This window comes from Megascapheus bottae, chromosome 8 (genome assembly GCF_031878675.1).
Source record: "Megascapheus bottae isolate mThoBot1 chromosome 8, mThoBot2.hap1, whole genome shotgun sequence".
In the NCBI taxonomy this organism is placed as follows: Eukaryota; Metazoa; Chordata; class Mammalia; order Rodentia; family Geomyidae; genus Megascapheus; species Megascapheus bottae.
This window is the reverse complement of record NC_143516.1, coordinates 36,611,714-36,900,071: the sequence shown is the minus strand read 5'-3', so window position 1 is coordinate 36,900,071 and position 288,358 is coordinate 36,611,714. Positions and strand designations below refer to the sequence as shown.

The window sequence follows — 288,358 nt, the reverse complement described above, 5'->3', positions numbered from 1 at the left end:
CTATATTCTTCTATCTTTTTAGCCTGTACTTCCTATGATAAATATTCATTTTCTTCTTCTCATGCTACTAAAACATTTTTTAGAAAAATTAGAAACAATACACTTGTAAAAACCTTCAAATTGTATCACAACATTTTGTGGGGGGCCCCAGCCCCTGAGCAGTAGAGTCACTAGCACTCAGTGAACAGAGCTAGGGGTCATTTTAATAGCAGCAAAGTTCCCACTCTACCTTTGGGCTGCTAGAGAGCAGCCCTGACCCTCAGTGGAGCTGAGCTTTTGAAGGTAAACACACAGGTGGCCGTCACCTTGTGATGTCACCACCTCACGCTGCCCACAGTCAGTAATCACAGGATGAAGGCACACGCAGGTGGTCCTAACCGCTCGCAGGTGGTCCAGCAGTTGAAGCATTTTTACAAAAACAATTTGGCAGCTAAGCCTGCCAGGTTATTACACAAATATATAACCAGACACTTGATTTGGCACAAGGACAGTCTGCTACTCATCGCAATAGTTACTGATACAAATAAATCTTGCTTTGCCGGTTTGTAAGCCTCTTGATTGCATTTTTTAAGTAATTGGGAAAATTATGTAAATGAAGGACCATGAGAAAATGATAACATCCTCAGGAATACAACTAAGGACTGACTTCCTTCCTTCCCTCCTTCCTTCCTTCCTTCCTTCCTTTTTAGTTAAGCAGTTGTTTTTAGGAAATCCTTTTCCTCAACAGGCATATTTCTGCCTTTATTTGCCATGCACACACCAAGACTGGCATGTTCCCTAGGGTACAGCAGGCTGGAGGTAGACAGGGCCAGCTAGGTTGGGGGCGCATGCCATAGGGACCCCTGTTAATCGCATCTACAATGAAGAACCCAACATGGAGCCTGAGCTACCTATCACTTGTACATCATTTAATTTCCATCAGGGACACTGACAAAGGTGCTGTTATGAAGAGAGTCCTCAGGACCTATCAGAATTGTTTCTAGTTCTCTGTAATTATAGTTGGTCATACATAAATTCACATACATGCATACCCATGGAAATACAACCCCATTTTTACAAGGACATCTATGGCTGTAATTGATAAGTCAAGGTGTTTTTGAAATATAATACCGTCCTGGTGTAATAGCCTGGCAGGCTTAGCTGCTGAATTGCTTTCGTTTTTGTAAAAATGCTTCACCTGCTCCACCACCTGTGAGTGGTTTCATCCCTGTGGTTATTGACTCTGAGCGTCATCAGATGGTGACTACCACTTGTGTGTGTGGCGTTTACCTTTAAAAGCTCAGCCCCACTGAAGGTCTGGCTGCTCTCTATCAGCCTGGAGGTGGAGAGTAGCCACTGGGCTGCTAGTAAAATGAGTCCTGGCTCCATCCACTGAGTGCTGGTGACTCTATTGCTGGGGCATTCTGCCCCCCAAATGGCTGGGATATTACACTGGTATCTTCTTTCTTCTTCCTTTTTGCCTTAGTACCCCACTGTTGGTTGCTAACGCTCTCTTGCAACCTCAGTTGCTTATTCCTTACAGAGCTGTTTTTGTACTACTTACCTGAGGCTTTTTTTTGTGTGTTGGTCATGGGGCTTGAACTCAGCCTGGGCACTGTCCAGAGCTCTTTAGCTCAAGGCTACCACCCTACCCCTGGGCCTGGGCACTGTCTCTCAACTCTCCAGCTCAAGGCTACTGCCCTATCCTTGAGCCAAGCACCACTTCCCATTTTCTAGAAGTTAATTGGAGGTTCTTTTATGCCCGAGCTGACTTTGAACCTTGATCCTCAGCTCTCAGCCTCCTGAATAGTTATAATTACAAGTATGAGCCACTGTGCCTGGCTCTTACCTGAGACTTTGGAGCATGAGGGAGATGGCATACATCTGAAGGCCTGGGAGCCTAGAGAGTATTAAACTATTTTTCCCCACTTGTTTCCTATTCTTCATAAATTATTGGAAGGGCTTACAAGGTCTGCAGGGTCCAGCATTTCTGATGTCCGCAGCTTTTTCTGTCCCTACCCCAATATGCTTTCTGTGCTGTTTCCCTGCTTTTGCATGTATTGTTTCTTCCACTTACATGAATGTCCCTCACCCCCTCCTCTTTGCTTGGTGAATGTAGGCCTAATCTTTCTGCTATATACATGCTCCATCTAGAAGCCTTTCTCTGATTTTAGGCTTATTATTTGTCTTACATTTCGGCCCACTTATCTGGCTCCCATTAAACTGTGACTTTCTTCAGTACAGGGATCATCTGTAAGAGATTTGTCTTTGTAGATTAAATTCCTCTCAATTTTTTATAGCACATAGTTGATACTTCATTTAGTGCATAAATAGTAAGATACTACATTGTTTCTAGCACATTGATCATTTATTTTCTCAGCTTAATTTTTTCCACTTTTGTGCTCAGTCTTGTTTCCTAGAGTAGATAGTTTAATACCTAATCATAGTTAGCTCCATTCTCTACTTTGTAGGTAAATCAGAAACTCAAGTCCTATTATTTATTTATTGCACATACTGATTGAAGACCAAAATTGAGAAAATTAAAACAATCCCATAGTTCTGGTGTGCTCAGAATTAGTGAGCTCCTGCTTTGGGATATCTCTGGTTATTAAAATCTACTCATTTGCTAGGGTTGCAGTCATCTGAAGGCTGCTTTGGGCTAGAGCTGTAACTAAGGTGATTACGCCCATAGCTATTGGCTGCAAGCCCCAGTTCCTTCCTATGTAGGCTTCATTGTAGGGTTTTGCAGGCATCCTTACAACACAGCAGCTGTTTTCCCCAGAGTGATTCATAGAGAGAAGGAGGAATGAAGAAAGGAAGGAAAGGGAATTTAAAAGGAATGAAGGGAGCAAAGTTCTTTTTTATGATCTATTTTTCAATATCCTTCCATCATTACTATAGCTCTTTTCCATTTTCTTATTAGAACCAAGTGCTTATATTACAACGCTTATTTGATCTTACTACACTCAGGCTGGATCTAAGGGCTCTCATAAAGGGCCTAGAATTTAAATACTATTAGTATAGTATCAGTCATTATAGCAAAGTATCTGATGTAATTAAGATATAAAGAGAAATCTATTTTGACTATGGCTCATAGCTCCATTTTCCAGTCCTATATCAAGCAGCCTCATTGCTCTGGGCTTCTGTTGAGGGCAGTGGATCATTATGAAAGTACATCACTGACCTGACTGGGAAGCGGAGTGGGCTCGGGTGTGAGGAAGAGATCAGAGAGGCGGAGTGTCCCATAATTCCTTTCCGGAGCAGATTTGATATAACTTAGCTTCCTACTACCAGACCCTATTTTCTTTTTTCTACTTTCAAATTGTATAACTTTTAGAACCAAGCCTTTAACATACAGACTTTTGAGGATCACTCAACCAAACCATAACTGTCTTATATTTGTACCCTTTCACTGTGAGTAGATAAACGAGTATGCAGTAAGATAATTTGGGCCTGAATGTGTATCTATTTATATGCACACAAATATAAATATATGACAACTGTAGTAAATGAAAATCACAGAACATATACTTCTCAGCATCTGTAAGAACACAGAAAAGAGAAGCATAATCTGAATAGCAAATCTTTCATCAAAGTTATTTGTCCAATTGCAGCAGGAGTTTCCTTTCTATTTCCTATTTTATTCAGGCTACTGTACGATCTATAGTATTTAAGTGTTTCTTAAGTCTATTCTTTGCCCTCCTAGTGAAACATTTATTAAATATATGGTACTGTCCATATATCAGGTACTATTCTGTTTTTACTAATTTCATTAGTTCTTTATTAAATATTTACTGCTTACAGCAGTCTTACAACAAGGCACTAGTTTTGGTTTATTGATAAAGAACTAAATTGCCAATAAATTAAGTAATATATCAAGATAACTTGGCCTGTGAGGTACAGAGTCAAAAATCTGAACTCTAGCAGTCTGGCTACAGTACTCAAGGCTTAAACCTCTTCACCCCTTGTTATTAGTTAGGTTAACACATGTCCTGTTGAAGCCATGTGTTGAAAGCTTGGTCACCATTTTGTGTCACTGCTGAAGGGTAGTGGGATCTGTTAGTAGGGAGTTGTTAGTCTTGACAATATGTCCTTGAAGGAGGTATTGTGCCCTTGTCCCCTTCCTCACTCTGCTTACTGGCTACCACTGAGTGAACAACTTCTTTCTGCCACATACTTCTACCATGATATCTATTCTCACCATAGCCTTAGAACAATAGACCAACTTACAATTAACTGAAAACTCTGAGACCTTGATCCACATATAAACTTCTCCTCCTTTGAACGGAGTTTTTTTGGGGGGTAGAAAGCTGACTAACACATTTCTCATCGTGAAGACATCAACATCTGCAACTCTGAAAGCATGTCATATTTCTTAGATAAAATGCGCTTTGATATAATATTGACCTTGTCTGCGAAGAAAATCTCCTTTTACATGGTAAATTCCTCTTTTCTTCAATTAATGTATGTGTGATTCTCCATAAGCACTGAGTATTGCTGAATGAGACATACTCCCCCCCCCCCGCATCAGTAGAAGGCTTCATGTGATACAGACTCCCTGATTTAAACATTAATCCCTTTATACAGCCTGTCAGCTAGGCAGCCAGTGTCGTTAGACTTCTCAGTAGTAATTACAAGGTAACACCCTTAGAGGAGCTGGTGGAAGTCACTTTCAATAGAGAAGCTGGTGGAAGGCACTTTCTACAGTGACGAGAATAATCCTCTACTTCCCTTTCATCTCCTTGCTTCTTAATTATTTGCTATTAAAATTGCATTTATGCTTGAAGAGGGAGATATTATGACCCTCGCGGTCTCTCTTTGGTTATAAGCTGCTACAGAGGAGGGGAACTGTGAGGTACACACCAAACTGTATCCTTCCTAGAGCTTCAGTCCACAGGCATTTTCCTCATTTTTATATTTATTTTTGCTAGTCCTGGGGCTTGAAGTCAGGGCCTGAGCACTGTCCTTGGGCTTTCCTCAAGGCTAGAGCTCCCACTTGAGCCACAACACCACTTTGAGCTTTTCTATGCATGTGGTACCGAGGAATTGAACCCGGGTCTTCATGCATGCTAGGCAAGCACTCTACCACTAGACCGAATTCCTGGCCCATTTTCCTTGTTTAATATATACTCTTCACTAAGCCATAGAGACTTAACAGCAAACACACCTCAGGAGGTGTGGAAAATGCCTCTGGGTTGATAAGCAGGAAGGAATCTTCCCTCATTCTAATGCAAGCTGAGCTGCTGAAACGGAGAGGTCCTTACAAGAGAATACAGTAAGGTGTTTCTGTGAAAGGTGAGACAGCTGATTTCAAAGATTTAACTTGGAACAATGACATGACCAGAAGTGTTGGAATTTCACTATTCACTCCACCAAAGTTGCTTTCTATCCTGTGAGACACAATATAAGAACACAAGATATGGGGGCCGGGAGTTTGGCCTAGTGGTTAAAGTGCTTGCCTAGCATGCATGAAGACCCAGGTTCGATTCCTCGGTACCCCACATACATAGCAAAAAGCCAGAAGTGGTGCTGAGGCTCAAGTGGTAGAGTGCTAGCCTTGAGAAAGTCCAAGGACAGTGCTCAAGCCCTGAGCCCAAGCCCAGGACTGGCAAAAAAAAAAAAAAAAGAACACAAGATATGTTAAGAAATCTGGACACAATGGAACACCCATGTAATCCCAGCTACTCACAAAGCAACAGCAGAAGGATCGTGAGTTTAAGACCAAAGATATCAAAAACCAAAATGTCTAATGAAAAAAAAGTGCAAAATGTCTGGGGCCTAGGATGTTGCTTGAATCTTCTATGTAAGAGACAAGAAGAGATTGAAGGAGGGTAGGAAGGTTAAGGAGGAAAGGAGGTGGAGAGAAAGAGAGAGACTATTGCTCTTAATGCCTTCAGCTGACTAAATGGGATGTTTGATTTGAATGAGTTGCTCCCAAATTATTGGAAAGGATTTGTTTCTGAAAAAAATAATCTACTAAGAGCATGAAGTGAGAGAGGAGAAGGTTGCTTTGTCAAATCACTCATTTTACATGAAGTGGACTGGGGGTGGGGCAGGGGAGGAAAGGTTGCAGTCCACTCTGGCACAAAGACAGCACTTAAGAAATGCTGGCTGTCATTTTGATTAGCTTGCAAAATCTACTGTAACATTTGGTATGAGTTCAGGTATCTACTTGTCATATTAAAACCCAGTGCTGTGTATTTATTTGGAGTATTAAGTGATGATATTATTGTTAGGTGAATGAATAATTACATGATGAATGACTTACATGGGTAAGTAGGCATATGGATAGAATATAGAGCATGAGAAGCCAATTGAATATGTGTTGACAAAGATGCAGCAGGTTATGACGCAGTTATTTCAGGAAATTTGGTAACTCATTTGCATTCTAAGTTATTGAAATTAAAGAGGGTTGTTACACAAGGAAAATGTTACAGAAGGATTAAAAATTACAGATGAATAACCAGAAGGGAAGCATTGTACTTACAATTATAGTAACTTTTTCCTTGCTTTACTATTTTCTTTTTGTTGCTGTTTATTTAAATTTAAACAAACAACAGGGTGATGTAGAGAGGAGTTACAGTTACATATGTAAGGTAGTGAGTACATTTCTTCTTGGACATTGTTACCTCCTCCCATATTTTTCTCTCAAATTCTCTACCTTCACCCTCACCTCCAAGCTGTATAGTTCATTTCCAACATATTGTCTTGTGTGTATAACTGTTACATTTGTTCACCCTTTCTTCTCTTGACTTTGCCTTTTCCCTGGCTTCTTCCTCTCAGGCATTGCAGCTGACTAACTCTGTGGAGCCATGTTGCAGTTCCCATTTCCGGTGACCTAGTCTGGGCTGGTGTAGATTCTCTTGGAGATCTGAATTGGAGTGGGTTGGAAGCAGAAGGAAACACACCCAGACACCCAGACACCCAGACACCCAGACAAATAGATTGAGCTGACTTTTACCAATGACAGTTTATCAGAGTGTCTTCTTATTTCTGGATGTCATATCTACCTGATTTCTGTCTTCTCAAGGCCTGATTATTCAGCTTTAACTTCCTTTCTATGAATTACTTTAACTTTATCCAGAAAATTCTTCCCCTTCCACCCAGTTTCACAGAGTTGATTTCTCTAAATTCCTAGTTGTCATATTCAATGGAAGTTATTACTACTGTTAACACCTTGGATCTTGCTTCCTATGGATTGGAATATTTTATCTGCAAAATATTTTCATACATACCATGTTAAATCTCATGTCAGTGAATAGAATTATTGGCTATTTCTTATTGGTGACACAGCCTCATATCACATGAGCTATGTCATAATTTAAATTATTGTTTGTGGGGCACATTGTTTCTCTAGACAGACCTTTTGTTTCTTTCCTCCTCCCTCTCTCCCTCCCTTCATCCCTTCCCTCCCTCCCTTCTTTCCTTCCCTCCTTCCTCCTGTCCCACTATCTCTCCCTCTCACTTCCCTGTTGTCTATTTGTCTGTCTGTCTGTCTGTCTGTCTGAAATTTTAGTAAGGAGTTCAGTATAAAGGAAGGAAAAAGAGAGAGAAACATTTTCTGATTCGCAGTCAGGAAATGGGAATTAAAGACTCCTGCTCTAGGTTTTAGTATAAGAAACAGTTCAAACTTCTTATCTACTCCACATTTATTTTTGTCAAGATAAATTTTTAGACATGTAATCATTTTGCAAGAAAGTATAAGAATATTCGGGTACTTTGGACCAAAACTTGTCAAATCCTGTCTCTTTAGAGGTCTAATTCCTACCAGTACATTCTCAAATGACTAGTCTTAGAGAGACCAACATGGAATGGTTTGGGTTATCTTGTTCAACACAATGCCTGGCACATTTGTTCTATGAATAATATTTATCAACTACTGTCTATCAGAAGCTGATAACATACTTTAATCCATATTGCAACCCTTGTTTACACAGTAAAATCACTTCATTAAGACCCTTTGTCTTAGTTGGATCTGGTCATTGTAAAATGTTTTCATAGTCAGAGTGATTGATACAATTTACTTCTCCAAATTCTGGAGTGTGAGAAGTTCAGGAGCAAGATGCCAGCACATCCTGTGTCTGATGACCCATGTCTTGATGTGCAGATGGCCAGATTCTCATTGTGGCAACCCACGTGGAGAGAAAAATTACTTCTCTTGTATTTCTTTCCTTTTTTTTTTCAATGGCACTATTTCAGTTCCACCCTCCTCAAAGTACTTCTTCCTAACATTATGATACTATCACACGAGTGGATAAGATTCAACATATACATTTGGTAGGGGGTAAGGAAAGAGACACAAGCATTTATTACACAATAGTCCTCACATTAAAAACAGAGCAGGGTCTGTATACTGATAATACAGTTCCAGTGTATGCCCTAATTATAGCACTTTTCAATGGGTCATCAAAAGCTTGACTAAATATAATTCCCCTAGGAATAAATGTACAAGAATGTGTGTGTGTGTGTGTGTGTGTGTGTGTGTGTGTGTGTGTGTGTGTGTGTGTGTTTCTTGGGTCCAGGAACAAAGTAGGCTAGGTCTTGCTGTTATCCTGGACTTTTCTCTCTTTTTGTAGAGGTGGTGGGGATGAGGGTGAGAGCACAGCACTGGCATTTCAACTCAGGAATTTAAGCTCTCCATTGACCATATAAACCTTACCTTGAGTCTATGGATGGATAGTGGTGATAGTTCTACAACTACGTGGACAAACATAATGTCCCTCTACAGCCTTAAAGATGGCTAAGGTAAGGTGGGTGCTGATAGCTGCTGCCCAGAATCCTAGCTACTCAGGAGGCTGAGATCTGAAACATCACAGTTGGAAGCTACCATGGACAGAAAAGTCTGTGATAAAATTGTCTCCAAAATAACCAGCTAAAAACAAGTCTGGAGGCATGGCTCAAGTGGTAAAAGATCAGCTGAGGAAGCCAGAAGACTAAATGAGTATGTAGGTAGAGCAAGTACAGGCTCTGATTTCAAATGCCAGTCCTGGAAAAAAAATAACAAGGATGAAATATAAAATGTAAGATAATAAATTTATGCTGTGTGTATTTAATGATAAATTCTTTTCAATAGTCCTTCAATAGATCACAGATCACTGTAGGTTAGAAAACAGAATGATCCTGGTACTGGTGGTAGCTTATGCCTGCAGTCCTAACTACTTAGAAGAGTAAGATCTGAGAATAATGGTCCAAAGCCAGCCCAGGCAGGGAAAGTCTGTGAGACTTTTATCTCCAGTAAACTACTGAAAAACCCAAAATCTGGAAGCAGAGCTCTGGTTCAATAGTAGGTGTGAGTCTTAAATAAAAGAAGTTCAGAAACAATACTAGTCCCTGAGTTCAAGCCCCAGGACTAGCATTTTTAAAAAATCACACCACACACACACACAGAGAATGTGGATGAGGTAAATAAAGTATCAGTAAGTTCTACAGGAAACTTTTTATGGAAAATGAAACTCTCATGCTTTCTTAATAACATCCATGGAATGCTTCACAAATTTGGTTAGCTCAGAACTTCATAAATAGCACTAGAAGTAAGTATTGGAGAAAGCATTTCCAACGCCTGTGTAGTCATCCTACAGGATGGCTCAAACTTATGTAGCTGATTTGAGTCTGTCTTTTCAAAGGCATGATGACATGCTATTCTCTTACTAGGTGACCTATAATTGATATTCAGATAACTAGTTAGGACTAATAAAGAGTAGATAAGTGAAAGGAAATGGGAGAAGGGATAAATCACCTCAGGGGGAAAGAAACAGTATAAGGGATGAGGAATTACTCTATTAGAAGAATGGCTTATGGGACAAATAGATCTGTGGTGAGAGTGGAAGAGAAACAGAGAAAATGGAGTTCAAACTCCAATGCTGCTGAAAAAGAAAATGAAACAAAATTAACCTCAATTTGCCTTTGTAATGAAAAGTGTTTGATATTGCTTCTTCTGGAGTGGGTCTGGGTCATTTTAAGTAGAACATTGCTCTAAGTGACATTAGTTTTAATCCTGTTCTTTCCACAGTAACCCAAGTTCTCTTTGCTTTTTACTTATTGTTTTGATTCTCCTGATAAATGTTATGCAAAAGGGGTACTTGGTAAATACATCAATGGTGCATTTTCACCCCAAACAGATCTAATATGCCATAAAATTAAACACTGTATAAAGTACTATCCCACAAAAATGGAGCATGCATTTGTCACCATTCCATCACCAAAAAAAGACCCCTGAAATAATGTCTAAGTGCTTTTCTCTAAAAGCCTTGTTTGATCCCTTGAAGAAGCTGAGGTTTCACATTGTAAGTCTTTACAATCATGAAGATGATGGCTTCCAAATCTTGATTGGTTGGAAATGAGAAGGATATGAAAATGTCTTTAAAAATCCAAAGTTTTTTGAGTTGGTTCTGGACCACTTTCTATTGATGTAGCTTGTGGAGGTAGGGCTAGAAAACCTCTCTCTTACTTCTCTTAAGAGGAAATAAGAATGGCCTATAGATACATGAAGAAATGCTCGACATCTCTAGCCATAAAAGAAATGCAAATCAAAACAACTTTGAGATTCCACCACACTCCAGTTAGAAGGGCCATGATCAAGAAATCTAATAACAACAGATGATGGTGGTGATGTGGCCAGGAGGGATCACTACTACACTGTTGGTGGGAGTGGAAACTTGTTCAACCAGTATGGCAATTCCTGAAAAGACTAAACATAGAGCTCTCCTATGACCCAGCAATTCCACTCCTTGGCATTTACCCAAATGTCCAGAAACAAGGACATACTAAATCCACTAGCACAACAATGTTCATTGCAGCACTATTTACCATAGCAAAGATATGGAACAAACCTAGATGTCCCTCAGTTGATGAGTGATCAACAAGATGTGATATTTATACACAATGGAATTCTGTGCTGCTGTCAAAAAGAACATCACTCCATTTGTAAGGAAATGGAAAGACTTGATATAAGTCAGACCCAAAGGAACATAGGGGATATCAATATGTGAGAAGTAATGCACATAATACCTGGCAAATGTAATTGTAACCCCTCTATACATTATCCCAACAATAAAAACATTTCAAAAAATTTAAAAAAAGTAAACCTCTCACTTGAAAGGATGTTTAGGAATAAATATATATCCTTCTCAGAAAAATACATGGTGACTAATAACGTCATTGTCCTGTTTCAAGGTAGTGTTGAAGCCACAGATTTTTAACACAGGACACAGATAGACAAAATATGAGCATTTGACCCATGCTCTGCCTCATGTGGCTGGCCTATCTGCTGTTCATGTCAAGTGGGACTCTCCTCTCTCCTCTTTTCCCTAACTTCCTTCTTTTAGAAGGATTGCTCTGGAACCTTTGCTCACTTCCCAGCAGCCTATTCCTCCAGTAGAGACATAATGTCCTGACTCCTATATGATATGAGCCTGCTCTCCCCTACCCCACCCCCATCATAGCTGAGGGTAGATTCCTGAACCAAACAGGCCAATCAGATTTCCTTCCCTAAGACTTTGCCACATGGCCTATCTGGGTAGGGATCAAAGGTCATTGGATATAGTCTCAGTATGGCAGGTGGAATTTCTGTTCCTCCTCTCTACCTATTCTAAGATCTGAGATCTCTCTTCCCTAGCAGGTATATTATCATGTATCATTGCCTTCATATAGAAACTTGGGCTGGGTGAGCCCAAGAGAATAATTTAGGGGCTTAAAATTATGGGAAGGAGTGGGGAGAATTGCAGCATGAATGGAATTCCACACACTGCTGCTGATTTGAAGAAGAGAAGCCATGCTGAGAGGATAATGATGTGGCCTATAGTTGCTGATGAAGAACCCAGCTGATAGCTACTGAGGAAGCAGGACCTCAGTCATGTACAAGGAAACAGATTTTGCAAACAACTTGAAAGCATTTAGACATGGATATTCCCCCTCTTAGAGCTACCAGATAAGACTTCAGCATAACAGGGAAAATCTGAGAACTCAGTTGAGCCATGTTCAGACTTCTGACCTATATACCTACACGACGGCAACTTAATAAATATGTTGCTTTAAACTACTGCATGTTCGATCATTTACTGTGGCAGCAAAAGGAATGGATTCCACGAGCAACAGGAATGTGTCTGGAGAGGGCTGACATCTTTTATATCGTTCTATTTCAGTGCAGGTGTTCTCCACTAAAATTCCTAATTCTCACTTAAAGCCATTGGATTTGTTTTCTGTTATTCATGACCCAAGAACCATAATAAAATGATATGTGAACTTGGGATACTAAGTCTGTTATAGTATGAATTTCAGTGTAATTCTAGTACCCAGAAATGTGGGTCTATGAAGACTGAACAAACTTTGGGAGTCTTAGAAGCTTAACTGAGTTGAAGATTATTGAAAATCATATCTATTACTTTTGTTGGGCTATTTAAAGTCATGTTTTTAAATCATGTTTTGAGATGATGACAGTATTAACTTTGATCTTCATACATATCTACCTATAGAAAACCAAATACTTCAATTGGAAGGCCATTTGGCTAGGACAGACAAATACTCTGCAGCTCTTTGGAAACCTGGGAACTGGTTTATGCTGGGCAAAAACTAGGTGAGGCAAAAGCATATTTTACTGTTTCAGGCATTTGTGGAGCTTGAAGAGAAGTCTGTGAAATTTTTTCCCACCCCCATCTAGCTCCAGCTGGCTAACTATGGTGTATAGATCCCATCGGGGACCTTGCCAACCTGGCCTTTGGCCAGGCAGAGTATGACAGAGATGTCCAGGTGCAGACAGCTGGCTTGGCAGAGGAGAAAGGGCTGATTGACACAGAGGAAGAGGAGGGGCTAGCCAGGAACACTGTCAAGACCCTGGGAAGCTTCATGAGCCTGTACTCTCACTCTACCATGCAGCTTCACCCTGCTTCCTGAGGGTCTTGGTCCAAAGAATGAATGACCCAGAAGTATCTATGGTGGGGCTGGGAGTGAAATAGAGAAGTGTGTATTCTCTCTACCCAGGGGGAGAGAATGTGCAGGAGAAAGATGTCTCCTGTAACACATCCATGGATTAAAAAGTCTTTTTTGGTTTTTGCTCCTTTAGCAAAGGGAGCAAGACTGAGGACAACAAACCTTCTTTCCAAATGTTTCTGTAGTTGCCACAAAGTATTATAATCTTTTCTCTGAACTAGTACTCTTGGTACAGAAAGTATCAGTTCAGTTGGTTACAGCCAGTGAAATACAGTCTTCTGGTGGGGTGTGTGGGAAGAGAAAGAAAATAAGGCCAAGGACAGGGAGGAGGGACTGTGTGTAGCAGTGTCTAAGCAGAAACAAAGAGCAGCTGTGTCTTGGATGTTCTCCTGAAGGAGCAATTCTGTTCCATTCTATTTTTCTTCAGAAGCAATTCGAAAACAAACAGTACCCTGAGATTTTTGGAGGGGGTCTCCTTTGAATACAAGGACACAAAAAACCCAGGATCATTCGATGCCTGCGGGGGAGCAGTTGCAGGTTCAGTTTGCTAGCCCCTCTAGGGAAGTCTAGCTGATATGGAGCTGCCAGCCAGGCCTCCTGCTTAATTAGATGGATTTAGATAGAAACCCAGCAAACAGATCCCACTGGCCTGTATTTCTATACTTGTTCATTTTTTCCCTTTACTCATAGAGCTCAGTGTAGCCATTTACAGTATTTCTTCATAGTAGGAAAGAAGTAATAAATTGGCTAGATTCCTACTGAAAGTCAATCTTGATACGCCATTGATAGGAAAGCCTCTTATCTCCTTTCTTTTCCCAAGAGAGCCTATAGATTAGGCCTTTTGCCAATTTTCAGATCTTTCCCCAGGTTTTAAAGCAACTAGATAATTATCTGCTAAGATAAAGGATAGGTTCTTTGATGGATAGACCAGAGGGGTAAAATATTTGCAGATTCTTTTTCTTTGGGGCTTTTGTTCATCTACTTACCATGTTTCCACAGCTTATCTCCTCAAACATTATACTTGGGGCTGTAAATGCTAATTTCAATTACTTTTGTCATAGTTCCAGAGACTTAAGGAATGCTTACAGCCACATGGACTAGTTTTTCCTATGTCCCCTGGGCCCCCAAGCAATTCCTGCCACATTAGCTAGATGGTGAATGTGTTCAGTCAAGCTTTGGTTCTAACATGTTTTGTTCCTGAAGGGAGAAAGCGTTTTTTTATTCACGACTGACTTGGGCTGTCTCCTGCTCTATGGTGCCTTTGCCCTGTCAGCTGCCCTTCAACTCTGCTGATCAGAGCCTTCCTTTAACCATTTAAAAGGCTGAAGGGGACTTTTGACACTCAGTTCAACTCAGATTTCTCTGTGTGCTCTTAGATGGTGACTCTGGGGGGCCCATCCCTCTGACCTACTGAGTCAATGCTTTCATCCACCCCAGGGCTCTGTGAGGGAGGCAGCTATGAGTTCCAGCTCCAGCTCTACGGTTTTTTTTTTAAAATTGAGAACAATGACAGGATGTATTTAGAGAGAAGAGAGATCTCTTAGAACTAAAAAATGGTGATTATAAAAATATGTCTCTCTAATAGATAGTATTTTAGAAAGATTTTTAGTTAAACAGGAAACTCGCTCAGAGATTGCTTTGCCGATGGGGGATGTAGACAGTTCTGTGATGGCTTGTCTCTACTCTTTCTTGCTAAGGAGTGGTGAAGGGAAGGGGCTATGGCTCCCTGTCCTTCTTGATGCTGCTTTCCTCTGCCTCAAATGTTGCACAGATGGGATATGTTCCCTGTGTTCCTGCAGGGGAGTTGTATGAGGGTGTCATTGTACCCCTCCACTCCCAGGGCAGGGGATGGACCAGGGAGAAAGTGGGTGGAACATTGGCACCGTGCCTGGTCTGTTGTAAGCATATTTACTTCACTGATTTGAGTGAGATCTAATGTTCCCTGGCTCCCTTGTTGGCTGAGGTAAGATTCCCACTCTGTGAGGGAGGTTTATTTCTTGCTCTGGCCACCACTTCAGAGAATGGCTGTGAGGATAGATGTGAAAGAGCCTGAACCATAATGCATACCACATGTTGAAGCCATTCTCTCAGATATCACTTATTGGCCAGTGGCCACTGGAGCAGAAGGCTATATAAACTATGTCCTAAACTGCCTAGTGATGTGTGTGTGTGTGTGTGTGTGTGTGTGTGTGTGTGTGTCCCTTTCCTCTCCACTTTCCTACACTTCTGGCTATCCTTTCACAATTTGTTTCCCTATCAGAAGGTGACTGAGATGATGAGTATGGCTGAGAGTCAAATGCAAAGTATGTTTTTCTCAAGTTGCTTACTTTAGAGTTTCTGTCCTTACCATCTGCCTTTCTGCTCTAGATGTATGTTTGAATGGCTATATCATCATCATCATCATCATCATCACGTTTTATTATTATTATTATTATTATTATTATTATTATTGTTGTTAGGCTGATTTTGAAGTTTCATTCCTACTATATCAGCTTTCTTCCTCCACCAGCCCCTACCCTCACACAGGGCTGAGATTACAGGTGTCTGTTGCCATGCCTAGCTATGAAAAATGATTTTTTTCTTGAGCTAAAATTGGTCAGCACTTAAAATTTTTTCATATAGAATTTATTTTTTATAAATTTACACATGTAATCCAATGAAAGGGGTACCTGGCTTGCAGAAGGTGCTTCCTGAGAGTTAGCAGATGTCTAGTCTCCTGACTATTGTCACCAGACATCTGTCTACTGACTATCATTGGTGGCTAATCCACTTACATGTTCCATTCTCAAAAAGGCCGTCTCTGATGATCCTGTCTTAAAGGAGTATTACGCATCACTTTCTACTCTTTGCCCTGTTTAACTTTTCTTATAGCAATTATTATATTACACATTTTGTTCATTATTATCTTATTCCTCTGTTTAAATGCATGTTCCATGGTGGTTTGGCATCTATTTTGGTGCACTCCTTCGTATATTGTTCTTTTTAGTTTTGTTTAGTTTTGTTTTTGTTTATGTTGTTTGTGGGGCTTGAACCCTGGGCCTGGGTGCTGTTTCGGAGCTCTTGAGCTCAAGGCTAGCACTTTAGCACTTGAGCCACAGTGCCACTTTTGGTTTTCTGGTGGATAATTGGAAATAAGAGTGCCATAGACTTTTGTGCCCAGGCTGGCTTTGAATTGTGATCCTCAGATCTCAGCCTCCTGAGTAGCTAGGATTTCAGGTATGAGCCACCAGCATCCAGCTTCCTTTTTAAAAAAATTTTTAATATATTTTATTGTAATTAATAGAAGGATTACATTATATTCACCAGATAGAAGGTGCATTACTTCACAAACATTGATGCCTTTTCTCATGTTTTGGTCTCCATTTCCCTTCCCCCACTCCTGTAGTTTTCTTTTTTTTAAAAAAAAAAATCCAACTTGGCCTCACACTTGCTAAGCTGGTGCTCTACCACTTGACTTATACCTCTAGTGTAGCTTTTTGCTGGTTATTTTGAAAATGGTGTCTAGCTGATTTTTCCACCTAAAGTAATTTCAAATTGAGATCCTTCAAGTCTCTGCTTCTTTAGTGGCTAGGATGACAGGTATGAGCCATTGGCACCCAGCTTTAATTCCACATTCTTATTATCTAGTATATAATAGATGCTCTGTAAACACTGATTGGCAGAATGTTCTTTTCTAATTGGCAACTATACTGTACATCAACTCCTATTGCCTATTTTGCCCAAGTCAGTTGTCAAGTACATGTTACTAATCACTGTTGCTCAAGAGCCAAGTCAACTATTGAGCAGTTATGCAATGCAAAGGGCAGTGTGCACACATTCCTTGTCACTTTCCTGGCTCTGAGGCAGACTTTGGTTTGGAATTCCGCCCCCTTCCTCAATACCAACACGATGGAAGTGACTTCGCTTGGACTCCAGATTATTTTTCCAAGGACTTTTCCTTTTTGCTTCTTGGAACACATCTCACCATGAAGAAATATAAGAAATTCTGGGTAGAAAACCCACTTCAGGAAAATTGAAATCACCAACTGATCATCACTGCTAAAGAGCCAACATCAACTTGCCACCCCTGTGAGTTAAGCCATCATAGAACTGATCATGTGACCAGTCCCACAAAAGCTCCCCAACAGATGACTTGAGCCGTAGTTTGGAGAAGATGAAATCCTGATACAAAATACACTGTGAAAAGCATGGCAGGTAAAAAATGAAGACATAATGTAAGGAATTACCTAACCTTCACAACAGTGAACAGACAAGTGTTACTTTTTTAAACCACTATACTCTAGGGGATCTTGTTATATCACAACCAATCAGAAAAGCATTTAGATAAAATCAATGAGTATCTGGAAGTGGCCCATCTTTGGTGAGTTCTGATGGGCTGGGTTGGGGTCTGATTTGAGCCTTAGTAACAAAAATTCATAAAGGTAACTGGCCTCAAAAAGACGTTGTACGTTCCCTTTCCCTCCCTCCACACAGTGGGATAGATGTGGGGATATGCAAAGCAGAATTGCTTAAGGGGACACATAAGGTTTGAGCTTAGTGACTGGACTGGTCATGGTGCTATCAAAGGCACTGAGAGGCTCATGAGCGTTTTGTTCTGGTCATGGTAAGTTTGGCATGCCTGTTACACAGCCAAGGAGAAGGATATCAAATAAACAGTGAGAGATGTGGTGTGTCTAAACCTAGGGGAGGGATTGGTGTTAGAGATGACAACTGGAATTGTCAGATGGTAGATGATATTTAAAGCTGTATACCTCACCTCACAATTAACTCAAGGAACCTGAACAAATAACTGGAAATACGGAAAAGCCAGTGAGGTAAAGGAAGAATTGGGTAGTATAATATTCTAGAAACATTGAAAGCATAGTTAGAGAAGAGTGAAGAGATTGGCAATGTAAAATACTCTTGAGAACACAAAGAAAACACACCATTGGGTTTAGGCAGATGAGGAGAGATCAAAGAATTGTAAAGTCAGGATGAAGATGGATGTCTTTGTCTGGAGCAATTGTCAGGAGGATGGGTAGCAGTTAATGATAAGAAAATCAAAAGTCAGCTTCTGAAAATCAGAAGATGAAGGGATGTGTGATCCAGAAGCCAGTAGTAGAGTTCTTGGAAAAGGGATCATGGCTGGTTGTAATCTGATGACATGTTCTCTAAAAGGAGTGGAGTATTTTTTGATAGAGGAGTTAGTAGACATGGTCTGGAGGCCACCATGGAGATGCACAGCTACAGGCCTTGTGTGACAGATGTCGAGAGGAAATTGGCCTCCACTTAACAAGAGCTACAGAGGGAAGTTCAGCACTCACTTTTATGGCAAAGATAACTGTGTAGATATGATACAATGCACAAAAAAATTAAAAAGGCAAGTAACACTCAATTGTTGGGTCATGACTGCCATAAAAGTCTCAATAGAGCGATTCGCTGTTTGGACCCACTTGGAGACATTATAATGCCACAGCTGCATAATGGGAATGTTAGAAGGATGCTGCCTTCTACTTGCAATTGCAGTTTTCCAAAATGGTGCACTACTCTTAGAATATGCCTCAACAAACACCAGCACAATTTACAAGGAAACATTATTTCTGGAAACTCGGTATATTTTAAAATGGTGTGAAAATATGTCGGGCTTTTATGTAGAATAGAGTTAAATTCTAGGTTCTGTTAGTTATAAATAGTTTTGTTTAAAATCACCTGACTATCTGGCAGGGCACAAAACAGCCCTATGTGTTACTGCTCATTGTACCAATTCTACTTGCCTGACAAAAACACACAATTGTTCTACACTAATGTTTGAAATTTGCAAACGGCTTTAAAAATAGTCATACAAAGGGATTTCGATTCTATGTGTCACTTTGTGAGTACAATGTCATCCCTTTTATCATTCTCTCCCAGATCTCAATCTACCTGGCTCCATTTTCACATAGGTACATTGAATATTATGAATATTCATCTACCCTTCATCTCTCCTTTCGTACTACCTGCTCTTCCCCTGACCTCATGCCCTTCCCTCTGGACCAACACATGTTCCAGCTTCCTAGTATTTATCTTGTTAAATTGTACATTAGTTGTTCAAAGGAATTATACCATAGGAATTCTCCCCTGTATTTCACATACTTTAGTAAACATGTGTGTGTGTGTACATATTGTATATATATTCTATATATATTTGTAATTTACATTTAATTTCCACATGCGAGAGAAAATATGCATCCTTTTTCTGCGTTTAACTTGCTGCTAACTACTTAGCTAAAGCATGAAGGCAGGCTTGGAAATGAGAGGGCTGGGGGTGAAGTGTTTTGTTGATGACTCCTCATCTACTGGGAGCCTTCGGAGACAGAACAGTGGGAGGCTTAGAGAGATGGGGATGTAGGAAGAGCCCTAGGGTAACAGCCCAAGTGGCAAGAGGCTGGGCTTCCCTTGGTGACAGTAGGTTGGGGAACAGTGATGTGACACCTGACAGGAGTCATTCCAGGGGGCCTCTCTGGCGGAGGGGGAATCAGGTCAAGCTGCAGCTTCCTTCTGCATGGCCTCTGCAGGCAGTTTGCTGGGGAGAGGCCAGGCTGTACTGAGCCTGGGGCGGGCCCCTCTCAAGGGAGCATTTCTACACAGCTCTCCTAGTTGTCAGCTTAATGACTGCATAATGTTCTTTGGCGCTGGTTACCATGAATTATTAAAGCCTTATGCTGATGTTGGAAATTTAGGTTGTTCCTTTGTATTGTTGCTATTTAGAATCAGTTACAAAGATGTTATTCAAGCATGCATCAATGTGCTTCAATTTAAATACCTCCTAAAGATCAACTGAGTAGTCCAAGGATCTGCACACCTTTATATATTTCTTCATCTTGCCATTTGCTGTACAGCGGAATGCTTTTAACGCAATTTACTATGCCATCTGAATTTGGGAGCATATTGGGTTTGCTGCAATCTCATCAAAATTAAGAGTCATTTAAGCTTTGTTTTCCTCTTACATTGATGGCTATAAAAAGCAATCTCAAGATTGCTTTTAATTTAGGGTTTTTTAAAAAAAAATCAGCAAAAAAGGAATTTTCCATGTTTGTTTACTCTTTATATTTCTCTTCTGGGAATTGTTGATCACCTTTGTGCTTTTCCCTTCTAAGGTATCAATATTTTTGTTCTAAATTGAGCACGATTTTCCTAGCACATACACAGACTCATACACTCCCATTTATCCATTGTCTGTCATTATTGATGTGGATTTCCACCTTGTGTGCCTACCCTGCCCCCTGCCAGTCTGTTTTCCTTTTTGACACTCTACTTTTGATGAAAAGCTAGGCAATGTTCAATTTATTATTAATGAGTTGTGCTCCTAAGCAGGGCTTCTCAACTTTGACTGTACGGTGGAATCACCAGGAGAGCTTTAAAATCTACTGATGTCTGGGTTTCACTTCTGATTTAATTGGCCTGGGCATTGGGGTTTTTAAAAGCTCCCCAGGTAGTTCTAATATGCAGCTAAGGTTGAGAGCCATGATCCTAAAATTTGTAAATTGGTTGTTGGGTTGCAATGTAGTTAGAGGTGGTGGTGGTGGGTGGATTAAAGGGTGACAATGAGTCTCCTTGTTGTTCATGGTGTCTCTGTGTGTGTGTGTGTGTGTGTGTGTGTGTGTGTGTGTGTGTGTGTAAAAGTTCAGGCTTTCTGTCAGTATAAATAAATCTCAAGAATCATTCTTGGTTATAGTCTGTATCTCTGGGGCCTTCCTGCCTACCTGCCTGCTTGCCTGCATTCCTTCCTGCCATTCCTTCCCTCCCTCCCTCCCTCCCTCTCTTCTCTCTTTCTGTCTCTGTCCCTCTGTCTCTGACTCTCTCTCTGTGTCCCTATCTCTGTCTCTGTCTCCTTCCCTCTGTCCCTCCGCCCCTCCCTCCTTCCCCCCTCTGTGTCCTCTCTCTCTTTCTGTCCTGAATTGGGAGGCCTGAGTCCTCTAATTTCCCAACATAATCTGTGGCCTCAAAGACCCACTGTGACACAGAACAAATTCAAGCTCATAGCGTTGTCAGTATATACCCAACCACTGCAAGGCTCCGTGATTTCACAAAATACAATTTGTAGTGCTTACTGAAATGAACTCCAAGAAATGGAAGTGAGAGGTTAGTATTTTCCTTTGTGCTGTTCTTTTTGTTCTTTCTGATTTGCCCCTTTTGCCTCTTTTTTTCTGTACTTTTTTTTCTTATATGTAAGTTTATCTGATATGGGGTGGGAAAGGAAAGCACAGAAATAGCAGAACAAAGGGTGAAGTAATTCAGCAGTGATACTCACTAGACACTATGTTAGAAATGAGCTGTACAACTTGGGAGAAAGAGCCAGGATGGAACAAAAAACTGGGAGAGAATGAGGGAGGGGGTGATACTGCTAAAAAGAAAAATACTAAATACCTGACTTATGTAACTGTAAACCCTCTGTATATCACTTTGACAATAAAATTTTTTTAAAAGAGAGAAGAAAAAGACTCTCCCAGGACTTGCCACAACATTCTCCAATCTGTTTAATTTTTCTCCTTTTGACTTAAGTGTGTTAGAGACAGAAATCAATTATTTGTTCTGAATGTCCCTAGTTCTCACTAGTTTTGGATAAATGATAAGGTTGCCTTAATCTTAAGGCCCACAGTTGACCAATTTGCTGCCTTCACTTACTAAGAAGGACTTTAGACTTCATCTGTTTGTGATTGTTTATTTCTATATAGAGTTCAGACTAGCCTTGAACTCTCACTTCTCCTTCCTCAACCTCCTCAATGCTAGAATTACAGTTGTGCATGGCCAACCCAATATCCAGTTACTGTTAGAAGTTCACAGAATACTCTTTTTTTTTTCTGGGTGTGTAGTATCAGGGAATTGAATCCAGGGCTTCATGCGTGCTAGGCAAGCACTTTACTGCTAAGCTACACTCGTGGCCCAGAATACTTTTTTTATTTTTATTTTTTATTTCATTGTATAGAGGGGTTACCGTTATATTCGCCAGATAGAGAGTGCATTACTTCTCAGAATACTTTTTGTAAATTTAATTTTATTCAATTTTATTCTCCCCCTTCTTCTCCCCACCCCAACTGGTAAAGCTCATTTCCAACATATTGTGAATATTGCTGTGTGTTTTGGAACAAATCCACTTACATTTTTTTATGTTAGCCTTTCCACTGACATTGGCTCCTGTGAAACAATTTGGGGATGGATGAACCTGTCTCTGTCTGGAGGATCTCTGCTGCCTTGGAACTGCTCTTGGTTTACATAAGACTATCCACAGAAGCACATACATTTCAGAACATAGCTTTAATTAAGCTGTCCTGGCCAGTTCATCACAGATTCTAGTGTGTGAGTTCTGGGATGAAGAACAAACAGGGCTTGCTGAGAGAAAGTTGAAAGTTGGAGGTATAGCTCCAGTTGTAGAGTATCAGCAGTAAGCAGAATAAGGCAAGACCATTACACCCTAAATTTAAGCCCCAGTACTGGAAATACACATGTGCATGTATGTGTGTGCACATGCATACACACACACATGCACACCATAAATAAATAAATGAATAAATAAACTGAGTTCTACCCCAAAGTTGTGTTGGGGAATAGAAGCACAGCCCAATTATGTACACTCTGAACTTGTCATTTGCTACATGAGTCAATGAACAACATTTTGCTTGTTGGCAATTTTTACAATGCTGCTTGAAAAATAAGCATCATTTGTTTCTTTGAGGGTTATTTTAGGGGCTTTAATTTTTAAAGCTATAACTATATTGTAGATTGGAGGCCTTTATTTGATGCATAGCTAGGAAAAAAATCCCCCATTTCGTGGGCTTTCTATTTGTCTTGCTAGCTAGTTCCTTTGCCATGTAGAAACTCATCAATTTGATGTAATTTCATTTATCCATTCTTTCTTTGATTCATGGTGATTCTGGATGTTTGCTTTAGGAAGTTTCGATCTGTGTCTAGGAGCCCAATTTTTTTCCCTACCTGGATTTGTTTTTTCATAACATCTGGCTTTTACATTTAGGTTTTTGATCCACTTAGAATTGATTGTGGTTCAGGGTGATATATAATTATCTAGCTTCAGTTTTCTTTGTGTTTATCGTCAGTTTTTTCAGCACCATTTGTTGAAGAGGCTGTCTTTTTTTCTACCCTGTGTTTTTGGCTCTCTTATCAACTACCCAATTAATAAATGGATAAAGGCTTAAAGATAGACTTCTATGGTCAATAGACATAGGAAGAGAAGTTCAACATCTCTGGCCAGAAAAGAAATGCAAATCAAAACAACATTAAGATTCTACCTCTCTTCAGTTAGAATGGCCAATATTAAGAAAACTAATGACAGATGCTGCAGGGATGGGCCAAAAGGGACTACTACTACACTGCTGGTGGGACTGTAAACTTGTTCCACCACTCTGAATAACAGTATGAAAGTTCTTCAAAAGACTAAACATAGAGCTTCCCTATGATTCAGTAATCCCAGTTCTGGGCATTTATCCAATAGACCCCAAACAAGGCCACACCAAAGCTACAGCACAATCATGTGTATCGCAGCATTGTTTACCATAGCCAAGATATGGAATCAACCCAGAGGCTCCTCAGTGGACAAATGGATCAAGAGAATGGGGTATATATACACCATGGAATTCTGTGCTTCCATCAAACAGAATGGCATTATCTCATTCATAAGGAAATGGAAAGAGTTGTAAAAATTATAGTGAAATAAGCCAGACCCAGAGAAACATGGTTTCCCTCATTTGTTGTAAATAGAAAGTGTCTATAAATGTACAAGTAAAAATACTGGATGTTAAAAGACAAAAAATACAACAGGTCATGAGATATCATACAAGACTCTAGACATTCACACAGTGAGACAAAAGGAGGGTATTCCTAGGAGATGATCACAAGGGCTCAATACCTATATGCATATGATCGTATAAAATGATATTTTTTGAAATGAACTTCAAGAAATGGAAGTAAGAAGATTGTATTATTTTTTCTCCTTCGTTGCTGTTTTTGTTTTCGGTACCTTTTATCCTTTATGTAAGTTTATCTACCTTTGGGAGAGTAAGAACAAGCACAGAAATAGTGGGACAAAAGGTGACGTTAATTTAAAATAAACTATACAATCTGGGGGTGGGTGCATAGGAGGAAAAAACTGGGAGAGAGTGCAATAAGAAATGTCCTCATTAACTGACTTACAAAATGTAATCCCTTTTTACATCATGTTTACAATAACAAAAATATGATTTGGATAATAACAGAAGAGTAGCATATTTTATGATATGTATCAGTGACCATGCTTTATCAGAGCTGTTAGCTTTTTTTCCAAAGATATTAGTGAAGAATGTTTTCTTTCTACATGATGATTGAGAGTCTAATTTTAAAAAATGGTTCCAGGTACCACATATTGTAAAATAAGGGGAAAAAAATAAAACCATATTTAGCTAAAACAATTTCTTTCTTTTTTTTCCCCTGCTGGTCGTGGGGTTGAACTCAGGTCCTGGGCACTTTCTCTGAGCTCTTCAGCTCAAGGCTACCACCTTATCCCTTGAGCCACAGTGCCACTTCTGGTTTTCTAATTGGGGATAAGAGTCTCACAGTCTTTAGTGCCCACACTGGCTTTGAACTGTGATCCTCATATCTCAGCCTCCTGAGTAGCTAGGATTATAGGCATGAGCCACCGGGCCTGGCAACAAACTTAATTATTCATGCCAAATTAAGCAAACATGATTTGCTCTCTATCACCTTTGACTTGACGAAACCGACAATTGGTAAGCAGACATTTAGATGTATTTACATATTGAATATATGCAATTTAAAAAATTTAAAACAAACTTGGAGAGGCTACTCTGGAGTAAAGATTTTCAAAACTTTTCAATAGTTTTCATAATTTTTAATCATGGAAGTTTAATAAGATTTAGAATCAGATTAAAGGTATTTTAATTAATATATATTTAACATTTAAAGCATTTTAACAAAAATAACTTTCTTGCTTGGCTTAAAAGAGTAACTATTTAGGATGCCTTATTGTCTGATACTTCAGAAAGTCTAGGTTTTAGTATTGTAAAAGATAAAATAGGCTAAAGCCACCCATGTTTAAATGCTTTTTCCCAATATTTGCCAGTCCATGTGCCTATTATTGATATTACTGGGTACATGTAAAGAAATTCTGCCATTATTGACCAATAACTTAGGATATTACTGTGTTAAAATTTAAAGTAAGTACTATTTACTTAATTTTCTTGCTTGCTAATTTATTTTGTAGCAACCCTGGGGCTTGAACTCAAGGCCTGGGTGCTCTCTCTGGCCTTTTGAGCCACAGATCCATCTTTTCTACTGGTTCACTGAAAATAAGAGTCCCACAGACTTTCGTGCCTGGGCTGGCTTTGAGTCGTGATCTCAGATTTCAGCCTTCTGAGCTAGGAGTATTAGTAAGCCAACAGCGCTTAGTTTAATGCTTTTTATTTTTAAATAGAATTTCCCCATGACTTCTAAGTAGTGTAACTATAGTAGATTTGGAGTTCATATTTTTAGAATACAGAAGAATAGTTGAATGTTCTTATTAAAAGCTACGATAAAATATTGATACTGCAGCTCCCCTATGACCCAGCAATTCCACTACTTGGCATTTACCTAACCATCCAGAAACTAGGGTATACTAAATCCACTAGCACAACAATGTTCATTTGCAGCATTATTCACCATAGCAAAGATATGGAACCAACCTAGATGTCCCTCAGTTGATGAGTGGATCAACAAGTTGTGGTATTTATACACAATGGAATTCTATGCTGCTGTCAGAAAAAACGACATCGACCCATTTGTTAGGAAATGGAAAGACTTAGAAAAAATCATATTAAGTGAAGTAAGCCAGACTCAAAGGAACTTAGGCTCAATGGTTTCCCTCATTTGTCATAATCAGTAGAAACCTTGGGCTCTACTAGCAGAGATCTGCAATAGAGCAAAACCTTGATACATAAGGCCATATAGTATGAAGCTAATTGAAAGGACCTCCAGGATATTGAAACAAAAGCCATATAATGAATGACTGTTGTCCTTAATATACTACGTTATCTCTCATCTCCTTTGTTGTCCCTTGGGTATCTCATATTGTTACAGTATCTCACTTTGTTATCTGATATATTGAATTTATTTGTATTTGGTTATTTGAAATTTGATAGGGAAGGGGGGAAAAACAAGATGGGGGAGGGGAGGGTAATGGGTACCAAGACATGTGAAAGGGTATCAATGTATGTGAATTAATGCACCTTCTATCTGGCAAATATTAATTACAATAAAAAATATAAAAAAAGAAAAATATTTTAAGATGAAAAGTTAAAAGAAAATATCATAGAGAATTATTGGATCAATTTTAGTAAAGGCAAGAGTAAAATTTTGTTGATAAACTGCTATGCTCAGTAAACAAGGCCTCTGGCTTGACCAACATAGATTGTGTATTGGGAGGCCTCTACTCATAAAAAAAACAAAGCTTCAAAGGAATAGGCCTGCATTGGAATGCAGTCAGTATTGGGGGAACCCACTCAGATATACCTTAGCCACAGACAGACATTTGCCTCTGTATATCCTTTTTTTTTTTTTTTTTTTTTTTTGCCAGTCCTGGGCTTGAGCTCAGGGCCTGAGCACTGTCCTTGGACTTTCTCAAGGCTAGAGCTCTACCACTTGAGCCTCAGCACCACTTCCGGCTTTTTTCTATGTATGTGGTACCGAGGAATCGAACCCGGGTCTTCATGCATGCTAGGCAAGCACTTTAACCACTAGGCCAAACTCCCGGTCCTCTGTATATCCTTTTAAGGAAAGATTTCATATCATCTGAGTGGCTCAAAATTTTCAAGCTTAGGGCTGAAGATGTCACTCAGTAACAGCGTGATTATGTGGGATGTGCAAGGCTCTGGATCCCAACCCCAGCACTGGGGGGTAGAGGGGGGAGAGAAAAGAAAAGGAAATGAGACTTCAATTCCAAATTTACATTAGGTCTGGAACTGGCAGTGGCCCCAGGCAGCTGAGTAGCTGGGAAGCAAATGCTATCTAAATAGAAACCCCTTTATAACAGACCTCAAAAAGTTGAGATTTCTAGGTTAAAGCGATCTAAAGATGACAGTCAAGTGCCATGAATCCTTCTTGTTAAGATCTTAGATTGTGGGGGCAGGGCTCAGATGCAATGGACTTTATTGAGATTAATGAAGAGATCTGAATATAGATCATGTATTAGATGCTATATGTATAGCAACTGTGAAAAATTTTTGTGTGTGATGAAATTTTCTGAGTGTGCACTATGATTGTGAGAGTATGTCTTGGCTTTTAGGAAATAATTGTGAAGGTGATAGACTGAAGGATTATAATGTCTCAGGTAACTTTGAAGACTCAAAGATTTTGCAAAGAACAAGTGTATACATGTCTTTTGTTATTTGTAGTACATGCACAGAAGGGAAAATGTTGGCAAAATATTAACAATGGGCAAGCTAAATATACAGATATACATTATACTCTATCCGCAACTTTCCCATAGGTTTGGCATTTTTCAAAAGAAAATATTTATGAGTAGAAGAAAGAATAGCCATTATTGTCATTCATTCATGAATGCTGAGCATTTGGGTGCTTTCCTGAATGGGATCTTTTGACTCTACAACTGAGTAGTTATTGGATAATTAAAAAGAGAGCCAGTTGATGCAGAGATATGTCCCTTAGCCAAAGGAAAATAATAAATTCCCTTCCATTTTACTATTGATGGAATGGCTGAGCAAGGTGCCCAGAACTGGTGCATGGAATCCTGTTTTGCTCAGTTCGGCAGTTCCCTGGCACCTCCACTTCTCCCTTAAGATGTGGAGAGTTTTCAGACTACTGTATTGAATTTTACTAGGATCTAAGAGCTATTGGGAAATTAAGATTCTGTAGAACAACTACATAATTGGAGATATGAAAAAAAAACCTCCTTGCTAAAAATGGAAAAAACTGGTTAAATCTCCAGTGTTTAAAATGTGACAGTTGGATTTGGTTTTGAATATTGAGGACCTAGGCTTGCTTTCTTCTCTTAGTTTTGGTCCTCCTCTGCCCAGGGATGGGCATTCAGAGGTGTGGGGGCCAGGCTTTGGGAAAAACACCTTCTTTCTTTCTTTCTGTCTTAAAAACTTTGAACTTTGTCCTTTTTCTTCTGAGCATCTTCTTGTTATTTTAGTTCTAGTTTACCAGTTCTCATGCTAGGCTTTTTGCCAAGTTTGTCTTTGTTTCTCCCTGGCCTTCAGTCAAGTTTTTCAGCTCTTTGCAAGAGCCTCTTTCCGTCTGCTCGCCCATCACTCACTCTTTTCCTTCTGTCTTGTCAGCCTTCCCTTTGTCCTTTTGGCTTTCCTGCTCACTCTTCCTGCCAGCCAGTCTGTATGCTTTCTCCATACTTCCTCTCATTTTCAATGCAGTTGTATTTTTCTGGGAGCTAGAAATAGATGGATGAAGGGGAAAGTTGTCCTGGATCACACAGACACAGACACATAATGGTAGGGTAAAGCGTTAATATAAGGAAATGTCTCTCTGGAGTTTTTCTTTATCTAAAATGTTTTAATGGTCCATATAATATGGACCAGATTCACCTTGAACTACAGACGGTAATCTATAGAAAACAGACCTGGGTTGAAAAGTAGCTTCAAGTCCACAATGTGAGTAAGTGTATGCTTTGGATATGAAATGTCCTCCAGTAGGACCTAGTTGAAGAAAGTGGGTCTTTAGAGCCTTATCCTTAGGCACACTCTGGCCTCTCTCTCTCTCTCCCTCCCTCCCTCCCCCCCTCTCTCTCCTTCCCTCCCTCCCTCCCTCCCTCCCTCCCTCCCCTCCCTCCCTCCCTCCCTCCCTCCCTCCCTCCCTCCCTCCCTCCCTCCCTCCCTCTCTCTCTCTCTCTCTCTCTCTCTCTCTCTCTCTCTCTCTCTCTCTCTCTCTCTCTCTCTCTCTCTCTCTCTCCCTTCCCCCCTCCCCCATCACTTAAACTCAGGATCCTGGCACTGTCAGTTAACTCAAGGCTAGTGCTCTACCACTAGAAACATTGCTCCACTTCTAGCTTTTTGGTGATTAATTGTTAATTGGAGATAAGATCTCTTTCTTGCCTATGCCAGCTTTGAACCTTGCTCCTCAGATCTCAATTCATGGCATAGCTAGGATTACAGGCATGAATGCCTGGCTTCTCTGTCTGTTGTCTACTGTGAAGTGAACCACTTTGCTCTTCCACATACCCTCCCCCTTCATGTTCTGCCTCATCATGGGCTCAATGCAAGGGAGTCAGGTGACCATTGACTGCCGGAAGCTCTGAAACCATGAGCCCAAATAATCTCTTCTCCTTAAATGTTGATTTTTTAAGGTATTTTGTCCCAGAGATAGAAAGCTGACTTACCCAGGTAGTTATTCTACCCCTCTATATTTCTGGGAATCTAGCACTATCAGTTAGCTTTTTTACTCAAGGCTACCACTAGAGCCAAAGCACCACTTCCAGCTTTTTGGTGTTTAATTGGAGCAGATCACAAGGGTTCAATATCTATGACATATGATCCTATAAAATGCTGTTTATCACAGTCAACTCCAAGAAATGGAAAAATATGTGTTTTACTTTTTATGTTTTGTTTTCCCCCTTTTGTCCCTGTTTTTTATTTTGGTACCTTTTGCCTTATATGTAAATTTGTCTGTTTGGGGGAGGGTAAAAGGAAGCACAGAAATAGTGGGACAAAGAGTGATCAAATACAGCAGTGATACTCACTAGACACTATGTTGCAAATGAACCATATAACTTATAGGTACATGATGGGGAGGAAAAATACTGGGAGAAAACAAGGAAGAGGTCACACTGTTCAAAAAAGAAATGTACTTATTACCTGACCTATGTAACTGAAATTTCTCTGTGCATCACCTTTGCAATAAAAATAAATTTAAAAACTATTAGTTACTGAAGGTAGAATGAGGGTAGAGACACCATAAAGCAAGGGTTAGAAAAAAATGAATAAATGAATACCATGATTAGACAAGTTGAGGCTTGAGTTTCCTAGCTGCTGAAGGAAAAATAGAAACATCTATGTGTAGTGAGGTCCCGGAGATTAAGGAGATAAATAAAACTGTGGTTCTTTTCCTGAGCATACTTATGAATTCTCATAAAAAAAAGGTAACTAAGGTTTGTTAAAGCTGTCATTTAAAATATGATGTAAAAAGCAACGTTAATACATTCTTAAAATAGGTAACTAAGATATAAAATAAATGATGTGTAGCAAGATAATCCGTCTATTTTAATATGATAAACTTCAGCAATTGTTTCTTATGATACTTTTCTATATAGGCTGCCAACATATGGCCTATACAAATCAATTATTCAAAAGCACCTTTACAAGAAGCTTAAATAGTGTGATTTATACATATAACCCTCCAAGTTCTGGCATACTGTAAGGATAGACTTTCAAATACAATATGCATGGAAATATATTATTGACATCCTTCAGGCAGTGTTCTATAGACACATAGTATCTCTGACAACCAGGCTTTTTAAAACTGTAAGATGATAGAGTTCAAGGCAAGTCCTGGAGTATGGATACTCTGTTATTATGAAGGGCAAAGAGATGTGACTGAACGTTAGGCAAAAAATGAAGGTTTTTTTAACTAAAAATAAACATTCAAGCAAACACATTTGGCTGAACAAAACTACCCCATTTTTTTTCACGTGAAGAGCGGCGAGATGATCTACAGGTGTGGTCAGAATAGCTGTCAGTTCTGACACTGGATAGTTCCAGTGGATGAGCAAAGTTTTCGATTTAACTTTGGGGGGAAAAGAGAGTATGAATATTCCCAGAATGAAAATACACTCAAATATTGATAGCAGACATTTCTGAGAATCAAATTTTGGGTGATGTTTATGCATGTGTGTGTGTATTTACCATATTTTTGTGATGGACAGATGTAACATGATTTATAAGAACAAAAATAAACAACAAAAGTTATTTTAAGAGAAAAGTAGCTACACAGAGCTATTGGTATACATATATGAATAGGTAAATGTAACCACAAGCTCCATGATTTTTTTTTTAGCTCCAGCTGAGTTTTAGAATGTTTCAGGAATCATTTTAAATTTAATGATGCCCTGGCCTGATCCCAAACCAAATATATTGTAATCCTTGAGGCAAACACTCAGGCCTGGGTGATTCAAAAGCTCTCATAGTCATTCTATCATGCAGCTGGTTTGAAAGTCACTACATTACACTATAGATCATGGCTGGAATAATTTAACCCTGGATAATGTTCCAAGTCAGCACTCTTTATATGGCCCTCTATGATCTGGTCCTTGGCTTTTTTTTCTAACATCATATCATTCAGTAGCTTTCAGCACAGTGCCAGGAACATAGTAGGTTATAAATTTAAAACAGAGTAGGACCAAAAGAATCTATGAATCATAGTTTGCTGACTGTGCTCTCTCTTACTCTTACTTTCACACAAGTACACAAAAAGGTATCTATGTTTAAGCAACAGTATTTTCTTTCTTTCTTTCAGGTTTTCATTTTTTAATTTTATTGTCAGGGTAATGTATAGAAGGGTTACAGTTACATTTGTCAGGTAGTAGGGGCTTTACTTCTCATGTTTTTGTCCCAGTCTCCCACTACCACCCTTCCCACCTCCCAATTATCTTGTCTCCCCCCCTTCCCTTCCCTATTTCAAATAAACAAATAAGAGTATATACAGTATACAGGTAACAAAGTCAGGTACAATAACCATGTGAAATTAACCATAAGGGGAAAAAGAGAGAAAAGATATAACATAATACATTAAGAACAATCACAAAGATCTCTTATTTCCATATCCTAGAGTTCATTTTGTTTAGTCTCATCCTATATAACCATATGTACATAGTTGTGTGTGTGTGTGTGTGTGTGTGTGTGTGTGTGTGTGTGTGTGTGTGTGTGTTATGGGGCTTGAACTCTGGGCCTGGGTGCTGTTCCTGAGCTCTTCAGCTCAAGGCTACTGCCCTATCCCTGGAGCCACAGTCCCACTCTCCATTTTCTAGTGGTTAATTGGAGATAAGAGTCTTAGGTTCTTAGTTCCTGGGTGGCTTTGAACCTTGATCCTCAAATCCCAGCCTCCTGAGTAGCTAGGATTATAGGCGTAAGCCACTGCAACCAATTCTGTACATGGCTTTTGAGCTATTGTGATCCTCTGCTAGGAGAATCCTAGATGTGTACTAATTATTACAAATGAGGGAAACCATAGAGCCTATGCTTCTTTGTGTCTGGCTTACTTCACCTAATATGATTTTTTTTTTGCCAGTCTTGGGCTCAGGGCCTGAGCACTGTCCTTGGACTTTCTCAAGGCTAGAGCTCTGCCACCTGAGCCTCAGCACCACTTCAGGCTTGTTTCTATACATGTGGTACCAAGGAATTGAGCCCGGGGCCTTCGTGCATGCTAGGCAAGCACTCTACCACTAGGCCAAACTCCTGGGCCCATGATTTTTTTCAAGTCTTTCCATTTCCTTATGAATTGGGCAATGCCATTCTTTCTGATGCAGCATAGAATTCCATTGTGTATAAGAACCATATCTTCTTGATCTATTCATCTACTCAGGGCATCTGGGTTGGTTCCATATCTTAGATATGATAAATAATGCTATGATGAACATTGTTGAAGCAAGAGTATTTTCTATGAATTTCTCTATTACTATATTATCATTACTTTTTTTTTCTCTGTTGGTGGTGCTGTGATTCAATTCTGTACTTGCTCTTGAAAAACAAATCCTCTACTTGAATCATGCCCTCAGCCCTTTTTTACTTTAGTTTTTTTTCCATGTAGAATCTTAGGCTTGTTCCCCAGGCTGGTTGGCCTTAAACAGGCCTCCTATGTAGCTGTGCGAGCTACAACACCTAGTCCATGGATTGGTTTTGGTTTGTCCATAGACACTTTGGTTAGTGTTGATAATAAGGTTGATAATAAGGTAATTGTCTTTCTCAATAATTAAGATCTTGTTCTGTTTGTAATCATTGGATATAAGGACAATCTATCTTCTAGTCAACTTTTTGCTTGACAAGAAATGCAAATGTATTCTGTGAGGACAGGTTCCGTTTCTGAACAGTGTATTTCCATGGCTTTTTAAAGTTTGAAGCAAGTCAATGCTCATTAAGTACATTCTCAAGGAATGAATAATAAGAAAAGCATAATATTGTTGTAGAACATAGTATTTCTATTTTTGTTTAATGGGTTTAGTTTTGAGGAAAGAAAGGATGCACATAATCATGCAAAAATAGTAACACATTAATGAGAAATTTGTTACAGAGAAAAATGCAGACATGGAGACTAAGGTGTGGTTCTGGTGCCCACCTTCTGGGATGAGAATGGACTAAATAAAGCACAGTTGGTAGTTCTTTGATCCCATCATAGCTGATAGAGTAATCTGTTAAAATGCAAATTGCACATACCTATGTGCTGGCTGTTTTGTGAAATCAAGATCCTGAAGGTAAAGGGAATATCTAAAATTACCTATCAAAAGGTTTCCAAATAAACTCATCCTCTACTCTTAGGACACAGTGAAAATGCTCAACTAACCTACAAATATGGTCCTACTCTAGAGATCTCCCTCCAGGTCTGCAGTCTGAGGTTGACCATGTGAGCATTTACACACAACCTTGCCCAGCTTCTGAATTATGAAAGCATAGAGTCAGCACAAGCCAAAAGAGACAAAAGATCATTGTCAGGGTTCAGCCTCAGTTTCTCCTTATGAAGGTGCAAGATCATCTTAACCTTTCAGCAAAATGTACAACATCTTTGAGTTTTCTGCATCAGTCCAGAATTCTCTTCATTTCAGATATCAGCAGTGGTAAACTGGAAAAGTCTTGATAGGTGTGTCTTTACAAACACAAAGAAGAGGAATGTACACAGTCTTCAAGGACCTAAGATCTGGACAGGGTGTGCTCCTTTTGGGACAGCTTTTTTTTTTTTCCTTAAAAAAAAAGACATCCAACAAACATTTCTGTCAAAAAGATGGCAATTTTCCTCTAGGCTAAAGGCTAAAACTATGAATTACGTGGTAGAAATTGGCTCAGGATAGATGTATCTTTCTTTCCTGGTTCCTTGCTCACAATCTCTCCATCTGCTTGTTTGTCTGTCTCTCTCCATGTTTCTATCTTTTACACATACATGAACACACACGTGTTCATGAATGTTCACATAGATACATATAGACTCATAATAATTGGATTTTCCAAATTTTCCTAGCTGACTAAGAAGCAAAAAACAAAATTGCGTGAGGAAAAAATGACTCATTTGCCTTGGTTGGGAATTTACAACCAAAGAACAAATTTTCTGGAAGAAAAGTCACATTTCCCAAACCATTGCCAAAGTAAAATGAATATCTACATGTCTGTGGCCAGAGGGTATGTGAGCTCCCAAATGTTTTGCTTTCTCCTGTGGGATGTGATTTTTTCTGACAGCCATTGATGAATTCCATTTCCAAGTGACAGACAAGCATCTAGGTAGTCTAAGGAACTTGACCAAGTACCAATGGTTCATCTCTACAATCCTTGCTACTCAGGGGACTGATTTCTGAGGACCTAGATTTGAAGCCAGCTCATGGATACAAGTCTATAAGACTCTTATCTCTATTTAACCAGCCAAAGTCTGGAACTGGAAGTGTGGTTCAAGTGGTAGAGCACCAACATGAGCAACAAAATTGAGGAAAAGTTCAAGGCCCTGAGTTCAAGCTCCAGAATCAGCACAAAGCAACAACTGCAACATACCTGACCCGGGTCCTACAAAAGCAATAATATGATGTTTTTATGTGAAGGTAAGTTCTATTTAGGACATTCTACATAAAGCCAGAGTTCAGTACTGACATAAAAAAAATCACGTTTATAGGACATGCTAGAAGTAATTCAGACTTCTTCAAAGAAGAAGCCCAAGAGAGCAGGAATAAAATAAGTCTGGGCTCTTGGAAGACAGTCTCAACAAAAACTAAGCTCCAAGAGTCTAGGACTCTTTGCATTTTTGCTTCCTTACATGTGCAGTCAGATGGTAATGGTTTGTAAATGAAAATGTTAGAAGGACTAGCATTTTTGAAATACTAAATGCTATTCTCTTTTGCCCCAACCACTCTTGTCTGTGACTTTCTTCTAGACTTTGAAGAATGATTAGATAATAATTGCAGAAAAGAACTTCTGCTTTGAAAACCATATGTTACTGCAGACTTCTTCACTCTGACTCTGCTTCCAGAGAAAGAATGAGTCAGAGAGAGAGAGAGAGAGAGAGAGAGAGAGAGAGAGAGAGAGAGAGAGAGAGAGAGAGGAAGAAGAAGAAGAAGAAGAAGAAGAAGAAGAAGAAGAAGAAGAAGAAGAAGAAGAAGAAGAGAGGAGGAGAAGGAGGACGAGGAGGACGAGGAGGAGGAGGAGGAGGAGGAAGAATGTATTATTTAGTTTTGAAGATGCTGTCCTTATAATTATTCTAGATTGTCCTAGAGGTACCACAAAACAATGTCATTAGGATGTTCGAGGGATGAAATTATTTACAAGCCACTCTCTGATTTCTCTTCCAAACCACAGTCTCTACATTCAAGGGAAAGAATCTCAACTTATTCACCAGTGGCATTATCTTTGCACAGGACATTCATTGTTTTGAAACTAGGAGAAAACCTCAACAACTCTGAAGGATATAATTATACTTTCTTTTTACCCAACAGGAACATTTTCCAGAGTGTTGTTTTAATGATACATGTAGGAATGACTTGGCAGAAGAAATGGAAGCTCAAGATGAGAGCAAGAGGCCATGGAGCAGAGAGTGGCTGGACCGTCATTGCACTCATTCTGCCATTTTCTCTTTTCTTTATCTAATGGCTCTCACAGATTTGGGCTTTTCCTCAAATAAACAGCCTAGGCAGATATTTAATTGTGGGCTCTCAAGCCTATGCTTCCTCCCTCTCAGTTATCAGTGTAGTAAGGGATTTCAGAGTATTAGAGCAGATTCCACTGCCATTGAATCATATACAGGCCCAAGGCCAGATGATGACATCAGAACATTTGGGTTAGCTTAAAGGCAGAACTTGGCCTTGGAAATGAGAGCAGGATCTGCAGTGGGAGATTCAGGGATCCAAAGTCTAGAAAAGACCCCCAAAAGAAATCTTGATCTTTCACTCCCAGGCAGAAAGTCATCTAAGCTTTTTGAATGTTTGTGCTGGTCTACAATATTTCTAGGAAAGCTCTTTTGTAGAAAGTTGAGATTTAAGTGCGGGAAGAAAAAAGCAAGGTTTTCACATGGGGGATATTTTCTCCATTCTAGGACTCATCATTGCTCTAGCTTTATAAACCTGAGCTTTCTTAACCAAGCTTTGTTTTATGCAGAGCAGCATCTGTGAGATGTTTCTTCATTAATCACATTTATCTGCTCATATTTTTAAAAAGGTGTATCCCCAGAAATGTGTTTATGGAAACACATCACAATATTGGGATATGGCCGTTTCTCTGTGTGTTTTCTTCTTATCAAACCATGGGACAAATTTCAAATCACTTAATAAATTGACATCAAATTTATGCAGACCCTGTGGTTTCCATAGTAACAAAACCACTTAGTATAAGAAACATGTGGAGGATTATAGGGGAAAAAAAGAGAAAATCTCAATGAAATAAAAGACAGAAGCTGGAGTCAAAATTTCTTGAGCTAGTATAGATTTTTACTACTGTTTTATCCCAAAAGACAAGTATAAACTCTCATTGCACTATAAAGTACAAGTATAAAGTGTATCCATTTTCTCATAACTTTTCAGGATTCAAAAGGTGACCTTTCGGATCACCTTAAAACTATAGTCCCATTTCTGCCTGAAGCTCTCACTCTGTGTGTGTGTGTGTGTGTGTGTGTGTGTGTGTGTGTGTGTGTGTGTGTATGTGTGTGCATGCTAGTATCAGGTTTTTCACTAAGCCTCTCCTCACTCAGCTTTTTTTTGCTCCATGCTGGCAAGCCATCACATGAGCCATGCTTCTAACCCAGTGTTTTGCTGGTTAATTGAAGATGGAATCTCTAACTTTTTTTTCTTTTTCTTTTTTGCCTGGGCTGGCTTCTACCATAATCCTCTGCATCTCAGTCTTCCAAGGAATTAGCATTATAGGTGGAAACCACTGTTGCCAGGCCATGAATGTATGTATTTATGCCTCTGTGCTTACCCACACATGATGATCTGTGGTCTTTTTTCTTCTCCGTTTGGTACTATCTCAGAAGAGGACATAGTCATGATATGACTTTCTAAAATATTGACCTTAGTTTCTCTTTTATATATACATGCAAACACTATGACAAGTTGGATCTTTATCTGGAAAAATAATAATAAGTTGTACTTGGCAACACCACCCCACTAATTTAATCACTGACTAGTGTGAGTGACCATTGATTATCTCTTGTGACCGAGTCCTCATATCAAACACAGAGGTATAGGCAGACAATTATGATAACATGAAACATGTTACATGTCTTGTCTATGGGGAAGTTAGCATGGAATCTCCCTAATCTTTCATTAGGTTCCTCCTGTGATGAAGAGCTCAGATTTCCTACATTCTCAGTCTATATGTAGCTGAAATGGCAACAGGCCCCTTAACTAATAGCTTGTAGGATTATTTGTGACAGAGTTGGACTATGGGAGCTTTATATTAAATTCCATGAAAGATAAAAAGTATGTTTCCCCCCACCCACCCTTTGCTGTCTCTCGGCTTTACTCTTGCTGTCTTATCTTGCTTGCTCAGCTGGTGAGTTGCCACTTGAGCCATGCCTCTAACCAGTAAAATGTATGGTATTAATCCCATTTCTCTACTATTCTGATTCTGATTGGAAGATGCAGGCAGGAAAATATATGTACAATAATCCTATGACTTGATTCTTAGAATGATAAGAACAGAATTTATACATTAGTAAGATTTCAGTTGTTGTAACTAATACCTGAGATAAATCAACTTAAAAAAAAAAGAAAATAATTTTTTGCCTCCACATTGGCTTTGGGCCTGTGGCCCAAAATATTATGATTGAGAGTACATGACAGGGAAAGGTTGTTGCCTTATGGCAACTGGGAAACAAAATGAAAGGCAGAGAAGGTGCAGGGTTCCTAATATCCCCTCCAAGGGCATATTCCCAGTGACCCAGCTTTTCCACTAAACCCTACTTCCTAATAGTTCCATTACTTCCCACACTTAAACATATGTGGGACTCTTATCCACACCATACGAGTTCAGTTAGGGATTGGAAGATGGCATATATGTTTTGATGGGGCATTAACTCAATGCCACCATTCCTAGATGATTTTCTTTCCCCTTGGTCATGATAGAAACTTGAGTAAAAGGGAAACCCTTTGCCTCAGCTCCTCTCAGTGGTAGATTTGGAGACCATTAGTTCAAGATGAAATGTTCAAACATCTCCTCAAAGTCTGGCAGCCAGAAACCATCCCTCAGTTCTCACTAAACACCTTGGCTGACGCTGAGTGATGGATGTTCATACAAGGTCCGGCATTAGGTAGAGGGTTGTAGCCTGTTTATGAACATGGGCTCAAGACAACGTAAAAGACTGGAAGGGGCAATATTGATCAAGATGCACTGTATTCATAAACTTTCTTGTTTAATGGCAACTCTTCTGTACAACTACGTAAAGATAATAAAAATACCTTTTTTTTTTAAAAAAAAGCATCAAAACCAACTTCTGGAAAGAAATTCTGACAATGAAAATCTCTTGCATCTTTGTCCTTGAGAAGGATTTTGTCTCATGACAAGGAAAGCACACTAATAAAGGTGGGCTAAGTGTGCAATGGAAATGTACACAATGCTTAAGGATACAAACTTGCCTTCATTAGCCCACTTTGTTCTTTCTGTCAGGAGGAAAAGCTTTCTTCCTTTGAGCTTGCCTCTGTCTCTCCTCTTCTTAGACCTAGACTACTCAATCACCCCTTTTCTATTCCAAGTGACTTTCTTATCTGGCTTCTTCCTTTTATGAAAACTATGTACACATTTCCTTGAATCTAGTGAAACAAAGTATACAAATAAATAAAGCCTTGTCAACAGCCTTCTCTTTTTGAGCTTAGGGTCAGCTAAAATTCCTGCTGAGGTAACAGTCATCCCTAATTATTCTACTGTATCCTCTTCTACTTGTGTCCTCTACAGCATCCACCAATCTTGAACTCCCACTCCCAGTCCTTGAACTCTACTCTAATCTCATTCTGTCTTGAGTTTCCCCTGTAGTTCTATTTCCTACAATTTGTTTGTTTCCTTCATAGATTATCCTTCTCAGCCCTGCCTTAGAAGTTAGTTGTCCTTATCTTCTACCTTCAAGTATTCTTTTTTTTCCTCACTGGGTATATTTTCCTAGTGAAATATGATTGAAGATGAATTGTCATTTTTGTTGGTCAAATGTGATCAAATATTGGTAATTTCCTCTGATTCAACATATAATAATCTCTGGGTCTCTTTTTCCACTTTCTCCTGATTATACCTATGTTTTCAACAGTTGACTAAAGTTTTCTGATGAGAAGGTATATTTCGTTCCTTTTCGGTTACTATAATAAAATACACAAGACAGGCTAACTTTATATAAGAAAAGACATTCAGTTGACAGTTTTGGAAGCCGAATGTTCAAAAATGAGGGCAATGTGTCAGGTGGGGAAAATGTGTGTATCAGACAGAGATCACACTTTTGTGTGGAAAAAAGGTTGACACGTTGTGGTTCTTCTAATGAACTAAGGATTTCTCATTAGGCTCCACCTCCTAAAATCCTACCACCTCTCATTGCCACACTGAAGCTTCTAACACCTGAACCAATGGAGACCAAATTCAAACCATATCTAGACCATACCAGGAGTCTTCACTCCTGTCAGATTCATTACATCCCAAATGAAACCCTTTTATCACTAACCTTTTCTACTTGGATTATTCTTGATCTGAGCGCATGCTTTCACACTCTCCTCAGTTTCTAACATGAGAGTCATTTTTCAGCTCTTTTTCCCTCTTTCACCTTCATAGCCAGTCAGTTACGATACCAGAGGACTCTGTCCCTCCAACAGCTCCACTGTACTATTCTTAGCCATCACCATTGGCTATCTGGGAGATTTTAACTGTTCCATTTTCTGAAACCCACTCTAATGTGCACTCTACTTCAATCCATTATTTAAACTGTGTATGTTCTGAATGTGTGGTGTGCCTTCAGAATTCATCTGTTGAAAACATAGTCACTAATTGTGGTGGTATTAGGAAGGCATACTGAAATGTGATTAGTTCATAGGGGTGGAACTGCCATGAATGGGATTAGGGCCTATAAAAGTGGTTCCAAAGATCTGCCTTCTCCCTCCCACTATGTGAAACTAAAGGCAATGTTCTGGGAAGTAGAAAGTGGATCTTTGCCAGACACTAAATCTTCCATTACCTGAATACTGAACTAAACCACCCTCCAGAATTGAGAAATACACTTTTGCTGTTTATAATCTACCCAGTTTTCATGCTGTCATAGCAGCCCATAGAAGCTAAGACATATTGTTACCAGAAATACCTTTCTAAGAAGCAAATGTGACTATAGAGTTATTTAATTTTTTATGGGTTATGGGTCTTGAACTCTGGGCCTGGGTACTGTCCCTGAGCTCTTCAGCTCAAGATTACCAACCTACACCTGAGCCATATCCCCACTTCCCATTTTCTAGTGATTAATTGGAGATAAGAGTCTCACGTTCTTTAGTGCCCAGGCTGGCTTTGAACCACAATCATCAGATCTTGGCTTCCTGAGTAGCTAGGATTACAGGCATGAGCTACCTCACCGGGCTTGACCATGAAATTTTAAGGATCATCCCATTGTAATTCTGTCTTTTACCTACAGCTCACCTCTTGTGTCTCTGATCATCAAACCCTTCACCGCAGTCATTCTAAACACCAGACTCTTTCATAACCACATGCCTTCTTCTGTCTGAAGTCTTTTCTACATTCTCTATGGAATACTTAACCAGCCTCCCAGAGGCAGCTGAAAAGCCATCACTTCTATTAAAGGCTTTCCTAAACCTACCAACCAAGCTAGTTCTTCTCTGACTCTCACAGGCTTGTCCACATTTCTGTGGTAGCACTTTGTGAGTCATCCAATAGCTTGTTTTATCCATTTGTATACTGGCCTTCTCCAATACATTATGTGTCTTTTATGATCTATACTAGGTGTTCAAAATGTTTATTAATTGATTAAGATAGTTGAAAGGGCCTTGGACCAAAATCAAGATTCTAGGTTACGGTGGACTAAGGAGTTCTCTGGTTTAGATTTGTGTTTTTATGCACAAGTTTGTAATGATGCCCTGGAAATAAATTCATCCTGCTTTACATGATTTTAAAATAGCAAAATAAAAGATTCATGGAATTTGATTAATAAAACCGAACACAAGTTAGAGCTCTAAAGCAAAATTAGATGTAAGAATGTGGCACACTTTGTATTCAGCAGAACTACCATGTAATATGTGACAACAATAAATTTTCCTACATTTACAATGTATTTGTTTTGTAATAATCCTAAGGCTTGAACTTAGGGCCTAGGTGCTGTCCCTGAGCTTTTTTATTCACAGCTAGTGCTCTCCTACTAAGCCACAGATGTACTTTTGGCTTTTTTTGTTTTCTTTTTTTTTGCCAGTCCTGAAGCTTAAACTCAGGATGCTGTCTCTGAGCCTCCTTGCTTAAGGCTAGTGCTCTACCCCTTTAGCCATAGTGTCACTTCCAGCTTTTTCTGAGTAGTTTATTGGAGATAAGAGTCTTACTGAGACTTTTCTGCTCAGGCTGGCTTTGAATCATGATCCTCAGATCTCAGCCTCCTGAATAGCTAGGACTACTCGATTATTTGAGTCCCCCTCTCCTAGAACTTAGGAGCAACTTAGAGACAAGAGAATGTAAAACAAAAAGAAACAAAGAAGCCAAGAAAGGAAGAGAAACAAATGCTTTGGACATGTGGCTACATAGGATAAGGCTAAGAGAAATGAACTCTAGGAAATGGAAACAAGAGGTTTATTTTGTGATTGTTGATCTTAATATATGATGAGAAGTTAAAAAAAGAAAGGAAGAGCAAAAGAGAAACATTTTTCTCTAGTATTTATTCTTAGTCAGCATTGTATCACTCCTTTCTGAGAGTGTCCCAACACAATCTTAAGGCCAGGAAGGATAAAATCCTGAGGTTGTTAGATATTTGTCTTCAGGGTCTGCCAGCTTCTGTCAATGCCCACAGAAGCACTGAAGTAGAAGAGAGGAGGAGAGATAAGCCATATTCAGGTCAGTGGTAGATTGGTATGAAAAGCAGCACATATGAGGTCAGCTTGTCTTAGCACAGTTGAATGGAATACTAGTTGAATGGAAGGTGCATCTGCCTTGACTAATCCTTGCCCAATACACTGATTGCCAATCCTTCATTCAAGCCTGAGCAGTACTAAATTATTTAAGTTTCCCTGAATGTGATATACTATCTTCTTCCTTTCTGCTTTTGTTCTTGCTGCTTCCTCTGCCTACAGGACCACTTCAAATTCTTGCATTTATTTTGATTAGTGAATCCTTAATTACGATCAATTCCATTATCGCTTTCTTCAGATCAATCCCTGACCCATTTCTTTCCCTCTCTAAATGTGTGTTAAATACTCTTCTTTTGTGTTTGCCTTAACATATCTAGCTATTATTTATTCTTTTTAAAATTATCCTTAGTAGGGCCAGGAGATTGGCCTAGTGGTAGAGTGCTTGCCTAGCGTACACGAAGACCTGAGTTCGATTCCTCCATACCACAGACATAGAAAAAGCTGGAAATAGTGTGGTGGCTCAAATGGTAGAGCGCTAGCCTTGAGAAAGCCCAAAGACAGTGCTCAGGCCCCAAGTTCGAGCCCCAGGACTGGCAAAAAAAAAATTATCCTTAAGTAGTTGCACGAAGGGGTTTCAACTCAACATGTCAGTTTTAAGTACAGTGCAAGTTAGATGCTATTTTTTTTTAGTGTTACCATGTATACTCATGTGTGTATACCTATTTTCACTACAAAATACCTTGAAAAGAGAACACCTCCATGAATTTTAGACCAAGGTCCATGTCCTAGTGTATGTCTGGGGGCCAGACTTCTTGATGATATCTCTGATCTACACACATTCTTGTGTATTCACCCATTCCATTTTCCTTCTGTTAGGTTGAAACAGCCTGGTTAGTGTTTAGGTGAGAATGAGCCCACAGATGAAATAAATGCTCAGGGCTGGAAGAACAGCTTCAATAAGGCTATGAGGACAGGTCACTGGTCCAAGCATTTGATAGTCAGGAGTTCAGACTCTCCCTCTCATACTGACTCAGCCTGTGGCCTGTGGGTGACTCAGTTTCTTAAACCTTAACACAGGGCTAATGATACTTACTGCTTTGTGAGGGGCTATTAATTAAAGTTAGCCAACTGCGTGGCAATGCAAGGATGAAAGGGGTTACAAACAAGTGTCATTGTGAGGCATGGTGGGTTGTGTCTCTGCCATCTACGTGTGATTAGAGCTGAATGACTCCAACTGAGGAAGAAGGATGGATGTGGGCTGAAGTTCAAGGAAAGAAAGATGGCCCAAATAAACTGCTAGCTTGCCTACCTATAGAGGCCAAAGGTGGAGAGATAAGGAACTCCCAAGGCTGGAGACACAGTTGTTGGGCTACATGCCATTGCCTAGAGATTCTCTTTCACTGAATCTAAACCTGCATCGACATCAGATTACTGATACTACCTCTGATGACTCTACCTTGTACATTTCTAGTCTATTCCCATTTGTCTTTTGCCCAGTGAAGCAGGACTCGTACTGCTCTCACTTGTTGCTGAGGGTGTACGTGAAACCATTTCCTCTGTTGTCTTAGCCAGATGATGAAGCAAGAGAATTGAGATGGATAAAATGTCTTAGAACGAAGGTTCTGGATAAGTGCCTCTTGAGTATGTGTGTTAAAAGCCATAATGGTCCCCCAACTAAAATTAAAAGGAAAGACTGGATTTTTCCATGTGAGACATGCATTCACAGGGTGATGCTTTCCCCTGTGGTTTTTATCAACAGAGAATTAAGCTGATTATCAAATGTTACACACTCCAAGTTTTCCTTCAGAGACTTTTTTTTTTGCCAGTCGTGGGGCTTGAACTCAGGGCCTGTGCACTGTCCTTGGACTTTTCTCAAGGCTAGAGCTCTACCAGTTGAGCCACAGTACCACTTCCAACATTTTTTCCACGTATGTGGTGCCGAGGAATTGAACCTGGGTCTTTGTGCATGCTAAGCAATCACTCTACCACTAGGCCAAACTCCCAGCCCTCCTTTAGAGACTCTTTAACCATTCAGTCTGCCCACTTTTACCATCCCATCTCCCCATTCCACTCCCTGAGATCTTGCAGGTCTATGGGCAATGGATGGCAGACAAAGGCTGCCTGGGTTGGTGAAAGCTAGATTCCCTCCCACTCTACAAACCACCTTTCTTAAAAGACCACTGAACATGAACTTGCTAACTTTGATCCTCAAAAGCCTCATGCCAGTGCTTGTTCCTAGTCCATGACCCCATTCCATGACCCTAGAGCACTTAGACATAAGAAGCCATACATGATGCAGTGGTGACAGAGCTGTGACTTCAGAGAACTCCTTCCCTGCCTTTGTTCAACTGTGCTGGCTAAGATTCTAGAGTGGCTTCTGCTCAATAAGTTCAAATGATGTCATGTGTGAAGCTAATTTTCTGGAAATGAAAATCACAGTCTCTTGAAGAAACTAGACTGTGTCTCAGGTCCCAGAGGCAGGCTGTGAACATCTCTCTGTGGGTGTTAGAGCCTTGAGCAGTGCCATGTATGATGGATCAGATTCCCTCTGTGTCTTTTTGTGTAAAGAGATTTAATAATTAAGAAAAATGTCAGTTCTGAGGAAAATGAGGAGCTGTAGATACCCTGTTGAGATCAGGGAACTCAGGTATTCATTCAAGACTTGTGCCGATAGATTGATCACTTTCTGTGTTTTTCTTTTGAGCACTATTCTGAGAGTGAATACTGCAGTTACAAATCAGACCAAAATTCTTATCCTCTTGGCTTTCATTCCATTAGAAAGATATGCAAAGCAGGAAACATCACTTGCAACATTAAGGCTAGCTGTGTGGAAAGACTAGCTGTGTTTGTAACCGTTCTGCATCTGGGATCGGGGCATGGGATCTCTGCATATTCCTTTCTCTGTGTTCAAAGGAATGAAAGGATCAGAAATGAGGAGAGTTATTGATTTCTACTTAAAAGCATGAATGAGACTCAAAACATTTGAGTAGAATAGCACAGGTGCTGGCTATTCAGAATGGACATGTAATTCCTTCTGGGTCATTATTAACCTACTTATTCCAGATGTGGCAGGAAAATAATTGAAATGGTGGGACATTCCCCAGTATAGGTGCCTGGGCATGGGCTACTTATGAGAGTACAGAAGTATTATTCAATGCTGTACCTATAGAATAGCTGGATCAGGCAAAACTATATGAATACCAATCCTACTCTTCCAAGAATCCAGAAAAAGGATTTGCTTATGTAAAATCTCAGTCAATGCTCACTGATAAAAGATCCAATTGCCATCAAAGGCCCTATTGTTTATATAAAAGTTTGAATCTGCCTTAGAATTTATAGCTGCTGAGTATCTATGACTGTATAAGGTAACTTGGAAGACAAGATAACCTCATAAAATTATCACATATGGAAGCCAGATTGTACCAGAGATGCCCAGGCATCAAGCCTCTGTGAAAAATAAATCTTCTTTGGAAAAACCCTAGGATGGGTTTTGATGTGGTGACATTTTCTCTGGATCTACTCTTGCCTGGCCATTCTTTTATATAGTAATGGCTGCCATGGAATCCACTCCTCCTTGTCAGGTAGACAGGACACCCTGTTGGCACAAAGCATTTGCCAAGTGATCCTAGTTGTGGCTGTTGGGGAAGTAGAGTAATACTGGTCTTTCAGGTTCCTAACTTGTCATCTTGGCTGGCAACATCCCCTGGCTTTTATTGAAGTCTTAATTGGTGAGTGTTTGATGCCTGAAGGGCTTTGGGAGTTGACAACCTTAAAAAGGTAGAAGACAGAAATTGAACCAAGGTAAACTGTTCCTTTGCATTCTTTTCTCCACTGCAGGTGGAACCCGGTGAGAAAGACAGTTTTTGTGGCATACCCAAAGAATGGCTAGAATGGTGAGAGATTGCTTAAAGCTTTACCTACCCACATAGAAAACAAACAGCCCCAACTCATTGAATTATATGATGGAGGAGATGTTAATCCCTTTACAAGAGACTTGCCCCACCCATGGCTCTTGCTGGACCCACTTTGGAAGCATATGAATGATGGTGGACAGAAGACATCAGGTATGTTTGTTCACAAGCTTGCTATAGTACTGAGATGTGATACAAATTGAGAACTGGGCCAGTCTGGTTTTGTATCTTGGGAATTTGACCCAGGAACTAATACAAGTCTGGGAGGAGGACAAGTGGGTGCAGTGGTGACCATCATTGGATGGAGTCAGAGCTTAGGCATTTAAGGCAGTGCAGGCCAGACAATGGGAGAGGCAACAGAAGAGAAAATAGGCACCATGGAGGCGTGATTTCTTCCTCTATTACTTTTGCTGTTTATGAATGGCCACCCATTATGTATCAGCCACTGTTCTGGATTGCAGTAGTGAAGGCAACACCCAATTCCACCCCTTGGGGAGCTGGCATTCTAAGGATGGAGACATGAAATAATCATGAGAAATTAGAAATAGATGTTTGGTAATAATAAGTACTGAGGAGAATGAGAAATAGTGCAGAAAAATACAAAGAGTATGGATGGAATAAAATGGGTGAAACCCAGATGTCTGATTGGTCATTCCATGGCATTGGAGCATTTTATTTATTTACTTATTTAGGGATTGACCTCAAGACCCTGTGCTTTTGCAGTCGTTATTTTTGAAGTAGAGTCTTGTTTTAAGCCCAAGCTGGTCATTAGAATTCTTCTACTTGTGTTTCCCTGTGTCTCTGGAGATGTTCAATGACACTGTGCTTCTCGATTGTAGCAGGGATAGCAGGCATGTGTCACCATGCCCAGACATTGAATAAGATGGAGTCTCTCAAGTTTTTGTTTTATCTCATATGTGGTCTGTGTGTGCACACATGTACGCTAGAAAAGGGCTTGAACTCACTGGCTTTTTTGCTCATGGCTGGCACTCTACCACTTGAGCCCTGCCTCCAGTGTACCATTTTTTGCTGGTTATTTGGAGATTGGAGTCTCTTGGATTTCTCTGCCCATGCTGGCTTCAATCTTTTGATTTTATTTGGAATGGGATGGTGGCCACCAAAGCATTTGAACAGAAGAATGATATGAGTTCATATAGGTTTTGCAAATCTTGAGGCTTTGAAAGAGAAGGGGCACTAATTTTTATCTGAAAGCTTTAAGACAAAAATCCATGGATACCAGCATATTTATATATATGTATATATATGTGTGTGTGTGTACATAACACATATATATGATATATCACATATGCACCTATATATATTTATAAAATATATATAAGCAGAGAGAGAGAGAGAGAGAGAGAGAGAGAGAGAGAGAGAGAGAGAGAGAGAGAGAGAGAGAGACTCCATTTTGGGGCTTGAACTCAAGGCCAGAATGTTTTCCTTTAGCTTTTTCACTCAAGGCTGGTTCTCTACCACTGGACTCACATTTCTACTTCTGGCTTTTTGCTAGATACTTGGAGCTAAGAGTCTCGTGGACTTTGACGCTCAAGCTTGGCTTCAAATTGTGATCATCAGGTCTCAGCCTCTCTGAGTAAATGGGATGGCAAGCACGATCCACCAGCACCCAGCTAGTTATATTTAATTATTTAAAAATCTTATACTACAGAAAGTTATTCTCTGGGCATCACAAATACTAAAATGTGAACCACAGCCCAGCAGTTACCAGGTATAGATGAGTAAAGGTTGGCATTCGGGAGAAGAGCTTTTAATTATTATTATTCCTTGTTGTATTTGATGGATAAATCAGACCCCTTGCATTTAGGAGGGCTATGTTGAACTTGGCATTTATCATGTCAATAAAGTTGAAGTACTATCTAAAAATAGCACCTAGTGCTGAATCTCTTTAAGGTTGCCAAGACTGCCAGTCCCTGAAGCCAACTTCTCTTATCCATTCAGATTTAAACCTCAAAAAGTCAACGCTTTCATCAGTCTTTGCCCACAAATAACTCAGTGGAAGAAGCCAGGACTCACACATGTAAATGGGGTGCAGGGCCCCACGTGACCCCCCCATGGAGAATGCTGTGAAACCAGTCTGCCAGAGAGCTCTCTCTAATGAATGAGCAAGGATGAGCTGGATGCCTTCTTCTAATAACATTATTTTGTCTGTGGAATCTTTTCTTGCTGAAGATGGATAAACACAATGCTACATTTGCTTTTCCATGTAAATGTTTTACTGGAATGAAAACGTAAATAAAAATATGTTTTAATGAAAGCCACTGGGTTCTTTATACCTTGTGACAGGAAGAAATGTGGAAGTAACAAGGCTAATTAGCATTTATGTGGTGTTTATCTACAATGCTCTGTGCTCTCCTCATTTATAGACTGTCATCATTCAGCATCTATAAACTACCCCTCCTCTGTGAAATTGGCCAATTTAATTAATCCCGTGTTACAGAAAATGATGGTACAGGAAGAGAAGGTGTTTCAGTGCCTTAACTTAGTTCATCATGTGGCTGCAGTGCCAGAGTCAGAATTAGAGGGCACAGTGCTCAATGTTGAGAAAAGTAAAGAAGCAGTGTTTGTGGGGAGTAGGACCTACCCCAAAATCAGTATATTATCTCAGGCAATCCAACCTTTTTTTTTTTGGTGCCTGTACCAGGACTTACTCTCTCCCTTAGCGTTTTGTTCAAGCCTGGCACTCTATCCTTTGAGGCACAGCTCTACTTCTGGCTGCTTGTTGGTTAATAGGAAATCATTGTTTCAGACTTTCTTGCTCATACTGTCTTTGAAACTTGATTCTCAGATCTCAGCCTCCTGAGTAGTTAGGATTACAGGTGTGAACCACTGGCGCTGGTTCCAACATAACATGGGTTTTGAACCTGAATCACCACTATGTCTTCCTCTGTTAGAAGCATAAGCTAGCGCATGCACGCGCGTGTGTATGTGTGAGTGTGTGTGTTACTCGGGATTAAAGTGAGGATCTTACACTTGTTAGGTAAGGGCTCAATTACTTGAGCCATGCTCTCAGCTCCTTTTTTTTTTCTTTAGCTTGTTTTTCAGATAGCTGCTTTTGCCCTCTTTCTTCCTCTTTCTGCTTCCTTAGGAGCTGGCATTCACAGATACGAACCACCTCATGCAGCCTTTGAAGGACATTTTCTTTTCTTTTTCTTTTGACTTACCCAGAACACCTGCACTGTGGGAAGCAAAATTAAAGGATGGCCTTTGAAGTTTGGGTTCTCTGTAGCAAGAGCATTTATCCTTCTAGCTAGTATCTAGCAAGGATCTGGAGACAGATTATTTTGATATGAAGCAAACCCAACTTGGGGGAAAATGGTCTATGTAGGGAATTAATTCTGGCTCAGATGTGACTTTATTTCCATCTAAAGCACAAAAGTCAGAATAATTCCAGTTTATTACTATGTATAGGGAAAGAATGAAGATTTATCAGTCTATTCACAGCTGCCAAAACCTGAGAAGAAAACCGGCTCTCAGAGGATGATCAACTAATGTCATCCTATAAATACTTACCACTTTGTTAATATGCTGAAAGCCAAACTAATTTGTCCTGGTTTCACATCAAGTCCCTCTAAAGCTAGAGCCTAGTATTTTGGGGCGGGGGGGGGGGGGAGGTTGTGGCTGTTTAGTCCAACACGATGACGCAAACTATCTTTCTTTACTTCACATGGGAGCACTGTATCATTTCACCTCCTGTATGAGTTGATTTAACTAAGAAACCCAGTATTTTTTCATGGTTACCATAATATGACTTATTTCTCCTAATTTCATATAGGCCAGGTGGTTTCCTCCTTTGATGCTGCTGAGATTTAAGTTTCTCTCTACTCTACCTGATCTCTGTTGGACTTTACTATCTTGTCTGCATCAAGGTGGTAAAGTGAGAAAGAAAATACTAAATCCTGCCCTAGAAGTTGAATGCCACTACTTTTGTTCCTATACTCCGGGTAAGACCCAGTTATGTGTCTGCTTAGGGGCAAGCATAGCTATGACATGTGGTCCCTGGCAGCCAATTGGCCAGACAGCCAATCTTCAGCAAGAGTGCTACCCTGTGAAAGAGTGCGTGGGAATGCTGGTGGAGCGCTGTTATCTCTGCCCCACTTCCTTCAGTAATGAAAGTAACAATGGTGGGTTATTTCCCACGGTACTTCAAAACTTGGTGTTACTTTAAAATGGTGTCCACATTTTACCTGTTGCCTCTTGTGCAATATGTTTTGGAAGTCAAAGGGTGAGGAAGTCAAAGGGCTTACCTACCTATTGTGTGGGTGATGACAAGTTAGGACTTGCACAGAAGGCTGGAGGAATTCTGTTTGCATGAAGTACAAATGAGCTTCAAGGAGAGGCAGTGGGTCGCTGAGCTGAGGATGTTTGTTACCTTCTAGTTAGTGAATGGAATGAGGATGGAGCCATTCACTCTGAGAAAAGACAGCTACATCCTCTAGGCCTATAGGAGCTTCAGGAAGAGTGTGTCTAGATTTATGAGATCAGAGGTGAAGTAAAGGATGGTGCTTTTAGAATTAGTGAGTCTTGCTACTACTGAGAAACAAATCTTTACACTATTCTGTATACATCTGACTTTACTATTCTACCATCTTTTGTTAACATTATTATCCCAGAAAGCTTTTCCTAGGAATATAAAAGTTGTGAATATTGTTATTGATCATTATAGAAGTGATCAACTCTTTAATAACGAGAGTCAGGTGACAGTTTATACCTTAAGATTCTAAGGAACCCTTGCCTTAAAATTCTGTTTTGTCCATTAACCCTATTTTATACTATCATGATTTTTATCATTATATTTGCTTTATATCATTATGTTTGCCTTAAATTAGACTTGAACATCTCAATTAATATACTTACTTATCACTCCATCTCACTATATATATCTCAAGCAAGCCTGGGGACTGCTACATAATCCAGGCTAGCCTAGAACTTGAGATCTAGATGCCTCAGCTTTCCTACTGCAGATTACAGATGTGTGCCATCACCTCTGGAAAACAGTAGTGTCCTTGTTTACTGCTGTGAGCAAAAAGCTGAGTTCTGACTTACTACCAGGGCGTTTGGTGATAATTTGTGCAGCCAGCATTCTACTCTATTTCTTGGTCCAGAGGATGTGTGCCAACTTCCAAAGGGAAGGGAAACTGCAATAAACTAAAAATGTTACTCAAATGACAGAGTGGCTCTATTGGCAGCGGAGTAGGCCCAACTGTCTCCTACTTTGGATAAATAAAAATCTTTTTAATGGTGGTGGTGGGAACTCCACCTCGAATCTATGAAATCTAGAAAGAGGCTACAACTCAGAGGAATAAAACAAAATGACTAGAGGAGCTGCAGGACAGCCAGAAGGCAGAGTGGGATTCTTATAGAGACAACTTGGAACATAGTCAGAGGCACATGTATAGAGTGAGAAATGGCCACCAAGAGGCATCCCAGCTATCACAGAAGTCTTGCATAGGCAACAGTGATGGGATCCATGAATCTGGATCCTCATTGCTTATCTCCACACAGAATTCTCCAACCCATACACATAGAACATTCACTGTCTGTGTCCTACAGTTGTAAGAACTGAGACTGAATTTTCAGCCCAGATAGCTAAGCACCTGCAGAGGGACAGCATGTGAAGAGGGGAAGAACCGGCAGAAGACCTGTGGAAGCAGGTGGGATGACAAAAGAAGAGTCAAGGAAAAGAGGCTGCTTTCTTCTCCATCATGTGATTATTAAGCCCCCCAGTTCACCGCCCCCCCCCATTATAGGTTGCAGATGGACATGGATTTCTGGCTGAGTTAGAGAACAAGAAAGGAAACAGAACAGATTTGGACTCTCAGCAAGGCAAAGGTTTGCACAAGAGATCTCAGAGAAAACCTTCACCTTCCCTGAGGAAGGTATCAGGCCATTGAACACAATATAAATTATATCTCTTTTTCTTGTCAGTCCCAGGGCTTAGAATCCATGCCTTGAGCACTGTCCTTGGGCTTTCTCAAGGCTAGACCTCTACCACTTGAGCAACAGCACCAGTTCTGGCTTTTTCTATGTATGTGGTATCAAGGAACTGAACCCGGGTCTTTGTGCATGCTAGGCAAGCACGCTATCACTAGGCCAAACTCCCGGCCCCTTGCAGTATAAATTATAGGAGCTAGGCAGCTCCAAGGATCTGGGAAAGTTGGAACTGGTATAAGAATGGGGAATGGAACAGTGGGAGAAGTTCTGTGGTGCTTGGCACACTTCAGAAGAAAGCAGGTGTGACAGGATGTCACATGAGGCTCTGAAGTTAGAGGAAATTGCATGACATTCAGCAAGTACAGGCGTGGCTGTTCAGAGGTGAGACAAGAGATGGGTAAACCTACTTGAAAATTCCTCCCCTAGACTCAACTAGACCAGTACTGGCTCAATATTCCAGAGGATTTCATCTACAGGATGAAAAACATTTGATGAGCCCTGACTGTTACAGGTAGTTAGAACAAGAAATACTGAGAACAAAACAGAAACATCAAAGCCTTGAACCTTACATGTAAGAATAGCAGTCCCTTTAGAAATGGCACAGATTATTTGCCTAGGGATATAAACTCTCTTCAGACCCAACTGCTGAGAAACCACCCTGAAAACCAAGAGGTTTGACTTATATGGGGAGAACCCTAATAACACACCATAAACTCTCCCCTTTCCGTGTTATCGTCTGTCAAATGGAGAAAAACAAGGGTCCAAAGAATTGTTCTTGTTAAAGACTTTTGAGATGGACTAACTAGTTCATTGAGTGGAGAAGGTACAGGATAAAAATAAAGAAAGAAAAGGAAAAGAAAGCAGAAAGAAATATACTCTTTATCTGACTTCTGTAACTGTAACCCCTCTGTATATCACCTTTATAATAACAATAAGTAAAGTAAAAGAAAAAAGAAAAGAAAAAGAAGGAAGCAAGGCCAGAGGTATTCCTTTGGAATCTGACTCTTGTGGATAGTATTCATGAAAGCTATCAATAATTCCCACACCAGTGAAAGTGGCCATTACACCTTCCTTATCATAATAAATATCCATTTATTTAATAGATTGATATGTTAGACAATGTTTATATGAAAAGAACATTTAGTAAACTTATTTTTGATAAAAGTGCACTTTTTTGTGTGTATGCCAGTCTTAGGGTTTGAAGTCAGGGCCTGGGTACTATCCTTGACTTTTTGTGTTGAAGACTAGTGCTCTACCATTCAGGCCACAGCTCTACTTCCAATGATTCTTGTGGTTAATTGAAGATAAGAGTCTCATAGACTTTCCTACTTTGGTTGGCTTTGAAGCATGATCCTCAGATCTCAGCTTCCTAAGTAGATAGGATTACAGGGGTGAGCCATTAGTACCCAGTTTATAATCTCAATTTTGATCAAATATACCAATAAACTGTCTATGCTAGTTTAAGACTGCATATATACAGAAATGTATAATTTATAATTTATTCACTTCCAGATGGATGGACACAATCTGTTCCTCTGTCATTTTTTTTGTTACTATCTACTTCGATATTGTGATTATCCCTATATGAAAAGGTTGCTTTGCTCCCACAACTTCAAGTCCTAGCCCTGAGTTGGCACATGTTTAAAAGTCATAGTAGCATTTAGCTAGACTTTATTGAATAGCTACTTTGGGCCAAGAAAAAAAATTGTTATTTTTTAATCCTCACAGCAACCTTGCAAAGTCACTGATATTTTCATGATTTCAGATGAGGGTGAACCGCCCTTCAGGGAGGTGTCTCTGCCTTAGGTAACTGAATAGCTGAGCTGGAATTCAGCTCCAAACCTTTCTGATTCAGAACTGATAGGGTCACCTGAAGGTTACAAAGAACATTTAAGAGAAGATCAGAAGACTGGAAGAGCCTTGGCTGTCTCCTAGTCCCAGCCTCGTGGTTTCAGAGATGGCAGAGAGAACCTGCAAAATTCTATGACTTGCCAAATGCTATGGAGCTAGGTATAAATCTAAGACCTGTCTCTTAGGGCAATGACCTTTCTAGTACAAAACAGGTGGCCTTGTTTGGGGCTATTTCTTCCAAAGAAAAGGTTATTTTTTTAAAAAAAAAAATCTAAACCTGCCAGGTGCTGGTGGCTCATGCCTATAATCCTAGCCACTCAGGAGGCTGAGATTTTAGGATTAAGGTATGAAGACGGACCAGGCAGAAAATCTATGGGAGTCCTGTTTCCAATTTTTAACTACAAAAGAGCTGGAAGTGGAGCTGTGGCTCAACTGGTAAAGCACCAGGCTTGAGAAAAAAAACCTCAGGGTCAGGGCCTAGGTCCTGAGTTCAAGCCCTAGGACTTACACACACACACACACACACACACACACACACACACACCTAAATTCAGAGTGCCTCTGCTAACTCACGGAAAGGGGCTTCAAGATTTTTTCTTCTCAATCTCCATCTATACCCCTGTTGCATTGGACAGCCCCCAAACTCCAATGTTTTCCTTCCATCTTCCTCATATGGAAGACCTAGGAATCATCCTTTATGCTATGGCTCTCTTGGCCTATTCCCTTTGCCTCTATGGAAGTATTCCTAAGAAATAGTGCCTATTAGTTCTCGTAGGCTATGGCAAAAGATATCCAAGGTTACAGAGCCTTTCTCAGAGTCTGAGAAGACAAGAGGAAATGCCTAACGAACAAACCATCATCAGCACATTTTTAAGATACGAAACTGTCTTCTCCTGAGGTAGTCTTGGTGGAGAAGTACAGCTGTTGAACTGGCAAGGGTGATAAGTGTTCTTAGGCCGGATGTACCATGAGGTGGGTTAAAACAGCAGGAGCCACGTATCTATACAGGAAACCAAACAGGAAATTTGATGTGAATCATCAGAAAAGCAGAGTGTACTGAGAAGGGACTGTGGGACTTAGTCAGAAAAGAAGTGCATGGTGGGATGTTTCCGCACAGTGGGCAGGAGAAATCACATCACTAAATCTAAGGTGGAGACACAGTATCCAAGTTTATGTAGAGCTGATAGCAGTGGATTTCTGCTGCTGGAGAAAGAATGACTTCAGAAATTGGATGTGAACTTCAGCTGCAGGCACTGTAAAAGAGGCATATTGATTTCAACAGCCAGCTAGCCCAGGTGTTCTGTTCTGAGTGGCTGTGAAAATCTTTAGTGGATCGTATGGAGTCAGCTCATTTTCTGTCTGTTTATCTACTTACTTCGGTGGCACCTGCTAGTGAGGGGGCTGGGAGATGATTAGGGATATTAGACTTACTGAAGAACATCAAATTATTGGAGCTACATGAAGATATGTGGGGTTCCAATCAGTATAAACACAGTCTGAGTGAATGAGGCACCCTTGCACTCCGGGGTGCTTTCAGGGGCATTCGAGCATTGTTCCTGTAGGTGGGAGAGAGTCCAGGAGTCCTAAGTTTCTGCTATAATTGGTTTTTCTTATATATGTAAGAGCTAAGATGGGAAGGTGGAGTGGATCATTAGGATTCAGGGTGCTGGAGAGACTGGACACTACTGAGAGCCTGGACTATGGGGTCAGGGGTCCACGCTGCCTCACACTCACACCAACGCCCCTTCCTCAGAACTGACTTTTGCATTGGTGTAACTAGTTGTGCGTTGGAAACCATTGAAGTCATATTCCACAAGGCCATTAGCCAAGTAGCAGAAGGAAAGTGAAGCATGGCAGAGAAAGCCCCAGACTCAGATGGAAGGATGTTGCTTGTAGAACCCTCTTGCCCTGTGAGCACCTGGGTTTGCTTGTCTTTTTGTTCTTTCATTTTCTGTATTATGAAGAGGCTGGAATAGATACCTCTGAGGCCATTTCTGCCTGCAGAGAGTAGGAGACTGTCCTGTGCCTGCTTCCCAACACTAGTCACTGCCATCCCTTTTCCTGGCTATTTTAGGTAGTCATCGAGTGTCAACCATGGCACTACGGAAAACTGCCAACAGATAAAAGCTCACTTAATCCTCATGTGATCCTATATTGTAGACATTGTTAGTTTTGTTTTACAGCTAAAAGGATTAAGGTTCAGAGAAATTGAGAAATTATCTCCACCAGGGTCACACCACTATAGGTGGCTGAGCCAAGACAGAAACCAGGACTGTTTTTGAAGTGTGTGGTCATTCGAAATAGGCAAAGGATCTGATGATTCTCCAAAGAAATACACGAAAAGATGCTCAGCACACTTCGAAATGAAGGGTTCTTTTATTCTTCTAGGCCAGCCACAGCAGAAAAATTCAACCCATAGGAGGGCATAGTTGTACACACTGTTACTTCAGCTCTGCGAGGGACTCTGGGTGGGAGGAGCTTTGTCTCAAGCCTTACTGGGGAAGGGTGACTCCTTGTTTACAGTGGGATGTGGTAGCATGTGCTTGTTACTCCAGCTTCTACAGAAAACCTAAGATAGATGAATCATGGGCCAGGCATGTACCTGGGCAGGAACCAACACCCCATCTTAAAGATAATCAGCCCAGGGACTGAGAGTTTGACCTAGTGGTAGAGAAGACCTGGGTTCGATTCCTCGGTACCACATGCATAGAAAAAAGCTGGAAGTGCTGCTGTGGCTCAAGTGGCAGACCACTATCCTTGAGGAAAAAAGGCCAAGGACAGTGTTCAGTCTCTGAGTTCAAGCCCCAGAACTGGCAAAAAAAAAAAAAAGAAAAGAAAAGAATAATCAGTCAAAACTGAGCTGGAGGTGTGGCTTAGTGGTAGAGTACCTGACTAGCAAGAGCAAGATTCTGAGTTCAACCCAACTCCCAGTACTACCAATAAAACAAAAGAGGCTGTCGTGGCTTATGGTGTCATTAGCATTGTTGCCTAATCATTTTGTTTCTTAGTTGTTTTCTATTTCAGGCTGGGAAGGACACAACCCCAGTGATGTTGGTGGTAGTAGCTAGCTGTGGGTATAGTCTGTATTTAAGCCTTGGTTTTTATTCAAGTCCTTCTTAGTGGGCACTGCTCAGATTGTGGGATTGCCTGGAAGAAGTGATGCAGTTGAATGTTGGGGGAGGGGAAGCCACAGAAATAGGAGAAGTGCCGAAATTGCAAAGAAGGCAATACTTTTAAAAGTTGATTCCGTTTTTGACACCTTTGATGATTTTCTTTGAGCCCACCTTCTACTTCCACCGATGTGATGGAAAGCAATGTCTTTGCAGGTAGGAGGTACCTGGCCTGGGTGGATCTAAATCGATTTTCCTCCTGCAGAAGCCTGTGGGCTGCTTGCTCTCTGCAGCGGCCAGGCCTCCCCCACTCATCTGGGGAACTGCAGTTTGGTTGTAATAAACAGTGACCTCTAGTGTATGGCTCAGATTTTGCATTGGGTTTACAGTACAGGATGGAAATGGCAGAGATGGAGAATTCTGCTCAAGTTCTAAATGAACAAAGGCAAAACACTATTTTTCATTGTTTTCTGTGGTAGAGAATCTCAAGATTATCATCAAAGAGTTCATCCCATTTGCATCACGCACTCCTGTCAATGCTCGATATGTTACTCAAAACCTTGCCTTTTGTTCATTTTTTTCTCCTGCAGATTTCCTCCCAATACATCACTAGCACTGGTTATAAAAGCTGTGCTTGATTATTAACTCAGGGTCCTCCCTCCCCCACGTGTGTGTGTGTGTGTGTGTGTGTGTGTGTGTGTGTGTGTGTGGTGTCTGAAGAGTATGGGATCTCAAAAAGCTACATGGGAGGTGCCTGCAGAGTGGTGGAGGCAGCTAGGGCTCCTGCTCAGTCTCTGTCCTTGATAGCTACTCCATGAGGGAGGACTGCTCTTAGTTTCTGTGTGAGGCTTTCCGTTGGCTATTAAAGTGTCCCCTCCCACTCCCCACTGATTTCAGTTCTTCTAAGGAGCAATAATCAACTGGGGAGAACACTTCCTCCCTCCCTGTTCTCTGCTCTGGCCTCCTCCTCTCCCATTCCTCTGAAGCCAGAGCTTGTATCCCCAGGGCTATGTCCAGGCAGAGTTAGCTCAGGCTGATGGTATTCATTTGCAGTAAAAAAAAATGGAGCCAGAGGCTGACCTCTAGCTCTGTCAGGAGCCAGGAGAGAGAGGCTAAAATCATAGTTCCTGGACTGTGACCTTGAGAATAGTAGTTGGGGAGTTGGGGAATAAGAGTATATATTTTCCTGTAATTTCAATAAATTAACTCCAATATAATCATACTATGTTTTTCCTGTAACAGCAGCCAGGCCTGCTGTTGCCTTTAACAAAACCTCAGTGTGGAAAGGCTGCACGTTTGGCTCCTGGTATTAAGCTATGAGTGCCCACTTGTGCTTGGGCAGCCTCTGTTTTTGTCTGTGTTCCTTCCTCCCCTTCATGATTAGATGAAGACCTGAACATTTGCTTAAAGCCTTCATTCTCAGGGTCTAATCCACCTGCTTTGTTAGTATACAACTTCCAGAGATATTCTCAAGGGAAGAATGAAAATCTACATGTCAGAAATAGGAAATAGATTGTATAGAATGCCCTATGTCAGTGCCCTATATCTATTGGATTTATCCCAGTTTCCTTAAGCAATAGCCATTGCACTCACAAAAATTCTCTCCTTGGCCAAATTCTAGCCAGGCTCCTCTGAGCTCTTTTCTGGACTAGGCTTCAGCAAGACCTATAAAGATGTGAACAAACTCATCGTTTCTAAGAGCTCAGGGCTTAAGATAACTGCCCCACCCCCACATATATGCCTGCCTTAGAATATTCAAGGCTATCTAAAGAATTTACAGTTTGTTCCAGCCAACACCTGGAGATAGAGTGCCTGGCCTTAATTCTGTGGGAGGTAGGACTAATTATAGAAAGTACTAGTTAGCAAGCCCAGTTGGGTTTCATATGAAGCAACTCCTCTTCCTGCTTTATGTAATTTTTCACATCTCCGACTCTACCTTTCCCACTATGTTACCTTCATTTCTCTTTTAAAACTCTGTCATTCCTACAATTGAGGTTGATTTCAGTTTATCCGGGGAGGTTTATTCTATAGTGATAGTTATTGGTGCCTGAGATATACCCTTACCAGCTTAGTGTCTGGCTTTGCTTATCTTCCTTTTTGTGGTACTCAAGATTGAAATCAGGGTTTTGTGATTGCTAGGCAAGTACTAGTTGAGCCGCATCCCCAGTTCTTTTGCCTGTTGGAACAGATAAAGTATCTTTTTCAGATGGTTCTTGGACTGACATCTTTGCTCTATGTCCCAAGTAGTTGGGGTTACCGCTTGTACCAGGCTTGCCCTTTGCTTAGCTTTGATAATACATTCAATAAGCAGACAGTGCTAGTTGAACACATACTGGATACTATTTACCACAGTGACTAGTGGAAGTAAAAAAAAATGAGCTTGCAACCTCTTCTCAAGGATCTAAAAAGCCTTTTAAATGTCCATATGGGTCCCCGTGGATATTAGGAAATCACAAAGACATAGAATTCCGGTTTTGCTTGGGAAAGTCAACAGAGAATGCAGAACACTGTATAGGCTATCCTCCACAACTTGCTGTATATTGCCTTCATTTACACATCCAGAGCAGGGAATGACTGGGGAGTGTGTATACACAAATGCTGCAGGACAGTGAAGGCAAAAGGGAGAACTGCATGACCAGACATGGAGGTCTGTGGTCCTTTAACAGATGATATGGCAGAGCTTGGGGCATAGTTTTGGCAACAGGTTTGTTGTCAACAGAGAGAAAGATATAGATACAGAAGAGGGTTAAGAGATACAATTGGAATCCCAGCCCAAGAAGGACAAGAAATAAAATAAAAATGACTTGATTAAGTGAACATCAGTAGGTATGACACCATCTAGAATTCAGGTTTGTTCTCTCCACTAATGAAAGAAGTAAAGAATAGGCAAGTGAATCAGACAGAGGGAGGTTATTTTAAAATGAAAGAAACAGCAAAAGAAACAGTGGGCAAAGCAAGGTCCTGGAACCAGATCTCCTCACTGTTTAAGGGCCAACGAGATACAAAGTTTCTTCTCTCCTTTCATATGGCATGATTGTGGTAACCATTGATTGAGGTATTAACTTTCTTATCTTCTTAACTTCCTCAGTCTCCAAAATGCCTTTCCTTGTTCATTTCACATCCTCATCACTGACCTAAGTGGAGGATGGTCCCAGAAAGAAAGAACCATACTCTCTATAGTTGGAAACAAATTTCTCCAAATAGTTAGATGGCTTACTTCTTCACTCCTGACATTCTGCTCAAATGTCACCTCCAAGGTGAGGCCTTTTCTGCCATCCTGTCTAAAATTCTGCTTCCACCATCTATCCCTTTCCCTTACTCAACTTTATCTTGCCTCTACCATGCTTCATCACAATCTGATATATGTTTATTGTATGAACTCCATTCTTCACTGTACTGTTACACTTTGGGAACTCTGTTGTAGTCTATACTGAACTTCTAGCATTCCTAAAAGGGTTAGGTTCGTCAAAAAATTGTTTAGATAGCCTTAGAAAATTCAAGGTTATCTGAAGAATTTACTGTCTGTTCTAGCCAACCACTTGAAATAGAATGCCTATCCCTCTGTGGGCACTAGGAGACATTCAGTGACTAATATGAGTATATGTATTGTTGTCAACATGGCTTCCTGGAAATACTGTCCTCTTCATCTTCTTAATTCTTGTCCCTCATATGTACTTTTATTTTCTATTTTCTTTTTTCTCAAGCTCAGGCTTGAGAAAATGACTCCAAAGGTCCATGTGCTAGTTCCCATTCCTTAACAGAAAGTAGTAGACAGGGTGGCAGTGGCTCATGCCTGTAAGCCTAGTTACTCAGGAGGCTGAGATTTGAGGATCACTGAGGATCACAGTTCAAAGGCAGCCTGAACAGGAAAGTTCTTGGAAAACTGAAAGTGGAGCTATGAGTGGAAGCCCCATGACTGTCCAAAAAATAGTAGAACATTTAAAAGCACTTAAGAGATTTATGAGATAGCATCTAGTGGGAGGAAATTAAGTCATTGAGATTATGCCCTTGAAGACATCTCTTTGTTTCCTGGCCACCATGAGGGAAACAGCTCATTCTTCCATGCACTCCTACTACGATATACTGCTTTGTGACAGGGTCAAAGTAACGGGACTAATTGATCATGGACTGAAACCTACTTATAAAATTGTCTACAGTGTTTTGTTAACTGTGGAAAGCTGATTAAGACACACTTTTTTATTGTTGATCATGTGTATTCTCAGACCTTTATCTTCCACATCTATGTTCCCTTACAATCTTATGTTTAGATCCCTGGTGGCTATTTCTGTATAGTTGCTTTATTGTCATCTCAGACTTGCAAATCACTTTCCACTGTCAAAATCACTATCCCTACCGATGTCAGCACTTTTCTTCTCAATGAAATCTAAGCTATTTTCATTCCCTTCTTTTAATTTTTTTTCCTAATTAGCACCAAGGGCTACACTTTCCTCTTCCATAATTGATTAAATTAGAAAATGTTTATTTATTGCCTAAGATTTGCAAAATATGGTGTGAAGTGCTTTGCAGGGAGCACCTGGTATAATGAATCGTTTTCTGTTTTCATAGTTTATAATCTAGCCTGAATGGTAACACATACTTTGGAGGTACAATTTAAAGCAGAACGATAATGAATCACATATTAAGAGCCATGAGAATTCAAAAATGGAGGGAAATTATTTGCATTTGAATTAGGGAAGAGTTCAGAGAAGATGAAATATTAGAGCTGGACCTTGAAAATAGGTATTTGGATGTGACTATATTGGAGAGGCCTTTCAAGAGGATGGAATGGATGAACAAAGAAGACATGCTTGTTTGGGAAGAGGGAAACTATGAGTGAAGATAGAGTCTAGAATGCAGAAGAAAGGGAATTGGGTGGAAAAAAGAAGCTGAGGACTTCTGTTTCATTTTAAATGACTGGAAAGAGATTTGAGAGCACTGAGCCGATAAATAATATATCAGATCTACGCTTCTGGATGGTAATTTGTAGGCTGGGTCATAGATAAGAAATGCAAAGCAAGGCATGCACATCTAGCTAGAACATTTCAGCCTACACATGGGCAATGGGTATGAAAAGGAAAGCACATGAAGATTCAGGAGATGTTAGAGAGGTGGAAAGAACTGAACTAAAAGTACAAAGGACAGGAAATATTAACAAGTGGCATGCTGAGATGTTGAACCCAAGTTTCTAATCACTAAGTTAAAAGACAGAAAATTACTGAAGGCCAGAGCTGAGGGGGAAGAATTATGAGTTTAGTCTTATCCACTGTGAGTTCAAGGCGAAAGTAGGATTTTCAGGTGGGTAGCTACTTAACAGCTCTGGTATGTAATTAAACATGAGAACCTGGAACTCATGAACAGAGTTGGACATACAATAACAATAAAAGGCAGTTTACCTCCCCACCAAGGTAAGAGTGGTAAGGTCATACAATCAGTGTTGATTGCCAGACTTTTTAAAAAGAAGAAAAGATGTCACAGCTGGTTTTGCTTGAAACACTTATGCTGATTTGCTAGAAGGAGAATCCAGAGGAGCATCAAGAAAGGAGATAGGAGAAGAGTATCAGAAAAGACCTGGAGGAGATGTTGGCACTGCTACGTGCTGTTATGATGTAGGACTATTGGAAGAAGCTGTTGGATAAGTGATTAAATGTCCTCAGTTCATTCTACAGTCAATTTCATTCGCCTAGTTCCTCATTTCACAACCTTGAACTTCTCCTCTCTTTAACTTTTCTCAGCTAATATAGTCTACCAACAAAATAATCTCTAGAGCTGGGTATAGTAGCACATATCTATAATTCCAGCACTGAGGAGGCTGAGGCTGGAAAACAACAAAATTCAAATTTAGCCTGGGCTACATAGCAAGACCCTAACAGAAAATAAACAAAAATCTCTCTGATTTAATTCTTGTGATATCATCTTTGTTCTTTTTTTTTTTTTTTGGTCAGTCGTGGGGCTTGAACTCTGGGCCTGGGTGTTGTCCCTGAGCTATTCAGTTCGAAGGTACTGCCCTACCCCTTGAGCCACAGTGCCATTTCCAGTTTTCTAGTAGTTAACTGGGGATAAGAGTCTCATGCATATTAGTGACGTGGCTGGCTTTGAACTGTGAGCCTTACATCATCTCAGCCTCTTGAATAGGTTGGATTACAGGCATGAGCCACCACGCCTGGCTTCATCTTTGTTTCTTTACAGAAACAGAATGGTATTTTGGGCACTAGGTTAGACTGAGGAAAGTCAAGAATACTGGTTCCCTTGTCTCCCCACTAACTTGTTAAGGGTATTTGAACATGGCACTTGAACTTCAGTCAGCCTCTAAGCTCTTTTCCTCTCCTAAGTTCACTGGCAATATCCAGGCCCTTAGTTCAAACCTCAGGACTGGTACACAAAAGCAAAAGAACCATAGCAACAAAAAAATTCAAGTCATTGTTTGTTGTTGCATATGTTTAAATGAAACTGAAGGGACTAAGTGGGTTTAAAGTCAGAAACAAAATTCTTTCTTTTGTTACAGTATCTTATCTTGTTATCTGATATGTTGTATTCATGTTTATTTGAAATAGGATAGGGAAGGGGGGAAAACAAGATGAGGGGAGGAGTTGGGGGGAGAGAAATGGGGACACAAACATAGAAGGAGTAGCAATGTTTGTGAAGTAATGCACCTGCTATCTGGTGAATATAATGTAACCCTTCTATTCATTACAATAAAAATATATTTAAAAAAGAAAAAATGCTTTCTTTTCCAGAAATATGAAGATAAAAGTAAATGGGGCCAGTGGTTGTATATAGAGATTCCCTTCTTGAATACTTGTTAAATATGTCATTCGAAATATGTAAAAATCAGAAGAAAAAAAAGTCAATGGGAACCCAAATAAAGCAAAGTAGATACCATGAGTGAGGGGAGAGTTCTTGACAGATGTCTCAAGCCTAATTTGGGTCTGGATATTGGTCAATTTCAAATACATTTGTGGAGATAAATCCTCAAGGAAGTAAACACATACACCGCCTACAGAAACAGAAAAAGACAAGTAAAAGTGCTTATAGCTGAAATCCAGATATCTGCTGCAAAACAATGAGAATTAGCATTGCTGATGCATTCCTGAAATAGAGGAGCCGCACATTAGCCTTCTGTGAATTCAAGCGCGGAGGCATCATTCCACAAATTACATGCCTGGAGAAGGGGCTTTTCACCGGGATGAACTTGTGAAAAGAACATTTAAACCTGAAGCCATTTTGCCTGTCTGTAATTTGCCCTATTCCCTTTGCTGTAGTTGAAGATATTTATGCTTGAGCAAAATTCCCACTCCCATGTCAGATTCCACCCTTCTCTCAATCCAGCCATGAAGTCATGAAATACCCTGTTTGGGACAATATGATTTGCTGCCATGGAAACAATTACAATATTATAAATTTATCTTGTCCCATGAGATCAAAAAGGAAAAGCAATAATTCGAATATTTTGCAGTTCGATAATGCCATTTATCATGCAGTCAGTGATGAGTAAATATCATTGATTTGCAGGTGCCTTGGTCTAACACTCTCGAATTTTACACTGCCACAAGAAAGTCCACGTATTTCTTCTCCCACCCAGAACAACTGCTAAGGAGCCGAACTCCAGGTCTCTCTTAGTCTCATTTTGGACGAGGATGAAGAGTCGGCTCCGTTCCCAGTATCTAGACATCACGAACTGTTCCTCTTTACACATTTGGTGGAACTTAGTTTGATAAAATAAACAAATAAAAATCCCTGGGCAGTTGTCCCAGGGTGAAAATATGCGTAGAGGGCAGGAAAGAAGCCTGAATGTGGTGCATTAGCACATTCACTCTTCTGCTCAGCTCCTTCCTCTAGTCCCATCCACGTGCCCATTATTCTTTGGGCTTCTGGCCATGAGTGAATTGTCCTACTTCAGCCCCCCTCCTTTCACGTGTACAGACCCCTTCGAGAACCTGGGATGGACCCTTGTAAAGCATCTACTTGGCTGACTTCTTTCTCTTGTGTTGCATGGTATTAGAATGGCCTAAACCTTGTGGAACTCTGACATGGAGAAGTGAATTAGAGATTCACTTGGATTAGACAGTCGCTTGTATTTATTGCTTGATTATGACTTGTCCCCATTTCTGAGTAGCACTGGCTTTCAGGAGTATTCTTAATGCCCATTGGGTGGCTGATCCAAATAACATAAATGTTATTTACAAAATGAACAAGTGTGGTAGTTTGTAGAGTTTTTGGCCAGTCCAATTCTTTTTATATTACAGTATGATAAAAATGAGAGCCAGCATGGTCCTCAGTCAAGAGAGTTAACATAGCCCTTACTCGATATACAGTGTTACATGGTTCTCCCAAGATTGGAATAGAATGCATTTGCCCTAACTGTGATTACATTCTGTACACCAATACCATGTTAATCTGCTCTGCAAAGATACACAAGTAGTAGAAGAGCTGCATTTGCATTTGGATTTGCTTGAATGGCAGTTATCCACTGTCACTGTTTGGGACCTGCCTTGCTTGTGTTTTTTCTGCAGAGGCTGAAATGGCTAATTCAATGGAGATCAGGTAAGAATCACCAACATTGCATTTTTATAAGGGATCAAACTACTTTCTACTGTTCCTTTAAGAGGCTGTATTGCTTTTGATCTACTATTTTGGACTAGGAGGGTGGTACAGTTTCAGAGGCTTCTTACTTGGCTGTACCCACTGCCCAAGGGATCAATGCAGGCATTCGCCTATCCAGCTACACACCTGGGATCTGTCCAAGTGACTGCTGGGCGGGCCTTTGGATTTAGTGGGTCTACGGTGAGCCAGACCTGGGTCAAATCACCCTCTATTACCTGGGTCCTCTTTGTCCTCGTTCCAGCAGAAGAGACATGGTGATGTTTTCAGTCTAGTTACAGAGTCAGGTGTTCAAAGGAACTCAGAAGGTTTCCCTAATGTGACTGAAGCAAATGGATACCACAATACTCCTGGAGAAATCGTTGCTGGGTTCTGATATTGCAGCTCCTTTCTCCTAAGGACTCAGCTTCTCTTTTAGTGTAGTAGGTTTAAGATCCACAAACTGGCTCACATTTTGAACTACAGCAAGTGATCCTGACTTTTATATTGAGGTAAGGACCGTCGGTCATGGTTAATTTCCTTTTAATTGCAGACTAAATTATATTCTTGTTGGCTAGCCATTAATACTGCCCTACAGAGAAGAGTGAGGTTCTTCTGCCTCCCAGAGGGTTCAGAATGGTGTTGGAATTTGAGATTTTGAAGGCATTATGTCTCCATCCCATGTGCCATGTAGACTTGGTAACTTTCAAGATAATAGAGTTTAGCCACAAGTTATCTCTTCAGAATGACCTTGTAGATCGAATCCTTTTCTTCCCTTAAAATGTAGCAAGAAACAGGCTACAAAAGTGTGCACTGTCAGTCTACCACTTACTAACAGGGGATCGTTGATTGAGTTACCTAATGTTTCTGCACCTCCACTTCTTTATTTGACAATGGCACTAATGCAATGCCTCCCTTGGAAGATGAAGCATCTCCACAGCCATGCCTATGACATGTTTAACTGGCCAAAGAAATGAGAACAAGGAGTAATATCTTTGTCTGAAGAAGGCCATACTGCCCAGCAATATGACTAAAGATTCCTTTGTTTATAGCTCACATAGGTTCCATGCTTATATTCACATGCATATGTTAAAGTGTACAAAGTTCATTGTGGCTTACTGCAAACTCACAAGCTCACGCAGCACATCAGGAATCGGCCTGATAACAAAAGCCACGTCATATTGTTCCTTCCTTCCTTCCTTCCTTCCTTCCTTCCTTCCTTCCTTCCTTCCTTCCTTCCTTCTTTCCTTCCTTCCTCTCTCCTTCATTCCCTCTCCCTCCCTTCCTCCTTCCCTCCCTCTCTCCTTCTCTCCCCCTCTCTTTCCCTCCCTTCCTCCTTTTCTCCATCCTTCCCTCCTTCCATCTTTGCTATCATCTCTGTGCTTCCTCCCTCTTTCTTTTCCTTTCCTTTTTGGTATACTGGTACTGGGATTTGAACTCAGGCCCTCATACTCTCACTTGGCTTTTTAAGACTCGATCTCTTGAACCACAACTTTTTTTTTTTGCCAGTCCTGGGCTTGAGCTCAGGGCCTGAGCACTGTCCTTGGACTTTCTCAAGGCTAGAGCTCTACCACTTGAGCCTCAGCACCACTTCCCGAGGAATAGAACCCGGGTCTTCATGCATGCTAGGCAAGCACTTTAACCACTAGGCCAAACTCCCGGCCCCTTGAACCCAGATCTTTGTGCATGCTAGGCAAGCACTCTACCACTAGGCCAAACTCCTGGCCTTGAACCACAACTTTACTTCTGGGTTGGGGTTGGTTAACTGGAGATTAATCTGCTTGGATTATCTTCAAACTTCGATCTTCATATTTCAGTCTCTTATTTCCAATTCTTGGAGTTCACTTTGATATGCTTCATTATGTATGTTCCTATTTAATCTTGTATGTAAGTTTATCTGATCTGTGGAAGGGAAAGGGAATGGTAGACACAACAGGACAAAGAATGACCTAATGCAACAATGATACTCACTATGTTGGAAATGAACTTTACAACTTGGTGGGGGGGGTGGGGAGGGAAAAGTGGCAGAAAAGAAGGGAGGAGGTAACAGTATTTAAAAAAGAATGTACTTATTACCTAACTTATATAACCATAACTCCCCTGTTCATCACTGTTATAATAAACATATTCTGGGTGGCTAAGATTACAGATGTGGACTACCAGCATATGGCTATATAGTTTCTTAAAATATATTTTTCTTTTGATAATACATTTTGATGAGGATGGGTGTCTTATTCTTTCTTCCAGTTCTCTGTGGTATATATTAGTTTATGCTGGTGGGGGAAAAGCCATGCATTTGAGTAATACATTGATTGAAGGTCAGCTTAATCCAGGGTGTAGAAAACCATGTGGGGGCTTGTCTTCCTATGTTTATAGACTCATCAGTGTTTACAAAGCCATGTTGGCACCATGCCTCTATTATTTTAGCTCTTCACCAGAGATAGAGAGAATAAATCACTTTCTGTCCCCTTTGTCTCATTTTTTTTGTCCTCTAGATATACTTAGAGACTTATGGCTCCCATTAGTCTCTTTTCTTACAAACCAAATGCAGGTCATCTTAATGGTATTTTCTCATAAGACTTATTTTTCAAAAAATTCAATAGTTTTCACTTTTTTCTCTGAAACTTCTTTGATTAGATTGCATTGATTTTGAAATGTGGAGCTAGAAGAAGAATATGCTTAGTTTTCCCACTAGGTCTGTACTTAGCAAAGGCCAAGTGAAGAATAAGAAGTACATGCCTTCTTCACCTTCCAGTGAGATGCTTGTGTACCCAGCCCAACCCACCCTGGTCTGTAGCTGTAGCAAGGCCTCCTGTAAGCTTCTAAACTATTAATGCATGACACATGCTTAGCCAGACGAGCAATTCCAATCTAACTATCTGCTCAAATGGCGATCACTTGGTTTTTCCTCATTGTGTTCAATTTTATTGATTGGGAGCCAATATTTAATTTTTTAAAATAATTTGCTGGTTGTGGGACTTGAACTCAGTGCCTGGGTATTGCCCCTGAGTTTTTTCACTCAAAGCTAGTGCTCTACCACTTTGAGACCCAGCACTACTCCTAGATTTCTAGTGGTTAATTGGAGATAAGAGTCTCATAGACTTTCCTGCCTGGGCTGGCTTCAAACCACAATCTTCACATTTCAGCCTCCAGAGTAGCTGAGTAAGATTACAGGTTTGAGTACATATCAAATTTTCTAAAGAGAACTTTTCACTAATTTATTCATACTTAGAGTAATGACTGAGATGCTATTATGTGCAAGGATATGGAGGATATAGCTGAGAATGAGACATGGAAGAGTGATTTCTGCCTTCCAATTTGCTGGAAGAGCTAATAAGAATCAATTCTATATTGTCTCCATGTCTTGGACATAGTTCAAATTCAGAGGAAGGACTCAGTAAAGGTTTAGTTATCTATTGAATGTTTCCAATAGATAACTACCTTCTTTCCTGTTACCCCCACCACACATACACACACACTATACTAGCTGGTCTAATACATAGGAATTTTGGTGTTATAACTGGGAAAGGAAAAGAAAGTAAGGGAGATGGAGGAGGTGATGTGACATCTACCCCATCCACCCACAAAAACCAGGTAAGTCCCATGGTTGAGTGTCAGTAATGCATTTTGGGAGCCATTGAAGCCAGCTTGGGGAATTAATGGGTAGTATCTGAGATGAAAAGATGAAAATGAAAAGATGAAAAGTGAACAATGTGAGTAGAAATGAGTAGAATAGAAAAAGGAACACATACTTTCTGCTATCTATTACATATCAGCAATGTATTGTATAGAGAGCACTGATGACCCAGACTGAGCCCTTTGCTTTTTTATACATAATTGAAATGTGTTGATACTTGCTCACAGCAAAATTAAACTGACTTTTTTCTTTATCACTTGCAAATAGTAACTGTGAATAGTTCAGATTAATTGAACATCTATGTAGTTAGGAAAAGTTCTAAGCATGTCAAACGTATTATCTTATTTTATCCTTATAATCATCTGACAAAATAGACAATTACAAATGAAACCCTTGAGATGTAGCAAGAGGAAGTGGTTTGGCCACACAGTTTAGTGGCAGAGTTGGCTCTTATGAATCCAGATGTCTGATTCTAGTCCTATGCTTCTAATCATCCTGCTCTACTTCTTCATTACAATGCTTCAAGTCTGGTTTGATTACTCTGTCTTCACAGTATTTTGAATAATGATGTAGTTGCAACTCATTTTTTTTTACTGGACCTTCAGTTTGAGAGAAAAGAGGCAAAGATTTTACTCCTTATTCTCATTTCTTTGGCCAGTTAAACATATCATAGCCATTCTATGGGATTTATTTTTTCTGATTCTTTACTTCCTGCCTGGGCATGAAAAGGACAGTGAATCTTCAGAGGTCAGACATGGATCCTCCAGAAGATACCAGAGACAAATAATTTCAAAAATCCCATCAGCAATGTCCCATGTCTAATAAAATATACCAAGGAAGAGTAGCAATGATTGTTCTTCATCCAAAGTTTTCAATCAATTTAATTTTTGGAATGAATGTCAAAGATGATTAGGCCACCTAAAATAGCAAGCTCAAGGCCCACTTCGAAATATTTCCTTGGACTCATTTTCATTCAACTTTGGTCCAGATTCAAACTATTTGAAAAGCTATCCAGTTAACTTTACAAAACGTTTCTGTAACAATTAAATCCAGGAAGACTCCTGATCACTGAGGCCTAATAAATGCAAAGTAGAGAAATGCAAAAGAGTAATTAAATGCAAAGTAGAGAAATGCAAAAGAGTAATTAAATGCAAAGGAGTGAAATGCAAAAGAGTAATTAGATGCAAAAGAGTGAAAAGAGCATAAGACAATACTCTTGCCTATTAACCATATAGTAGCATTACAAAAATTAAATATGATACTCAATTGACTCAACTCAGGTACTCAAAAGTACCTGCTGTGAATCCTGCAAAATTCTAGGCAAGAGATTCATAAAAACAAACTAATGAGAACTTGCACACTAGTAGGGTAAGTACACAATTAAAAATAAAATAGGAGCCGGGAGTTTGGCCTAATGGTAGAGTGCTTGCCTAGCATGCACGAAGACCTGGATTCGATTCCTCGGTACCACATACATAGAAAAAGCCAGAAGTGGCGCTGAGGCTCAAGTGGTAGAGCCCTAGCCTTGAGAAATACCAAGGACAGTGCTCAGGCCCTGAGCTCACACCCAGGACTGGCAGAAAAATTAAATAAAATAATGTGTCAATCAATAACTTATTCATTTTTGGAAATGAGCCTAAGTTATGGCTGCTTTCTTTGATCGGATGACAGGGCATTTTAGATGCCCTTGAGCTCTGATTGTTAAGGAGAAAGAATTTCAGTTAACAAGGGCCCAAGAAAATCAATTAATAAACTTGTAAATTTGGAGAAATCTTTCATGAAACTGATGAAATGTAATGATATCTTTTATTTTTAGTGTGTGTCCGTATAAACAAGATGATTTGAAGGATGTAGTTGAATTACTCTTTACAAAATTAACTACTCTTGTATGCACCTCGGTAATCTTATTTCAATACTCTTTTCCCTAGACTATTTATAAATCTGTTTAGTTGGATGCTCTTGGAGACAGCACTTATCTTTCTTCCAGTTTCCTTATTAATACATTGTCTAAAACACTGCCATGTGTTCAGAATAAACTTTAAGAACTTGGCTTTCCCATATAAGCAATGGTGAGAAGGTCAGTGGAGAAAAATGAAACTAGGAACGCAGGTGGAGTGTTGAAGAAGAGAATGAATTTGTGGTGGTAAATAATACGGCCAGAGAAGGTTTCACATGCAAAGTGGCATTTGAGCAAAGCCCTCCTGAGGTGAGGGGTCTATCCTGAAGGTATCCCTAAAAAGAATGGTCCAGGAGAGTGAAAGGTGAGTGAGCAGGTCCTGTGGTTGACAGGCAAAATCCATCTAAAATAAATCCAAGCTTTTCAACTTACAAACTAAGGAGTGGTTAGATATTTGTCAAGGATTATATAAGACCTAAGTCTTACTAATAGCCATAAGATATGGCCTTTGTAGTCATAATTACAAACAGAACATACAGGTTTATGTACATTACACCTATTTATGCACAGTAATTTCTTTAGGTTGTAGTCATTCAAGTAAGGCTCCATGAAGAATCTTCAGTTAGGGTCCCCAAATCCTCTTTGTTTTATCAGTATACATTCTACTCAGTGCTGTTGAGAACTCAATCAATTCTGTACTGAAGCTGGAACCAGAGAGCCCAGGCCCTTAAAAAAATCACCAATAGAAGAGATGGATGCATGGATGCTAGGATGACCTACACTCCAGTGACCGTCTTTCTACTCGTTTTTTCTTCCTCCTGATGGATCAGGAACCAGAGTGTGCCCACTGCATTCCCCATTCCAGACAGAAAGTGTCTTTTCAAATGTGAAACAATCAAGTTATTTCTTAAGGAGTTTTAAGAAAAAACTTCCTCTCCCACTCCCTGCTTGAATTTAATCTTTTCTATTTCCCTCAGAAATAACATCTAGTGTTCTTTCATTGGCACATAAGGGCTGGTGTTGTCCTTGTCTGTATGTATTATTTATCATTCAATTCATGGTGAGTCTCTCTTGATCAGCCTGTGGGTGTCGGAGGCAGAATTTAAATACGAGTGCGTGTGTATGGTCGAAGAAATCCTTTAGGGAACCTACTCCAGAAAGGGGTGGTGATGGTGGCATTGTGCTGATGGAGGAGAGATAGCCTGCTTCCCGAGCAGCCGACCCTACAGGAAGCATGAGGATCTTCTCCACTCTGAGGTTGCCAGGGAGGTGCATTCCATGACCCTCCAGAAGCTCTTCTGCAGCTTCAGTCCCACCCAGTTAAGAGCTTCTAGCTTTCCTAAGGTGGCCATGATAGAAAGTAGGATGTTGCTGGGCACAGATGGCTCATAGTCCCAGCTACTCAGCAGGCTGAGATCTGAGGATCCTGCTTCAAATCTAGCTGGCCAGAAAAGTCCATGAGATTCTAATCTCCAATGAACCATAAAAAAGAAATGCAGGAATGGAGTAATGGCTCAAGTGGTAGAGTTCTAGCCTTGAGTGGAAATAAATGAAGGGACAAAGGCCAGCCCCTGAGTTCAAGCCTAATACCCAGCACATAAAATAGAAGGTTCCCGTAGCTCATATCTCACAACTGGTGAAAACCCATTCCCTTACTTCATAATTTATTATTTCCTTAAAAAGGGAAAAGTGTCAGGAAAAGGAGCTGAGGAACAAATTCATTCATTCCTTTTACCTCTTATTTGGGTATAGGCATTATAGAGTATGCTGGTAGAAATTATACTTACTATTCGTAGAAAATGAGGTTTCTCTGCATTGCAGCCAGCTGCTGGGAATAATAGTTCTTCTCTCCAGCAAAGGGCCTCTGTCCCCATGGCAACAGGCAAACCCATAGATATTAGCTGCAGAGACAACACTCTGGGGACCTTATGCTCAGTCTGCGGACCCTGGCTTTGGTTTTGTCCATCCTGGCCAGAAGATGTTGTTGGCTGTATCAGCACTGCATGACTGGCCCTTGGAGTGGTCAGTTCAATGCAGAGCCATCCAGGTTCCATCTTGATGATTCCCAGAGGGCCCATCTCAAGGGCTCTCCACGGTTTGGATGCAACTTCAAACAAGTTTTGTTAAGAGACAAGATGCTTTTGAAAAGAATCAGATGTTGGACAGCCTTTTTTTTTTCTTTTCTTTTAAAACCCAAGCAGGCTAGGCTTGAACTCATGATTCTCCTGTCTTAGCCTCGTAGATTATAGGAATACACTACCAAGCTCAACTTCCAAAATTTTCTTGGAGGTTCTGGAGATTGGGAGGGGGTTTCCACCAGGGATTTCCTTTTTCTTTCTCCTTCTTTCCTTCTCCAAATATCAAATGGCTGCAAATTAAATACAGCAGTGACACTGGGGAGACAAGGCTGGAACATATTACAGGCAGCATGTTCTATAGATGCTAAGGCCACCCTGCCACACAGCGGTAGTTCATGCTGGTCACGGTGGCCTCGTACACTTGGAGCAATGTCACACAACAATCTTGCTCACTCAGAAAATCATTCTTGAATCTCACTCAGGGAACTATTTCCAGCTGAAAGAAGCCCTCAGAGCTTTGTGTGTTGTGTATGTCAGAGGACACACTGTCCCTGGTGTGCATGGGAATTATGGCTGAGAAAATTACTCCATCCCCTCAACCCTCTTGTTTCCCTTGGAATTCTCCCCTCTTTCACGAGTACCTTTCCTTTAATTGCTAATTTCTTTGTTAAGGCTTTTCATACAGAACATCCTCCTCCTCTGACATTCCATTTTGAATCATTGTTCAAAAGTGGGCCTAAATGTGTTGGCTTTAGAATCATTTACTTAAAACTGGATTGTGAAATTTCTATTTTCTCTGTGGAGGCCTTCTTCAAACACTTGAATTATTTACTTGTTTCCTTTAGGGAGACAGCTCACACACACAAAAAAACCAAAAACAAGCAAAAAAACTTTTTTCTTTTTCCCAGCCAACAACACAATGATTCTTATTGTGCCTTCTTTGGTTCCCATCATATGTGACTGAACTTGTTAGTCATGGAAAAAAGCACAGACTCCACTGCTAAGACTCTTTGAGTTTGAGCTGTAACTCTACTATTTACTTGCTGTTTGATCTCGGTGAAGCATTGAACCTCTTGTGCTTTCATTTGCTGCTTTTTCAAGTAGTGGCAATAACTCCCCTATCATAGGTTGTGAACATTGAATTTACTCATATAAAGTACTCAGTGCTCAGCACTGGGTAACCTACATGTAAGTGTAGCCAGTGTTATCAGGGAGTGATAACACAATGCCTAGCAGAGCTCCAGTTTTGTGGTTGTTCTTTGGTTGTTGTCAGTCATTGGGCTTGAACTCAGGGACTGAGTGCTGTCTTTCAGCTTTTTCACTTCAGGCTAGTGCTCTATCACTTGGAGCCACAACTCTACTTCTGGTTTTGCGATGTTTAATGGAGATGAGTCTTCCTGAATTTTCTTCCCTGAGTTGACTTCAAAATTTTATCTTCAGATCTCAGCCGTCTGAGTAGCTAGGATTACAGGTGTGAGCTACTGGTACCAGGAATCCATCTTGGGTTTTTAATTTGCTGCGATTAGGGTGTGAATTCAATATCCTCTGTTTTATCTTCTTGCTGCCACTCTGCCACTTGAACCATGCTTTCAGCCAGCATTTTTGCTGGTAAAATGGAGATGGAAACCACAAATGAGGGAGTAGGAGAGTCACAATCGGGACGATTGGAAGCTGGCTCTGTCCACATCAGGTGATATTCTAGGCATGGTCAGAGCACAGTAAAAATGGAGGAGGTGAGAAGATGGGGCAGTGCATACTTAGCTATGGTAGTTGTAGGTAGCATTCTTACAGGACACTTGCATTTCCTGCTTTTAGGAAGAAGAAATGCTGTAGAACAGGTGGGGAGTGTGGCCTAATGGTAGAGAGCTTGTCTAAAATACACAAAACCCTCTATGGTACCACATACACAGAAAAAGGCGTAAATGGTGCTGTGGCTCAAGTGGTAGAGCTCTAGCCTTGAGAAAGCCAAAGGACAGTGCTCAGGCCTTGAGTTCAAGCCCCAGGACTGGCAAAAGCAGATGTTCCACAATTTTTACAACACATTTTAGTTACTACTGTTCAGTGGCATTTCTGACAGTTTTGATGATTTTTCCCCCCTCTGGAATTTTTAGGATTTACGCTGGGACATTATAGAGAAAATGATGAGAGTAGGTGGGCATGACTTTTCCCTGGTCCTGGGACTAACTAGAGAGCTAATAGCTTACTTGTGCATTCATTATTAATCAGTGAATACTGATCTATGCCTCGTGCAGGTACAGAAATAATGTGTGGCTGTGTTGGACATGAGGCTTGATTTCTGGAAACTCAAGGGACAATTAGGACAGAGTGTGGTATACCTGGAGTGTGAAGCTCTGTGTGAGTGTGTGCGTGTGTGTACAAGATTAAAAACCACACAAGGATGACGGTAACAAAAAATCGACTTTTAATACGATAAGCACCAGTTACAGTTTATAAAAAGTTTGGAATACTGTGTCGTACTTTGAACAGTACTGTGGATACATGTGTATGGCAGGTAGTCCACCTTCCTGAAGATGTATTGAAGAAGTGGGAAGAGGTGAGACTAACAGAGGTAGAGAGAAGAAAAATCAAGATGGCTGCCCATGCCAAGTCTACCAACCTCAAAAAGAAACTGAGTCCCTAGAGCTCAGACCAGTTGGTCATAAGCTGTTTTTTACTAGTGCCAGAAAGATCAGGAGATGGCATTGCCTCTTAGAAAACCTGATGTTGTATGCTTTGAGATTTGTACATGAGCTGTGTGGCAATATGCATTGAGCTCTTCCAGTGTTGTTGGTTCAGTCTGTTCCCAAGGAATGTTTAATTTCAGAATCCCTCCAGCTCCCTGCCACTTGAAATGACTGGCTGAAGTGATCAGAGTGAGAAACCCATAGTCCTTCCAGAAGAGAGCTCAAACAAGCTTTAATTAAACAATCAGAGTCTGTAGCATATTATACCCATTGCTAGCACATATTTATTTTACCTTCCACTTTGCCAAGTACAATATCTTATATATGGTAGGCATAAAAGCAATATATGTTGAGTTAGACTACATGCTTTAATACTGTCATGTTTTTGGTGAGGATTTTTCAGATGCACTATTTCATCTTGCCCTATAGGGGTTACCAAGATCTCCAGATTTTGACTGCCTAACCACATCCTGTTGTGCACAGGTACTTGGCAGCCAAATGCTTGCAAAAGCAGATGAGTAAGTCTAAAATAATACATTTAACCCACGGTAATAATCTATAGTTGCCTTTTGAGTAGGAGGACCCTTTGTTGCTATTGTTTGGAAATCCCAAGTATTCACTGAAATTGTCCTACTGGAGTGTACAAAGAGAAAAGATGCCATCCACAGAATTTATAGAAAAAGCCTCAGATTAAAAAAAAAAACAAAACAGCTTCAAAGTTCAAGACAGGATGTCACATCTTCAAAGGCAAAGATTTTTGATTCTCACATTATCAACTCCCAGGAAAAGGACTCCATTGTAGGTTGTGTTCTAATGTTTAGTAAAACGTTCTTCCTTTGGCCAGGAGTAAAATTGGATTTTTAGACTCCAGGCCCAAAGTCCAATAGTCTCTCAGTGGGACCAGCCACTTACTCACTTACTCCATATGCCAAATAAAAAGACATGGTGAAGGGTAGGGAATAGAGATTTACTACATAGCAGCCATGGTAAGAAGGCACTTGAATACTTCTTCAGCCACCTACGAGGGTAGAGGCATTGCTCTCTGATCAAGTAGGGAAATTTTAGGGGTCATCGTTGAGGAAGAATTGCCTAGTTAAAACAGTTACAGGTTGACTATCAACTCAGTTGCGGTCTTGGAGGTTCTGAGAGTCTGTAACTTTTCATTGTTCTCTTCAAGGTAAGCAGAAGGTGAGACTGCCTGTTTGAAGGGCAGTTTGCCCTCAGTCACAAAATCTGTTCTTCTGGAAGCCCAACATGGTTGTAAAGTGACTGCAGGAAAGAATAGCTCAAATTAAAAGAGATGGATGTAATTGTGTGGGGAAAGAAATGAGTATCTAGCTTTTAGTTAATTCACAGGCTGGGTAAAAAGCTTGTGTTAAAGTCACTCTTCACAGGAGTTTTTGCCCTTACATGTCTGGGCTGAGAATTCCTTGGTGGAAGATGACTATTGTATTCTTAGAGGGCAGGGAAACCCTGCTTCCATTTTCCTTGGTTCTTCTTTCCTGTTCTTCCTCAGTCTCTCTTCCAACTCATAAAGCCTTACCTATTTAGGCATAGAAATCGATGAAACTGCATAAGCTTTGGGTTTAAACTTAGGGGAACACATTGGTATGTCCTTCCTTGACATAGGCCAATTAAAATGCAAAAACCAATGGGTGTAGTTAAGATGTGTGATATCAAAAGACACAGCAGACATATCTACCTAGGGAAATGGCACAAAGAAAGCAAAAAAGCATAGAGCCTTCCTGAAAGGCCCAGCTTCTTACTGCTTGGGTCTCACACTGTGGAAGTGTACCTGTCTTGCTTTTCTTTAGGGCTCTAAGGTTAAGAGCAATTTGGACAAATTTGATGGAAAGAAATATAAGATATCTATGATGTTATGGGGTCCAGAGACCAGCAGGCAATGAGACCACTCATAACATGATCGAGCAAGGGAAGGCCTGATGTGCCAGGACTATACCCCAAGGTCCGATCTCAGAGGGCAGCCCTGAGCTTTAGCAGGGCTGGGTTTATAAAAGCAAAAACTACACGCAGGTTGCCAGGCAGATTCTGTTTAAGCAAGTAAGCAGTGACAGAAGGAAAATTTTGTGGTTAGCCTTGTAATTTTGTGTAACATAAACATATTTTCCTCAAGGCATCCTGATCTTGGTTATCTTGGTGCAAGTAGAAGTGCAAGTAGCATACAATGCTTGAATCATCTCAGATGGCCTTCAGGGTTCCTCTGGCTTTGTTGTTGAAGCCCCTAATTTTTCAACTTTTACTAATATGGATTAGCTATTTACAATAAATCTTTCTGCTAGAATTGGTCAGAGGTAAAAATGGCTTTTACTTTTCTACAATGGCAAGAATTATCCTAAAGCCATTTTGTGCAGCTGGCTTGATTTGCAGCATCCCTTTTGGACCACTCCCCCTGCTGGTACTTGTTGTGGATTACTTGTTCATTAAAGCAATCATGATGGTCCCCAGAGGTGCTTACTTGTTATGCTCAAATAATTAAGATTAGACACATATACACAGGGGCATTTGCTTGTGGATACGTCGCGGTTTATGTAGTTTGAAAGCAGAAGCAGTAACCAGAGAGAAATACAAATGAGCAATCTTCTATCCAGGGTAGTTTTTGCAGGGATTTCCTCTGATAAAGACTTTGGTAGAGTCTTCCATAGACCAGATAATTAGATTCAGAAACCAATAAACTCCACATTTACTTTATAAGGGTCTTATGCTATTCTATACGTCCTTTTCTTGCTCTCTCTTGCTCTCTCTCCCTCTCTTTCTCCCTCCCTCCCTCCTTTTCTCTTTCCCTCTCCCACACACCTACTCTCTCCCTCTCCTTTCCTCCTTCCCCCCCTCTGTGTGTGTGTGTGTATGTGTGTGTGTGTGTGTGTGTGTGTGTGTGTGTGTGTCTGTGTGTGCACGCATGCATGCGCATGTGTGTGAATGTGTGTGTTGGAATTTGAACTCATTTACTTGGGTGCTGTCTTTGAGCATAAATGCACAAAGCCAGCACTCTACAATTTTGAGCCACAGTTCCACTTTTTTGGTGGTTAACTGGAGATAGAGACTTTCCTGCTCTGGCTGGCTTCAAACTGTAATCCTCAGATCTCAGCTTCCCAAATAGTTAGATAACCATCATGAGCCAGCAGTGCTTGGCTTCTCTATATATTCTTAACATTGTTAAGATAAACAAAACATAATGGAAAGCATTTTAGGGTTAATAAAGAACAGAGATCTTGAACACTTGTTTGTTAAACACGTCATTTGAAATATGATATAAAAATCAATGTTAATAAATTCTTTAATTAAAAAAAAGAACAGAGAATCACAGTATTTGAAATGAAGTGTGAACTTGTCTTTACAGAAGAGGCCTGGTTAGCAGACTAGTGGGTGAACCAGCTCACTCAGTGTCCTGATCTGCCCTCTGGGAGCTTTGGTGGGCAGGAGGAGAATTTGACCACAGCAGTAGCTCGCTCTCTCTCTCTCTCTCTCTCTCTCTCTCTCTCTCTCTCTCTCTCTCTCTCTCTCTCTCTCTCTCTCTCTCTCTCTCTCTCTCTCTCTCTCTCTTCTCTCTCTCTCTCTTCTCTCTCTCTCTCTTCTCTCTCTCTCTCTCTCCTCTCTCTCTCTCTCTCTCTCTCTCTCTCTCTCTCTCTCTCTCTCTCTCTCTCTCTCTCTTATTTAGTAATTAGCACAGTGGATCCAGTATGTCCTAGGCACTACTCTCTTCCAACTTCTCCATTTTTGTATAACCAAGTGGGTTCAAGGAGTCCATAGACACTGCTTCTATCCTCCATCTATTATTCCAGACTAATTCTTTGAAGACATGACTATCATACTGGTGATTTGACAAATTGTGACATCTGGAACCCAGGGATTTAGAGAAGACTGTGTCCTGGCTTCCAGAGAACAGGCTTATTTAAAACCAGGCATGCATGCATTCAGCAAATTAGTGTTAGACACACTCTAGGCAGTGAGATTTTAATTAAAGTCTTGTGACATAATCTCTATCATCCTTAGGGGTGTGTGTGCAGCCTCACCCTACCTATCTAATCTTAACTTGCCCAGAAGCCAGGCTCAAACTGCTTTTTCTGGGCACCACACAGGGATGGTGGAGTATGTGTCACAGTCAATCAGCAGGCAATCTTCTGCCTGTAATGTCACTTATTCTCCTCACTGCCACACTAGCCCATGCAGTGTGGTGTGGTACCTGCAGGTGGCCTCCGATAAATATTTGGCACCTTGATGGATCTGTGAAGCCATTCTGTTGGGGCATCTAGGAAATCACTGGTAAAGAGTATTGAGCAATAGAAAAAGGACATTTTGAGAGACAGAAGAGTGGAAGCAGTTCTGCTTTGAGTTGGGGGACAAAAGTTGATTTTCAAAGCTGCCAGAAATCTGGAAACATATTGTTGGCTAGAAGTTGTTCATGAAACAAGCATGTTTCATTTTTCTCCAGGCCAGTTCATAATGTCCTGGAAACTCGCCTTGGCTCTGAGTCTTGCTGTTGGTATTCTGTAGCCTCTGTTCTAATCTCACCAGCCCTTTCTGTCAGCCTGAAATATTTCAGTCCCTGGACTGGAATAAATTACATTACACTTCTTTACTCTTCTATTTTTTCTTTCTCCCTAGAATTCATTACCATTCTTTCTCTCTTTTCCAGTGAAGACCCAAAGTCTCATCAGGCTCCCAACGGTGTTCCCCCAAAGGCTTTAGGGAATCTCTGCACAGGCGCTGTGCAGACCCAGCAGCTAGTCTTTCGGAAGTTCCTTTTCCTCTAGGTGTGCTGTCTCTCTGTAAACATCCGTACACATGGGGTGTCCAGGACTTTTGGTCAAGTCACAGTCAAGCCTGTCTTTCCCCAGTACTCTTGTTCTATAACTAAAATAATCTATTTTACAGAGCTGTTTGCTCTTTCTCAAATGGGAATCAAATAATCTGCTTTATAGAGCCATTTAGAAGAATAAACAGACGAGTTTACCTACAGGCATTTGGGCAATTGTAAAATCTCACATACTGGAAACAGGTAAGTTGAAGAGATGAGTAGGACTGGGAGAGCTTGGGGGAGAATGATGGAAGGAGTGACACTAAGCAAGATGCACTGTGTTCATAAACTGACATGTTAGATGGAAACCCCTTCATAAGGCTACTTAAAAAAGAATAAAATCCCATGTGTGCAGAGCTGGTATTATTTTCATCATCTGGCATAATACCTTGTATGTCAGGTGCTTAGTACATTTTTTGCTGTTGTCATGAAATGAAAAAAATAGATATAGATATAGATATATACAGTGTCTGTACTTTGCTAAGAATCAAATAGTAAAGAGGCACTCTTTATAATTCACTCACCAGGATATCCTTCTTGGGTTAGAGTAATTATTTAAAACCAAGTTGACCAGTAGTGTCTCCAAAACAGCCAGGAAAAAAAAAAAAACCTCTACTACCAACAAATATGGTTCCTAAATACAAGCATCAAAGTGCACACACTCTCCTCATGAAGAATTAATCCACAAAATCTATTTTATTCTTAGGATTGTATTTCTTCTCTAACCAACATGTGATTCCAGGCTCCCAGAGTGGAGAAGAACTTAGTGGAGTGAATGGAAGATGGATGCCTCTTTTTAGAGGGAATCAACTATAAACATACATCTCAGAATTAAAGTCAGTGATTTCAAAAGTGATCCCTGGTGATCTAGTAATGTTCAAAATAGACTCCATATCTTCAGAAACCATTTGTTAAATAATGTATTTGGGGAGTGTTGAAGAGACATCTGGACACTTAAAATGGTATTGGCAATGGACATGAAAATGCAGGTGACATGTAGCAAGAGTGGCAGCTGACAGGGAAGGAGCCTGTCTAGCTAGGTTTAGTACATGAGGGGTCTTTAGGGGGTAAGATCAAGCTGAGGCTTTTTACAGTGACCACCTCCTCCCAGAAGGCAGCATTGAGCTGAAGCAGCAGCTTGGTAACAGGTGCCTTTCTCTCCTGGGTGCTTGGGAATATTTTACGAGCCTTATTTGTGTTAATATACTAAAACTCTCACAACCATCCTACCAGGAAGTGTTGTTGACATCATCCTGTTATCGATGAGGAAACTGAGACCCAGAGAGGCTAAGTACCCTGCCGAAATTGCGTTATCAGAAATAGCACCACTCATTGCCTCCCCATTAAATTCATTCTCTGAAAGCCAAAGAATAATATTTATTGGTCAAGAGAAGATCACCAGCAGCAACCATCGAATGAAGAGAATAAAGGCCAAAAGAATGGTATAAATACAGAGAAAAGCTGTCATGTTGGGGTTTTCTGGTAGGTTTTGCTATTGTTGTTTTTGATAAAACTGGAAAAAAAAAAGATGTAGCTTAGTGAGATGTATTTGAAGAGAACATGATTGCGAGCAGAGATATGCATGTCATGATTCCACAGCCCTGTATTTCAAGGTTGTATGTGTGTTGTGACATGATAGGTCGCATTTTTTTCCCAATAGTCCTAACCAAGAGACTTACCTTGTAGTTTGATGTTCTGCCAGGACAGAGCTGTCCGGAGTGGCCAACAATTAGGGGCCAGACTTGGTGTTGCATGACTACATTTTCATTACTACATCCCATTTACTCCAGTGACTACCAGACATCCTCCAACTTAACTGTCCCACTCATGTCTGCTCATCGTTCCAAAAGGAACAGTCCGGTCCTGTATGAGCCTATCCGCAAAGGCCTAACTGAGATGCATGACCATGCAAATGAGGAGTGCAGTCCTTCTACGTGAAGTGCTCTGTGATAAGCTACTTGGGATAGAGTAGTTTGCGTTTGATGTAAATTTTGTGCTATAAATTTTGCAGAGGGAAAAAAAATGTTGTTTTGAAAGGAAAGAAAGAAAACAAAAGTCCTCTTGTGAAACTGTGGGCTTGACAAGCTTCTGTATAAGGCTTGGCTTTGGCTCTGTTTTCGTTTCCAGTGGGTATGAGTGGAGTTGGCATACAAAGTCCATGTGTGGATGGTGTGGGAGTTGAGAAAGTTGCATTGCTAGTTCTCTTGAAAAAAAATCAACAGTGGAATCCTTATGAGAGCAGTGTAGGCTTTGGTATGTGCTACATACAACTCTTTAACTGTGTAATTAGGGAGTTCTTCATAATAAAAAAAGAGTCCTCATTCTTGTCAGAATCGATGCACCTCCTCCACAGGTTTCTCCCAGAGCAGCTGACTAGACTTCTGTAATTTCATTGTTTTTTTTTTTTGCCAGTCCTGGGCTTGAGCTCAGGGCCTGAGCACTGTCCTTGGACTTTCTCAAGGCTAGAGCTCTACCACTTGAGCCTCAGCACCACTTCCAGCTTTTTTCTATGTATGTGGTACCGAGGAATCGAACCCGGGTCTCCATGCATGCTAGGCAAGCACTTTAACCACTAGGCCAAACTCCCGGCCCCTGTAATTTCATTGTTAACAGAGCATTCACACCCTGACCATAAGTTTTCTGCAGTGAGGTTTAGAGATTGTGCCTCCCTGCTTTGAAGACTCTAGCTGCATAAACTTCTTCCTATATCTGCTGAATCTACTGTGGCCAGTTCAGGGGTCTACAGTGTGGTTCCTCTGTGAGTTCCCAGTGGCGCAGGTTCTCTTGGGAGGTAGACCTTCTACATTTCATGTTGCTTCGTAGGAATACAGGCTCCACTTTGTTATTAATGCGTGTGCGCACATGCGTATATATGTGTGTGTTTGCGGGTGTCATGCCAGATTGAACTCATGCTAAGCAAGAACTCTCCCTCTGACTACCCTCACCCCAGCCCCAGAATTGGCATTTATTTCTGACAAAAAAGACATTGAGGCAGGCCAGTGGGTGTGAAGGTGGGTACTCTGCCTCATGTGGCTTTAGTATATGTGACCAAAAAAACTAAAAAAAATTCCTACAAAAAGCCAAGTGTGGGGCCAGGAGTTTGGCCTAGTGGTTAAAGTGCTTGCCTAGCATGCACGAAGACCCGGGTTTGATTCCTTGTTACCACATACATAGAAAAAAGCCGGAAGTGGTACTGAGGCTCAAGTGGTAGAGCTCTAACCTTGAGAAAATCCAAGGACAGTGCTCAGGCCCTGAGCTCAAGCCCAGGACTGGCAAAAAAAAAGCCAAGTGTGGTAATTGGTACATGCCTATAATCCCAGCACTCTGGAGGCTGAGCCAGGTGGATTGTGAGTTCAAGGCCAAACTGGGCCTCATAGTGAGATCCTGTTTATTTTTTTAATCGATCACTGGAAATGTATACCTGGAATATGGTTATGAAACTATTCCTCAGGGATACCCCAATTATGCAGCTTAAAATGTTCCTTTAAGTCTTCATTGGTAGATCTGACTCTATACTCTTCTCTTCTCCCCTCATCCAGAAGACCTCCAAGCTTGTTTTCTTTAGAAAATATTTTCTAGTGCAGTCTGTCCTCTTCTTTTCCTGAGCCAGCCCAATAGCCCAAGATTATACAGCATCGGATTGCAAGTTATATGACTTTATTCCTTCTGAAATGTCTCTCTGAAGCTATCTTTAACATTTCTTTAGCTGCACAGCATTTCTTTGGATGATGCTTATCGGGCTTCTTCTCCACTCAATAACTGCAGTGACATTCTCTCTAAATGTCTCTCGTGGCTTTGGTGATCTGGCCTCCTGTCAACTTGACAAAGTTGCCTTTTAAATCCAAGATATTAGGAATATTGACTTCTACCTCCATATCATCTCTCAGCCAAGAAAAAGGTACTTCATATTTAACTCTGAACAGAGTTTGGGTCTTTCCTTATCTACTTCATTTGGAACAAAAATGTCACTGCTTGAGAGTGTAAATAGTAGACCGAAATCACTAAATTCTTTCCTCTATTAGAAGAAAGAGTGTAGGAATCTTAACAGGTTTAGTGATTACTTCTGGGAGAATGACCTCACTTGAAAAATTCTAAAAGTAATTCTTTAAAAAAGAAATCAGAAAAGTACAGCAATAGGCAACTTGGTAATCTTTCTGAATATGACAAGTTGTGGGGCTTGAATTCACTTAGCTTTTTCACTCAAGGATATCCATTCTACTTCTTGCCAAACCTCCACTTGTGGGTTTTTGCTGAGTAATTGAAGATGAGTGCCTCTTGGATTCGTCTGCCCAGACTGACTTTGAACCTAAGATCTCAGCCTCTTAAGTAGTTAATATTATAGATATGAGTCCACGGAGCCAGCAAAACTTCCTTTAAAGAATATTTAATGGGGGAGAGAAGGACTGAGTATCATCATATGAACAAGAGCATTTTTATATTTTATATATGGAGTATTTCTGGCAATGTGACTTTCACCCACTCACTGCTCCACCTCAGGCCTCTCCCCTCTACTGCATCCCACTCCACTCATTCCTTCTCCCTTTCTTCCCTCTGCCACACTGTACAATCAAACCCTTCTCACCCTTCAATCTTCAAGGGAAGTGCCACTTCCATTGTAAAGGACTCCCAAACTTACACAGTCTTCTCTCATTCCTCTATTCCTTACCTTCTTTTTTTTGCCAGTACTGGGGCTTGAACTCAGGGCCTGAGCACTGTCCTTGGGCTTTCTCAAGGCTGGTGTTCTACCACTTGAGCCATATCCCCACTTTTGGCTTTTCTATATCTGTGGTACACCAAGGAATCAAACCCAGGTCTTTGTGCATGCTAGGCAAGCACTCTTACCACTAGGCCAAACTCCTGGCCTCCCTCTATTTCTTTTTAAAATAAAGTTTTACTCCATTATAAAAATACTCTCCCCAGGTAAGTGTAGTTATTCTGTACTTGTCTTATGTGAACAAGACACTAAATCCATAAATTTCCTCTTCTCATTTAGCTATTAAACTATAAAACACATATCAAAAACAGAAAGAAACATCTAGGAAAGTTTAAAGTGCTGCCTTATAGTTAATCTAGTTTATTTATTTATTTTATGGTTCCTTTGGTCAGCCTAGGGTCTCATGCATTTTGTGCAAACACTTCCACTGAGCTACAGCTCCTGCTCCAAGGTTTCATCGAATAGATTTTCCATGCCAGAAATTGCTATGGGAAATAGTTATTCAAAACTTTATCAATCGTGGCCAGAGCTATGCATCTTGGAACCCAAGTCTCCCGTTCCAATGGGTTGTGAGGACACCAGCTTTCACACCCTGGAAGCCAGACATGCAAAAAAAGCTCAGAGACAGTGTCCAGGCTGAGTTAAAGCCTCAGGACTGCACACATAGGAAGAAGAAAGAAAGAAAAAGAACTCACTAAGCAGCTTCTTATTCACTAGCTCAATGGATCCTTATTAGCTATTGCTTACCAAGAACAATTCTAGGCCCAGGGTAAAAATATTCTTGTCTACCTAAAACATAGAGAAGAATGTACAAGGCAGACATTATAGACCAGAAAATTTCCAGAAAGAGCTGTGTATTAACAGAATGAACTACCATGTATTGCTTCTTCAAGAGAGAAGAATCATTTGTGAATCTAAACCAGAAGCTCATTATTAGAGATGCAGTGGCACATCCATTTGAAATTTCATTTAAAGGAGATAAAAATGTGATCTGTGTATAAATCCAATCATTCTGAAGATGTTATTATTCCCCTCAACAGAAAATAATGTCAGCTTCAAATCTGATATGTGTAGCTTTGAAAGTGATATGTGATGGTCACTTTGCCCCTTTCCACTAGCCTACACATCAGTAAGTCTCTGCCACAGCGCGATAACCAGGCTGGATGTGATCACGTGGCAATCTGTGCACCATAGAATGGAGCATGAATTCATAGAAATGTGCCTACCTTGGTTGCAGAAGCAGATTAATTGACCATGCAGCTAGAATGCAAAGAGCAACCCTCTTTTGTTTCTTAATTACTTAAGATGGTGGGAGAGAAAGGCTAGGATTCTTAGTCGCAAATAAAAAAACATTTCTTCCCCCCGCCCCGCTCATTTTCCTGGCTTCCTTGGGCAAAAATGGAACTCACTGGCAATACTTTAAGAAGCTTACAGAAGTGATAGAAAGGTTGCAGAAACAAGTCTGAAAATGAACTACTAAGAAAAGCTAGGCAGAGGGGCTGGGAGTGTGGCCTAGTGGTAGAGTGCTTGCCTAGCATGTACAAAGCCCTGGGTTCGATTCCTTGGTACCACATACACAATAAAAGCCAGAAGTGGTTCTGTGGCTCAAGTAGAAGAAAAGAAACGTTAGGCGCTGTGGATGCTGCTGCTCCACTGTTCTCATCAGCAGCACCATCATCGCCATGACAACAGCAAGTCACAGAATATTCAGTCATGAACGCCCTGATCCTGTGTCCTCACTGTGTCTTCCCAGGGGTGGAGGAAAGAATCATTTGACAACTGCTAGCTCTGAGGGTAGGAAGCCTTCCTTCCACTAAGATGCATCATCTAGGAGCTTCTGGAGTAAGAATCTACAGAAGGTTAAAAACTCCTCCTGCAGCTTACCTGGCCTTCTAAGTAGGAAGATGGACAAATTAGATTTCTAAAGCAAATGGCATACAAGTAAAACCTCTGTGGCAGCTATCAGACACCTGACTCAAAATGACAGAAATTTTATCTGTAAGTCTGAAAAATGTCCAATTATGCAGCTAGGTGGAGGGCAAGAACAAATATGGAGAAGTGTGTCTAACAGAATCCCAAAGAGTAGAAGGACTCAAATGTGTCGGCAAACGTTATGGTTCATGATGATATTTATGGAGCATTTCGGATGTCTAAGAAATGCTGTTTTATTTTCTTCTGAAATTAGGTTCATTGCATTTTTCTTTTTATAACTCTATGAAATCTGAATGGAAATGATTCCATTTTCAGAGGAGGAAGCCTACAGTAATGAAGAAATCTGGCCAAATGTCTCATAGCTAGCCAGTGAAAGAGCTGCTCTGGATCGGGATCCCAGGCCTACTTGGCACCGTATTGACCAAGGTCACCTGTCCTTCTGTTCCACAGACCTCCAGCTTCACCTGTGGAGATCATGCTTGTCCATGCTTGAATCGGCTCTCCCACAGAGTGGGTGTTGGCTGGCCCCCTGGGCTTGGTGTTCACATCCAGAAGAGGAGATGGGTGAGGGCCAGGCATCAGGACAGCCATCTGCGGCCTGGAGGGTTGCTGGAACCAGACAGTTGCCAACTACAAATTTCAACTTTGCCTCCTGCATGGCTTTTCCTCCCCTTCCTTATTTTCTAGCAGATTAGAAATAAATTTCATTTCCAAAGGCAGTGCCTAATATTCCATGCATTTGAGAACATCGATTCTTCTCTCCTCTTTCAGAGCTTTCTTCTTCTTTTCCTATTGTGTTTGTTATTCTTTAAAACAAAACAAGAAACCTTTCTCCTGTTTCAGGCTGTGCTTCAGAAACAGAAGTTACCAAGGAATATTTATGTAAATAGATGAATCGTAGGTTGAAGGATAAAAGAAAAAGACAGGGAGTGTGCAATATTGTAGCCATACTACAGGTGATGATTCAAGTTTAATTAATTGAAATTAAATAAACTGACAAGTCTGTCCCTTCATCCTGCTAGCCATAATTTCTGTGCTCAATGGTATAATATAATCCTATGTTATAGAACACTTTAGGGTACTTCCTGATCTAAAGATTGTGTAACTGTATGGTACTGAAGGTTCCAGCAATGGCATGGTGTGTCTCTGAATCACAAGTTTCCCAGTGGAAGTGACTGGATGACCTACATTGACCTTCCATCTCCCAAGAGCTATAGGTCTCAGCTTTCTTTCCCACAGCTCTGCTTCCTGTGGTTACTTTCTGACTAGTTCTCATACTTATTTTCTCAAAAGCAATATTTGAGAAAATTTTTGGCTAGCCTATAAAAGCTCCACAACTATAATAGAAATTTCTTGGGATGGGGATGTGTTTGGCTGATACAAAAAAATGCATTTGCTTAATGAGAAGTAGTATTGAAGGAATGTACCAACTGAAAATGCTGTTAGCAAAATAAAATGTTTAGATACAGAAGTGCTATAAGATTTCCCGAACAGCATTCCCATGGTCTTCATAATAGGGTCATTTTCTGTTTAGACAGAATATTCTTGATAGAAGCTGCTTTGACTAGTTAAGATTATTCTGTCCCTATGAGTTGTTTTCTAGCCATGCTTTCAAAGTGGCTCCATGGTGAGGGAGAGATTTCTCTATCCCTCACCTCAAGGCTAGGCAGAGTTCTTGTGAGTATGAGAGATGTCACCTCTCCTTGGCAGTGTGGAAGGAGGGAGAAAGACATTGCCAGAGGTGACCCTCATCAGAGAGATTGCACTACGCATGTGGCAAATTCCAGCACACCGATTATTATTATTTATTTATTATCAGTTGTAGGTCTTGAATTGAATAGGGCCTGGGCGTTGTCTCTGAGCTCTTCAGATCAAGGCTAGCACTCTACCCCTTTGAGTCACAGCGCCACTTCCCGTTTTCTGGTGGTTAATTGGAGCTAAGAGTCTCGTGGACTATTGTGTTCCGGGCAGCTTTGAATTGTGATCCTTAGATCTCAGCCTCCCTAGTAGCTAGGATTCTAGGTGTAATCCAGGGAAGCTGAAGCCATGTGGCCTAGGGGGCTGTAGCCTGGAGAACTGACCTGAACCCCGATGGAGCAGTTGCCTAGAAAAAATGATCACCTAGCAGTCGAGGCAAAGGAAGGATGACCTGCGTCACATGGAATTTGATTCTAAAGGTTCTAAAAACAGACCACATTTTCAGTGTACCATCTTGGTGGCTGCTGTTAAATATACAAAGTGGTGACATAAAACCTGAGGCCAGCTAAAGACAGTGTCTGTGTGACCTGCCCAGGACATGGAGGGCTCTCTAGTCCCAGTACCAAGTATCGAAGAACTGCTTTGCCCACTTGGAAATGTTGGCATAAAGCTTCTTGGGGAGGGCTGGGGTTGCCTTTTTGTAGAGGAACCCCATCAATTGACAGTCCCCCTTGAGTGTAAGAGAAAGGCATAGTTTGGTTCTGCCAAATCTTTGTTAGGAAACCATTTGGGGCTCAGCATTTGATTTAATTATATTTCATGTGGATGTGGCAACAAGATAGATTAGTGATTTTTATTAGTCTCTTAAAAAATTGGTCTTGGCTGAATATGGTCGACCTACGCATGAAACTATAAAAACAACCTGAAGACCAGTTGAAATTGTTTGGGGAAGGGAGAAGAGGAGAAAGGAGACAGAAGGAGTGCAGTTGTTTGGAACATATTGTACATGTGTGGAAAGGTAACAATGAAATCCACTGTAAAAATTAAAATAAAATGGACCTCTTAATAAATTTCCCCTCCCTCTAAATCCAAGTAGAAGTTTTCCTGTAACAGTAACTGACAGGTTAAGTGGATTCTCCATGTCCTTTTAGAAATGCTCAGAGCTCTGGGCTGGTAGGACCCAGGGTCTCTTTAACATGTACAGTGTGCCAATGAACTGCACAAACTGAGCAAAAAAAATAAAAAAAATGTCGAAGCCAAAGAAGGAAGGCATTTCCAGCGACAACAGCATGCTTGGAAAAGAATCAATGAGGAAAAATCATTCAAGGTGTGGGAAGGTATGAATGTAGAATGTTTATGATTTTTGAGGCAGAATATTTGACCGTGGCTTTAAAAATGCTTATTTCGCTTAAGACATGAGAAGGAGGAAACACAGAGATGCACCGAAAGGAGAACAATACAGCATTCTAATCCACACAGCTCTAATAGGAAGGCGCTTACCAAATAAAAAGACCTCGGAATGAACGGACGTTTCAGTCCTTGGTGCTGTGGCATTGTTTGTGAGGCTCCCTGGTTTGGCTGGCTGGGCGGACGCCCCCTGCTGGTCAGCGCGGCGAGGTGCAGGCGGGGATCACGTAGGGGACCCCACCCACGACTTCCCGCGTGTAAACGAATGCGCGGATTCATTTGTTAAAACAGATGCCTAGTGAAAGGCAAAAGGCCCAGCAGCTATTCTTCGGGTAGAAAATTAAAAAAGGAAGCTATGAATGAAATAACGAATGCATGCCACACAGAGAACGCTCCTCCCTTCCCCCCCGCCATTTAACAAGAGTTTTGTTTTTTTTTCAGGGAGGGAAAACTGATACTGCGGGAGACTAGGCGACATGGCGGCCGACTCCTCCCTCCTCTGCGGCAGCATCTCTAGCAACAATGCAGGGCGCTGCGGCAAAGCCTCGCCTTCGCCAGGGCTGAACGTTTCCCCATTGCGCCATCTAGCGTCCATCACGGTCCACTGCAGGCTGGAGCTGAAAATCAGGAAACTGGCCTGAGTAACAAAGCCTTCAAGCCTTCAATTTCGCTTGAAAGGACAAAGGAAAAGTATGTGGAGCCAGTTTTTTTTTTTCCTTTGAGCCTTTCACATTAATTTTAAGGCAAGGAACACTGGATGCCGGTCGTGTACAACAAATACAGATTTATCAAGCACTATGTCAGCCTTTACTTCCACAGGTGACCCAGTCCTAATGAGGAAAAAAATACCATATAAATATATGCCCAGTCAAATTTCAATTTCAAGTTCACAATGAAGATATTTTTTTAATGCAAGTGCTTCCTACAGATAGTAAACACTTAACTGGATATTTCTCATAATCATGATTGTTGTTTTTCTCAGCCAAGCCTAGCAAGCAGCCCTCCCTATGAACGAAAGATTTGTGCAGCACTGGTTTTTAGAGGGTTAGTGGCAGAGCAAGGCTTGTTGGAGGGGATTTTTGAGAAGCCATTTAGGTGTTGGCAGGGTTCTCCTGAGAGAGCATGACAAAGACTGGGGCTCCTGTGTGGCTCAGCTGAACTGAGGGCAGAGGCTGTAGGGGTAGGGGGGGTGGCTACTGGTAGAAAGAGGCCCAAGGTGAAGTGGCCATGAGGTCCTGTCTCCACTTTTTCAGCATCCAGTACAACTGGGAGGAAAAAAAATGTTCATCTAAAGCAGCCTCCTGCCCGCCAGCTGGGTTTTCTCTCATCTACAAGAAGGAGTGAAAACAAGGTTTTGTGTAGGAGCATAGCATGACCAAGTGCAAGTTTAAAAAAAGACAAATCAGATAACAGCCTTGGGGATGGTTTGGAGGAATTGGAAAGTCTGAAGGCAGAGAGACCTAGAGCAGGCCGTGGGAGGTCAGAGAACCCATGAAAGTGGCAGCGCTGGCGTGGGGGTTGCAAGTCCAACATGTCTGGCTTTGCCAAGGGGTGCTTCCACCTAAGTGGATCATGGTGCCAACCTGAAACTATTTTAGAAAGCAGGGATGGCACCCTGAGTGCTTTCCCTTCCCCATTAGCTCCACCCCCTGTTGGAAATACTGAAAATACTTTGTCCTCCTTTTCTCTCCCAACTTTTCCTGTGGCTCTCCTCGGTGTTTGCATCTAATTAACTCAAACTTCTTTTCTATGCAGAGTGCTCTCTCTCTCTCTCTCTCTCTCTCTCTCTCTCTCTCTCTCTCTCTCTCTCTCTCTCTCTCTCTCTCTCTCTCTCTTTCCCTCCCTCCTCTCCTCTCCCCTCCCCTCCCCTCCCCTCCCCTCCCCTCTCCTCTCCTCTCCTCTCCTCTCCTCTCTGCAAACCAGACTAACAGGGCCAAATGACAAAGTGAATTATATCTGTCTTAAGTATTTGGCCTTGTTTTTCTTGGGCCATAGCCTGACTCTTTTTTTATGCCCTTGGAATGAGGACACCTGCTTCTTTTCAGGACAATCTGATTCAAGACCCACACAGATGGTAGGGCAGTACATTGGGTGGTTGTCAGAGATTTCTCATTTTTGGACCTGGTTCACTAAAAGCCAAACAAAGGCCAAACAGAGCTTAGTAACTCTTGCATCCTGCCTCCCTGGTGGAGGTGGCATTGGCAACATGGGAGCCTCTCAGGGAATGGATAGGTATTGGTTGGCAAAGAGAGAACAAACCTAGTCTCATGCATGCATCATTCCAATTATGTGGAGATCTTGAGGCTAGAGTTTGGTAAACTGGTAGAATTTGTTGAACAGAAGGACACATGGGAGAAAGATGAGGAGGAGGATATACAGCAAGAGCAAACAGGCACACAGGACACAGGAATAGAGTGGCAGGATGTACGTTATTAGAAATGTGTATCTTTCCAGGAAAGATGAGCACAGGAGTAGGAGCCCTCTCCTCAGTCTTCAGCTTTCAACTCTGTATCACTGCCTCAGACATGTCCTCTCTGCCCCCAGCCTAACTTGGCTCCCACCTGTCATTCTCTTGTGAGGCTTACACTCCATGCTTAGTCTTTATTCAGCTTTTACTGATGGATGTTTTGTGTGTGTATGTCTTCAAGGTCTGCTCTCCCAGTAGATGACATAGCTCTAAAGGGCGGGGATTGTGTGTTTTATTGACCAAGTACAATGACTTCACTTCAACTTTTTAATCTGTTAAATGAGGATGGTAATACTGCTTTTGCCTACCTCACTGAGCTGTGAAATTAGAAACGATAATACACGGGCAACTTCCTTGTAAATCATAAAATGCGATGAAAATAATAGTTATGCCTAGTGCCATGTCTGCTTGAATGTACATCACAAGCTGAGTGCTTGAGACAAGAGCTTCTATTAGATAAGAATGGAAAGGGCTAGAAAAGTCAAAGATAGTAGTCCTGACCTCAGATATCACCCTACATGCTAACCCTCTCCTGTCAAGAGAAGACAAGTCATAATGGCAGGGCTGGAGATGTCTAAACATGAATGATTGAGCTCAGAGCTGATGGATTCTGGTGGAGGTTTTGCTATTTGAATTCTCAAGCAACACATTCCTTTCTTACCAAGGGGTAAGAACGGCCAATATGACATTTTCCCGGCGCCACAGTGTAATAACCTGGCAGGCTTAGCTGCCAAGTTGTTTTTGTTTTTGTAAAAATGTTTCACCTGCTAGACCACCTGTGAGTGGTTAGAACCACCTGCGTGTGCTTTCATCCTTGTGGCTATTGACAATGGGCATCTTAAGGTGACATCATAAGGTGACAACCACCTGTGTGTGGTGTTTACCTTGAAAAGCTCAGCCACAGTGAAGGTTGGGGCTCCTCTCTGTCAGCCTGAAGATGGAGAGTAGCTGCTGTGCTGCTACTAAAATGACTCCTAGCTCTGATCACTGAGTGCTGGTGACTCTATTGCTGAGGGGGGCGGCTCTCCCCCCCAAAAATGGCTGGAATATTGCACACAGAAGGGACAATGAGGAGGAACAGAAAACATTTCTAGAAAAATGGCTATGCCAGCTTTTCATGAGGAGCAAATGGGGGGAACAAAAGTCTCAAGTCCTGGCATTGTATGTCTGAACAGGGTGGCCTACAAGACGAGGAGCGTGTGTGTGTGTGTGCATGTGTGGACACCCACGAGCACATATGGGTGCGCAGTTGGACAATATACTGCCTTTGATGCCTGAGCCAGGAAACAAATTCCCCAGTCTGATAGCCAGGGTGAGGTAGGAATCCCTGTGGCCGGGAACCCAAAGGCCAACTTGACTAAACAAGGAAGACAAAAAGATCGGATGTATCAGGCCCAGACACGCCTTCCTCCTTTAACTTATCTTATGGTTTGACAGTATTACTACACTGGATTTTTTTTCTCTGCTGTTCAATGTACATATAATGATGGTGTAACTGGTTACTTAGTAACGGCCTGTGGCTTGCTTGCATGCTTATGGTGATTCCAGCTCTCCAAAGACACCAGATTCTCTGTTTGGTGGATGGCCCTGATCTCAGGCCTCAGTGAGGACTCACTTCCTGTGTCTTGTGTATCTAGGCACAAAGAAGCGAGCAGGAGGGAGTGGTTAAGAAATCAACAGCATAGGGGACACAACTAGACTAAGGAAGGCAAAGGATGGAGAACTTCCCAGGAAGCCAAATCTTTACCCCAAAGAGGAGGACAAGCAAAATCAAAGTCACTCGGGACAACACAGGAGATGGACGGATGGCCACTCATGTAAGAGGGGTGAGGAGGAGGAAACGGGGTACAAATTAGTAAGTTTGGTTTTAAGTGTTTTTTTTAAAATTGTTTTTACCCAGTGATTGTAAATAGATTCCCTCCTTGAACACTTGTGTGTTAAACTTGTCATTTAAAATATGATGTAAAAATCAACGTTAATAAATTCTTTAAAAAATTATTTTAAGTGATACAAAGACACAAACATTTCCAGGCACAGGTTGCTCATGCTTGTAATCCTCACCACTCAGAAAGCTGACACCTGAGGATTGTAGGTCCAGGCAGGAAAGCCTGTGAGACTTTTTATCTCAAATACGCTAACAACAAAAACAGAAAACAAAAAAAACCTAAGTGGGCCAGACGCCGGTGATCCAAGCGACTCACGAGGCTGAAATCTGCGGATCGTGGTTTGAAGCTGTAATAACCTCAAGCTTAGCTGCAAGTTTTTTGTTTTGTTTTGTAAAATTGCTTCACCTGCTTGACCACCTTTGCGTGGTTACGACCACCTGCGTGTGGTTTCATCCTTGTTGCTATTCGCTGTAGGTATCCTATGGTGACATCATAAGGTGACGACCACCTGCATGTGGGGTTTACCTTTAAAAGCTCAGCCCCACTGAGGTCAAGGCTGCCCTCTATCCGCCCAAAGGTGGAGTAGCAGCTGCACTTCTATTGAAACAACTCCTAGCTGGGTTTACTAAGTACTGGTGACTCTATTGCTGGTGGGGAGGGAGGGGAAGAAAGGAATCAGGGCCCCTCAAAATGGCTGAGTTATTACAAAAAGTCAGCCCAGGCACTGGAATAACATGGCAAGATTAGCTTCCAAATTGTTTTTGTAAAAATGCTTCACCTGCTCCACCACCTGCGAGTGGTCCCATCCTTGTGGGTATTGACTGTGGGCATCACAAAGTGACATGTCGACATGTGTGTAGTTATAATCACCTGCATGTGGTGTTTACCTATGAAAGCTCAACCCCACTGAACCTTCAGGTGGAGAGTAGCTGCTTTGCTGCTATTAAATTGACTTCTAACTCTATTTCTGGGGGTTCAGGATCCCCCAGGCCAAGATATTACAGGCACCAAAGTCCATGAAACTATTACCTCCGATTAACTGCCAGAAAACCAGAAGTGGTGCTATGGCTCAAGTGAAAGAGTGCTAGCCTTGAGCTGAAGAACTCAAGGACAGCACCCAGGCCCAGAGTTCAAGCCTCACAACCAAAAAATAAAACAAAAAACTGTAAGTGGAACTGTGACTCAAATGGGAGAGTGGTAGTCTTGAGCAAAAGAAGCTCAAGAACAGTGTCTAAGCCCTGAGTTCAAGTTCTAGGACTGGCACAAAGAGCAAAAACAAAAAGAACCAAAACTCACAAAAAGTGTACATATTACCAGGATACTATGTTTCTTATCTTTTTCAAACCTTAATGAGTTCAGTGAATGATTTGCTATGTTTGATCTGAGGTGGAGAACAACTGGGGTTTCCTGCACTGTCATCTGATATGAAACTCAGGTTCAGTAGGACCACATCTTCTGTCCATGTAGACATTTGCCTGAACACAGCCCATCAGCCTTAGGAAACATGTTAGAACAGAGCGAGATTTGGAGATGCAACAACAGCTGAGAGCCCCAGGACAACCCCAAATAGGGCCAGAAGGGCAAAAATCAGGTATGCAGTGAGCTTTAGGTCTAAGAGAGAATCACAGAAAAGTCACAGAGCATGGAAATCCCAGTCAAGGCTGAGGACAAGGGCGGGAAAGGTACCACCATCATGCCCAGGGGCAGGCTCTGATTTCCCAGGAGAGCCCCAGCCCTCTTCTCACCCCCTTCGCCCACCCCACCAACCTTTTCACGCTAACTGCTAAGCTTGTTCTCAAAGAGTCACACGAAAGCAAACAGGTACAGAAATGGATCCTCAGGCACGAAACGTACAGCCTGAAGCAGTAGCCTGGGAGGTGGAGACACAGCTTGTCTACAGAGGAGACAGCGGGGGCTTTGTGTGCCTGGAGCAAAGAGGAGCTGCCACCTCTCCAGCCCTCCACACACCCACCTCCAGGCAGCATGCAGAGGCTCCTCTTCCCCACACTTCTCGTGGGGCTGGCACAGGTAAGTCTTCTCGTTTCTTTCCAGAGACTTTGGCTACTCTTAGATCTTAGAGCCAATATTTTTTTCTTAAAGGAATATGAAGATGGGGGAAAATGACTTCTGAAAAAAATATTTTGGGAGAAATAGGAAGCCATTTTCCTCTCCAAAATAAATTTCTATTTAAGTTTACTAGCTTCGTGAAGGAAATGTGAGATGTTTATCCTTTGCAGGTATATTGTCAATGTATTTGAACAGTCAGATTTGTCTATATTTAGAGAAATATTTTAGAAGCTTTTGACATGCACCGCCTCACAGGCCAGATAGTGGTGGCTGCCAGCGTGGAGTAAAACCACAGTCCCTTCCTGAGGATCCCAGCTGGGGGTGGGGGTGGGGGGTGGGCACAACTTGCCAGTCATTTGTAACATGTGCAGAGAGTCCCTGGAGATGGATCTGGGGAGTGATGTTTTCCAGTGAAGCCTGTTCTTGTTTGCAAGGAGGCCTTTGGAATGAATCTTTGCAGTTTTCCAACTTTCTGTCATTTTTGTCTTGGCACAATCCCTGTGTCTCCCATGGAGGGCCTGAGATCTGTCTATGGAGACTGAAATGTTTCAAGTGACAGACCAAAGGACGTTTAATATCAGCAATTCATTGCCTTCCTATTTTTTAAAAATGACATTAAGCCAGGGTGAGCAGGGTGAGTTGTTCATTGATTTATTTTCATGGTGGAGGTGCTTGCTGGCACAGGAGACAGAACTGCTGAACTCTGTTGACTTAGAAAACACGGAGTGTCTGTGAATTATGGTTGCATCAGACAGTGAGCAGTGGATGTATCATAGAAAGCAAGGGACTGAAAGTCTTCTTTCTATAGACAGAAGATTTCAAGGGGTCATGCCCAGAACATCAGTGGTCCAGGTCCTTCCTGCTGGCACTGAGGAGAAGTGCTTCTCCACCTAACAGCCATGAGACCTGCTGTCTCCCACTCCAAATTCTGAGAAAAGACTCATCATTTTTGGAAACTGAGAGCTCCTATAGATGATTCCTCCTCCTCTTCCTCCTCCTCTTCCTCCTCCTCTTCCTCCTCCTCTTCCTCCTCCTCTTCCTCCTCCTCTTCCTCTTCCTCTTCTTTCTCTTCTTCAAGATTCTGACTTTTTGGCATTTCATTAGAAATAAGTATCTCATGGGCTCTCCTACCTGGCTGGCTTCAAACGGGGATCCTCAGATCTCAGTCACTGGAGTAGCTAGGATTATAGGTGCCCAGTTTGCTATAGATTCTTAAACACTGTATATTAACATAGAAAGATATGTACAGAAAAAAATTCTACAACTGTAGAAAGCTGTTACAGAAGTGGAAGTGTTGCTCAAGTGGTAGAGCACCAGACTTGAGAAAATTAAAAAAAAAAAAAAGCAATAATGCAAGGCTCTGAGTTCAAGCCTCAGTCCTGGCACCAAAGCAAAAGAAGTTGTTTTACTTAAGATAGTTCACAGGCATGTAGGAAGTGAGACTCTCACAAAAATAACTAGCACAGGAAAGGATTGGAGGCATGGTTCAGTAGAGCACCGGTCTGGCAAATGTAAGGCACTGAGTTCAAACCTTAGTACATGAAGGAGAAGCAATCAGGAAAAGCAGGGAGGAGAAACTTGATATAGGGATTCTATTCAATAATAGAGTATAGAAGGGGAGTTGGCTGAGGGCAGATGGACAAGAACAAGCAGGCTTTAGGTGCCGTGCTCGGAGGTTTGGATCGCTCTTTGGCGACACGGCAACCGGTGAGAAATTTAAGGAGTTGTACAACCCTTCAGTCCCTCTAGCGGTGATGTGAGGCAGGAGAGGCACATAATGAGGACTCAGACTCATTCTTCAAGGGGAAGACTCATAGACCAAATCACAGTCCTCCTTTGTGGTGGTGACATGAGGAAGGAAGAAATGATCTAGGGCTAGGATAGAATAGAATGATAACAGAATATAGAATCAGCATGGCTGTGGGTAGAGCGGGAGGAACATGATGGAGGAGATTGCTAGCTTTGGGATTCTGAACTTTGGACATACTGTCTGGGATGAAAGATTCTGAGATTTGAGCCTGAATTTTCCCCGTAGGGCTGCCCGGGAGACCGTCTGTTAAATGGGCTGGGTCTAGAGTTAAGAAATCTAGGTTAGAAATGTAGTCGAGATCGCATAGGGAGGAGCTGAAGACACAGATGAGCTTGTGAGTTGGCATGCAGAGATGAGCAACACATTACGAAGCCTACATTATAGTCAGAATGTATGTTGGGATGTTCAGCTGCTTGCTTGGCAGTGGAAAGGAGGGCTCAGAGTTCTGAGCTTGGGCTCTGGCACCTGGCTGGTTTAGTTCCCTCTTTTACCTTTCTTGGTATGTGATCTAAGAAGAGGTAAACTAATCTGAAATGATCCAAGTGGTAACAGTGGGGATATTAAGAGCAGAGAGGGTATCTTTGAAAAGTGTGATCAACAACATTTATGGACAAAATTGGGCATAAAATGTGAGTCAATTGTGATTTAACCCCAAGAGAAAAATGAAACAGGAATTTGCTCAAATAGGGAAAAGTAGAGAAAACCAGCTTGGAGGGGAAATTTGTATGTTTTGGTTATGTTAAATTTGCTTTGTCTCATCGGGATGCTGTAATTCCTTTGAGATGGATTTGTACTTTTGCCCCAACTGGCCCTGAACTCCTGAATGGTTGTTCTAGGCCTGAACCACCACGGTACCTGATTTAAGCTGGAGCTCTTAAGCGGGCCAGTGGGTCTGCGTTCAGAAGTCAATGGGAGATAGGAGATACAATGAGGGAAGACATTCTGAAGTCTTAACCAATGAGTTCCAAGGTTTTAGAACTGAGGAAGATGAGGAGAAAGCAGCAAAGGAGACCGAGAAGTAGGGAAGAAGGAGAATAAGAAAAAGCCACGTGCTGGAAGCACGTGAAGACTAGCTGAAAGGCAGTGGCCATGTCCAGTGCTGACAGACACTGGAAGTCCCATGGATCTACCCCTTGGGAGGAAACCACCTCCTCCAACACCCATAGCAAGTCTGAGGAATACTTCTAACACTGCCTCTATTACCGAATGCAGTTCTGCTGCTGGGCACATGACGCTGGGCTGCCAAACACCAGCCCTAGAGGGGGGCCAGGAGAAACACCAGAAGTGCAGCAGCGCAAACAAGTTTGTCACTGGCCCTGCAGATGCCCTCATAGGAAGCCAAACTGCCCTCCTGGAGTGAGCTTGGTGAGAGACGGCTGTGGATGCTGCAAAATCTGTGCCAAGCAACCAGGAGACCTCTGCAATGAAGCTGACCTTTGTGACCCCCACAAAGGGCTGTACTGTGATTACTCAGCAGACAGGCCTCGGTTCGAGACTGGAGTGTGTGCATGTAAGTGTCTTTTTTCTTCTGGACTTTTGGAAAGGACAGAGTCTAGACAAATCCCCCCAAACCCCGCCCCACTCCTAACTCTGCAATTGTTAACTTTGATGAGCTTATGTGCACAGATAAACTGGCTTCTTTGTATTGGGGCATCATATGAAGTTAGCAGATCCATATGTTCAGAAATCTGTTATTTCCTTTGCATTGAGGTGGTTTTACAATTCTCAGGTACTTGCTTTAAATGATAGGGAAAAAATAGAAGAAATCATATCAATAATTTGATTTCTTTCAAGGACTACAAATGAGAGTTTTTTTGTCTATACTGGTCACAGTATAGACAGTATAAGTCACAGTCTGAATTCAGCCTTTCTCTATCAAAAAATGGTGTCGTGTAGTTGGGATGGCAAGAGCTTATTGAGATGGTCCCTTAATTTTTGCCCAGACTGAGGTTGAACCCTGTCCTGACTTCTCCTCTCTCGTAGTGGCATGAGCCACTAGTTCCTGGCTGATTTCTGTAACTCTGAACAGGCAATTCTAATGGGTCCTAAGAAATTCAGCATTAATTTTCATACAAGAGATAGCTTTCTACTGGCATATCACTGAAACCTATCAAAGTTATGGCTTTTTCATTAAAAAGCAATTTTGCTTTCCCCCCTATTTTAGATCTGATAGCTATTGGATGTGAGTTCAACAGAGTTCATTATCAGAATGGCCAAGTGTTTCAGCCCAACCCCCTGTTTAGTTGCCTGTGCGTGAGTGGGGCCATTGGATGCACGCCTCTGTTCACACCCAAGCGGGCTGGCAGCCGCTGCGCTGGAGTCAAAGTTGGAAGGAAGTCAAACTGTGTTCTGGGACCATCACAACCGCAGCTCCCAGCAAGCCACAAAACAATGCCAGGTGCTTATAAGTAGAGCTGTTTTGCAAATGTGACTTTGGTGGTTTTCTTGTGTTCCTTTGGTATACCCCAGGGACTGAGTAGAAGTGTTGGGATTGGAGGGCAGAGCTCTGTTTAGTACCATCATACTGAGTGCTTGCCTCAGGCAGCTAAATTTGAAGGGTCTGAAAAGAAAACTTCCTGTTTTAAGTTTTGACAGTAAAATATTCTGGTGTTTTCAAAGCTCTATTGGGTAAGAAAAAGTGGTACATCTCAGCTTCTTCTCAACCCATTTTTAAGAGAGTTGATCAAAGATTGTCCATGTATACCCTGGAAAAACTTTATATCCTTCTATGAGGGGTAAGAGCTTTGGTCATCTAGGCTTCAAAATTGTCACAGGCTATTTTTCTCTATAAGTAGAGGTGGGGAGCTACTGGTTTAAAAAGAAAATTTGAAAACTATATATACAACAGTTAAATAAAAGTACAATAAGTAGGAATATAACTAAAAACGGTTTGAGAACAATGGTTACCAATCTGACCCTAAATACATGAGTTCAGGCACTTTACATAGGCTTTTAAAAGTAGGTTACTCATAAGTGCAGTAAGAAATGAAACTACCACTACTTGAGACCTGGCCATTTATGATTCAAATGGCACTCTGGCCTGGTTTAAGTTAATGCCTCACCTAAGTGCTACGGTATTCTGGGATAGGAGGATTGAAAACTCCAGGGAAAGAAGCTTGGGAGAGGAAAGAACAGTACAGGAGCAACACTGTTGCCAGGTTCTTGTTCACATCTCTGTGTTCTCACCCAGAGGTCAAGAATTTCTTCTAATTTTAGAGCTTAGTGAAAAGTCTCAGGTTGGTGTAGAATATGTGTGAATGCTAAAAGCTCCTTGAAGCTCATCTTTACTATATGGATTGTCAAAACAACTAGGAGTAAACTCATCCTGAAAAGATTAGCAGGGACTCTCTGTCAGCTAATTTGAGAAATATTCACCAGGTTGGGTGAATCTGCCCATACATAATTATTCACCCAATGACACAACACAACAATTGCTTTAAAATCTTTAAAATAGCCAGGTGCTGGTGGCTCACGCCTGTAATCCTAGCTACTCAGGAGGCTGAGCTCTGAGGATCATGGTTTGAATCCAGCCTGGTTAGAAGAGTTCAATTACTTAAAAGAAAAAGCCAGAGGTAGTGCTATGACGGAAGTGGTGTGCTAGCCTTCAGCAAAAGGAGCACAGAGACTAGGCCTAGTTCAAGCCCTAGGACTGCAAACCAAACCAAAACAAACATACATTAAGATAATAAGCCAACATTATTGTGGTGCTAGGAGTTGAAACCCAGGCTTTGCACATGTAAAGAAATGCTATGTCACCAATGCTCACCCATATTCAGTGTCCAGCTTTTTCTGCATGAGACCTCAGGCTCTTCTTACAAACTAGCTGTGAGTCTCCCTGGAGGAAGCCACCTTAGTGCAGTAGTTTTATCTTTAGATCATGGTCAGGTTGGTTTCATCTGTGGAGCTCCAGTGGTTTCATAGATTTACTTGGAGCTTGGCTGGGAGAGGTCTCTGATAGTTATTCTTGGCAGTGAGTGCTCTGCTCTGAAAAACCCAAAAACATCACTAAGTACTCTCTGGTATGTGATTTAGGCCTAGGTATACTTCAAAGAAAGTATATGTTCAACCTGCCCCTCCTTTGCTCAACTTTGAAGTTGTATTTATCACCCACACAGGAATTTTGCTTCCACAATTGGCTACCACTATAAAACATATATGTGATTGCAACGTGCTGGAATTTAGTGTTTGCTGGGTCAGTATGAATGATGTAGTGCTATAATGTCAAGCTTTTCTCAATGCTCACAAGCATCTAAGCTCCTATTTTACAAATCTCTTGTTTCCATTCTTAAAGCAAGCATATACTTGAGTGTTTCATGTTTTCTGTTAAGATGTTAAATTCCTTTTTTTTTTTTCCCTTTTTTTCCCCTGTGCTCGCACTAGGGCTTGAAATCAGGAATTGAGTAGTTCATTTTCCTGCTTAAGTGCTCTACTACTTGGGCCGCAGCTTCATTTCTGGCCTTTGAGTGGTTAATGGGAGATGAAAGACTCAGACTTCCTTGCCTGGGCTGGCTTTGAACTGCACAGATCTCAGTTTCCTGAGTTGTTAGGATTAGTCGTGAGCCATTCATACTCAGCTTAATTCTTTTTAAAATAGTTTGGAGTAATAAAGCTAGAACTTTGCCATTAATGGTGGTCTCAACTTACAACTAGGATGTACACTAAAAGAAATCAATTAAATCAAATGACTTAGGGAGTGAACAGAGTTGTGGATGAGGAGTGAATGAGGACCGAACCTCTCTACTGTCTTCTGCTTATGAGAAAACAAAAGGGAAGAGGATAAATAACTCCTCCCTCTCTGTATAACATGGCTGGGAGATTTTGTTAAGCTCATGTTCATTCACTACTCATCCACAGCTTCATTCATTCCCTCAATCATTCCATGGGAGATATGAACTGGCCAGCCAATAGAAAGAACAATATTATGGGTTTGGAAACGCAAATCGTGACAAGTTTGTATTCACCATGTCCCAGTATATACAAACTCATTTAAGGCTATCTACTAGTACTTCCGTTGAGAATTTCTATGATAGATGAAACTGTATCATGGACCATCATTTTCAAGTATAATTTCTATAATTTATATTTAATGTATTATTTTAGATTTAACATAGCCAGCCCAGGTAGTTAAGTCTGTGAGATCTTTATCCAGAAGGCAGAAGTGGAGGTGTGGCTCAAGTGGTTAAGTGCAAGCCTTGAGAGAAGAAAAAAACTAAGGAACAACACTTAATCCTTGATTTTAAGCCCCAGAACCAAGATAACATATATTTAATATTGACTACTCTGGGGGGTGTGGCAGAATGCACTTGAAATTCCAGTACTCAGTAAATTGAGGTAGGAAGACTCTGAAAAAAACCAAAAACAAAAATTCTCTCTCCTTCAATTGTTCCAATTTATATTGCAAATTCCCTAATGTGTTTATTTCAATGACTGCTAGCGATATCAAACATGTAGTTGACCACAAGTAACACAGACATCAGTGAGAACACAGAATCTCAGGCTGGGTGAGGCAGAATGATGCAAATAGTAAATTCAATGTTTTTCCAAGACAAAGAATCTCCTTCTACCCTAAGAAACCAGACTGTCACGATTGACTGAAAGGCAATTTCGATGGTGAGAAAAACAGAAACAGAATGACCATAAGTTTCTTTTATTCACAAACATTCTTTTATCCAGATCTCTTAAATGTTAGCTTAATGATTAAAACATTACTTCTCTATAGTACTGTGTCTGTGTATGTATGTATGTATACATGTGCACTTTCCCCATTTATTTTAGCTTACAGGACTCTTCCACTTATTTGGAAAAGAAAATGTCTTGTGCAAGCAACGAAGTGGACTCCATGCTCCAGAACGTGTGGGATGGGAATTTCTAATAGGGTAACCAATGACAACAGGAACTGTGAAATGAAGCAAGAGAAAAGATTGTGCAATATTCAGCCTTGCAATATATCAAAGACTGTAGAGGTAAAGTTTAGATTTAACTCCATTTTAACTCAGAATTATAAAATGGATACTGATTTAACTGTGCATTGTATAGAGAACTTTACCTACCTAGTAAAAGTAATGTAAATTTGCGGATTTTAGATAGTCTACCAGCTTCATACTGTGTGTCTTGACCAGTCTGATTTATTGGAGATAAACCTCCAAGAATATTGTTCTTTAATAGTAGATCCTTTTCAGACTCTAACCCTCCACAACAGTATTTCTGTAGTAGTGGAATCCAAGTAATGAACACCAAATCCTGTTTACAATACCACAATTATGAAAATCACCGTTAAGGTGATCAGAGCAAAGAAGTTCTGGTGTTGAATACAAATCACCAACTTTGCTGTGAATCACATCGTTCCCCAAATGATATGGGCATAATAGATAGTAAACTTCCCAAAGGACCTTAAGATTTCCCTTATGATTTCTCAGGGAGCTCTGACTACACTGGTCTTATTCTTTAATGAGGTAAGACAACTGTCTTGAGGATTAATTTTTAAAAATATTCTATCTCCCAAGGTATTCCTTGTCACATTAGAAGTTGACAACCCAATTTTAAAGGGGTTAAGATAGTTATTCATCTACTTGGCTACCCAGAACAGTTTAAATTATGAGGCAATTTTCTAAATCTTAGGCAAATAAATATTTAATAAGGCATATATTAAATGAAATAAACAAAATTTCACTTATATGGAACTGATTAAAGGACAGATGATATATTAAAAAAATAAGAGACAAAGCAAAAATACAGACAAATCCTGGTGAGAGGATAATTTACAGTCAGAAAAGAGGGTGTTGGAAGTTACTACATAGGAGTTATTATTAATACTCCAGAAGTAATTTAATCTCCTCTATGTCTTGCTAGGAAAAGTTTTATATAGTTATTGTATTAAATTTAAAGAACAGCTCTTTGTATGTTCTTTTTACAGATCCCCAAAGGGAAAACATGCCAACCCTCTTTCCAACTTGCTAAAGCTGAAAAATTAGTCTTTTCTGGATGTTCAAGCACTGAGAGTTACAGACCCACGTTTTGTGGAATGTGTCTAGACAAGAGATGCTGCATCCCCAACAAGTCTACCATGATAACCATTCAGTTTGATTGTCCAGGGGAAGGCTCACTGAAGTGGAAGATGCTGTGGATAACATCTTGTGTATGTCAGAGAAACTGCAGAGAACCTGGAGATGTATTTTCAGAACTCAGGATTCTATAAAATATGGGATAAAGTTAAGGTTAGGCAATTGTGTCATATAAGCAAAAATCCAGTCTTTGAGTCAAAAATATTATGAATATCCACCCATTCTCACATCACTGTATTGAGGTATTAGAAGTTTCTCAGACAAGTTCTGCCAAAAATGTAGCGAAAAAGTAGTTATGTGTTAATGGCTCACACCTGTATGTCTTAGCTATTTAGAGACTGAGATCTGAGGATCACAGTTAGAAGCCAGCCCAGGCAGGAAAGTCCAATTAATCATCAAAGAGCTGGAATGGAGCTGTGGTTCAAGTGGTAGTATGCTAGCCTTCAGCAAAAAGGCAGAGACAGCATCCATGCACACAAAGTTTATAAAAGGAAAAATCAGGGGCCAGGAATTTGGCCTAGAGGTAGAGTGCTTGCCTAGCATGCACGAAGACCCAGGTTCAATTCCTTGGCACCACATATATAGAAAAAAGCTGGATGTGGTGCTGTGGCTCAAGGGTAGAGCTCTAGCTTTGAAAGTCCCAGGATAGTACTCAGGCCCTGAGTACTTGCCCCACAACTGTGAAAAAAAAAAGAAAAAAAATTAAATTTCTAAAATATATCCTATAATTAGGTAACATACAAATATCTGGCCCCATTAAAGAATTCCATATAAAATATAAAAATAATATTTATAGGAAAAGATTTTTTTTTTAATGTTTCAACTTTTATTTCCAGAGGGGAAACAGGCAAAGGAGGGACCTGGAGTCAGAAATGAGGGCCCGGCCAGGTGAGATGGGGGTGGGGGAAAGGGGGTCGTAGACATCTTTAGCTCTGCTGCAGCAGCTGCCCTCCACAGCCGGCGTATAGGAAAACATTTTATAAAATAATGTGGGATACTATGTTGATAAAAAGTTATTTGAAGTTAATAAAACCTATACTTAAAAATGTAGATAAGACTCTTAGCATATGATATCATGTAGAGACAAGCAACATTCTAGATTGTCCTGGAAAAGAAATACAATTAAACTGGAAATATATATATATATATATATATATATTCTGAACATCAGTTAAAATTTCTTCTGAAAAGGAGAGAATGGACTTCTATGATCTAGAAGTTTTCTTTTTTATTTCCTTTTTTCACCAGTCCTAGGGCTTGAACTCAGGGCCTGAGCAATGTCCTTGGGGTTTTACCTCAAGGCCAGAGCTCTACCACTTGAGCCACAGCACCATTTCTGGCTTTTCTATGTATGTGGAATCAAACCCAGGTCTTCATGTATGCTAGGCAAACACTCTACCATTAGGCTAATAAGCTCCTGGCCCCTGATCTAGAAGTTTTTATACCAAATAATAAACTAAATTTCCAAGATAAAGACCAAGAACAGTATCATTACTTTGCAAAGGAAAAAAACTTAAAAGAAATCGTTTCTAAAGATTATTTCCTTATAAGGTAAATGAACCTGTGTCTGAAATATAAATTGTGATTCAAAATGTTAAGAGTTAGTCTAGAGAAATACATTAACTGGAACAATTTCATGATAGGGTTGGGAGAAGGTAGGTTCTGTTCGTTTATATAAATGATGGTATTCACAACAGTAGTAACAAGTGACATTGCTTAAAATGTTGTTAAACTGTTTATTACAAAATCAAGTGATTTGACAAAGATATTTAAAAATAAGTACAAATATACAATGTCTCAATGATTCTTTTGAGTACAAACGGAAAAAAAATTCCTGAAAACAGAATTATGTGGAAAATACTTATATAACATAAATAAATATAAAAGCTGTAAACTTTTAAAAACAAAGACAAGATTATCAGTGTATAAAAATGTAAACTCGAGGCTATCAATAAAGCAAACTTCAGGAACTTTGTTCTCTTGACTTCTGATACAGCAGGATTCACCAATTTCACACACGTCTTACCAACAAACTGTGATCAATAGGAAGCCCTCTTCAAGACGAAATGCTTCCTGATGATATAAAAACAACTGTGCTTTCTGAGTCACAAACAGGAGGCAGCAGAAAGCTGAGGAAAACAGTGTGAGATCTGACTGTCACACAGCCACACTTAGGCGTGGTACATCCTGCACAGGCAGGCTTCTTGTGGCGTCCAGTTGGTTATACTCCTGGATGAGTGCTGACAAGGATGACACGGCCTCTGAGAAGCAGCTTTCCTCCATCCCTTCAACTTGTAAATAGTGATGGAGATGAGCCTGAAAATGAACCAGTGGATAACAGTTACCATCTTAGGACTTTATAATGGGAAATGAGAACCCGAATAAAATAGTCTACCACAATCCTATACACTCATGCAAGTTCCCATTTAAAGACAAGTCTAAGTCTCTCCTCTTCAGTTCTTCAGTTATTATCAGTATAGGAAATATGGTGGGCAAGGTCAATCCTGACTTGCAACAATGTTACTTCTTAGCCAAAACACAGTAATAGAAGTGAGTGGTTGGGTACAGAGGTTGGCCTAGTGGTAGAGTGCTTGCCTAGCATGCATGAAGCCCTGGGTTCGATTCCCTGGTATTCCCCAGTACCACACACTTAGATAAAGTTGGAAGTCATGCTGTGGTTCAAGTGGCAGAGTGCTCGCTAGCCTTGAGCAAGAAGTGTCCAAGGACAGTGCCCAGGTCCTGAGTTTAAGCCTCAGGACTGGTGCAAAAAAAAAAAAAAAGTGAGTGGTTACCTTTTTCTTGTATAGCCTCATGAACCTGTCTCTCAGTTCCATGAAGGTAGGTTTCACGCAGGTGTTATTTGCTAAAGCTAATAATGAATGCGAATGGCCCACAGGAGGCACTGAACACAGGCTGGTCTTCCAGCCTTCTTGATTCCAGGAGACAAACTGCAGAGCAGGTTTTAATCTGAGACACAGAAACATAAAGAACTAAGGCACTAAAAATGGGTACCATATTATGGTATATTAGTTGAAGGACACTACTGATACCAGTCTAATTATCAACTACATTTATAATCTAAATGATCTATTTTGCATCAACCCAACATCATGTAACAATGTGACAGTGAACTAAGAGTCATTTAATAGTAACTTAAGGACATTAAATTAGCTATGGAGGGATTTATAAACCTAGAAACATGTTACTTAAGAATAGAAATCTGGAAATGGCATACTTTTTTTTTCTTTTTAATTCAACAGTAAGAGTTTTTCTAAAAAGTCTTCCAAATAGCAAAATACAAACATAGAAGCTGTGCATGTGGTGGTAATTCAAATAATAACAGCTGTAACTTTTTTGGATATGCTCAGAAAAATAAAATCACTTATATGCCATTTAATATTTATAAATAACGGTATACTCTTATTTCTATTTTACTTGAAGAAGACAAGGCTAAGTAGTATGCTCAAGGTCACACTTTAGGAAGGGGCATTACTGAATTTGAAGAGATGCTGTCTTATGCTTCATTGTCCTAAGTAGACTTAAATGACCTTGAAAAATAGAAATCATACCTTTCAATATTTCGGCGTAAGTCTGAAATCTGTACATTTCCTCTAACCATGAGGGCGCAGGCGAGGTAGAGACTGTGTCTGGGGTCTCCTCGAATCAGTTGGTGATCTTTACTGAAGGCATCTGAAAACATCTGATCCAACCTACAACAGGAAATAGTAAGATAAAAAGATGCACTGACTGCCGGGAGTTTGGCCTAGCGGTAGAGTGCTTGCCTAGCATGCCTGTTGACCCGGGTTCGATTCCTCGATACCACATACATAGAAAAAAAAAAAGCTGGAAGTGGTGCTAAGGCTCAAGTGGTAGAGCTCTAGCCTTGAGAAAATCCAAGGGCAGTGCTCAGGCCCTGAGCTCAAGCTAAATAAATTAAAAGATACACCGACATGGCAGCCTTTGGAATGTCTATATAAGAGCAGAAGCAAATCAATCAAAACCCTAAAAGAATAAAGACTGCAACACATTTACTGGTTTGCTATTTTAATGTTTTATAAACTTTCGGTGATATATTATAATTCAAAACAACTCTTTACCACAGATTCCTAAGATTAGAAAAGTGCTGCCAGGCGCTGGTGACTCGCACTTGTAATCGTAGCTCCTCAGGAGGCTGAGATCTGAGGACTGTGGTTCTAAGCAAGCCTGGGCAGGAAAATCTGAGGGATTCTTATCTCCAACTGGGCATCAAAACAGCTTACAGTGGAGCTGTGGCTCAAGTGGTAGAGTGTTAGCCCTAAGCAAAACTGGTCAGGATCAGCTTGCACACGCACACACGTGTATCCCTCCCTCACAAGTGATGTCAGTATTGCCTTTATTGAAGTATGCCAAGTAAAATACATTCAACTGACTTTTAAATATTTAGATGGAAGGAACAAGTCAGAAAATATTTTTCTTTGTGTTGAACTTAATTACAAAAATTCTACATCTTCATTTTTCTCTACTTGGGGGAGAGTTTGTGCTTGCTAGCCTGGCATGGTGGCAGTGAGCCGCACATTGGATCCTGGTTGTCACTGGTCATTGTTTTAGGATGGGGTCTAGCTTCCTGGTCATCACCTTCCCCAGTCACATTCTTTGCATGTCAAGCTTCTTGTTGCTGGGATCATAAATACGTGCTAGCACATTTAACTTTCTTCTATGGAAATGGAGTCTTCTAGACTTTTCTGAGATGGCCCAGAACTATGATCTTCCCTATCTCAGCCTTTCACATAGCTTGGGATGACAGGTGTGTGCCACTGCACCTGGCTAAAACATTGTTTTTTAAGTATTAGGGTTTGAACTCAGGGCCTTGACCTTCCTAAGCAGGTGCTCTATCCTTTGACCCACTGCCAACATATCTTTCTTTTTTGTCTTGTCTTCTTTTGGTACTGGGATTTGAAGCCAGGATGCTGCACTCTGCCACTAAGCTACATCCAAGTCCCATGTCTTTTTCTTAAGAAATAACTTTACTATTGGATGCTGATGGCTCAGGCCTTTGATCCTAGCTACTCAGGAGGCTGAGATCTAAGGAGAGTAGTTCCAAGCCAGCCCAGGCAGAATGCCCATGAGAGTCTTATCTCCAATTAACCATTACAAAGCTTCCAGCAGAGCTGTGACAGTGGTAGAGCACTAGCCTTGAGCACAAAGGCTTAAGAACAGTGCCCAGACCCTGGGTTTAAGCTCCAGGACTGGCATGCATGCATGCATACATACACACACACATACACACATACACATACACACACACACACACACAGGTAAATTTTATTAAAAATGTCTGTTATTTATAGTGATTTTCCATCAAAGTTCATTTTGGGGCCATGTTAAAGTTCTCACTCTTTAAACATACTAATGTGCTGGATGGATACAGTGAATAACACATTCTACTTTGTGTATGCTGCTTCATTATAACAATCTCCTGGATCCATTGGAAAAAGAAGTCCTACCTATTAGTTGGTATAACTGGCTGCCAGGAGTTTCATTTATAACATTCCTAAAGTACACAACTGTCACCTTGTTACCTTGCTGAAGCTTTATAAAAAAAAAAAACAAAAAACTTCAGTTTCCACTTTCCTGTTTGTCAGGACTATTTTCAATTGTGCATGTTAATGAGGATAAGCTTTCATCATATATACTAAGAGCATCTTTTAAAACCATCTTATTCCTTGATTAAAAAACCAGATGCTGGGCCAGGAGTTTGGCCTAGCATGCATGAAGACCCAGGCTCGATTCTTCAGTACCACAAACAAAAGAAAAAGCCTGAAGTGTTGCTGTGGTTCAAGTTGTAGAGTGCTAGCCTTGAGGAAAGCCCCAGGTCTGGCAAAAAAAAAAAAATAAATAAAATGCTAACTTTATGTTCATAAATGACACAGTTGCAGAACCAGGTGATTAGAACAAGGGCTACCATGTGAAAATTCAGTTATTTAAGAAGCACATGTGAAAAGTACTCTTCATTTTTACAGATAAGAAAAACTAAAAGTCGAAGTCACTTGTTCCAAGTTTTAATTTTGTAATACATATGTACGTACATATATGTATGTGTATGTGTGTATATGTGTATGTATGTACATACATGCACACACAGAAATGGTATTTATCAATTGTGTTTTATGTACGTCTCACAAAATGATCAATGATTAGTTAATGTAAACTCTAAAAGTTTTTGCTTGAAAATAGAACTTCATGTTCTTAAGGGATTAGAGGGCTGTAAGTTTGGCCTGTGGAAGAATGCTATCTTAGCATGCATGGGTTCAATTCCTCGGTACCACATACATAGAAAAAGCTGGAAGTGGTGCTGTGGCTCAAGTGATAGAGCTCTAGGCTTGAGAAAGCCCAAGGACAATGCTCAGGCCCTGAGTTCAAGCCCCAGGACTGGCAAATAAAAAAAAAAGAGATTAGAATTCATTTATATCTTACCTTCGAGGAGGAATGTTGACATCTGCTAATGTGTACAGAGGGGTCAGGCTTGATGTAAGATAATGAAGTTGAGGAAAAGGAACTAAATTCATACTGATTTCATTAAGGTCCATATTGAGGGACCCTTCAAACCTTGCAGAGCTAAAAACATGAAAAAATGAGAATAGCATTAACTTTAAAGTTACACACTTTGAATTTAAGTTGATCTATTCAGTTGACATTTTCTCTAATCCTTTTGTATAGCATTCAATGTGGAATATTACTATTCTCTATATTGCTGAAACACTATCATAAACAATTATGTATAGGGATAATGAAGATATAACATAAGGTAGCAATACTCATTTCTGTATTTATGTAACCAGAATATGACTAAACTCAGTTTCATATACAAAGGTTAACAGTTTATGTTGATTTAAACATAGGTCAATAATTATTCAATAATTGTAGAAACTTTAATGTGAAAGTTAATAATGCCCAAGAAATATTTGAGACTCAAGTCACAGAAATCTTTTGGATGAAAGAATTCAGATTCATTGGTCTAAAACATATTCTACAGAAAAGAAAAAAGTGAATTTAGTTCTCTAACCAAAACATACTACAAAACTGCTTATTATACACTTATTAATTTCACAGAATATATTCAGAAAAATGCTGCTTTGCAGTCACAGGCATTAAAATTCTGATCTATTGTTCCAATAAAAATATGAGGCAAAATAACATAAAAAACAGCTCTGACAACTCGGAATGAAAAATGCTACTGGGTTAGGGCTTAATGAGGTGATACAGAGTATATCTAGCCTACTGGACAGCCTGTGGACACCCAGTACTAAAAAGAAAAAAAATGCTATTATACAAAAATTGAAAACACCATCCAAAGCAAACTGATGTTTTTCAATGGCTGTTTCAATTGCAGAATTACCTTGTTAGGTTAAGTAGTAAATTTGCCACAATGTTGTTCATTGCATCAAAGGGCTTCTTCTGTCTCTTTTTTAAAGCCTCAGCATTTGAAGTAATCAGACTCTTCGGCTTCACAATTGTACCCAGCTTTCCAGAACTTACCATGAGGTCAATTTTGCTAATGATGTCAAATAAAGACTTTTGAGAGAAAAATATTAGGAAAGAATCTTTTAAGAAGAGTGTACTTAGGGATGTTTTTCTAGGAAGGACAGAAGAGAAAGAAAAAACAATTTAAACTTATTTTTTCTTAGATGGAGAGTACAAAGTGAATGAAATCTTTCACAAAAAATACAGAATTAAATACACTAAAACTTATCCCTAAGTCCTAAGCTCATTCCTTACCTGATTATCAATGGGCAGCACACAATCTGCATGCTCATTTAGTTCCTTCATTGCCAACATGCTATTGTAAGGTGAGGTTATGACATCATCCTCACTTGAAGGATAAATGGAAGTCACAAATCTGTATACATCTGGGAATTCATCTTTCAACATTGTTAAAAGAAATGTGCCAAGTCCAGATCCTGTTCCTGAGGAATAAAATTTCAAAAACAAAACAATAAAGGATCAAAGATTCAGAATATAATTGTGAAGAGCTTGAATTTTTATTTTATTTGCAGGCATAATTTTCAACTTACTGCCTGCCTTACATTAGTGGAATTATGCAAAGCCTTTTTATTTATCAAAAATGTTCTTTCTTTGCTAGCAATTTATAGATCTCTTGCATCCTAGGCACACAAAGCTTCTTATTTTTATTTTGCTGTGTCTTCAGCACTTTCCTGATCATTTTCCGCTCCTTGATAAGGAAAGCACACTTGATCCTGTCTTGAACACATTTGGCATACATGGAACCACTCTGCTGACATGCTTTTTTTTTTTTTTTTTTTGAGAAATACATGAGGACTTTAGGTCTCACAGCACAAACCCCCTGGAGTTGGCCTGGGCACATACCATAGGCAGATTTTGGTGCTTTCCCAACCTTTTTGGTGTAAAGGTAAACAATTCTATTGCCAGGGGTTCAGGACAGCCTGGTTTTGTTAGAGGAAAGCATATGGCAGTACGTGAATCACTGGACCATTTTGAGGTCCTCTTGACACTCTCTGGAAGAACCAATTTAGTTCTCTTGACACTGAAATAAGGGCTTAAATTTTTAAAAATTGAGAACAGTGAATCAGTGTCACAAAATTTTAAAATAAAAAGTTATATATAACCATTAAATCATAGACATATAATGTAAGCAGGTCTGGGAACGTATGTGTGCAGAATGAATTGCTACTTGCATTTTAACACTGGCATTGGCAAATGAGTGAGTTTACCTCCTCCCATAGAGTGTATTATAAAGAAACACTGCAAGCAATCACAGTGCTCAGCCGACTTTCTGAGTTTCTCTAGAATCTGTTCTTGGTAAAGACTGCCAAATACTTTGTGACCAACAGCCCTGAAAAAAAAAAAAAAAGATTTTAAAAATACCCCCCCCTCTTTTTTTTTTTTTTTTTTACTATTTCTTCCCTAAATAAGATAATTATAAGAAAAAGTTCAACAGTTACACTTTGTAATTTTGCCAAGTAAAATCTTTACTCACTTCATTCAATCAGATATCCTATAGGTACTAACTAATCCCCAATTGTGGATACAAAATTCATGAGTAATCAGTATTAAGTTGTTTTTTCTACTTTTCTCATCTTTTCAGTTACACAGTTTATTCTTTGCATGTAAACTCTGAACTGCAGTAAATTTGTATACTGAAAAAAAACAAGATAAGGTTACTTATCAAGTCAAGGAAATAAAGTAAACTAGTCTCATTTCAAATAGGAAAGTATGGTCCTATCCACTAGATGAAATGGCAAATGTTACACAACTGAAATTCATGAGATTCTGTGCAAGTATTTTGGGTTGCTCAAATTTGAAAATTACACAAATTATAAAATAATTATTTTCCCATTATATGCAATTAGGTATAAGTCACAAGTAATCATTATGAACCAAAGGGCATAACAATAAAGTTAAAATAATAAATATGAGATTTGCAAATCACAAGCAACTTAACTGCAAAAACTGTTTCACTGTGAATTCTTATATGATCCCTGTTGGAGTTTTCTTGGTTATTAATGAGAAGAGACTACTACATATGGAAGAGCCAAAATAGCCTCAAGCTTTGGCTTGAGTGACAGGATACTGGTCTTATTTCATCTCTGTCAATTCTATTACATCCAATTAATTTGGAGGATTTGAGAGTCAAAAATACACAAATTAGTTCAAGTACCAACAACACCATTTACTTTCTGTAAGAATAAATTTGCAAAGAAAAATTTAGCCAATCAAAATTTTATGACTCATTTTTGAAAAAAGTAGAAGGGGGGCTGGGATATGGCCTAGAATGAAGTCCTGGGTTCAATTCCTTGGTATCACATAAACAGAAAGAGCTGGAAGTGGTTCTGTGGCTCAAGTGGTAGAACACTAGCCTTGAAAAAGCTCAAGTACAGTGCCCAGGCCCTGAGTTCAAGCCCCAGGACTGGCAAAAAAAAAAAAAAAAAATTAGAAGGATCTAGGCTTAAGAGCTTAAGAGTAAGCACAGGAGCTTCCAAGTGCTGTGAAGATCGGCCTGTCAGCTAGGGCCGTGTGTGGAGTACATCTTGCTTTTGTGTTAGCAGGACCCATCAGAATTTCAGTTTTTTTAATGGCCTTCAATAGTTATGTTGAGGAAATTCTCCTCACCAATTATTTCCTGAGCCAGAAATATCAGTAATGAGCTGTTTGCCATCAAATACATCTCTCAATGGTCCCTGAAGAATTTCATTCACGACCCCTTCTTCCATGTCAATCAAGACAGCCTGAAGAGAGAAACAAAACTCAAGTATGGATTTTCTTTTAGAACTGCTTATTCTGTAAATTAAAACTATGTTTTATTTTGCTTTTAAAAAAGTCTTGAAAATAGTGTAAACTAGCCTCAAATTCACAATCTTCTTGCTACAGCCTCTTGAGCATTAGATTACATGCTATTTTGCTATCTTAAAAGTATATATGAACTGTAAGGTGTACTGTTCTTTTTGCAGTTTAAACTTAATCAAAACCTTTATACAGAATGTGTTCTGAGAATTAAAAATTCCACTCCAATCAAAAGGTGAAATCCACTTGAAAAACGGTCTAAACTCTTGTATCCTCCTGTAAATGTATATGTGTGTTGAGTGTATGTGTGTGTGTGTGTGTGTGTTTATGAGTGCACATGTATGTATGTGTCGGGGAAGAATAAGAACTCAATAATCCCCTAAAACTGAATCTCTAACATGGTCTTAGAAATCTAGAAGACAACATAAAGTATAATAAATGTAGAATGTGCTAATGCATTTGCTCAAAGTGAAGGCACTAGATAGACAAAGATGACAACAGGTTCCCTTCCTCTGAGTAACTCACAACCTAATTCATTCCTACAACTTCCTTGACATGGGAGATTAATTCATATTACCAAGAAAAAAGTGAGAACATAAAATTGAACATAAATTGACTCTGGAAAGTCTGGGGCCTTCTCCATATCCTTGTACTTTATTTTCTATGTTCACTACAAGGGCTGGGGTTGCTGTAACTCAGTGGTAGAGCACCTGTTTAGCACGTGTGTGGCCCAAGTGTGATGCCGTGGGGTAGCACCCTTAGAGGCCAACTCCCCCAACAAAGGAAATGTTGGTAGATGTATGGGCATGGTGGTACACATTTGTACTACAGCACTCAAGTCTGAGAGACTGTCTTATACAGCAAGATTATATAATAAACGAAACTAAAGGTATAAAAGAGGCCTGGTGGGGCTGGGAGTTTGGCCTAGTGGTAGAGCGCTTGCCTAGCATGCAGGAAGACCCGGGTTCGATTCCTCGGTACCACATACATAGAAAAAAAGCCGGAAGTGGTGCTGAAGCTCAAGTGGTAGAGTGCTAGCCTTGAGAAAGTCCAAGGACATTGCTCAGGCCCTGAGCCCAAGCCCAGGACTGGCCAAAAAAAAAAAAAAGAGGCCTGGTGCTGGTGTCTTATGCCTGTAATTCTAGCTGCTCAGGAGATTGAGATCTGAGAATAACAGTTCAAAGCCAGCCCAGGCAGGGAAGCCCAAGACAATCTTATCTCCAATTAATTACCAGAAAACAGGAAGTAGTGCTGTGGCTCAAATAGGTAGAGCACTAGCCTTGAGGAAAAGAGCTTAGAGATAACACCCAGGGCCCCAGTTCAATCTCTATGACTGACCAAAAAACAAAGATTATAAAAGCAAAACAATTAAGACATGTTGTGTGGGAAACTAAAGGGTCTTCCTAACAAGAGTTAGACTCCTCCTGATGTAAGTTTTGACAAAATCATCATTTAGTCAGTATTAAAAGCTTAACAAGAGGTTTATCTTGTGTGATTGTTATTAATGTATACTATGCCATCTTTTCTCTTTTTTTTTTTTGCCCTATGGTTAATCTCATGCTGTTACTGTATCTGGCTCTTACTTGGTATATTGTATATACATTTATTTTTTTATTTGAATTAGAGAAAGGAAGGGGGAAAACAAAAAGATTGAGAGGGGTGGGGAGAGGGAAATGGGGACAAAACCATGAAAAGGGTTATCAAAGTAATGCACCTACTACCTGATGAATGTAACTGTAACCCCTCTATACAGTATCCTGACAATAAGAAAAAACAAAGCTTAACATAGTGTACAATGTTTCCAATTCTTCTGGTCACATCAAGTCCTTGTTTGTTTTTCCCTTACAAGCTAATTATATTGTGAGTGTGTTCTGCATTTCTCATTTAGGTAGACCCACATAGTAACAGCCTTCTGGCTTTAATTCTTTGTATTGGCTTGTTAGCTTAAGACTACTGGCCCAGTGGAGAAATCTAAGCATCAACTAATCTTGTGAAGTGTAGACTCTTTAATGATCACAGCCACATAAAATATCAAGAGCTCCTAAGGAGAAACATCCCCACTGATTTATTATTTCCTAAAACCGTTTCCTTTACCTCCCACCCTGATATGCTGGTGGAAAAGGGCTCAAATCAAGAGTAGTCTAGGAAATGACATTCTATTTTTTTTTTTTAATTTGGATTGGGATACTGGCTCTCCAATGTAACAGTCAAAACATATGTATCTTACCCGTGCTTTTAAAGAACGTATTTTCCCACTGGATATACTGCCACCATCACCAACCACTCTGAAAGAGAAAAGCAAAACAAGACAAAAAAGAAAAGGTCATTAAGATCTACTATAAATTTCTAATATTCAGTGTATAAATGTTAACCGACATTTCTATACCACGGGTGGTTGGTTACAGGTTAGATGTAGTAGGCCATTCCTAACTCCTTCCCTGTCTAGGTCTCTCTCTCTTTTTTTCTTTTGCTATTCCTAGGGCTTGAACTCAGGGTCTGGGCACTGTCCTTGAGCTTCCTCCAGGCTAGTGCTCTACCACCTGCGTCACAGAACCACATATGGCTTTTTCTGTGTATGTGGTACCAAGGAATGGAACCCAGGGCTTTGGGTATGCTAGGCAAGCACTCTACCAGTAGGCCAGGCTACCGCCCACCCCCTTGTCTATCTCTTAAAGGGGTGATTTGTAGTTAGGCTGACCATATAATGACTTTGGCCAGTGAGATGAAGGGGAGGAAGGCTTTTCTAATAAAAAGTACCAGATGCAAAATTGGTATTAACCTTATTCCTTTTCCTTGCCCTTACATATGATATGGATGTGATTTCTGGAGACTTATTTTATAGTCATGAAGTAATAAATATGAGGACAAAGCCAATATACTAAGGATAGGTAAATTACATAGGTCTCTAAGAGACTTTTCTAATACCAAATCATCTAATTTTCAGATTTCTAGATAAACAGATACGTTTAATAATTAAACTACCATTAATGAGGCTTATAAATACACATCAACTGATACACCAGTTATATACCATTGTCTGGCTGTTCTTACCTTGAGATCTTATCCTGAATCTTACCTTCAAAATATGTTAAGTACTGAAATTGATGAACAAACACAATGCTTGTGTTCATGAAGATAGGTCACAAGGTAAGCTAACAGTAGTTGGAAAGCTTAGCTAAATCAGATGCTATAGGTAACGGGTCAATAAACTGCAGTCCTCAGGCCAAATACAACTAGCTGTTAGTTTGCTAAAATAATGGCTTATTCAAATACAGCAGTCATACTCATTTATGTGTATACACTGTATAAAAGCAGTGTAGCAGCTACAACTTGGACCTTTATAGTTTGTAAAACTTAATATATTTACTATTTGGTCCTTACATGGAGATTTGCTAATCCCTGATATAGATAAATTTCCTTTATGGTATATGTTAAATGATATATATCTAATGTCTTTTATTGTGATGCCACAGTCATCAAGCAACCTTCTGACTGTATTTGAAAAATTTCCTAAGAAAGAGAATATGCTTATCTGGTCTGAATTATAGTTCCTACTGTACTACATTGCCTTTCCAGTTTTCAATCTCTCATTTCTTTGAACTTGAACAATCTGAGTCTACTGAAGAGAAGCTGACTCATTCTTCTGTGTGTTGTGCTGTTCCTGGGGCTTGAACTCAGGACATGGATGCTTTTGTGCTCAAGGCCACTACTCTACCACATCTCCACTTCCAGCTTTTTGGTGTTTAACTGGAGATAAGTCTCAGATTTTCCTGGTCTGGCTGGCTTTGCATTAAATTCTCAGATCTCAGCTTCCTAAGTAGTTAAAATTACAGGTGTGAGCCACCAGTTCGTGGCTGAGTTCGTTGACTCATTTTTAAGGGAAAAAAAAAAATCTGAAAGTTTATAAGCCTGAGCATTTGTAAGCTTGTTTTGGAATTCAACAACAAAGTGAAAACTAATCAGAAGATAACAGCTTAAACACTCAGTCAAGTAATTCTAACCAGAACTTCTACTGAATTAAATTTGGGCCTGATATTTAGTATAATTTTTAAGTGCAAAATTACCACAATTGATTTTTCTGAAATATTCTGAAAATGTCTAAATTTAACCATTTATCATTCAAAGGCATGGACATACCCTGAATGTCAACTTACTCTTTGATGTAAAAGACTTTGATACACATATACTGAAACCATAGTGCTGTGGCTCAACTCGTAGAGTGGCAGCCTTAAGACAAAAAACTAATGGACAGTGCTTAAGCCTTCAGTTCAAGCCTTAGTATGGACACACAATTACAAAGTAATCTTTACTGTAAACAGTTACACAAAGGCTTTTCTCCTTTTTAGCACATTCTATACTCAAAGCTGTACTTTGATCAGAGATATAGGTTATCAAAAGCTAGCCATTACTAGATGCAATCACATGATAGCTAAGGGAAAGTTCAACTTTCCTTTAGTAAAACTTTAGCAAGGTTAAAGAAGTCACACTAAGAGTTCTTTCAAATCTGAAAAGGAAACTTGTTGTGCTGCAATGACATAAAGCAAAATATTTTTAATGAGAAAAGGAAAAGAGGTATACACCTTCATGGCTATCAACTGTTACTTTCCATGAAGAAATTTTCTCCAATCTAGGGACAAGAAAAAAAAGGATGACTGTATTCTATGACAGACTTTAATCCCATCTTACCTGGTATCTACATTTCTAAAGAAGCTGCTTATGGCTTCATCGTAAATGCCTTTCTAAAAAGAAAGAAAAATAATTTAGCTCGTGTAAATTTTCTTGTCCAAAGTTTTCTTTTTTCAGTTTTAACAATACTAGAATGGCTAATGTCTATAACAAAAAAGCAAGTTATCAGAACATTGCTTAGAATGAGTCTTGAAATTTCTCTCCAGAAGACAGTAAATACCATGAGCCTTATAAAATTTAGGAAGGGGGATGAAGAAAAGATTTCCTTCTGGATTGCAAAAACAAGTGTAATTAGCTTTCACTGGATTCTAGTGACCGTTAAAAAAAAAAAAGACTTAAAGAACAGAATGACCATAACTTGTTAGGCAAGAGTATTCTCACACTCTTTCACCTTTTGTGGTTTCCACAAGAACACTAATAGAAGGTAAGAAGACTACTGGGCATTAGGAAATTTTGTTAAGAATCATGTCTCTGGTCAATATTCTTTCAGTCCAGTGTGTGTGAGGGCAACCTACGTTAAAAACCAGTTACGTTTTCCTTTTCTTCCGTCTGTCTGTCTCTGTCTGTCTGGTGTCAGTCCTGGGAACTTGAACATAGGGTCTGAACGCTGTTCCTGGTCTTCTATGATCAACGCGGTACCACTTACGCCACAGCTCCACTTCTGCCTTTTTTTTGGGGGGGGGGGGTGGTACTCTAGTGGAGATGGAGGTCTCATGGATTTTCCTGCCCGGGCTGGCTTTGAACCATGATCCTCAGATCTCAGCCTCCTGAGAAGTGGGATCACAGGCGTGGACCCACCGCTGCCCAGTGGTTCTCCCGCGCAATGTACGTCGATCAGATCAAGGCCCAGGCGGAGTCCCTGCGGCTCCGCGGGGTCCCCCGCGGGCGGCCTACCTGGTTGACAGAGGCGTGCTCCCTCAGCGCCAGGTCCCAAAAGCAGCAGCCGATCTGGTTTCCGCATTGGCCGACTGCGACCCCAGAAGAAAGAGAACCTGACATTAGGTAGGAAACAAGACAGCCAAGGTCCACCGCGTTCGCATCCCCGCGCCCCGTGGACGAAGCTCACCCTGTACGACCACCGACTGGGTCATCCTGCCAGACAGCCTCTACTGGGCCAGGGGGCGGCCGTAAGTCACGCTGTTGCCGTAAGTCGCTGCCGTCGTTAAGCATTTCCACAGTCCTGGCTGCCGGGATGATGCGCAAGCGCAGTCGCGTCTCGCCGTTACCATAGCAACTGGGCCTGTGAGCCACAAACCTGAGCTGCCTTGTGAACATCTTTGAGCAACGGCAGCTCTGGAGGCCGCGGGAACTGACGGGTAATTAGGCTTTGGAGTGATTTTTTTTTTTTTTTAAAGAATTTTATCTTTACAACTGTTCGTGGATTATCAGAGGTTTAGTCTTGGTTCACATCTCAACCCTCTGGGCGGTGGGGCCGGTTCCCTTTACTCATTTCACGCAAGGCCCACCTCAGTGACCCTATTAAACAAGGCCTTTGTTGTAAAGGCAAAGCAGAGCATGTCGACCCTTTGTTCTAGTGGAAATCCAAAAATGTCGATGAGCATAAAGAAACCCCAGACCAACAGGCCTGCTGCGATGCCACAGAAAACTAGGGGCGCGCTGACCAAAATGGCAAAGCTAAGTTCAGAAACCCAATTGTATGTCGAATGCCTATACTCCTCAGATTTACTTCTCCCCACATTCAAAAGAAATTAAGAATAGATTCAGCTATAACAGACTTACAGTCGAATTGAAAACGCATGCATAGGCAGACTGTGAATTATATTAGTCCTATAGGTTCCAGGGGCCTAGTAAGCACAAGTCTTATGAACAGGGGTTCACAACATAAACATTGCATATACAATGTTTACAAGGGATGGAAGAAGGAAAGTTTGAAAAGACAGGCATTCCTGAAAAATCTCTAATGCCTTATAATTGTCAATTACATAAAAAGCCTTAATTATTTTAAGGCCAGGTTTTAATTTAGGAGCGCAAATACTTCTTTAATGAAATTAATAATTTTCCACAAACCCTCAGGAAAATATGCTAAGTAACCTGCATTTAATAAAAAGTGTATATGCATTTAATGTGTGATAATATGAGCCATAATAATTCAAAGGATTAGGAAACATTTCCCACCAGGACAAATAATAATTGTCACTACTTTTTCTAGTAACTGTTAAGTTTGAAGTTGCAGTGAGTTGTTGCTGTTGCTAAGACTTCCTCATAATTCTCTCTCTCCCTCTCTCCCACTCCGTCTCCCTCTCCCACTTCCTCTCCATCTTATTCTCCTTCTTACTTTTCCTCTCCCTCTCCCCCTCCCTCTCTCTTAAGACTGTCTCCCCCCCCTTTCATTACCTCCCCCCTTTTTTTCCAGTCCTGGGGCTTGAACTCCAGGCCTATACACTATCCCTGAGCCTCTTTTAGCTCAGGGCTAGCACTCTACCTCTTGATCCACAGCACCATTTCTGGCTTTTTATTCAGAGTAGTTTATTGGAGATGAGTCTCATGGATTTTCCTGCCTTGTCTGGCTTTGAACCATGATCCTCAGATCTCAGCCTCCTGAGTAGCTAGGATTACAAGCATGAGCCACTGGCTCCCTGTGCTTCCCCATTCTATTTGTATTTTGTTTTCACATTAGTACTTAGGTTTCTTGAGATTTGCTAGGCCAGTTTTAATCAAGAAATTTTTTTAGTTGCTTTAACTGCATATTGGTAAATTGGATGTCTTAGGAGCAGTCAGACATTTCAGGTCTTGATGAGGTCCCAAAGTCTGGGACTTTTGAAATTCATAGGATGTGGACAATTATAGGTGATGATTTGTCAGTGTCAGTGTGTCAATTTTGGTGCTCATTCATCTGGTATTCTTGTGTTTCAGAGCTCTTCCCTGTTGTCCCAGTTATTAGATTCCAGAAGCCATGCATGGGAAAAACTTAAGTCCTCAGCTGAATGTAGTGGCTCACATCTGTAATCTTAGTTATTTGGTGGGGGGTAGAGTTAGGAGGATCATAGTTTGAGGACAGCCCAGGAAAAAAGTAATTTCTAAAAGTGTGAAGGAGCAGACTACAGAGATGAAAAATCAAAGCAATAGTGATCTTTCTGTAGAAAGATTTTGGAATAATCAGAGACTGTAGAAACAAAAGATAAAAATATTAGCATTATTAGAATGGGCAGTAGACAAAGAAGGCTCAATGTACGATTACTAAGTACACATGATGTAGAACAGCAAAGATATAAATGTACTTCCACTGCCACTTTTATTGAAATATGCTTTGAATTTGTAAGTACCCTATCAATTTTTATCTTTGCTTACACAGTGCTTGTTCTGAGTTTTTGTTTTACATTACTTGATAGTAATTTGCATTATGTTTCCTAACCTCATCTTGCAAGGTGTTAGTAAATTTACTTGCTTTCTAGATGATCAGTTTTCCAAAGTTTTTTCCTCCCAATCATTTTTCACTGAATTGATATATATCATTATCCTTTTAACTTTAAATAAGTTTTCTTATTAACTGTTAAAGATAATGACTTAGGTTTTTTTTAATGGATGTCCTTGTGTGGACCTGAGTCTATAGGAATCAGGACTTGTAAGACTGTGGTAACAGCCAAGATGTCAATACAGACTGGTGCATGCATGTGTGGAAAAGACTAAGGAAATACAAACTCACCAACCATACAACAGACAAAGGCCTCATATCTAAAATATATCAACAGCTCAAAAAATTGAATCAATCCAAAACTAATCTCCAAAGTAACAAGCATCCCATTAAAAGATGGGCCAAAGACTTAAAGAGAGTCTTCTCTGAAGAAGAAACAAAAATGGCCTATAGACTCATGAAGAAATGCTCAACATCTCTGGTCATAAAAGAAATGCAAATCAAAACAACTCTAAGATTCCACCTCACTCCAGTTAGAATGACCAGGATCAAGAAATCTAATAACAACAGATGCTGGAGGGGATATGGCCAGGAAGGATCACTATTACACTGTTGGTGGGAGTGCAAACTCATTCAACCACTATGGAAAGCAGTATGGCAGTTCCTCAAAAGACTAAACACAGAGCTCCCCTATGACCCAGCAATTCCACTACTTGGCATTTACCCAATCATCCAGAAACAAAGACATACTAAATCCACCAGCACAACAATGTTCATTGCAGCACTATTTACCATAGCAAAGATATGGAACCAACCTAGATGTCCCTCAGTTGATGAGTGGATCAACAAGATGTGGTATTTGTACACAATGGAATTCTATGCTGCTGTCAGAAAGAATGACATCGCCCCATTTGTTAGGAAATGGAAAGACTTAGAAAAGATCATATTAAGTGAAGTAAGCCAGACTCAAAGGAACTTAGGCTCAATGGTTTCCCTCATTTGTCATAATCAGTAGAAACCTTGGGCTCTCCTAGCAGAGATTTGCAATAGAGCAAAACCTTGATACAAAAGGCCACATAGTAGGACGCTAAATGAAAGGACGACTAGGATATAGAAACATAAGCCATATAATGAATGACTGTTGTTCTTAAGGTACTATGTTATCTCTCATCTCTTTTGCTGTCCCTTGGTTATCTCATATTGTTACAGTATCTTACTTTGTTACCTGATATACCGGATATATTTGTATTTGGTTATTTGAAATTGGATAGGGAACGGGGAAAAACAGATGAGGGGTGGGGGTGGGGTGGAGAGAAATGGGGACCAAGACATGTGAAAGGGTATCAATGTAAGGGAATGAATTCACCATCTATCTGGCAAATATCATGTAACCCTTCTATTAATTACAATAAAAAATATATGAAAAAATATACACTACATGTTCAAAAAGGCAGATGGTATCATGGGCAAATGAATAAGAAATGCAAAAACAACAACAACAACAACAACAAAACCCCAAAATACAGATCCGAGTTGGTTGTCTAGGAACAAAAAGCACAATATCTGATATGAAATGATGGAATTAAGAGAAGATTGTCTGGTCTGGCAAAACGGAGTAAAGAAATTAACAACATAGTAATGAGGAACAAAAATTGAAAGGAAAAATACAACAACAGTGCATGAGTTGGGATGGATGTAAGCACCTTAACAAACATGCAATTTGAGTAACAAGACGGAAGAGAAAGTACTTGGATAAATAATCACTGAGAAATGTCCACATGTGATAAACAGGAGATCCAAGATGTTCAAGTGACTCTTAGGCAGAAGAAACAAGAAGAAAGCTGCATGAGCAACATTGTAATCAAATTGCTCAGTATGAATGATAAAAGAAACTATCTTTTTTTTGGTCAGTGTTGGGGCTTGAGCTCAGGGCCTGAGCACTGTTATTGGGCTTTCCTCAGGGCTAGAGCCCTACCACTTGAGCCACAGCACCATTTCTAGCTTTTTCTATGTATACAGTACTGAGGAATCGAACCTGGGTCTTCGTGCATGCTAGATAAGCACTCTTACCACTTGGCCAAACTCGTGGCCCAAGGGCCAGCTTAAAATCACTCAGTACACAAAATAGTAGAGAATAGATAAAATGAAAAGATAGCAGACTTCTTTTAATAAACGATACCAGCCAATGGAACAAAACATGAAAAGCACTTAAAATTGGTAAAAATACAGCTTCTAACTTGGGGTCTGTACACAGTGAAAATACTGTATTATTCAAAAACAAAAAGTTATAAAAGCCAAATGAATTAATCATTCAGTGTCAATTCTGTTTAGTGAAAACTTTTAGGCAAAAAAGGCAAATGATGAATGAAAATCATCAAGGGGATCAAAGTACTGAAAATGATAAATATATAGGTAAATATAAAATTCTCATTAAACATTATCCTACAATTATCCAATGACATTTTTAGCATAGGTAGAGGTAAAATATATGAAAATAAAGTTATGAAAGGCAAGAAAAGGGAAATGGAGTATATTATTGTCAGGTTCTTTTAATATACTGGAGTGATAATGTCATTTGCAGGCAGTTAACCTGAAGAAATAAAAAGTAAAAACCCAAGGAAGCATAGTTTATTTTGAAAATATTCACAAAGTATATCCAGACCAAAAGGACAAAACAATAAGAAAAAAGAACAAAGAATTTATGACATAAAGAAAATAGAAACAGCAAGGAGGAAGATTTTTTTTTTGCCAGTTCTGTTGCTTGAACTCAGGGTCTGGGCACTGTCCTTGGGCTTTCTCAAGTTAGAGTTCTACCACTTGAGCCACAGCACCACTTCCAGCTTTTTCTATGTATGTGTTACCCAGAATTGAACCCAGGGCTTTGTGCATGCTAGGTAAGCTCTCTACCACTAAGCTAGTCTCCCAGAAGAGATGAGAGATTTCAATTCAAACTTATGTGTCATTTCCAATAGTGAAAACATACTTTAAAAGTAATCAGATTCAACTACATACGATTTTTTTTGCTAGTCCTAGGCCTTGAACTCAGGGCCTGGGCACAGTCCATTTATGGCTTTTTTTGCATGTATGTATGTATGTATGTATGTATGTATGTATGTATGCATGCATGCATACATGCAATTTGGAGGAATTGAACCCAGATTGATTGCAAGCTAGGCAAGCACTCTACCAGTAGGCTAAACTCCTGGCCCTCAATTACATACTATTTATAAGAGATCCACTTTGTAGCCTGGCTCACACCTATATTCCGAGCAGGAGGCCGAGATCTAAGAATCCAGGTTCAAAGCTATATTGGGCACACAAAATCCATGAGATTCTTATTTTCAATTAACCACCAGAAAACCGGAAGTGGCGCTGTGGCTCCAGTGGTAGGGTGGTAGCCTTGAGCTGAAGAGCTCAGGGACAGCGCCCAGGCCCAGAGTTAAAGCCCATGAAAAAAACACACAAAAGAGACCCACTTTGGGTCTCAAATACATACACGTATATAAAAAAGTAAAACAACAGGAGAAATGTTTCCAACTGTAGTCAATAGAAAGCAGATATACAAATTTTAGATTGCAAAGGAAAGAAAAATTTATATTGAACAAAGAATGCACAGTGAAAAAAGATAATTCATAATGATAATTCACAATAATAAAGGTCACTTCATGAAGGTATCACTATATGAAATATGCATAAAATAATGCTTTGAACTTATATGAAGCAAAAATGATCAGAACAAGAAGAAAAACTAATAATTGGGGATTTTTAACATGGCTACTTCAATAATCAATAAAAAAATGGGAAGAAAATAAAAGCATCCAACAACTCTGGTAACTACTTACACAGAACTCTTCATTAACATCAAAAGGTGCAACTTCTTCAGTGCACATGGGACATTTAGTAAGGTAGTTCATACTCTAGGCATAAAATAAGCCTGGATTTGTGTGCCAAGAGCATGGCCTAGTGGTAGAGTACTCGCCTAGTATGCACAATGCCCAGAGTTTGATTCCCTGGTACCACATACACAGAAGAAGCTGGAAGTGGTGCTGTGGGTCAAGTGGCAGAGTACTAGCCTGGAGCAAACATTGTCCAAGGACAGTGCACAGGCCCTGAGTTCAAGCTCCAGGACTGACAAAAAAAATCTCAACTTAAAATGTTTCAAATCATACAAGGCATGCTCTCTGACCAAAATGAAATATAATTAGAAACAAAAATAGAGTATTCTTAAGTGTTTGAAGATGAAACAAGATTTTAAATAGCTCATAAGTCAAGGAAAACATGACAATATATTGAACATCTTACAAGCTTTCTTTAAAAGGAAATATTTGGGCTGAGAAAAACTAACAATGAAAATAGTGCTTTGATAGAATTTTATTAAATGATTAGAAGAAAAATCAATGACCAAGTGTCCTTTTAAGGAACTAGGAAAAGGAAAGTGATTTGAGTCCAAAGCAAGTAGAGTAACGATTGGAGTGGATAATTAATAGAGAAAAATTTGTGAAACCTAACACTATGTCTTGAGAAACCGAAGTTCTTCCCCAGGTTCCTTTGTTAATATGATAAAGCCTGCTTAACTTCGATTCATACTCCTGAATCATTTGGCCCGTTCTTATCTCTTAGACCAGCTGAGTGGATGGTAACCTCACAATCTTTTGGTCCCTAGGCACTTGATCTTTGCATATACGATTCCTTCTGTTTGCATGTCTTTGCCTCTCCCTCAGTTTCACCTCATTGGTGCCTACTCTTCCTTGAGATTTAGGTATAATAACATAGTCTTGAAAATATCTTACTCCATCCAGTAAGCTGCGCTATAACAAAAATTGTGTTTCTGCTTAGTCTTTTATATTTATTACTTAGCACATACCTGGCTCATGGTGGGTTTTCAGAAAATTAATTTGTTGAATGACTATGAATGGTTTCTTAGGATGTAATTTGTTGACATATCGTTCATTTTCTGCATCTCATGAGTTAATGAGACAACTGGAAGATGATTATTTCAGGGCTTATGATAATTTAAAAGAACAAAGAGATTTCACTGTCCATCATTGAAACTTCACTTATTGTTTTGTTTTGTACAAATCTACTGTGGAGTCATTGATTCTGTCTTCAAATGTATTCTTACTCATCCGATGAATTTTCATAAATCCACCTACTGTTTGGTTGCATTGTACCACCCATTTAAGAAATTTGGCATAATTTGTGTAAAACAAACTAGTTCAAAGTAACAGCAAGTTAGATATTTTCCTTGGAGATATCTAGCATTCTTTTTACTTTGCAGTTGTAATATTTTCGGCAAACTTTCAGTGATTTGAATTCAGAATTTCATTGTTAATGTGTCAAAATTTATATTACATTCTAAGTCAGCCCCACATCATTTTTGCACTGATATTTCAAGGCAAACTATTAAACATTTCTTAACCATCTTAAGGAAAACATGTTTATGTCCTAATCCTGAATTAGCTAACAATGACCAGCAGTGATTTGTTCGTTTATGACACAATAAGTGAAACCTGTATTTCTCTAAGCTAAAATTTTGATCAACTTATTCACAGATAGCACCCTTGTAAGAAAAAGAAGGTCTACAGGTAAGATTTTATGTAAAATAAATTCTTAGGTGGAATGTCAACTTTTTCATAACACAGATCATGAAAGCCAGCAGTGGAAACTTAGTGTAATATGTAAGTAGTAATAAAGAAGTTAATCAAGTTAAAGCTGCTTACTGACATTTTGTACTTTAACCATTAGCTTTGAAAATTGGAAAACTGGATAGTTGAAAAGCAATGTTCTAGCTTAGGTGGTAAATCTAAGAATTCCTAATTAGGGAAGATACTGAATGATAGTAAAAGCGATTCATAGAGAAGCCAAAAACTTGCTGGGAGAAGGAAAGCAGACCAGAGCCAGGCAATGGTGAGAGGCTGGCAGAGAATAAAGTCAGGGATAAGAAATCAGAATAATGACAGTGCAAAATGTATTCTTCCTTCTTGCAAATACCCTTTAGGACTTTAAGGTGGTCTTAAAGAAATAAGAAAAATAATAGGTGGTCCAGACATGGGAAGATGTAGTCTGGGACAGAAACTATCCCAGTGATATGACAACAGTGATACTCACTAGACATGATGTTGGAAGTGAACTGTATAGCTTGGGGAAGGGGTAGTGTGAGAAAATGTGGGAAGGGTGACACTGTTCAAAAAGAAATGCACTCATTACCTGACTTATGTAACTGCAACCCCTGTGCACATCACCTTTACAATAAAATAAATAAAGTGCCAACAAATACTCCTGAACAAAAAATTAAACCTATTCATTATATATCAATATATCCTTTGTACCTTAATATATTTTAAGATTACAGTTTAAAGTCTTCTGCTCAAAAGTGAATGTTTGTTAAGGTTACATTGTAGTGATAACATCACTGTTATTTAAACTGATTATCCATGCTATTATAACTTGTGCAATGTAATTACATTCCAAGAAACTAGTATCTTTTCAAGTGTTTTTGTAACATTAAAATTTGGTTTGAGGTTAGGGATATTAAAGTGGGATGGTGACATAGATAGATTGGATTTAATTTGAATTATTAAGGGAAGGTTTGGAAGATAGATGAGAAAATGAAATATAAAGAAGAGAATTACCAGTGAAATTTTGTGCAGATGCACGAGGTTATAAGTATTCATTCATAGAGTAAAATGTGTAATAATCCGAAAATAAGGTAGTAGCCACAAAATAAAGCTCTTAAAAGAAACAACAGCCTTAGAGATGAACATTTTTGTCCCAGTTCCACTTGTTGCTGGTTACGAATGGAACCATTTGATTCTTTAGCAGGTAGGAAGCTATGGAAAGAATCTTCTGATGTCATAATTTCCGGGTAGCACTGGAACATTTTATCATCATCCCTTTGGCAAATCCAGCATTCTATGGAAGGTCAGTAGAAGCAATTGATTTATTCATCTCTACAGGAATCAGACTCGGCCTATTTTGGTAAGTCTCTGTTTCCTTGATCAAGTTAACTGTAATTCAGTACCACCACTGTTAGATAATTACACTAACCCATAGTTTATTCTGGCATTAAAAGATCATGATTAAGCAAAATGTATATTGTTTTAAGTTAATTTAAATTATCTTTAGTTTTACTAGTCAATTCAATCTGTCAATTTATGAGTACAATGCATCCTGATCAATGTTATCCCTTCCAAAATCTTTTCCTAGATAACTAACATATCATCTAAAAATCTGTTATTCAAATTCTTAAACCTTAATAATTTGGTTTTATTGTTACCAACAACAAATTTTTACTTAGTAGGCATAGAATACTAAATATATGAGATAGTATTAAGACATTTTTTCATGTTTCTTACCCTTTGTCTCTCTTGGGCATTTATTCAAAGGAGAGTTCTTTATTCAAAGAAGAGTTCTGAAACACTGACTGTGTACCCGAAACTCTTCTAGGTACTAAGGATTTAGTGATGACAAAGACAGTCAGGAAGTAGTGATGAAAGCATTAGGCCAGCGTTTCTCATCAGGGAGAAATTTTGCCTTTCTCTCTTAGTTGAGGATGCTTGGCATGGTAATGAGATGTTTTGTACATTCACAACTGTGAGAGAGGGGTATTGATGGCATCTAGTGCAGGCGTACTGCCTGTGTTTTCAGGACAGTTTGTCAATGTCACTAGTGCCATGGGGGAGAAATGCTGAGTTAGACTGATGATCATTGTTACAAGATGGACATAAAAATGCTATAGAATTGGAAGGCTTTGCTAAGAAAGTGAAGCACAAACTCGTACTTAGTATGAAATGCAGTGTCTTGTATTTTTGTAGATTTCTTAAGATGTTATTTTCCAGAATGATTGTGGATGCCTGTAACATTAAAAATTTCATGGAATTCTTTGAAGATAATCTCCCCATGATTTTACAATTTGAATCTAGGTTTTCAGTGAATTATGCCTTTTCGGTTTGGGACCCAGCCAAGGAGATTTCCAGTGGAAGGAGGAGACTCTTCAATCGGGCTCGAATCGGGCCTGAGTTCCAGTGCTGCCTGTAATGGGAAGGAGACATCGCCAAATAGGTGACAGTTCATTTCCTCCTGACAACTGAGGAGATTTGTACTGGTTATCATTAGTATAAGCTTGAGCTGATATTCGGTCGAGGCAAGGAATTAAAATACTGTTGTTATAAAATTATTGTTTACAAGGATCAGGGTTAGGGTTTTTTTTGCTTGTTTTCCTTTATTGTTTTGTTTTTTTAAACCATAAAGAGTATTTTTGTGTCTGTATGTCTACACTAATTTGCTGTCTCTGTTTTGGGGAGTAAATTTTTAGCTAGATATATTGTGGTTGTTATCTTTTTGTCTGGCACTATCTTTGGGCTTTCTCAAGGCTACCACTCTACCTCTTGAGCCCCAGCAACATTTTTCTATGTGTGTGGTACCCAGGAATCAAACCCAGGGCTTTGTGCATGCTAGGCAAGCACTTTACCACTAGGCCACACTCCCTGCCCCTTAGGGTAATTTTGACTGACTGGATCTTTGGCTGAAAGAGAGTAACACAGAGCATAGTCTATTAAATCATTTTTGAAAAATTGAAAGTAAAGTATAAGATAATAAGATTTGTTTCACATTTTCTGCCATTTATCATAGCAAAACAGTAAATACTAGGCTTGTTATGGTTAGGAGATTTTGAGACAGAAATTTGAACTTAATAAGGTAGGGAGGGAAACCAGAGTTATTCAAGGATGACATAGGCTACTTAGGGAAGTAATGAGCTCCTCTTTAGAAGTATTTGAGGCTGGGTGAACATTTGGTGAAAGTGTGGGAAAGGAAATCCAGATGCTAGATATGTTTTTGGACTAGGTGCCATTTCAAACCTGGGATCTTATCATATCAGCACTATTTTTTGCTTCACAAATACTCTAATTTTAAAATCACTCACCAGAAAAGAAATTTTTAAAAGTCTATATGAATAAATTGCCACCGTATTATCACTTATAACTATGCAGTGATTTGGCCTGTTAGCAATTGCTGAATATCTTTCAGAATGAACATCTGGAAAATCATTTTGTGTTTATGAATTTCCTATTCGATGCATGGCAATATCCACAATTTCTTTAGTATCTCAGTCTAGAAGGTCTGCTTCCATGGCAATTCTGTGTTATATGTATTTTGTGATATTTAAAGATTTCAAAGTGGTTTTAAACAGTTGAACCTATACTGAACCTTTAATGCTCTAACAATCTGTCATTTGTCCTCAGGCAACTCCGAAGATGCCCGGGAAGTCATTGCCTGACCATAACTGATGTCCCCATCACTGTCTATGCAACAATGAGGAAGCCACCTGCACAAAGCAGCAAGGAAATGCATCCAAAATAGTCATCTGTCATTAAGTCTTCGGTCAAGGGTTGACTAGGGTCAAGGGTAATGGCCAGTATGATCTGGTAAACAAATAAAGTGGCGACACTGTTGGATGATGACAAAGTTGCGCTGTTTAATTTTTACCCCAAAATAACCCACCAGTGCCGGGGCCAGCCGGCAGCAAACCAGGGTTCGCGGATTGGGATTCCTGAAATAGGGGCAAGGACTAGGAAAAAATAGAAGAGAGACAAACAGATGGAGTTCGGGAGGACTACAGCCCAAGTCAGCAGTCCAAGAAGACTGTGAGCTCCAGACTGCCGCCTAAGACTCTCCCGTTTATTTTAAGTTCCGACCTTAAATACTCTTCTTAAAACTAGGGAACTGCCAGAGGCTACATTCATACAAAATAGTAAACAAGTCACATATAGGATAAATGAGAAAGGATTAACATTGCTTAAAGTCATCCTGATAAGAACTGATTAACATTGCTTAAAGTTATCCAGATAAGAACTGATTGACATTGCTTAAAGTTATCCTGATAAGAGCTGATTGACATTGCTTAAAGTTATCCTGATAAGAGTTACTTCCTTGTGTATACAGTTGTGTAGGTCCAAGGTCAGGTCCAAGGTCATTGACCCCACAGTCGGTCCCCAACACACCAGAAATATAGTTACATAATGATAAGCTGTCAGCTACGTCTGATGGATAAGTCAGAATCATATTTCATAAGTAGAAACTACCTTCGTCATCTAGGCGAAGGGTTATCCATCAGGTGGGACCTTTGATTTTAAAATTGCTATCACTGTTGTTATGGAATCATTAGTCCATATTTCCTTGAAGTTCCCTGAACTTCCTTAAACCGCTTACTTGGAGTTCTTTCACACACTCTTTGAGGTCAGCTACTGGCATCTTACTTTGTCCATTCGGTGATGTCACGCTTCTCTGGTTGATCCTGGTTTCCTGGCTTTTGTGATTATGAGTGTGTGTGTGTGTGTCCCCGCATTGACACTGATACTGAATCCAGTCTGTGTGTGATTGGGATTTTCCTATAGCAAGTCTCCTAACCTCAGGGATTCAGAGCAGGCTTGTTGGTCTGTCCCAAATCTTTAACCATTGAAGTGCTCAAGGGGGTGCTCTAAGCTCAGGATCAAAACCAGCAAGCATCCTTTATCTACTAAGGCTGTTGCAGGGGATTGGTCACCTACAAAGCCTGTGGCCATCAGGCTGGTGCAACACCAGTCTCTCAGCTATGATGGCTGACCTACTGCTGACACTTATTCAGGATCAAAGGGCTGTTATAGTTTGCTCGTGGTGATACAGGCCAGAATTCAAGCTCATCGTGCTAGAGCTGGAGAAGATCTAGGTGCTGCATCTGTGGGTAGTGACTTTATGTTTGGAGCCGTAGGAGTTTTGTGCTAGGTTTCACTATGGTAGCCTATAGCAGTGACTTCTAAGGCAAAGTTGTATGCTTGTGTAAGCATCTCTCCCCAAAGATGCTGGTGTATCTCTTTATACTACTATGCTTATGGTCAAGAGAAGTGACATAAATTATATAAAACTGTCCTGCTTACCCTCTTCAATGCACCTTTTCTCATTATGCTAAAATAAGGTACTGTTGTTGCTCACTTGGCTTCGTCAGCAAGTATGAAATTTTTCTTTTTTAAAAAATATGTGCATAGTAATTCAAGTTTATTTTCTATGGGGCCTTTTCTAAACATTTAATGTCTTTAAGAAAGCTTCCATTGTTGCTGGGTGTGATGGCTCATGCCTGTAATCATACCTATTTAGGAGGCTGAGATCTGAGGACTGTGGTTCAAAGCCAGCTCAGGCACTAAGGTCTGTGAGACTCTTTTTTTTTTTTTTTGCCAGTCCTGGGCTTGAGCTCAGGGCCTGAGCACTGTCCTTGGACTTTCTCAAGGCTAGAGCTCTACCACTTGAGCCTCAGCACCACTTCTGGCTTTTTTCTATGTATGTGGTACTGAGGAATCGAACCCGGGTCTTCATGCATGCTAGGCAAGCACTTTAACCACTAGGCCAAACTCCCGGCCCTGTGAGACTCTTTTATCTCCAACCAACCACTAGAAAACTGGAAGTGGGCTGTGTCTTAAGGGGTAGGGTGGTAGCCTTGAGCTGAAATGCTCAGGGACAACAACGCCCAGGCCCAGGGATAGGGCAGTAGCCTTGAACTGAAGAACTCAGGAACAGTACCCAGGCCCAGAGTACAAGTTCCATGACCCACCAAAAAAAAAAGGTTCCATTGTTTATATTTGATACTCAATATGTTATCTTTTCATTGAAATACTTCAAGATATTTTCTGGCTTGATAAATTTTGATAGTATCAGTTAAGAAATGGAGCATAAAGCTATTGTAAAACTGCTACTGTGGGAGCTCAGACTATTGGTTAAGTTAGTTGATAATGAGGTTAGGTTAGGAGGATGAGGTTGTAATCCCTATTTCTTCAAGAATAATGATGTCCTAATATCATATTTCACTCAAGTCAGAAGCGGTCATCTGGAAATTATCTACAATTGACACTGAGAAATCTCAGATGAATCCTTTTACTTCCTCAGACTTAAGGATCACTTTTGAGGTTTATATCCGCTCTTATCTGTTTCTTTCTTCTTGTAGTAGTTGCAAAGAAGTTCATCCAATGAAATTCTTTTCTTCAAAAGGCTGTCTTTGGGCCAGATGGAGTTCTCTCAATTCTTTATCAACCTTTTTGAATATTTGACATTTTTTTTTTTTGCTAGTCCTGGGCCTTGAACTCAGGGCCTGAGCACTGTCCTTGGGCTTTTTCCTCAAGGCCTAGCATTCTACCACTTGAGCCACAGCTCACTTCCAGCTTTTTTTTTTTTTTAATGTATGTGATACTGAGGAATCAAATTTGGGTCTTCATGCATGCTAGGCAAGCACTCTAACACTAGGCCAAATTCTCAGCCCATGATGTATCTTTTTAAACAAAGAAAAATATTAGCTTATACATGTGTACACTAATCTAGTTGAAAAATAAGAAAGGGGCCGGGAGTTTGGCCTAGTGGTAGAGTGCTTGCCTAGCATTCACAAAGACCGGGGTTCGATTCCTCGGTACCACATGTACATAGAAAAAGCCTGAAATGGTGCTGTGGCTCAAGTGGCAGAGCTCTAGCCTTGAGAAAGCCCAAGGACAGTGTTCAGGCCCTGAGTTTAAGGCCCAGGACTGGCAAAAAAAATATAAGAAAAAATCTTCTAGGGAGTTATAACATGACAAACTTCCAGAACTTGTATAGATCTGGGAGGTGCTTGAATTCTAATCAACCAGCGGAAAGACCTTGCTGAATATACAGGGCTTTAAGTAGAGACTCAGACAAGCAATACTCTGTTAGGAAAGCTAACTAGTGCTAGCCTAAGGCTGTGGAATATCAGATTAAAACTGAAGCAAGAAAATAAAAGTGATAACATAATTGTTTGCCAAATAGAAATGTCACCCTCCTTAAAGAAAACAAAATCCAGACAAATTGCTCAAAGCTCTATCACTGAGCCATACTTTAACCAGGAATAATCTTCAGAAAAAGACTTTTATGTTTTAAGTTGAATTTTGTGATTTTTTTCTTTTCTCTATAATTAATTTCTTGGTGATTCCTATAGAACACAAGAACACATGAACACAAGAAATGTTAATATCTTATAGGAACTTCCCATTTTATTTTATTAGAGACAGCAATTTTTTTTTTTACCAACAGGAAATATTCTCTCAATACAAGTTTCTTGTTTCCCACTGCAAGCATTGTGGACTCCCCTCCTCCCACAAGATTATAAATCCAAATGAGAAGAAGCATCCAGTTGGGTTCATTTAAGTTCTGTTCAATAAGATGAAGATTGGGTTCATTTAAGTCCCGATCAGTAAGATGAGGAAGGGAGAATTCTTCCTGGCTGTCTCAGTGTTTACTTCAGTGCTTCAAAGAACTGTACTTTTAGGCAGTTGGGGCCTGGTCTTGTCAGGCTGCAGGGCAAGAGTTGATGCTCACAGCACCACTGACCAAGGCTGCTTTACTGAAACTCACAGGGCGCCCATCAATCACAAAGTGGCGGATGCAACCTGTGAAGGGTTTGCCTGGGGCCAAGTGTGGAGTCAGTAGAGACTCTGAAAAGAGAAAGAAAGAAACATTTGGAATGAAGTTCATTTTGATAAGCATCATTTTATATGATCATATGTACATAGAGATTGAGTCCTTGTGATCCTCTCAAGAATATCCTCTTTGGTCTCACTGTGTAAATGTTTAATCATGTCCAAGTGTAAATTTTTTTGTCTTGTACTATCCATTGGGTTTGCTTGTAGATTTATAGGCACATTCTAATTATTACAAATAAGGGAAACCATGCAACCTATGATTCTTTGGGTCTGGATTACTTCACTGAATATAATTTTTTCAATGTTTTTCCATTTCTTTACTTATGAGGCAAACATCATTCTTTCTGCTGGAAGTATAGAATTTCATTGTGTCTGTATACTACACTTTTCTTGATCCATTCATCCACTGAGGGGCATCTGGGTTGATTCCATATGTTAGCTATGGCAAATAATGCTGCAATGAACATGGTTGTATTGATGGCTTTCATGTGGCCTGATTTGTGGTCATTTGGATAAATACCCAGGAGTGGGATTGTTGGGTCATAGGAAAACTCTTCAAGAAATGCAAAGATTTTTTTAAAAAAATTGTACAGTTTGCATTTTCCTCTTTACTTGATTTCCTTTTGTCTTGGTATTTGATTTCTGCTAGCTTTGTCTTGTCTATAAGTCTGTCTGGTTTGGGGAGGAGAAGGGGAAGCACAGAAACAAAGGGGGAATGAAGGATGGGACAAAGGTGGAAAGTGGGTCAAAGGGTGAACCAATTCAGCAGTGACATTCGCTAGACTCAATTTGGAAACGAACTATACAATGTGTGTGTGTGTGGGGGGGGGAATAGAGGATTGTGAGGGAATAAACTGGGAGAAAATGAAGGGAGGTGTGATGCTGTTTAAAAAGAAATATACTCATTACCTGATTATATAAATGTAACCACTATGTACATCACCTCTGTAATAAAAAAATGAAATGGAAGCATTCTAATACCAAATATTAGCTTCTAGTTAAAAAAAAAATAGGCTCATGGCTGTCTGTAATCCTTGCTGCTCAGGAGGCTGATATCTGAGGATCACAGTTTAAAGCTAGCCCAGACATAAAAGTCTTTGAGACCTTTTTTTTTTAGTCTTTGAGACTTTTATCTCCAATTAACCACCCCAAAACTGGAAGTGAGTCTGGTGCTGGTAGCTCACGCCTGTAAATCCTAGCTACTCAGGAGGCTGAGACATGAGGATAGTGGTTCAAAGCCAGCCTAGGCACTCAAGTCTGTGAGGCCCTTATCTCCAACTAACCATTAGAAAACTGGAAGTGGCTGTGGCTCAAGTAGTAGCCTTGAGCACAAACAGGCTCAGGGACAGTGCCAAGGCCCTGAGTTTAAACCCTATAACCAACAAAAAATAAAAGAAAATCACTCACCAGGTTTCACATGTCAGCAATGTAATATAGTTATAACTGACTCTTAGGAACATCATATGCTTTTCTTTCTTTTTCCTGAGATAAGTCTCATAGACTTCCCTGTTCAGATTGTCTTCAAACCAGAATCTTCAGAGCTCAGCCCCCTGGGTAGCTAGTGATTATAGGTGGAAACCACTGGTGCCTGCCTATCATCTGCTTTTGAAGTAATATGAACACATGCTCATTTAAATCATTTACAGTGTTTTTATGATTAGATGTCTTCGTATATATTTAGCCTTCTAGGGCTAAAATTGGCTATTTCCATGTAAAGCCACAACAGTTAATTTCACACAGGCCTTATTTAATGTGCTTTGCTGAGAAGGCGAAAAGAAATTTTAGTTTCCTTTTAATTAGTATCATTACCCTTCAGCTTCTACTTTTTTCCTAAGCTCATAGAATAGAATGAGACAATAATGAATGCAGAGAAACTAAAATTTAATTTTCTGAGATGAGGGCTTCAGAGTTGCAAATAGGGAAGTTATAAGTGGCATCGTGTTTGTGTGAGCACGGGTAGCCTGTACTATGCCAGAAGAACTTTTTCCTTTTACTATAATTAGACCAGTAGAAATAAATGTGTTGGGATGATAGAAGTAATATAATTCAAAGCTTAGAGAGCTTAGATAATTATATAAGTCTAATAATAATTAGATAATATAATTCTAAAATTTAGAGGGCTTATAAATATGAAATTCAAATCCATTTAGTCAAATTTGCATTGTATACAAACAATTAGAGCAGCAATAGATAAAAGATGGAGATCAAAAGGTCAGAGGTCAGGATGGGGGGTCTTGGGTCAAAGGTCTGGGTTAGGGTATGGGTATGGGCTAGGTTAGGGGTACAAGCTAGGTTATGGATTAGGATTAGGGTTGTGCTTAGGGGGGGCTGATACTGGATTGGGATTGGGAATAGGGTCTAGGTTTGGCTTTGGTTCAGTTCAGCAAGGTCAAAGGTTGAGGGTCAGAGGTAAAAAAACCATAAGGGTCAAAGGTCAATGACTAGAGACCAGAAGTCAAAGGTCGAAGGCCAGATGACAGGGGTCAAGGGTCAAAGGTCAGAGGTCCAGGGTCGTGGGTCTTTGGTCAAAAGTCTAGGGTTAGAGTATGGATATGGGTTATGCTAGGGATACAGGTTAGGTTATGGGTTAGGGTTGTGCCTGGGGTTGTGTTCAGGATTGTGGTTGGGGCTGATATTGGATTGGGGTTGGGGTTGGAGTTGGGGTTAGGGTGTGGCAAGGACTTCAACATTGTTACCTTACACCTTAGGGAGAAAGCAAAAATCTTAGCTGAGGTTTTTCTTTTTCCCCACTAGGTTGAGGGGCTTAAACTCTGGGCCTGGGCACTGTCCTTGAGCTCTTCAGCTCAAAGTCACCGCCCTACACCTTGAGCCACAGCACCACTTCCGGTTTTCTAGTGGTTAACTGGAGATAAGATTATCATGGACTTTAGTGCCTCAGTTGCCTTTGAACTGTGATCCTCAGATCTCAGCCTCTTGAGAAGCTAGGATTACAGACATGAGCCACTGGCGCCCAGATTAGCTGAGTTTTAAAGGGCAATTTAGACTGGCAGAAGTTGTTCCTTAAAAAGGCACTAGAAGAAACAAAGGAATAACAATATTTTGCTTCAGAAATTGAAGTGTGGAACATTAGTGCAAAGTCAGGGAACAAAGAAAGTGTCATCAAACATCAAGGGAAGTGCCAGAATGTATAGGCAGGTCTCCAGGGTAATAGGAAGAAATGGACAGATGATCAAGGGTCTTCAATATTATGTAAAATGTGATCCTGTGGGCCATGTTAAACTATGACATGCTTCTAGGAAGGAAGCAGCTTGTACAAATATAAGCACCAATGTAAAACATATTTTATACTGTGTCTTTATGAAATACAGTGGTTTCTTTTGCTAGTCTCTTTCAGATCTAAAGCCAGAGGCAAGCAAAAAGAGCAGAGCAGCTATGAGAGTCAGTAGGAGGAAATAAAAGAGGACCCATCCTTTTTCAGAATCTTCAATGTTACTTTTGATTCAAATTATTGTCATTGTCAATACTGGTATTAGAAAAAATATTAGAAGAGACTATTTTGAGAAGACCTAAGATGAGATGCTTAATTTTATGTATGTCTTTTCTTTCTCTTGGAAGTATCAACTGCCTTTACACATGATGGTCTACGTTTAGTGAGGAGATGATTAAAATTCCAGATACAAAAACATAGACATCTCCTTCTTATGTAATTCTTTCTGTCATAACATTCCATTTTTCCAAGTTAGTGAAATAAATAAAAACAATTCTGGCTGGGTGTCAGATGCATACATCTGTAATCCTAGTTACTCAGGAGGCTGAGATCTGAGTATTGCAGTTTAAGACAGCCTGGGGCAAGAAAGTCGGTGAGACTTTTTTTTCCCCCCTTCTGTGGGTCACGGGGCTTGAACTTGGCCTGGGCGCTGTCCCTGAGCTCTTCAGCCCAAGGCTACCACCCTACCCTTGAGTCAAGCCCCACTTCCCATTTTCTAGAGGTTAATTGGAGATAAGAGTCTCAGGTCCTTTAGTGCCCAGGCTGGCTTTGAACCTCGATCCTCAGATCTCAGCCTCCTGAGTAGCTAGGATTACAGGCATGAGCCACCTTGCCTGGCTTTGGTAAGACTTGTATCTCCAATTAACCACCAGAAAACCCGAAGTGGTGCTGTGGCTCAAGTGGTAGAGTGGTATCCTTGAGCTGAAAAGCTCAGGGAGCATCCAGGCCCAGGGTTCAAGCCCCACAACCGCTCCCCACAAAAGACAAAAAACATTGTTTTGCATGAGGTCACAGTTAGAGGTTGATAAAATGTGTGTGGGGTATGGAAGGTTAAAGTAGGGGTCCATACATGTGCTCGGCACTCTCCTGGGTTATGTATACAGCATTCTTGGCAGATGAGGCAGTGATGCTGCTGCTGCTGATGTTTATGGGTTGCAGCTGGGAACCTCTCAGGGAATGTTCAGAAATGTGAGAACTACATGCAGCTGTTTTCACAATTTAAACTAATCTGGACAGAGAACTTCATATTCTTTCCTATTAAGAGCAGGGAACAATTACCAGTGAACTTTTAATCCTCTTAGCCCCCTGATCTAACCTGGTTAAAATGTTAGTTATTACTTGTTGTTTGGATAAGGAGTCATACTTTTCAGTATGCTTTTTCATATTGTAATAACCTGGCAGGCTTAGCTGCCAAATTGTTTTTGTTTTTGTAAAAAATGCTTCACCTGCTCCACTGCCCATGAGCGGTTAGGATCACCTGCGTGTGGTTTCATCCTTGTGGCTATTGACTATGGGCACTGTAAGGTGATAATGTTAGGTGACTACCACCTGTGTGTGGTGTTTACCTTTAAAAACTCAGCCCCACTGAAGCTCGGCTGCTCTTTATCAGCTTGAAGGTGGAGAGTAGCAGCTGTGTTCCTAGTAAAATGACTCCTAGCTCTGTTCATTGAGTGCTGGTGACTCTGTTGGGAGTTTTGGGGCCCCTCAAAATGGCTAGGATATTACAATATATCTGTTTTTGTAGGCTAGGGATTGAACTAAAGGCCTTTTTTTTCCTTAGGGGCATTTTATATATAAAATCCTTTGAGTTATTAGGTGAATTCTGAAAGCCCATGGCTCAGTTGTTCATACCACAATAACAGTTATGGAACTCTGGTTTTGGATTGGGAAGTGTCTGGGTTAAGCTTACCTGGAACACCTCCAACAAACACAGGCTCCCTGTGATCAGCTGACTTTGGATTCAGCGGTCCCACCACGTGGTTCACTTCAGAGTCTACGTCCAACTGAACCACATTTGAATCTCTAATAACTGAAATATAGTGGAAAAACTGGTCACGGAAGTGACTGATTGATCACAGCAATGACAAATTCTACAATAAACCTCCATGCTCCAAGGTCATTGAAACATCCATACTGTCCAGCCACATTTAACTGAGCAAACATGAGGACACTTCTCTTTGAAAGGGAGAATGTCTAGGCTACCATAGAGCTGCCTTCTAGCTTTACAAGGTATGCGTTACAGGAACAACTCCCCCGCGCTGTTTGGCAGCATGCATAGTTTCGAATCACACGACTTCAATATACATATTTAGTAAAATAACACTTGATTCTCTTTTCTTGGCTGCCTTTAAACTGCCTTTTATCATCTATCATGTAAGTCATATAGTTCTGCTAGTTCCCCCCTCTCCTTTCTAAAGGAAACTCAGGACATTGGATTTTTCTTACCTGTAATTCTGTGCCATCTACCATCACAGAGACTCTGCTTGGGTGCTACTGAGGTAGAAAAATCCCTGACGCCATTGTTGACTTTTACTATGACCTGTCAAAGACAGTGTACACTATGTAATTTAGTTTAACTTCACCTGCATCATGATAAAGTTGACTTTATCGTGATAAAATTTACCACAGAGAAATGATACTTTAAACAAGTATTATACCTATACCTGATTAACTTTACAATTTGAACACAAGAGGTCAGTCTTTAGTAGGAGATAGAAATTGTTTATTCTGGGTAGCCTTCTTGGAGAGAAAATAAAATAATCATATTGGGGAAAGGAGGAGAATGATAAATATAACAAAGGAACTCCTTTGATTCCTAAAGGTAAGGTATGTTGAACAAAGCTGGCTAAACTAGTGATGAGTACAAACTTTGGAACTCCCATTTATCTTACTTTCTGCCTCAATTTTCTTATTTGTAAAATTGAGAATGGTAATATTGCCTATGTTTTAGAGATGTTGGGAGGACTAATTTATTAAGAACTATGGAAAGATAAGTTATTATTATTATTACGTTTTTTTCTTGCCAGTCCTGGGGCTTGAACTCAGGGCCTGAGTACTGTCTTGGACTTTCCTCAAGGACAGCGCTCTACTACTTGAGCCACAGCACTCCTTTTGGCTTTTCTATGTATGTGATATGGAGAAATTGAACCCTGATCTTCATATATATGCACTCTACCACTGGGCCAAACGCCCCAACCTTTATTAATTTTTGAAGGAGCTGGGACTCCATCTCAGGCCTTTGGGCAGGGATTTATTATGTAAACATAATACTGACAATGTACATTTTTCTTCACATCTATTTAATTAGATTATTAATACTCTGGTAATACCTTAGTGTGAATGTTATATTCAAATTATAGTGAATTCATACATGTCTGAAATTGAATAATTGAAAATAACATACACAAGTATATGTATCTTTGAAAAATGTAATTAGGAAGATGTTTTTGCATTTGTTGATTTTGATTATTAGATACGTTTTCTTGCTTCTATTTCCTGAAAATGTTTTGTTAACAAGTTTTTTAGAAAGCTGCTGGTGATATTTTTTCTATTTCTTGGTAATATTGGTATAGTTTCATGATTCTTCTGTTCACAGTTTCCAGTGTGTGAATGTAAGTGAAAATATTTCCCACATTTAATTTTCATGCTACAGCTCTATTTTTCCCAGCTAAAAAGATTGATGAAATTATTTTGTGAAATATATCTGTTTTAGATAATCATCCAAGTTTTCTGGAGGTCACTGGTAAGTTATTTTTTAAGACTGACCTGGCCATTTTTCATGTGGATATTTAGATATTCCCCGTTGACGCTGTGGCCATGGACAAGAGTTCCGGAACTGCTTCTGGGACGAACTTCGAATGCAATTTCAAACTTCAAACCAATGTTGAAGGACTCATCTGTGAGGAGAAATACCATATGCTCTCAAAACAGCAAAGCAAAAATTGCAACTATTGGATGATTTTGTAATTATATATATGTATATATCTGTGTGTATCTAGTTTCAATGGTTTGATGCATTTCTCAGCAGGGAAGTAGAATGTACCATTTGCAATGTCTAACAGCATGGAAAGCTCTGGTGGCGGGGACTAAGATAACTAACCCATTATTCTTGTTGTGGGATGGGAGGTAGGACAAGAAGCCGAAAATTCTCTCAGTGCTTGAAGTGTTCAGGGAGGAGAAATGAGTTCCAACTAGCATCCTTTACTCTTCCAAGAGTGAGAGAGCCAGGAAAAGGCTAGTGTATCCGGATGGTGCTACAAGGGGAGAAGCATGATGGATGGAAAATTACACTGAGAGTTGAGACTCAAGTATGGAAATTAGATTTTATTTATAGCCATCAAAGAAGCAAATGACTTGATCTGATCAGATGTGTATTTGTAAAAATAATTCTTAAACAGATAGCTAAGAAGTAACAGTGCCACTGAGCATGTCAGATTAAAAAATGAGAGCAGAGCAGCCAAAAGCAGTTAGAGCTCTTGTTATTGTGGTGATTCAAGACAGTGCTTTTTGGGAAGTAATAGTGTTTACTCCAAGAGGTTTATTGCAAACCTGTGGATTTGTTTTTCTTTTTTTTTTTGTGGGACTTAAACTCTGGGCCTGGGCATTATTCCTGAGCTCTTCAGCTCAAGGCTACTGCCACTATACCCCTTGAGCCACAGCATCACTTCTGGTTTTCTGGTGGTTAATTGGAGATAAGAGTCTCACAGATTTGGTGCCCAGGCTGGCTTTGAATCATGATTCTCAGATCTCAGCCCTGAATGGCTAAAATTACAGGTGTGAGCCACTGAGCCTGGTGGATTTTTTTTTTGTTTCTTACTGCCAGCTGAGATTTTTTGTTGTTGTTCACAGCTAGTACTCAACCTAGCCACAACTCTATGTCCAGCTTTTTGCTGGTTGTTTGATGTAAAGAGCCTCATCTCCTATTTTCCTGTTTTGGCTGGCTTTGAATCATGATCTTTAGATCTTGTCCTCCTTAGTAGCTAGAATTATAAGTGTGAACAACCAGCACCTAGCTGACCTGAGATCTTGTGTTTATATCTTACCATTTTTCCTGCTATTAGTTAATGTTTATATACAAGAACATCAATTCTTATGCATTTGAAGCTACCCAAACTGGTAGATTCATACTAATAAACCTCAGAGTTGGAATAAGAAATAAATATATAGAAAAGAAGAGAAAGAAAATTATGAGCTAAATGTAGAAAGAGAATACCTCTGGCCATTCTAATGGACATGAATGGCTAAGAAAGTGCACAGCTGCAATGACGTTTCTTTATTTGGGGATGTACCTATGTGCCTCAAGATCAAGGAATATGTGTTCTTATACTCTTTACCTGTCCTCATTCCTACTGGCTATTCTGGTACTTTTCTCACTTCAGATAGTTGTGCTATAAAATCTGTGTTGGAATGGTAGTTTTCTGTAGTCTGCTAGGATTCTGTTTGTTTTTAGAACTATTAGAGTCCATGGTTTGCCAAAGGGATTGCCATGTCAGAGACATATGATAAAATTGTTGATTAAGTTGATTAATAATTAAGGAGAATAAAAATCTAGAAAAGGGGATCCCTGAAAGATGGTATTGTCTGATAGGGTTGTTTGGCAGATAGTTCTTCTAGTGGGGACAATAGGAAGAGTGAGAGGAACAGGGTGGCTAAGAGCCAGTCAAGGTCAGACTGCACAATGGGACAGGGGGCTCTGAGGAATCATGACTGTGTGCACATTGAAGTTTGGCAGCTGTTGAGATGTTCTAGTCAGGGAGAGCCAGCAGGGCTGGGGACCACACGTTTTCTCTGAGCAATGGAGGCTGGAAATAATGTTCCTTATAGAAAGAAGGTCATCTGATCAAAGTGAGTAAGCTTTCGTTTTAAGTTTTAAATCTGAACTCAGTATTCTCTATAAGCCATCTCCAGCTAAAGAGCATCTCATGATGGATTCATGTGATCAACATAAGTCATTCCTTAGTCTATTTTCTGTTGCTGTAACAGAATACCCAGGATTAAGTGATTTGTAAAGAAAAAGAGGTTTATTTAGCTCACAGTTCTGGAGGCTGGAAAGGATAAGAGCCTAGTGTGCTGGCATCTAATGAGGGTGGCATTTTCAGCTATTGAAGGGCAAGTGAACAGGTGGGCATGAGAGTGAGAACAGGAGGGGAAGAGCCAGGCTTTCTTTCTAACAACCAACTCTGGCAATCACCAAGCTGGTCCCCCTGCAAAGTGAAAACTCATTCCTGTAAGAAATCCATGAATCCTTCTTTTTTTTTTTTCCCCGCCAGTTCTGGGCTTGAGCTCAGGGCCTGAGCACTGTCCTTGGACTTTCTCAAGGCTAGAGCTCTACCACTTGAGCCTCAGCACTACTTCCAGCTTTTTTCTATGTATGTGGTACCGAGGAATTGAACCTGGGTCTTCGTGCATGCTAGGCAAGCACTCCACCACTAGGTCAACCTCCCGGCCCCCCATGAATCCTTCTTAATGGTTTCATTACCCCTGAAGCGCCCCAACACCTTTGCATGCTGTAACACTGAGAAATAATTTTCAACCCGAGTTTAAATGGTGACAAATCATATTGAAATTACAGCAGTCACGTTACCTAGAACCACATATCCTCCTTCTGTTGAAAAATAAGTGCCTGTTTCCATTGGACCTTCAAAGCAAGGGGTCACACTAAATGTTTGTGATGCAGAAGGAATGGAGGCCCCATTCAGCTGGAGATTGCTGAGACAGCCACTGAAACTGTAGACTGAGTTAATCTGAAAGAAGAAAACATTTCTTAAATTCCACTTTCTCAGCACTCATAGGGAAGCAAAATGAGAGTTTGAGGCTGCAGGAAAACCATGTAATTCCTTATCTATTGAAGATTTTAGTTAATTTTTCTTCAAGATTAACCGCTAGGGCTGGGCACTGTTGGTTCATGTGTATACTCCTAGCTACTCAGGAGCCTCTGTTCCAGGTATCATGGTTTAAAGCCAGTTTGGGCAAGAAATGTCTGTGAGACTCTCATCTCCAATTAAGCTCCAGAAAATTGGACGTGGAGCTGTGACTCCAAGTGGTAGTGCACTAGTCTTGAGCAAAAGAAGTCAGGGACAGCATCCAGGCCCCGAGTTCAAGTCCCATGACTTACCAAAAAAAATTACAGAATAATAGCTGGGTCCTAGATTGCTAATGGTGATGAGAGCTAGCAAAGTTCTTAAATCTGTTATAATTAACAGTAGAAAACCTGCGTTTCTGGCCTTATTAGCTGTAGTTGAGAATTTATCATGCTTCAGGACATAAAAACTTGGGCTATATTGGATAATGAATTTCATTCTGTGTTTGGAAATCTTTAAAATTATAATTCAAACAAAGTTCTTTTGAATTATTATGTGATGCTAGTTTTTGCTTTATATGCATTAATGGATTTCAGAAGTATACTATAAACACTTTGTGTTACAATCAAATACATATTAAAAATCTTATTGCTTTGATAAATTCCTTTCATTGCTAAATATGTTTAAAGCTGACATATTTTTAGTTTTTAAATTACAAAATGATATTTCTGACTACATTCTCACTTCTCTCCCAGGGTACTTACAATCCTTATATAATTGTACATTATAATTATAATATTATACTCTATAATATTATAATATTACAATATTTTACCCTATAAATGATGTATGTGAAAGAAACACAAATGCATTTATGGACTGACCTGAAACATTACCTTTTTTAACTCAGTAATCTACTGGAATAACTTGTTTTCTGGTGCTGATATCTGTTTAAATTAGAACTATAGATACTTGCAGAAGAAATAAGAGCCTCTAGAGCAATGAATTTTCATGATAATTTATGCTTCTGAAACATTGTTTTTCCCCTTTTACTTCTATCTTAAAACCAAAAGAAGACTACTGACTCTGTAATGCTTCAGGGCAAGCAGATAGCCTGCAGGTAACACTTACTGTGATGTTTCATCTCTAGTAAAACTACACTTTTACTTTTGCTAGTTTCTTAAACTGTAAAAACCTGGCCTGAATTAAGTGATTTGTTTACCTGGACATTTTTCACAGCTCTTCCGGGAGCGACTCCTCCCAAATAAATAGGACCCTTGATTTTCCAGGCAGCTCTAGTTGGAGGAAGACTTTCTTCTAGGACTCTCAAACCATCTATGACCAGCCGGCCACTACTCTTTTCTTGAACAAATATCACCTGGATGAAGAGAAGGTACAGGTCAGATACCTTCCAAAATTGGGCTAAAGGCCATGTTCTTTTTCCTCTAATCACGTGATCACAATGCTTGTTGTGATAAACCAGTTCATGGAATGTGCTTCCAACTCTGAAAGTTAGTGTCTCTCTTCTGCCTCGTAAACTTCTTGCAAAGAAACGCCAGAAACATCAGAAATCCTGTCCTTTGTTGTAAATTATCACTAGGCCAATCTTGCTTTTTTTTTTCTTTCTTTTTTTTTTCATTGGCAAGTTTTTCTGGCTCACTTTGTATTTTTACTATGCATTTTCTGACCTCTAGAAAGAATGATTTAAAACAACCAGTGTAATTTCTAAATTCAGTTTATATTTAGCAAGGTTCTCTGTGAATCTCTTCCTGTTTCCAGCTTGAGTACTTGGAATATCGAGGTGCCTCTTTTGCAATAGCCTATCTTCCTCATTTATTCACTTCGAATCTCCCACAGCACAAACCCAAGGGAATTTAGTAATAATTGTTGAAAAAGTGAGAACCTATAAACATTGGAAAACATTAAGGAAAAAATCATTACAAATCAAATTTCTGTTTGTGTTCAATTATGTTGGTTAAAATGATCACATGCAAACTGTGCATCTTTTTTTAAAGTGTCAAGATTTTTCACAAGAAAGTTTACTCAGCAGCAGAATATTAAAATGGATGTTTGTATAGCTACATTGCAATGTTGGAGTTACTCTCTGCCTTCAGCTTACATCATGCCACAAGCCATCATTGTATTTCTCTTGGCTTCTTATCTTCAGTTTCTTCTGACCAACATTAAACATGAAAACCAAGCGACCATGGGCTAGGAAGAGCGTCATGAAGTCATTCTCTTCTTGATCTGAGACGTAGAAAATCATCCCATGAGAGGAACGAGTTTTCAGACGAATAGAAAATTGAGCTCTGGTAAATGAAATGAAAAAGCTCACTGTAAGTAAAATAGGACTGAGAATAATCTTTAATTTCTCAAGGTAGTACAGTGATAAGGATAGATAAATAGTAAATAGTAATAAATATTATAAGTGATAGGGACAAATAAATAAGTAGCTTTTCTAATGAGGCAGAATTACTTGTAATTATACCTTAGCATTATTAGTGAACATTGGAAAAACATGTAACTTCTCTGTACATCAGGGATATATTCTACAATTAAGGAAGCGTTTTCCTAGTTAGGGATTTTTATTGTGTATCACTTGGAAAAATATGGCTGCAAGTTAGTAAAATTCTGCATTTTTAAAATACCTATTTGTGCAGACAATATACCAGTGAATATGCATGAATAGAAATATATTACCTAAATTACAGATTCAAATTTTTCCCATTAAAAATGAACTGATGAATATTACCATGTTAAAGTATCCACACAAAGGTTAGAAATATGTATGCAAAGAAACTTTCCTCTCTTTGGCTCTAGATATGGGTAAAGTATATTTCTAATGTGATTACTTCTACATTTCTTCCTAAAAAACACAAAATATTGGTTCTTCCTAATCAGCCTTCCAATTTGAAAGCTTTCCAGATTCCACATTGAAAGCACTACATAAGACTTACATATGAGTTTTGGGGCACAGAAACTATAAGAATGAATCATTCATACTATTTTTTTTAATATTGTGGGTTTTTTTTTCTTTTCTTTTTTTTTGGTACTGGAGATCAAACCCAGAATGTTGCACTTGCTAAATAAGTGCATTGCTACTGAGCTACATCTAAGCCCATTAATACCATAGACTAACTTGAATTTTGTGAAGTGGCAAGGAGAAATGAGAAGTGTGAGACGGCAGGAGGGAGGGCCACAAGTACATTTGTAATTTCAGTGTTGTTTCTTGATCAGCAGTTTGGATGCATACCACTCACAATCTGAAAGCAATTTCTTGGGAGAGGACAGGTGATATAAAGGTCAGATGCAAAGGTCCTACGCTGAGTCTTAGAAACTTGGGCCCCCTTGGTAAACTCCTGGAAGAATGTATTTTGGATTTCTTACATCTGGGAAGAAATCAGAACATAATTTTTTGGAAAGCAATGATGGTAGATTATTTAATATATGTTTTATGATAAAGAAATGAGTTTGAGGTGGCACGGGAAGGCAAGATCATAGGACAAAACATGAGATGTGGAAAGCAAGGATGGAGCAGGGAACTTGGTCTCTGGGAACACAGTATGGTGCTTCACCTTTCACCAAAGTCTCCTTTTAAATGTTCAAACTCTTGGCGGCTGTTGGCTGTCCCTCCATATTGGTAGGCATGCTCTATTGCTCTTGGCCTGTTGGAGAGGTGGCAGTGGGAGTCTTTTGGAGTATTCTGTTCTAGAAATTTCAGGCCAACAGGATCCCAGGAAGGTGCATCTTGACTTTTCTCTCCCTACGAAAAGAAGAAATAGAGGAAAATAAGGGATACAAGTAATATAATGAAAATTAATTTGTGATATCCTCACCACGTATAGTAATAAACTAAAGAACACAGTAGGCATTGTATATTTTCCATTTATAAAATAGTAGGTATTCCTCATTGCTTTATCACCAAATAAGTAAATATTTGCTCTTTTTTCATATATTTTTATTGTAATTAACAGAAGGGTTACATGATATTTGCCAGATAGATGGTGCATTAATTCCCATACATTGATACCCTTTCACATGTCTTGGTCCCCATTTCCCTCCCCCCACCCCCACCCCTCATCTTGTTTTCCCCCATTCCCTATCCAATTTCAAATAACAAAATACAAATATATCCGATATATCAGGTAACAAAGTGAGATACTGTAACAATATGAGATAACCAAGGGATTTGCTCTTATAAGCAAAAGAGAGCAGTAATTGCAGCAGGAATAACAAAATCACAACAGCCACAAAGCATATTAATAAAGCCAAAATTCTAATCTGTGGTTGTAAAGCAGAGTTAAATTGAAGCTGTATCTATAACTACTCTATCACAAATTAAGTGAACACCCTAAATAATAATGAAAAATGAAAAAGATAGAAATAAAGCAACCCCACGTCAACAAAACTCTCATATAGACATGCACCTGTCTCGATATGCCATTGCTTCCTGTCATAGTTACCTTTGGGAAAATAATTTAATTCTTGAATGTATTCTAAAGATTTATTCAGCAATGAAAGATTTATGAAGAAGATTATTTACATGCAAAAAGGAGAAAACTGGCTAAATGAATTTTAATAAATATAAAAATGGAATATTAGGATATGATCCCCCAAATCAATTATTATCATCTCAATCCATTAACACAACCTTGAAAAAAGTTTCAACTAGAGGCCACAGTTTTTTGAATATCTATTTAATCTGTATCAAAATAGTCTTTCAACATAGGTCTCATTGGGCAGATAAAAGTTGAGTGAGTCTAGTAGATGCTTCCTATGCAAATATTTGGGGGAAGAGTAGAGACGGAGGAAAGCTTAAGCAATGAAAGCTGTTGACTACTATGAGGGTGGAGGGGACACAAAAAGAGCAATAAAGGAGATTAAGCTAACTATAGTATAGTATATTCATATGTAAAATACCATGGTGAAAGCCCTTTTCCCAATTAATATACATTCAGAAATGAAGGACAGAAATTATCTGTTGGGAGGCAGGTGTCAGTGGGAGAGGAGAAAGCAAACAGGGAGGTGAATATAATTGAAGTACTTAATATAGGTATCAAAGTAGAACCATGAAAACTGCTGAAATTGTTTTAAGAAGCAGGAGAGGGGATGAGGGAGTGCAATGGAAAGGGTGGAATTTATCATGGTATCTGTTACACTTGCATGGAAAGATCAAAATAAACACCTATACAACTAATATATGGTAATGAAAATTTTATGGGAACATCTTAAGTTAGAAAAGGCACGTGGCTTGAAATAGCCAAGAGGATGGTCTGAGGAGAAGATAAGGAGAAGGGTGAGTGGCGTGGGTAAGTGGAAGGAGATGGACTCAGAGGAGAGGTGTACTGATCACACAGGGGCTGTCATGAATTAAGACTAGGGTTTTTGCTCTAAATCAAGTGTGGGGGCAGTCTGGTTCGAGGAAGGACAGGATTTGGTTTGTGTTTACTCGGCTTTGGATGCTCGTTGTGAGTAGAATGCCAAAGAGAATAGAATCCTTTGTCGATTATAAAAGAGACTCGGATGTGATATGATGGTAACTTGGGCAAGGATAGTAATATGGACATGTGAGTGCATAGCTAATAGTGCACCATGATTTTGGGCGAGGAGGGGTTCACTGAAAGAATGAGATGAAATTAGGGGTTTCACTTGTGATGGAACCAAATAACATGCATGCTGGGAGTAATAAATGAGAGAGGAGCAGTGAGAGAATATTTTTAAGATTCACTATTTTTGAGGGCAGGTAGGTACAGCTGATGTCACAGATAACCTGTACCTGTGAGTGGCTGAAGTGAAGGTCACAGAGGAAGGAGAACAAAGATGGCAAATGTTAATAACTTCCATGATGGTGACAAAAGTCTGGGAGAATTACATGGAAACAAGTGATATTAGAGTACTGGACTACTAAATTAGACATAGAAAGTACAAGTATGAATTGCTCAGAACAGAACAGTTCATAACCACTCTTATGAAAAGCAGTTGGAAACAGAGGTAAACAGCTGATTCATAGTATTTCTCAGAGAACAAGGGAGGGAGTGGCATTACCCAAAAAGAAATGTACTCATTACCTGATTTACTTAACTGTAACCCTTCTGTACATCGCCTTTATAATAACGTAAGAAATTAAAACATAGTTGGCACAGTGGAACAAATGTATTTCTCAGGAGCAAGAATGGATGCAACCAACCTGGTGAATTGGACATTCTCAATGCTGCCAGAATCCTGTCTTTCACATGTACACAGTTTTGAGTGAGACAAAGTTCCATAAAGCTACCCTGTTCTTTGAATAGGATGGAGTCAGGAAATTTGCGGGGTGTTATCTTTGACCTTTCCATTCTGACTTGCCTTAGGTTTTGCAGAATTCTTTCCTTTTTTGTGAAGGAGAAGCAATGGGGAGGTCTCCACGGGACATTCGTAAAGAGAAATGTGGACTTTTTCAGAGTACTGCTGGAAATCCTCCACTTCCACATCTCTATCCAACCTGTGTTTGGAACAGAGAAAAATGATGGTAATCAAAGAACGCTGGCAGTGGAGATTTGTGTGCAAGAGTAGGGGCTGACCTCACTTCTGGATCTAAAAATCCTTCAAATTATTATCCAGAGTTAACTAACAGCCATGTGCCTGGCCCTATACATTCTGACTGATGGATCTCCTTTTCCTCAGCACTCTCTGGATGACTGTGACTCTGTCTCAGTTTCTTGTCTCTGTCAAATTCCTCTAATGCCTTTTGGCATTCTTAAGGAACACCAGTGTTAAGGACCTAGAATAATGGCTTTGTTTAAAGTTATATACTAAATCAGCAAGACTTTCTTAAACTTTGTACAGAGATTTTAGTATCTACTCTATTGTATACCCTTAAAAATAAGCCTGAAAACAATTATGAAATCATGAAAACTAATATTTTATAGTATGTGACAGACCAAGTACTACGCAAGATGCTTTAAGTACTAAGAGTCTACTACTCTTACTTGCCTTTTTCAGATAATAAAATGAAGGCTTATACAGCTACAATTATGAAGAAATTAAATTGCAGAAAAAATTACACCTGAACTCAAGCATGTCAGTTGCTCAATTACATATATGTTCTTAATTATTACCTGTTGCCTTCAATAATTTTCATAGCACTTTACCTATTTTCTTTTTGTATGTGCTGGTTCTGGGACTTGAACTCAGCATCTGGCTTCTAACCCTGAGATCTTTGGACCAAGGATAGTGTCTACTACTTGAGCCACAGAACCACATCTGGACTTTGATGAGTCGTTTCTTGGAGATACGAGTCTCATGGATTTTCCTGCTTGGGCTGGCTTTGAACCATGATCTTCAGTCCTCAAACCATCTGAGTAGCTAGGCTAACAGGCGTGAGTCACCAGAGTCTGGCTTTCGAGTCCTCTATCTTAATAATGAACAAATTTTCACTACTGTCTCGATCCTTCTAAATCACACAGATTCATTAATAATAAAAGTATGATACCTGGCAAAGTAGGCATTACTTATGCAGCCGGTGAAATTAGCATACTGGGGACTGAAGGGTGAGCCACCAAAGTAAAATTTCTTTTCTCCTGCTGGAGGCTGTTCTGCTTTCCCTTTGGTAAGATTCTTATTCACAAGTCTGTTTTGATCTACAATCAATTCATATCTGCAAAAGAATCAGCATCTTTACATACAACCCAGAAACCATTTCACCTTGAGTTCGCTTCTAGCTTGGATAAGCATATTTTCTCACAAAACTGAAATAAAACATTTGATTAATGAACAAAGACTTCAGTCAGACTCTTCGTGAGCAGGATAAAATGGTTGAATATGTCTATATGTAAGGAAGAGTCTCCTAACCAAGACCGGAAATCCACAGAGGAAAGAAGTTCATGACTAATGTTTTTTTTTTTTTTTTTATGGAAAGAAAATGAGCATTCCTCATGGTGATCATTTAATCCCATTTGTGGGGGAATGCTTGTGTTGCCAAGCATATTGAATGGTTTTGGAAATGGAGGCTAGAAAAATCCCACTGCTGTTTGCTTTTTGCTGGAGTGCTTCCTCAGAAAGGGACACAGAGTAACAGCACCTTAGAGTGCAGGTTTCTTCCTAGTTTGGATTTTAATTGTGACAAAGGAATTAGAGATACATTTATAGCTTTTAAAACGTAGCCATCTATGTAGCCTCCTCCAGGGTTTGATTCAAAATCTGACTAAGGGTAGTAATGGCTGAGCTGCTCCTTGGGGAAGCATCCCACACTTCATTCTGTGAACAGGGTCAAGGAGATGATAAGACATTTTACTGAAAATGAACCTCTTTATTTTTCCATTGAGTGACTTTAAGGTGATTTATTTGGCATGCCTTGAAAATCCAGGGCATTTTTTTCAAGGGGGAGTGGGGAAAACAGCCTGTTTCCCTTCTACTACAATTTTGACTGCCTGAAAAGCAATAGGAGAGCTTCTTTGTGGGAGCAGAATCTGGCAGGATTCCTATCCTACACATATAAACGTAAGGTGGGAAGGACCCCAAATGAGGAGCTATACCTTGTGGGTGAGATAGAGGCAATGATGAAGTGGGCCAGCCCATCATTCAGTTGCTTTTCTGCCAACTGGACCTTGATTCCCTTCACATCCATGATGACAGTTCCATTGCCCAGTGCGATGGAAAACACTTCCGACTGCAACGCAAGCACAGGTGATTAGGAAAGGGATAAAGTGTGGACTCCTTTTTAATATTGGCTTTATGGAAGAAACACAGTGTATAGGAAATTTGCTTGCATAATTTTTGCTTTGAATAACAATAAAACATCTACTTTTGCTTATAAGACAGTTTCCAAGGGAAAAGAAAATGTTCTATAATTTGAACTGCAAGGTGTGGGCAGTCTTCTCCTGCGGAGAGTTGTCCCAATTTCAATGACTTTCCTAGCCTGCATATTTCTATTCATTAGTTAAAGGAAAATAAGTCTCCTGGAGGATATAATTAGGTGACCATGGCAAAAGTTAATTTGTTAGTTTGGACTCTTTAAATACTTCCTGCCCCCAATCTTTAGAGACAGGAGAGAAATTTCAAAAGGCAGAAATTATTTCTTTTTATGAATCTGTTCACTGCTTGTCTTAAAACATTGGCAAATGATACATTTGCTTTTCTTTCCAATTTCCTCTTGAATTCTATCCAAAACAGACTTAACTTTTTATGAACAAAAAGTATTATTTAACTTACCAGATTAATGTTAAGGCAGTTTTAGGGGCAGAAAAATCCTAGTAAATGCTTTCTATATACTCTCACAGATGCTACCAATTTAAGTGAAACCCGATGTAAATATGGGATACAGGTAATGAGTATAAAAAATAAATATCTAGGTATATATTGGTGATGACCTTTTCAGTATATCAGTTGGCTCTTAGCATCATCAGATCTTATTTTATTTTTGTAATAACAGTCTTGCAATGAGAGCTCAAATGTTCCATAGTAAGTTCAGGAAATGGGAAATGTGTAAGCTCTTTCTATTTTATACGTTAAATCACACATGCATTTGTGTTTAATGTGCAAATAGAGGTTTTAAACATTTTTGGTGAACTTCATAAAATAATATTTTAAAATGTATAAAACAAAAATACAGGAATGGGAAAGAAACAAAGTGTATTGAAGTGTAGTTTTTAAACTATTAAAACAACAAATCTATGATACACACACACACACACACACATATAATTTTGAGATAGGGTCTCCGTCTATAGCTTAGGCTGACCTCTAATTCTCTGTTCTCCTGTTTCAGTCCCCTGAGTACTGAGATTATAAGCATTAACCATGATACCAGGCCTAAATCTCTTTATTCAGACATTAAATAGTAAGATTTAGTAGAGGATCTAATAGAAATGAAAGTAGAAATGAGAAAATAAGATATTTTCAGATGTCTGTGACAAATTTTAATGTGAAACAAAAATATTAGCAATTTTTTAAATGACAGGGTCATAGGAACTGCTAATACTACTGTGTTGCCATATTATATCAAAGAAGATGATAAATTTAAGCTACAGAAAATAGAGATATAATTTTTCTATCCAAGTCACAGACACTTTGATTTCCAGGCATGACCTCTGGGGTATATCTACAGATTCTACAGATCCTGTTATATCTAATACTATATAGTGCCTAAAATAAGACATTCTCTGTTCCAGAATCAAAGTCTTTGCCTAAACTCATTTGTTACTGTGCAAAACTTATTTTTAATACACGAAAATTTTCACAGGAATCAAAATCAAATACTTACCCCTGAAGCATAATAGAATAGTAAGCCATTTGGTTGTAAAGTTCGGAAACTAAAGCCTCCTTCAAAGCCATCAAAGAAGGATATTTTCTGAACTGAAGAAATGTAGCTTTGACCATTGAAATATGCTCTGCGAGATATCTGTGCAACAACAAGTTGAATACAGTGTAATTTGTATAATTACCAAATGCTTATAAAGCCAATTACTCATAAAAAGGGGTTTTCCCTGATAATTTCTAGAAAAGTAAGTTTTGTTTTCATTTGTATTTGATTTTGGATTTGGGGCATAGAAGCCTTTCTTTTACACTCCTCTACCAGAGGAGATTTCAAGTTGTTGTCTCTTTCCTTTAACCCCAGTGATCAATCACTTCGAAGTTGCCTTTCTGGTCTTCTAATGCCTGCCACAAAGCCTTTCCAGCTTATTTTTCTTTCTGCTGGTACCACAAAGCACCCCAAGAAGTGGCTAACATCTCAGAGAAAGCAAAAAGGGCTTTACCAACTAATGAAAGCTTTGTTTCATTTATTAAAAGTTTTTTTTAACTAAATAGAACTTACAAGAGAGTCTTCTGGGCACCCATAACCAACTCCCAAAGTTTCTGTCTGCTCCAGTAAATTGAAATCTTTCTTTTGGAACTGGAAGCCCTTCATGCATCCTCTGAAGTTTACATCCAGGAGAAGGTGTGCATTTAGCATCCTGGGGAAAAAAAAGAATCGGTCTTCACTGATGTAGCCAGGATGATAAGGTTAACCTGCCCATGAAGGTTATAAAGTTTGAGTTTATTTCTAATTATTTATAAAAGCTTTATGATCATTCATATTTCCATACTCTTCTCTGAAAAGAATAAACAATGTCAAATTTTCCTGTATAGAAGTATCTTAAGTCTAGACAACTTACAGTTCTTAAAAATTTTAACTTGTATTGTTAGGTTATTTTTATAATGACTCATTTGTTATAACTATTTTGCTGCTGGATCAGCAGAAGAAGGAAGAAATTCTTTATCCTTAAGATTGGATGGCATCCTGTCTGATACTACAATCCCAGTACTCCTCCATGCTACGTAATGATTCTCTGGAGCATGTTGCATATTGAATGAATGTGAAGTTGATTTTGAACTTATTCCAACAGCTTCAGTGTACCTATGATGAACACTGACTAACTTAACAGCCGTGCTGTGTTCTGCTCCGATCAGATTACATCTGGAAGATGGTGTTAATTGACACACTAGAGTGTGCATAAAGGTGAACATGATGAATGGTTAAAGCTGTCATGTGAAGAATAATAAAAGACCCCATAGAGCAAAAACAATCTTTAGCAGAAAGGACAGCTCTGGAGGAATATCAATGACAAACTTCAAACTCTACTACAAATCTATAGTCATAAAAACAGGTTGGCACTGGCAGAAGAACAGGCCTGCAGACCAATGGAATAAAAGTGAAGACCCAGCGATGGACCTATAGTTCTATAGACACTTAATCTTTGATAAGGGAGCCAAAAAATTGGCTGGAAGAAAGACAGCCACTTCAACACATGGTGCTGTCAGAACTGGCTAAACACCTGTAGAAAACTAAAGCTGGGACCGTATTTGTCACCCTGCACAAGAATCGACTCCACCAAAAAAAAAAAAAAAAAAAAGAATCGACTTCAAATGGATCAAATACCTTGAGATAAAAGCAGATACCCTGAAAGCTTTACAAGAAGAAATAGCAGACACACTTGGCATAGGTTGAAACTGGCTCAATAAAGGCCCAGAAACATAACGCATCAAAGAAAGGCTGGACAAAAGGGACTGTATTAAACTACAGAGCTTCTCTAAGGCAAAAGACATAGGTAGTAAGATAAACAGAAAGCCCACTGAATGGGAGAAGATCTTTACTAGCCATACAATAGGCCAGAGTCACATATCTAAAACATATCTACAGCTTCAAAAACTAAATCTCTTAAAAACAAATCTGCAAAGAAACAACCATCCCATTAAAAGACAGGGTAAAAACAGAGAGATTTCTCTGAAGATGAAATAAGAATGGCCAACAGACACATAAAGAAATGTTGGACATCTCTGGCAATAAAATAAATGCAAATCAAAACAGCTTTGAGATTCCCACTTGCCCCAGTCAGAGTGGCCATTATCAAGAAATCCAGTAACAACAGATGCTGGTGAAGATGTGGCCAGAAGGGAATGCTAGTACACTGTTGGTGGTAGTGTAAACTCTTTCAGCCACTCTGGAAAGCAGTATGGTAATTCCTCAAAACACTAAACATAGAGCTCCCCTATGACCCAGCAATCCCACTCCTTGGCATTTACCCAAATGTCCAGAAACAAGGCCATACTAAACTTACTGGCACGACCATGTTCATTGCAGCATTATTTACCACAGCTAAGGTATGGAACCAACCCAGATGCCCCTCATTTATAATAATTAGTTTAGGTCTAGAATTTTCCTAGCAGAGGAGAACAATAGCTCAAAAACTATGTGCATATGGCCATAGAGGATGAGCCTAAGCGAAATGAACTCCAGGATAGGGAAACAAAACATCTATCGTTGTTGGTGTTGTTTTCAATGTACTATGTATGGTTATATTCCATGTTGTTGTTGTATCTGGCAAATACATTTACTTGCTTTTATGAGTCAGGGAAGGGAAAGGGAAAAACATGATGTGACAAGGACAAAGAGTGAACCCGTGTAACAGCAATGTTCACAGAACAATATGTTAGAAATGAATTTTACAACTTGAGAGGGAGTGGGGGGAGGGAAAGTGGGAGAAAATCATGGGAAGGGGAAACAATGTGCAAGAAGTAATGTACTCACTACCTCATGAATGTAACTGTAACCCCATTTAAAAAATAACAAAAAACTCCCATATGATATGGTTGAGGGGCTGAAGCAGGAGCTCACTTTGCAAAGGAAGTTGGGAAGACTTCTTTAGATATGAAACGCTGAAACAAGATGACTGGATGGTGCTGGTTTTGACTCAAGATAAAGAAAATATTTGGGGGCCGGGAGTTTGGCCTAGTGGTAGAATGCTTGCCTAGCATGCACGAAGACCTGGGTTCGATTCCTCGGTACCACATACATAGAAAAAAGCTGGAAGTGGTGCTGAGGCTCAAGTGGTAGAGCTCTAGCCTTGAGAAAGTCCAAGGACAGTGCTCAGGCCCTGAGCTCAAGCCCAGGACTGGCCAAAAAAAAAAGATAAAGAAAATATTTATAATAATTGAAGTTATTAAATACAGAACTTCTGTCTCCTGAATTAAATATGTACACATGATAAATTCATTTAAACATAGTGGTATTCTGTAATGGATGAGGGGATGGATTTCATCAGAAATTCTCAAACTTGGTTGTACAGTAAATCACTTGACTTTTATTATTCTATTGTATTTTGTTTTATTTTGATTGTGGGACTTGAACTCTGGGCCTGGGCACTGTCTCTGAGCTCTTCAGCTCAAGGCTACCTCCCTACTTTTTGAGCCACAGCACTACCTCTGGTTTTCTGGTGGTTAATTGGAGATAACAGTCTCACAGACTTTTTTTAGTGCCCGAGCTGGCTTTGAACCGTGATCCTCAGGTCTCAGTCTCCTGAGTAGCTAGGATTACAGATATGAACCACTACACCTAACTACAATTTTTATTTTTTTTTAACTACACTTTGGGCTTTACCCTAGAAAAAATAGAATTTCTAGAAATTGGTCATATACAATAGCATTTATAAAGCTCTTTGGATTGTGCTATCAAAAACCACTTGACTGGATTATTTTAAAGTTACCTTTAAATTTTAAGGCTCTCTGGTTCTATGACTATAATATGAGTTGATAATTTGAATACAATAGAAAAGTGTTTCATTGTACTGACAGAAGCCACAAGCCCTTTCAATAAATTTTAAAAATAAGTTTAAGACTCAAACAAAATACATACATTTTGCTTTTCTGGTTGAAGGGAAATGTTGCATTAGACTATGTTCTTTTTTCTTATAGTCTATGTTCTAAGAGGAATTAACTAGAGAGATCTGTGTATTACATGCATGAGATTTGAATTTAAGAACAGCGTAGGAATTTCCTGCAGAGAGTCTAGGGGTGCATGTGTCTGCCCCTATGCACATGTATAAAAGTAGCAAGTAACCCTGTTTCTAAGCTTCTCCACTTACTGAGTATTCATTAGTACAGCATGAAGAATAAACAGCTACTTAACACAAAGGCCTTACCTGGAGTGTAAAATTTCAGGGGGAGCACCTCCAATGTATATATCTGTGAAAGGTATTTTCATCCTTTCATTATCCATACTCTTGACATGGCGTCTGTCAACTACCAAAATCATTTTCTTATCATTGTGGTAAATGATTGAGATCTGTGAGAAATAATATGAAGTTCTTGAAGACGTGTATATTTTAATTATTTCACATCTGTGTGTTTGTTCACAAAATAGGGAACAAATTTTATTTTCTGATTCATGGACATGACCATTTTGGCTCTTATAACTACGACTCATACTCTCTGGGGAAGAAGAGGCAGTAAGAAACCAATAGTGAGACCTATGGTTGTCCATGTCTCTTTTGAGGCTATCCCAGAAGGAACTAGAGCAGGTGCTTACTTCTTTGTTGCAGTACAATTGACATGTGAAGAATTGCACATACTTAATGAATAGGGTCTCGATTTTTCTCAGGGCTGTTTTGAACAGTGATCCTTTTATTTCGGCTTCTCGTGAAGATTTGATCACAGACACAGATCATCTCACTGAGCTTTTCATCTGTATCATCATGCTAGCATGAAATTGTGATCCTTCCAATCTCGGCCTCCTGAGTAGCAATGATTACACATGCATACCTGGCTCTTCATCACTTGCTCTTTAGATGTAAAACTTCATTTTTAATTACCATTCTTCCTATCTTACTTGACCACCTGATCTGATCATTCAATAAATCTAAGTTCAAGATCCCAAACTACCCAAAGCATGAAGGTTTTACCTCATGGTATTTTGCATCATTAATCTGGGCTTTCTTCAGTGTGTCTTCAAGATGCACAGGGCCGTTGCTGAATCCAAAGTCGTAGAACACATGTAAGTAACCATTGTGCATTTCCAGGCTGAAAAACATGCTCTGTGGAGAGAAGGAAGTTATTAAGATGGGAACATCTGCTTTTTGAAAGTAGAGTCAGAGTTAACTGAACTTGGAACTAGCATTATGTTATGATTTAAATTATTTTGGAAGGCCAAGGAAGTCCAATGTGATTCTTTCTATGAAACAAAATGAAAATTTCTCATGGCTTTGAAATTTCTCTACATGAAGATTTTTTTCAATGGATTTGAACTTTTTTTTGAAGTTTTCTGTATTTAATTAGCTTTCAAGAACTGACATCAGGGGAGAGAAAATTTAACAGCCAAATGCTGAATATTTACCTTTGCCAACGGGTACAGGAAATTGAAAAACTGTAGTAGGCACAGTTATTGATGTGTCTTAATTTTCTTTGCTTTAGATAGCTATCTTATTCATTTACAAGAGCAAAGAAACAGTACTGCAAAAAGGACAAGACTATTGAATCTTTGCATCATAAAGGGTTCAACATGATTCTCAAACATATTTAGGATATTTAATTATAACATCATTTTTTCTATGTATGTGGTACCAAGGAATCGAACCTGGGTCTTCATGCATGCTAGGCAAGCACTCTACCACTAGGCTACACTCCCGGACCATTTCTGCATGTTTTATAAGAATTTTATTTTAAATACTTAATTCTTCAAAATCTTATCTTTGCATAAATTTTATTACTCCTTTGGATGTTTCATGAATACTTGTATCTCTAGATAATCCGTCATTTATAAAGATATATAAGCTTCACACTTGTGTCTAAAGCACACTGGCTTTTTTGATTGCTTAGGATTTATGGTTTGGAAGGGAAAGAGTGTGAAATTCTGCAGGGAGACCACACACTTTGCTCTTGGTACTGATTTTTCATGGTTTTTCTAATGAAAGGGCTTGTTTGACGAACCACTGAAAAAATGTAGCGTGGGGAAATGCATTTCAGGACTGCCTTTATTTACTGCAGTTATTTCTTCTCTGAAGGGAAAAAAAAAGTGCAATCTTGCTTTCTACACTAGAAATTCGGTCTCACAGAATGATTCTCTCAGTCTGGAAAGGTACTGGCGGTGTAAATAGCCAGAAGTAAGGGCAATTAAGAAGTAGAACTTTTCTATTTACTCACTCCATTGACCATCAGGAGCACCAGGCCATGGTCAGCAGGGGTTCGAACTTCTATGTCAAAGCGGGTCACCTGACCAAATTTCCCTCTCCTGGTGATATCTCTCACCACAGCATAACTGGAGCCATCAAAGAAGTAACTGGCAGCTCGACTCTGAGTGAAGGCCAGTTTATTTCTGAAACAGAAACAGGACCATATGAACATTATTGATTCTATCATGCTTTTGAAGAGATCTCAGGTCTTCCATTGACCCTACTGTTTTTGTGAGGTGAACACTTCAATGTTTATTCACATGCGTTTCTCAAGAATCAAAGTTGTCCAAATTAAATCTTTCTGCTAATAGTACTACATATCTCTAAAAAGAAAAAAAGAAGAGACTGAAAACAAAAAAGTCAAATTAGTATTTGCCCCAAATGAAATTAAGAACAAAACTGTTGGTTTCTATAAGTAACAAACCAAATCCAAGCATCTGCATCCTCTCCTCTCCCTACCCCAGCCCCCACCACACAACAACAAGAAACAAGAACCAGCTAGAGCCTGATGGGTGGTGTCCTGATCAAAACCTGGGCCAAAGCCCAAGCTCTGCAGCAGACAGGTCTCCTCCATCCAGTGGGGATGCAGTGCAGGGAAGCTTTCTGCTGAGGAAGGATCCTGCAGGGCTGGTGTGGGGTGGGTGGGTTTTCAGAATCTTCAAAGCTCCTTGGTTTATTATGCTCCTCACCAGCCTCTCCCAGAGCTTCTCATCTTGGGAAAGGACTCCCATTCTATGTGGCCCCTACTCAATTGTGGTCTGTAAGCTATCCTTCTCTTCTTGGTTCTCTATACCACTCTTTTCAATCTTCCCTTCCTCTCCACTGAATTTGGCATGAGCCCATTTGGGGCTGGTACTGGATTTCCGGAATAGGCCTGGCCACAAGAGAAGGCTCCTCCACCTCGGTTCACCCACTTGTTGGTTCCTTCACCTTCTTGGTCATCATGCAAGTAATACGTCTTGCTTTTGGGTGTATACTCTGGATGCCTTTCCTCTTCTCGGCTTCTCTTTCGAAAGTCGTTGCTTATCAGAGTTCCTAGAATGGCTCCTGGACCTTGGTGAAAGGGATCTTCTCTTTGGGGACTGGGATCGGGACTGGCCCCAACGAGGACTGTAAGCTTGAGGGTAGTTCTGCCAGTTGGAGCGGGAGTTGCCACCGCCTCCATACTGGCCTCATGGATAGATAGAAGCCTCGGCTGCGCCCACGACAGTAATCGGGCCTCTGCGATGACCTCGAAAATCTCGACTCTGACAAACTCTGGGTGATTCCTTCTCTGTTACGAGCTGGAGAGTATGGACTGGAACGAGATCGAGAACTTAGCCTTCGATTTCTTGGACGTGGGGTAGATGGGCTCGGAGATGCAGACTTGGCAAATGGACCTGGATGCTGATGTTGATGGAGAAGAGCGAGATCCAGACAGATTTGCTTGTTTCTGACATCTCGGGAGAGGGTTGCTTTTCAACTGCTCCTTATTAGAACAAGGATCCAGCATGCCATGTTTCAAAGAACATGGAGAGACCAAGCTGCAGCCTCATAACGGGCCCGAACCTCGTCTCCGACTGACACTGTGCAACCCTTGACCCTACTTTTAAGCGAAGTCCTGCTGTCTGTGTGGAAGAAATGAAAGACTTACAAGAAAGCTAACCAGGTGGGGTGCAAGTGGCTTACCTTGTATCCTAGCTACTCAGGTGGGTGAAATCTGAGCATCGTGGTTTGCAGCCAGCCCAGACAGGAAACTGTGAGATTCTTATTTCCAATTAACCACTAAAAAACCAGAAGTGGAGCCCTACCTCGAGTGGTTGAGTGAAAAAGCTACGGGACAGTGCTCAGGCCCTGAGTTCAAGTCCCATTACTGCCCCTCTCCACTCATCAAGTAAACTGATTTATTTTTAATGACTTTCTTCTTTACTCAAGGTACCAAGACAACTGAAGTCTCCAACCCCTCCAGTCTTTGCAATCCTAAATCAAAGCTCCGAATGAACAATACTTCCAATACTTGCATGTGCTCATCTGTGGTAGAGAAAAACTGAATAGTTTTCAGGCAAGGGATTGTATAATTTTACAGCCATTTTCCTCAAAGCACAAGTTGGAGAACCTGCTCTCATGCTGCTGGCTGTTCCTCCCTGCCTATGACAGTCTTCAGTCCACTCAACTGTGTCTTACCTGGCACAGGGAACTGACTTGGAGGGATCCATGTGATAGATGTGCTTAAAGTTGTACAAGCTGATCACCTCATTATTCAAAGTGGCCAACTCCAGGCAGCCGGCAAAGCCAGGCAGGTTTAAGCTGGGAGGGAGCTGACAAACAGACAAATAAAAGCAATTACCTCCTCATCACATTTCACTGTACCACACAGAACACCTACAAAGCAGAACTCACATCAAAAGGACCTGCTCACAGATCTAAACATCTTTCTAGACCAGAGTTGGCAACAACTTGATACCTTTGGCATTTAAAGAACCATTTGTTATGCACATTCTAGCAGAGAATGTGGGGGCATGTGTTACTCTGTGTGCTGGACAATTAATTCATGACACAAAGAAATCCTCGCATAAGTTTTAAGAGAGGGTGATTCTCAGTGAAGTTAAATAAGTTGCCCATAACCACTAGGAATCATAAGGTCTCATGTTTTCCTCAAGGGCCTACTTTCTTTTCAGAATGTTTTATTTCATACCTATTAGTTGAGATAGGCATGGGTGAAACTGCTCATGTGCAGTGCTTAAGACTAGGTCCAAAATGTGTATCACAGGTACTCTTGCAGCAGATGGGCAATACTAATTATCTTTGCATATAAATCAAAATAAAAGTAATTGATTTTTAACTGTTAGCTCAAACGCACTGGATCTATAAAAATAGGTAGTAGAGAATAGGTATATCATATCAGATTTATACATTTCCTGTTGAAGCCTACTTATTGAGCTGAGTTTAAAACATTTTAGGTGAGGGAAGGGAAAGTGGAAGAATAATGTGAAAGGGGGTAAAATGTTTGAGAAGAAATATACCCACTACCTTATATTTGCAACTGTAACCTCTCTGTACATCACCCTGACAATAAAATTAAATTAAAATATTTTTATTGTGAAGTAATTGTACAGATGTTACAATTCCACAAGTCAGGTTATGAGAACAATACATGTTTGATCAATATTACCCTTTACCATATTTTCCCCTACCTCTACAGGGGTATAGATCTATGACAATCGCTGTTAATTATAGTAAGTCAAAATGTAACTGGATGGCTTACCTTGAAGTTTGAAGGCACTCCACCAACATAAAACACTGTGTCCTCAGGACTCAGGTCTAGCAAGGAGTTGTTACCTGCAAATGTCCCCTTTTTGATAAACTTTTCCTCTGCTGTGCTACTTAGACTTGGGACTGTCAAAAACACTTTTCCATGTTTCCCTATCCTATTGAAAGAAAGGATTGAAATATTTTATTAATCCAATAGTGTATACATATATATATCCTTAATTTACAATGCTAATTTCTGTACATCACAAAACTGGTGATTTGATCCTATTAATAAGCATTTATAGAACATGGACTGTCAATAGGAAGGGAAAGGACATACTATTTTGCAATTAATTCCTAGATTAGTTGGGTAAAATAAATCTAATAAACAGGTTACTATTTAAAAGTGATGACTATAAATAGAGATTCCCTCCTTGAACACTTGTTTGTTAAACTTGTCATTTAAAATATGATGTAAAAATCAACATTAATAAATTCTTTAATAAAAAAAGCAAAAAAAGTGATGACTATATTTTCTAACCTTTTCTTTTTCACTAAAAAAGAAGAAGGTTTGAGAAGGTGTATAGAAATAATGAAAGGAATAGGAGAAAGTAGAAAGTGAAGAAAATATGTAGAACATTTTCGGACAGATGTGTGTTCCATCAGTTTCTCACACAAAGTACATACAAACCGTGGACAATGGAATTGCCTTACCTTTCAATCTTGACAATACTAAAGTAAGCAGGCCAGGAACTGACAGGCTTGGAGTCTAGGGGAATCTCAACATCTTTAGTCCCCAGGTTATAGACATACACCAGGTTATCATTTTTTATTGCAAGGCCCATATATTGTTTTTTGGCCTGAAATGTTAAGAAGTCACTTAAGTAAAAATGCATGTAGTTGAAAATCATCCATTTTTATTTCTTCAGAGCACAATCAGCAGTCCAAAGTTGTTTATATAAACCGAAGTTTGTAAAGCAACTTTGGGCATGGATTATTACCCCTTTATTACTTCTTTTTCTGGACTGTCAGTCGACTGTCCTTGTGCTTGCCAAGTGCGAGCTGGGTAGGAAGGAAGGTAACTGACTGCAGCATTGTGTAAAATTGATGGGAAGTTAGTACATACCATTCTGGGAGTGTGCAAAAATGATTAGGCTAGCCAATGATGTCATGCATCCTGACACTAGGAATTGCTGCAGCAGCTTCAAACAGGATTGACTATGAATAGGTTGCTGTTATTCCGAAGGTCTTTGAAATACTCTGTTCAGACTCACCAAAAGTAGTAATAGGCTACTGCTAGAAAGCCATCCCAGAAGTAGCCCCAATGGAGAAGGCATCTCTTGTCCTCCAATTTTGCCATGAAATTGATTTCTATCTCTGAGCTACCCGAATGTGAATTTGTCTACTTGTCTTGTTTTCAACAGTTTTTCCCTTTCAGCATTATCCCTTCCATTAAATTCTTATATTCTTACACTTTTGCTTCCGAGGTAGAGAACAAACTGATCTGCGACCTCAGCCACTTCTGACTGCTTCAGTGGAGGCTTCATGTACAGACTGAGGGATGTGAAGGCTTTTAAGTCATCCATCCTAGTTTTGGTGTGCACTTCAACAGCTGACTGCCCATCGAACATCATGGAGACTTGGATCTGGAGTCAGAAAAGAATTCCATTAACACATGCCCTGCAGAAAGGGATAGAATGCTTTCAAACGGTTCTCAGTAGTCTTGCTTCCTTTCTGAGGGGGAAAATCAGAGCTCTTTTGGCCTTCATTCATTTGCTTACATATCTTCAGCTTATTAGAAAAGAAGAAATGGATGAACTGTGTATACTTATGCCATTTATACGTTTTCTGATTAATTGGATTTATTAAGACTAGTGGGCATTGATTAAATTGATGTTGGTAGTCAGGAAACTTAAGCTTCTATTCCCAAGTGATTGGAGTCCAGCTCTCCTATGTTGCCAGTTGAGTCAGTATCAATACATCTTAACAAGTAATCAAACAGGGTGTGAGAGTGAGGCCTTTTTGTAAGAATCAAGCATCTATAAGGGTGTAGAAAAAGCACCTCACTTTGGGGAAATGATTGAACTCAATGCCAATTTTAGAAAATGCTTTGAGGTGCCTCATGCCAGTGGCTCATGCCTCAAATCCTAGCTACTCAGGAGGCCGAGATATGAAGATATGGGTTCAAAGTCAGCCCCGGCAGGCAAGTCCCTGAGGCTCATCTACAATTAACCACCAGAAAAATCAGAAGTAGCACTGTGACTCAAGTGGTAGAATGATAGCCTTGAGCTGAAGAGCTCAGGGACAGCTCCCAGGCCCAGAGTTCAAGCCCCACGACCAACAACAACAACAAAGAATGCTTTCAGGTGACTAAGGCCCCAAATCAATAACTCTATAGACATAGTAAGAATAATAAGAAAGCGCCCAAAGAAACCACTCAGGGCCTCGAACTGTCACTGAGCTTTTTGGCTCATGGATGGTGTTCTACCATGAGCCATGTCTCCCTTTCTCTTGGATTTGTGACTTGAAACTGTGATTGTTTGTTACTGAGATGGCTGAATAACAGGAAATATAGCTTTTAACATAGCATTTCTGAATTTACCTTTAAGACAAACCTTCTTTAAAAAAATTCACTGAAATATCCAAATAAGTTGATACAGGACCATTTATCACATACTATTTAAAAGTTGGATATAGTTAGAAAGAATAAAATAGTTAAGCTCTTTCTGTTTGTCTGCAATACTCCATTCCTCATTGAGAAAATAAAAGTATATAATGTGTGGACCACAGAATTTCTTGAAGGGATAAGACAGATGGGCAAGATTATAATTGCCAGCTGTTTAGCCAATGATAATATTTCCTTTTTTTCCCACTGACTCTTCACTTGATTTAGTTTGTTATATGAGCTTTGCTGACTAGATTAGCTTGGTGGTTCTGAATCCTGGCTACACATTAGAATATTTTAGAAACTTTAAAAATTATATAGATCTGGAAGCTGAGCAATGGTTACTTATTTGTACAATCCTAGTTACTCAGAAGATTGGAACTTAAAGCCTGCCTGGGCAGACAACAAATCTGAGAGACTCATCTCCAATTAACCAGCAAAAGGCCTGAAGTTGAGGTGTGGCTGAAGTAGTAGAGTACCAGTCTTGAACAGAAAAAAACAAGAGAACCCAAGGTTCCCACTGTAAACCCTAATACTGACACACACATACCACCCCCCCACACCTATGTAAACATATATATATACACACACATATATATACAAGTATATACACGTGTGTGTGTGTGTGTGTGTGTGTGTGTGTGTGTGTGTGTATGTTGAGTTCTTCTCCCTCTGAGGTTGGCAGAAGAAATTGCCTCATCTTTTCCCCAGTTTATTCTGTGATTTTACAAGCTCTGTGTTGGATTATACAGAAAGGTTTCAGATGTTGGGAGCTGCCCAAGTTGTTGGAGCTCTGCTTTACGTTCTCACTATAATCAAGTAACTATGAGACCCCTCAGCCATTACCTTGTTGGCAACACTTCTGGTCTGAGCAATAAGCTCCCGGATCCTCTGGATGCTGGCGGAAACATTGCTTGCAGGACGCTTCTGCTCAACGGTACGAAGTTGATCCAGAAGCTGAGGGACCACTTCTGTCAGATTTCTTACTGCAGTAATAAAGACCAGTCACTTGAGTAAATAGCTGAATACTACATATATTTCAGAATGTGAAGAGATAACAAATACATTCTACCTCTAGTAGAATGTGACAAGTTATTTTCCATCCTGCCAAATTAGTGGTAAAGTTCAGGGTACAATCCATTCCTATGTTGTGATCTGTAGATCACTTATTGGTATAAATTGAAAGTGGAACAGGTTAATTCAGAATGCCCATGGCTCAAGGGCTGGATCCATAATAAATACACACATATTCCTTCCATCCAAAAGCACAGGTTCCACTTGATTCCTTCTATAAAATATTTAACAGGTTCCAATGAATTCACCAGACAAAATTAAGATGACAATGTTTTCTAGGAAGTCGGTGTGGTTACTACTATGCTGCTACTGCTATGATTATTTCACCAAGAAAAAAAAAGCTTACTTCAACAATCTATTATTTATTTATACAAAATGCACATCGATTCCCTATATCTACACACAGACATATAGATGACCAAATAACATTTTTCTTTTTTTTCTAAATTAATGTCTACAACGTTCCAATCCAAACTCCAAATGGAGCACTCTGCTTCTCACCCAAAGCTGTGTAGATTTTAACGGTTCAACCTGGATCTAAACTGTCAAATCTAAGAGATACCTGCATCTCTAGCAGAGTCCACAGCAGTGTTATAAGATGAAGGGTCAAAACTTTGAAGATTCTGTGACCAGTTGGTAAGATTGCCAGCCATGGGGCCAGTGACACGCTGCATGTCTGCCATGGCCTTGTTAGCCTCCTCGATGACCAGCTTGGACTGACCAAGCTGCAGCTGGGCGTCACCTTCGACAGAACACAAAGACATTCACTTTGGAGCTTGTTGGAGACACCCCAGTTAGTCACAGGGATAAAAGACACCTTGAGATTTGGAGTAGTAAGAAAAATTAATGTTTCAATACATGTTAACTATAACAGAATTGAAGTACACAAAAATGCAGGGTATGAATAAGTAAATCTGCAAGATTCCACAGTCTCATTAAAACCAAATAATTTACTTTAAAGGCTTTCCAATTAGGAAGTAAATTTTAAAAAAAGAGACAAATTTTTTCAAGTGAGAGAGCCAGAGAAAAATGCATATGAGATTTTTGAGACATCTACCTTAGGCTTATGTCTGAAATTCATCACAAATACTTCTTCCATATGGAAGAATATTCTCATGAGTTGCTTTTTTCATATATTTTTATTGTAATTAATAGAAGGGTTACATTATATTCACCAGAGAGAGGTGCATTACTTCACAAACATTGATACCCTTTCTCATGTCTTGGTTCCCATTTCCCTCTCCCCACCCTCACCCCTCATCTTTTTTCCCCCCTTCCCTATCTGATTTCAAATAGCCAAATAAGCATATATACAATATATCAGATAACAAGGTAAAATACTGTAGCAATATGAGATAACCAAGAGACAGCAAAAGAGATGAGAGATAACATAGTACATTAAGGACAACAATCGCTAATTATATGGCTTTTGTTTCTATATCCTGGAGGTCCTTTCATTTAGTGTCATACTATATGGCCTTATGTATCTAGGTTTTGTTCTATTGTAATCTCTGCTAGGAGAGCCCAAGGTTTCTACTGATTATGACAAATGAGGGAAACCATTGAGCCTATCTTCCTTTGAGTCTGGCTTACTTCACTTAACATGATTTTTTCTAAGTCTTTCCATTTCCTTACAAATGGGGTGATGTTGTTCTTTCTGAGAGCAGCATAGAATTCCATTGTGTACAAATACTACATCTTGTTGATCCACTCATCAACTGAGGGGCACCTGGGTTGGTTCCATATCTTTGCTATGGTAAATAGTGCTGCAATAAACATCATTGTGCTAATGGATTTAGTATGTCCTTGTTTCTGGACAATTGGGTAAATGCCAAGTAGTAGAATTGCTGGGTCATAGAGGAGCTCTATGTTTAGTCTTTTGAGGAACTGCCATACTGCTTTCCATAGTGGTTGAATGAGTTTTCACTCCCACCAACAGTGTAGTAGTGATCCCTCCTGGCCACATCCCTGCCAGCATCTGTTGTTGTTAGATTTCTTGATGATGGTCATTCTTTTATGGCCAGAGATGTCATGAGTTGCTTTTGCCATAAAAATGATGCTATATTGACTACAAAAATAAATTAATAAAAAGGTATCTTAATAAAATAATTTTATAAGAGTTTTGATAATGTGATTCAATTTTGTTTAAAAATTATGACAATCACTCTGGAAATCAGTATGGTGATTCCTCAAAAGACTAAACATAGAGCTCTCCTATGACCCAACAATCCCACCCCTTGGCATTTACCCAAATGTCCAGAAACAGGGGCATACTAAAGCTACTAGCACAATGATGTTCATTACAGCATTATTTACCATAGCTAAGATATGGAACCAAGCCAGATACCCCTCAGTAGATGAATGGATGAAGAAGATGTGGTACTTATACCCAATGGAATTCTATGCTGCCATCAGACAGAATGACATCATCCCAATCATAAAGAAATGGAAAGACTTGGAAAAAATCATATTAAAGTGAAGTAAGCCAGACTCAAAGGAACATAGGCTCCATGGTTTTCCTCATTTGTAATAATTAGTACACATCTAGGATTCTTCTAACAGAGGATCACAATAGCTCAAAAGCTATGTACATATTGGTCATTGAGCATGAGACTAAACAAAGTGAACTCTAGGAGGTTTATCTTTGTGATTGTTCTTAGTGTAGTGTGTGCATTATTTCTTTTCTCTTTTTTCCCCTTATGGTTAATCTCATGTGGTTACTCTATCTGACTTTTTACCTGGTGTATTGTACATACATCTATTTATTTGAGATAGGAAAGGGGAGAAAGCAAGATGATTGGGAGTTGGGGGGAGGGAAATGGGGAAAAACCTTAAAAGGGGATATCAATGTTTGAGAAATAATTCACCCACTGCCTGACAAATGTAACTGTAACCCCTCTATACATTACCTCAACAATAAAAAAGGAAAAAACAATATGACATACTGAAAATAAAAATAATATACACTATTTTTTGTTTAAGTGATGAGACTATAAGTGACTTTTTTTTTGTCAGTTGTGGGGCTTGAATCTGCATCTGGGCACTGTCCTGGAGCTCTTCAGCTCAAGGCTACTGCCCTACCCCTTGAGCCACAGTGCCACTTCCAGTTTTCTGATGGAATTGAAGATAAGAGTCTCACAGACTTTAGTAGTGCTGGGCTGGCTTTGAATTGCGATCCTCAGATCTCAGCCTTCTGAGTAGCTAGGATTACAAGTGTGGACAACCAACACCCAGCTCTAAGTGTCCTCCATGTTTCTTATCTGTATTTTGTTATTCTGTCATTTGGATCATGTGTTACTTCTATAACAAAAGTAGTTAGAAATGACTTTGTTGGAGCTTCAGATCTGCATCTGCTGACAAAGCTTCTCAATTCACCACCAATCCCATAGCCAGATCATAGGTGGACTACAGTCCTGTGGCTAAGATGTGTACGTGTTAGCAAGGCATCCATATCTAGCAATGTCTTAATTTTCCCTCTGTGGAGGATTCTAACTACAGCTTCTAAGACACCCCTGAAGTCCAGATTAGGTAAAATTTCTCTTCCCCATTTGGCATGCTGATCTCCTTGCTTAGATGATGAGAATCCCTTGATGTTTAACAGAGGGAAACTGTTTAAAGTGGGTGACAGGGAAAGACAACAACCAAATTAGGGTATTTTGTTAACAAGAATTGATGTTCATGAGAGAGCAGATTGTCGCAAAGTAGAACAGCATGATCCCATTAAAACACTTCAGTGCGCACTCAGGCACAGAGCGAACTGCGAAGAAAATGCTCTCAGATATAAAAGTCACTTTTGGGTGATTATAGCTTGTATACATTCTGTCTTCTTTTTAGTTCTTTTTAGGATATTTTTTTCATGGGATATTAATTCATAAAAACATATTCACAAGTCCCTCTTAGAAATATATGTAATAAGATTACATATATTTAGTCTTATATACCAGTAAACAACGGATGAGACTTTCAAGAGATTTTTTACCTCTTTCTGCTGCTTGGAGTCTCTTCACAGCGTCATTTAATATGTTTTTAAGGACTTCCTTTCTTGAGAGAGCTCCACTCACACGCCTGCTAGTGTCAGCTACAGCTGCTTCATTGTCTATGGAGAAGCAACAGCAAAAAGAACCAATGGGTTCAAGATTCCCACAAAACGTCTCCATTGAAATAATGTAAGTTCTGATCACCCATAGACCCATCTGCAATATTCTGAATACTCAGGACATAGATCACCCATTTACAGTGATAAGTATAGGATTACAGAATATTTGTAACACTTGTTGGAGGTGATTTAAGATGTCAATACTAATTTCATTGAGAAATAAAGCAGAGCTATGAAAAAATCACATCCAACACTACAGCCAATAAAGAACTGAGAATAAATTTACCTATTTGATGATGAATGGTTATATAGGAATAATTCATTTTTCTTTTTCTTTCAATAGTATGTGGTTTACTTTTTGTTTCTGGTCCTGGGTCTTTGGGCTTGCACTAAGGGCCTGGGGCTGTCACTGACCTTTTGTTGCTCAAGACTTTTTCTGCTGTTGTCTGCTTTTAAATTCCATTAAAAAGATGTGCTTAATAATGGTCCCTTTGTGGCTATATCCACACCAGCATTTGTTACTGTTAGTATATATTGGCCATTCTAACTGGGACCAGGTAAAATCTTAGTGTTGTTTTGAATTGAGTTTCCTTTAAGGCAAGAGAGGTTGGATATTTCTTCATGTGATTATTGGCCCATTTTGCTTCTTCTTCTGAAAAGTGTGTCTTTAAGTCATTAGTCCATTTTTATTGTGTTTGAGAGTTTTTTTAGAGTTTAATTTTTTGAGATCTAAATATATTTTGGATATTAGACCTTTGTGTGATATATCTTGGTAAAAATCTTCTCCCATTCGGTGGGCAGTCTATTAAGCTTGTTAGTTATGTCCTTTGCTATGCAAAAACTTGTGAATTTGATGAAAGCTCATTTATCTAATCTTTGATTTGTTGCAAATCTTTTGGGTTGGGTATTTATCAGAAGAAATGTTTCATTAAAAGTGTGTCCTTTTGAGAGTTTGCTGTCTTATACAAACATTTTCTGCAGAAGATTCATCTAAATAGCAGTTTATTGTGCATTGTTAACTGTTTGATATAGATAATTAATGAATTAATTAATTTCCAATCTTGGGGCTTGAACTCTGGGCCTAGGTACTGTCCCTGAGCTTCTTTTTGTTTTGAGCCATACAGCCAGTTCCAGCTTTCTGTGAGTAGTTTATTGGCAATGAGCCTCACAGACTTTTTTTTTTTTTTTTGCCAGTCCTGGGCTTGAGCTCAGGGCCTGAGCACTGTCTTTGAGATTTCTCAAGGCTAGAGCTCTACCACTTGAGCCGCAGCACCACTTCCAGCTTTTTTCTATGTATGTGGTACCGAGGAATCGAACCCAGGTCTTCGTGCATGCTGGGCAGGCACTCTACCACTCGGCCAACACCCGGCCCCTCACAGACATTTTTGTCCAGGCTGGCTTTGAACCGCAATCCTCAGATCTCAGCTTCCTGACTACCTAGGATCATAAACATGAGCCACTACTGCCTGGTTGGATAATGAATTTTTTAAAGTTGGAAATTTAGCGTATTCATGATTGAAGTTCACTTAGAAATGAATAAATAGTAAGCTCAAATTACAATGTAGCTCAGTAGATGATAATGGTTTAAGATGAAAAACTGGAACTGATATCACAAATGTGTTTATTGCCAAAAGTAGATAGTCCTATGAAGTCCTTAATCACATAGTCCTAAATCCTTTTCACTGTTCCTTTTTTTTTTTTTGCCAGTCCTGGGGCTTGAACTCAGGGCCTGGGCACTGTCCTTGGGCTTTTCCTCAAGGATAGAGCTCTACTACTTGAGCAACAGAACCACTTCTGGCTTTTCTGTGTATGTGGTACCAAGGAATTGAACCCGGATCTTTGTGCATGAGGCAAGCACTCTACCACTAAGCCAAACTCCCGACCCTTCACTGTTTCTTTTATGAAAAGATTTTAACCAAAAAAAGATCATGAAATAAGTGACCAAATCTATAAAATATTCAAAGATATGGAGACAGAGTGATAGGTAGTGTGTGTGTGTGTGTGTGTGTGTGTGTGTGTGTGTGTGTGTTCCTGGAACTTAAACTCAAGGCCAGGGTGTTCTGTCTCTAAGTATTTTTGCTCAAAGCTAGCACTCTACTATTTGAGCCACAGCTTCAGTTCCAGCTATTTGGTGGTTAATAGGAGATAAGAGTCTCATTGTCTTTCTTGTGTGGGCTGGCTTTAAACATGACCCTCAGATCTCTGCCTCCTGGGTATAGTACAGGTGTGAGCCACTGGTGTATGATTGAGTATGGGACTTTTTTGTTTTTATTTTTTTGCCAGTCCTGGGCTTGAGCTCAGGGCCTGAGCACTGTCCTTGACTTTCTCAAGGCTAGAGCTCTACCACTTGAGCCTCACCATAACTTCTGGCTTTTCTTTTTATTTTTCATTTTTTCTATGTATGTGGTACTGAGGAATCGAACCTGGGTCTTCGTGCATGCTAGGCAAGTACTCTACCACTAGGCCAAATTCCCGGCCCTGAGTATGGGACTTTTAATAGATACCATTCCCATAATAGAAATGTTACTTTCATGAAATTCCAATACTCATTAATATTTTAATTTTCCCTAATAGTGATTCTTTGTGAAAGGAAGCAAAGAAAATTCACAGTAGATAGGTTTATTGTTTAATAAATTTTGGTTAAAATGTATAAACTTATTGGATAAATAAATGCATAAAATTACAAACTATTTTTATTAAAAAGTGCATAAATTTATTTTAAAAAGTTATAAATTTGTTATATATATTTTTTACACATTTAAAATTTTGATTAGAGTGTAGTTTCAAACTTGGTTTTTGATTTTAGGTGGTAAATAGAAGTGAGCTGGAAAATGAATGTTCAGCTCATTAGTCAATGCTCAAATTTCCTTAGGAATGAGTTTTCTGCTTCAGAAATGAATAATACAGAATTTTAAAAATTCGCTTAGTTCTTAATTCATTTAGTTGTTTTCAAGAGTAGTGATTGCATTATTTTTATTACATTATTATTGCATTCTTCTTCTTCTTGAATTTATTATTATCTTAGGGACTGAGATAGGACTTCACACTTACAAGGTAGGTATTCTACTACCACTTAAGCATAATTTCAACTCTTTTTTCTTTTGTAGGTTGTGGGGCTTGAACTCTGGGCCTAGGATATTTAGATAGGGGTAAGCTACTGCCCTATTCCTTGAGCTACAGTACCACTTCCAGTTTTCTGATGATTAATTGGAGATAAGAGTTTCACGGATTTTAGTGCCTGGATGGCTTTGAACTGCAATCCTCAGTCTCAGCCTCCTGAGTAGCTAGGATTATGAGCCATTCTGCCTAGCCCAACTTTTTTTGCTAGAGACAGCCTAGGGTTTTTTTTTTTTTGTTTTGTTTTTGTTTTTTTTTTTGCCTCCTACTTATGCTTTCCTGTGTCTCTGGAGTTGACAGGCATACATCACCATATCTGACTACTGATTAAGATGGAAATTTTCAAATTTCTTTTTTTTTTGAGGGGGGGGAGAGGGTACCTAGCCTTGAACCTTAATCTCTGTCTCCACAATAGTTAGGATTAGAAGCTTGAACCATATTGTTAGCTCATTTGTATTTTTCTTCCCATTGTTGAATTTGTTTGCTTTCGTTAGCAGGTACACCCACTGACCTTTGGAAATATTTGTTCCATAGGATCATTAGACTTGTCCTAGATGCGGTCAACTGTGAAACATAAGCTACAAGACCAGATGGCTTTGTGACATCCGGTCATCTTGATTGACTCTCAGAAGTATGATCCATTCCTCTAGAGTAAAATATTTCAAGGGCCTTCTAAGTTGTTCAAGGAAGATTAAGAATTGTTTTACTGTGAGTGCATCTGAAAATTAGTACTTATGGGAAGTTTCTATTAATCAGCTGCTACTAATCTATTTGGCTAGTGAGAATATTCAGCACATATTAGATCAATATGTTTCCATGTATTTCTCCGAGATGCAGGTTATCTGTCATCACTATTTTAAAGTATCAAATCAGGAGCAATTAGTGAATAATTCAATTGTGGTATTATTTACCTTTTAAGGCTAAATTTTCGAGATCTCTGAATTAGGTCTATGAAAGGAAGGCAGAAGGAAGATAGATGAGATACTTACTGATATCTGCTTGCTCTTGCAGGTCTCTAGCTTGATTGAGAAGGTTGTCACTTTCATCTCTATGGTAAATGATCTGAGTATCAATCCCATTCACAGCCTACAAAGGAAGTGGGGAGTAAGTGTGACAACCAAAGAAACATCAATGTTCCATCGTTTTAGGATGTAAATGACACAATGTATCTGCTAGACACTGAGAAAAATTTATATAGCGTCATTTTCATAGTTCAAAATCAGGGTCAAATATCAACCTGAAAAAACAATGCTTTCAGACTTGCAGGATAAAATCCATCCATCCATCCATCCATCCATCCATCCATCCATCCATCCATCCGTCCATTGCTCCCTGAAGGTACTTCTCACACAGATGCCACTTAATAAATATTGTGAGTTGAAAAAACTAGTCTTCAGTATGTCTTCTTCAGGAGCTTTGGCTACTCAGCAATTAAAGAAACTAGCATTTATTGATCAAAGTACACATATTTGGAAAACTTGCAAACTTAAGCCTTCCTGGTATAAAATAGTCTGTTCTTAGTTACCTTTCTGCCATTTTTGTTTTATATTGGAAGCTCATGAAATTATATTAGACATTAAAACCATTAAAATAGAACAAAGTAGCATATAGATCAACCTTAGAAAAGGGAAATACTCACTTCATAAATTCTGTCAGTGATATTCAAAGCAAATTCTGCCTTTTCACTGGCTTCATCGACATAACTGGCAATATTTTCATAGACATTCGATGCATCTATGGCTTTCTGAACCAGCCCGTTCATATCTGAACTGTGCAAATGTCTGTTAATAGACCAATTAGCCATTAGGTCTCCTGGGAAATGGGGCTATATTTAAGAATACCTCCTGCTAGTTATTTAAAGACATTTGGCATGTAAGGTTTTCCTAAGACACCCTTCTTTGGGGTGCATCCACTATTTCAGCATTCCTTTGCCCACATTACCACTCAAGATATCCCCCCAACTATAGCCGCTATAAAAATTATGTAAAGACACCCCATTATTCCTTTCTTTCATGTATTTATGTGGTGGTGGTCAGGTGAGCCTGCAGTCATCATCACCAGCATCATTACTCTTTTCATAAAGAAACTGAGGCTGAGAGGGTACAGGTTGTTTTGCAAGAATTTGCCCCAGCCTGACCTCATCTCTGCCCTCACATACCATGCTCTCCTCTTCCTCTTTTTTAGTAGAAGGTTCACTGAACATTAAAAGAGTACTCATCATGCACTGGGGAGTCTCACATACAGCGGCTAATAACAATATGGCTTCAAATGCTTAAAATGAGACCTAGCAGAGATTGTATCTGTAACTGCTTACCATCCCGCACCTGGCATCCAGGAAAATTCAGGTTTATTATAAACAGCTTCATGAATTGGGATTGTAAACTGTATGTGTATCTGCATAGTTTATTTTATTGTCAAATGAATTCATTCCTCTATAATATAAATTTGGCTCCCAGTTTCTCAGTTCATCCTCTATATTTCATCTCAACTTTGTACAATCTAAAATTCATTTGTTGTTTGCTTCCCCTCCCCCCTCAGTTCTACACACCATGCCAATGATCAAATTATTCCTCAATAACCTCCTAAAAGTTCTCTGTGACCCAGCCGGTAGATGGTGCTTCACATGCCCTGCCGACTTCTCTGTGGAACCACCTAAACTATCAGTGTCAGTCGACTGCTCCTTAGCCTCTTCCTTTCCTGGTTCAGTCCTGGACCAGGTCTTTTAGGCTCTGGGTAGCTTCCTCTGTATCTCCTCAGTGACTTCATTCTCTTTCCAAGTTCACTATCCATTTCATCTCACTGGTCTCAGGGCTGACTTACCCATTAGGAACATTAAAAAAAAATGAAAAGCAAGAAAAGTCTTCATTTCCATTTTTTAATGAGAAGAAAATAAATGGAGATGATAACAACGATGCAGTTTGTCTTTATGCCAATGTAGTTTAAATTTAGTTTATGGAGAAACAGGGACTAATCAAGGCAAAAGTGCCTGTGGCTTGTGAAAATCACATTCTATCCTGCATTGTAGAAGTGATCTGAATTCAAATGCTAGCATTTTCTTCTCATTATTACCCCTGTTTTCTAAAATGGTTCAGAGAATAAAACCTGAGAAGAAAAAGACACGTAGAAAAGGAAAAAGCTGAAAAGAACAAAAATCTTACAAATATTTATATTATTTTAAGATTTTGCTGGCTAGTGTACTAGAATAACAAAGAGCTTGAAACAAAGCCTTCATTACTTTACTGCTCTTGCCTGACACAAAACACACTGGATCAATATTTTAAAAGTGCGTTGCAAGTTGAAATCTCTTGGTAAAATAATTCTGTCTTTGTCAAAGGACAACATGCATATCACATTTTGGAAGGGAGATGTCTATACATTTGAGTGTTTTCATGAATAGGTTCAATCAGACATATGCTAAGCATAAAAGGACTTCAGGATGATTTTGAATTCTGATTATGTTTCCTGTGCAATATGCAGAAGTGTCCTTAGAAGCATGCTAGAGCACTCTGTAAAGTGGGTCTTGGAGAAGTTATCTTTGCTATCTTAGTGAAACATAGTTACAGTGATAATGAAGGCAAGTCAAAGAGGGCCATAGGCTGGATCTTAAAACAAATGCTCATCTAGAACAGCAGGTTATCAAAGTCTGCATTTTATTTAAGCCCATGTCATTGCTTTCATCAAAAGCACATTCCATGCAGGGTACCAGTGGCATATGACTATAATCCTAGCTTGTTGGGAGGCTGAGATCGGAGCGTCATGTTTTGAAGCTAGCCCTAGCAGGAAAGTCAGTGAGACTCTTAACTTCCAATGAACCACCAAAAAGCTGGAAGTAGAATTGTGGTTCAAGTGGCAGAGCACCAACCTTGAATTAAAAAGCTATGGGGTAGAGTTCAGGCCCTGAGTTCAAGCTCTAGTGTTGGTATGCATGCACAGGCATGTGTGTGTACACACACATGCACACATATACACAAGCATATTTACTAAGGGCATAACACGGGGATGGATATAACTATTTCACAAACCAATATTTTAGGTCCTTTTTTCCCCCTTATCCTGTCATCTCTCTTGAGGTTTTGAAGGGTGTTTGAGAAATTTGGCAAGCAGGAATAAAAAGGTTTTGAGAAGTTAATATTGATTCTTATCTTACTCATGATCCTTATGGGCCCTTGTTCTCAATGCCAAATCTGAATTCTTTCTCTATAATGATCTTATTTGTTACCTATTATTTCAAGGTCATGAATTCAATTTCAGTCTTGCAGTACATTTCAATTAACTTTACATTGAGTGCCCACAGGGTGCAGAGCACTCTTCTAGAAGCTGTGAGGAAAATTGTCAATTGATTTTGTCTTCATAGGTGTTGAAATCAAATAGTTCCTGCTGGTCACCACAGACATACTAGAGTACTTACTGGAAGTCATTTATTTTGCCAGCTTCCAACCAACTTTACTTAAAATACTTGGATGCGGAAAGCAAATGTCAGAGATGAAATAAGTCAGTGGTGATAGAAATGTATCTTGTCCCGGGTCTCATTTAATGTCTCTAATCAGACTTCCCTAAGCCACCTTATTAATTGACCTGCACAGGCCTCTAATCCAACAGGCTGAAAAACAACCAAAAAAACCTCTCCCAACAAAACAATTGCAGTGAATGGTTAGCTCTTGGAGTGAACTACTAAGAAACCAGTAAATAAGCAAACCCAACCGTAACTCATCTACAACCACTGAATTCTAGTAACTCTGGCATGTGGAACTGAATTCAAATGTCTTCTTTAACCCATGTAACTGTCTATATTCCCCACATTAAGGTATTACCTGCCCAGCTCATCAGCTTCTTCCTGAAGGTTGCGGGCATGGTCAATAGCTTCTTGGACTAAGTCAGGATTGAGGTTACTTAGGTTAGATAATTTTCCTTGTAGTTCATTTTTGGCTCCATCTATTTCTGCATAAATTCCCGATGCATTCTAAAAAACACATTAAAAATTAAGCGAATCAAATGTAGAGGAGCTTTGAACATTTTCCTGAGGAAAATAATAAAAAGTTAAAAAAAATCTCTACTCTTCTATATCATGAAGTTCAGTACATTTCAGGCTTAAAATACTGTAAGTAGCTACTTAGCTATTTCTCCTGCATTTTTTTTCTTTACTGATGGTTTTCTTATAATTCAGACATCTCTTACATTTCCTTTCCAAAAATAAAATTAAACAGGGCCCTTCCATTACCTGGACATCTCTTTCTTACTCTACTACTTCTTTCTATTCTCATTATAGCAAGATCTACCAAAAGGTTGTTTACATTTACTGCCTATTAACTTTGCATTCCAGTCTTCTCCATTCTGGTTTATTCCCAATCAAAAGGTTCATTCAGTGATATCGAAGTTATTAAATCCAGGGCACATTTTTTGACCACAATTTGTCTGATCTCTTAGATAGATATTCCTTTCCTGAAATTTACCTGTGAAATCTTGGTTTTCATCCCAACCCTAGAGCTACAATCCAGGGTGAGGTATCATAAATAGTCATATATTCTATTATCCCTGTTTCACATTGTGATAGTGATTATAGAGAATTATTTCACTCACCAGATTATGATAATCCTAGGAAGCAGGAAAGTAATTTTAATTTATCTTTGCATTCCTACAATGGAGCACAGTTCCTAGCATATAGGATTTATTTTACAGACATATTGAACCTCTAACCATTTTGTTGATTATCTGTAAAATAATTCTTTGAAAAAATTATGTTGAATTATATAAATAGAAAAAAACAGCATGGCCACTTCCCTTTGACCCGTCTTTTAACAAGTAGTCATTGTCTATCTAGTATGTAGCAGATCATCTTTTGGGGGGTAGAATTCTTTTTTATTTTTATTTTTGCTAGTCCTGGGCTTGAGCTCAGGGCCTGAGCACTGTCCTTGGACTTTCTCAAGGCTAGAGCTCTACCACTTGAGCCTCAGCACCACTTCTGGCTTTTTTCTATGTATGTGGTACCGTGGAATCGAACCTGGGTCTTCGTGCATGCTAGGCAAGCACTTTAACCACTAGGCCAAACTCCAGGCCCCAAGGGGGGTAGAATTCTTATGAACAGAGTATCTACTCTTAAAGAATCTATAATCTAGTGAGAAGGTTGAGGCAATAAGCAGGTAACTGATCAAGTAAATGAACAAGTTAGTTTCAGACAGTAAAAGGTATCTTGACGAAAATGCCACAGTTGGGGTGGGATGGAGAGTAATGAGACAGCAGGCACAAAGGTTCTGCCACAAGAATAAGCACAGTATGACTGAAAAAAATCAGAAATGAATTTGAAAGGCTGGAGCGCAGTGACGGAGGAAGAGAATGGGGTAGGAAGTCAGAGAACTGTTGAGTCCAGGTTGCTTAGTGCCTCATGGATCATGGTGACATGAGTGTTCCATCTTTAAGTCTCACCTAGAGGCTCTAGTAGAAAAGCTAATACAATCTGATTCTACTTTTAGAGGATTTTTCTGCTACTGCTCTGGAGTATCTGAAGGGCAAGACAGTAGGCAATGGGTCGGTTAAGTGTCTCGTTGCATTTACATAGTTTGGTTTGCAATTGAGAAAGCATTAAGCTGAATGCCTGTCAGATGACAGAGAAAACTGTGAGGTTTTATTGTGACCCAGAACAGTAAGTTTTGACTTGAAAATATTATTTCATCCTTTTGATATATGAATTTGGAGCTCAGTGAAGGTTGGTTATAGCGAAAGGTGGAAATGGTGAGCTTGTCAGTTTGTGATCTGTAAAGCCATGAGTCACTGAGGACAGGTAGAAAAGAGAACTCAGCGTGCACCACACAGACACTCATTGTCTAGAGCTGGGATCAGCAGGTCAGACAGCCAGGTACAGCTCAAAACCTGTTTTTACCTAGCCCTGAGCTAATATATTTTTACATTTTCAGAGGGTGTGAAAGCATAAGGAAAAGCAGAGAAGAATAAAATATACACGCTATACATGGTCTGCAGGGCCTAAAATAGTTCCAGCAGAGAGAACAGAGAGAGTAGCATCAGTGGAGAGAAATGGGATCCCATGTGGAATGGGCTGAGCTCAGCAGCAATGAGGGGCTGTGCTGGAGTGGAAGGAACATTGCAAGTGACTTGAGATATGTTGCTAGGGAGCTGAACAGAGTAAAGGGGCAGAAGTTACAGGAAGTGCAAGCTTCCTTCTTTCCTTTGTTTTTAAATTTTGAGGTTTGATTTGTTTTTGTTTGTTCATGTAATACCAAGGAATTGAACCTAGGGTCTCAGGCATGCTACCCAAGCACTCTACCACTAAGCCACATTCGCAGTCCTCTGTTCTCTTTCATTTCTTGTTTCTCTTTCTTTCTTTTATTATTTCCTTTTATCTTTCTTCCTTTCTTTTTCTCTCTGTCTCTGTGTCCTTTAAGTTATTATCTCCAACAGTTTTCCCTTTTGTATTTTAAAAGTCGAAGGAGCTAGAACAAGCCTATGTATTGACAGAGGAGAGAACTGGCTTGGGAGGGGTGGGGGAAATGATAAAAGGGGTGGCATTTATGAAGATGCATTGCATTCATAAATTGATTTGTTGAGTGGTAAGTCTTTTGTACAACTACTTCCAGGTAATAAAAATTTATAATTAAAACAGCTGGATGATTGTAGAGGAAATGGAGGCATATCTTCAGTAGTGAAGCTCTGTCATCCTGCTTTCAAGATAAGGAAGAATGGGATTCAGAATATGGTGTAGAAACAGACAGAAGAAGAATACGTACATATAACAAAGAATGCAGAAGTATGGATACAAGGGCAGGTGAGCCAGCAGATTGAGAAGAGAAATGAGTGGAAGTCTCTTGTTTGTTTCTAATTTTTCAGTCAAGCATAAAGCAATATAACCAGGTCAGAGAAGGTTTCTAACCAGCCATAGCCAGCTGCCTGGATGGAGCTATGGTGCTGAGAACTCCTGGGTCTATTCATGACCCAAGGTTAGAATTCTCAGTTTGATAAAAGGGTAGAACAGAATTGGAATTAAAGGTAATTTTTTTGACTCATTCTGGGACTTAAACTTTGGGCCTGGGTGCTCTACCTGAACCTCTTTGTGCTAAAGGCTAGTGCTCTACTACTTGAGCCACAGCACCACTTCTGGCTTCTTTTGATTAGTGTATTGGAGATAAGAGTCTCATGGACTTTTTTCATATATTTTTTATTTTAATTAATAGAAGAATTACATTATATTCACCAGATAGAAGGTGCATTATTTCACATACATTGTTACCCTTTCTCATGTCTTGGTCTCCATTTCCCTCGCCCCCATCCCCCCATCTTGTTTTCCCCCTTTCCCTATCCAATTTCAAATAACCAAATATGCATTTATCCAATATATCAGATAACAAAGTGAAATACTTTAACAATATGAATAACCAAGGGACAGCAAAAGAGATGAGAGATAACATAGTATATTAAGGACAACAGTCACTCATTATATGGCTTTTGTTTTTATATCCTAGAGGTCCTTTCATTTAGGGTCATACTGCATGGCTTTATGTATCTAGGTTTTGCTATATTGCAAATCTCTGCTAGAAGTGTCCAAGGTTTCTACTGATTATGACAAATCTCATGGACTTTTATGCCCAGGCTGGCTTCAAACTGTGATCCTCAGATCTCATCCTTCTATTCAAGCGCAGCTAGTATTACAGATGTGAGCCACTGGTACCTGGCTTAAAGATACTTTTAAAGAATGAGTATATTGATTATTTTAACTGTTTTAGGAGAGAGGAAAGGAGATGAAATGGGGACAAGGAGAACTTGATGCAACAAGAGAATAGTTGACCTAGAATAAAGGAGATGAGATTGTGTTTAGGGAGAGAGCAGCTTGAAAGTGGAATTTGGGAGGAGGAATTGTTGCTGACTAGATCTGGGCAAAGTCACAGAATGGGGACAGAGTGGGCTGGAGGCAAAGCCTGTCAGAGAGAGGTGGAAGGAGCTGCAGATCATATTGTTGGTGGCTTATCCACAGAGATTAAGGGAAGTGTTGGTAGTTGGAGGTACCAGGGAGAGTGGTGCTGGAGTTGTCACAAAAGGAGATGGCCAATCAAATCTTTTTAAATTGGATATTCTTTCAAAATGAATTAAGTAATTCTATAATCATTCTCTCTCATGAGCTTTGGAAAATATTTCCTTCTAAAAAGTGTGGGTTTTTATTGATTTTTGAACACTTGCTTTATTAAGCACACAACTTTTTTTCAAGTTTCTTTTTTTCTTTTTTAAAAATTTCAATGTATAGAGGGATTACAGTTATATTCACCAGAGAGTGCATTACTTCTCACACATTGATATCCCTTCTTATGTTTTTGTCCCCATTTCCCTCCCCAACCCTCTCCTCTCATTTTCCCCTTCTATTTCAAATAAACAGGTAAACATTTATATAATATACCAGGTAACAAAGTGGGATACAGTAACAATATGAGATTAACCAAAGGGCAACAAAGAGAAGGGAGAAAAACATAATACATAAAGAGTAACAGTCATTCATAATTAAGCTCTTGTTTCCATGTCCTGGAGGTCCATTAATTTGGCCTCATCCTATACGGCCTTATGTATCCAGGGTTTGGGCTATTGTAATCCTCAGCTAGGAGAGTTTTGGAGGCAAGCACACAACCTTTTGATTAAAGAGTGAATAAGGCAGATCCAGATCCATACATTGATTAATTCATTGATTAATTAATGCCATCAATTGATTACTTAGATCATTGAACTCTGCCTCAAGCTTGCTTTCTTGACAGAAACTCGACTACATTTCCAGGCTGACTTCTTACTGGTTATGTTGGAGAATCTCAAAGTCTTTTTTATCTGGGCTGGCTTCAATCTGCAGTCTTCAGGACCTTAGCTTCCTGAGTAGCTAGAATTATAAGCATCAGCTCCTGGCTTCAGGCTTAATCTGCTATTTTACTGACCATTTTAGAGGTAATGTTTCAAAGATTTCTCTGTCTGGGCTGGCTTCAAAGTGTGATCCTCATGATCTCAGCCTCCAAAGTCGTGAGGATTTACAAGCATGAGCCACTGACACCAGTAATCTTTCTAACAAAACTTTCTGCAATGATATCTGTGTGGTACTATAACAGCTGCTAGTCACATGAGGGCTTGAAAGGTGGCTAATTCAACCCAAGAATCCACTTTCCAATTTTATTTAAAGTAATTTAACTTTAAGTAGCCGTATATGTTTACTAGCCATGGTATAGAGTGAGAAACTGGAAAATCCCAATGTGTGGTTTGTTTTATAAATCTGCTAACTCAATAGATTTGAGGTGATTTTGATCCGACTTCTGTGTGCCTGGGCCACTGACCCAGTGCTGTCAATATAACCCTGAACATGTCGGTATGTCCTTACCTTTATTATATCATCAAGTTCCACAAGGGTCAGCCGAGGGGTTGATAGAAATCCAGAAGATGCACTCAGAGATGTATTTACCAGTTCCATTTGTTCTTGCACTCTCTCCCGTTGTTTCTGCAGGAAAGAAGAGCGAAGCAGGAGGTGGGGTGGGGGGGTGGGGGAGAAGAGGGAGACAGTCTGTCCTCAGTAAATGCTTCAGGGATAATGGTTCATGTCAACCTGCTGTTTTTGAGCTCTGATAAATCAGGATTCATTATTGAATTTTATTTCCACCTTTCAAGAATACTACCTGTCTGATAGTCACATTTTTTCTCATTTACATAACAAAAATACACATTTCAGAGAGTTTTTGAAGCTCTTGAGAATAGTCCCTCTGGGCACCAGGATCTCAAAGAACTACTATCCTAGAAAGAACATCCTCTATTTTTCTATATTGCAAAGTGGGACTATAAACACAAGGTTGAATGCAGGCTGCATATCTGCAGTAATTGAAAAAGATTTAATTTAAAAAGCACTTATAATGTCCCAACTTTAGTCCTGGAAGAGATAGTCCATTTGGAATATATAAATATATATATAATGTATATATACATATATAGGGAAAGAGAGAGAGAAAGAGATAGAGAGAGAGCGAGAGAGAGAGAGAGAGAGAGAGAGAGGGAGTGTGGGAGAGAATGATGAAAGGCATAACTGTGATGAAGATGTACTGTACATATAAATGGACATGTAAGTTGAAACTCTCTTGTAGAATGACTTGAAGATAATTAAAAGATACATTCAAGCAAATATAATCCTATTGTCCACTGAAAAATTTAAAAGGGCTCTACTATTGAAGCAGAACATTGTGGTCTTGCTTCATACTTTTCTAAGTTATTTACGTTAGATGTTCAGATTTTCGAGGGGGGAATTACAACTGTCTTTTAGATGAATGCTTGAATTTCTACCTTCACTTTGAGATTCCAGAAGTAGTGATATTGTGACTGGTAAGAGGCATGGAGCTTTAAATGAGTTCAGACTATGGAAGCAACTTGACATGAGCTTTAGAATGGAAAGTGAAAGATTCGTTTTACAATTTAAGTAAGAAGTGGTAAGTAAGTGAATTTGCTTTATAAGTAGTCATTTAAATCAGAGGTTAAATACATGTTAAGGTGTAATGTAGGATAGCATGAAACTAATTCTAGAATGCTATCCATAGGAGGACATACTTTAAAACTTCCATCTTAATGTTCTTTCTTTGTAGTTTTTCTCTGATTCAGTGGAAAGGAAGATTGAAAGTTCTCTTCTCCAAATACATTGTTACAGTGATACATTCAGTTGTAAAGATGGTAAAAAACAACATTGGAGCTTCTTCTTGATTCAAGGACATTAAAAACATTTCTTCCCCAACACCCATCAACCTAATGCAATGTGACTATCTCAGGCCAGATACTCATATCTTCACAAGGAGAAGAAGTTGTTACAGAGTGCTACATAAAATCAGTAGTGTAAAATGTATGTAGTGGGAGGGAGGTGAAAGGGTTGGTATTATTTAGCTGTCACTGGGCCATTTACCTTTTATGCGGACTGAGTTATGAGCCCCTCTGTGAGCTCTAGCGTTTAGGTCACTCTAAGAGAACATGGCTGACACTAAAGTCACAGCTGAACTTCAAAGCTGTATGCTAATGGCACTGTATGATAAACTTACTTATAGTAGTTGCAGAATGGTATATTTCAAGTTTAAGTCTCTCCCTCACTTTTCATATGTAGCATTAGCAATAAAATTGGCTTGGAAACAACATAGTCCCACAGAAAGATGATCAACTTGAATGAAAAGTATTATGAAAAAAATGATGGAAGTAACAGAGTTAGCTGTATTTTATGGGCTTCAGTACCCTTTTCACAAAGTGGAAGAAAAGGAAAATAATTTTCCTGATCCTAAAAAGCTTACAACAGTTTTAGGAGAGTGGAGAGTTGGTTTATGAAAATCCCTAAGCAGAGCTTTTCAAAGAGAATTTACCTTTCTTTACAATATAGAATCTGATATTTAACAGAAAATGATTTTTGAATTCCATTCCTTTTCAAGTTAGAAAAGGGATGGCATAGTAAATAAGACAATTATTAGTTGTGTGGAGGCTTTCTGTAGAAGTCTAAATGCTTACGGTTTGTGGGTATTTTTAGTTTGACATAAAGACTGAAATGTTGGTTTATATCTTTCTTACCTGCTGAAAGTTTAATAGAAAACTGTGAAATTAAAACTGTTCTTTAAAGTACAGAAAAAATTCCAAAAAAATCAGGCCTATCCAAATCAATTTGTTGTAGGAATAATGTAAAAGCCAAGAGTTGGCTTTAAATTTTCTTGTAAGTTTCATGACACTTTAATATACAAAAGCAGGCAAAAGAATGTTAATGGAAATATTTAGTCAGAAGTTTAAGTTAATATAAAAGTGTACAATATTTATAATCCAGACATAGGCAGCATATTCAAATCATATGTAGATCACATGAGAATATTCCATGCCCTTGTCTATCTGTCTGTCAATAAAGTTAATGAAACATGTGAAGTATTTTGTTAGGTGCTGGCAAGATGATTTGTGCAAAGTTCCTAAAGTGCTCCCCCTTTGAATGCTTGCAACCCAGTAGACTAGATGTAGACTATGTGTGCACATAGGGCACATGTATCAATGAGGCAATTAAACTAGATGTCATCTGGATTGGAACATATGACACGTGTGATGGAGCTTGGTGTGGAGATAGATCTTATGACTGGATCAGTATTGGTATGGAGTGGGTGAGTGACTTTTTGTGGTGACCGGGTTATAAACCTGGTACTCATCTGGACTACTTGAGCTTGTCTGCAGCCTGATAGTTATGAGTAAGGTTTTCACGCTAGGGATGCATGTATGTGTGTGTTCTAGTTTTCACCGAATTTACAGCAATTTAGAAGATAGTAACAATGTAGGAACTACTAAACTTGGTAAGTAGTCGAGGTACTTTACTAAAGTACCATCTACAGAGGGAACCACTTAATCTACCAAAAAGGGTAGACAGAAGAGGGCATAGAGGGACAGGAAATGGACATAATGAGCAAAGGAAATGAAGGAATACCACACGATGTGCTATTCCAGTGGCTGGGGGTTTTGTAAGAAAATTAAGAAACATCAAGCTGAAGTGGAAGATTTGCCCAAATCACTGATGGCTGGTAAATTTATCTTCCTTTTCATAGGAAACCAAAGAAAGCTTTCAAAGCAGGTTGATCTGTTGTGTCTACACAGGTAGAGGGATTCCTTGAGATGGGATTCTGAAAGGCAAAGAATCCAGTGGAGAAGAAAAGAAGGAAGGAAAGAAGGAAGGAAGGAGAGAAAGGAAGGTACACAAATGAGGCACAGGGACACAAATGAGGAGACTTGGTGGTAGGGAGAAAAGATGCCTTAACAGGAATGGGTTGCTATTTTTTTAGCCAGTTAATAACAGGATGTACCCATGTGAGTATTCCTGCACACAGCCATCCATGTGGGTACTATGAGCTCAGTAATAAGGAAGGGTGCAGTCCTCCAAATCCCTTTCCAGGACTGAAACTGTGAGATGGCATAAAGTCATAGAAAGAGGGGGCTGAGAGCAAAAGGGTGGGCTTTGGCTGGTGCCAAGTATAAAGACAAGGAAGAAAAGGAGAGATGAGAGGGGCTTTGAAATGCCTTGTGCTATGCTGTTCTCTTCCTGAAAATTTGCTCCTGCTGTTCATTTGTGCTCAGTCAATGAGTTTGTTTAGCAGAGCTAAAATGAGGCCTACCATCTGTTTCAATCATGAAAATGCCAAATTCCTGGTATCCACATGCATAAGATTAAAAAAATGTTGCATAAGGGAAGTTTAATTAAAAGGTATTTTGGCATTGATTTACTTATTCACTTTTAGAACTCAAGTCTTTTCATATGTGTACCATTGTCCACTTACTGTTTATTAAATTAACAGAGTCCTATGTGCCCCCCCGAAACACACATGGCTATTGACTGGCTGTTAGCAAACTAGCTGCCTTAGGTCTATGTATTTAGTTTGGTTCTCAGTTGTTGTGTATAAGTCCTTTTGTTAGGGACTTTACTCGGACTTTTGGTGCTAGGATCAGTCCTAAAAATAAATCAATGGAAAATAAAGCATAACAATACATAGTATACATGCATGTGTTTTCTAAGCTAGGTCTGCACAGAAGACAAGGCTGAGATTGACAGCTCACCATCTGAAATGGGAATCACATATAGCTCACCACTTCTGGCAATAATGGGTCTTACTGAATTTCTCCATAATTAAGCCTTACTCTGTAGCCACAGAGATAGTTGTAGTATATCTGGGGTCTCCTATATGCCATTAAATTGTTCTCATCTGACAAGGACAAGCTCTGTGTTGGGAGTCCCACTTCTTCAGGTATTAATCCTGACTTGGGATCTTCATTAATGACCCTCTGGAATTGTCCTATGAGTTCAAAGTACAACTTCTCACATAGCATTCCTTATGTAAATGCTCTGAATCTCTTCTTGTAAATAGAACAGTATTATTGTACAGACTAGATGAATGGGGTTTTAATCACAGTAAAGAACAATCACTTATTACTCAGAGATGAAAGAAGATCTTCAATAAACTTGGGTACAATTCCAGAAATCTAACAACTAGAAAGCCCTCAAAGATGAACAGCAAATCAAGACATGTTTCCTGAATTATTTTGTGCCAGGCATTATGACAGAAGCTTTAGGACCCAAAGATGAAGAAGACACAATTGACATATTGAAGTGACTTAAATTTGCAGGAGAAGATGATCTGTTCCCACATGATCATAATACAGAAACAGAGCTCTGCCGAAGTCATATGGGATTGAGGTTGGTCTCCTGGAGGAGCTGGAGATGGAGGAATCAAAGCATGATTGTTTGAGGGGCTGAGGAAAGGAGAAAGCAAAAAAAAAAAAACCAGGATGGAGGACAAATAATACTGACGTACATTATGTCTATGTGTATGAAGATGACATAATTAATATATCTTGAAAATGAATAGCAGTTAATACTAAATAGAAACTTTCGGATGGACAAGGTGTGGGAGGGAAAGTTAGATAAGCCATTCTGGAAGGGAGCAAGAATGGAGGAGAGAAGGGGAGGGTATGGGTAAGAAACGATAAAGGTTAGAACTAACGAAAGTGTAGAGGAAAAAGAAAACAGAATAGAGCTCAAAACTGCTCAGATGATGAAACTAGGAGTGTCCCATGCTTGACTGGATGGGCAGGAAGGGAGGAGGGGTCTCTGTATTTTGCTGTAGTTGTTTTCCAGATACAGGCCTTTTGTCTTGGCTGGCCTCAGGCACGATGTGCATATCTTTCATCACAATGCCTCCCTTATGGCTAGGATTATAAGGTTTGGTCTGTTTATTAACATGGAGTCTCACTAACTTGTCTGCCTCCCTAGCAGTTGGGATTATGGGTATATATCACCACATCTGGCCTGGTATAACTTTACTCTTATCTAAACAAGAACTAAACAACCATAGTGTCAATTTGATTTTTTTTAGCTACACATACTCACATTAGCAATTTACAGCACTAAAAATGCCATATTTTTAAATGAGTATATATACCAATATTGAAAAAAATTATACTAGCTCTCCCCTGTTGGTGTAATATCAAAATGTAAATGCCTGACATAGACACCATACCTCATGGTCCCGCTGCTTGGAGGCTATGGCTCTGTTCATGTCTTCAGCATCCCTGACATGGTCAAGGGCTTGGTCAAGTGATTCCTGGAGGTCTGACAGCTTAGCTCTGTGGTCATCCAGCTGCTCCAGAATGACAGGAAACAAAGAGCGGGTATCATTGTGCAGCCGCTGCCAGTTCTCGACGTTGCTCAACACTGAGAAGAAATGGAGACAGATTTACTCTGGACTTCCGCCTCCTTCCACTCCTCCAATATGTAGCCAATTTGTCAAGATTTCATCCTTCATCAGTGATTGAGATTAATTCCATTGTTGACAAAACAGACCATGTTTTACATTTGAAGTCAGACTGTTACTTTAGAAGCTCCTCATCAAGATTGGGCAAAGAGGAGCTGGTTAGTTTTGTTTTATGTGGCCATGTTACCTCAGTTATTATTTCTTGGATCCTATAAAGGAGACTAGGATATAAATGGCTTTTACTGTCAAAAAGGCCCAAAATTATCTTGTCAACAGTAAGACAAAATTTAAGATGTTTGTAACTACTCTTTCCCTGCATTTCATTTTCAGAAGCAACCAGTTTTAGCTCCTGAAATCAGATCTCAATCCTGACTTGGAATGTAACAAAGACTAAATGGTGATAAGGTATTACATTTTCTTTGTATTTATCCTCAAAAGACGTGCTGACTATGCTTGTACGTTTGTATTATCTTTAATCATTGTGAGAAGACATAAGTTTCTGTCTGGATAAAGAAAATACAAGCTCATAACAGGGAGAGAAGCTATTGGGGAAATGTAATTGGTTCCCTCTCTTCAGGGTGGGCTTGTTAAGTGCCACAGCAGGCAAGGCGCAGGGGAACATCTGGATATGACACTGGAGTTCCAGCTTTCCTGGCTGTGAGCCCATCCTGACTTAGAACTGGGGCCTGGGATTCTTCTTTGGTTCTCTCTGTTGCTAAGACTTTACAGATTCGTTCCACAATAAATCTTTATGCTAATAATGCTCTTTGATGGCATCTACGATAATTATTAGCAGAGGTAGAGAGTAACAATTGTGGGAAAAATGTACTGCCTGTGGTCTCTGCAATTCAGGGAAGCCTTTAGACCCCCTCCTTACAATGTGTTTTTAAACGTGTAAAATAAATTTAGAGAGTAGCCAATAGGTTAAATGACCAAATTAGAAATTATTATACAATATGCACTATGTTATGAATGCATTTAATTAGTAAGATCTGGAGATAGGTCTAATAACTACCACAAATTTCTTATTGATGAATTGAAAAAGTGCTATGAGATTTTAGCAGCCGCAATAAAATATGGTATGCAAGCTGAAATTTCTTTAGTTGATTATGTAAGATAAAAGTGAATGCAAATTCTTTGTGATTCTTTCCATCTAGAGTACAATCCAACTTCCTACTTTCTGAATCTGGCTAGGTCTTGATCAATAGAGTGGATATGGCATGACTGAACTCTAAGACCTCAAGAAACCTTACTCTTTCTACTCTTACTCTTTTGGAAGGCTATGTCCCACCTTGTGATTGAGCTGTGGCTATCTTCTTAACAGTAAGAACTCACACAGTGGGAGAGACTCAGCCTTCCTAGCCAGCCCCAGATACACAAGTGAGCTTAGCCCATGCCACACACAGCAGAGATGAGCTGTCTAGGATGGGACCAGTTTAAATTGGTAACCCATGACATCACGAGCAAATAAATGTTTTACCTGAGTGCATAGGAGCTGGATTGGTTTACAATGATCCATAAGTGATACAGTGATCAAGCTGTGTATTCAACAATCCTTCTATGACTTGGTGCCCATCTTTCTCATTAAACAAATGCCGGATGTTAAAAGTTAAAAGTCTTTTTAGGACTCTCAGAACATGAACGTTGGTGGGCTTGTTGCATTTCTGCCTTTTCAATATGCATTTCCTTACTGTATATAGTCTTGGGAATTGGTAGCTTGTAGCCTTCCTTCCCCTGTTTTATACATTTTCACCAACTGCTAAGTCTCTAAAAATTCTACAGGAAAATTGTAGCTTCAGCTATTTCTCACAGGTGCAAAGTTAGGCCTGGATTTAGCTCTTAAGGTTTCCTGATGGATTCCCTAAGGCCACAACCAAACCCTCCATAACTCTGAATATTGAGAATTCATTGCTTCCCCAAATGTTGCCCTGTGGCTTGGGATCCTTTCATGGACCCATAAAGAAAGCAGACATGTGGTGGGTCAGCCAGATGTTGAAGACACGTACACTCCTGGGCCTCATCGGCTTCTTCATCCACAAGCTCTCTCTGCGCGAGGAACGATGGGTAGCTTCGAATCTCCTCCACCATCTTCCGAGCTAACACCAGCTTCTCAGCAACTTCCTCAGGGCCAAGTTCTTGTTCCTCCTCATAAAAGAGCATCTTGTGGCTGATCTCTGAAAGAAGAAACATGGTGAAATGGGGACCAGGAGAGAGGATGCTACTGCAAGCACAAAGGAATGCAGGCCAGTGGGCAAGGCATAAAGCCGATCCTGCAATACAAAGACAGATTTCTCCAAAGACAACAGTGATGTTACACTGTGAACACTGGTGTTAGTGCTGGAGTTCATTATGTATTCCCCAAAGGAAGAAAACCGGAGGGAATCCTGCTGCCTTCCACAGGGTATCTTCACCAGAATGGAAACCGGCTGCTCCAAAGCTGCTCTGCACTCTGCCCCATCTGGCTTCACACCCATTGAAGAAGCTCAGATTTCGGGGGTGATGAGCTGCCAGTCTTAGATCAACCTTTTATAGAAATATTTACCCTTGAGGAAATGGTCAGAAGTATCTCTTGCCTATCATCTGTGAGATGCAATGGAAACAAGGATTTAACAAAACAAATGTCCAGGGCAAAATGAGAGCATGTTAATAGTTACCCAAATGAGCCATTCTGGTTGTTTTCTAGACAAATTATCAAATGACAGTTGGTTACAGTGTGATGAATTTTTGGTCATTTCTGGTAATTTTATTTGCCTTCTGTAATGACTGGTGACACTGACTGTTCTATATGTAGGATGGAGTATGTCAAAAACAAAGAATCCACTGAAGCTCAGAGGGACTAGATAACTTTATACAGTAGCATGTTAAGCTGCATGCTGGGCTGGCCCAGGTTGCTGATTCCCTCATCCCTACTCTATATGATCTGAAGAAACACATGTAATTGCTACCTTGTCTTATGGCAACTCAGGGAGGAAGCATTTTATCTTCCTGGCATAAATGAAATTGTGTGCCTGTGGTTTACAATGATCTATGTGGTTGGTCAGACAAGATGGGTAAACAAACACTGGCTTCACATAAATCACACCAGGATAAGGGGTTGTATTTTATGTGGCTAATGGCTTGAAGGTCACTTGAAGCTATTTTAGAGGTGGCTGAGAATGATGAATGACACACTGCTGGTGTTGTACACCATTCCTGAATTCTGAAGGAAGAGAGATTAATGGGAGCAGAAAAATGTTCATGCTATTAAATTATAGCATTCTCTAGAAGGTTCTAGGGAAATTAAGATATGCTTTAAGAATGAATCAGGGGATTAAAGCATTCACTTTTAAAATACAATACCTAAAAATACTATCCCTCAGAATAAAATAAGCATTTTTCTAAGTTCTAGTACTTAAAATGTTGAATTATTTAGCATTTTGATGCAAAGAATATGTTTAGAGATTTGGTCTGTTTTGTTTCAGCTATGTCTGGTATTGGTTAGAATCAGGAAATACAGATAATAAAATTTTTGTCTTTGGAGACGAATCACACATTATTTTAAAGAGACTAAAAATTTCTAAAAGTTACTATTTCCCATTTATGTTTCTTTATTCTTTCCCACGACTAATGGTTAAATATAAAGATTTAGATTCTTCTCAAATGAAACACCTTAGAAACAAAATCTAGGTTATAAAACAGTAAAAATGATGTATTTCTTTTGAATGGCTTACTAGGGTTCTAATTTTACTTGTTGCCTAAAGAGGCATTCATTGCTTCATTGGATGAGGTCACCTAATCTTCTAGGCTCCATCTTACTGTCTTGGACACATCAATTGTTACTTTAAAATGCTGTAGAAAAAAAGAACATTTTATCAGTAAATGCAAAAGTCTGAGGCATTGAGGATGGGAGAAGGGGAACTTTATATGGAGTATTATAAATAGCAATGAAAATGTAGTAAATTATGCACCTTGGCTTTTTATATCTCTATTCTTGAAATATGCCCTGATCCGTCAGTACAGAGATACAAATCTCCCACTGTGGAACCCTTACTGTCTTTGTATTCTGGGATGTACTTGGTGTACTTTATTATATAATTATATATAGTACAATGAAAACTAAAGAAACAAGCATTGGATCTAACCTAAGGAAAGTCTCTTTATACCAGAACAAACGCAGTCTCTTTTGGTTAGGAAATTAAAGGTGGCTTTTATTTATTTATTTATTTTTTTGCCAGTCCTGGGCTTGAGCTCAGAGCCTGAGCACTGTCCTTGGGCTTTCTCAAGGCTAGAGCTCTACCACGTGAGCCTCAGCACTACTTCCAGCTTTTTTCTATGTATGTGGTACTGAGGAATCAAACCTGGGTCTTTGTGCATGCTAGGTAAGCAGTCTACCACTAGGGCAAACTTCTGGCCCCTAAAGGTGGCTTTTAATGTACTATTATCTCCAAGATACAGGTAGCACATAGCAGAGGTTTAGCACAAATAAGTACATCTCTAAAGGGAAAGGTAAATTTGTCACAGTGTTTTAAAGCAAAGAAATATCACAAGGTTCCTCCACCTTTTTCTTCTGGGTTGGGGACTAGAGCAACTTTTCTACCAAACTCCTTATAGAAGAGCACCATAGAAGCACCTAAGAATGTCAACCTTTTTACTACATTTAAAGGCACTTATTTGTCTGTAAATAACTGAAAAAAAATGTGCTTCTTATTTAACATTTGCATTTTAGGGACACCATATCATGTGATTTTTCTCTCCTGGAAAACTATCCTGGTATTAAAGTTGGTGAAATAATTGGAAAGGGGAATTATTTTGGGCATTTTCCCCTGAGACCAACAGATTATAAGCAGGAACAAGGGTTCAGAAATTCTAGAGAAACAAATGTGAAATGAAGACGTATATGAATTAAAACCCATCACCCTCTTAACAAGTTCCTGGCACACAATAATCACCGATGGTAGCCTTTTCTCAAAACTGCAATAACCCATTCAGCATTTCCTTGACATTAAGCTGAATTGAAAGAGAATATATCTACCTTGGATTTTATCCCGCATGTTGTGGGCTTGCTCGACAAGCTGAGTTGCATGGTCAATGGTATCCATACTCTCTTTCTGAACAAGTTGCCCCTTTCTTGAGGCTTTATTTCCCTACAAAGAGTCCAAATGAACAGAAGGTAAAATTTACTGAGAAAGGGAATGCTTGGATACATGTATCTGGAGTAGGTGAATACACTGTGTTCATTTTATGAACATAAATTCCCCGGGAATGTAAAAGTTCTATCACACACAGAACTGCCCCAGAATTCAGCCTGAGGGCTGAGTCGGTGACAGATTTTAGAAACACAAAATGATATAAAATCAGATGTTATTCCTAAGCTATAAGTCACAGTTTAATCTAAAGCAGCCACCTTTCCCGTGTAATTTATCTATTGAAGTTTTGCTGTATCTCTCCATGCCAGGCAAGAAAATGACCCAGGGTTGCTGATCCAATTGACATTGTACTTATTGAAGAGCTTGACGATTGGAAGATAAAGATTATTTAAAGATAAATAGACCTTGAAAAGTTCCCACTGTCCAGGGGCTCCTGGGTGGTCCAAACCCCTGTTGCAACTGAGACTTAAAGGATTATTATGTTCAGTGGGCTAAAGGTAGATTTCAGAGCTTTGTTCCAATTTCCCATCCAGGTGGATAGTACTTTTGTTCCAGTAATTTCTTGGGCATACTTGGTTCAGCACAGCTGATTTTATTCATTCAACCTAGACATTTCTGATTCAGAGTTCCTATATAGTGTTTGTCAACCTTAAATCCCAACTCCATTGTGGATTCTGAAGAAAGCAGGTGTATGTGTGTAGGGAGTATGATTCTGTGTGGTTAAGAGCATGGACATAGTTCAAGGCCAGAACTGAGCCTTGTGTGAACAGCACAGGGGGCAACTTTGTCTTGGCATTAGAAAGATCAACTATATTTAATGGGAGGGAAAATTCTTTAGTCTGGCATTTGTTAGGGGCTCTCTTGCCTTTTCTTGTAATTTTCTTGGCTTAGCTGTGTAGCAAAGTGTTGATCTGGATTAGATGATGCATAAAATAAAATTATTCAGGTATTTTTTGGTCATAGGAAATCAAACCCAGGGCCTTATATATCATAGACAAGCACTATGCCCTTTAGCTATACCTCCAGCTTGGATGATTACTGTTGATTGCAATCTTCACTGTTCAAAACAATCTGTAGAGTTTTGGACACATACATATGTGATGATGCTTAAATAGTTATAATTACCAAAAACTCCTCATCTTTTCACTCTAGCTTATTCTTCAAGGGAAAAGTTTATTGTCATTAAACTAATTTTTGACATGGAAACTGAATTCCAGTGATAAAAATAATTGGGGGAATGTTGTTCTTAATTTACTATGTTATTTGTCATCTCTTTTGTTGTCCCTTGGTTATTCTCATATTGTTACAGTATCTTACCTTGTAATCTGGTATATTGTATATATGTTTATTTGCTTGTTTGAAATAGGAAAGGGAAGGCAGGAAAACAAGATGAGGGAAGGGGCTGCGGGGAGAAAAATGGGGACATAAACATGGAAAAGGGTATCAATGTGTGAAGCAATGCTCATTCTATCTGGCAAATATAACTGTAACCCCTCTATTAATTGCAATAAAAATATAAATTAAAAAAATAATTGGGGGAAGCCACACCTAAAAAAATTTCTTTCTGCTAAACACCAGAGGGCACTATGAGATAGTGACAGACAGCTAGACATCTAGAGATACATACATATAATAAACCCAGCTTGGAGCAAAGTAAACATTCATTACTCTCTCTCTCTCCCTCCCGCTCCCTCCCCCCTCTCTCTGTGTGTCCTTTCATTTTTTTATCTTATTTTTTATTGTTGAGGTAATGTATAGAGGGATTACAGTTACATTCGCCAGATAGATAGTAGGTGCATTACTTCTCACACATTGTTACCCTTCTCATGTTTTTGTCCACATTTTCTCCCCATCCCCTCCCCTCATCTTGTTTTCCCCCTTCCCTTTCCTATTTCAAATAAATAAATAAATGTATATACAATATACCAGGTAACAAAAGTCAGATACAATAACAATATGAGATTAACCAAGGGGCAACAAAGGAAAAGAGAAATAACATAGTACATTAAAAACAACAATCACACAAGATAAAGCTCTTGTTTCCATATCCTAGAAATCCTTTCATTTAGCCTCATCTTATATGACCTTAGGTATCTAGGTTTTGCGCTATTGTAATCCTCTGCTAGGAGAGTCTTAGACATATACTAATTATTACAAATGAGGGAAACCATTGAGCCTATGTTCCTTTGGGTCTGGTTTACTTCACTTAATATGATTTTTTCCAAGTCTTTCCACTTTCTTACAATGGGGGCAATGTCATTCTTTCTGATGGCAGCATATAATTCCATTGAGTATAAATACATCTTGATCCAATCATCTATTAAGGGGCATCTGGGTTGATTCTAGATCTTTGTTAAGGCCTTTCATTTTTATTCTCAATTGTCTTTTTGCTCACAGTTGGAATTCTGTCACTTGAGCCATACCTTTAGCTCTATCTTTTTTTTTTTGGTTAACTAGAGATAAGAGTATCCTGAATGGTTAGGATTATAAGCATAAGCCCTCTATATCAGACATTAATTCCTAGAAATGATACAATTACTGAATGTAATATAGTATTGTAGTGATAGCTTCTTCAAATCTTTTTTCTGTGACTTTATGGGAGAAAAATAATAATATAAACATCATAGCAAGCTGAAACTAAAAAATTGTGTTGTATGTACATTTATTTGTTAATTTGAAAGGGAAGGGGGGGGAAGATGATCCGGAGAGGGAGGGAATAGGCTTGCTGTTTCACATTCTTGGCACTGTTAGTATTCTACTTTCCCTTGTCTGGAAGTTCTTGATAAACTCCAGCTCATTCTCAATACACAAACCTTTTCCCAATGAAAGAGTTCAGTATTTCTTTCTTACTCTCTAGCCTCTACCAGGCATCTGTTACTACATGGTATGTCATAGCTGTCATTTTATATATCTTGTTCGATTAGACTCTGAGCAGCTTGATTGCAGGGCCTTATACACTTCTGTAGCCTCAGCAGCTAACACAGTTACTGTTTCATGCCAGGTGTTCAGAAATGCTTCTGGACTTTTGCTTGCTAGATAACTGCTGGAGCCACATTCTCACCCATTCTTACTATTCCTCAGTTAAATTTTCAGACACAGTCTAGTGTTTCTGCCAAGACTGAACTCAGGCTCTTATTTTTCTACCATAATCTCTGTGTATCTGGGATCATAGGGGAGTATCATCATACTAGGACCCCTTCTTTTCATTGTGCTTTTTTGGGGGGGGCGTGGAGGCAGGACTACTGATGAACCTCATAGTTTTGATGTATTTCACTTTCAGCTCAGGGAGGAGAACAGAGATGGAGAGGCCGATTGGGTGGTACCCTGCATCACTCATGAAGAGTAGGCTCTGTGACTCCAGGGTCTGCAATGAGTCTCTAAGACTGAGAGGGTGAAAAGTAGCGCTGGGACGGGGGGGGGGGAGGAGAGCCACTATCTGCATCTTTGCTTGTAGCTTAGCAGAGCTTGAGCAAGATGGCTTTGAGAACATATGAGAGTAGAATCTTGGAATGGTCTTTGGTATTACAGATGTGACTATGGCAAAAGGAAGACTCATTAGACACTGGCTGTTCTTGCTCACCAATGCATGGATGAAGGGAAAGTCTCAACAACCTCTCCAATGAGGGCTAAAGGACTTGAATATGCAGATTAGCACAGCAGTAATATCTGTGGTGAATATGATTTGTGAGATTTGGGCCACAGGAGACCCATGCAACAGATAATTTGCCATCAGAGGCATTTCTTGTCAAGCTCCAGAGACAGCTTAATTTTTAGTGCTGTGAATCTTTTAGTGCTGAAATCTTTCACACACTTAAAGCCAAATATTCGTTACTTTCTTGATAGAAAGCTAAGGCAAAGTTTTCCTTAAACATTAGGTCCAATCTTGTGCCTTTGTTTTGAAATGTTTCTGCAGGCTCTTGTGACACTAGAACTGTGAAAATCAGGTGCTACTTGCAGTAAGATTTGTTGAAAATGACCAGAGGAAAGTTTTTGTAGTTTATCACCAGGCTCCCACTTTGGTGTTCTGTGCTGGTTGTCCAGAATAGTGGGAGGTCACTTTCAAACTTCCAATACTCCCTGCCTGTATTTAATTTACATTAGAAGCAGGAAAACTCTCCAACAAAAAGACAAATGTGAGTGGAGGCAATCTGGGTGAAAAGGATGCCTCAAGAATTGAGATACTTTTGCTGAGATCTAACCATGATACCCAAATGAATTAACAATGAATTTTGACAAAGACTTCTTGATACTTCTTTTGACACATAAGAGATTTCATTGCTCTTTTAGGCTATTGGTTGGATTAATAGATGTCATTTATTGAAGCTAGGGACAATTTTACATGCATTTTAAAGTAGATAAATCTTCTAAGGGTGCAATTAGAGTAATTTGCATGTTTAGAAGCATCTTTTAAAAAAGTTTAGGAAATCTAGGGCCAAAAAAATATTTGAATGAGATTTATTCTTTTCTTCCCTCCCTCCTTCCTCTTTTTCTTTCTCTCTCCCTTTCTTTCTTTCTTTCTTTCTTTCTTTCTCTCTCTCTCTCTTTCTTTCTTTCTTTCTTTCTTTCTTTCCTTCCTTTCTTCTTCTTCTTCTTCTTCTTCTTCTTCTTCTTCTTCTTCTTCTTCTTCTTCTTCTTTTTCTTCTTTTCTATCTCAGTGCATCCTGCATGCAAGCTACACCTGTTGCTCTATTTTTCATAGGATATAAAAACTGTTTTGGAAAGAGCTTTGACAGTTTGTTACGTCAAAACACCTGTGTGCCAAAGCAGCAGCTGCAGCTCAGGTAGAGCATTATGAGAAGAAAAAGCATTAGATTTTTTTTTTATCATTTGAGAAAGTCTTATGATGCAGCCTAGGGTGGGAGTGTAATCTAATAGTAGAGTGCTCATCTCACACGAATGAAGCCCTGGGTTCGATTCCTCAGTACCACATACACAGAAAAGGCCAGAAGTGGTACTCTGGCTCAAGTGGCAGAGCACCAGTCTTGAGTAAAAAGTGTCCAAGAACAGTGCCCAAGCCCTGAGTTCAAGCCACAGGATTGGCAAAAATAAGAGTTACTTTGTTTTGGCCAACTGGCAAAATTGCTTTTGGGACACAAACCCTTTATCTCACTTTGAGCATTTAATGCTTCCTTTATCAGACATTTTGTTTGTATACTTTACATGCTAAGGTCTATTCTGGAGCTCACTAGCTCTTATCTATAAAATGAGAAGGCAAACAGTTGAATGACTATCTTAACTGCAACATTTAACCAGCAGTGTAAGCATAGTTTTTCAAAACCCATCAAATGGGAAGAGTCCATGGAGATGGCATATGTTAACTTTCTGAATGGCTTTGATGTATTTTAAGACACGTGGGACACTGTGTTGTTTTTCTAGGCTGTGTTAACCTCAGTCACCTATGTCTAGCCGCATTGGCTAAACCTTTTCTTCGAAGGAGGGCATAGAAACTGAACTCATACCTTTCTAGTTAATTCTTCCAGATCGGACAGGAGGCTTTTCATTGTGTTCTCGGCATTGTTGATTTGAATTTTCCTTAGGGTGTATTGGTTTTCTCTTTCTGACAATTTTGTCTGTGGAAAAACATGTTTTGTAAATTTTCAGTAAATGTGAATATACCAGGTTTTAAACAATATTTTTAAAACGTAGTGGGCCCACAGCAGAGGTTGAGGGCTGAGGGTTTGAAAATTTAAGCTCCATTCTGTAGCCCAGAGACACTAGTGTGGGGCCTGGGTGGCTATGGGTAAAAAGAGCTTTTAATCAGCATAAAGTATAAAAGACCATGAAGTGACCACTAAGTATCTTGAGATGCATAATTTCAACCTGTCCAGGCCTTGGATAACTGATCAACTCTCCAAGATAAATGAAAGTAGACTTTAGAAACACATGCCCCTTCTTTTGGTGTGAAGAAAGCAATTACCTTTATTTTTAGCCCACTTGCCTGCCTGTTTCACTTTTTGAAGGTTTGGTCTTGTTTAGCTCTGCTTGGCTTTCTTTGGGTCAAAGTAAAAGAGATCTGTGGTATTAAACCTCTTGTTCTTTCAGAAATTAAAAATGTCTATTTGTTATGCTACAAGTCCAGGACATAGGGAAAGAAAAGAGAGTTTCATAGTCTACACACACATAAAACAGACATATATCCTCTGTTTCTCATATCTGTCAAATCAACAACTTAAAACAGGCTATATAAAAAATTGTAGAATATGTCACGTGCATGTGACAGCCTGGAAAAGGAGAATGTGTATAAGAAGAAAGAAAAAGAGAGAGAAGAAAGTTTCTAGAGAAACTCCCCAAGACCTTATAATTGAGGTCAAGCTGTAATGATAGGTTTGTAACAATAATTTGGATAAGTAATGTATGGCCTCACAAAAAGGAGTGTTTCTTTCTCTTTAATAGTTTTGCGCATACTCCTTTATTTTCCATTTAACCTCTTTTAGAGGTAACAGCTCTTGATTAAGATTGATTCTAACCTGGGCACTAGTGTCTCTCATCTGAAATCCTAGCTACACAGGAGGCTGATAGTTGAGGATCAAGGTGCAAAGACTGGAAGGTCTGTGGGTGTCTTATCTTCAATTAATCAGCAAAAATAAAACAGAAGTGGAGCTGTGGCTCAAATGGTGGGGCTCCAGTCTTGATAGAAAAAGTGAAGTGATAGAATCCAGGCCTTGAGTTCAAACTCCATTACAGCCACATCACACATCTACTATGAAAAGACGAAAAGACTGCCCCTATGGTTTCACAATTTCCTATGTAATTTTGTGTGCTATATACACTAGATCTACCAAAACCCAGCCATCTGTAACGTAACTATGAGTCTCAAATGACAGAAGAGCATAGAAGAAGTTATTCGAAGTGACTCCATGAAGAGAGTTGAAAGCTCAGCCCAAGGCACGACACCCCCGCATACTTTGAGGAGGTAGATGGTGGCGTTCATTTCATTCACGTGCCTATGTGCAGCGGCGCCTGAGGACACACTCAGCAGCCCAGATTTGCTTTCTTCCATGGAGAGTGCTGCTAACCTCAAATCATCCGTCAGGTCCCAGATACATTTATCGCAGCCTAGAGGTGAAACAAGGATGTCATTTCTTCTGAACCAAAAGTCAGCCTGGCAACTTATTGCTTTAAATGCTGAATGTGTAGCTTGGTTAACACCGAGCTTCTTTTGTTCCTGAGTAGTTGCATTTGGCTACAAAGCTAATCTTTATACAAACAAAACTGTATATCAGGCACTAAACATAATGAAGAACATAATAAAGAACACAGCCAACAGGGAAAGTGGGATAAAAGAGCACTAATGGCAGAGGAAAGCTTAATTTCAGGAAAGCTCTTTGGGATGATGCTATTTTTGTCAGTCTTAGATCACTCTGACTTGGTCATAGGTAGGGAAGCTGGCTGGCTCTTGGCTGCACCTTTCCCCAGTCACCATTCAGGTGCTAACCTCTACCTTCACCTCTCCGAGCTCTTCTGTGGAGTCTACCACCTGTCTGATGAATACGGAACAAGGCATCACTGTTTGTGAATACCATGCCCAAAAGGGGAGTGTGTGCCAAAATTCCAACCAAAAAGGGGCACAATGGAAAGGCAGCACCCAGTTTGTTGGTTGGTTTGTTGGTTGAACTCAGGGCCTGGTTGCTGTCTGTGGAGTCTACCACCTGTCTGATGAATACGGAACAAGGCATCACTGTGAATACCATGCCCAAAAGGGGAGTGTGTGCCAAAATTCCAACCAAAAAGGGGCACAATGGAAAGGCAGCACCCAGTTTGTTGGTTGGTTTGTTGGTTGAACTCAGGGCCTGGTTGCTGTCCCTGAGCTTTTCTGCTCAAGACTAGCACTCTATCACTTTGAGCCACAGCTCCACTTTTTGGTTTCCTGATGGGTAATTGGAAATAAGAGTCACATGGACTTTCCTGCCTGGGTTGGCTTCGAATTGTGATCTTTAGTTCTCAGCCGCCTGACTAGCTAAGATTACAGGTGTGAGCCACCAGCACTCAATAGGGTCTGGTTTCTTATTGCTCTTCACCTTTCACATTTGAGGTTCTCTGATCACTGTGGTCACCTGCCTAGATTATCTAGATTATATTTTAAAGGAGAGCTTACCATGCTCTGAATCCTGTCTTTATCTGTTATTTGTAATCTGTCCCTTTCGAAGCCCCCTTTTCCTCAGGCTGTGCTCTTTTCTAAAAAGATGGTAAATGGAGGGTAAGTAGTTGATGGGAGTTAATATATTAATTTGTTAATGAAGTATTATTTGTGAATTCTATCAGAGAATGAGTCCTCAGGCAGCACATTGGGCTGGAGAAGATGCTTGGGCCAAGAAGGCATTTGATGTTCTTAAATATACTTGGCTGGAGAGCCATCTATCTGAGATCATTTCACAAGCCTTGCCTTGTTTGTGCCTCACATCCATGCCATCTTCTAAGATGTGATGTTAACCCATAAATACTTATCTATTCTGTCCAGATGGACTATGGGACTAAAGATACTTTTTTTTGGAGAAGGGAATATCTAATTTTAAAATAGTCTTTAAATCAAAAGTTTTGTTTCCAGTGGAATTGGTTGTGTTTTGATGAAAAGGACTGGCAGAGAAACCCATAAGAAGACAGCCATATTTGATAACACCTGAATATTTTCTTTCTGGCCCCAACTCAGATTTGGTTTAGCATATGTCATGGAAGCCTCTTGGCATCTCAGTAATGGCAGGTATTGTGGGGCATTGCCTGAAGACCTAGAGAGCCAATGCAGAAATGTGCTCATAAACCCTCCCACCAGAAATGGCACCTTTAACTATGCCCTTACCCATGGGGCAACATGATCAATATGGAGGCTGATCAATAAGTTTTCAAAAGTAGACTACATAAATGTCAACTACCTGGTCTCTGAGGTGCAGACAGAGTTAGATAAAGGGTGGGGAATGAAGAATGAGAGAGAAGAAAGGAGAGCGAGAAAGAGCTCTCAAAGTCCTTCCTAATCGCGCATCTGCAGCATGATAGAGAACGTGGGGTTAGTCAATGATGTACTGTTATTTTTACTTATGGTTGGGCAGTCCGTGCCTGTTGGGAGTTCAAAACCTTCTTCTAAGCATTCTCCAGTGACACTGTCACATGGGCCACCTCCACAGTTGCACACTGTAGGAAACCAAAACAAGAGATTAGGAGGGAGTCCATTTCATGCTTACAATAGGGCTATATTCTCATTGTTTCTAGAAATGCCAGTTTGTAACTGTGAAATTCTTTGAAGAGGATGAATTATAATCATCCATCATCTTTAAGGTTGTGTAGAATCTGTTGTACAGATCCTATATTTTTTACTCCTCACCTGCTTCAACTCTGGCAAATGACATGTGCCTTCTAGTTGACAATGAGGCACCTAGAATTCCTCTCTCTGAAGCCCCCTGGGGATTCTGCCATGATCCTACAACTACTTTACTCCCCCCCCAAAAAAAAGATCCAGGTGCATTTGACATGGTGCTAAATGAGCATGGAGCTCGGCATACCATCTGACATGAAAACCATCCTTTCATCATAGATGAAGTCTGCAGTTTAATCCAACTCCAGGTGTGAGGGAGGATCAGTCCCAAGAAGAGAGGGAGGGGAGTCCTAGGAGAAATTCTTGGCTCTCATGAACTTGACCTTTGGCAGAACAGACTCCAAGCCTCCAAATCAGAGTTATCAGACATTAGTGAAAAGCATCAGTAGATGAACAATGGGCTCTCAGGTAGTTTAAATTCATCTAACTATGACCCTAATTATTTCCTTGGCAGCATTCCTGACAATCCCACTCCTGCAACATTTCCCTGATATAAATTTCTCATATTAGCCAGACAGCTGGCTGAGGATTCCTTCTCCTGTACCTGCACAGTTCTTGGCTGTCCTAGCATCCCCAAAGTAGCCAGGGGCACAGCGTTCACACTTGAATCCTGTGGTGTTACGTAAGCAATTCCTACACTGGCCAGTGACTTCGTCACAGTCTTCAAAGATCAGGTTGGGATCTGAATTTCCACTGCAGTCACATTTCTTACAGGTGCTTCCAATGAGTAAAGGGTTTCCATAGTAACCGGGCGCACATCTGAAAGGTGTTAAACATGTGAGGCATTTATCATCCACAGTTGTTATTCCCATTAAGCAACCACAGAAACAACAAAGCCATTTTTTTACTTACATAGAAGAAAAGTGTAGTGTGGATACTTGTAGACTGTCTACTCAGAATACATATTGCTAATAGGACCCATTTATTTATTTGGCTCGTTTCTGGAGATAATGACCTCAGTGCTGAGGCTAGTCTTGCACTCCCAATCTTCCTGTCTTAGCCTCGCCAAATGCTAAGATAATATGCATATACTACTATACCTTGCTCTGTCCTTATTTTTCTTTTTTTGTGTTACTGGGGTCTGAACTCAAGAACTTCTGCTAGACAAGCAGTCTTTAGCTTGAGCCATACCTCCGGCCACAGATTTTATTTTAAAGGAATCATCCTCCCACATTGTGTGGCAGGCCATTGTATTCATCCAGGCTCCAGTTATAGGAGTAATTTGGTGCATTGTTGGTGACTCTAGTGATTGGTTTGTAAAGCTGGCATGTGGTGGGTGGAGCCAGATTGGGCTAAATATCCTGCAAGGGGAGTAGTTCACAGCTGAGAAATATTCTAGGAAAATTTTAATAACCCCTATTGAGAAACATTGATTTAAATCATCATGTTTCATCATAATGAACTGTATAAATAAATAAGCCAGAGCCAGTCAGTGTCAAACATTCTCCTAGACAGAAGAGGTTAACGTAGGAGTGAGTTAATTAGATTATAGCTCAGACTTTTGCTTGAAGGCCATAGGAAAGGGGCAGGAGCTGCCATTTTGCAATGGAATGAAGCCATTCTGGAAGCAAAGCATATAGCAGAGCTGAGAATATCATGAATAAAGCTGAGATCAAATTGCCATTCCTCTGGACACTTTAGTATAATGAACCTACAGACAACAGCACCGACCAGTATTGTGGGGCGGAGCCAGTGTCTGTGATCATACTTTCTGGGTCTTTAATGAGACAGTCTGGCTTATTTGGAGAGCAGAGACTAAAATCTATACAGTCTTGTTGAAATCTATTCAGTCATCTTGTTGAGATGTGAACTATGGGTGGTATTACCTCTGCCTCAATTTACCACAAAGGTGCCAGCAGAGGCCTTGCTTTGAGGATTGGGATTTTAGGCTCCATCTAAGGGTCAGCTGCTATTAGATGCAAACCAATTACTGCCAGATGGTAGCCACATACGTGTGTGTGTGTGTGTGTGTGTGTGTGTGTGTGTGTGTGTGTGTGTGTGTAAAGGACTTGTGTTGTCAGATCTTAGTACCTTTGAAGAAAAATGGAAATTTGGAATTTTTATGTGAAATTGCACTTTTTTATTAAAGAATTTATTAACATTGACTTTTACATCACATTTCAAATTTAACAAACAAGTATTCAAGAAGGGAATCTCTATATAATCACTGGCACTTAGATTTTAGAACATAATCAAAATTAGGCTGAGGGTTTGTATGTCATAGATACAAATTAATCTATGTAATAAAACATTATGTCTATAAGGGCATAAGTTTTTATGTCTATGTAGTTGTGTTTATATTTCCAGTACCATGTCCATAGCACTGGGTATGCAACTTTTAAGTCCTCACTCTTGTACTGTTTGGATCTAATAGCTACATATTAAGGATACCATGCGCCTTTTGTTCCTTAGGTCTTGACTTGTCTCACTTAGCATGATTCTCCTAGATTCATCCACTTCCCTGCAAATGCCATTATTTTATCTTGTCTGTTGGATATGTAGAATATATATATATATATGTATATATATCACATTTTCTGTATCCATTCATCTGTAGTAGGGCATCTGGATTGTTTCCATCACCTGGCTATTGTGAATAGTGCAGAGAGATAAACATAGTTGAGCAGGTGTCCTTATCATATCTTGGGTTATGATGTTCAGGGTAGATGCCCAGAAGTGGTAAGGTGGGATTGTAGGGAAGGTCAATTTTCAGCTCTTTAAGAAACCTTCACTGCTTTCCAGAGTGGCTGAACTAGTTTACAATCCTTTTTCTCCACAACCCCGCCAGCATCTGTCATTGTCTGAGTTCAAAATCGTGGCCATTCTTGTTGGGGTTGCTTTTATTTGCATTTCCTTTATGACCATGGATGATGAACATTTTCTCATATGTTTTTCTGGGATTTTAATCTCTTCTTTGATAATAAGTCTCTCTTTAGTTCCCTTGTCCATTTAGTGAATGGTTTGTTGGGTTTGGGAGGGATTAGTTTGTTGAGTTCCCTGTACATACTGGATATTAAGCATTTGTCTGATGTATTATTGGTAAATATCTTTTCCAAGTTGGTTGGCTGTCTCTCTACGTTTGCGACTATGCTTTTATCTGTGCAGAAACTGTTTTTTAGGTAGTCCCATTTATCGATTCTCTCTCCAATCTGTTTTGACCCTGGGATTCTGTTCAGGAATCTTTTGCCTGTACCTACGAGTTCCAGTGTCTCTCCTACTCTATCATGTAGCAGTTTCATGGTTTCCAGTCTGACACTGAGGTCTTTGATCCACTTTGAGTTAATGCTTGTGCATCGCGAAAGGCTAGGGTCAATTTTTAGTTTTCTGCATGTGGCTGCCCAGTTTTGCCAGCACCAAAAATTGAATAGACTGTGTTTGTTCCATTGTAAATCTTTGGCTCCTTTGTCAAATACAAGTTGACGATAGGTATGTGGCTCTATTTCTGGATCTTCTATTCTGTTCCATTGATCTTCTGGTCTATTTTTGTGCCAATATTATGCTGTTTTTGTTATTATGTCTCTATAGTAGAGTTTGAAGTCTGGTATTGTAATACTACCTGCATTGCTCTTTTTGCCTAGAATTGTTTTGGCTATTTTAGGTTTTTTCTTGTTCCATATGAACCTTTGGGTTATATCTTCTATTTAAATAAAGAATGTCTTTGGGATTTTGATGGGAATTGGATTGAATTTGTATATCATTTTGGCAGTATAGCCATTTTCACTATGTTGATTCTTCCTAACCATGAGTATGGGATGTCTTTCCATTTACTAGTATTCTCTTTAATTTCTTTTGTTAGACTTTTATAGTTTTCATTAAATAATTCCTTTATATCTTTGGTTAAATTAATTCCTAGGTATTTTATTCTTTTGGGGGCTATTGTGAATGGGATCATTTTCTTGATTTGGCCTTCTGTTTGTGTATTGTTGGTGTACAAGAAGGCTACTGACTTCTGAAGATTAATTTTATATTCTGCTACTTTGCTAAAATAGTTTATTAATTTTAGGAGTTTGGGAGTGGAGCTTATTGGGTCACTCAAGTAGAGGATTATGTCATCTGGGAATAGGGATAGTTTGTGAAATTGCACTTTTAAAGTGTGGCTCAAACTTTGGGAACATAGTATAGAGGTCATACTATGCTATGCTGACTATACTATGTTTTATTATCTACCCCACTCTCTATTCTGCTGGCTGGATGTAAATATCCTTTGCTGTGGAGCCCACACTAGGACTAATTGGGAGTGGCAGGAGGGTCCATGTGGTTGCCTGCAATGGGATTGATGGTCAGGCAGTCAGAGTGAGAGACTAGAACAGTGTGCAGAGTTCTTGGGTTGGGGTGCTGCCCTTGGAGTCGGAAGGGAGGATTTTCCAAGAAAATCAGCTAGCCCCAGCCAATAACAACAACAATAATAATACTATCCTATCCTAAAGAGAACCATGATTAAGAACATCAGGGAAATAAAGAATATTGTGTCTATAATTCCAGGTTCCTTTGCGAATGACCTTCACCATGTGGTGGTTTAATCCCAGTCTTTGTTCCCATGTCTCAGTTTTCTGGTAAAGTTGTGATGTATCACATGATCCACCTTTGCTCTCTTGGCTTGCATTCTATGTCACTGCTTGTCTTCGGTGAGATTTTAATTATCCCTGGCACCTGAAAGGCCACAGAAGCTTGGCATTCTGAGCCTGAGATGCCACTTCAATTCTCCAGAGACAAATACTTAAGAAGTTCGCATGCAAGGCAGATTTTCCAATCCCCATGTTCTTTCCTTTGCTCTACTCTGAACCACACTGCTGCTGCTAAAAATGAATAAGTAAATCCATCCAACAGAGGGACAATTCATGTCTATTTTCTGTAAGGCATAGAGGGAGACAGGAAGAGCAAAAACACACAGCTCGTGCTCTGAAAGAGCAGGAAATGAATTAAACATATTATAGTGAATTCTTGAAATCAAAGTCTATGGAAAAGATGAGGATGAATGTAAGTTTTATAACCCCACAAAGAGACATCCTAAAAGGAAATGTTCAATGAACTTGTTATTCACACGTCCTCATATTTTTTTAACTCAAGACTTACAGGTCCGCTGGTCCCCAAGGGAGCATATATTATTCATCTGGGGGACATGTGTCCGCATTAACTTTCTAGTCTTAACTGCAGTTAACCAAACAAGCACAACCAGACTCAAGATTCATGGAAATGGGACTCAGATCTTCCACCTCCATGTGTAGCTAGGAATTTGAAGGTCTGAGAGGGGGGAAAGATGACTTGCCCAAGCTCACAGAGGCCAGATGCTTATTTCTTTTCCTTTTTAATTTTTTTCCATTTGATTTAACTGCATCTGATCTCCACAGGTTGTCTCCTGGTCTTCCACAGGAGGCAAACCAAAATTTCCAGTCTGGAATCTCAGTCTACTCTCAGCTACTCTGAGCTTCAGGACTACCTTTCAGTGGTAAGCTCAGAGGCAATTCTGAAGTTACAGTTAAAACTCCTGTTCCAATAGGCTTTGCAGGCAAGGTGAAGGGTTATTTATTGATTGATCTCTATATCTCCCTACATTTATAGATAAACAAGCTAGACCCTGAGGAATGAAATGATTTACTTGCAGGTTTAATGTATTTTGACTTCATGAATGTGGTATTAACTAATTAATAATTGGTGATTATGACAGTGAAACAATCAAATGCTATTTATGTGTCCAATCCTGACCTCAAAAAGAACAAAGATATAGAAGGGCCAATACTTATCTTCAGAGTCAGTATTGGAGCCCTAGAATCTAACATCATGTGCCTGTTCATTTTCCAAGATCTCATTTCTACATCTATTAATGACTTGAACTAGCCAGAGAAAATAGACAAGTTTACAATGTAAATGGAAGGATTGTAGCATATAAACTTTGTCCTTTCAGTTAATTTTTGGGGAAATGGAAAACTGAAGATATATTGTTCAGAAAATGATTATTTTCTAATTTTTTTTATTGCCAGTCCTGGGTTTGAGCTCAGGGCCTGAGCACTGTCTGTGGACTTCCTCAAGGCTAGAGCTCTAGCACCTGAGCTTCAGCACCACTTCTGGGGTTTTTTCTATGTATGTGGTACCAAGGAATCGAACCCGGGTCTTTGTGCATGCTAGGCAAGCCCTCTACCAGTAGGCCAAACTCCCGGCCCTATTTTCTCATTTTAGACCTATTTTATTTTGAAAATTTTCTTTCTCTTCAATTTGTTATTCTTTGTTTGCCAGTTCTAGGGCTTGAACTCTGGGCCTGGGCGTTGTCCTTGAGCCTCTTTATGCTCCAAGCTAGTGCCATGCCAGTTGAGTCACAGTGCTACTTCTGCCTTTTTCTGAGTATTTTACTGGAGATAAAAGTCTCACAGGCTTTTTCTGCCTAAGCTGGCTTTGAACCGTGATCCTCAGATCTTAGCCTCCTAGATAGCTAGGATTACAGGCTTGATCCACTGGTACTCAGCTTAAAAATTCTTTTTTTTTTTTTTACAGTTATCTTTAAGTACTTGTATTAATGGGTTTCAGTCCAACGTGTCAGTTTATGAGGATAATGCATCCCTGTAGATGATTTTGACCAACAACTGATATTTAGGGAGATACTGGTATACTTCCCCTCTCCTTGTTATTTTGTTTTTTTTCTCTCCTAGGGATGTACAGCTATTACTAAGTGCTTTTATTTTAGCATGGGCAAGTTCACAGACTATGGTGCCAGAACGTTTCTGGGAGGGACCACTAAGCAGCTATTTTTGAGGATAAATAACATTTTTTTGATAAATAACATTTTAAAGGAAAGAAAAAAATCCCACACTTGTGATAAAGCAGATATCACTTAAATGCTCCACTTCTTTATGAAAGCCTGGGAAGTAAGGCTAGAACAATGTAATTAACCTGTTCAAGGTATTAAGGTAAGAAGAGTCCAGAGAGAGGAATAAGAACTCTGTGCAAATAATAGAGCTGATAACTTGTTGAAGAGACTCCACACCTTCAGACAGAATCAGAATAAATTTCAGACAGTGCAACTAGGAGAAGAATCAGAATTTCAAAGCTCCTTCTATAATGCTTGTGTATTTTCCAGTACCTACCATGGCAGACCTCTTCCATTTTTACCTTCCCTTCAGCTGACCAGAGTGGTTATTTCTACATCATTCTTTGTTGATGTTCTAGGATAGGGTGGGGGAGGTGAAGGTGTAACAGGTGAGAAATTACTGACTCTAGTCATGTGTGTGTATGTGGATGAATACTCGCAGTGTTTTGTTTTGTTGTGTTTCTTTGGTTGAAGAAAAGTGATGTATATGTATATGAATAAGTGCCAGATACTGTACTTGGGAATAATACATAAATAAATAAATAAGGTATCAATTTTTGTCAGGTAGTACATAAACATTTTTTTAAAGCCATTGTCAAACTGGGCATCAGTGGCTGACTCCTGTAATCCTAGCTACTCTGAGAAGTGAAGAACATGGTTCAAAGAGCAGCTCAGGTGGGAAAGCCTGTGACAGTCTCATCTCCAATTACCCTCCAAAAAGCTGGAAGTAGAGCTGTTGCTCAAGTGGTAGAGCACTAGCTTTGAGTAAAAAAAGCTTAGCAACAGAGCCCAGACCCTGAGTTTAAACCCTGGGATTAGCACACGTGCGTGCACATGTGTGTATGTGCACACACACACACATCACTGTGTGAGTTGTATAAGCAAGAGACTTAATCTTTCTGAGTCTCAGCATAAAGATAATATCCCATAATATTATTTTGAGGGGTAAATGCTTCACTGTATGGAAAGTGCCTGGCACACGTTAAACGCTCTATAACTTTTATCATTGTGACTATAGTCTTAGTGGAAGCTCACCAGCTGGGCCTGGATTCATTTTGGGGGCAGCACACACAATGTGTGGCATTTAAAGCGGGATGGAGGAGAAAGGCTTTTGGGAAGAAGGTACGCAGAGGCTCGCAAAGGTAAGAGTCATGAGCTTGACTGAGAAGACAGTGTGAGTGGTGTGAATATTCCATGCTACATGATAGAGTAAGAGGTGGAATGAGCAAAGCACAGTTATCTTTAGATATTATATATAGTTTGGCATGTTTTTTTAAAAAAGAATGTGCATTTTAAAATGAAATATTGCATATACTAAACCAAATGGAAACTTTAAATGTCTAGGGCTCACATATGTCTTGAATACCCCAATATACTTTCAAATGGAATGTAATGAAAGCACAGCTAATCAAATGCAAATTAAGAGCATTACTCAAGATAGTTGGGGCGTTGCTTTGTTGCAGTGGAATGCCTCTTGGGAGGAGCTCTGTGGCTGGCAGTCATCTGAGTTCTGTGTGCAGATCCTTCTATCAGCTATGTGAGGACTCACTTTTCAGTTTGCCTAGAGAAGCCATTCCACTGCAATTTGCCTTCCACGTGTCATGGCACACTGCCAGCCCTGCTGCTTTTTTCCTTACATGGAGGTAGGGAGCCTTACAGAAAGTTCCAAACGTGATTCAATGAACTCTTTTTTCCCCCCATGCTTGACACTGGAGTTAAATATAAAATTAAGAAAATATTCTGTGGGAGCCCATGAACCTCCATATTTTAGGGATGCTGATGTTTCTTAAGTTGTTGTGAAGAATACTGTTCTGTTAGATTGCTGTGACTTTAGAGGCTTGGAATCTTCCACCAAACAGAGAACTCTGTGCCTGGGAACCAAACAGAAAGCCAAAATGTGGGTTCCCAGGCCTCACCATTCAACAGTCTGCTCAGTGGGTGGTAGAGAGGAGTTGAGAAGAGACACTAAGGAAACACCTGCCATATGTGGAATGTGTTAGAAATTGAATTTCATGGGTTAGAGATTTAATCTCCAAAGGCATATGTTAATAATACTTGAGAGGTAATTTGGATGAGTCCACTCAGGAGTGAACAAATGGATGATTATCATGGGAATGGACTTGCACAGTATAGTGAGTTCTCTCTGGCTAGCTAGCTCTGTTTTGCTATCTGATGTTCTGTGACATCTTGGAACTTCTCAGAGTCCCACCTGGCAAGGAGGGTCTCAGATGTAGCTCCTCCATCTTGGATGTCTCTCGTCTCCAGAATGAAACATAATCACTTTCTTTCTTTATACATGACCCAGTTTGTGGTATTCAGCAAACAGATGAAACCACTACCATTTGATGAAATCAGGTCCAAGTACAGAAAGACCCTGAGTGTTCTTGGATTGGATTACTCTTTTCTTTTGTTTGAAATAGATATCCATATAAATCTGCTGAATGTTTTGAAAAGCTCTCACTGAGAGGTCCAAGTTCACCAGTTCATTGAAAACACAGATTAGGTTGATGCTTAACTCAGACAACTTAAGAACTTGGCTTATAAACTCAAAACAGAAAAACTCCCCACAGTTCCAGGGTCAAGTACAAATCCAAAATAACTAAGGCCACCTTGTTTGGGATGAAGCAGCCCCTGTGTAGGAATAGAAGTCTTTCTCCACTCTGACATGGATGTTGCTTATATATTTGAAGAGACAGTGTCTCATTCTGTTACCTAAGGTAGTCCTAAAACTGCAGGGCTCAGATGGTGCTCCTAGACTGCAGGCATATACCTCAACCCTTGGCTGTAGCATGTGTGTTTTCCTTTCTGGTGGTTTTATCGTCCGTTTCCTATCCTGTCATCAATGTTGCATGAGAACCAGTAGATGAAGCAGTACCTGCATGCATTCTCCTCACCTGGATTGTGGGATCATTTTTTTTTGTGTGTAATCTGCCTCCTCATGCAGGTGAATGGGCCAAGAAAAGAAGACTAGCTTCAGCCCTTGGGGGAGGCAGCCCTCTATCAAAGGAAATTTCACAGGCTAGCCACAGGTTAGCCACAGGTTAGCAGTGCTTCTCTGCATCTCAGGGGCTTGTCTCAGATCATCAGGGTGCTTAGGAAAGCATTTAGGAAAAGCTGTATGGGGACAGGGCAAGAATCCAAACTTTTGACCAAAGTACTCAAGTCTGGTGTTCCACACTGGGTAGTGACCTGACTTCCCTTGGCTCAGTTTTCTCATCAGAAAAATGGCAAAGTTTGACTTACTCTCAGAATGGTGGTAAGGCTGACAGACAAGGAATGCAAAGCAGGCAGAGGTGGGGGGTGTGGGAAGCAGTGAATAAAGGAAATATCATCTGAAGTCATAATCTGTATTACATGAAACAGATTCAGGAAGATGAACCAGCTCTTTCTAGGCACATGTTCTGCCAGGGGCAGGAGCTGGACAGTGACCTGGATTACCAGTTCATCCTCAATAAGCATTTATGAAAGTGCCAGGTGCCATAGACAAAGCTGATGACAGACTTCATGACAGTCCTCTGAGGTGGCTCCCTTCGTTTTCTCAGTCTGTAGAAGTAGGAATTGGCTCTGAGATCAAATAACTTACCCCAGAGGATCACAGAGTGATCGAATTGAGAAGCAGGCCAATGCTAAATCTCATTAACAGTCTACATCCACTTCCCAAAATAGTGTTCTTCCTAAATTCTGTCAATTCGGGTCTAGGATACATATCAGCTCTGACCCAGCCTCACTGGGTGATGGCTGATCCCAGGATCTTCCCATGTGGGGTGGGGTGGGGAGGGAATCTGTTATCTGCAGCCTTGTGTCTGGTAGGCATGCTGTCTTGTGTCAGGGTAGAGGCCTAGATGGCTGACAAAATTAATGATCTACCAGTGTGCTCTGGTATGCCCTTCCAGTCAAGTGTACTGCTCTTTTGCTAGGCCTTGCACTTGCTCAGCAGGGCCCTGTGAGGGACCATTAACTCCTCTCTGGAGAGATAACAACTATCCATTAGTAACAGCGCTCAGGCCTTATCAGATTCATTGAGTTTAACCTCAGAGAAACAGCTCCAATCTTAGCTGAGACATTAGACCCCTCTGTAGGGTTCTAAATCTCAGAGTCAGAAGATGGGCAAATCTGTGTCCCAGATTCCTTTGTCGCCAACGAAGGAACTACAGAATGATTGTGTCACATATCTCAAACAACTGAATCAGATCACTTTTGTTGGTCTCCTGAAGGGGATGAAACTAATGGGAGTCTACGGCTTTCATGTTCCTTCCAGTAATAACAGTAACGAGGAAAAGAAAAAATTCCATGGTGTCTGAATGGAAGAGTCATCTGTATTTTGTATGTTTAAAAATCACTCATGTTAACAATCCAGAGGGTTTTTTTAAAATCTGTTTTCTTTGGAGGAAGATTGCTTATAAATAAATAAATAGATAGCCATATAAATCTGCTGAATGTTTTGAAAAACTCTGCAGGTTGAATTTGTGAGCCCTGCACAGGGGCTGTCTTGTGTGTTCTGCTACTGAGGTGAGCAGCCTGCAGGTAGGCGATGAGATGACATGTTTGACCAGGACCTTCCCTATCTATCATCCAGCTGCCTGAACATAGAGGTGAGGCTGGCTAGTGTGAGTGTTTCCATTACCAATAGGGGTACTGCTCTGTGGAATTCTTTTTGTGAAAGGCATTTCATCTGAGAAAGTTAAGAGGAGCTGACAGGTAAATGGCAACCATCTTAGCAGGAAATTATTCAGTGGGAAGCTTCATGTCCTGTCACATCTTCGTTGAGCAGAGCTCAGAAAAATGTAAAGGAAGTGTCATGTGTACATACTAAGGAGGGATTCAGAAAATCTGAATCCTCATTATTATTTGTTCACATTAAGGATAAGGTGTAAGAAATAATAATAGGATAGTGTTACTTTTTTGCCAGTATATTGCTCAATGACAGTATATACTTTTTATTTACATAGGAAACATCACTGTATCTTGATCTTGTGAGGGTAATTAAAACTGTTTAGACAATCTTCTGAACACACGCACACACACACACACACACACTTAACTTCCTCTTCCCCTATTCATATAGCCTGAACTGAGGCTTTGACTCAAAGAACACATTGTTAGAGCTGCATCAGGACCTGGAATTTGGGGAAAGCTCCCCTGAAATGTGTCCCTTCATGCTAAGCATCCTCTTCAAGGCCCACTGAAAGGAAATGGGCAGAGCTAATGAGTGTAAGAAACATAAAGCTTCTTCTTTTTGTCTTTTCTTTATTTGGTACTGGAGATTGGATCCAGAACATTGCATTACTTTTGCCACTGAACTACATTCTGGCCCATAAAACTTCTTTTAACACATAGAAAACAAAGAATTTTATTTACTTACCTTTCACAGTTAGGTCCAGCATAGTTTTCTTTACAGATACACCGAACAGCTCCATTTTTCCTATAGCAGGATTCTGCAAAACTAGAATTGTAAATGGATAATCAATTCCATGTCATTGAAAAGACTGTCTTAACTTTTGATTAGGTCAGTTTCTACCTCAGTCCTCCTCGTGTTTTAATGGATGTGATCAGTTTATTTATGTTAAATCCTTACATGTCAGGACATCTAACATCTAGGAAATCTAAAGTTGCCACTCAGTTGTTGGTATCATTGTCCAGGTTTCTTTATTTCTTCATTTAACTATTCCATTATTTTTGCTTGAAGCAGTAGGGATTTCTAGCATGTCACTTGATATTCCACATGTATATGTATGTATATACAATGTGTATATTATATTTAAGTTTCAGATATAGGTCTAGAATACATATTCTAAAACCAGAAATAAAATAAATTTTGCCTATAATTTTAGATGTTTTTAAGATTTATCATTAAAAATTTTCCCACTAGATTTACTTATTTATTTTTAATTCAATTTTATTATCAGGGTGACGTACAGAGGGGTTACAGTTACACACTTAAGGTAGTGAATATCTTTTCTCTCAAACACTAAATCAGACTTTAAAGATCAAGAATGAGTAGTAAATTATACTCTATAATTTCCATATAACTTTAGTTTCTTTCACTGTGTACTGTGAAGACTGGGCTAAGTTGAAGGGACTAGCTAAATCTGAACAGTGTGAAGGTAAGCCCCCAAGCAAAAAAGCCATTTCCTTTTTCTTCTTCTCCTTCTGCTTATCCTCCCCTCTTCCTTTTCTTTCTCTTCTTGTCTCTTTCTCACTCCTCCTCCATTTCCTTCTTCCCCCTTGTCTCTTCTTCCTCTTTCCTTTTCTTCTTCCAGTCTTTAGTCTTTTCCCTCTTTTCCTTTGTCTCTTCATTCCTCCTTGCTTTTCTGCCTCTTTCCCTTCCCCCCTCTGCTTCCTCCTCCTTCCCCCCATTCCCTCCTCTTCCACCCCTCTTTCTTCTTCAGCTCTTTCCCCCTCCTCCTTGCTCTACTCCTTATTGTCCTTGTCCTCATCCTCCTGTCCTCCTCCTTTTTCCTCTTTTGGCAATAAAAAATTAGGAGATAGGATAGAAAATTAATAAAATGTGGTCCAGCAGAATAAATACATACCCTAATTATTAAGACTGGAAAGATGAAGCATTACTTTCCACATGTGTGGAAAATTTCAAACTGACACATGAATCAGGGCATTGGTGTGTGAGTGTGTGAAAAATTTTAAAGACTTTTAAATGAGTCTAGGTTTAAGCACTGTGCAAATCAATGTACCATGACCTACTGCTCTCGTGTTCTTGCAAGTATCAGCAATTTTACTCTAATGATGTTGGAAGGAAAGCAAATGGATATGTTTGCTTTGTTTGAAGCCATTTATAAAACTAGTTAGAAAACCGTATGTGCTTCTCAGCAAAAAGCAATATCCCCAATATATTTTCTCACTCTGGTTAGTAAAAACATTCCAGTGAAATTATATTACCTTGGCCTTTTCCCCTTTATTTTGCTTGCTCATATTCTTTAGAGATTTAAAGAGACCCTGTCTATGGAATCCTTCTTTTGAAGGTGTCTGAGTTGTCTGCTTTTCACGAATGTCCTACTGTTTCAAACAGATGACATTTTCCCTAATTGGAGTGATTACCATAAATACTGGTAGACATGAAGGATGTCTAGGCAGCCCAAAATAAATGAGTGAACTCTGCAAATGGTCCCTAGAAGCATCAGTGTGACCTTCAGTTTTGGGAGCTCCAGACAGAGAGGAAGAATACTAGCTATGCATTGTCTTTTTTTTTAAACTTAAAAAACAATAAGCAGTAATAGTCACATTTTTTAGAGAATCCTCTAGTATTGTCTAGGAAAATGAAAACACTACATTTTTCTCATTACACTCTCATGACTACATCCACTACCTCTCTTGGAAAAGCCTTGGGGGTAGTTTCAAGCAAAAAGACTTAGTTCTGTTTGTTTAACTCACTGGAGCATGATTTCCTTGCTTTCTGATGTGGCCATTGTTAGCTGGACACCTAAATTCTGACCTGGATAAGCTCAACCTGTGGATCTTTCAAGTGTAGTTCAGTTTCCACATCTTTTCTGAAGAGTTTTTTTTTTATTATAGAAATTCCAGAGGGATATCTTTTGAAAGTGAAAAGGGCAAAGGAACATTTGACTTTTGATAAGCTTTCTGATTAATATTTGAAATTTGCTAACCAAGTTATTAACAAGGCCAGATTAATGATCGGATCTTTGTGAGATCCAAGCAAATTTGTTCTGTGATCATTAAATCCCTCTCCTTGAAAAAGGAACCCTACTATACTGCTGGTGGGAATGTAAACTAGTTCAGTCACTCTAGAAAGCAGTGTGGAGGGTTTCTTAAAGAACTGAAAATAGACCTTCCCTATGATCCCGCCATACCACTTCTGGGCATCTATCCTGAACAGCATGACCCAAGATATTATAAGGACATCTGCTCAGCTATGTTCATCTCTGCACTATTCACAATAGCCAGGTAATGGAAACAATCCAGATGCCCTACTGCAGATGAATGGATACAGAAAATGTGGTATATATACACAGTGGAATTCTACATAGCCAACAGACAAGATAAAATGTTGGCATTCGCAGGGAAGTAGATGAATCTAGAGTGAATCATGTTGAGTGAGACAAGTCAAGACCTAAGGAACAAAAGGTGCATGGTATCCTTAAGATGTGGTTATTAAATCCAAAGCGTACAAGAGCGAGGACTCAATAACTGCATACCCAATGCTATGGACATGGTAATGGAAATATAAACATAACCATATAGACATAAAAACCTATGACTCTATAGACATAATGTTTTATTTCATAAATTAATATGTTTCTATGACATACAAACCCTTAGCCTAATTTTGGTTAAGTTCTAAGTACTAAGTCCTAGTGATCGTAAATAGAAATTCCCTTCTTGAACACTTGTTTGTTAAACTTTTCATTTAAAATATGATGTAAAAATCAACGTTAATAAATTCTTTAATTAAAAAAAATCCCTCTCCTTACCCCTTGTGCTTTGGAAGACAGTTTTTTTTCCTAGAAAGTATTGCTACTACAGAGAAAAATCTGTACAATCTTAGAGAAGGTCTCTCATGCTTGATCATGCCCACAATATGTTTACCTACAAAGTATTGTTTATGCATTAATTTTCACCAGGTTCTACAACATCAAGCCTGTACTACAGAGACATTTTTTTTCTCTGTAAATGTGAGCCTTGCGAGCACATTTCCAAATCTCCTTTACAGTTATTTTGAACTCCAGATCTTCGCAGGTTTCCATATGGCATAGGTGCAAATGATGAATCTTGATGTCTTTGGAAACTACTTCCTCTCTCAGGGCAGACATTCATCAACCAATTGGAAAGGTGCTGCCTCATTCATTGAAATGAGCTAATGGCCTAGGAAAGTGCTTCTGGTTCAATCATAGTACTAGGATGAAAAGATAAAGACTCACTGGCTGAATACCAGAAAGTTGAAACTTGTCTTTTATGGAAGGGGAGATAGAATTAAGGGGAGGGACATGGACAAGCAGAGAGAGCAATAGTGGGTCAAGACAGTCCTTAAAATTCTGTGTACACATGTGAAAATGGATCTAGGCAAGTGAAGGGGTGGGATTGGTGTAGGTGAGGGAAGGAAGGGATGACACTAATCAAAACACATTGTGCACATAAATCAATATGTTGAATCAAACAACATGTACACTAGAGAGTTACAACATGACAACATGTAATTAGAAAGTGAATAGCTAATTAAAAAGACTTGTAGCAGCTTCAAAAATGGATGTACTTTGAACTGTCTTAACAAAGACAAAACTTTGATTTTTGTTGTGCTGTCAGTGACTAAGATGTGATTTGAGATGATCAGTATGCATTATATATATGAATGAACATGTCATAATAAAAGTAATTATATTGTATTATTAAAAACACTAATAAATACTTCTTAAAGCAATAACATTTTCTACCAGCACAGAATTGCTCAATATATATATTTGCATGAATGCAGATACATAAGATGTCTGAGTCTACAGAAAACTATGTATATCAAGATATTAATGCCAAATAATTGTCAGGATAGGAAAGTTTTCTCATATGTCTGGGTCAAAAATTCCAAAAAAGAATGAGACAATACAATGTGTAGGAATCACTAAGATTGCCTTCTTAATTCATGTAACTGCCTCAAGAAATTGCACATTAAAGCTTACAAAACTCTTCTGAGAAGGTGGAGTTGTATGGCATCTTCATTTCTATAGATAAATGTATATGACTGGAAGTCAGAGGCAAACATATTTAATAAAATAAGTACACTATGGCAGGAAAATAATATGATAAATATCAGATGTTATTAGCACTACTGTTTGAAAGCAGAATATGAATGAGCAATTAAAGATTACATCTAGATGAGGCAAAAGAGCTCATAAATCAGGACATTCTTAAGTGGAGGTAGAAGAATATTTCTGTGTCTTCAATCCATCTCAGTACCATCCATCTTGAACACATTATTAACACTGTCAGACATGAAAGATTACAAAACAAGGTCTGAGGCCATTTTATAGTTTTGAAAGAAAGACAAGGCTTTGAAAGTTTGAACTCATTGACTGTTAGGCATGTGGTAGGATTTGGACACATCATAATGAATGATGTGAATGAATGAAATGTTAGTCAATATTCATATTCAGTGAAAGAAAACAATTAAGGGAAATCTGGTTATTTTCTTCTTTTTCTCTTTTCTAGCAGTGAGTATGAATATACATGTATTTATAAGTCTAAAAGTATATGTGTGGTGTGTTTGTTTTTTTTTTTTTGTGTGTGTGTGTGTGTGTGTGACTATTTAGACTTTTTTTTGCCCCATAGGTATAGGGATAGCCAAGATATCACAGCCTTGCTTATAAAACTCAGAAGACATTACTGAATTTATGACACTTTCAAATATTTTGGGAACAGAGTTAATCACATGTAAGTGCTTCAGCTTTTCCCCAAAGGTTGTTTAGACTAGGGATCTTTCCGACTTCTTTTTTGGTTTCATCTCAAGGTTCGGAGCAGACTATGGGGAAACAAAGCCCTCAGAACTCTGGATCAGGGGGAGAAAAATGTTGAGGATGATCATTAACCAAACATCTTCCTCTGAGACTTACTTGGCCAGGTGGGGTAAGGGACAGGGGCACGGCTGGCAGAACCGAGGGACACCTCTGATGGAGTCTCCAATGTAACCATCCAGGCATTTTTCACAGTGCTCCCCTGTTGTGTTCCGCTGGCAGTGCTGTGAGACACAAGATAGAATAAAAAATGACCTAGATGCAGAAGAAATTTTATAGGGGGCAAATGCAATAAGCAAGCAATACTTCAGAGACATCAGGCCTGGAAGGATATATGCTGTGTGGCGGCACAAAGGAGCCTCAGTAGCCCCAGTTATTGCTAGAAAGTATAGACAGAAGACAGATGAATTTATCCTGCATGTCTGTGTTTGCACTAGCAGACGCAGGGCTCTTCTTTAGCATCTGTGTGCAGAGGAGACCATTTATTGTTTCCATTTTGAAAGATGATCAGACAGATCACACACTGCGTGTTCTATAAGTATCAGCTTGCAGAACTAGTAATGAATATGAAATTACAAAAACAAAACAAATACTATGTCCCAGGTACTTACCTACAACAATGAGAACAATAGATTTATGGACATGAACTAAACAAATATGGTAGACTTAGTGCAAATGAAGTAGGAAGTAGATAATGAATATCTTGCTAATGGCATGGTATTCTGAATAAAGATACACAGAAATAGTGGGTTGATCTGAATGATGTTTCCATTTGTGGTGAAGGATAATAAGTAGGAGGAAAGACACAAATGTAGGCTGATCCTGTGTGGAATGCTTGTTTGGCATTCAAGATCTATAGCAGTGTTCAAAAATCTCCAGAAAATTCCTCTCTGATTCTCCACTCCTGATTCCCATCCAATTCCCACTACTCACATTGCATTATTATCTGTTCCTAGGACCATTCATCCTCTCCAGTATACTGTATCTTTCAGCACTGTTTTGTCATTAATATGCGCAGAGTAGGATAAGTCCTTAGAAGTGAGATTGATTTCCATAGAGGCAGTGATCCACAGAGACAGCTTTCGTCTACAAATTTGGACCTAACAGCACAATAGTACCCTGCCCCACATTTTCAAAGTCCCTTCACTAGAGTGTACAAAAATGGAACTGGTAAAGAATTGTACTGTGGTCTAGAAGGCCAGTGGAGAAGCACCCCCCTTTGTGAGTAATTAATTATCTTGTAATGCTTATGAAAAAGAGCTATTGCAGGGCCTCCTCCCTCTGTGGAGGGGATGGCATGGGTGGTGTAAGACCAAGTTGGAATGGAGTTATGCTGAACTCTGGACTCTCTACTTTTGTCTTTATGGTATGTTTCAGAATAAAATAGCCAGCTCTAACCATTTCACATGGATGAACTACTTTAACTTAAAACAATGCTGAAGAAAGTTCTCATTCCTGGGCCTCCCTTTTCCTCACATCTTATATATGAAGAGAGACACAGAAAATTAAGGTCGTTTTTGTTGTTGTTATGATCCTGGGGCTTAAACTCAGTTCTTCAGCATCTTTGCTCAAGGCTAGTGCTCTACCTCTTGAACCATAGCTCCACTTCTGGTTTTTGGCTGATTGAGTGGAGATAACAGTCACATGGATTTTCATGCTGAGGTTGGTTTTGAACTTCAATATTCAGCCCTCAGAAGCTCTATTTTTCCCTGTGCAGTGATGAAGATCCAGTCTCGGGTCCTGTACATGCTAGGCAAGCACTGAGCTGCATCTCCAATGTCAGAAGGTTAACCAAATGCCCAGTGTCACACAGAGAGTAAGCAGCTGAAGTGAGATTCAGATTCTGGATCTGGCTCCACAGGCTAGGCTCCTAAAACATACAGCTTGGTCAGTACTGTTAAAAAAAGGCTCCTTTTCCAAACCAGCCACTGATGGGCTTCAATTGAAAAAGCATTGGATTATTTTACTGACAGTTTTGAGCTTTCATATAGTATACAGGAAGAATCATAATGGGATCAACAATCCGTTTGCACGGAACACTCTTAAGGCCAATAAAATGGCTGGTTATTAACTATTAGCCTAGATTATAATTATGCATATACAGTTCAGATTGCTTTATCAATTAGAACTCTGAAAAATAATATATAGCATCTTATGCAAGAGAGTGTTAAATATTTATCTCACTGTATTTTTTAAAATCAAAGAAACACGACTTATTTCTATATATGATGACCACAAATAGCATTTAGACATTTAATTCATTGATCAAATTAAGACATTATACATTTTGTTTTGATAATGGTCATTATCTTAAAAGTGTCATTCAGTTTTCCCTCATTAAAAAGTATACTGCTTAGCAGGGCCCCGGTAGCTCACGCCTGTAATCCTAGCTACTTAGGAGACTGAGATCTGAGGATCGAAGTTCAAAGCCAGCCGGGGCACTAAAGACCATGAGACTTTTAATCTCCAATGAACCAGCACAAAACCAGAAGTGGCGCTCTGGCTCCAGAGGTAGAGGGCTAGCCTTGAGTTGAAGAGCTCAGGGACAGCACCTAGGCCCAGAGTTCAAGCCTCGTGACCAAAGGGGGGAAAAAGAAGCATAATGCTAACTCCGGTCAACTAAGTATGAGAGCCGGGAGGCTGCAGCGCCACAGACTCTGGACAGGGCAGGGACAGGGGAACCACGGTTCACAGCTTCGCCATCATACGGTCCTCACAGGGCCACTCTGGGCCATAGCTCATCCTTGATGCTTCCTATTGGCTGAGGCCAGTGTCGCTTGGCAACCACTCAGGCTCCAATAAAGTGAGACAGGAGACTCATCCAGGGATCCTTCTCTGCCACGTGCCCCCCTCCCCAGCCTTCTTTCCTTCTCCTATATCACAGTTGGTGTTGTGTGCCAAATCACTTTTAGGATATATTTGTTGGGGAAATACATGAAAAGGGAAAAAAATGAATGAACATATTAGTATCTGGAGCTAATAAAGGAAATGAACAAACAAGGCCAACTTCGGTGGCGATTTTCTATCCCAGAGAAATGCAATGAGCCGTAGGTAAATATCACGAACTCTCATGAATCTAAGCCATAAGCAACGTGGAAGGGCTGCTTTGTAGACTGTGGTCCAATTTGTCTAAGTCTGTGTTGCACAGATGAAACTTGAGCAGAAGAAATAGGCCCTGTTGTCAGCTGTCACATCATTCCTTGTGCATAAAGTGCTTCTTATGCTGTTAACATTAGTAAATTCCTCATTGCATCCCCTTTCACGTGGACAGATTCCTCGTTAGGGCCCTAATTCTGCCCTAGTACCAAGGGGAATAACTGCCCTAGGACAAAGTTGTCAATTCTCTCTTGACCTCTAAAAGATGGAAGTTCAAACTGGACACTCTACTTCTCTTCTTTTAAATGACTTGTTATGAAGTTCTCTAGAAGGCCTTGATGCTAGTTTTGTGAGACTAATAGAGAATCTGTTGGAGCATAAAGGGGTCCTTAGCTTCTTCTAGCTTCCAGAGTCTCTATTTCCTTGTCTATATGTCAGAATTTCTTCTATCTTTGCATATCTTTTTCTCTGTAATTGCACAATGTCCCTTTACTTTCAAAGCGTTTCCATTTAAAAGAGAAAGCAAGAATGACAAGAATAAATAAGGGTGTCTTAAGGAAGAATTTATTTTTTAATAAAATTCACTCCACTTAAAGACAAAATAAGAATTCAGAATTGTTATCTAAGGGATAATAAACCCATGGCCAGGCAGCCAGAGTTAGTTACAGGCTAAGTGTTAGCAAAAGGTTGGACACAAACTCTGTCGTCTTCTCACAAGAAATTCTGTCTCCCACGAACTGGGTTGGCATATCAGCACAGTGTAGGATGAGATCCCCAAAGGGTCAGGTTCTTTTTTTGGGTAATGTCAACATGCTTCATACAGAATGAAATCCATGGATTTCAACATATGTACCAGGAGATGATACTAATATAGACTTGTCAGTCATGGGACTTGAACTCTGGGCCTAGGTGTTGTCCCTTAGCACTTCAGCTCAAGGCTAGTACTCTGCCATTTTGAGCCACAGCACCACTTCTGATTTCTGATAGTTAGTTGGAGATAAGAGTCTCTCAGACTTTAATGCCCTGGTTGGGTTTGAACCTCGATCTTTAAATCTCAGCCTCTTGATCAGATCCTGGGAATATTGTAATCTCATTTGCTCATGGGCATGAGATGGACCTTTCTAGAAGCAGTATAATATGAGACATCAGCCCAGGTATAAGCAGTAGTGGGTGGATGAATCCAGCTACTCTCAAGGCAGACTCTGACATGTTTACAATACGTAAATGTTTCGTAAAAATACATTACATAGGTTAGCGCATAATGAGTTTATTATTGATTGCTATATTATAAATTCATTTTACTTTAATTTTGATGGAACTTTTAGTTTAAATTTAAATTCCTAATGATATATATGTATATCTATATATAGACATATCTATCTATCATCTATCTATTTATCTGGGGTCCATCCTGGGGATTGAACTCAGGCCTTAGTGCCATCCTTCAGTGTTTTTTTTTCTTTTCTCAAAGCTATCACTCTACCACTTAAGCCACAGCTCCACTTCCAATGTGAGATTCTTGTCTCTAATCAAGCACCAAAACAGCTGGAAGTGGAGCCATGGCTTAAGTGGTAACTGTAACCCCTCTATTCATCACTCTGCTAAAACATTTTTAAAAAAAAAAAAAAAAAGAATCTCACAAACTTTCATGCTTGGGCTTGGCTTCAAACCATGATTCTCAGATCTCAGCATCCTGAGTAGCTAAGTGTACAGGCTTGGATACCAGTGTGACTCCACAGTTTTAATGTCTTTGCCAGTTAAATGACATCTATCATTTCTGCATTTGCAAGGCATTTCTGTTCGTTTACTCACATTTATTTTTAATGCAAATGGGATTGTTTTTGTCTTTTCAAAATCAGATTTATAAGAATATGAGTATGTGTATCGTTGGGAGACAGGACTGTAGGTGATTTATACTTTGAATTTCAAATATATTATTTAACCTCTAAAAGTTCACTGAACAAATATTATCTGAATCAGGAAAACAAGTTATTTCTCTTAGATACAGTGTGACAGAGGTATCACAATCATTAGTAGAGTAGCTGTTTCTTTTTTGTCTAAAGTTTGTCTTGGAACAATGTAACCATAAGAGGATCAGTAATTTCTCTGGGTCCATACATGAATGTTTAACATCCCAGTCCAGTTTCAAACTGTAATTAGAATCCCCTGTACTCCAGAAACAGGGAAGTAATGAACTTTCTTAGATGCTGGAGCCAGATCAATGACCACACTATGCTGACAACAGTGTCAATTTTATACTCATCATTTTATAGTCATTGCTCTTGACAGGGTCTAGCAGAGGACGTTTTACCCTTTTAATTTATTTCCATCTTTTGTCAGACGATTAAAAGCTCATGATAGGCTTGGTGGTCCCTACTTTCCTATAGTTTAATAAACAAGATAACAGAGATCCCTTAATTGTTCAAATTATCAGAGATGTGCATTATGAGTTCAAGGGTATGCATGGGATAATTTCCCCCCAAATGTCACCAGGATTAAAATAACAGGAAACCGGAGGTGGAAGCATTAGAAAAGGGTAGACTTTGGCAGCTGGGTATGCCTACACGGCTATGAAGCACATCCTGAATGTAATGGTTATTTAAGAAGTGGTGATGGGGGGGAGAGGGAGAGCGAGAAAACAAATATGAGAGCTAAAAAGCACTGCAAAAAGATAGCAATACTTCATATTTTGCCTCTTAATTTTCGGCACCTAGAAAAACGACAACTTCTAGGTTTAAAATAAATAGAAGTGTTCCAATTTGCATTTTCATATGAGATGTGAGTAAAATAATACCTTCATGTACCTTAGAGGCCATTTTGAATTAAAATTCTTTAATTGGGGCAATCTTAAGCGTATTTAATCTAATCTTAAGCATATTTAAATCTTCCTGAAGCATAAGAAAAACTCTTGCAGTTTGAGAAAAGCTCTTTTGCTTTATAGAAACTTGCAGAAATGAGTTTTCTTGCCATGTCACATAGTTGATGAAGAAAACCATGGTGTTGGGTCATAAGGTCTTAAAAATGGTAACTTTGATTTCTCCTGAGGCTATTTCTTGTCAGTAGTTTCTTGTCCACTCTCACTGTGTAACTCATACACTAAACCAAGGATTGTGCAGTAAGTACTTTTCTGTCAGAAGCCATCTCTGAATCATGCTTCATAGAGGATCAGTCTGTTGGATAATTAATTTCAAGGAAGGGAGAAAAATGGTCTCTGTGGCTCTCTGTGGGGCTTGAAGATGAAGCCTCATGATTACATCTTCATTGGCTATTTGGTTCAACTGTAAATACTTTTTAGAACTAAATTTTATCTCTGGGCCATAATAAGCTATGCAACAACTGTTTTATTCTCCTGGTTTATATGGGATGAAGCCAAGCATATGGCAAACTATACTATTACAGAGGAATCTGGATGTGCCTGGTTCCTTCCTCTGTGTATTATTTTCACCCTGTCACTGCTGGCCTACAGCAGGAAACCAGCTGTTGAGTGTGGGGAGGCAGGAACCTCCTGGAACACATATGTACATTTGTATAAAAGCCTTGGTGGCCTCTTAACATGAGAAGACATTTCCATAATGTCTTTTGCAGAGAAAATTAAAGCATAGGAAAGGGGATTGATGAGCAGTTTGTGCTCTTACAAGTCCCTGACTCACCACACAGAATCCTGAGCCGTCCAAGCATTCATTGGAATTGTCATTGCAGTCACAGGGCAAACACTCTCCTGACAAGGCACGGAAGAAGCCGGTATCACATCTCTGCAACGACACATTTAAAAGCAGTTTTATTACTGACAAGTTCATTGCAATTAGTAGTTCCTGAGAGAAGTATTAGGTGAATAGTAGACTACTTCTTTATTACTAAAGCATATGGAAATGAATGCTTATATGTGCAGTGTTAATTGATATATATAGCTCAGATCTTGTGTGTGTGTGTGTGTGTGTGTGTGTGTGTGTGTGTGTGTGTGTGTGTGTGTATGCTGGCGCTGAGACTTGAATTTAGGGTCTTTATTCTACCACTTGAGCTACACACTTTCACCTCCAGCTTTTGCTGATTAATTGTAGATAAGAGACTTAAAGACTTTTCTTACTAGGCTGGCTTTAAACCATGATCTTCATACTTCAATCTGCCTAGTAGCTGGTATTACAGGTGTGAACCACCAATACCTTTTTTTTTTGGAGGGGGGGAGGGTGCATAATTTCTTTCCCTCTTCTTTCCCTTTGCAGAGAAGAAACACTTTTAACATTGTTTCATCATTGTGAGAAAGACTCAAATCAGAGTCAACCATAAGACATTTTTGTATTGTTTTCTTCCAATCCAAACCCATCCATGACCACTAGTCAGTGTGTGCAATTATATCAGGCTTTCTATAAACAGACTTCTGGTTTTAGTAACAATGGGTTCAGAGATAACTTTGAGCTGAGCTACATCGTTCATAAATTTTATTTCATAAATTTATTTTAATTTTATTTCTTCAGATTCTAATATATTACAAAGGGAAAGGATAAGAAAGTTAATTTTTACACTTGTTAAGCCTGTTAGGTGCTGACCAAACATTATTTTCTTTCATGCTAGTCATTAGATATTGAGAGCTAGAGAAGCTAAGTGAATGTGGGAGGTTAAACCATCTTGAAATCTGTCTAATAATGAAAGACTCTCTCCAATATCCTCAGTCCTTTTCGATTACTCCCTGTTCATGTGATTGAGCTCATTAGGGACATATAGTTATTTGTTTTTTTTTTTTTACATATCTCAGTGATTCAGGGGTAAACTTTGCATTGCAGTTTTTGAAGTTCATTCCTTGCCATTCAGATAAGCTTACATCTAAAGAATTCCAGACAGATAAGAATCTGACTCGTTCCCACAGACATGCACAGTAAGAGATTTCCTTGCCTTTCCCCCTTTCCTATTGACCCATTGTAGTTTTGTACTGTCTTGGTTACCAGGGAAGTTTTCATTATATCTGGCTGAAGTCCTTCTGACTGCTATGCAAACCCATTTCCTCTTGCCTTTTTTTTTCTCTGTATAAAACAATGTAGACAGTAGTCACAGTATAAAAACACACATCAGTCTGGACTGTAAGACCAAAACCTAACATACGCCTTTGAAGGACTGTAAAACTAAAATTTAATAGGCCTACTTGAAGGAAATTTGCTAGAATATAATGGCATTTGTCTATAAAAAATAGGAAAAAAATTTTCACCTTTTCTACTTTAGAACATGGAAAGCCAAAAGGGACCAATTTTAATTAATAATGGGGAGTTTATGGCTGATGATAAACTTCTTTGTTTCCCAAACTAAAGTGGGAAGCAAAAGAAAGGGATGACATTAACATTGCAGCAAGGAACTTATAACTCAAATGTAATTTCATGGATTTTTGTCTCTTATCATGACTTACAATGTGTTCTCAGTATGAAGATCGATATTCATATCAGTATCTAGACTGACACTGATATTGATCTGGAAATGCACACACAAATATAGATGCAGCACAGAGAGTCATATGACACTCAGTAAACTTAGTGTATAGTGCACCTTAAATTTATCTACTTCATTAAAAATATATATAATGGTCCTGACCCACAAAGCCAATTTATTAACTCATATATAATGTTGCACTTTACACTTTTCATGGTTTCAATTTTTAGAGGAATGGTTAAGAGTAGCAGAGTTCTTTAGGAGACTGAGATTGGAGGATTGAAGTTCAAAGCCAGCTCAGTTAGGAAGGTCTGTGAGATTCTTATCTCCAAGCCAGTGAATCAAGTGGCAGAACACCAACCTCCCTGAATTCAAGCCCCAGTGTCACCTTTACCCTTACCCAAAAAATAGTAGCAAATGTTTTATAAAAATTCCCACTTAACCTACAAAACAATGGCTTCTGAACTCTTCATTGACCAAGTTATAACCACATAGAGAACTGCTGATCCAGTACTGCTGAAGATGAGCCCAAGGACCTGTATTTATCAACAGCTAACATTTGTAGTTTAAAATAGCCCTAGATTTACAGAAGATTGTGAAGAATCTGTGTGCTTACAAAGTTCCCCCAAATAACCCAATATTTGACCAAGGTTGGAAAGGTCACTCAACCATGATGTGTTTATGCTTATTGTTCACTTAACAGGCAGTGATTGGGATGGTGTGAACAGGGATAGCACATCTGAGTCCTGTGTGCTTTTGGAAACATCCACTGTGAATCCATCCATTGCTCTCTGTTAGGGCTGGATTGGTCTTCAGTCTTTCATGTCCTGTTTAGGTTGGTCTGCACACCAGGTAAAATCTTTAAGCTGTGCCAAATTTAGAAGGTGACTTCACTCTAATGGGCTGTCATTTCCCACTTATCTACTGCTCAGGCTGAGGCTATGACCTTGGGTGAAGGATAACTTGGCTCCTGGCTTGTGTTGTATGGGAAGAGAAGAAAAAAGGAGGCAGGGTAAAATTTGTACTGGGCAATCATTTGGCCTTTTGCTGAGAGGACAGGGTTGAAGGGTGCAAACCTAGCAATGTTTTCTTCCTTGTGGATTAGGTCCACCTGAAAGAATTATACTTTTCAATTCCTCTATGCAGAGGTAAGGCACCAGCAATATTCATAAGACAATATGTTGGAAATGAGCTTTACAACTGGGGAGGGGGTGAAGAGAGGGAAAGTGGGAGAAAAACATGGGAAAGGGTAATAATGTTAAGAAGTAATATACTCACTACCTTATTAACCCCTCTATATATCACCCTGACAATAAAATAAAATTTAAAAAGGAAAAGCAAAAGAAAAATATGAAAGAAAGAAAAACATGTAAAATGCAGCAGGTAGGCAAATGGAAGCCCTGGTTAGGAGGAGTGGTAGAGCCAAAAAACTCAGGGAGAGCGTCCAGGCCTCCAGTTTAAGCCCCAGGATTGGCAAAAAGAAAAAAAAAGTAAAAGGTAAAATATCTATGCCTTAAATTAAGCTATTGATAACTTTGGGCTTGAATATGGCTTAACATGTACCAATTTTTTCTATAGAAACCTATAACCAAGGCATCAATATAAACACAATGCCTTATGCCATGTGTTACACAAGAACTTGGTCTCTTGATTGACTTTATTTGAATCTGGAGAGAATTACCCATGTAGTCTCCATTGGGTATGCCTAAGCCCTTGTTTGCGTAATTGAAATTCCTCACATTTTAATAGGACAAGTTGATTTTCAAATTTTCTTTTCCCTTCTTTTTTTTTTTGTCAGTGATTTCACCACAGCTTGATTAGGAAAGTGATTTCAGCATTCCACTGAGATTTCACCCAGGTCAAAAGAATTTTATCTTATGAATGTTATAATAAAGCCAGGAGAAAAACTTAGATAGACCACGCAGTGTTAGTCTCTCCTAGTATTGGCTCCTAGAATTACCTTTGTGCTTGCTGCTCTGGGCAGTGTCTGCCACAGCTTGTCTAGTTTACAAGTCACTCCAGCTCTCAATTTAATTGCTAATGATGTAGGGACAATGACTCATCTTCTGAGGAATTCTGGGGATCACAGAGCTGTCTTGAACAATCTTAAGCCAGGCTCTTTCATTTGGTAAAGAGTAGGAAGATCATTATCATGGTATTTGCAGCATATTTATGTGATTATCTCTCAGCATTCCTTAATGTGAATTCTCATAGGTGGAAATGCAGTTTTCCTTCACGGGACTGTCCCTTGGCCCTGCGTGATGGCTGTTAGAGAAACAGAGGTCAAGGAGGATTGCCAATTGAGGCCAGTCCAACCCAAAAGTTCATGTGACTTGCCAACTCCACTAGAAGTGTCTGTCGCCTTTGCTGTGTTGGAGGCTAGATCAAAAGGATTGAAATTTTTGGTTATTGTGAACAAAAAAGTTTATGAGATCCCATTTCAACAGCAAAAACCGATGGTAAATGTGGTAGGAAGCATAAATAGTATTGTGCTCCAGGCTAGATTAGGCATAAATGCAAGACCCTATCTACAAAATAGCCAGAGCTGAAGGCATGGTGTCAATAGTAGAGCACCTGCCTAGCAGGTGCAAAACCCTGAGTTCAAACTCCAGTATGACAATAATAATGACAGTGATGATGATGATGATGATGATGATGATGATGATGCTCCAAGGTAATACTTATTTGGGCTCATAGGTACCAACAGGAGCCTATTGAAGTATTTCACTTGCTGATAAATATGCCTCTTTATCTGCAAAACTGAAAGGATCAAGTTCGTAGGCCCAAAGTGTTACAGGTTTTCCCTATGAAGAATTAGCTGAAGGGATGAAGACATGAATTCATACTGATGAACATTGCTTCATTTTCTTTGAAAATTTACTTAAAATACGTTTTAAGTTACTCAGTTATAGTAGTGATTTCCACTTGCATATTATAATGCTTGCGTAGTATAACAAGTCTCTAGTGGCATTGCTTTTTAATTAAATCTCCCTCAAACATTTGGCTTTCTGCTTTGGATTCTCACATCACCTCCTGAAACGGGCTTGTTCTTTTCACTTTCGCCTTCTGAGCTATGGTTACACAACCTAGTTTCTGCCAGTTTTTTTTTTTTGACTTATTTAAAAAATTTAATTTACTGGGGCAAATGCTGTGGACACATTTCCAAGAAAGGAAGGGATGTAGTCTTCTGAGTTAGCTAGAATAAAAAACAAATAGGGAGAAAGGACTATAAAGGTATGTAGGGCATTTTGATGAGTCTTTAACCATTTAGAAAAATCAATAGTGTGGTGTGACAAACATCTCTGTCATCTTCAAGTGTGTTTTGATGAATAATGGCAGCTAATATTCATGGATAGACACCAAGGACTGGCCTCAGTGCTTTTCATGGGTGACACCAGTTTGCTCATTACACTTCATAGTGCAGCCTTGCAAATGTCTTTTCATAGGGTGTTTGGAAGTTAAAATGTCTATGAATGACAATGATTTCCCTTCAGTGAACTCGGGGAAACAATACTTTTTCCTTTCTTTTTTTGGGGGGGTGGGTCAGTCATGGGTCTTGAACTCTGGGCCTGGGCACTGCCCTTGAGCTTTTTGGCTCAAGGCTACTGCCTTACCCCTCGGACTGTTCCCCTCTTCCCATTTTCTAATGATTAATTGGAGATGAGAGTTTCATGGACTTTAGTGCCAAGGCTGGCTTTGAACTGCGATCCTTAGATCTCAGCTTCCTGAGTAGCTAGGATTACAGGCCACCACACCCCACCTAGCAATACTTTTCACAGCTGAGAAGTCTGGTCAGTTTCTGCTGCTCATAAATGATCTTATTATTTGGAGTGATTTGGTGTCACCCTCTCCCTGGGTCACTGAAGAGGTCATTCAGGGAGTAACCAGGGCAAATAGTTCTCTCCTCATATTCTTCCTCACAGGTTGGTACTTCATCAAAGAAACATTAATTTCAGCTAGTAGGAAGAAGAAATGTATCCCAAACTTCGATCACACCCACTTCTGTTCAGCAGATAATACTACCTCTTCATGTCAGAACATAGAAGCCATTGGATGGAATTTCACTATAGCTCTCTTTTCAAAGTTGCCCATCTGTCTTGACTCATCCTTAAGATCGTTTGCTATTTTGTTAGTGGTAGCATTCCCCATTTGGATTGGGGGATGTGGTACACAAGTAGCAGTGCACTTGTCTGGCAATTATGTGCCTCTAAGTTTAGTTCTCAGTCTTTCCATGCTCAGAGGTCAAGATTTCTGTATCCTTCAGACTCTGCTCTGTGCTTCCCTTCCTTCTCTCTTACACCATCTCTGCTCATCATCTTTTTATTGTTACAAGAAACAAAATGTCTGAGATAAACCAAGGCTTAATATGTTTAAGGAGTTTCAGAGATTTCAGTCTGTAGTTGCTTGGCCCTGCTATTTTGGTTTGGGATGACACTGTATGTCCAGACAAGAATACATGACTGGAAATTGAGGAAATCTATTCACATTTTGGCACAGAGAGAGAGAGGGGGGGGGGAGTGGAGGGGGGGCGGGGAGTCTTAGAGTTCAGATGGGTGCCGGATCTTAGTTGAATATGCCTTAACATCTTCCTTTTGGGCTGAGATTCTAAAAATCCTTCCTTCGTCTCATCTTCCCCATCATCTTTCTCTTTCTCAAGTGAGTCCAACCACACTAGCTCTTCTTTCTTTTCAGTGTGTGCCTCTACCCATCATGTAGCTTCTGCCTTTATTTTAGCACACTGTCCTGCCAGAGAGAAAACCAATTCATGTCTATGGCTTTGCCTTTTCATCTTAATTGTTCTACTACATTATAGTACTTAACATGGTTGAATCACTCTTGAAGTTCTTTCTTGGTTTCCAGAAAAAAAAATCCTCTCTTTTCTGATCTCTGTCTCCTATATGTATGTCTTAGTTTTGTGTTTTGGAGGGTGAGGTGCAGTAGTGAGGGTGGGTTTTGTATTCTAGGGTACACTCCTAGAATACAAAAATGCCTTCCTTTCTGTCTACATAGTTTTGGCATGTGATATCAATCCTCCCACAGTTTTGTCTTCCATCTTCTTTTAGGAAACTGCCCCCAATCTCTCTACATTACATATTCCTGACTTTGCTCTTTTATATGCATCTCCAGGGCTAGAGGCATATAAAATTTAACATGGTTCCCACCATTATGTCTCTTACAAACCTATTATCCTCATATTGAAGATAACTGAGATCACCATAGTGAGTGATCAAGATTGTGAGACATGAATAGAAACAATGATTAAATTTAAATCAAATTAATTAATTTTAATTAATCAATTTTACTTAATTAATTTTAATCAAAATTTAATTATATGCATATAATTTTTTGAAATGCCTCCAAGAGTGAACAAGGACTGGAAAATGGTTGCACATAGAATGACAAAATAGTAGCACTTAAGTTCTGGTTCTTCCTTTTCACAGTTACTACCAGTGTAATCTTCTTTATTCTAATGAAGTCCCATAGAGAATACTGAAATGATCTTGTACAGTGCTAAACTATTATAAGCTTACAATCTAAATTTACATCTCCAGAATATTGGGATGAACTGTTGGATTAGAAGCTCTCCAAATTGATTTCTGTGTTGGATACAATGTTTATAACTGGCTGAGTAATTGGAATGTGCTAATTTGAAGTTTGCATACTTCTTTCTGTTAAAAACTATTAAAACACAACAGTCACCAGAGCAACTGTTTAGAACTTAGACAACAAATGTTTTCATTTATTTACTTTTTTATTTTTAGGGAGGAACATTTGTTCATTGCATTGTTGCGAATTGCTTGCATGTGCTCATTATAAAAGCAATTTGCATGCTGATAAGCTTTATTATAACTTCTAAAATTCTCTCTATACAATATATGCTTCTTGCCTCTACCTGGGTCACTGTATTCCCATCTCCTTCCACTCATTTGTACACTGTGATCTTGTAAGGTTTACATTATATTTCTGGTGTTACCAAGTTGAATCTTCCTCCTAGTTCCAAATATCTCAGCTTAGTCTAAGCTCTTACTACTTCTCTCTCCTGAATTATTGTACTTATTCCTGACTTTACTCTCTTTCTTAGTAGAATATCTTTCTTCCAGGTTACTCTTTATTATTAGAATTACTAAAATCCTTGCTAGATCGCATTTTTTTTTGCTTCAAGTCTCTAGTAACTATTTGCTCATTGCTTACATGAGTAAATAAAATTTATTGGCTAGAGAAAAATCATATATATTCACATATATGTGCATAACTCATCATTTTAGAATCAACCTTGGTTCACAATTTAACACGTGTGTGTGTGTGTGTGTGTGTGTGTGTGTGTGTGTGTGTGTGATTGTGGAGCTTGATCTTACCGCCTGGGTCCTAGACCTTTTGTGCTCAAGGCTAGGGCTCTAATACTGGAACCATAATGGTACTTACAGCTTTTTGGTGTTAATTGGGGATAAGGGTCTCACAGACTTTCCTATATGGGCTGGCTTCAATATGATCCTCAGATCTCAGTCTCCAGAGTAGATGGAATTTCAAGCATAAGGCTCTTGACTTAATTAACCACATTCTGTGCCCTCCCTTCCATATATTTCCACCTTTAAGTATGTAGCCATGGAGGCCAGGGTTTCTTGCTCCCCTCCCCCAATTCCCCTGAGACTTCTCAGTCATTCCTCTGGCCCTTTGTAGATACCTCATTAGAGAATATGGAACATAATAATTTTTAATTCACATCCCTTTGACATCTCAGTGAGTTCACTGAGAACAGATGTAGTGTCTTATTCATTTTTATGTCCTTATTACTTAAAATAATGATGAAATAATAGCAAGTAGATGCTAAAAATGTAGTAACAGGAAAAAAACTATTTAAATCTGTAAACAATGAATCAATAAGAACAAATTGGAGAATAATTTGTCAAATCATCTATTATAAAATGAGTCTTATAAGTATACTATTGTGGGAAAACTCAGCTGCAGAAGAGAAATAGCATACCTTTATCACATTTAAAATAAGCATATATGTTTAGTGTGAAATGTCTATGGTTGCATACACATAAGGAGAAATCGGAAAGAAAATGTGTGGAAATCTATGAAATTATCCCTGTTAAGGCCAAAGAAGAATAAGTTTGAAATAAGTTTTGTAGTCTCTCATAAGTGAACTTTTTTATTTATGAAGATATATGGAGCTTGAATAACATCTCATGGAAGTCAAAAGGAAGAAATAAGAAAGAGAAAGAAAAAAATAAAAGACACTGCTCATGTGCGGCTACATTCTGAATTCCCATGCCTAGACGATGAGATGCTGCATCTTCTGTGGGAAGTGACTAATGTGTTCTTGACAATGGATTCAGGTGCACATGGAGAATTCCCCTCATTTCCTGGTGATTGACATGATGTAACCTTATTATGACACACAGCTAAAAAATCATAAGAACATTCCTTGGTTTATTCTTCCTTTGTTTTTCATCTTATGACTAGCATCGACTTTTCTATGTGGCAGCCTTCCTTGCACAGGTCTGATGTCTGTCTCAGTAAAAGCACTCATTAGTTTGTAAATTCTTCTGAGGGGCTAATTTGCTTTCCATTAATTGTTACATTTGAACAGTTCTTTCTCCTAGGCTACCTGTGCAATCTGGAGGGCTTGTGTGGTAGAGGTAAAAGGTAATGCACAATGATTTTCCAATTGATAGCAAAACTAAAATCCAGGTAAAAGGATTCACAGGTCAACACTCCCCAAGAGTGTTGAGCCATAGTCACAAAGTACTTTTATCCTCAGAACCATTAGACTGGCACAACATAAAAAGAGTGACTCACAAGCTGGGCCAATATTTGCCCTCACTGCTGATATGGAGCTGAAGAAGTAGCAAAGATTGTGCAATAATCTGAACCAAATATAAATGACTTAGAGAATTTAAGATAATGTATCACAATTTGTTAAATTCTTTATCTTTCTTTCTTTCTTTCTTTCTTTCTTTCTTTCTTTCTTTCTTTTTTCCTTCCTTCCTTCCTTCCTTCCTTTCTTCCTTCCTTCCATTCTTTCTCTCTCTCCCACCCTCTCTGTCTCCCTCCCCTCCTTCCTTGCTCCTTTCTCTCTCTCTTTTTTGGGTATCATTTCTTCTCTGTTTTCCATTACATAAAGGCAAGCAAATTGTGTACCAAACAGCTGACTGAAGTGAGTGATTGTGATAAGGTTTTCTCCATAAGCAAGGAAATGGAGAAAGCATGGATTTTGGAAAGGCATTATTAAGATGCATGGAGCCCAGCAGTACATAAAGATCAGCAGATTCAAATGAACAGAATTGAGTGGGTGATGGCTTGAAGAAATATGTCCTCCTTACAGGGAGCAAGGAATGTGGTGAACTTGGGAAATTTAAATCCAGTAGAATTTTCAAAGACCTTCTGTTCCTAGGACCCAAGTGGTAAAGAAAACTATTTCACTAACCCAGGGTATGCCAGAGCAGTGGAGGAGGAAGGTTGCCAGTTGGAGTTGCAGTCTTTGGGGGCTACAACTTCTACCCAAAAGGGAGTTCTGAGTCAGGGAGGAAGTGAGACAGAGCTATTTTGAGTGCTCCCTTTTGCTAGTTTCCAGCTATCAAGGGAGCCTTCATATTGGAGTGCTCTGTGCTCAGCTTCCTGAGCAGGGTAAGGCAAAATCTGTGGGGGACCATTGTAGAGAAACAGAACACCTTAATTCTTCCCAGGGTGTGGCAAGAATAAGAAAGAAATTCCTGGAAGGGTGTCATTAATCAAGATGCATTGTACTTATAAGTTGACACACTGAATTTAAACCCTTTTGTACAACTAGTTAATGATAATGGAAAGGAAGGATGGAATAAAGGAAGAAAGGAAGGGAGAGAGAGAGAGAGAGAGAGAGAGAGAGAGAGAGAGAGAGAGAGAGAGAGAGAGAGAGAGAGAGAGAGAGAGAGAGAGAGAGAGAGACCTGCTAGCCATTCATTTGGGACTCTTCAGTGGTCAGGAAGCTATGAAGTGACATCTGATTGGCTTTCTAGGTGGACAGTCATGTGTATTCATTGAAGTATTAAGTTACTTTTACTACTACTTCAAAGGCTTATTAAAATGCTCATTTATCAACCAAGATGGCTTAAAACTCAGAAACAAAAGCTTTTGTTAGAAAAAATATTACATATGGTTCCCAAAATAGGCCAAAATATGAAAGGTTATTTATATCCAGCTTTTTAAAAATCACATCTTCCTCATGGCTCCATTCTGTACTGTTTTAATAGACAGAGTGCAATGCTTCTTTCATGTTTTTAGGTGCTGCTTCTCACTCTTCCTTAGGGGCAAGTCACCAAAAATAGTCCAAACCATAATAACAACATCATCTCCTTTAATGTCCTGAACTCAACTTTGTATTACATAAGAAGTTAAATCAACTCTTGGGAAATAATTGCTGTTTGTAGAAGTGAAAAGGTATTCTCAAAGGTAATTACTCCAAACAGTAATTTGGTAGAAGCGTATGAACTTGATGTGTTCTCATTAGGGGACCGTAGAAAATGGCATGGTTATAAATGCTTCTTGTAAGCTATATTTCTGAGGTAACCAGTAAGGGCTGAAAAGACCAGCAAGTTGAATTTTATCCGTCTGAGAGTTGAAATTACACTGTCTAAAAATATATTGCATGTACATATATGGACACTTCCATCATAGTTTACAATAAACTAGGCAAAGTGACATTTTTCTCTTTGCTCAGTTGCAGAGAATCAAAAGAGATAAATGTTTGTATAAGAAGTTCATTTCAACCAATCTGTTTTGATAGGTCTTCTTTTTCAATGTAGTCACAGCAGCTAAATGTTAACCAGAATAAAGGGCATTACATTAAGGGCATAAAATGTTTTTCCTTTGAATTATTGTGTTTGTTTTCTAAAAATACTTTGTATATCCCAACCCTTCCCCCCAACCCCACCATGTAACATGCTCACTTCCATCTCGAATAATGCAAATCTGCGTTTTGGCCGATTTTCTTTGCATGCTAATGAATGCTCACATATGCATCTAGTGCCCATTTGTCCACCACGTTCCTGGATACCATTCGTTAATTTAAAATGAATGACTTTTTCCTGCAAATATGTGTGTATTTAAGATATCTGCAGCCTTTGGGCTTCAGTTTATGCTGACAATATTGATGCTATGTTCTCACAGTGAACACAATTCTCTGTTGCTCTGTCTTTTGGAGCTAACTGGAGTGATGCAAAGTATGAGAAGCTCTGGACTTCACCTTCCACTCTCCCACTAGATGATCTTGCCCAGGTAATTTAATGCTCAGCTTCAGTTTCCCTTTCTGGAAAATGAGAGTGATCCCCATAGGACCATGGAGAGTGGTTGTGAGGACCAGCTAATGCTGCACACACGAATCTACCTGGAGTTGCCAGAGTTGTCACCGAATCAGTGCCTTCACAGGCTGGCTTAATAAATAAAAAGTATCAATCGCACCAGCCTTACAGAATCAATGAATGGCAAGGCTGGCAAAGACATTCTTTGTTCCATAGCTCCTAAGTCTAAATTTGGAAAAACTTCAACGTACTGACATACAGGACTATTGAGAAGCTGTAGGTCTTGATGATGACTGGAAAGGAAAATGGAAAAAAAAAAACCAAAACTGGAGCCACTGTAAAAGTTCACACATTGTCTGGACTGCAAACAGACCTATGATGCCCACCTCTACCTCTCAAGGAGATATGGGAGAAGAAAGTCAAACTTTCTTATGTTTATCAAGAATCTCACAAAAGACATTCCATCTTCTTTCTTTTAAAAGGGAGGGTCACCATCATTAAAAGGTGTTGTACCCACTCCCTAAGCATCTTGAATAGGGCCGCGATGGGTGAAGGTTGTGGCTCCAACACTCTTGGATAAACTCTGTTTTCTCCATGAGAACACCATAGCTGACTCCAGATCGGACATCTTGCTCATCAAACTTAGCACTCATCTTAGCTTGTATCTAATGCTTTATAGCTAATGTTTTGAGTTTTTTTCTTGATACATTTATTACTTACTGGGATGGTTGTACCAATTTGTCCTCCAACAAGCAATGCATTAGGGAATCTGTCTTATTCAAATGAAACACTGGATACGTTCATTAAAGAAAAAGACTTGGTGTTTAACTGTTTTCTGTAGGTAGATTGATATTGACCATGAAGCAAATAATGCAGTACTCATTAGAGAAGTCACTTTGTGGTGGCAGATGGCTATATAACATCTGCCTGTGTTCTGACACCTCCCTTGTTCCATTCGAGGGATCTGACAATGGCCCTGGGAAAGGATGTCCTTTGTGTAACACACACCGGCATGTGTGCAGGTGTTTCCCCTCATGAATCAGAAGCAGATGTCTGGCCAGCCAGAATATATGGCAGCTTGACATATATCTGGCTGCACCTAATAGGAAAATTATGGCTCATAAATTGCACTAATAAAATACCATCACTGAAATTTTGACTGAACCATGAAACAAACACTTTTGTCGTTCAGTACTGAGGGAGGTTAGAGCTCACAGAAGGTTTGTGACTCATTCCTATTTTCAGGCTGTGGACGAAACACTCTATTGTTGGTGGATTTTTGTGGTACAAGTAACCATGAGATTGTATCCCAAGTGTACTTATTTGTTAAATGTGAGCAGTAAAATTCAGTTAACAAATACTTTGTCTATCTGCTCAGAAGAGTGGAATAGATTTTCAGGACAAGACCCAAGGCTTTCAGGGGTCTTTTTTGGAATTTTTTTTTAGAATTTATGATAATAGGACTATTTGCAAACAGTTTACAAATAAATGCATATAATAGACACCAATTGCTTCTAGAAGCAATAAAAACATATCGCCATCCCAAATACTACTTCCTTAATTGGAGGAGCTAATGGTAACAAAATTAAGAAAAATGTCTCAAGAAGAGAAATTCTTCATGCATAAAAATTTAACTTCGGTATCATGAACTATCTGTAAGCTACTTCTATTATTTTTCAATTGTGAATGGTATTAAGCATTGTTATAGATTTCCCATCTTTTCATGTTATTTGATTTTTTTCCTATAATTTCTTCTCATCAACTTCTCTGTCTAAAGATTTAGAGATTTTTTGGGGGTGAGGGCAAGATGCTATTTAGTTACATATTTTATTTCACTTAAGTTACAATTGTGAATGGCATATATAACCTATGCTTTTCTTAAGTAAAAATTTAGGAGGATAGTTTCAGAATCACTTTATGGTCTGTCCCATTCTTGTAGCTTTGCAATTTTGTTCCCAAATAATGGCTGTAATTTTGGCAGCCATTCCATGACAGCCTGTTTAGAAAACTGAAGGCAGTTTGGGAAGGGAAAGGCAATTCCTGAGTGCTACAATTGGCATTGCCCTTTTAATGAAAACCAAGTCATACACAGTTGTGAGAGGAAAAGGATAGAGAAAGCCCAGAGTGTTAGATTTAAAGCAATTCTGTTATCTGTCATTTGAGGGGGAAAATCGTGCTGATTTTAAAACAATACTTTAGTTACAGATGTTTCCACACTCCTCCCCTGATCCAAGGAAACAAAATACCATTCAGAAACAAGCCCAGATTCAGAGATGGGGCTTGTTCCAATATAAACATTTCTTCGCAACCCTTGTCCATGGAAGTGCATAGTCAATTTTTCCATATACAGTGGGAAAGACAACGCTTTTAGCTTAAAAGGCGTTCTCCCTTGCCTGCAGTTGGGGACATAACACCGCGGTTTGCTACTGATGTCAAGCAGAATGCTAATTTCTTAGGATTATAGACAGACATATCAGAATGTCCATATGCCACAAACAGAAAATTAGGCTTTTTTTGGCTTTGGTATTTGGGATGGTCATTTATTCATTTGCTGTCTCTGTTTCATGTACCACTGTTTACTCAAGCTCAGTTCAAGGCTTGGCACAAAGCAAACATCCAATAAATAACCAAAGAATGCGTAAGTGAGAACACCAAATACACCCAAGGCACTTGGGAAATGGAAGATGAGTTATGGGCATACAGTCTGCAGAAGTCCAGTGAGGATATTTAAGGTGTGCTCATCACTTACTAGCACATATGGAAGAAAATAGTAAGAATTACAAGACACTGAGAGCTACAGAGAGATACTGGTATGTGGAGAGGAAAGAGAGATTAGCTGCAACATGAAAAGAGGTGCCTTTGGCATATCCTCTTTACTCATGGAGACAAGATCTGAGGAACCTGGTTTGAAGCCAGCCTAGGCAGGAAAGTCTGTGGGACTCTTTTCTCTAATTAATCACCAGGCTTAAGTGAAAAAGCTCAAGAATAGTGTCCAAGCCCTAGTTTAAGCCCTGATTTCAGCATTCTTTCTCTCTCCCATTCCCTCCCCTCCTCCTCTTACACACACACACACACACACACACACACACACACACACACACACACACACACACACACAGAGTACTTTGGAGGAGCTATGTTTGTACAGGGCATCTGGGAGGAGAAAAGCTGAAGCTAAAAACTAGAAAGTTTTACTAGGACAGATTTTCATTATTCCCTGCCAACTTAAGTTCTGCCTGTTGTTCGATTTCTGGAAGCCAACATCTTTCACTTGTGGTAATCTACCTGAATAATAATTAATTTAATCTCATTCCAGTTGTTGGAACTGTTTTTTTTTTTAAAAATAAATGTATTTGTAAGCATCAAGCCATTTTCTGGCTTGTGTTTCCAGGGTCATTCTGTCCCTTCTCTATTCATTATAGATGATATTAGAGGCGTCCCTAATTCCTGAAATACTTCTTAGGCACACCCAAGTGTTTCCCTAATTCTTTTTGCCCACTGGGTCCAATGAGTTACTCTTACACAACTTGAAAATTCGAAATTTTAGAAGTGGAAATCTTTTTCAAGGTATAAATTACTATAGAGACATTTTCATTCAACTGTATAACAGGATGGTTTATATCTTTACTCTCTTATATTTTGCTCAAAATGAGCTGAGCAAGAGACTCAGGGATATGCTTTGTTTTGTGGCTCTCTGAGAATTGCAAGATTATTTTCACCGACCTAGCTAATCAAGAAGCAATCATGAAAAGAGGGAAGAAAGATGAGAAAACGCAGCCATTACATTCAAGGTACATTATGTAAAAAATGAACTGTGTAATTCGAGCATAGGAATGGGAGAAGGAAAATGGGAAAGAATGGTGAAAGTGGTGACACTGGATGCATTGAACTCATAATCTGACTTATGGCATTGTAACCTCTTTGTAAAACTACTTTTTTTTTTTTTGCCAGTCCTGAGGCTTGAACTCAGGCCCGGAGCTCTGTCATTGGGCTTTCAGAAGGCTAGTCAAAACCACTAGAGCCGTGAAAGGGTATCAATGTATGGGAATTAATGCACCATCTATCTGGCAAATATCATGTAACCCTTCTATTAATTACAATAAAAAATATATGAAAAAAAACCCACTAGAGCCACAGCACCACTTCCAGCTTTTTTTTATGTATGTGGTACCTAGGAATTGAACCTGGGTCTTCATGCTTGCTAGGCATGCTCTCTACCATCAGACTAAACTTCCGGCCCCTAAATTACATTAAAAAAAAGAAAACCCATTAGTTCCATTTCTTCACTTAAACATCAGTTTTGTTAATTGGAAGCATGTCAGTTGGTCAGCTTAAATAACTTACTGAGAAGCTAAGCAAATATGGAAGGAATGCTATTTATAAATGTAATAAAATCTGCTAAGAAAAAAGTAAACTAAGAAAAGAAACTGGTCCCAGCATCTATTTTTTTCAGTTTTCTATGGTTAATAACCCAGTCTCCTTCTCTGTTTTGGAAGTCCTGGGCTTCAAACTGAGCACTAGGAGATTGTTAAACAGGTGCTCAACCACTTATGTCATGCCTCCAGGCCTGTTTGCTTTGGTCATCCTTTCTATCTGGCTCTGCTTGGTCCACTGTCATCCTATTGACACTTCCCAATGTATCTGGGAAGACAGATGTATTCTATGGTTTCCAGCTTTCTCTACTGAGTTGAGGTCTCAGAAACTTTATTCCAGGCTGACCTTGAACCGTAATCCTCCTGATTTTAGCCTCCAATACAGCTAGGATTAAAGGTATGAGCCACCATGCCCAGTTTTAACAATCCAGTCTTTGTCTAGCTGAAATAGAGCAAATAATCCTTCTTATTTAAAGCTCTGAGTACATTTCATATTTTATTATCCTTTCTTAAAGTTTATAAGTATCTTGGATCTTTTGTACTCAACTCCAAGGGAATACATGCTGATTCATGCCCTGGAGGAAAAAAAGCACATTTTCTAGAAGAATATGGCCTTACTCCTCACAGATTTTTGAAAAAAAAAAAAAGATTGTAGCCAAACAAAAGCAAAACTCATTTAGATAATTTGAGATGAAATACAGGATTTGTAACTAAAATATCAGTCTTATACACAACTTTCAATATAACTGAGTAGAAGAGGAGATAAAATGATGTTCTACAGGAAAAAAAATAGAAACCCTTCAAAATAGTTATTTCTCCCTGAATATTTGTTATATTCCATGTCCAAGAACATAGGCACAGGAAAAATGTGTTTCATCTGCCAATATAACTACAAATACTTTTTTTGAGATTAGAGCCCAACCCTTTAATAAAACCCAGAGGTTTTATGCACGGTAAACAGAGTATTATCCTAGCCTTATGAAGAGAATTGCCTTGACCTCTGTGATGCTAGAATTGCCTTAAATAGCGAGTTATCCTCCTCACCTGAGGTCTTCCTCGCCTCAAAATCTGGGGAAAGAACAAAGCATGGCAGTGAATCCTGGAGTAGGCAGCAGGTTCAAATCATCCCATCTCCCAAATACCTTCTCAATGTGTCAGCCAGATCAGTGCTGCAGAAAAACTCTTCCATACCTCAAATACTCTTCCACAGCTCCATCTGATCAGAGGCAGTCCACATGTGAGATCTCTGGATTGTATCATAAAGTTGTGGAATTCCACTGTGAAGTCACAGATTTTCTTTTGTGAAACTGGTATTTATCATTGCTGTTAGAAAAAGAGTGTAGGGGGAAAATGGCAGGGTAGTTGCTCAAGTGATAGGGAGCCAGCCTGGAGTGCAAACCTAAATAATAGTGCTTAGGTGCTCTCTCTTTCTCTCTCTCTCTCCTCTCTCTCTTCTTTCTCCACTCTCTCCTCTCTCTCTGTCTCTCTCTGTCTCTCTCTGTCTCTCTCTCTGTGTCTCTCTGTCTCTGTCTCTGTCTCTGTCTCTGTCTCTGTCTCTCTCTCTCTCTCTCTCTCTCTCTCTCTCTCACACACACACACACACCAGCACACACACCAACACACACAAGCACATGTGCACTTATTCACATGCACACATGGGTGGCAAGACAACTTAAAAATCAATGATGGTAAAGTTCTCTAGGTAAAACTGGAGATTCTAGGTAAAACTGGAATTGCTCTAAAGCAGCTTTTGAAGGCACAAATGTTGAAAAAGACTACTTCAGCCCCATGAAGCATTGTGTTTTCACTTCTCATGTTTCAATTGTTTTGCAACATACTGGGGAAGTTTCTTGAAGTCTTGTGGAAACCTGATGGATGACTGTATGAGGGAAATACCAGACATAGGTAGTCTGGGGATTTTAAAACTTAGTTCTCCCATAGTTTTGAAACAAAAGGCCTATTGTTTGCTTTTGAAATTGATCTTTCTTCTTTTTAAGATCAAGGAGGTGCGGTTATTTTTATGTGACCATCACAAAACTTGAGCCAATCTTATTGCCCTTGAATCAATGACTTCCTGAGTATACATGTAGAGTGTAAAGTTTAAATGATTGAGAGCTGCTCAAGGCCTGGGCAAACATCTATAAAACCAAACAAAGGAAAGGGATGAATGCGGTGATGACAAATTAAATTGAAATTTCAGGTGAATGTCATGATTCAAGACTTTTTGGAATCCAATTCCCTTTTGGGAATTTCTAATACTTTGGTAATTAAATTGTGTAGTTCATAGATACAGATGACTACACAAAATGTAACCAGAAGATAGATATGGATTGAATCTTCTTTAGCAGGGATTATCTACTGTCCCCAGATGCTCTCCTCTCTAGTCTTTGTTTCTAGGGTAGCATCATGCCCTATGATGCAGTGAGGTGGGGATGGAGTGGGATGAGACCAACCCCCAAAGTTGGGAAACTTGATTATGGCTTTGGTTCTATCAATTATTAGTGAGACTTGGGGAAAATGATTCAAATTCTCCCATGCATTTCTTCCTCTTCAGTGACATTAACAGGACAATGATTTCTAGCTACTTCTCAGCTTCACAGCCTAGAATTTCACGAAACTTCCTGCTGACACACTCAGGTTACATGCTATGAGCCTTTCAACTAATTACTTCACTGCTATGGGTTTTCCTAAATGAGATCAGTGACTACTGGCTTGATTGGGTGGTAAGATGGTTGTGTGAGTAAAGTTGGAAAAGCATGTGGTGAAACACCTGGTAAATTCATGGAAGCTTTATAATTGTTGACATTATATTTCAACGGAGTAATTATTGGAAATGCAGTTTTCAATACCACTTGTCCAATATCAATATCTTTAAAGGTAGAACACTTTAAATTAGTAGTTCAAAGTGATATAGAAGGTCTACCCAGCTCATTAGAAGATTAATTCCTGCTTTGTATTTTGAATATTAGTCATAAAACAAAATTTAAAAGCGGCGCCTTGCTTTTCACGATGGTGAAATGCTTGTGTAGCTACAAAGTTTCATTCAAATCTTTCATTCGAATTTTTGATGTTGGAAGTGAAGGAAAATAAATAGTAGGCATAAGTGCATACATAAATTTATATATGCATAAATTGTATACATTTACTCATAAATTGTACACATCAGTGGACTTTTGTTAAAAAGAACCCCCTTCACCATACAGCAAAATGATGTTAATAGAGAGATTTTTTTATGCCAGTCTTGGGCTTGAACTCAGGGCCTGAGCACTGTCCTTTAGCTTTGATGCTCAAGGCAAGTGCTCCACCACTTGAGCTATGACTCCACTTCCAGCATTTTGGTGGTTAAAAGAGTGATAAAAGTCTCATGGGTTTTCTTGCCTAGGTTTCCTTTGAACCACAATCCTCTGACCTCAGTCTTGACTGCTATAACCTAGACTTACAAGGTGTGAACCATTGACACCAGGCTAATGGAAAGTATTTGGATTGATCTTTTTCTTTTGTTAAATTTCCATTTATGACAGAAGCATTTCGACCTTTGGAGATTGTGGAAATGACTTTTAGACCACAGATAGAGCATATTACTCAGTTGAAGGAAGAACAAGTAAGCACAAGAGTTACCTTTTCACCTTGGGTGGAGATAAGAAGTTACTTGGTTTCTGTCACAATGCAATCTACTTTAGGGTAATAGTTCTGATGGAATAGTTGGTCTAAGAAGATAAAAACTAAACAAACATCTGGCCATTCCTGTGAGGATCAAAAGACAGTGGCTAACTGCTCTGCCCTCTGCCACTATATCCTCTTTCCAAATTCCTTTGTTGTTGTCCTCTGAGCTCCCAGGTAATGACTGAGACAAAAGTGGAATTTCCTAGGAAAGTGCCAAAAATAATCATAAGACATGGAACAGGAAGCATAAAAATATCTCTCAAGAGAGGACCAATTGTTTAAACATCTCAATTCACGTTTTGAGGCCTTATTATGGCACATGGCGGATCAGGCATGCTGTGTAGCCAGCAGCACATCCTGGTCAGAGGCATTTGTGTGTCTTGCTAGGAATCTGTCTGGGATGACTGATTGGAATGAAGATTCCGGTAACATTTCCGATGTTGTGATTTAGAACAGTTACTTGGGAGACCTCAGGTCTGTAATTTTTAAATCTTCAAAGAAGAGGAGAAACCTCATTTCCTTTTTTGAAAAACTGAACTTAATTTTGGAAAACTTCTATAAGGAAAAAGAAGTAGATGTGGCTAAAGAAGGTAAGATTCCCCACATCACTTCAAGTTGTAGCCAGTTTGCTTCCATTGTTTCTTTTCACCCCAAAACACTGATTTAGTAGGTCTTGTACTAAAAAGCTCCTGTACAGATTTTCCTCCATGATCGACTACATTTGTTTATTTTATTATATATATGTGTACATATACCTGTGTGTCTCTATGTATTTTAAGTAGTTATATGGAGAGGTTTCAATTCAACATGTTGGATTATAACAATGTCACCCCTTCCATAGTTCTTCTATCTCTTTCAAACTCATCTATATTCCCAAATTATATAGTTCAACTTTTATATAATGTTTATTGGATTTAATTGGTTATGTTTGCCCACTATTCCTCATCCCATTAATCTCATCCCCACCATTACTCTCCCTAAAAATTATAAAATATGTGCTTGGTTTCATTTCTATGCCAGCATTACCTTTGTCTTCCTAATGTTTGCGCTGTAAATGGGTGACAAGTCTTCTTGCTAAGACCTTGATAGCCTGTTCCTCTCCCTTCCAAACAACACCACCATCCAAATTTAAATCATTTCTACCACTTGCCCCCACAATCCTTCTCCAAATAGTTACAAATGCCCAACGTAAGTTGCTCCGCTTCCAGGCTCTCTGTTGCCTACTATCCAACCCATCCTTGACCCAGATTAACATTTTTTCATTGAGTCTGCCTTTTGCTTTGATATCTTCAGTGTTTTCCAACTGGGTCTGTTTCTCTTCCTAGGAAGAAACCCTGTCTTAAAGGTTCCTGCACAAATTTTCCTCCACGACTAACCACATTCATTTTTATTAATCTCCTACCAGCCTGCATCCTTTCCTTCAACCTTAAAGATCTTTTTGAAAAGCTAGCTCCCTTATGTGGTTATTTGGGAATTTACCATTACAAACTAAGGTTCATTCTCTGAATTTTCAGAATATAGAACATTGCCATATTTTATTATTAGGGTCTTTGTTTTTATTTCTTTGACTATGTTCCATTTATCTTTGCTGGACACATGTCAATTGTGGAAGTTACAGGTAGTTTTTTGTTGAAAAAAAGAATAGAGTATCGTTGAACACCTAAGAAATAGAAGGTGACAGTGCAGAACATAAATACTATTTTGTGTGGTGTAGCTAATTAGCTGGGTGCAGTGGCTCACACTTGTAATCCTAGTTATTCAGAAGACTGGTTCAAAGCCTGCCCAGGCACTAAAGTCTGTGAGACTCTTATCTCCAATTAACCACTAGAAAAGCTGAAGTGGCACTGTGACTCAAAGCGTACGGCAACAGCCTTGAGCTGAAGAGCCCAGGGACAGTGCCTAGGCCCAGAACTCAAGCCCCATGACTGACAAAAAATGGATTAAATAAAAAATAAAGCAGCTAATTAACAAACCAATTATGATATAATTGTATACATGTCCAAATAACAAACAATGCCAAAATTGTAGCTCTGGCCAAAAGTAAGCAGATCAATCACACCACCTTCCTTATCAAAACCATCTTTTGCAGTTATAAGTTGCTTTGCTTGTAAATGAGATATTCCTTAACAGTCTCTGTGGTACAAATTTTGGGCTAGATTCTATGTCCTCTAAATTCATGTTGACTATGACTGTATTTGGAGATGGGCCCATACAAAGAGAATACATATCGTAGGGGATCATATGGACTGAGTCTTACTCTGCCAGAACTCGTGTCTTTATAAGAAGGAAAAGAAAGATTAGAGACTTCTTTCTCTGCTGGTGCACAGAAGTAAAGCTCTGAGAGAACATAGAAGAAGGTGTCCAGGGGCTGGGAGTTTGGCCTAGTGGTTAAAGTGCTTGCCTAGCATGCATGAAGACCCGGGTTCGATTCCTCGGTACCACATACATAGAAAAAAAAGTCGGAAGTGGTGCTGAGGCTCAAGTGGTAGAGCTCTAGCCTTGAGAAAGTCCAAGGACAGTGCTCAGGCCCTGAGCTCAAGCCCAGGACTGGCAAAAAAAAGAAGAAGGTGTCCATCTACTAGGAAGCCAGAAGCCAGTCAACCTAGCCAGCTCTGACAACTCCTTGGTCTTGAAATTCTAGCCTTAATATGATGGAAAAATAAATAAATTCCCGTTGTCTAAGCCACCATTCTGGAATGCCTTGTTATGGTGAACCCTAGAGATTGATACAATAGGTCAAACAAACATTTTAAAGTCACTGGAACTCCTAGGCACAGGCAAAAACTTCTTGAACAGAGTCCCAGCGTTACAACAGATTGGAGAGAGACTCGACAAATGGGACTACCTAAAAATAAAAAGCTTCTGCACAGACAGAGGCATAGCTATTAAAGTAGAAAGACAGACAACCAACTGGGAAAAGATATTTACCAATAATACATCTGACAAATGCTTAATACCCAATATCTACAGGGAACTAAAGAAACTAATTGCCCTCAAACCCAACAAGCCATTCACTAAGTGGGCAAGGGAACTAAAAAGAGACTAAAGAGAAGAGGTTAAAGTGGTAAAAAAAAATGAGAACATACTCATCATCCATGGTCATAAAGGAAATGCAAATAAAAACAACCCTAAGATACCACCTTACCCTAATCAGAATGGCCAGTATTCTGACCTCAGACAACGACAAATGCTGGCAGGGTTGTGGAAAAAGAGGAACCCTACTGCACTGCTGGTGGGAATGTAAACTAGTTCAGCCACTCTGGAAGGCAGTTTGGAGGTTTCTCAGAAAACTAAAAATAGACCTTCCCTACCATCCAGCCATACCACTCTTGGGCATCTATCTTGAGCATCATTAACCAGGATATCATAAGGACACCTACTCAGCCACATTCATCACTGCACTATTCACAATAGCCAGGCAATGGAAACAACACGGATGCCCCACTACAGATGAATGGATTCAAAAAATGATACACACACACACACACACACACACACACTCACACAAACCTACATTCAATGGAATTCTACATAGCCAACAGAGAAGATAAAATAATGGCATTCCCTGGGAAGTGGCCAAAGCTAAAGCAAATCATGTTGAGTGAGATAAGTCAAGACCAAAGGAACAAAAAGGCACATGGTCTTCTTGATATATGGATATTAGATCCAAACAGTACAAGAGTGGTGACTTAATATTTGGGTACCCAAGGTATTGCCATGGCCTTGGGGATATAAACATAACTACATAGACATAAAAATCTGTGATGGATATATACTCTATTGACATGTTATATAGATCGACAAGTACCTATGACATACAAAGTCTCAGCTTAATTTTAATTATGTTCCAAAATTTAAGTGCCAGTGATTGTATATAGATTCCCTTCTTTTTTGGGGGGTCGGTCGTGGGACTTGAGCTCTGGGCTGAGCTCTTTAGCTCAAGGCTATAGCCTTACACCTTGAACCACAGTGCTACTTCTGAGATTCACTTCTTGACTACTTGGTTAAACATGGCATTTGAAATATGATGTACAAAATCAGTGTTAATAAAATCTTAAAAAAATTTTAAAGTGTGAGATTAGAGGAGGAAGAGAAACAGTAGAGATTTCTTGGGAATGAAAAATTTAGGGACCAGTACTCCTGTTTCCCCTTTCCAGACTACCACGGACTTCACAAAGGACTGAGCAGACAAGCAGAGGTGCTGGATGGAGGCCTGACCAAATGATTGGTGCCTCAGGGGATAAGCAGGAGGTTCTGGCTCCTCAAGGTGCTATATTTCCTGTCTGCTCAGTCAACTTGTTCCATTCTGGGCCTGACAATTTCTAGGAAAGGATGTATGTTTCTCTTAGAAATCCTCTCTGCTTCCTTTATCGCAGTTATTTTAATGTGCTTTTGGACAGCTTACCCTATGGTGAAAGGGCAGGCTCTGATTCTGGGTGGACCCTGTTTTTCTATAGTTCTGTGTTCCTCACTTATGTGTCTGGTGCCATTGATGATACTCCTTTTTGGACCACACATTAGATTCTACTTTCCCATAGCCAGCAGTAACAACCAGTGAGTTCATACAGGAGAGTACGCTCCCTCACACCTAATAATTCTGACTTTAAAAAGTTCCTTGAACGTATTTTTTTTGCTAGTCTTGGGGCTTGAACTTAGGACCTGAGCACTGTCCTTGAGCTTTCTCAAGGCTAGAGCTCAACCACTTGAGCTACAGCACCACTTTGTGCTTTTTCTATGTATGTGGTAGCAGGGAATTGAACTTGGGTCTTCGTGCATGCTAGGCAAGCACTCTACCACTAGGCCAAACTCCTAGTGAACATATTTGTTTTTAAATATTGTGTTCTGTCCAATTTGGAGCAAACTTTCAAGTTTATCATTTAAGTTTCCAAGTATTCCTTTCCAGCCTTTTTAAGACTCACTGGGTAGCTAGCTGTACACTGTACAATATTGTTGGTGTTTTGGTATTTATAACACATCAATAATCTGTTGCTAGACTGTCCTGTTCCTGATGAGTGATAAATGTATTACCTTCTCTGGACTCAGGTACTTAACTGATACTCCTTCTAGTCGTTCTCCATGTCTGGACTTTTTGATTACTATACTTGCCTTTCTTTGTGTGAAGATTAATGCTTAAAGTCATTATGAAGGGTTTGAATAGGGAAGGTGGCAATACTAAGAACTCTGGCGTAGGTTTTGTTGTCCTCAACAGGATAAACTTTATAGTCACTCATACTGTCTGGGAAGCCTCATGGTGAGTCACCTTGGAAAGCTTCATTTCTCTGGCTGGGCCAGTGTTCTGTCCAGCAGATCATGCACAGCGCCACACCCATAGTTGGTGGGAGGCAGGGGAAAGTGCTCCATTGAAATACCTGCGCTCACACTCCGCTAAGTCCCAGTTCTCATAGGTTCCAGACCCTTAAATCTTGAGACTCAAAAGGGGGAAAGAACTATGCCTGTGTGATTCTGTTCTTCAAGCTTGACTCCCTTTGACTGGTGTATAGTTTAATCTAGAGTTTTATTGGTAGAAGTAACCATTTTTTATTTTGGCCTAAAAAAAAAAATTCAAGCCACACAATGTAGAAGGAGTTGCTCAGTTTCTTTTATCCAGTACAGGCTATCTGCTTGGTGGAGCCAAGAAACTGAAGTTTCCAGATTCACAATTCAGCTCCATTTGGTTCCATGAGAATCTTTTACTGAGAAGACAATGCAATAAGAGGAAATAATAAAGCACAAAGTGAATAATATAGAGGAAGTAAATATTTTCCTTCAAAAGCTATGAAGATATAAAGGGTTTAGGATAGAGCTGGGGGGTAGGGTACTTGTTTAGCATATGCACAAAGCCCCGAGATTCATCGCTGGTACTGAGAAAAGAAAGGATATCAAGATATATTCATGTAATAATGTCTAGTTTGAAGGTTAAAGATGATCTTTTTTAAGTGCATTGAAATGACTGGGAAGAATATAAGGCAGATTCAAAAGAGAGTTCTTTGAACTCCTGCTGTTGAACTGCTCCTCTGGCCCAATTCAGCTTCATTACTTGTAAGACAAAAGAATTGGATCACTAAACTCCCTTTCTAGGTCTAACATCGGATGGTTTCTTTGAGTATATGGTTCAAGGTACAATAGAGTTTTGTGAATTTTTTTTTTGTGGATACAGAATTCACAAAAACCTCCCATTGACTGTCAAATGGGTCTCAAATACTTGAAGCATGTCCCTGTTACTAATGAGGTATGCGTGCTCCTGAGGCAACCGTGCTCGCCTCTTTTAAGTGGAATTTGTGGTGTCTGTTGGCATTGATCTTGACAGACAGCAATGATCCAGACAACAGAAGAGAATAAAGCAATTGTTTGTGTACTACAATGACACAGCCGCCTATATTCAGCCATTCTGCCTCTGTTTAGTCTTCAAATAGCAGACATGTACCCTACCTCCTGTAACCTGGGGATTGACAGGAAACAGCCTGCTGCTCCTGGAGCTTGTGGTAGATCAGCAGGAAGAGAGGTAACTTTGAGGGCACACTTGGTTTGCCAAAATGTATTCTTTGAGGGGAAGCACACACATCAGGAAGCTTGAAAGGCATTGCCAACTAACTTATAAAACAGGCTTGCAACATTTTAAGCTTTCGACCTGGACCTTGTGCTGTAGTATGCTGTAATCACACATTTAAAAAAGGATTTCTGTCGCTCCCTTTTATTTTTGGTCCCATTCAGCAGCCATTTTGGTATTTTATAGGATCAGATTCTTGGTGGTTTTGTAGTTCTGGGGTCCCAGGGTCTGAGGGTCCACTTGACTGACATTTCTCTTGGCTCCTGCTTGTCATTTATGTGGTGACTCTGCATATGGCACAGAACAGCTTCTTTGTTCAGTGTATTGAGGCCCAGATGGCCCAGGGTAACATTTGGACAGCATTAGTTCATGTAACATCACAATCTCAAGGCAAGTTTTACTGAATGTTTTGGTGATCTCTGGAGTCCCTGATTTTCTTCTAGGCAGTCATACACTAGTTGAGCTACTAGAGTGCATGGTTTCAAAGTAAATATTAATGCACAAAGTCGACACCACAATCAGGGGCCCTTTTGGTTGTAGTGTACAAATAGATTACTATTCTGCTCTACAAGAGATTTGGGATAAAGCAGCTGCCGATGCAATGGAATTTCTCCCACTTACTAGTTCTCATGAAGTCATAAATGGAGATATTTCACTCTATTTACATAAACACAAGTTCTCTAGCACTCAAAAGAAAACAACATAAAATCTAGGAAAGCTCTGGAAGAGAAGAGGGTCATTTTGCATAGTATTCTAAGTACAAACATCTACCACCTACTTCTTTCCTAGTTTTTAATGAAGAATCTCTTTATGTGTCCTTTTTCCTTTTACGCAAAAGATTTGGGCTTGTGTATGGAAAGCTTCCCACTACCATTTTGCTTCAGAATGTTACTTCCCTCAAGTTTCTCATGATAAAAAAGACTCAGAGGCGAACTCCTGGCAGCTGAATTTCATTAAGACTTTGATGGGAAACTTGAGTTGGAATTACAAACATCTGTGGCTAAACTTCCCTTTAGTAAACCATTTCTCAGAACTTAACTTTACTATACCAGTAGTAAAAGGAAAAGAATGAGCAGTTGGAAAGAGAATGTTGCTCTTGTGCAAATATAGTAGTGGATATTTAAATCTTTGGCTATGTGATCACTATACCTCAATGAACTCACATATTTACCTATCTTAGAAAACAAAAAAACTGTTTGGAAACACTCAGTTTTAGAATGCCAAGTATGTACTGGCCATCAAATTTTAATGGTTTCTAACCAATGAAAGCTCTCAAAATTATGTCTGGCTATGACATTTATTATAAGCAAGGAAACTGCTTAAAGATAGGAGTGTTTGGAGTCTTATTTACTTTACAAAACCCTTACAATAGATTTGAAAACTGTAGAGAAATAAAAATTACTATCCCTCTATTAAAAGCCTTGCACTCTATAGCTTTCCAAAAGACTGATATTTCTGAACGGCTCAGCTAATCTACTGGTGAAGAAAGGTTGTAAAGAAAACAACTAAAGAGTAAAATTATAAAACTGAACTTTAATCTTCTTTTCCAGTGTTGCAAAACCAACAGATTTGTAAGCAAAAGTTGAAAGTAATCAAACTTAGGGAAAAAGTAAAGATTTACATACCAAAATGCTTCTTATAAGATATGAGCTATGTGCCTTTCTCTGCATATAGTACAGTCTAAAACATTGTGGAAGAAAAAGGGAAAAGGAACGGAATGAGAGATTGAGGACTAACTTTGTGCCAGCTTCTATGTAAAACTTCCCTTACATTTCATGCCAGATTTACAAATAAATACATTTTGATTCATTTTACAATTACAAGAACTGAGTCCTAAAAATAAACAATTTGTTCAAAGTTCACTGGTGAGAAAGTCCTGGAGCTAGATTTAAACTCCCTATCTGTCTGGCCAAAGTCTACATACTGCCTTTGATGAAAGGTCATTTCAAATATTATAAAGCAGACTACAAATAAATAGTTCTCCCACTGAATCTGGTCTTCAGATATACTTAGTCTACAGGGTATTACAAACATCGAGTCAGCAGTTTCTCTTAAGAAATTCGGGGTTCTTTCAGAAATTTAGAGAAAAGAAAACAGAGAAAGCTCCAGAAGACCTGGCACTGCTAAGAGGAGCTTTGCCTGTTTGTGACTCAGAGTTCATTACCACCAGGCCTCATACCTATCAATGGCTCCACCTAGATTGGGTCCTTGAATTTTGGGTCCCATTCTCAATCTTTGTAAGAACCTGCATTAAAAAAAATTCCTTTGTATTCCAAGATTCAGCAATTCCAGTTTTGGATAGATATACTCAGAAAAACCAAATGAAGAAACTCAAACATACTTGTACATTGGTATTCATAGACGCATCATTCACAGCAGCCAAAAGGTAAGGAAAATGTTTGACCATGTAGAGTAGATACTGTAATAGATAACAAAAGGTGGTATAAACTAGTAATGGTTGCTGAAACCTATAATCCTAGCAAATCAGAAGGCTGAGATCAAGATTGCAATTTGAAGCCAGCCAGGGAAGAATAGTTTGCTAGAATCCATCTCCAAAATAAACAAAGAGCAGGGATGGAGGCATGGCTCAAGTTGATAGCATATCAGTTGAGCAAGCATGAAATTCTGAATTCATAATCGCTGTATCACCAAAAGAAAAAAATGATGGTATATTAAATAAGTAATTCAGGCTTTAAAAATGAAATGTGGGAGGCCAGGAGTTTGGCCTAGTGGTAAAGTGCTTGCTTAGCATGCATGAAGACTGGGGTTTGATTCCTTGGTATCACATACACAGAAAAAGCTGGAAATGGTGCTGTCGCTCAAGTGGTAGAGCGCTAGCCTTGAGAAAGCCCAAGGACAGTACTCTGGTCCTGAGTTCAGGCCCCAGGACTGGCAAAAGCAAAAGTAAATGTGGGCATATTACAACAGAGACAAAAGTTGAAAACATTATGCTAAGTGAAATAAAGGAAACACAAAAGGCCAATATTGTATGAGTACATTTATATGAAGTACTTACAGTGATCTTAGAAGCAGAATGGTGGTTACCAGGGGCCAAGAGGCTGGGATGGCATATAATTATTTAATGGGTTTCAGTTTAGAAAGATGAAAGAATTCCAGAGATGGAGGGTGGTGATGGATACATAACAGTATGAACATGAAGAATACACTTCTGTGTGTTTTCTAATAGCAGACATAGTAATGTTTATGCCATCAATGTTTTATCACATTAATAAAATTTCCTCTAGTTAGATGAGAGAACTCTGAACCAATTTAGGGAATGGAAATCTTTATCTTCTAGTGTTTTTTTTTCATTATACACTCTATAATACTGATCATATATTTCTAGAGGTATTTCTGTTTTGAATTATTTATTTGCCTAAATGAAAAGCTACTAGTGGAGATCATAATGTGTTGTCACAAAAATACATTAGAATATGTGCATAAAAGGAAAGTAGAACACAAGAAAATGCTGTAGTTAATGAAAAGAAAATCTATTTGGGAGATCCAGTGGTAAACTGGGAACAAAAAATAGGAACTTAATGTTTGGGCAAGGTACTTGTCATTTCCAACATCCACTTGCTCATGCACAGAACAGGTATAGTATTAAGTAAGATAATAGTAAATGTAGATTCATGTCACATGATAGAAATCAACAAGTATTAATGATTGTTTTTCTGATTTTAAATGTGAATGACTTAAAACATAGTTAGGGGCTAGAGTATATATAGCTCAGCAGGAGAGAGCTTCCTTAGCATGTCTGAGATTCTGATTGAATCCAACATAACCCATGCAATGCCACAAATAAAACCCCATAAATAAATAAAAATGTAAAAATTGTTACTAGACAAGTCAGCAAAAAAGTTATTTTAAATCTTTGGCAATCCTAACAGTTTATGTGACTTAAGCTACCCTTAAGTGTGGCATAAAATACTTGAATATTAAGTATTTTTACATTTCTTCAAGAAATTTCCTGAACTTTGATAAAACGATCCCTGCAGCTATTTCTATTTATTTCACTTCCTCTTCTTAGATATACCTGGACAGTCAAGCAGCTTTTATGAATTCCTGTCTAGCTGGGTTACTTACTGACCAGGGGGCCTGCTATCTGCTTTGTCTCCGTTTGCACGTTTGTAAAATGAGGTGACAATTAGGTGATCCATTGGTTAGTCAGGAAGGTGAAAGGTACTAACTCACAGGAAGTGCTTGGATGAGTATCTGGCACATGTAAGTACTCAGTGAGTACATACAAGAACTACTATCTTACAGTCCTTCCAGGATAACTTTTATAAAGCCTTTGTTGGTTGGTGAGTAGGTTATTGTGCTCTACTGCTTTAGCTCAGGACTAATTCTTTCTCTATGTTATCTCCATGACACTTTGTGTGTACCCACTCTTATAGAATATTACTTCATTTTGCCTTGCGCAAACTCTATGTATATACTTTTTTTTCTGTCTTACATGGCTCACCCTTGAGGGTAAGGATGCGACTCTGCTTTCTCCATTCTTCCTACTGCCCGTTTAATTGTTCTATGCCTGGTTACATCTCTCAATTGGTTAGTTCTATGAGCAATTAAGTAAATGGAGGAATAATGCATGCTGGGGTCCAAATTACCTAAGTTAGTGTCTGGAACAACAATTGTAGGATGATGACCCAGACTAGTGACTGGAGGTATTACTTTGGTCCTTTGGAATTTCTTGCAAAGTAAGAGACCAAGATAAGAAAAAGGAAAGCAGATAATGAAACAGGTAGAAACCATTATTTGGTAAACGTTCGGCAGTCCTTTAATGGCAGAGAGTCTAACAGGTGTGTTGGTGCTGAGATCACTGATCAACAGTGAAAAGAATTTACAGGGAAAGTCTGGCAAAATGAACCTTCTTCACAGGGCTTCCATTAAGCAGGTCAATTGGGCTAGGTAGGGTATGGTGCACATGAGGCTCATGGAAGACTGATACTTTTGGGAGGAAACAATGATAATAAGACCCAGTTAGTTTACTAGGAGGTAAAATCTTCTTTGCCTTTGGGATGTTGGTTCACTGTTGTTAGTTATTTCCCCTATCCTCTCATGTATGTATGAAAGCCAGTAACAACAATCTCCACCCAATCCCAGTTGGCCCTTGGAAGAGAGTCCTTGCCCCTGTCTTGCTCAGTATCCTAGGTGGCTTCTTTCCAGCCCACTGACAGTGTCAACCTCTAACCTAATGGTTTTGCCCTTACTTAACTCTGGCTTCTTTTGCACAAACAAGAGTCACATATCAGTCCCTTGAGGATGAACTGAACCCCTCTCAGGTTCTGCATTCCTCTGCTCCTTGTACATTTGTCATGATGATAATTGCTTAGGTCCATGGGTGACAGTAAAGATGATGAAATGAATAGTTATTTTTTTTTTTGCCAGTCCTGGGCTTGAGCTCAGGGCCTGAGCACTGTCCTTGGACTTTCTCAAGGCTAGAGCTCTACCACTTGAGCCTCAGCACCACTTCTGGCTTTTTGCTATGTATGTGGTACCAAGGAATCGAACCCGGGTCTTCATGCATGCTAGGCAAGCACTTTAACCACTAGGCCAAACTCCCGACCCCAGAAAGGAATAGTTATTTTTTAAAATGTGAAAGAACATAGTATGTCCTTTCTGTTCCCACTGACTGAAACTCATTGCTGTTACCATATATTCAGCAATAATGAACTTGATAAAGTGCTTAATCCTAGCTACTCAGTAGGCTGAGATCTGAGGGTTGTAGTTTGAAACCAGCTGGGCACTGAAGACTCTGTTCTCCAATTAATATCTCTCTCTCTCTCTCTCTCTCTCTCTCTCTCTCTCTCTCTCTCACACACACACACACACACACACACACACACACACACACACACACACAAAGTCAAAAGTGGAGTCTGTGGCTCAAATGATAGAGTGCTAGTCTTGAGCACAAAAGCTCAGGGACTGGAGTTCAAGCATTAGGACTTGAGAAGAAGAAGAAGAAGGAGAAGAAGAAGAAGAAGAAGAAGAAGAAGAAGAAGAAAGGAGGAGGAGGAGGAGGAGGAGGAGGAGGAGGAGGAGGAGGAGGAGAGGGAGGAGAGGGAGAGGGAGAGGGAGAAGGAGGAGAGGGAGGAGAGGGAGGAGAAAGAGAAGGAGAAGAAGGAGAAGAAGGAGAAGAAGAAGAAGAAGAAGAAGAAGAAGAAGAAGAAGAAGAAGAAGAAGAAGAAGAAGAAGAAGAATAATGAAGAAGAAGAAGAAGAAGAAGAAGAAGAAGAAGAAGAGGAGGAGGAAGAAGAGGAAGAAGAGGAAGAAGAGGAAGAAGAAGAAGAAGAAGAAGAAGAAGAAGAAGAAGAAGAAGAAGAAGAAAGGAGGAGGAGGAGGAGGAAGAAAGAGAGATGAGGAAGGAAGGAAGAAAGGAAGGAAGGAGGGAAGGAAGGAAGGAGAAGGAAGGAAGGAGAAGGAAGGAAGGAGAAGGAAGGACAATAGGTATTGGTGGCTCATTCCTGTAATCCTACCTACACACAAGTCTGAGATCTGAAGATCATGGTTTGAAGCCAGCCTGAGCAGGAAAGTCCATGAGGTGCTTATCTCCAATAAAGTACAAAAAAGAACCAGAAGTGGAGCTCTGGCTCAAGTAGTAGCTCTGGCTCAGCTTTGAGCAAAAAGGGTCAGTACCCAGGCCCTGATCAGGTTCAAGCCCTAGATTAGCACAAAGACAAAAGAAGAAAATAAGGAGGAGGAAGAGAAGGAGGGAAGGAAAGAAGAAGGGAAGGACAGAAACAAGAAAAAAAGAAAAGAAGGACCATCTTCCTTGTTTCCTAGTCCAACATTCTCTAATCCTTCAGTCTGAATATTTTTCATGTATTAGCCACCATCTCACACAAAGTGTACCAGAGTCCAGGCCTTGGTACAGGGACGCACGATGGACAGGGCTGGAGCTTAGGGGTCTGCAGCTAATCACCTCCCACCATCCTATGCTTGCCTTCATCGTTTTTATATTTCCTTTTGAAGAGAAGTTAAGAAATAGCCTTTCATATAAATCTGGTCGAAATAAAGTGAATGTAGTTTAGGAATACCCTCCCATCTATATTTTTAACGTCTCCCATCCATATCCACATTTCCTTCTCGTCCTCACTCCCTCTCTCTATAACCACAAGTGTCTGTTCCAATCCAGTAAAGTGGTCATGCCATGTTATTAAAACTTCTGGAATGTATTCTGCTTCAGATCTGCTATTGCCTATAAAAAGCCTGAGAAGCTAGAGGATGGGGTGTTGGGACCCTGGGACCGCAGGGCGCTGCGGTGTTATGTGAAACTATGCACTGGGAACATAATTACCTCAATCCCAGCCTTGTACACCCTACACTTTGACCTTCCTGGAACAACTAGTATCTTCTTTCTGTTTCCTAAAGTCCTCAAATGGAATTTCGAACCTGTTAGGAGTCTGACCATTTTGCACACTTAAGTGACTGTGGGGTATTCTTTTCTCTATGTATGCTAGAGACAGAATCATAATGATATTTATAAGTTATCTTAAGTAAAGTAGAACCATAAAATAATGTTCTGAGAACTATTGCCAAAGAGGGGTTTCTCTTAACCTAATCACCCACTTATAATAATGGTGACAACAAATAAAATAATGGTTAGCATTTACAAAGCATTTATACTATGTCAAACACTGTGCTAAGCACTCTCTATAGCTTAATCACTATAATTGAGGCACAAAGTAGGAATCAATAACCTCTTTCAGTGGCACTTTTTCTTTTCTTTTCTTTTTGTCAGTTGTAGGGCTTGAGCTCTGAGCCTGGCTGCTATCCTTGAGCTCTTCTGCTCAAGGCTAGCACTCTACCACTTGAGCCATAGTTCCACCTCCAAGTCTCAGTGCTTTTAATCTGAATTTCAGATAACTGAATTTTTTTCCTGGGACAAGAGGCTTGCAATTTGAATGTAGTACTATCAATCTGAAAGTCTCTCATCTAAAACACTTTGCTCTGCCGTTTTCTTAGTGTTTTACTGAAAGTGAGTATATAAGAAACAGCCCGCAGTCCCAGAAATAACTTTTAAGCTTCCTGAATACTGAATTATTTTCTGAAAGTTGAATGTGCTTAATTTAACCAGATCAAAATGCAGGCTGTCTAGATACATTTAAATTTCAGATGAACTGTGAAAAATGTTCAGTATTACTATGTCTTAGGCAATATTTGGGATATGACCAACATTTTACTTATAGTGTGACTGTAATTCAAATGTAATCAAGTGTTCTATATTTTGTGTGCCAATTCTGCTCTTAAGTCAAATGTTTCATTAAGGGGCTTTCCAAGTTCAAAGTGACAGGTGAAGATAATGCTTCCTTTGGGTTTAATTCCAAGATTGCATGGAAGCAATGCCTGCCCATGGCATGAAGTCTCTCCTGGCTGGCCTGTCTCCAGCATCTGGGAGTGCAACTGATCCAAATTCTGGCCCACTCTTTCTCACCCCAGCATAGGAAGTGGCTATCCTCCAGCTCTATCTACCCTCCTCTCTTTAGGAGGAGGGTGGAGCTCACTCAGATGCAGGGCCACCTTTGTGCGCCTTATTTTAATCAATAGTAACTACCTTAATCTCACAAGTAGTAGAATTAAAAGCAGCAATCCACAATTGAGCGGCATTAGAGATGGTGCTATTTCATGAAACTGTTTTAGTGTTATGGGTGTATAATATAACTGTAGCTGTAGTGGGGGGAGGGGGAGGGTCAGTTGCTCTTTCCTTTCCCATGAACTTAGGTGACTTCATTTTCCTCCTCCTTAGCATCTCCCACGCACTGGACATGATATTGTCTGCCTGGGCTCAGGGGACTCTTAAATCACTTGCTCTGGATCCATCCTAGTTCACCAAATGTCTACATTTCCAGTTACATTTTCAACGTCTAGGCTTTGGAAAGGCAGTCAAACAGCAGCTGTCTGAATAAACACACTATCGATACCGGGATCATTTTTACGTGGCAGACGGGGCTTGATTTAATCTTGCTGCTGGAATAGAAAGCTTCATTTCTGTTTCAAGGATCCAAACAGCTTCTTTCCTGGCCCCTCCCTGTCACTCAGCCCCTCATCCTCCTATTGCTGAAGATCTTTTGTTTAATGGGAGTCAAAGATGAGATCCTGTCCCAAACGCAGAGGAACAGGAAGGCAGTGAGTGAGAGGCACGCACGAGTGTCATGGCTTGCCAAGATGCTTAATACGACCTGAGAACGGCAGAATGTCACTCATGTGGATTCAGCATTCCTAGGGGAGTGGGCTGGAGATGCTGAGGGCATGGCCCTGGAGCCAGCTTAAATAGATACAACCTGAAGCGCCAGCTTCCACCTCCCAATATCCAAACCCCCAGCTAAAAAGTCATACTTTATTTCCAGTATCTACAATGAGGTGAAGCCTAGGTGAGCCTAACTACCAAAGAAAGGAGGCACGTTTACACAGAGGTCAGGCGGGCAGGCGGGCAGGCTGGCACAGGTGCCCAGCGGGGGTGGCAAAGGCAGGGAGTCTGTACCTGGACCTCAGGCGGTGGGCGTCTGGCTGGCACGTGGGGCTCACTGGTCTCAGGTAGGTCTTGCCTGCCCAGCGGAGAGCTCCCTTCAACGTCAAAGGCAAACGGGGTGTCGTCCCCGGAGGCAGCGCTGGAGTAGGCAGCCCCCCAAAGGAGCCACAGGGGCAGGACGGAGCGCCACCAGGCTGAGCTCAAAGCCATGGGGCGCGCGTGCATCCAGCCCGGGGTTTAGGGTCCAGAGAGCGCTGGGCCGATCCCCGCGGGTGGCGGTGCTGCCGGGCCTGGTGTCTCAATTCTGGGTCAGCAGTGTCCAGATGTGGGCTGGCTGCTCAGCTTGAACTTCTGTGGTTAAAAAAAGGAAAGGGAGAGTGAGAGTCAGCGTAAGCGCTTTACCCCCTCTCCCCCCCCCCCCTGCCCGCGCCTTTCCTCTCTCCCTCTTCCCCCCTCCCGCCCCTCTCTCACTTTGCCCCCCCCCCTCCCGCCCTTCTACTTCCAAGGCTTGGGCTCTGCCACCTACAGATGGATGGAGACCAGAATCCAGCGAGCATCCAAAGGCAGCCAGGACGCTGGGCGAACGCCTGCCAGCCTCGGCTCCCTCCCCGCCAGCTGCAGGGACAGAGGAAGGAGCTGCTCTGGCTTCCTTCCCCCAAGCTCCAGCGCTGGCTCTCACCACTCCCTTCCCACCTTCCACTTCCAGACACTCCCACTCCAAGTTGCAGGCGCTCTAGACTTTCGCGGTTGCGTCCCTTTAAGCCACCCCCTCACCCCCTGCACAAGTCTGGAGCCCCTCTAGCGGCTCCAGATGAATTTTTAGAGCTTTGCAATTGCTTCCCCCCCCCTCTCTCATTTATTGAATAAAAAAGGTGCCTTGCCGGATGTCTTATCTATTTACGTTAGATTTTTCTTTTTAAATGTGGCCCTACTAGTTTGCAGGAAAGTGGGTGGAAATGAGATTGCAAGGGCGGGAGAGGACCAGAGGTAGAGGATCTAGTGTCCAATTTTGGAGCACGGCTGCTCCTTTTCCACAGATAGCCTTCTGTACAGAGTGCTAATGTCTTCTCTGGAGTCTTGAGGGCCAGTCCTCTTCCTCCCTAACGCCCTCACCCAGGAGGTTTGGGAGAAGACTGTCTCTCACTGCCCCGGGCTGGAAAATGACTGCATTGCTCAAATGCATGAACTTTGATTTACAAAGAACATCTTGTTTTCTGTCCTAAAGAGCTGCTTTGTAAGGAACCAGAAACAAGGCGTACAGTGTATGAGCCTGTCAAATATAGTGCCCACAGCCCCGACCTCTTCCTGTTGGCCTGTAATCTCATGCCTACTCCATCTGTCTGAGCCATGCAAGCTTTCCAAGACTTTGGTAGAAGTTGGGTGACAATTATGCCAGCGTGAATCCTGTGGATGAGTGCCTGGCGGTAGGTACTTTTGTTTGCACATGTAAATATCTCCAGAACATCCCAAAGTAGCTCAAAAACTCCTGGATGAGACAGCCATAAAGTGATACTCAAGTAAGTTTCTAGGTGTTTGAAATCACAATCCCGCAGTATAACATCTTTCTGAAACTTAATCTCAGATTCCATTCCACAGATCAAGTTTTTTTTTTAAATAAAAGGAAACACAAAACAACCATTTATTGTGCAGCTATCATGTGTCAGATACTTGGAATATGTTATTTGTAAACTTCACAGCATTTGTGCACAGTAAGGCTATTATTTTCGCTTTATGGAAGAAAAATGGGAGATTCAGGGAGACCAGGACATTTGTGCAAGGCCAACCAACTGGTAGAAAATCTGGATTGAAGTTTGAATTGGGTCTTATGAGCCCAAAGCTTCCCTTCTTTCCAATATCACCCTGAAATTCTCAAAAATAAAGAACTTGTCTGCTTCAGAGGGAGAAGGAACAGGTACTTCCTATTTTGGCGACAATTTCCATACACCAAAATTTTATAGGGATGATCTCAGTTCTTTTCATCTACAAGATAATCCCAAGAAATATTGTTGTTCCAATGTGACAGTGGGTATTACTGGTGATAGTAGGTAAATCTAATGAAATGAGGTATTTTTTTTATAGGCCAAACACCCTTCTTCTTGAAATGATGAAGACTATTTTTTACCATACAGGTGCAGAATCTTAGAATCTGACCTAAAAGTGACCTGGAGAGCCTGATGCTTTAAGAAACAAAATTTGAGGAACAAGAACAGAGCCTGGTGGGCTTTGATGAGAAGTGGGAAATGCTGCTCACAGTTGCAGGATGGACCACACCACGGTGATTTCGATTTCTATTTTGATGTGTGTTCTGCATACACCATCCCTCCATTCCTACCTCTATATCCCCTTAGCCTAGGTTGCCTATCAGAAGGTGGACTTGACTATGCCTTCTGCCTTTGTCAGTCTACATTCAACAAATAATTCCATAGCAGGGGCTTCTATGACCATTGAGCATTGAGCCTTTTCTTGGTTGCAGCACTTTCTTGGCTTTTAAATTATAAATGCTATAATGCAAAAAGCCAAACCCAGACGAAGCAAAACAGTTTTATAGATGCCAAAGTATTTGTAAATTTTTATTTGAATTTTATTTGAAGATTTAAAAATAGTCCTGTAAGGAACTGTTAAGCTAAATTTCTATCACCTTCTTCCACATAAAGTAATCTACTAAAAAAAGTGAAAGAGCTTAAAATAAATGTTTAGGGATGATTGCTGATGGTTCACTTTTGAAATCCTAGCTACTTAGGAGACTAAGAATATTCATATTTCTTTTCCTGTCACATGATTGTACAGCTTTTCTTTAACCTGGGACCTCTTTTCTCTGCCTAGCAGCCATCATGAGAAAGTCTGTGCAGTGGCCAGGGACTTAGGTTTGATTAAACTTTTTCTTCCATTTTTCATATTTCTGCAGTAGTTATTATCAGTCAAATGGCATGATATGTGAAAGCATGGGATTTTGTCAGAAATAAGACAAGGCTCAACTCCTGGGTCTGTTTTATAGTTCTAAGTGCTTGACAAAAAAGCAAATCTTTCTAAACAGCAATTTCTTCATCAATAAAATCAGTGATACATCTCACATTGAGTTATGAGTAATGAGTAAAATAATGTAAGCATAATATTAACATAGACTATGATATATATAGTAAATGGCCAGTAAATACTATTAGTTATACCGCGTTTTTCAAGCCTTAAGAATGACTATTTCTAAAGAGGAAAAATAGCCATGCTTGCTTATTCTGTGGCTTGGGTAACCTCTCATTTGCTGAAAATAGCCATTCCCATTTTTATTTTTCCTAGCCCTTCCCAGTACTAATCCCCGAAATGAGGCTGGCATGGATCAGTATGATGTTCAGGCAGGCAAGGAGAGAGCATAGCAAGCTAGAAGGTAGCCCAGAGCAAAAGGCAGCAATTACCTCTTCCAGACCACCAAAGATCTGAGCATGGAAGGATTATATTCCTGCTGAAAGTACAACTAAGGAACATTTTTCAGTATGGCTGCTTTCAAATTATAACCATCTTTCTGTCCTTTCATGGGGGTGGGGTTGAGGATTCACCAAGAAAGTTCACAACCACTACCTTCCTTGGGACTTCTATCTTCTTAGAATGCACGTAGAGAAGCTAAGAGGTTAAATAACTTGTCCTAGCACCACAAAGCAGTTAGTGTAAGACAAGGACCCCTACAACTTCCTACTTGTAGACCAATCGCTTTCCTAACAAGACCAGGTTATTTTTGGTCCTGGCAGCAGCAGATCCGGAATTTTAAAGATTTTTATCAAAGAAAGTTCAGGAATTCCCCTACAAGTCCCCCTATTTCCCGATCCCCAGTGCAGTTATCAGCAGATAAATATCAGGGCTGCTTGTCTCTTTAGCACTTAGCTGTTGGGCCTGTCCTCAGCATTTAAAGATCTAAGAGTGCTGTTAACATAGCCCATATGCCATTCTGTAAATAGAAAGTTGTGTCAGATGCTATTTTGGATTTGTATGTGCTAATCTTAACATAACTAGACAGATGACTGTTGTGGGAACTGTGTACTGGTGACCATCATTTCATGATGGGTTTGGTTAGAGATGTTATTATGAGCTGAACTTCTCCCCTCCCTTTACTTTGAGATCTCTAACAGATAATCCTGTGGTGGAAATTAAAAGTGAGAGATGATGCGTCATTGTCTACTAATATTCATCTTTACTCATGGACAACCTTTTATGAAAATGTATGCCACATGAAGAGGAGTGTCTGAAAAAGAGCTAGCAGATGGATGAGGCCTTTGAAAAGTTGTTTTGGGAAAGAGAGAGTAATAGATAAAATTAATTTGGCTAAATTATAATGCATGCACATGTAAATTACTGCAGTGAAACTTTTTATATAATAAGTATGCAATATAAGAAAATGAAAAAAGTTGTTCTTCCCATTAGTTCCCAGCATTGATTCAAGTGGATGGGTTATATTAGACTTATATTAGAAGCATGTCTATCTCTCATTTTCGGTCATGGCCTCAGCTGGCTTTGAATATATATTCTCTGCTTTTCTCACATTCTTCCTTTCATCTATCCATGTAATTGAGTCACCAGGTTTAGACATTGAAGAAAACAGTTAAAGCATGATCCTGACTGTCAACGAGAACAGTCAGAGGGGACCTACGGAAGTAGCCCCTGTGAGGAATGGGAATTAACAGTGGTTTAGAGAGGAAGTTCAGACAGGCTACTAATAAAATAAATAGAACAACCTTTACACAGATGCAGCTGGAGGTTCTAGAAGAAGGCAGTGCTAGGTCTTAACTAATGGGGAAGGTAAAGAACAGAAGAGGGAGGGGAAAAGCAAGGATGTCATGTGATTTCAAACCTCTCTGTGCCTGGGGCACAGTCCCTGCATACAGGTCCCAGGGACTATTTTACAATTTGTGTGCTCCAGTATATATTTTACATTGATATCTTATGCATATTCATTTTATATATCACATCCGCCCTTGAACACAAATATATCAAAGTATGCAAGATATTTTTTCATATATTTTTATTGTAATTAATAGAAGGGCTACATTATATTCACCAGATAGAAGGTGCATTACTTCAAATATATCGGTACCCTTTCTCATGTCTTGGTCCCCATTTCCCTCCCTCCATCTCCACCTCTCATTTTGTTTTCCCCCCTTCCCTGATTTCAAATAACCAAATAAGCATATATATAAAATATCAGATATTGTAACAATATGAGATAACCAAGGGACAGCAAAAGAGATGAGAGATAACATAGTGCATTAAGGACGACAATTACTCATTATATGGCTTTTGTTTCTATATCCTGGAGGTCCTTTCATTTAGCATCATACTATATGGCCTTATGTATCTAGTTTTGTTCTATTGTAAATCTCGTATACATGATATTTTAAACTTCCTGTCAATAGGATGCCTAGCTTACCATGTTCATATTTGTAGTTTTGGAGGGGGAAAGCCTCTCCTGAAGAACAAGACCAGAGACTAGTTTGGAGACAGAGGCAGCCCTTCCTTCTCATACAGCAAGGGACTGAAGGCAGAGACAGTACGTGCATGGATAGGTGAACTTAAAGCTTTTGAAAATGATGAGAGCATAGTGGTCACACTTACTGGATGAAACACAGATATTAGAGAGTAGGGTTTCTGACCTGCCTCGGTGGCGGGCTTCCCTAATACTAAAGAAAAGTAATCCATGCTTGTGGTAAAGTTCTCCTTGGACAATAGCAAATGTTAACACCAATTAGCTCAGTGATACAATTTATGCAAAATAGAAGCTCTTGGTGATCGAATGATAGAATTAAGGAAGCTTGAGAGATGCTTTTGTATTCCCATACTTTCTTCACTCCCAGTGACAGGAAGGATTTGGCTACCCAGAGAAGGGTTGCTGTCATCATTAAGGGTGTATAGGTAGGACGGAGAGTTAAAGTGGTTCTAATCTCTCTTGTGTGAGCACTGACAGAAGCCAGTCTAAGATTTTAAATTTGTAACTTTGTAACACTGCATCCCTTGCTTTATCTTCTGGAAAACATGTGTCAGTCACACTCACTTTAGGTAATCAACCAAATTTAGAAAAATACATCAGAAATAAGAAATACATAATCATAACAATGTGTCAAATTTTCACAGTGCTTTACTTTGGAAATGCTTCTCTCACTAGTGAGGAAACAATTTGTGTTTGTAAGTCCAGGTTCAGACGTTTTGGAAACAATTTTCTCTTTTTTTTTTCTTTTATTGCCAGTCCTGGGCTTGAGCTCAGGGCCTCAGCACTGTCCTTGGGCTCTAGAGGCTAGAACTCTACCACTTGAGCCTCAGCACCACTTCTAGCTCTTTTCTATGTATGTGGCACCGAGGAATCGAACCCCAGTCTTTGTGCAAGCACTCTACCCACTAGGCCAAACTCCCGGCCCCTGGAAACAATTTTCAAGTCACTGTCTATTGCATCTCTTATCTCTGAATATTTAATTAGTCTAAATAAGATGGTTTTCACCCATCCATGCATTCAAATGTTATTTTTCAAATATTTACTTTCCAAGATGCATTTTTCCTAGGCTGTACAGCAAAAAAAACAAATCAGATAAAAATTTATGGAATTTACAGTCTGATGAAGCAAGGATAGGAGAATCCAGGTTTGATCTCTCACTTGGGGAGACACACACACACACACACACACACACACACACACACACACACACACGCACACAAGGCAAGCTTCCTCCTCCTTTCTAGTGCTTAGCTTCTGTTATTCCTCTCTGATCTGCTCTTCCAGGTTGAAGGATATCTGCTACCACCTAGGAAAGAAGAGGGAGCTTGCCTGTTGAGGAAAGGGCTACAATGAAATCATAGAAGTGAGGGATGGCTGGAAATGCAGTCAAAAAAGGCAGCCAAGTAAGTAAATCCAATTACACATTACCTTTGAGATAATTACAAAATCTTTTAAATGAAGCCGTATTTGAATTTGTGTATAGCATTTCTAGGCATTCTCATAGTGACATGGCAAGGTAATGATGCTGATGAAAACTTAAGTGAATATTAGTTGATTTTTCTATACATTTGTCACTTTGTAGAGTGTGTGTGTGTGTGTGTGTGTGTGTGTGTGTGTGTGTGTGTACTGGGGCTGGAACTTAGGGCGTGGACACTGTCTGTTAGTTGAGTTAGGTCAGGGATGCTACTTCCAGTGCTTCAAAATGAGTCTTTTAGAACTTACTACCAGGGCTATCTCTGAACCAGGTCCTCAGATCTCAGCCTTCTGAGTAGCTAGGATTAGAGGCATGAGCCACTGACACCCAGTTGAAGACAGTTATTAGAAGAGAAATCAGTTATATGTGTCTCAGTTTATGGGGTCAGATAGTCTTGTGTTTATAGTTTTGAATTCTTCTACTTATTAGACATGAGATCTTGGAAAACTGTTTTTATTCTGACAGTTTGAGCACCCTCATCTTTAGTATCTTACTCAGATACTTCAAAACCTTAGGAAAGGTCTGCATAAAAGAACTCCTCCAGATTGGAATGTAATGTCCCATAGAGTGTAAGAATAATCACTCCAAATAATGCCTATTCTATGATGAAAATTCCATAAATGTTAGCTTCTCTCATTATCATACTAGTATTATTACTGTTATTTCATGTGCAATGTCTTCTGTGGAAAATTAGAAGACAGACCTCTACAGAAAGACATAGTATAGGCACAAAAAGTCAAGTATTATATAACCTAAGTTATTTCTGGAATTTAAAGCTAGTTGAGCTCATAGAAGAAGAAAGCACAATAGTGATGACCAGAGCCTAGAATGATAAAGACTACAGGATGTATTGTGACAATGAGGCCACAGGAGGGGAATTCTAAACACCTGGTTTCCTGTCCCTATGTAATATGTTGATCCCAGTAACTCACTTCCTTAAACTATAGTTTCTACACTATTAAGATAACAGAATTAAAGATTATTGAGATTGCCTACATAAATCAGGCACTAATGGCTTCTGTGTGTAATCCTAACTACTTGGGAGGCTTGGATCTTCAAGATCCTGGATCTCCTTTTTCAGGACCTCAGTATTCTGGATCTTAGTTTTCTAATTAGCTAGGATTATAAGAAGCAAATTATACCCAACTTGACATCTTTAACATTACAACCCAAATGAAGTTGCAGTTTACCAGCAAGGGGGTATGGAGAACAACAGTCAATAAATTTTTTTTATCTGTTTTGCTAAACGATGCATTACCATTAGAAAACAAAAATTCAGTGACAAGAAATTGATGATGAGATTAGGAGAGAATGAATATATGACTGGAAAGAAGATTTATTTCATCTCTAAAAACTGAATAAAAAATGAAAGCTATTCTGATCTCTATCTTTGTCAATTGGGGTATCTGAACACAGAGAACTGGGTTTTGTGGGAAGAAATCTTTCATATGAATATGAATAAAATCCCAGAGCAAAAATCTTGGAATAGTATTGCTTTTCACATCCAGCTACTGAAAATGGACACATAACATTTCTGTGTCTATGTCAGCTGTATAGTGCCTGGAGAAGCTCTGTAATTTCTAGTCTGGTGTTAAGATGAGTCATGATGAAGTGGTTTGTCCTGTTGTTCTCATTTCACTACCTCCCCTTCCTAGCCATAGCCTTGAGCAAGTCTGAAGCAAGCTGGCCCATACTTTCTTCTCTAGAAAATGAAAAGTGAGGCAAGATGGGCCTGTGGTTCCATTCGGGACAAAACGTGTATCTCTATACACCATTCTGGCTATACCAGTCGCAGATGGATGGTTTATAATCTTCTCTTATGGATAATTAAGCCCAGAAGTAGTCATTTGTGTCTGAAGTTGTATTTTAGGTCCCTACAACAAATATACAGTTCATACAACAAACATAATGCAATAAAGGCTTAGAAATATGAGTTATAACTTTAAGTTCTGCCAGCATTATAGACCAGAAAAAAAAACCACCACATGAGTCCACAAAAGGAAAAGAATTTGCACGTTTCCTGTCCCTAATTCACGTATTACACAGCCTGTCATTGGTTCTATGGTGACATTTTCTAGAATAATAGGTCATTAAATCTTGTAACAGGAAGTTATGATAATTTCCAGAATTGGATGGTTTGTTCTCACCTTCCATGATTTTCAAAAAGACATTGGGTGACATTGTTTGTGTAGTTAAATTCTATGACTTTTCTAAGCTGTGAATCATCTTGTTGTTTCATGTTAAGATTCTGAATGTATGATCACAAATGGAAAAAAGCTAATGGTGGACTATGACAAGTAGTACACCAGGTCTGCAAGTTGAAGATGAAGAGTACACAAAAGTCTGACTGAGTTGTGCAGATCAGGAGCACCTGCTGTGTGCAGGATTCTGAGGAACAAAGGAGATCCCTATACATGTGGATTTAGCTGTGGACTCTGGGGTTACTTCCAGACTTTATACAATCTATGACTTAGACTAAGTGAAACTAAATCTTTCATGGAAAATGTTCTTATTTAATCCTCCAAAGCAGCCCAGACTATTAAGTAATCTTGAGCTACATGTGTTGCCAAAGTGGGACACAGGAGAGTCCAACCCTTCTAGTCTCTGTGTGACATCGTCATGGGGACAGTTCTCAGAAAGAAATTTATCAAAAATAAACAATTCCCCCTAAAGCCAGGAGCAGGAAAGCACAAAGCAGTCACACCGAGATCAGAAGAACATTGTCTCTGTGCCTTCCGTCTCTTTGCTCCCACACTTTTTAATATCTTAAACAGTCGCCTTGGATCCTTTCTTGGACAATAGCATAGGCTGTGGTCCACCCTGTACCCTGACAAGTCCATGATTGCATCATGGCTGGATGTCAGCAACAGCCTGGGAAAAGCCAGCTGGATCTGGGCAGGAGGCACAATACCAACTATGTGTCTACGAGGCTGGTGAAGTGATCAAGAGTATTCCAGAAACAACTGCCAGCTTGGCATTTCTTCATCAGCCAGTGCCTCCATTAATCGAACCCCCAAATTCTGGAAACCAACAGACATTTTCATTTCATGTTTTCCTAGGCTAGCAAGGACTGCTTTTACTGATACCTATTCACAATATGTGAGTGTGGCTGTGATACTTTGGGAGAAAGTAAAGTAACTCCATGTTTTATTGTTCATAGAAATGTCAGAAACTCTAAAGCCAATGTGCTAGCCAACCTCTCATTTGGTTGTTATTTTTATAAACTGAGAATTGTTCTCCTTAATGGAGAATTTCCAGTTTCTTCCTCTGTCATTTATTGCTATGAAGCATTATCTCACCATCTAGGACTTATTCCTGTCTCAACGCATCTGCCCATTTTGCCGTGCTTTGGCACACAGTGGCTGTCTCGCACTGTCACAGAATGTCATAGGAAGTCCGAACTCCACCACAATCTTTTGGTTTCTTTTAAAGGGTTCAATAGCACATCGATGCCTCTATTTTGAATGATTTCTATAATTTTACAGGGTGTCTTTCTGGGTTGTCATTGCTATTCATGATCTCTGTGTTCTTTGGCAAGTGCTTTAACAGCATCTCATTTAAAAGCGAGTGATGGATTAAATGGGGTTCAGGGTCTCCCCAGCTCTGAAATGCTTCTGGATTGTAGTCTTTCTGGAACACTGGTCCTCTACTATCTTCACTCTCATAATTTATTGAGACACATGCTTGGGTTTCCTTGTCTATTTTTCCTTTCTGTAACTTTTCCATCATTCATGACTGTCTTTCAAGAAGACAGGACTTGACCCCTCTTAAGGCCAACCTATCTGACTACTTTCTTTTTTCTCCAGTGATTTTTGACTTTTATTAAAAGATCTAAACTACAAAAATTATACTTGTTAAAATTTAATAATACCAAAGCAACTATTATAAAAGTGAACATACTTCTGTACTTCTACCTCTCATTCAATCCTATCCTCCCAAGATAACAATTATAATCTCCTACATTTTCATCCAAAACGAATATTAGAAAACATATAATAAATTTATTTATTGTATATGTATTTGTATATAACAAACACAAATCAGATTTTCCAATTTGTATTGAAAACTCAGCATTCCATTCCTTCTATAATAAGTATTTATTGAGTACTTCCAAATTACAGCTCAATGTCTATGCTAGAATACAATACTAAAGTGAGGCAATTGAATGATTCCTATTGTAGTGGTAGTTAATGTGTTAGCTTTCTGTCACTGTGACAAAATACTTGAGCTATTAATGAAAGCTTTGGGGGCCAGGAGTTTGGCTTAGTAGTAGAGTGCTTGCCTAGCATGCACAAAGATTCCTTGATATCACACACATAGAAAAAAGCTGGGTTTGGTGCTGTGGCTCAAGTGGTAGAGCTCTAGTTTTGAGAAAGTGCAAGTACAGTGTTCATATCCTTAGTACAGTCTCCAGGACTGGCACAAAAAGTTAAAAAAAAGAAAGGAAACTTTGTTTCAGTTCATGGTTTCAGAAATTTCTCTCTAGGGCTGGCTAATGATACTTACTTTCTATTCTTTTCCCGAGGCAAAAACATGGCATGGTGTGCTCCTCATGGTGGCTAGGTGGGGGAGAGAAAGTGAGAGAGAGGAGAGAGGGATGGGGGAATAAGAAGAAGAAGAGGAAGAAAAAGAAAAAGAAGAGGAAGAGCAGAAAGAGGAGGAGGAGGAAGAGAGAAAAGGGGGGGAAATGAGGTTGAAAACTTTTTTTTTAAACTTTTATTGTTGGGGTGATGTTGCAGTTACATTCATCAGGTGGTAGGTACATTACTTCTTGAACATTGTTACCCCTTTCCATGTTTTTCTCCCACTTTCCCTCCCCCAAACCCCCTCCTAATCATCTTGTTTTTCCCTTATCTTCCCTCTTTCAAATACACAAATCAACATATATATATATATATACATATATAATATACCAAGTACCAAAGTCAGATACATTAACAACATGAGGTAAACCTTAAGGGGAAAGGAACAGAAAAGAAATAGCTTCACATAGTACATTAAGAACAACAATCACAAAGATAAACCTCTTGTTTCCATATCCTGGAGTTCATTTTGCTTAGCCTCCTCTTATGTGGACATATGTACATAGCTTTTGAGCTGTTATCCTCTATTAAGAGAATCCTAAACGTATACTAATTCTTACAAATGAGGGAAACGATGGAGCCTATGTTTCTTTGGGTCCGGCTTACTTCACTTAATATGATCTTTTCCAAGTCTTTCCATTTCCTTACATATGGGACAATGACATTCTTTCTGATGGCAGCATGGAATCTGATGGCAGATCCCATGATGTAAATATACCACATCTTTATGAATCATTCATCTACTGAGGGGCATCTGGGTTGGTTCCATAACTTAGCTATGGGGTATAATGCTACAATGAACATGGTTGTGCTGTTAGGTTTAGTATGCCTTTGTTTCTGGACATTTGGGTAAATGAGGCTGAAATCTTAATATCTCTTTCAAGGATTGAATGCATTGAAGAAAGTATTTTGAGCTTCATTTTATTTCAGTACAAATTGCATGATATTCTACAAACTATATCAAGTGTGCTTTATTTAACCTCAGAAGGCATTTAATATCCCGAGTTTGTGCAGTTACAACTAATATTCTAATGAATATTCTTATATAAGTACACAAGTTTTCTAGGGGACAGAACATAAAATAAAATTACCAGTCGAAAGGGTATATATAAATATATTTAATTTTTATAGATATCTTTATATTAGTCTCTTGAAAAGTTATATCAGTACAGCTCTTCCCCCTCATCCTCTCTGGAACTTTATTAGCTTTCTCTCCTTTTACTTCTATTCATAATCATTCCCTTTGACTACAGAAAATCTTATAGGCTACCCACTTGTCTCTGAAAACTAAGAATGTTCTCTTTTATTATACTATGTTAAGGTCCCAATCTTTTCCCCTGCCTTTACCTCTGACTTGCTGTTACTCCCTCTGCACACACTCAACCATTAAACCTTTCTATAAGGCATAGTTTCTTTACCATAAAGAAACCATAAGGCTTCTAAAATACTGCATTCTGTAATCTTTTATAAGGTCTTAGCCTACTTAAGCTCTGAGGAGCATTTATTATATTGCTTTATCAGGCTTCTCTTTATCCTGCTCCTTTTGTTCTCTTTTTTCCTTTTCTTTTTTTTTTGAATATAGGAACTCTAAATATAGGGAGACATTAAGCCTGTAACATTCTTATCACTATTTGTTGTTTCCTTATTGATTTAACCTACTGCTCTGGTTTTCATTATTACTTCTGTGAATTGCTAAAACCAGTTCTATTCAAGAATTTCCAATTGCTGGACTTTTACATTTCCTTGGAGGATCTTTCCATCATTCACAGTGTTCTGAGAATGGAATGTGTCATTTTCCCCATCTGAAATCTCCTTTATATTTCCTCTCTCTATTGATTTTTCCTAGTCATCCACCTCAAATGTTTGCATAATTTATATTTATTTGCACATCACTTCCCAGCCATTTCCCAGTCAATAGATTCTAGTAAAGCATCTTACAGAAGAATGTGTTAATCAAAGTTAAAGAAAAAATACCTGCCATACTTCTCAGAGTTTTGCATTGTGAATCTCTAGAAAAGAAGTTCCTAGGCAAATCTCTCCACTTATTAGACTAGAAATCTAGTCTAATACAAGAAATCTATTCAGATTTCTCTGAAAGCCATCAGGTATATTTTGGCAAGTACATAGGCAGAAAAAATGTCATTTTATATCCAGTGATTTGGATATACTATATTACTAAATGAATTCAGAAGTGAGCAATAGGAGATGATCAGTCCGGTGAGAGCCTCATAGAATAGATGGTCAAGTCTTTTTTTTTGCCAATTGTGGGTCTTGAACTCTGGGGATGGGTGTTGTCCCTAAGCTCTTCAGCTCAAGGCTACCACTCTACCCTTTGAGCCACAGTGCCACTTCTGATTTCTGATGGTTAATTGGAGATAAGAGTCTCATGGATTTTAGTGCCCAGGCTGGCTTTGCACCTCGATCCTCTGATCTCAGTCTCCTGAGTTACAGGCATGAGCCACGAACCCAGCAAGGTCAAGTCTTTTTGTACCTAAAGAAAGTGACTTCTTCAATGTGGTTGTATTGATGGAGATATGAGCAAGATGACTCACCTTGCTACTCTGTCATTTAGTATTTAAATATCTGAGTTGAAATAAAACTTGGGTTGTGTTGTAGATTTTCTGCTAAACTTTTTTTTTTGGTTAGTTGTGGAGCTTCAACTCTGGGCCTGGGAGTGGTCTCTGAGCTCTTCAGGTCAAGCCTAGCACTCTACCACTTGAGCCACATAGGCACTGCTGGCTTTTTCTGGGTATATGGAACCAAAGAATTGAACCCAGGGCTTCCTGCACTCTAGGCAAGCACTTTGCAACTAAGCCACACTTCCTGGCCCTTCTGCTAAACTACTTTTGTAGTTAGAAGTTGACTATTTAGCAAACAGTTGCACTAAAATGATTACTAGGAACAAGAAAGTAAAGCAAAACAAGTCTTTAATTCTTAAAAAGTAATATAAAGCCAATGAAATTATGAAATCTACTTTTCTTGGCAAATTATCTCATAGTTAACCTCAAAGCTGAGTTCCCCAAAAGATCTGGCTGACTGAGTGCATTTCTCTTGCTGCATATCAGAAATCCACCAAGATCCCTTCTGATGTCCTTCCACGACATCAGAAGTAACACAACATGTACTGCAACATTTTTATTCTGTGAAGATTAACTAGCTTTCTGGCTTTTTCAAATAGTGTCTTAAATCAAGTGTGTGTGTGTGTGTGTGTGTGTGTGTGTGTGTGTGTGTGTGTGTGTGTGAAGGCTTAAACTCTGGACATCCCACTCTTACTGGCATTCTGTGTACAACTTTTGCTAGAACCACTTCTCTAGCCTAGAATGTTGCTGGTTAATTAAAGATGGAGTCTCTCTCACTTTACCGCCTGTGCTGGTTTCAAACATCAATCCTCAGTTCTCGATCTCCTTAGTAGCTAGGATCACAGGAATGTGCCACTAGTGACCAAATAAATGGAACACTTTTTGTCAGTTGTGGGACTTGAACTCAGGGCCTGGGTGCTGTCCTTCAGCTTTTGTGCTCAGGGCTAGAGTTCTAACACTTTGAACCACAGCACCACTTCTGGGTTTTGGTAGTTAATTGTAGATAAGAACCCTCCCTGGGCTAGCTTTGAACCATGATCCTTCAATCACAGACTCCTGAGTAGCTGTGGTTACAGATTTGAGCTGCTAGCACCCTGCAGGAACTTGTTTAAAATTAGTTCTGGATTCATTTTCAGAATTAGCATATTATGTGAGAATCTAAGCAATACGGCATCTTGCACAATCCATAATTGAGAAGGTCCAGCAAGAGACCTTCTAGCAGCTACAAAAACTCTCTAGTATTCTAAGGAAAAAGAAATTTCCCTGCTAAAATTACAAGGGAAAAACCAAAGGATAGTGTTAATTAGAGCAGGCAAGTAAGATGTGTACCTTGAAGCATCTTGTCAGTCTCTACCCTGTGCTACTCCATCCCTTAGGGAGACCCTAGGAGCAAGATTTTAACTCTTAGGAGACTCAGCCTGTGGGGCCAGTTGTTTTGCTTAGGCAGCACATTGGATTTACATTTGGACTCAAGTGGTATCTTTTCCCTCCACCACTCTAATGACATCATTTCCTTTCACTGTCTTGCAACTTAAGTCTTCAGGTCTGTAAGGATAGGGAGGGAAATGCTGGAAGGGTTTACTCTATTGACTAAGAAGGGAACTTACACTTGCAGAAAGATGGGTTGTTTAAAGGCTTGAATTGGATATATATTTGAGGATCAATAGCTTTATTTTGCCTCTTCTTTGTGGACATTGTTACAACTTTTTAGTATTAAGATCTTGCTGGGAGTTAACAGGGAATTTTCAAAGTCAGGTTACATTATGGGATATGGTACCTTCCAGTACTCATAAAATGTCAAAAATGGAAAATGGCAAGTTTGTCTTTTCTCCACAACATATGAAATTTGAAAAATAGAGAAATCCTATCCAAATCTTCTCTTTGCTCTGAAAATGACATTGCAATCTAGAGAACAAATATGTAAATTCATATCTGCTGTCATCTCTTAATAAATAATATTTTTTCACAATATGATGTTATTTGTTCAAATTACAGTTTATATTCTTGACTGCAAGATGACAAGGAAATAAGAATAAGCCATGTTCTGAGCAAATGACAGTCAAAGAATTGTGGTAAGAAGGAAAAAGGCAATTTGAGATGTACTGTTCCTCTAGCCTGCCCTAATAAAGTTTGGTGATGAGTGAAGGAGAAACACAATAGGGTATACTTGGGCAAGACCTGTCAGCCCAGAGTTGGTAGTATTTGGAAGGCATTTTTCGTTATTCTTACATTGAGTGCTCCATTTAACAGAGGGCCAAAGCTAGGTGAATGTGTGATCAGTTACCAACAGAAAGAAAAACCTTGTTACTCCCAAGCTGTTTTCAGAGAAATACCAGGATTATTGACTTTTCAAGGGCTTACCTCTCCAGAATTACCTTTTGAATAAAGAAAATGGAAAAAAATGACTGTCTTCAGATATTTAATGGCAATGTAGTAGAATCTTCCAATTATTGATTCCAGCTCTAATCTCTATGAATACTGGCACACATGTGCGCATGCACACACACACACACACTCTCTCACAATCACATGCATATACTTTTCTGCTTCTTCCCACTTTCAGTTCTGGGAGACTCACTAGCAGGAATAACTTGGAGAATCTATCCAGCAGGGTCTTTTTTAATGTCCTCTTTTATTAAAGAGATCAAGGACTTAAAAGGATTTGCAAAGTGCTACTAGTAAAATAAAACTAATTGGGAAATATACACCTACTAGGAATAGAACTCAGGATTTCAGAATTGTTAGGCTGGAGCTCTACCATTTGAATCATATCTCCATTTTTGTTACTAGTTATTTTTGAGACAACATTTTGCTTCCTTCTAGGAGCCACAATCTATTTAGTCTTCTAGTCATTGCTGAGATTACAGGAATGTATCTTTGTGTCTAGCTTCTCTCTGTACCAACTGATGTGATGTCTTGGCCTGGCCTTGAACCTTGATTCTCTTGATCTCAGCCTCTCAGGTATATTATAGGCTTGAGTCAATGGTGCCTAGTTTGAGAACATATATTTAGTGTTTTTTTACATGTTTAAAGATTATTATTTTTATTTAGTTTTCCATGTAGAAATGCTCTAGGCTGTCAGTCAATCTAGGGCAGGCTCAGTGACCAGATACAAATTTTCTAAGATATTCTTGATTTCAGATGTCCAAGTTGATCAGATCTTCTTTTTTTTTAAATATTTTTTATTGTAATAATAAAAAGGGTTACATGATATTTGCCAGAGAGAAGGTGCATTAATTCACCTGCATTGATACCCTTTCACATGTCTTGGTCCCCATTACCCTCCCTCCATCCCCACCACTCATCTTGTTTTACCCCTTCCCTATCCAATTTCAAATAACCAAATACAAATATAGCCAATATATCAGATAACAAAGTGAGATACTGTAGCAATATGGTATAACCAAGGGACAGCAAAAGAGATGAGAGATAACATAGTACATTAAGGACAACAATCATTTATTATATGGCTTTTGTTTCAACATCCTGGAGGTCCTTTCAATTAGCTTCATACTATATGGCCTTATGTATCAAGGTTTTCCTCTATTGCAAATCTCTGCTAGTAGAGCCCAAGGTCTCTAAGGATTATGACAAATGAGGGAAACCATTGAGCCTAAGTTCCTTTGAGTCTGGCTTACTTCACTTAATATGATTTTTTCTAAGTCTTTCCATTTCCTAACAAATGGGGCAATGTCATTCTTTCTGACAGCAGCATAGAATTCCATTGTGTACAGATACTACATCTTGTTGATCCACTCATCAACTGAGGGACATCTAGGTTAGTTCCATATCTTTGCTATGGTAAATAGTGCTGCAATGAACATTGTTGTGCTGGTGGATTTAGTATGTCTTTGTTTCTGGATGATTGGGTAAATGCCAAGTAGTGGAATTGCTGGGTCATAGGGGAGCTCTATGTTTAGCCTTTTGAGGCACTGCCATACTGTTTTCCATAGTGGTTGAACGAGTTTGCACTCCCACCAATTATCAGATCTTCTTCACGGCTCTTGTTCTGTGGACATGGCCTCATCAGAAAGGTAGAATAGTGCCAAGGATTATATTTAAAAAATTGTGATCTTGTAAAGTTTTGTTTGACAGAATAAAACACTCTGAAACTGGCAGGAACTGTACAAATGTCTTATTTTCAGGAAATGATCTTTGGTTTGCAAAATTTGCCAAAACATGAATCTAACTGAAATATCCCTAAATGAACTTATAATTTTTCTGGAACACCAAACCTCCCCAGTGAGATGAGACTTGCCTTTTACTTTCAGTGAAATCTTTGAAAATGAAATGTTACTTACTTTCTTTTCCTTTTCAATTTTGTGATAACATATTTTAGCAGTTTGACTGCAAAATTCATCTTGTTTGTGTTCCAATGAAATACTATGGCAATTTGAGAAATTTTTAACTTTGGATCCTATACTTTAATCCCTTGCCAATCCTCTCCATCTTCCTGCTACCCTTACACACACACACACACACACACACACACACACACACACACACAGAAGGAAGCTCTCAGAGCGACTGACTCAAGCAGGATGTATTTGAAAAGTGACTGTTAGTCATCCAGGAAATAGAGCAATTTCTCCCATTAGGGATGAAAAGTACTCTGGGTTAACCCAGAGTACTTAGTTCCCATAAGAGTTAAGAATTTCAAATAAGTGCCTGAAGCAAATCTCTTGACCTCGAAGTTGAAGCTATAAACTACTCCTGGGGCAGGATCAGAAGCTAAATAAAAATATTCCATTAATAGAGTTTAGTGAATTGAGAGGAATTTCTTACTGAGTCTTCAAAAATAACATTGTCAATTTTATTTTCTGTCTGCTTAAGAAAGATGATTACCCATTCACGACCATTAATATTTATTTATTGTCATTACATATTAAAATATATTGTTGTAATATAGCTAGTGTATATTTTAGTCTTTTTCCTCAAGTGCTTAAAATGTTTTGAACAAGCCACATCACTGTGTGTGTGTGTGTGTGTGTGTGTGTGTGTTGGTAGTAAGGCTTGGTCTCAGGGCCTGGGTGCTGTTACTTAGCTTTTTTGCTCAAGGTTAGCAGTCTACCACTTGAGTCACAGCCACTTCCAGTTATTGGCTGTTAACTAGAGTTAAGAGTCTCAAGGACTTTCTTTTCCAGGCTGGCTTTGAACTGCTATTCTCAGATCTTGAATCCTAGTACGGGCCATTTTGCTGTTCGCTTTTAACATACTCTCTGTCTCTCTTAAGAAGACTCCATGCTTTCCCCTGCTTATCCTTGTCTGGCAAATTTCTTCTCACTCTTC

The 288,358-nt window shown here is 39.5% G+C and overlaps 4 protein-coding genes across 9 annotated transcripts; 2 read left to right on the top strand and 2 right to left on the bottom strand.

The window, feature by feature from the left end:
* Positions 1-96,733: 96,733 nt before the first annotated feature.
* Ccn6 (cellular communication network factor 6) lies at positions 96,734-105,958 on the top strand. The gene is made up of 5 exons (XM_090337685.1): positions 96,734-96,778; positions 99,840-100,137; positions 100,792-101,025; positions 104,403-104,590; positions 105,541-105,958. The coding sequence occupies exons 1-5, from the start codon at positions 96,734-96,736 to the stop codon at positions 105,820-105,822; spliced, it is 1,047 nt and encodes a 348-aa protein (XP_090193811.1). The 3' UTR covers positions 105,823-105,958.
* Positions 105,959-107,257: 1,299 nt separating this feature from the next.
* On the bottom strand, positions 107,258-130,820 carry Tube1 (tubulin epsilon 1). 4 transcript variants are annotated; one of them, XM_090338259.1, is made up of 13 exons: positions 130,679-130,820; positions 121,740-121,913; positions 121,568-121,641; positions 120,674-120,726; positions 118,215-118,272; positions 115,817-115,932; positions 114,418-114,539; positions 113,444-113,631; positions 113,064-113,239; positions 112,142-112,282; positions 109,258-109,398; positions 108,481-108,655; positions 107,258-108,004 (listed from the first exon to the last, which is right to left on the bottom strand). In XM_090338259.1, exons 2-13 carry the CDS (start codon positions 121,762-121,764, stop codon positions 107,846-107,848), a joined length of 1,428 nt encoding a protein of 475 aa, XP_090194385.1. In that variant the 5' UTR covers positions 121,765-121,913; positions 130,679-130,820; the 3' UTR covers positions 107,258-107,845. The 4 variants fall into 4 exon arrangements, with proteins under 4 accessions (XP_090194385.1, XP_090194384.1, XP_090194386.1 ...); XM_090338258.1 differs by lacking the exon at positions 130,679-130,820 and having other exon boundaries at positions 107,259-108,004; positions 121,568-121,763; XM_090338260.1 differs by lacking the exons at positions 120,674-120,726; positions 121,740-121,913; positions 130,679-130,820 and having other exon boundaries at positions 107,259-108,004; positions 121,568-121,656.
* Positions 121,882-133,511, top strand: Fam229b (family with sequence similarity 229 member B). 3 transcript variants are annotated; one of them, XM_090338262.1, is made up of 4 exons: positions 121,882-121,989; positions 130,866-131,024; positions 131,969-132,107; positions 133,289-133,511. In XM_090338262.1, the coding sequence occupies exons 3-4, from the start codon at positions 131,983-131,985 to the stop codon at positions 133,404-133,406; spliced, it is 243 nt and encodes an 80-aa protein (XP_090194388.1). In that variant the 5' UTR covers positions 121,882-121,989; positions 130,866-131,024; positions 131,969-131,982; the 3' UTR covers positions 133,407-133,511. The 3 variants fall into 3 exon arrangements, with proteins under 3 accessions (XP_090194388.1, XP_090194391.1, XP_090194389.1); XM_090338265.1 differs by having other exon boundaries at positions 121,897-121,989; positions 130,869-131,024; XM_090338263.1 differs by lacking the exon at positions 121,882-121,989 and adding an exon at positions 129,541-129,631.
* Positions 133,512-137,042: 3,531 nt separating this feature from the next.
* On the bottom strand, positions 137,043-269,608 carry Lama4 (laminin subunit alpha 4). The gene is made up of 39 exons (XM_090338257.1): positions 269,493-269,608; positions 268,979-269,317; positions 232,867-232,968; positions 226,220-226,344; positions 221,011-221,091; positions 209,394-209,608; positions 208,573-208,668; positions 206,450-206,601; positions 205,005-205,115; positions 199,431-199,542; positions 196,426-196,593; positions 194,186-194,379; positions 188,518-188,634; positions 182,981-183,129; positions 179,809-179,950; positions 179,159-179,255; positions 174,936-175,052; positions 171,519-171,698; positions 170,729-170,868; positions 168,690-168,863; positions 167,932-168,077; positions 167,231-167,393; positions 166,150-166,283; positions 163,958-164,129; positions 162,721-162,852; positions 161,962-162,104; positions 158,319-158,457; positions 157,767-157,904; positions 156,040-156,173; positions 154,998-155,162; positions 153,854-154,007; positions 151,102-151,289; positions 149,646-149,835; positions 148,749-148,904; positions 147,310-147,469; positions 144,492-144,622; positions 143,172-143,265; positions 142,636-142,755; positions 137,043-137,509 (listed from the first exon to the last, which is right to left on the bottom strand). The coding sequence occupies exons 2-39, from the start codon at positions 269,189-269,191 to the stop codon at positions 137,364-137,366; spliced, it is 5,490 nt and encodes a 1,829-aa protein (XP_090194383.1). The 5' UTR covers positions 269,192-269,317; positions 269,493-269,608; the 3' UTR covers positions 137,043-137,363.
* Positions 269,609-288,358: the final 18,750 nt, after the last annotated feature.

Bases quoted from the DNA above. Each gene is read 5' to 3' on its own strand.
- Ccn6 (XM_090337685.1), top strand. From the start codon at position 96,734: ATGCAGAGGCTCCTCTTCCCCACACTTCTCGTGGGGCTGGCACAG. The intron at 96,779-99,839 runs GTAAGTCTTCTC...TACCGAATGCAG, and splicing joins TTCTCGTGGGGCTGGCACAG to TTCTGCTGCTGGGCACATGA. The intron at 104,591-105,540 runs GTAAAGTTTAGA...TTCTTTTTACAG, and splicing joins ATATATCAAAGACTGTAGAG to ATCCCCAAAGGGAAAACATG.
- Tube1 (XM_090338258.1), bottom strand. From the start codon at position 121,672: ATGTCAGGTTCTCTTTCTTCTGGGGTCGCAGTCGGCCAATGCGGAAAC. The intron at 113,632-114,417 runs GTAAACTCACTC...TTTATTCCTCAG, and splicing joins AATACACTCTATGGGAGGAG to GAACAGGATCTGGACTTGGC. The intron at 108,005-108,480 runs GTAACCACTCAC...GTTCATTTTCAG, and splicing joins TGAGGCTATACAAGAAAAAG to GCTCATCTCCATCACTATTT.
- Fam229b (XM_090338262.1), top strand. From the start codon at position 131,983: ATGCCTTTTCGGTTTGGGACCCAGCCAAGGAGATTTCCAGTGGAAGGA. The intron at 132,108-133,288 runs GTGACAGTTCAT...ATTTGTCCTCAG, and splicing joins AAGGAGACATCGCCAAATAG to GCAACTCCGAAGATGCCCGG.
- Lama4 (XM_090338257.1), bottom strand. From the start codon at position 269,191: ATGCACGCGCGCCCCATGGCTTTGAGCTCAGCCTGGTGGCGCTCCGTC. The intron at 183,130-188,517 runs GTAAGGACATAC...TGTGTTTTTTAG, and splicing joins AACTTGATGATATAATAAAG to AATGCATCGGGAATTTATGC. The intron at 147,470-148,748 runs GTAAACAAATCA...TTCTTCTTTCAG, and splicing joins GAGCTGTGAAAAATGTCCAG to ATTAACTCAGTCTACAGTTT.